At 46.4% G+C, this 270,708-nt stretch overlaps 19 protein-coding genes, 3 long non-coding RNA genes and 1 other non-coding gene across 48 annotated transcripts in view; 10 read left to right on the top strand and 13 right to left on the bottom strand.

The window, feature by feature from the left end:
- si:dkey-100n23.5 (cyclic AMP receptor-like protein A) overlaps window positions 1–7,573 on the bottom strand; it is a 66,261-nt gene extending 58,688 nt beyond the window's left edge. Inside the window, 3 exon segments of the mRNA XM_048999166.1 lie at window positions 3,972–4,026; window positions 4,849–4,901; window positions 6,684–7,573. Coding sequence (XP_048855123.1) covers window positions 3,972–4,026; window positions 4,849–4,901; window positions 6,684–6,770 — 195 coding nt within the window. The 5' untranslated portion in view covers window positions 6,771–7,573.
- Window positions 7,574–9,211: 1,638 nt separating this feature from the next.
- On the bottom strand, window positions 9,212–11,179 carry mid1ip1a (MID1 interacting protein 1a). The gene has a single exon (XM_048999183.1). It carries the CDS (start codon window positions 10,332–10,334, stop codon window positions 9,867–9,869), a length of 468 nt encoding a protein of 155 aa, XP_048855140.1. The 5' UTR covers window positions 10,335–11,179; the 3' UTR covers window positions 9,212–9,866.
- Window positions 11,180–17,736: 6,557 nt separating this feature from the next.
- Window positions 17,737–43,038, bottom strand: LOC125722911 (tetraspanin-7-like). The gene is made up of 8 exons (XM_048999173.1): window positions 42,882–43,038; window positions 26,306–26,494; window positions 24,371–24,445; window positions 24,098–24,193; window positions 23,797–23,952; window positions 23,392–23,475; window positions 22,137–22,219; window positions 17,737–19,781 (listed from the first exon to the last, which is right to left on the bottom strand). Exons 1-7 carry the CDS (start codon window positions 42,960–42,962, stop codon window positions 22,151–22,153), a joined length of 750 nt encoding a protein of 249 aa, XP_048855130.1. The 5' UTR covers window positions 42,963–43,038; the 3' UTR covers window positions 17,737–19,781; window positions 22,137–22,150.
- A 2,368-nt stretch (window positions 43,039–45,406) lies between these two features.
- LOC125722922 (uncharacterized) lies at window positions 45,407–47,198 on the bottom strand. Its single transcript, XR_007386688.1, has 3 exons — window positions 46,707–47,198; window positions 46,499–46,588; window positions 45,407–45,939 (listed from the first exon to the last, which is right to left on the bottom strand). It is a non-coding gene; the product is annotated as an uncharacterized LOC125722922 (long non-coding RNA).
- Window positions 47,199–50,844: 3,646 nt separating this feature from the next.
- rpgrb (retinitis pigmentosa GTPase regulator b) lies at window positions 50,845–70,288 on the top strand. The gene is made up of 17 exons (XM_048999144.1): window positions 50,845–50,952; window positions 51,424–51,549; window positions 51,846–51,938; window positions 53,732–53,794; window positions 54,348–54,506; window positions 54,655–54,804; window positions 54,916–55,074; window positions 55,645–55,800; window positions 58,499–58,623; window positions 58,809–58,997; window positions 59,473–59,653; window positions 59,867–59,979; window positions 61,011–61,076; window positions 66,624–66,830; window positions 67,396–67,444; window positions 68,195–68,307; window positions 68,532–70,288. Exons 1-17 carry the CDS (start codon window positions 50,922–50,924, stop codon window positions 68,607–68,609), a joined length of 2,058 nt encoding a protein of 685 aa, XP_048855101.1. The 5' UTR covers window positions 50,845–50,921; the 3' UTR covers window positions 68,610–70,288.
- On the top strand, window positions 69,619–86,755 carry srpx (sushi-repeat containing protein X-linked). Of its 2 annotated transcripts, none has more exons than XM_048999158.1 (10): window positions 69,619–69,752; window positions 76,557–76,613; window positions 77,756–77,947; window positions 78,190–78,366; window positions 81,137–81,263; window positions 81,370–81,491; window positions 83,016–83,195; window positions 84,209–84,342; window positions 85,443–85,564; window positions 86,033–86,755. In XM_048999158.1, exons 1-10 carry the CDS (start codon window positions 69,719–69,721, stop codon window positions 86,214–86,216), a joined length of 1,329 nt encoding a protein of 442 aa, XP_048855115.1. In that variant the 5' UTR covers window positions 69,619–69,718; the 3' UTR covers window positions 86,217–86,755. The 2 variants fall into 2 exon arrangements, with proteins under 2 accessions (XP_048855115.1, XP_048855114.1); XM_048999157.1 differs by lacking the exon at window positions 69,619–69,752 and adding an exon at window positions 70,488–70,998.
- Window positions 86,756–87,659: 904 nt separating this feature from the next.
- On the bottom strand, window positions 87,660–116,077 carry sytl5 (synaptotagmin-like 5). Of its 6 annotated transcripts, none has more exons than XM_048999138.1 (19): window positions 115,712–116,077; window positions 101,294–101,483; window positions 98,160–98,558; window positions 97,867–98,079; window positions 97,578–97,693; window positions 96,261–96,375; window positions 95,868–96,014; window positions 95,644–95,770; window positions 95,265–95,394; window positions 94,828–94,931; window positions 94,266–94,355; window positions 93,073–93,138; window positions 92,400–92,578; window positions 92,104–92,206; window positions 91,305–91,466; window positions 90,983–91,091; window positions 90,551–90,686; window positions 89,961–90,169; window positions 87,660–89,580 (listed from the first exon to the last, which is right to left on the bottom strand). In XM_048999138.1, the coding sequence occupies exons 3-19, from the start codon at window positions 98,276–98,278 to the stop codon at window positions 89,438–89,440; spliced, it is 2,268 nt and encodes a 755-aa protein (XP_048855095.1). In that variant the 5' UTR covers window positions 98,279–98,558; window positions 101,294–101,483; window positions 115,712–116,077; the 3' UTR covers window positions 87,660–89,437. The 6 variants fall into 6 exon arrangements, with proteins under 6 accessions (XP_048855095.1, XP_048855090.1, XP_048855092.1 ...); XM_048999133.1 differs by having other exon boundaries at window positions 96,261–96,378; window positions 115,712–116,073; XM_048999135.1 differs by lacking the exon at window positions 115,712–116,077 and adding an exon at window positions 109,320–109,695 and having other exon boundaries at window positions 96,261–96,378.
- Window positions 116,078–117,147: 1,070 nt separating this feature from the next.
- On the top strand, window positions 117,148–121,804 carry dynlt3 (dynein light chain Tctex-type 3). The gene is made up of 5 exons (XM_048999184.1): window positions 117,148–117,303; window positions 118,331–118,372; window positions 118,549–118,672; window positions 119,511–119,588; window positions 119,816–121,804. The coding sequence occupies exons 1-5, from the start codon at window positions 117,277–117,279 to the stop codon at window positions 119,890–119,892; spliced, it is 348 nt and encodes a 115-aa protein (XP_048855141.1). The 5' UTR covers window positions 117,148–117,276; the 3' UTR covers window positions 119,893–121,804.
- Window positions 121,805–122,057: 253 nt separating this feature from the next.
- LOC125722898 (cytochrome b-245 heavy chain) lies at window positions 122,058–130,216 on the bottom strand. The gene is made up of 13 exons (XM_048999152.1): window positions 130,087–130,216; window positions 129,923–130,015; window positions 129,436–129,546; window positions 129,039–129,123; window positions 126,569–126,714; window positions 126,024–126,205; window positions 125,728–125,860; window positions 125,485–125,577; window positions 124,999–125,252; window positions 124,548–124,710; window positions 123,836–123,982; window positions 123,575–123,699; window positions 122,058–123,146 (listed from the first exon to the last, which is right to left on the bottom strand). Exons 1-13 carry the CDS (start codon window positions 130,129–130,131, stop codon window positions 123,029–123,031), a joined length of 1,695 nt encoding a protein of 564 aa, XP_048855109.1. The 5' UTR covers window positions 130,132–130,216; the 3' UTR covers window positions 122,058–123,028.
- Window positions 130,217–133,077: 2,861 nt separating this feature from the next.
- xk (X-linked Kx blood group (McLeod syndrome)) lies at window positions 133,078–137,718 on the bottom strand. Its single transcript, XM_048999159.1, has 3 exons — window positions 137,372–137,718; window positions 135,783–136,045; window positions 133,078–134,270 (listed from the first exon to the last, which is right to left on the bottom strand). Exons 1-3 carry the CDS (start codon window positions 137,614–137,616, stop codon window positions 133,414–133,416), a joined length of 1,365 nt encoding a protein of 454 aa, XP_048855116.1. The 5' UTR covers window positions 137,617–137,718; the 3' UTR covers window positions 133,078–133,413.
- A 5,080-nt stretch (window positions 137,719–142,798) lies between these two features.
- Window positions 142,799–148,818, bottom strand: LOC125722904 (lanC-like protein 3). Its single transcript, XM_048999160.1, has 5 exons — window positions 147,918–148,818; window positions 147,126–147,249; window positions 145,503–145,700; window positions 145,131–145,338; window positions 142,799–144,706 (listed from the first exon to the last, which is right to left on the bottom strand). The coding sequence occupies exons 1-5, from the start codon at window positions 148,449–148,451 to the stop codon at window positions 144,547–144,549; spliced, it is 1,224 nt and encodes a 407-aa protein (XP_048855117.1). The 5' UTR covers window positions 148,452–148,818; the 3' UTR covers window positions 142,799–144,546.
- A 10,005-nt stretch (window positions 148,819–158,823) lies between these two features.
- LOC125722905 (gastrin-releasing peptide receptor-like) lies at window positions 158,824–164,227 on the top strand. The gene is made up of 3 exons (XM_048999161.1): window positions 158,824–159,442; window positions 160,066–160,417; window positions 161,991–164,227. Exons 1-3 carry the CDS (start codon window positions 159,045–159,047, stop codon window positions 162,387–162,389), a joined length of 1,149 nt encoding a protein of 382 aa, XP_048855118.1. The 5' UTR covers window positions 158,824–159,044; the 3' UTR covers window positions 162,390–164,227.
- Window positions 164,228–165,686: 1,459 nt separating this feature from the next.
- Window positions 165,687–173,348, bottom strand: asb11 (ankyrin repeat and SOCS box containing 11). 3 transcript variants are annotated; one of them, XM_048999168.1, is made up of 8 exons: window positions 173,171–173,348; window positions 172,548–172,627; window positions 172,265–172,372; window positions 172,030–172,192; window positions 171,638–171,772; window positions 171,189–171,380; window positions 170,664–170,784; window positions 165,687–165,987 (listed from the first exon to the last, which is right to left on the bottom strand). In XM_048999168.1, exons 1-8 carry the CDS (start codon window positions 173,268–173,270, stop codon window positions 165,975–165,977), a joined length of 912 nt encoding a protein of 303 aa, XP_048855125.1. In that variant the 5' UTR covers window positions 173,271–173,348; the 3' UTR covers window positions 165,687–165,974. The 3 variants fall into 3 exon arrangements, with proteins under 3 accessions (XP_048855125.1, XP_048855124.1, XP_048855127.1); XM_048999167.1 differs by having other exon boundaries at window positions 165,687–165,990; XM_048999170.1 differs by having other exon boundaries at window positions 165,687–165,990; window positions 173,093–173,199.
- On the top strand, window positions 172,370–174,636 carry LOC125722919 (uncharacterized). Its single transcript, XR_007386685.1, has 2 exons — window positions 172,370–172,823; window positions 173,125–174,636. It is a non-coding gene; the product is annotated as an uncharacterized LOC125722919 (long non-coding RNA).
- Window positions 174,637–174,993: 357 nt separating this feature from the next.
- On the bottom strand, window positions 174,994–178,234 carry piga (phosphatidylinositol glycan anchor biosynthesis, class A). 2 transcript variants are annotated; one of them, XM_048999154.1, is made up of 6 exons: window positions 178,056–178,234; window positions 176,905–177,677; window positions 176,685–176,817; window positions 176,294–176,426; window positions 175,974–176,180; window positions 174,994–175,467 (listed from the first exon to the last, which is right to left on the bottom strand). In XM_048999154.1, exons 2-6 carry the CDS (start codon window positions 177,614–177,616, stop codon window positions 175,198–175,200), a joined length of 1,455 nt encoding a protein of 484 aa, XP_048855111.1. In that variant the 5' UTR covers window positions 177,617–177,677; window positions 178,056–178,234; the 3' UTR covers window positions 174,994–175,197. The 2 variants fall into 2 exon arrangements, with proteins under 2 accessions (XP_048855111.1, XP_048855112.1); XM_048999155.1 differs by having other exon boundaries at window positions 177,939–178,234.
- A 227-nt stretch (window positions 178,235–178,461) lies between these two features.
- On the top strand, window positions 178,462–178,533 carry trnae-cuc (transfer RNA glutamic acid (anticodon CUC)). The gene has a single exon. It is a non-coding gene; the product is annotated as a tRNA-Glu (tRNA).
- A 73-nt stretch (window positions 178,534–178,606) lies between these two features.
- Window positions 178,607–183,340, bottom strand: vegfd (vascular endothelial growth factor D). Of its 4 annotated transcripts, none has more exons than XM_048999165.1 (7): window positions 183,240–183,340; window positions 180,678–180,882; window positions 180,328–180,518; window positions 179,994–180,121; window positions 179,608–179,723; window positions 179,202–179,355; window positions 178,607–178,920 (listed from the first exon to the last, which is right to left on the bottom strand). In XM_048999165.1, exons 1-7 carry the CDS (start codon window positions 183,327–183,329, stop codon window positions 178,911–178,913), a joined length of 894 nt encoding a protein of 297 aa, XP_048855122.1. In that variant the 5' UTR covers window positions 183,330–183,340; the 3' UTR covers window positions 178,607–178,910. The 4 variants fall into 4 exon arrangements, with proteins under 4 accessions (XP_048855122.1, XP_048855121.1, XP_048855120.1 ...); XM_048999164.1 differs by having other exon boundaries at window positions 179,584–179,723; XM_048999163.1 differs by having other exon boundaries at window positions 180,328–180,882.
- On the top strand, window positions 180,821–185,956 carry LOC125722921 (uncharacterized). Its single transcript, XR_007386687.1, has 3 exons — window positions 180,821–180,948; window positions 185,210–185,323; window positions 185,819–185,956. It is a non-coding gene; the product is annotated as an uncharacterized LOC125722921 (long non-coding RNA).
- Window positions 184,141–190,051, bottom strand: pir (pirin). 2 transcript variants are annotated; one of them, XM_048999172.1, is made up of 9 exons: window positions 189,936–190,051; window positions 189,676–189,768; window positions 189,306–189,386; window positions 188,344–188,550; window positions 186,491–186,575; window positions 185,410–185,454; window positions 185,068–185,150; window positions 184,854–184,920; window positions 184,141–184,658 (listed from the first exon to the last, which is right to left on the bottom strand). In XM_048999172.1, exons 1-9 carry the CDS (start codon window positions 190,026–190,028, stop codon window positions 184,564–184,566), a joined length of 849 nt encoding a protein of 282 aa, XP_048855129.1. In that variant the 5' UTR covers window positions 190,029–190,051; the 3' UTR covers window positions 184,141–184,563. The 2 variants fall into 2 exon arrangements, with proteins under 2 accessions (XP_048855129.1, XP_048855128.1); XM_048999171.1 differs by having other exon boundaries at window positions 184,141–184,679.
- A 601-nt stretch (window positions 190,052–190,652) lies between these two features.
- On the top strand, window positions 190,653–204,557 carry LOC125722894 (cytoplasmic tyrosine-protein kinase BMX-like). 4 transcript variants are annotated; one of them, XM_048999141.1, is made up of 21 exons: window positions 190,653–190,786; window positions 196,545–196,839; window positions 197,790–197,894; window positions 198,109–198,193; window positions 198,286–198,405; window positions 198,753–198,820; window positions 199,093–199,235; window positions 199,585–199,644; window positions 199,757–199,807; window positions 199,906–199,959; window positions 200,098–200,154; window positions 200,243–200,297; window positions 200,402–200,481; window positions 200,568–200,695; window positions 200,941–201,003; window positions 201,101–201,272; window positions 201,604–201,820; window positions 202,004–202,068; window positions 202,285–202,403; window positions 203,096–203,253; window positions 203,353–204,557. In XM_048999141.1, exons 2-21 carry the CDS (start codon window positions 196,702–196,704, stop codon window positions 203,500–203,502), a joined length of 2,088 nt encoding a protein of 695 aa, XP_048855098.1. In that variant the 5' UTR covers window positions 190,653–190,786; window positions 196,545–196,701; the 3' UTR covers window positions 203,503–204,557. The 4 variants fall into 4 exon arrangements, with proteins under 4 accessions (XP_048855098.1, XP_048855099.1, XP_048855097.1 ...); XM_048999142.1 differs by having other exon boundaries at window positions 190,694–190,786; window positions 196,678–196,839; XM_048999140.1 differs by lacking the exon at window positions 190,653–190,786 and adding an exon at window positions 194,263–196,109.
- On the top strand, window positions 204,446–208,513 carry LOC125722912 (uncharacterized). 4 transcript variants are annotated; one of them, XM_048999175.1, is made up of 6 exons: window positions 204,446–204,585; window positions 204,852–204,898; window positions 205,540–205,757; window positions 205,869–205,997; window positions 206,365–206,528; window positions 206,656–208,513. In XM_048999175.1, the coding sequence occupies exons 3-6, from the start codon at window positions 205,556–205,558 to the stop codon at window positions 206,866–206,868; spliced, it is 708 nt and encodes a 235-aa protein (XP_048855132.1). In that variant the 5' UTR covers window positions 204,446–204,585; window positions 204,852–204,898; window positions 205,540–205,555; the 3' UTR covers window positions 206,869–208,513. The 4 variants fall into 4 exon arrangements, with proteins under 4 accessions (XP_048855132.1, XP_048855131.1, XP_048855134.1 ...); XM_048999174.1 differs by lacking the exon at window positions 204,852–204,898; XM_048999177.1 differs by lacking the exon at window positions 204,446–204,585 and having other exon boundaries at window positions 204,711–205,757; window positions 206,365–206,504.
- A 280-nt stretch (window positions 208,514–208,793) lies between these two features.
- On the bottom strand, window positions 208,794–212,166 carry cltrn (collectrin, amino acid transport regulator). Its single transcript, XM_048999178.1, has 6 exons — window positions 211,599–212,166; window positions 211,311–211,369; window positions 210,945–211,030; window positions 210,184–210,291; window positions 209,789–209,983; window positions 208,794–209,299 (listed from the first exon to the last, which is right to left on the bottom strand). The coding sequence occupies exons 1-6, from the start codon at window positions 211,675–211,677 to the stop codon at window positions 209,164–209,166; spliced, it is 663 nt and encodes a 220-aa protein (XP_048855135.1). The 5' UTR covers window positions 211,678–212,166; the 3' UTR covers window positions 208,794–209,163.
- Window positions 212,167–213,113: 947 nt separating this feature from the next.
- reps2 (RALBP1 associated Eps domain containing 2) lies at window positions 213,114–236,616 on the top strand. Of its 7 annotated transcripts, XM_048999148.1 has the most exons (20): window positions 214,620–214,822; window positions 214,904–214,986; window positions 221,346–221,469; window positions 221,609–221,766; window positions 222,079–222,187; window positions 223,530–223,627; window positions 224,024–224,162; window positions 224,313–224,376; window positions 226,318–226,466; window positions 227,235–227,314; window positions 227,649–227,702; window positions 228,121–228,205; window positions 228,461–228,538; window positions 230,327–230,375; window positions 230,600–230,736; window positions 230,869–230,939; window positions 231,120–231,209; window positions 234,506–234,636; window positions 234,822–234,927; window positions 235,135–236,086. In XM_048999148.1, the coding sequence occupies exons 1-20, from the start codon at window positions 214,807–214,809 to the stop codon at window positions 235,246–235,248; spliced, it is 1,935 nt and encodes a 644-aa protein (XP_048855105.1). In that variant the 5' UTR covers window positions 214,620–214,806; the 3' UTR covers window positions 235,249–236,086. The 7 variants fall into 7 exon arrangements, with proteins under 7 accessions (XP_048855107.1, XP_048855106.1, XP_048855105.1 ...); XM_048999150.1 differs by lacking the exons at window positions 214,620–214,822; window positions 214,904–214,986 and adding an exon at window positions 213,114–213,249; XM_048999149.1 differs by lacking the exons at window positions 214,620–214,822; window positions 214,904–214,986 and adding an exon at window positions 213,317–213,433.
- The last annotated feature ends 34,092 nt before the right edge of the window (window positions 236,617–270,708 follow it).

Below are 270,708 nucleotides of genomic sequence, written 5' to 3' on the forward strand. Positions count from 1 at the left end.
GCAGGGTGGGGGCGCGGTGCCATCCCGGTGGCTGGCAAATCGTATTAACGCATCGTCTCTTGCCGCCACCGGCCTCTGGAAGGTCGGCGCTAATTGAATTAGCTGTCGGTGTCAAAGGGGACGCTTCGGCGGTCGGCTGATGTGGGGGAGGGGGGGTGATCGTTATGCGGCCAGCCCGCACACGACACAGCCAGAGCTGATTAGCGGTTTGATTCACAGTGGGTCATCCCTGGGGACTGACCCACCGGATGATAAACGGCAGTGACGAGCTGGGGGTGGGGGCTTCATTATCGGGGGGAGAAGCTTGCTGGATCCCTGTAGCAAACCGCTCATCAATATCTCCTGCTGCGAGGTGCTGGCGAATAGGGGACACGTACGCGCTTTTAGGCAGCGCTCCGAGCGAAAAACCTGGCTCTTCGACCGGCTCGCAGGGGAGCGCTGCAGCACAGCTAGCCCGCCAGCGCCCTGAGCCGCGGGTCCAGATTTAACGCGGTTTCCACGGCGCCGGGCTGCCACGCGGGGCGGAGCAACGTCGCGAGCCTTCTCATTGCCTCAAGGGCAGAGCATTTATCACAGCAATCCATCATCTCCGCGAGCGGGCGGGCGGGCGGGGCGGCTGGAGAGCGCGATGCAGGGGCCTCCCCTAGCGACGGGCGCGGCGAAGCGGCACCAGCATCCAGCGCTGACCCCCGCGAACACGCCAGGCTCCTTACGGATTCCGCGAGAGACGGGCCGCACGGCCCTTATTAAACAAATATGAGCAAATCACTCACTTTGCAGTGCGTGACTAAAACGACGAGCTGACGTCGCCCTGGAGGAACATCAGCCAAGCGAGTGATTCATTCATGCCGGGGAGACAAAGGGAGCCACACGCGCTCCACACAAACGCACACACTCGTGCACGCACTGCCAGCTCCCACACACATACACACACACACATATATATATATATATATATACACACACACACACACACACCGCTGGCTCCTACAAACACCCCACACATATATACACACATACACACACACACACGCAGGCGCACAGAGAGGACAGCGGGGGCGCTGCAGAGAGACGGCGGTAAACACAGCCTGATGTGCAAACAGGCTGGATAAACAGCACGTGGCGGAAGCCCTCAAACACAAACACAGCACCATATGCTCTGCTGTCATCGCCTGCCACCACCGCCCCGCACAGGGCCCCGCCGCCACAGCTCCACGCAAGCTGGTGGGAGGGGTCTGCAGGACGGGCGGGTGGGTGGCGTGAGACCCTGCCCGGCACATCATTTACGAGCTTCAACATCTGGTAGAAACACACAGCCACGTCAGTCGGCAGCGGAAGGGCAAGATGAGGAGGAGGAAAAAGAGGAGGAAGGCCCTGTGTGCTAAAACTATCAAAGGCAGAGCAACTGAGTGCACAGCCCCGCCCCCCAGGGAATACACGCCCCCCTCCCCGCTGGGAACCTTTCATTCCAGATTCCGCCGCGCCTCCGGATCCCCGATAAGTGATTATCAGAGCGGCGTAACGTGGAGCAGAGCTACTGCAAAACCACGGCAATGAGCAGGCCGAGAACGCCTGCACACACACACAGACAGACACACAGCCGCACGCAAACACACACACACACACACACGTTCCACAGCATTCTTTATGTAATGCAAAACGGCCTATAGCCGCTTGCTGTGTGCGTTGCGCCATGCTCAGTACCTCTGGGGGGTGTTAGGGAGCATGTGAGTTGGGCTACAGTGGAGGGGTGAGGGGGTATGGGGGGAGGCACTTGAGAGGATTCCCACACAGCTCCCAAAGAAAAGGGTTAATTAAAAGCTAATTAGGCAGAAAATGAACGGCAGGGTGTCGCTGCTCCAGCTGTGTGCCTGCCTGACGACCGGGTGGGGGGGACGGGGAACAGGGGCCGAGTCTCAACACGCATCTCCTCAAACCTCATAGCAGAGCCTCCCAGACTCACGCACGGGGCAGGGTGTCCTACGGAGCCCTTTGGCCCACATCCTCAGTGAAGGGAGGCCATTGTTCTGAAACTAACTGTCCCCTACTAATCTAGGCCTTTAATTTGGGTCTTTGCGCCTCTGAATTCCTCCTAGTCAGTATGTATGTGTTTGTATGTGTGCGTGTGTGCATATATATGTGTGTGTGTGTGTGTGTGTGTGCGCGCACATGCCTGCAATTGTGTGTGCATGACTGCGTGTGCGTGTGTGTGCATGACTGTGTGTGTGTGTGTACATGACTGCGTGTGCGTGTGTGCATGACTGTGTGTGTGTGTGTACATGACTGCGTGTGCGTGTGTACATGACTGCGTGTGCGTGTGTACATGACTGCGTGTGTGTGTGTGCATGATTGCGTGTGTGTGTGTGCATGACTGTGTGTGTGTGTGTGCATGACTGCGTGTGCGTGTGTGCATGACTGTGTGTGTGTGTGTACATGACTGCGTGTGTGTGTGTACATGACTGCGTGTGCGTGTGTACATGACTACGTGTGTGTGTGTGCATGATTGCGTGTGTGTGTGTGTGTGTGTCTGTGTAAGTATGCGGGGGTCCCTCCGCATCTCCAGCATGCCTGCACAGTCAGATCAGGGTGCCCTGTCAGCCGCCCTCCTGGCCACCTGGCCCAGGGCCGGGGTGGGGGGGGGACAACACTCCCCCGCCAGCAGCCACGCTCTCGGCTGGACAACGCCGGCCCGCTCCGCAGCCGGAAAGACGAGGTTCTGCTGGGTAATGGGGCGGCGTCTGGGGACGGGATTTCAAAGCGTTCTCTCACGCCTCCACTGAGACGCCAATTACAGCTCCCTCACCCAGCCTGCCTGTCCCTCCACTCCCTCTCTCTCTCTCCCCCTCCGCCTTTCATTCCAGCTATCGTTCTCTCCCCCCCCCCCTCGCCATTTTCTTCCCCTGCTCTCTCCCTCCTCCCTCCCTCGGCACCCCCCTCTCTCACTCTCCGCTGTTCTCTTGTAAATTAGCCAGGCTCCGGGGGAGAGCGCAGCACAGCTCAGCCTGCCAATTTTATTAATCATTTTTGCATGCTTAAGAGAGGGGGTGAGGAGGGAAGGGTGTGTGTGTGTGTGTGTGTGTGTGTGTGTGTGTGTGTGTGTGTGTGTGTGTGTGTGCGTGCGTGGAGGGGTGGCTGGCTTTTGCGTGCCGAAAATTATCAGAGCACTATGATTATCCGTGCAGTGCAGTGAGATGAAAAGATGAGCGTTGCTGAACCCTTTAACTTGCCCCCTCCCATCCAACCTCATGCACTGGGGCGGGGGGGGGGGGGGGGGGTGCATAAAGTGACCCACCCAGCACAGGTTTAAATTCACATTCTGGCCTCAAGGACATGCATTAAATCGAGAGCGAGGGGCCTCTTTCAATTTTGCACGAGGTGTCTGGACTGGACTGTTTTGAAGCGAAGACACGGCACAGAAAATACTGCCAGCTCGTAAATCTAAGCAGAAAACAAAAAAAAAAATCACAGCATGACCTCACCGCCCCTGCACCCCCGCATCACGCTGACTTCCGTTTTTCTCAGAAAACACTAACCTGAAAAACAAGGCCTCAACTGTAATTAACACGTTCTCAATCAATTAGCAGAATAATTACTTTCCATTTCCAACTTTTTAATGTTTTTCATTACTTCTGGCACGTTCTTCTACAGCAGGTTGAAAAGCACGAGCTGCCAGTTGGAGGCTGGTTGCAGGATGCGCAGAGAAACTCGATGCCAACAAGCATGCTAACGAGGACAGGAGCGGCTGCACGGCATTCCACTCTGTGACAGGGCGTCTTCAGAGAGAATCACCCCATCGCATTCCATGCATCACTCAGAGGAGACGCCCAGAATTAGGCCATCCCTCACGTTTCCAGAAGACGAGCTGCCAGTCCTTCTCCTTGCCAAGGCTGATGTCACTTCCTGTCAATGCACTGAGCACCGGAGCAGAAGATGACCTCTCATGCAGACACCTGAAGCCACTGGCACCTTACCTGAGCCAAGGAGTTGTATCGGCGGAAGAGCCAGATCACAAACAGCATGAAGACACTGGAAGTGAGAAAAGAAACAGCATTTTAAAAAGTTACACGTTTCTGAACACGGAATGATTTCTGCAAAAGGCAGAGTGTGTTGCGCTTATAGGGAAATATTGCACAGCATGCTGGGATCGCGGCCTCCTCCAGGGACACGATACAATCTGCACTGCACTGCTCTGTGGACATGCTCGTGTCACTCCAGTGCACCAGCGAGAGTTGGCAGTGATTACGGTGCCGGGGCAGTGACCAGGCCCTAGTACTCATAGTGGTCAGACAATCTTATGCCCCCCCCCCAGTCATCAGCCCTAAGCTACTGGGACTCCACAAAATAATTAAAACCCTTTTAAGACGGAAAAGTGGAGTTACCCCAGGAGAACAATGAGGGGGTGCTGTACTCTCTCAGGACAGCAGCGTAAGACGGCTATCTGCCCGTGCAGAAAATAGGGGGAAAACAACCAGAAGGCTTAATTCCTGCATAAATATCTAACTGAAATTAATCTGTTCCCTTTAAACCAGGCTTTTTAAAATTCTTGACCTAAAAACGCAGACACAATAATTTGACCTTAATAAGGGTAAGAAGGCGAGAAAACTCTTCAAAGTACACCAAAAGCTACATTTGTGCACAAGATTCGGTCAAACTTTAACTTCTCATTGCACTTTTAAGGTAAGAATTTTAAAATCGAGTTGGGAGAAGGCAGAAGCGGGAATGGTGTTAAGACCAAAGACAGGAGTTTTAGATATGCTATTCCCACAGAAGCAACTGCAATTAACACGAGGCAGCAAGCTGTGAAATAGTGCAGCGCGTGCGTTATCGCCTCGGCCGCAGTGTACTCACCATCCTATCAACGAGAACGTCGCCGTTGCCCTTTTCACTGTGAGGATCACCGTCTGCAGACAGAGAGAATGCGCCATTACCGGCCTGAGGAATAATGCGTTCGCTCAGTGCCAACTGACGAATCACAGACAGAGCCTCGTGCACAGCCAGAGTCGGGGGGCGAGCACAAGACTGAACTGGGGGCTGATCACAAGCTCAAACCTTAGATCGGGCCCGATCACAAGTCCAAGATTGTGGCTGAGCTTAAACCACTGCGCCAACCTATCATGACTCATCAGACCCTTGTTAACTTTAAATGTATGTACTATTAGTTTACATGACTTTGTGAACAGCGCATGTGAAATGCAGCACAAATTCGCAATATAAAGCAGCTAGGATACTGATTCGAGGTCTGACACTCATCACACTGTGTTACAAAACCAGCCATAGATCCTAAGACGATCAAAAGTGCATTCATGGTGACCTCGTCTGCCCTGTCAGCAGTGCGGGGGTAGGTAGTGCGATCTCAGCTTCCAAAACTAGGCAATTTGCCTTTATATTTAAGGAACACCACTGGCCTTCCAGAACATTCCCGGGTACTTTCTGGCCAGGACGAGTGAAACTGGCCTGGCAGCAGCCACCGGCTTCGCTTGAAGACGTGCAAACAATGAGAAGCCCACAGAAACGCGGCGCATGCCCCTCCCTCCCGGAACCGTCCTGCAAACAAAAACAAAAGCCACCCAGGCGGCAAGGCGGAGGCTTGGAATGTCCCCGAAAGCAATCTGTCGTGTCATCTGTCACCGGCCGCCTCTGCTAACAAAGGGGCCTGATCCGCCGAACGAGACGCCGGGCGGGCAGCGCGTGTAGGTCACTCCCGACAAAGTCGCCTGCCAAATATCGAGCTGCAAACAGAATGCGGAGAGCGGCCATGTGTGAGCCTGTGGTTTCAGCGAGACAGTCCGAGAAGCAGCCACCCAAACGAGGCCAGTAAGAGATGCGGAGCATTTCCAGTATCTTGCCCAATTATACAATAAGCTTTCCCAAGCATATTATACAAACACAGTTAAATTTCCTAAATATGCAGAATGTTTATGCAACCATGTTTTAAATACAGAGCACTGCCAACAAGATATAATTGCATCCAACTTGCAAAAACTTTCAACTAGTTTCCCAATTTATATTTTATACCTTTGGCATCAAAGCATCAGTTTGACTTGTTGAAGTTGCTGTTAACGGTTATCAGTATTAATTCTTTATATGTTTGTTAGAAATCCCCTGCGTTTGCAGAGAGACTTATTTGTATTGCATGTGATGAGAAGGGGCTTCTTTCTCTCCCCATCTCTGCGTGTGATCTCTTCCCTCCCCCGTCGGAAAGCAAGCATTTAGGGCGGTCTGTGGAACTGAAAGCGGCGTGCTGCAAAGGCGGATCAACCGGCCGCGGTCGGAAAGCACATTAGCGGCTAACTGCACATAGCGCCGCCGAACGAGACGCTCCTTTCATCTCTATGCATAAGCGGATTAACGATCCCGATAACTAGTCAAACTCACGCTTCACCAAACTGACTAGGGTATCGACATTGTATACGAACAGTTAATTACACGTTCAGGTACAATGCTTCCTTTTACTTTTAGTCGCCATTGTATAAGACATTAACGACTCTGTAGCTGACAGTATTTATAATATTATAGCCGCCTGGCTGGTTAATGGTCAAAGCAGAGGAAAAGGCCGCGGAGAGATGTTTATGTGGATGCTATTTAGCTACGTAGCAATTAATCTGGCCTTCGTGGTAACGTTATATTATATTGAAAACGTAGCTAACCATCCAAAGCTGCTTGCTTCGTTATTTTGTACTTACACATTGGTATTCATCAAATTCTGTATTAAGACGACCGCAGGAACTACTGTCGTTTTTGCTGGCTGTCATTATTTGTTTATTTTCCATTGTTTGTTACGGTTTCATGTCAATGTTTTGATGACTAGAAAAACTCATCTTGTGCTTTGGTAGCTAAGCTACAGCGAGTTCCTACAGAGCGCAGAAGGGGACAAACAGGACGAAGGAACTTACTAAAAACGATTTCGCGTAGCGTGCGGCAGGACGGCAATGGCACGAATGAGGCAGCAGAGACACAGTCACGCACAACTAACAGTTTTGTGTGTATAGTGGTTTCTGTTTTATTAAAGTACCCACAAACCAAATAAGAAAAACACACAGCAACGCGTTACAGAAGCTAAAAATAATGAGATACAAACACTGTGAAACTACATATCAGTTGGCTTCATTATTAACGTCGTTAAGGGCAGAATAAGCACTACACTTCAAGGCATGTTTATAATGAAATTATGAACGATGTAATTCCTTTTGCATATACAAATGTGCCAAATATAAGTACCGACGCCCCATTTTTAGTTGTTTTTTTCTGGTGACCTAATGTGAGATCATCTTACAAAGATGACTGCGTTCACCAGGATTTTCCTGAACAGTAGTGCTGACCACTGGTAGTTAAATAAGCACTGTCACTGGCAGTAATCGTACACTGATATGTGTATTCTCTCGGGCTACGCTGTTTCTTCAGTGCCATCTGCTAGGACTGATGTTCTCCCTGGGCTCTAAACATCCTTGTGTTGAGGGCACGAGGGCTGGAGTAGGGTATCTGTTATGGGGTCATTATATCACTGAATGCAGCTGCGGGTAATTGGCACAGGATTTCCAGCTGTATCCAGTGACATGCCAACCAGGACACACACATTCCCTGCCTTCATCAATAATCTGTATAATATGACAAACCTGTAACATATTCCCCCCCCTCACCCCCACCCCCCCCCCCCCACCCCCCCCCTCACCCCCACCCCCCCCCCCCACACACACACACACACACATAGTTACAGATTAGCCGCTCTAATAGTGTTGCGAGATCTCTGGTCTCCCAAAAACACGTTCTTCCATCACTGTCAATTGTTCAGTGGCTGGCAGACCCGCAGAACTGGTTTGTGTTCACATTTAGGACCCACATCTGTGTTGTACTGAATACTTGCAATACTTGCAGCATTCCAGGAGGAACTTGGTGAGAGGTAGCTGAGTCACCAGAGACTTCATATTATTACTACTCCTCTGAGACAGGGACTCGATCTCATTCTCAGCAATAAAAAACATTCAGCAGGTGGTGCTGGTTTCCTCGTAAGTCTGGAGAGCAGGGTTCGAGCCTTTGTCGCGACACTTCGTGTGTGTTGTTTGCTTGCTAATGTGAACTGGAGCTGCCAAATTGTCCATAGATGTGTGTGTATCTTGCAGTGGTTTGTTTGTGCCCCATCCTGGGCGATTCACGCGCCTATAGCTTCTGGGATCAGCTCCAGACCCTCAGGACCCTACATGGAACAAGCAGGGATAAGAGATTGATGGAGAATATTCAGCTGTTTCATAGAATGAAAATTCAAGTCACTCAGACCACAGAAATCAGTTGAGAAATGTAATAGATACGTCATCGTCGAAAAGTCATTATTTATCTCCATCGTCCCATGTCACTCTTATACTCATGAAAGATTGATTCTTCCTCAAAGCCAAAAGCCATGGAAGCCAGTTTTTTTTTTTTTGGGGGGGGGGGGGGGAGTGTCTGGCACATACCTAAAAAATTTTTAGATAGAGAGGAACCCGTCCAAAAGACTGTCGGCATTCTCGGAATCGATGAAACCATCTACAAACGGTGCAAAACCGAAGGCGTGGCTGCAGCAAACCGGATTTCAGATGAGGACAACCTGCAAAGCAGAAGCTGAGCAAAGAGGAAGGTGCAGCCCATGCAGACACGTCCAGCTCACACCTCAACCTCGTTCCTGGACTTTCGCAATAGATCGGCACTTGCTATCTGCATATACCAGTTTTTAGTTTTCACTTAAAAATTTTATCTGCACAAGAAAAATACCTTTGCGTCTCAAAGTGTTTGATTTCTGAGATGAGACGTTCATAATGTGCATGTTTGTGACAGGATTCTTTGGCTGTTTTGCTTCGGGCATTTTGGGTTCATTATTACGCACAAAAGGTGGTTTGTTTCAATTGTCAAAAAAAAGAAGAGAATCATAGAATGTGTTGCAGTTCACCTGCGTTGACTTCCACAAAACGCTTAAGAATGGACAGTTCATGTTCTTCAGGGGCAGATTACCTGTCCCGCATTAACGTCATCACTCCTGGTCTGCGTTTGTTTTTCCTACCCCTTGAATTTCAAGCTGTCTTCTTATGTATCTTTTTGATAAATTATTTAACGCAGGTGGCCGCAGCCACAGTATGAAAGGTTTCTGTTGCACCGAATGTTTCCCAAAGTCCACAAAGCAATCATCGTTTGTAATTACTGTGATGTATGATAATGGAAAACAGAAATCACTCATACTGATAGATTTGTAACAAAAAAAGAACATTATATTTCTGTGCAATCATTTTTCAATACAAAGTAAGCAATATTAATAAAATTCTCAAGTATTCTCGCAAACGTCATAATGCCCAAACAATCTCATGGAAACTATTAATTCCAGTAAGCGGAAATATCATTTGATTCACATTCATAGATTATTTGGTTCATACGAGATTTAGCGTAATACAATCACAGCAACTTGCTCACTGTAAAAAAAAAAAAAAAAGTTATATTTTAGTTATTGCTTAATACAGGACCTGAGTTCAGTATCATTTGAGATATTAATCATCTTTGGCCATACTGGCCTTTTAAAGAATATATGTGCAGTCTTATATAAATAAAGCTTTCAGGTAACCTACACATTTCACGGTTTGTTACATATTTTAAATACACAAGATTAATATGCATAATACTAACAAGCGTGAAAGCAGAAATGCCCATGTAGTACCACTGCAAACATCAGTGCAAAAATGTGGGTAAGTTACATCAATATGAAACACAGAGCGGGACGTCTCATCTAATCTGACATTCTTCTTAAAATGATATCACCATGGCTACGCAACCATCAGGCTTTTCACCGTCCATTCATTGGAACTTCATGGGGTTCACGACGTCCCATCGGGGTGGTGAGGGGCAACAGTTTAGTGTCCCCAGCTCCCGATCCCGATCTCTTCCTTGTACCGGTTGGTGAGGGTGTTGGCTTTGCGGGTTAACTTGGAGAGCACGGTGTGAAGCCCACTCAGGTGGAAATGAAAGAGCTTCTCCAGGTCGTCGTCTTCACCCTCCTGTTCCATCCTGGACACCTCCAGGGCCGACGTGCCTAGCTTGTCTCTCCTCCTCTCCTCAGCTGCCACGATTCCCCATTCAATGTCACTCCTGATGGACTTCAAGAGAACATAGTAACTGTACATGTCACTCTCGCAAAAGCATGGTGATGCAGTGCCACTCGTCCTGATGGCGTTCATATTCTTCTCCTCCTCCAGAGGCATGTCTCTCAAAAGACTTGGCACCATCACAGTCTGATCCATGTTGTTGACCGCACTGATGAAGCGATTCATGGCATTAAACAGAGAATTCTTCTGGTTGTAGGAATCTGAAATCTGCATCATTTTTGAAAAGGCGTGTAGATGACCCACCAGCAGGTTGGCAAACTTCCTGAAAGTGCAGAATACAAAGACCAGAGGCTGCAGAAACTGGCCTGTATGAAATGCGGCCGACTAAAGCAGCGTAGCTTCCCCTTGTTTCTGTGTGCACTCGGAAAGTTTTTCTTAAGCGCCTTTTCAAATCAGCTTGCAAAATAGCGAGACTGTCGTAGCAGAAGAAAGTGGGAACCGTCGTCACTGCACGTCTAGGTGCTCTTCTGTCAAACCTACTTTCTGTCCCTGGAGTGGGCCTCCAAAGCTCTTCTTCTTTTTAGTTTCTCATCAATAATGCCGAGGTTTCATGCTCGCGCTTATAAAGAGGTTGTTTTTCGACACTTGGGCGTTTCCAGAACCTGTCCCTCGGTGTTTTTCTTTCAGTCAGTAACCGGATTCCAATGACCTGATGCACAGCAGATCAGGCACAGCAGGTTTGTTCGCGTCTCGATTACGAGCAATTTTTTTTGAATAGCTTAAGAATTCCGAGGGTGTGAGATTACAGCAAAGCAATTAGCATTCAGCAGCGCTACCGCGACCCCGCACTATAAGCGCGCGGGGGTCCCGGGCGGAGGTACTGCGCGTTCGCGTACAGCGTGCTACCAGTGTTCGCGTTGCTCCAACTCGGAAAGATGATGACTCTACACTGCAGTCTCTGAAGTTACAAAACTTCATTTTAAATTCAAATGCAGTGACACACTCTACCCAAACGTCGGACAGAAAGAGGCGAACTCAAGTGCTCACAACACTGGGAAGCGATCTGATGTCTCCTCCCCCCCCGCGCGTTACTGAATCCATCTATTTTCAGGAGCCGTGCGCACGACCAAAGTGAGCGAGTCACGCCAACGAAAGAAACAAATTATATCACGCATGGCTCGGAGCCGAGGCAGCCGCCGAGAGCGCAGAAAAACACCGCCTGTTGAATATTCATGAGGCGGCGCATCAGCCCACTACGGGCTCCGTCCAATCAGGCTGCTGCCGGTTGCTTTCGGTCTGACCCGGGGCCAGACTGTCGCGGGCCAGTCGCTGAAACCGAGGTCGCTGCGCTTCTGCCAATTTGCGCAAACTATCCACTGAATGCGTTTAACCCCGCCGTACCCAAGCTCGGCCTGCACCTTACCCCATAATCCCTGATAACCACAGCCGCATCGTTACGGTCCCACAAGACGGGATACGCCTTGTATAAATAACGGGCTTAGACAGAACTTTAGAATATGATCCGGACCCCAAATAGGACAAGCGGTTACAGAAAATGGATGGACTGATGGATGGACAGAATGGATTGATGTTTAAACGTGCGGTTTTCAGTGGATGACCTGTTTGTATTTAGTTACCTCCCTGCTTTTCAGCTTCTGTACAAAAGTATTGGTTTCACGTCTTTTTGTTTGTTTACGAGTAATACCAATTTTGGAAAGAGTTTAGCTTGTTTTGTGGTCTCCCCAAAGGATGCATTCTTATTTCAGAGGGGGTGTGTTTTGACTTTCTTTCCACACACGTGATACACAGTGATTTAATATAACTATTTATACATTTGATATAAGTTGCAATCCCTACCAATGATACACGCCCTGCGCTTCCTACAGAAATTTGGACACGTGGTAACATTCTCTTTGCATGAGTTATAGCAAGAGTGCTTTTCGTGCTTTAAATTCTTGATGTCTGAGTGTCTGAGTCTAACCCCTTGGCAAGAAAGAGAGATGAGAAATTCATTCATTGTTTAATGTTTATTTTTCACCAAAGCCCCAGTTATCCATTAAAGTACGGAATTAATGTTGTCAGGATTGCATCTTCATTATAATAATGTAAAAGCCTGTGTCTTTATCTCTGATTTGCTTAGCAAATTTGTGGTGGCGTCTCCGCATGCCGCGTGCTGGTGTATTTGAACATGAAACGGTCCCAATTCCTGTATTCTGCCACCTCTGTCTTTTGAGAGCCAATTAATGGCTAATTTAAAATTTTTGGGATTGTCAGCGGATGTCTGACACATTAAATAAGTTGAGCTGCTCCAATTAAAGACAGCGGTTGCAGCGAACTTAAGAAACTCTTCAAAGGCACTGGTTGTCCCTGTGAATTCAATTACCAGGCACCTTGCGGTCAGTCGGGCGGCACAGCGGGGACATCGTGGTCTGTTTAGTGGCACCACAATCTGCCAACGGCTTTTGGCCCTAAAAGGATTTTTTTTCTTCTTTTTTTGCGAGTCAGTAGGTAAGAACAGCAAACAGCATATAACTGGGACCAGGGGGTAATTACCAACGATGATGTGAGGGAGAGATGACGGGCCAGTAGCCGCAGGGATTAAAGAGCAGGTAAAGAAACGTTTACACATGTAATAAGGTAACACTGATTAGCTTAGCAGTGCCTCCCCCCCGCGAACAAAACTCAAGTTCAAGAATTAATACAGACGACGACTCTGGAAACAAACGTCACTGTAGCTTCATTTACGAATGCATAAGGTTTTATGGCAGGACACGAGCACAGCATGGCTTACCGTCGACGGCCTGCAACGTTACAGTGCTCGTTCACGCCAGACTTTTCAGAAAGGACGATCGATGCTGTCAGGGGCTTCTTAGCACCAGCGTTGCCAGAGTTCAGGGGGTCAGGCTATTGGGAGCCAAACAGCTCCATCTTCATCTAGTGCCAACGCGAAGCCACTGGCCCGAAGCCTCGTTACCTGGAAGACACCTCGCTTGGCACTGACTGCATGGCTGGAAGACCGAGGACGACTCAGGACAAGCCAGTCACCGTGGCGCGTCGGGCTCCAGGCCGCAATGGAACCGCCGCCACCAAGCCACGACAGCAAAACGCGACTCATCATTACGAAGCTGCCAGACCCTTTACATGTCGGATCCCTGCAGTTGGGACTGGGGGCCAATTAGACCGTCCCAGCACACCGATATGTCCGCTCACTGACCCGCTGAAGGACAGCTTGTCAGGCTGCGTTAGATTTACCCGCTGCCCAGTCCTATTTCCCGTACACCCTCTATTCGCTTTCACCTCGCAGTGCCCGTGAGTCGCATTTAATGACCGCTTGCCGCAATCTACTACCAAGCATTGCCAGCTGATGAGAAAATCTATCTTTTTCCTTTCCCGGTGTGTGCAGGGTGTGTGGGGGTGTGATGCTTTAACGTGTTTGGAAATCTCTGCGGCATTTCTCTAAAACGGATACTAAAAGCGCTCGCCGTCACCGACGGTGGCCCGTCTCTGTGTGGTGCGGTCTCTGCCCGACCCAGCGTGCTGAACAAAAGAGATCCGTACAGGCAGTCGTTTAGTATGCGGCACAGACACGCTTCCGAAGGCTGCGTTATATAGCTCTGGCATTCGGATTAGCAGTGCCCCCTCGTTTCGGCTTTTTTTTTTGCCTAACTTGAGATCACATAAGCGCTTCCCTACCCGACTGTCATGACCCCATAATTACCGCTCATATCATGAGATTGGAAAGCTGACAAACACGACAGAATAAGCATTCGTTAACTGATTAAAAAAGCTCAAATATATGCATATTTCTCTAATCGATTACACAACTTGTGTCTAAAACGTGAACCGAGCAGGTATTTATTCAATATTTTTTACTTTCATGATTACGTGGAAGTACTGTGACAGAAATACGAAGACTGATATGTTTTAACTTGAGTATCTCAGCAATCAATCAGGAATCCCCAAAGCCTCCTCAGACAGAAGCAAATAAACTACAATAGAAGCAAAACATCTCGAGGTTTACGCTGTTCCTTTGCAGCCATCTGTGTATTAAAACTCATTTATCAATGTTGGGAATTAACGTTGCTGTGTGGCTGCCCATGGTTTTAAACAGTGCTAACAAATATCCCACACTCGCAGGGCAATTCCGGGTTGTGGAAGCACCAAAGGCTTTTGTTTGAGGAAGGTGATTGTTGCGGGAACTTCCATGGCAACCGCGAAAACCAAGCATAGCTGACACTGAAATGATCAACTAAGCCCTTTCCGACGGAACGTGTCTGAATCCCGTGTTTTATACCCATTCTTACCTTCCATATGCCCACCTGTAGCCATGCAATAAATCTATAAAATACATCCAATGTCTTGTTCGGTGTAATTATACGTTACATAGGTCTATGTGCTGTTTAGTATTAAAGCAAATAAATTATTAACATATATACCGAGCATTAGGCTTTATAACCAACATATCCAGAGGGACGGTTATTCAAGATTATTGCCAGCCAAGGCCTCTCGCGCCCACGGGCACCAGAATTAGCTGGAAATATGTGAGCGCAAGATAAATCGTGGCCTTTCACTGAATGTATCGCCACACCAGCTCCCATTGGTAATAGGGTAAGCGGTTTCCTCTCCACGAACGACAGGAAATATAATTTCCCCTCTCCATTAAGCAGCGTTGACGCTGGGCGCTGGGAGCCGCGCTTGATTATCAGACAGACTGCTGATACACGGTAATTTGCTTAACAAGATTAGTATCCCCGGTTAGCTGTCTCTCTGGTTTACCGATTCCAATCGCGCACATCCTTCTTTCCTGCAACGGAACATTTACGATCAGGCTTTTACAGACATGGACGTCTGGACTGCAGACAGAAATCGGCAGATTACCGAGGAGATTAATACAACGTTAAAATTGCGCCACTGTTTGCTCACATTCATCTACAGTATATGATTGCACGTTTTCATCCTTTGGTTCCCACGGGAGATATAGTTGGGGTTTAATATAACATGAGAGGGGCACGGAATGAATATGCAAGAATAAGAAAAGGCAGATATACGGAGACCGGGTTTTGACAACCCCCTACCCCCAGTCCCATTTAAAGGTCTGTTATTCTGCCCGTGCATAACACAGCCTGTCTAGCGAATATAATATTTATTGCACCAGTTTCTTAGTGGTGGAAAAAAAAAATGCTGACCCCCAACGAAATGATGAAATGCGCCAAATGGCTGCTCAGATACTGCTTGCAGCGCAACGTTCAGTCTCCGCAATCCTCCTCCAAGACTCGTGCTTTTTTAGCTGCTGAAAAAGAGCCAAAGCTGTCCGGTTTATCCAGCATGTCCCGTAGCCTGGAAGCACCCGGGTGATTCCGGATCGCCCCTGAAAAGGTAATAAGACGTCCCGGGCGAAGCGGAGTGGCTGCCGGCCGCGCCTCCGCGTCTGCTCCTATCTGACTCACGCTTTCCACTCGGGTCCCGGAGAATCGTGGCAGCCTGCCAACGTAGCGCTGAGCACGGTTTTAGCGCTCATCTCCCTCGCCGCTTTCATGCCAGATGGAGGAGGGTGGCGGAGGAGGGAGGGTTAGAGGGTGGGGGATCCATCTAACCTCGCAGAGCGCAGGGACAGGACCGGGCCAGATCGGCCCGCGAGGCGAGGCGGCTGCCCTCCGTCCCCTTAGAGAGCGCTCACCCTCAACCTCCCCGCGCCTCATCGCCTCCACATTTTAATTTGCGGCCGAAAGGAATAAGAACATCAATGTTGAGTGGTCATGAAAGAATGGGATATTTAATCATTACGCACGAATTTCTATTAATTATCAATTGATTTATGTCATTCGTGTTATTTTAGTTTCGCGGTGCAAGCTCCAAAAAAATTTGAGTGGACGATTATATTTTAGTGTACAAGCCTTAATGCCCGTTTAATTGATTGTTTTCAACCGTAGCGAGGTACTGCGGCCTCCGACTCACTGGCAGTCTATCGGTCGGTGCCTGGAACGATCGTCTCCCCATTACGTTTTTCACCGGTGTTTCAGCGCCACCTAAGGGTACGAAGGGGAAAATTCTTAGACCGTCCGCCCGTAGTCCCGTAACCCAGTGATTATATCTGAAACGGCTTTCCAGTCCGATTTAAAGAAGGTTAGTTCACTAATTCTATCCGAGAAAGCAAATGCACGCATTTTACAGTGAGAATATTTACAGCCATACGCTAATTGAAATTATATGAATTATTCAGTGAGGGCGCCGGTTCCGTGGGCTTTTGCGATTGCTGGGGGTCTTTCTTGGTGCCCGATCAATATGTCGATTCCCAGTCTGATGTTCCCACCCGGCCCTCATGAGCAAGTCAGCCGTTCATGGTGTGTGTGATTTTTCTCGTCCTACCAAGACGTCAATGCGCGCCGATTTTCTCCAGTACTGCGAGGATCTAATCAGCCACCAGATCATTTTTAACGCGGTAATTCAGGGAGACAGACCGGCGTTCCCGACGTGTCTCCAAACCGCACCGATGCTGCCGGGGTTTGTTTGCTTGAGAGGCACACTCCAGTCCCACATCTGACCCTTTAAGGGCTCATTTTTAAATCTTCCCGACTGTACCTCCTTCCGTAGCTGGGCCCATGCTGTTTCCGAGTCCCCATGGCTTGCGGTTCATTTTCATCGGGATTTCTGATGTGGGAGTATGCATTTAATACTCTTAATGGCCAGATTTAAACGGATTTAAACTGAGTTTTTTCATCCCCAATAAGAGACCACCAGCGTGGACGGGTCTTCCCTACAGCAGAGCACGTGACAGGATCTTAACACCAGTTTTTCGTTGCGCGTAAAATATCGCCTTGTTGAATTTCCGTAACTTTTGTACTTTTGCAATGTGCTGCCAATTAATTTCCTAACCATTATTTGCTAAATTTAGACAGACGTAAAACCGTTCTGGCCTGTCGTGTCCGCTGAACGAATTGGTCTTAACAACAAAAAAAGCACACTTAGAGTAAAACAACATCCGGACACCAAAGACATGAAAAAAATGGCACACAGATATTTGCGATACATATGCAAAATATCCGTCTTATATCCGTCATGCCTCACCACAATTGCTTTACTCGGATTGCCTTAAAGAAGCGAAAGCAAACTGGACCTTTTACTATGCATAGACTGGGGTCAGTGGGAACTCCCGATGTGAAACACAGACGCTGCCAAAATAATTAGCCAGAAAAGAGTTTGTTTTTAATGCCTGAGGTGAATATTGGCTACGTCAAATCGTATGTAACAGCGACTATATGCCGAAACGATGAGATGTACAAACCTTACTTATTCAAAAAGATATTTTGATGCCATAAAGGGCTCCTCAGCGTGCAACGAAAAACGAAAAGTGTACGTCTGAGCTATGTTTTTTTTAAATCCAAGATATGCTGGCAAACCTGTTATCAGAATCCCATTTTGGGTGTTTATGAATGGCTTTTTCCGACAACATTTATTTCAGTCCTATATGGTATTTAGATTTTGGGGGTTGATAAACCATGAGCTCCTGTTTGTATTAGAGTAAAATCTGCTGCATCGTTTTCTAGACCACCTAAAGAATAACCCTAAGTACACCAGGATTTAATCCAATAATATAACGCTTGCATATGAAAGATGCTGGAGTCCCTCCCAGTTAATTCTTCAGACATAGAATCCAAGAAGAGAATGGACCAACAGAAAATTGGTAATGACCATTTATTAATACAGAGATCACAGTCCTTTACAATATCGACACAGTTGGCATGCTATCTGGTGCTGTTTTTAAAAAGGTTTTCATATAAAGTTATTTTTAAATATAAAGTTATTATTCACTGTTGAACTGTGAGGTCTACTCCTCTACATATTTCTATACTGGCGGTAATAAGGACCAACTACGGACTTTACGACTTTAAAACAAGGCGATAACCACTTACACAGCGATACAAAGTATGGTTTTGTAAGTCCCCCCAGCCTTAGTTATACCCATCACAGTTGTAACTAGGTGTCATTGACTTCAGTGTTCTCCCTCCTCTGCTCTCAGGCCTCCAGTAGCTCCTACACGTTACATCCCGTCATTCCGGGGATCTCCCTTGGCCCCGCTGCGTGGACCTCGGCAGGAATGCTGCAAGGCCACGTGGCTCACTGGCACTTTTTAAATTCGAGAATACCGATGGCATCTAAGTCCCTGTGGAATCCTGCTCTTTTATCTTTCACTTTCAGGGTGTGAGGGGTCCCCTAGACACACACACACACACAAACACACTTTTGTCTTTCAGTAACACACGTCGCTCCATCACATCGTCCCCCACAGCTTTGCCGAGTCTGTATAGGGATCCGGAGCGGCCTCTGTGTGGGAGGACCTTGGCCTCCCCGGAGGGGCCTACACAGCCAGCCCGCTCAACCAATCAGAAGGCACGGTCATGGTTGCCCCCCCCCCCACGCAGCTGTGCGTACTGAAAGTGACATCCTCCCGTTCGCTTTTGGGAGCTGGAAACAGCTCTGTCTGTGTCACACCGGCTGGGAGGTTGTTGAGTAGTTCCCGTTTATGATGGAGCGCTCGGCGTGCAGAAATTACATCCCGGAGGCTTTCTGGTTCAGGATGACAGACATCAGCGTCCATCACTACAGCGGTAGGAGCTGCAGAGTGCTGCCCCTCCCCTCCCTGCAAAGCTAAGGGTTCTGTAGCGCAAAAAACCTACCCTGGCTCTCCTTAGCTCTCTGGTGCTGGGTGATGATGATGATAGCCTGGGCCCTCTCAGGATCACCTTTGATGCTCAGGGAGGAACTCAGGGTTCCTGCAGGGTCTCTACCGCTTAGCCTCTATGACTCAACTGATTCATTAGACTGCAACGATGCAGTCATACGAAAGCCCTGTATATTGGACAGAATGTGCTATTTTACTGGAAGCGTACATTGGGGGGGGGGGGGGTCCGGCAATATGGGCAGTGTACTCTAAGGAGGGTGTGCCATTCTACTGGCATGTTGTGATAGTACAGGGTCTGGTAGGTGGGGCCTAAAGTGCGTGAGGTTGTGCCGGACGTGGCGGAGTGCAGCGGAAATATGACAACGTGTGACACCTCCCAGTCCTCCCAACACAGGATTCCTGATCAACGGCAGCAAGGAAACAGGAAATAAGAAGGGTGTGACTGAAACCTGAACCTCAAACAAACTGAATCAGTAAATAAATACACGGGGTACGGGAGGCTCAAGGTCAGAGTGCCGAAGAGCACTGAACCCAACGAAAGTGTTCAGGGTGCCAGGGGTGTCCAGACGTGGCGCTGACACGGACCTCAAGTGGCACAGACAAGCACGTATGATTGGCTGCACAGTTAAATACAGGGTGGTCTGGTATGTAAAATCAGGGCTGCAGAAAAGACAGCGGCTGGCAAAGCACAAGGTATTAAAGCTTAAAAAAAAACCACCCCGTTTAATTGTAATAGATGTGGTGTTAATGCTCTACGAATGATAACGAGGACGCCTTTAAAGTATCGTACTGCATGCGCTTTCATGGAAAGTGGGGGGGGGGGGGGGGGGGCGTGCAGACTGGAGCGTTACCCCGGTGCTTTTGTCTCTGTAGTTCAGCCCAAAAAGCAAGCTGCAGGAGAAGGAACGGTGTGGGAGAATCAGTGACAGGTGGGAGACGGGGGGAGTGGCGAGGGGGGGGGGGGGGTCAGAGAACAGTGGTGTATGCTAGTCTTTCTAGGGGCATCCCCCCCATCCCCATCAGCCAGGGTGACGTACAGCTTCCTGCAAGGCAAAGATAGACAGGATCAGATAACGTCCCATGGGGTAGTCAGGAAGGGGGTTGACACTTTCATAACCGGGTGGGAGTTCTGAGGGTTGTCCACCAGGATGATTGGGGGGGTAGGGGCTCAAACTTTCTCTATAGGTTTTAATTAACAGTTCAGACAATAACTGAATCATGGTAACATTTTTGTTCCCCTAATTCATTTATGCAGTCTTATTTGCCGTCCCCCCCCCCACCATCAATATGACGCAAACACAACCCTAAAAACATTACCTGTTTTTGCTCCTTTACCCCACAGCTGCTGGTGGTGAGCAGATTTGCCGCACAGCGTGTTTGTGTTAGGAAGGGGTCAGCCATGAGGTGATACCCCCACCACGGGGCCAGATCGCTGTGGCCCGACCCCCCCCCCCCCCACGCGGGTATGTGGCCTCATACTGCGACTCTCGCTCTGCGTCTGTTATCGTTTTCCTCCCGAGCGAGCGAGCGCGTCTCATGAGACAGCTAACCGCGTGTGAAACGAGCGGAATCCGGCGCGAGCCTAAACCGCTGCTGTGGCCCCCACTCTGTGACAGAAATATAAAACAGGTCTTCCCCCCCTAAGCCCCCCGCCTGCCCCACGCCGCCCCGCCCCGGGAGGTCAGCGCTGTGCGCAGCCTGCGCCCAGATGCAGAGCCTGCCTCTTTAAAGCATTATCATACCGAGCAGCCGGAGCAGAAGGAACGTAATAAATCGGGGAGTTAATTGAGAAGCAAACAGCATTATTTATAATCCTGAGCAGCGCCGTCAGGTCCGGGCAATTAGAGGGGCTGGGGGAAGCTGTGAGCGAGTGATAAATGTGTGTGTGCGTGCCTGTGTGCGCCAAGCCGGGGCTCGCAAGTGAATGACGGGTCGGGGGGGAGGAACACAGAGCTTCTCCAGAGCTGGGAGGCCTTCCAAATACAGCACACAGAGGACACACACACACACACACACACACACACACACAGGTTTGTAATTATATATTTGTGGGGACTCTCATTTCTATGGGGAAAACTCTAATCCCAACATGACGACTTTAACCTCTACCCAGCCCAAACCTTAACCATAAGTAACCCAATAAAATACGAGACTTTAAGCATTTTTACTTTTTTGAATGCATTCAGAGATCTTTGTGGGGACCTAAAAAATGGTCCCTATAATGTGAAAAAACAGGTTTTATTACATTGTGGGGAACATTTGGTCCTTACAATGTAATATAAACCCAATCCACACGCACACACACACACACGCACACACACACACGCACACACACAGAAGCACAGACAATGAGTGTGCTGCGCACATTCTCCTCTGATATGGAAATGTAGCTTCTGATGAGTGGAGAGGAAAACACCATCAGACTGCTGATTAATTATTGAAGCTGCAGGCTGTCGGCAAGGCGTGCTGCGCGTGTGCATGAGCGCGTGCATGAATGTATGCGCGTGTACATGAGCGCGTGCGTGAGTGTATGCGTGTGTGCATGAGCGCATATGTGCGTGTGTATGTTCGCGTGCCTCTGCATGAGCACGTGTGCATATGTGGGTGTGCATGAGTGCGTGTGCAAGTGTGTGCATCTGTGTGTGCATGAGCGTACGTGTATATGTAAGTGTATGCGCATGTACATGAGAGTGTGCATGAGAGCGTGTATATGTGCGTGTGTGTGTATGTGTGTGTACATGAGCATGTGTGTGCGGAGCGAGCCTGGGCGGTAGGTCCATTGCCCCCCCCCCCAAAGCACTAGCTTTGCTTACAAGTCCCTTTGATCCTCAGCTCAACCCCCCCTCTTGCCCGTACACAGTGAGGAGTCTGACACTGGGGGAGGGCGCAATTCGGGGAGCAACCGCAGTGGTGAGGAGACCAGAACAGCCAGGGACTTGTGGGGGCAACACCAACGTGGGAGGTGGGGGCTGAGCTTTATTTAAAAAAACAGAAAAGCCCAAGTCTGGGGGGCAGGGGGGGATGATCCAGGAGACTGCGATCTCAAAAGCTGGTAGCTGGTCGCTGTGCTGGGTTCCGGTGTCCCCATCTTTAGAAAGCACCAGTGTGAGGAATGCAAACTGAAGCGCTGGTTTCGCCCCAAACGTGTCCCTGAGCTGCAGCAGAAGCCTGGGGTGTTTGGGGGCTTTGACTATAATCTGCGGACTGCGTGAGACTGCGTGAGGGAGTGCCACGGCAGGTGGGGGGGTCCCGCCTGATAAGGGCTCCTGATGCTTGACCCTTGAGGGATGCTGTGGGTTTCACTGTTGGGAATCTGGCTGTGGGATAGGGGTCAGGCTCAAATGGGGCATGTGGTGGGTAGGCGGCACCCCCGGTCTGCGGGGGGGGGGTAGACTCACCTGGGCTTTCCTGGCTACACCATTTCATACTGGTTGGCAGTGATGAACCGTGAAAGACAGCAAGCCAGGAGCATACCGATCAGCTGTGAGAGAGGAGGGGACAGAGACGCGGGGGTGGGAAGTGAGATGACACTGATGCCCTCTCCCCAGACCAAGCGATCCACTCAGCGTTGTTTGTGATGCTGAGGGTTTTACTGCCTTGTACTGACCACAGCGGCTGGGGGTGGGGAGGGGGGGGGCAAACGAAGGCGGTCGAAAGTAATCAAATGATACGGCGCGTCAGACCCTAATTAGAAGTGCTTCGATCTGCCCGCGGGGGCTGGTAATCGAATCCGCTGGCTCTAATTAAGACTACTGGCTTTTCCTTTTTTTCCCTCCTGCACCGCGGCAGCGGCGGACAGCGCGACTTAAACTCGTGGCGGCGTGCGGGCAGCTGGCGAGATGAATTCTTTTGACATCTTTTTTAATTAAATCAGAAGGGGGGGTGTACCCTGAGGCCCATCCTTCGAGCCCCCACCCCTCCCCTCCACTCCCCTCCCCCCTCCCAGCGGAGCAGGCCTGTCAGGCACTGTAAAGAGGGATTAGACACACGAGGGGGGTGGGCTGTCCTAATGGGCGCCATTGATCTCACCTGCCTTTTATTCCTGATAACATTTGCAGTTCAATTAATGGCTCAAAGATCCAGAAAAGCGACCGTAGCAGGTTGAGGCTGGGTGTCCCATCCAAGGTGGGGGTGTGAGATGGGGGCAGGGGGTAATGAAGCATGCTGCTAGAAGGGGGGGGGAGGCTCAACATCCACACACCTCTTGGCCTGATTCTGCAAGATCTTTTTTACATATATATTTATATATATATATTTTTTCAAAATATACGTAAAATATATATATATATATATATGCGCTATAGCAGCTAGGGGGTGTAGTGGTTAATGCAAGAACGCAATTCTACAGCTGAAGGGAGGCTGCTGTTGAACCCTAATACGGAATTACTTCAACAGCCAATTTTCAAAGGAATATCGAAAGTGTCAAGGGAATACCACCGGCAGGTAAGCAGGGAAACAGTAGTAACAGCATCTGTAGCAATTACTATTAATCATGAATGAGATTTATAAGACGGTCGGCATGACACCTGTCCAAAATCAGCCATCAAAGACCCTTCTCACCACTGTCACCGACGAATGAGCGCGCTTGTGAACCGGCAAGCAGAACAGATTCTAGTGGCGCGTCAATGAGCCCAGATCACAATGGCCGCCTACCTGCGAGCAGGCGATGCCGAACGCCACCCCAGCAATGATGCCCATGTTGGTCTCGATGAAGGAGGTCACCAGCTCATAGCAGCCCTGTGCAGAAAGGTCTTATTAGCATGAACAGATATAGCTGGAGACGGGTACAGAGGGAGCTAAGCTAACAGACAGGCCGCCACTAGCTCATCTGAACATGGCGCAGGGGTGAGGTACAGTCAGCCTGCAGTTCTTAGACTGGACAGTAGGAGGCTTGCGCTCGGAAACACGAGCGGAGACGTCAGACAAAGAGACATTTCGGCCAAAAAGAGAATGGATCTGGGCGGGGGGCACAAAAGCGAACTGGGGGGTGGATGAGTAGCTATCACTAAGTTCCCCCATCCCGTCCCCAGAGTGTGCCACATCTCCCCCCTGGCTGACCTGCTGGTACACCTTGCCCGGGGCGACAGTGGAGTTGCGCAGGTCCTCGGGGCTGCAGTCGGACAGATCGGCGCAGCAGCTGCGGGGCAGGCCTCTGGCAGGGTAGTAGACGCTGGTGAACCAGCTGGTGTAGTTTAACACCCCACAGCAATGCAGCTGCATGGGGGAGGAGGGAGGAAAACATGCAGAAAAACATAATCACCATTCACCCCGTCCACTAAGTGGGCGGCTTGGCTTTTCCCATAAGCAGTTATGCGTTTTAAATTAGAATAAAATGGCTCCTCCTCGCCGGCAGACTCACGCTGCGCTGTACATTGTCCACAGCCAGGCTTCTCTCATCCTCTGCATTGTACTCCTTCACAGCTTCATTGTATGTCCTCAGGAACGTGCCCTTTATCTGGGGGGTGGAGAGTGTCTTATTTCTCTTTTCTGTCCAGCTCTGTCTTTCTTACTTTTAACCCCTTTGTACCTTCACCCGTCAGGAAGGTCTATCGCTACGGGGGGAGAAGCTGGCAGCCCGCAGACACCCCCACTTACCCACCCCTGGGGCTGCGACTCACTCAGGGACACCTACCTCATGCCGGAATACAAAGCCCGAGATTCCAGCGACCAGCTCGGCCAGGAAGACGAGGGACAGGAACATGGCATACTGGGAAGACAGAGAGAGACAGGAAGAGTGAGGGATGGGCGAGAGAGAGAGAGAGACAGAGAGCAATGGGGACATGACAGAGAGAGAGAGAGAGGGACAGAGGGAGACAGACAGTGACGACAGGGACACAATGGTGAGAGAGGGGCAAAGAGACAGACAGAGGGAGACGAGGAGAGTGGGAGACAGGAACAAGGAGCGAGAGAGGCAAAGAGGGAGAGAGGGAAAGAGGGACACTATGGAGAGAGAGGCAAAAAGAGTGACAGAGGGAGATGGGGACACAATGGGGAGAGACAGGCAAAGGGAGGGACAGAGGAAGAGAGACAGGGACATGACACAGAGAGAGGCTAAGAGGAAAAGCTGAGGAAGATAGACAGACACGATGGACAGAGGTGAAGAGAGGGAAACAAGGAGACAAAGAAAGGGAGACAAGGAGGAAAAGAGGGAGAAAGACAGAGAAGACAGAGGAACAGACACAGAGAGGGGGAACAAAAAGAACAACAGAGCGAAATAGATGGGGACAGACACAAAGGACTGAGAGAATCTGCTCCGAAACAGGAAACATCCATCCCCTCCCTTTTTTAATGCAACTAGTTGCAGACATCACCTGTGACTGGGGGGTGGGTACAGATAAACCAACCAGGATGGAAGTGTTACTGGCCACCAGCCTGTGGGTGGGACTCCCCCAGTATCCCTCAATGCACAGTGCATTAACATAAGGTGGCTCTGTTATTACATGTGTCACGTCCCACAATTAGTGCCGCTGTTGTCATTGCTAAATGATGTTATTAGCACCATGTATGGCACTAGGTGCATTCAGCGTTATCGTGCTCATGCAGGTAAGGAACATGCAATCTGAACAGAGCTGATGGCACAGCGCCTCCTGCAGGCAACTGACTGTACATGCCGCTCCGCTGGCCTGAATGTTGCTACGACTTCATTCCAGAGTCATGACTTTTGCGATGGCTGCCTATATACAGCAACATATGCAACTGGATCCCGAATGTTAGGCAATGTTTTAAATACAAAATTTAATCTAAATTGTACATATAAAATCAAGGTCATATGAAACCAGCTGTCATATGAGAAGTGCATGCTTATGTGCACGTGTGACAAGTGCATGCGTGTGTGACTTAGAGACAGTCCATGTATGAGTGAGACTGTGACTGTGTTTCAGAATGTGATCATGTGTGTGTGTGTGTGTGTGTGGGATCCAGCTGGCATCTCCGACAATCTGAGAGGTGTCGGCCGACCCCCACGTGTCTCCTTTTAAAGGCCAACCCCTCCCACTCTGTCAGGGGGAGGCACTGCGGAGGCTCGGCATTAAAATGCCAGAGGAGACCAATTAAAGAGACGAAGAGAGGGAGCGGTGGATGGGGGGGGGGTGAGAGAGACAGGCGCAGAGCACGGCATAATGCATGAAGCCATGTTGATCAGCCCTGACGGCTCCAGATTACTCAAACAATATTTAATTTCCTCAGCATGCTGCCCCCCCCCCATCCCAGCAGCTTCAAACATGCCAGAGGACAGAGGCTCCCACCAGTTTGGATATACCCCCACCCCCCCCTCTTATGGCTGGGGAGGGGAACCACAAGCTGGGAGTCCAGAGCCAACATGGCAGAGCAGAGGAAGACCCTTCCGGGTTCAATGAGATAAACAGGAGCGTAACCTCGCGTCCCAGGGGGGCAGGATAGCAGACTTCCTCATGATGAGAATGGGACTGCAGAATGCAGTGCGGCAGGTCACAGGAAAGCCGAGCCATCCAAGCCAGTGTGTCGCTGAAGTTAGCAGCTCCAGAATGATCCCTGTGCCACCCTCCGCACCTGCTCCACCCCCACCCTGCCCCTGCCCCCACCTCCTCACCAGCTTCAGCATCCAGGGGGTGCCCCGGCATGTCGCCACGCAGCCAAAGAGCCCGAAGATGATGATGGTGATCCCGGTGCCAATGAGCACATAGGGAGCGTTGGTGGTGTTGTCGGCAATCAGGGAGATGTAGGGCCCCAACATCAGCTTTCCCCATACCCCAACAGCAAGGAGGATGGCCCCTGTGACCTGCAGGAAGAGGAGAAAATGAGGTAGCGCAGCGTGACGACACCGAGAGTTTCGTCACTATCCCGAGCCTCGTCCTTGAACCTCCAGTGTTTGCTCCAATCTGCCGGCCATGACACAGAAGCGACCACGCGTGATATTTTGCTGCCCCCTGGTGGTAGGACCAGGACATGTCCTGAGAATGTTGAAGACCTTCATACCCAGTATTAAAAAAGTACTGAAATAGTAACCGGTGATTGTTTTTATGTACTGCAAATTGCCTCCTATGAAACCAGGTTTGTGTCAAGTAGCGCAGCACCGACATACAGCACTGACTGGATACAGAACATCTTATTCTATGAATCCTTCACATTTTATGTACAGTGCAACAGCTTAAGTTAAGCATTGTGTTTTGGAAGGAGGTACATAACATAGACCAATCCTCACTAATTAGACGGGCCCCCGAATCAGGCCCCTCTCAACAATCTACAGTATTTGTTCATACCGGCAGTGTGCTATCTGAGCTCGGACCTAAGCTCCTCCTCTTCTATAAACGGTTTATAATCTTCATTGACTCGTGTCTTATTTCAGCAGGGCTCGGACATGTCACAGGTCTAACCGCTAGCCTTGGATTCATAAAGGAGCCTCTGTTTTTTTTGAGGAGGACTCCAGGCACTCGAAGTTCCCTATATTAAAAAGCTGCGTTGAGGTATGGTGAAGGAGCAGCTGCAGACTGCGGAAGACTCTAGTCTGTTGGTTGTATTGTTCACTAATTCCCTTGCCATACACTATGTCCCATTTTGGTGTCAGTCGCAAAGAAGGTTGGACGTACTGGCACCATGGTGCCCCTATCAGGCAAGGATGAACCTTAACCAGCCTGGACCAAAGATGTGGACTGACTGGCAGGTAGCTCAGAGGGAGCAAAAACATGGACCGGCTTTGGGTTTCTGAGGACCACATTTGGAAAAACTAGCCTCGAGCTTTTCTGACGACTTAAGGGTCGGCTGTTGTACCTTTGAACAGGCTCCTGGATTGTTCTTGTAATTGGGTAATGTCATACTAGTTCTATCCCTTTGGCAGCAGGCTGGGAGGGGCAGAGTTAGCAGACAGACAGTCATATGGTTGTCCCAGTACGTGTGCTGGCTGGGGGGGGGGCAGGCACGTCGGGGAGAGGCATTGTAATGTCTGGTGGCAACACGCAGAAAAGATCCCCAGGAGCGTTTAGCATAGGGGTCCCCGGCAGCCATGAGTCATGACAGGCTTCCCCTGGGCCTGTAACCGCGGCGTTTCTCTGCCTGTCTCAGATGAAGTGTCACCCCCACCCCCCAAAAATTAACAAGGAGAAGCAGGAGGCCCAGATATCACAGCCTTGAAGTGACAGAAACAGAAATGTCCTGACATCAGGGTGTGGCCTGATAACCCTTCTTTCTAAGTACGTTCCTACACCCACCGATCAGAGGCTGTTCCCACTCCATGGGGCTGTAGCACTTCCAGGATCCTAAAGTGAGCAGCACGTGCACCAGCACAGACGAGGGGGCCTTCGGTATAGGGCAGATTGGCCAGGGCAGTGGGGTGGAGCTGCTTAATTCTTAATGAGAAGACGAGGCGTCCCGTGGTGATTGCGCTGTGGGCCGCGGTGATCCGAGCGCCAGCAGAGTGAACAAACAGGACAGCAGGAGCACAGATGGGTTGTGTCACTGGGGCCCGCCCAGAGCTGTGACGCACAGGCCACCTCCCTCCTGCTGGGGCTCATGCATAATTCAAGGGGCTGCAGATTGCTTGCCCCCCCCCCCCACTACTGGGCCAGGGAGTTTTCCGTATTGCCTCTGGGGACACGACCATCCCAAATCACCGGCGACAACAGCCTCTCCGGGATTCGTGCAGGAGAGGTGTCTCCCAGCATGCCCCAGGGGGCTGGAGAAAGAAGCGGGGGGTAACTACATTGGGTTTGCGGAGGTATGGTGTATTTGGAGGGGGGAGGGGTGTTGTGAATCAGATGGAAGCCATTTTGAGGATTTAAAAACAATAGCCTCAGCACAGAAATCGAGATATCCATAATTAAATCGACGTGGCAGCGGCCAGATCGACAGGGCAATTAAAAGCTGAACAGGATTAAATACGAGTGGCGGAACGGAAGCGCGTGACGGGAATGCCAAAGGGGGAGGGGAGCGCCTCCTTCACCGCAGAGACGAGATCGCAGCGGGTCTGAGAAACCGGAGGTGCCAGCAGCATCCGGCCTTTAATCACGTCTAACAGGGCTGCCAGGAGTACACCAGCGCCACCATGTGGCAGACCGTAGAATCACTACATCACGACAACCCAGCAGGGTATTAAGTATCATGTGACTTTGTACCATACCAGGCTGGTCTGTTGGGTGCTCCTCTGTATTCACAGCCAGCCTGAGCCCGTCATCATACCGATGTCCACACAGGCCGTCACTCTTGTTTACGAACTTGGGACTACTCACTGGAATCCTGTCCTGGGTCCTAGTGTCAGCTAGTGTTTTGTTCCTTTTAGTTGATTGGTTCAGAGGCGGCTCTCCCTCCTCTGCAGTAATCGTGTTTGTGTATGAGGGCGGGCAAGGGGAGGGGGGCTTTGTGGGAGCCTTCTAGGTTCCCCACCCCCCAAAAAAATATGACGCAAAGCAGCCTGGAGGCAGATGAGCCAAAGTGCATTAATGAACGTGTAGGGAGCAGTCTGCATTTGTGACAACATGTGTGACGCAAAGCCACTAAACGGAGGGGGTAGCAAGTATCCAGGAAGGTGTGAAGGGCATCCCACATGACAAGAGGTCCTTTTTTTGGCGGTGGTAGGGAGTATAATCCTTGGCGACGCACACGCTTGGGGGGGGGGGGGTGCAATTTTAAAAATCGGCCTTTGATTCAAAGGAAGACACATCTCTTGTTCTCTTCCTCTTAGCATTTCAAATGATGAGGCCTGATCAAAGCCACCCCCCCTGGTCTGCCCGCTGCCGCTTCGCACAGGGGTGGGGGGCCCGATCTGCCCGCTTTGATGACAAGCAGGCTGCTTTCCATTTTTGGCTCGGGCAGGTTGTGACCCACCAGGCCAGTCTGTCTCGCCATCCTCTCGGACCGCCTTCCGACAGCCTCAAGCGGCCATGATTACCACCTTCCCCAGAGTCATCCTGCCCTGACTGGCACAAAACTGCCCATTTATCAGAAGAGCAGAACCTGAGCTCACTCAGTGGCCAAGAAGCAATATGCTTTGACTCGACTGTAACTCAGGGCTACATATATGGACATTCTAAGAAACTCAGAAAGGTATCAAGCATCCAATGCATGGTAATGACCTTGAAAAGGTTAAATGGCCTTAGAGCGCATGCAAATAAGATTTCGATGTAGCCGGGCAGGGCAGTGTGCTGAAGGCCTGATCACGTTTGGCACAGCCTCATCAGCGAGAGACTCTCTCCTCAGAAACACCTTCTGCCGTCTCTTTCAGCGCCAGCTCCCTCACGCCCTCTCTTTCTCTGCCGCACACGCTCGGTCACTCGGTGCTAATCGGGCACAAGCAAATCGGCGAAGTTGGTGCCGTTCCTCCCAGCAAAGTCGAGTGGGTTCCATCCCATGCCCTGATAATCACCAGCGCTGGGAGAGTACAAAGCTCAGGGTACGCAGGCAGGAGGCGCGGCGCCGCGGGGGAAAAACGTCTTGCCAAAGCTGTGATATGCTCTGACGTGCTTTTACACATCAGACTCTTAAACGCAGATAATCTTCAGGTTCTTCCTGGGGTAACGTGGTAAGACAAAAGCGCAGCCGCCCAAACGACAGTCCATCTCCATAGCAACCGCATCTACCCAGTAATACCCTACCTATCAGCCGCCGGTCCCAGTGCTGTTACATCTCACAGCTTGCTCTTCTGCCCCTCGTCACCCCACCTATGCTGTGACCTGACCTGTGCAGCTGTCACAGGGTGGAGGTCATGCGCCCCGGTGGCTTGTGGCCCTGCGTTCCTCGCCAAACTCACACCGGGGAGACATCCCACCTGGCCAGATGTCACGTTAACCGTGCCCCTCAATTTCCCTGCATGCAACACACTCTTTCACCCCTTCGGCCCTCTGAGTCACATTCAGAGGAGTAAACAAACAGAGCATAAACATACTGCCCTGATCCTGGCCAGTGCCAGCCGCACCACCGCAGATGGTTAAAAAAAAATGCTGGTTCTGCTTACACAACCGCAAGCATGCAGTGAGAGCTGAGACAGAGATGGACTTAAATACTCACCAAGCTCAGGCTGCTGTTGTCCTCCTACCTCCCACAGCTGGGCTGGTGCGCTTCACGCGAAGAGGCGGCCTGGACTGTGCTAATTAAGGCTAATTGATCTTTTGGAATCATGGTGCAATGGCGCTGCCAGTGATTACTGGAAAGTGTTGAACCATTTATCCCGTTAACATGCTAATTAACAGGAGCGGCGATTAGCGGCCGTGCTTTGCGTTGCTTCCCGCCACCGCACTTGCTCAGTGTCCGCTTCAGAGTCAACAGTGCATCTAAAGCCCCATCAGGGATGCCGATCGAGCGGGAAGTGATTCAGCCACTTGCTTTTAGACAAAAGGAGGCAAGACGAACATATTTGCCCTCCTTGTGGCGACAGTGCGCAGAAAGAGCCCCCCGTACTTCTGGGAGTGATGGCTTTGGGAGCCTGCTTGGCTGCAAATAGCGGGGGGAAACCGCAGGCCACACGCATGGAGAGATAGCAACGGCAAACGGCACATATCGCGCAGAGCGGGGATTACAGCCCAGGCTAATTATCCCCCGAGCCCGAGTGCTGACGGGGTGACCCCACTTGACTAATGAGATAGCAGCACGAGCCAGGAAACAGGCCGGGGCTGGAATTTAATCAAAGCGTCCGCCGTTCAGTTAATCTCCAACAAACCGCACCATGTCAGATTTTTCCCCAGCCTTTTCTTGGCCCATTTCGACGGTGAGGGAGGGCATGGTAGGGGACGCATTCACACCACGCTAAATATTTTCCAGTGACCGGTGTGTTTACGATGAGGCCTGACCCCCCCACCCCCAGGGCCCTGCCACCACCACCAACACTGTACCCCACCATTAGCATGACAGTCGCCGTTAGATGAGGCCATATAACGAGCTGCATAACGAGTTGGGGGAGGGGAGGCTCTCTGTTTACATGAGTCGCTCATTATTCAAACTGCCAAGGGGCCAGATGCTGCCAGCGTGCATGCTAATGAGTGCTAAACACAAAGCAGGGATTAATGCGAAGCTGAAACCTTGCACCTTCATAGAACGTAGCATTTAACCCGCGGCGTGGCTCCCGGCTGCCTTAAAGGAAGAGTCGATTAAAGGGGGCGACACCGTGTCAAAGTCGCGAGCGCGGCGTAAGCACAGGGTGGCGCTGTCGGGGGTTTTAATAGAGTGACCCTCTGAAGAGGAGCTGACAACACCAGCCTGACCTAAGAACAAGCAAAATGAAGCCGGCGAGCAGTAGCCATGGCGGACCCCTAGGAGGCCAGGAGGCTTGAAAATGGAAATCGCCGCATAAATGATATTTCCACAAACCATGATGAATGCGTGACTCCCCCCGCCCCCACCTCCACCAAAAGCCGTTTTCTATCATGGGTCTCAACGGGGTGTCGCGCTCGCCTATCAGCCGTGAGACGAATAAGCGCAATAACACTCTGCGCGGGGCGAGGGATTAAATCACACACCGTGACCATAAATGTGGCGCTAACTGCTTCCTCCCGCTCTGCCGCCCACTTCCCGGGGAGGAATTCATCATGGTGACGGGGCAGCCCGAAAGCACGGGCGGGGGGGCCAGCGCCGGACACCTACTTGCTGATGGGCAGCTAATTATAGAGCCGTTTTCATTAGCGCGCACCCTGGAAGTGCTTCCCGTGTAGATCACCGTGATCCTGCAGTCAGCAGCATGCATTCTGAGGGTTCCTCTGAATTTCTCACCGAAAAGCTAAATGTCAGGCTTCTCAAAATTAACTAGCGAGCTCTTTATTGCCTTTTGACCCCCACCCTTTCTGGTCCTGAAGGCGGCATTTAACACAGATGGCATTACTGGTTCAAAAGAACCAGTTAGTCTGACACACCTTGTGCATCATCTTTGCTGCTAAAGCTGCCTTTACCACAAGCCAAAATGCTATCAGTGTGTCTTCTAATTCGGCCTTTGGGGACCCACAGATGGTCCACATTTTTGCTCCCTCCCAGCAGCACCAGGTTGGGAAAGGTAGACAGTTAGGGCAGAAGCACAACTGGCTAGTTTCCCACTCAGTGTTAAAAATACTTGGTCATAAATAGAAACACAGAGAGAGCTTGACGGGCACCCATAGATTTCAGTACTCAATAGATCAATTGGATTCTTAGCTGAAACACTTGCAATGTCTCTTGTTAATTCCTCTGATGTCTGCACCGACTAGGGAGAAATTACAGCCCTCAGATCTGTCATTATGGCTCCTAGAGCCCCCCCCCCCCCCCCCCCCCGAAGATCCTGCTGTCACGCTGAGGACCGCCACTTGATAGAGAAACATACTGTACAGGGTCAGAGAATCCAGACCCAAAACCAAGGGCCAAAGGGCTTAAGTGAAGGCTGCCAAGCTGATTGACTCAAGAAAGTAGAGATGAGATCGCATAGGATCTAAATAAGGATTTAGTGTGAAGTGTGAGTGTGAAGATCACAGGTACAGCTAACCCGTCATCTAAGAGAAACTACACACGGTACCATGCTACGCATGCGCTAACGGCTTAACCCCAGATGGAGGATAGTCAGGGCTCCTTTAATATCCGATTTATCCGCTCATGAACATGCCCATTTCCCTGGAGCCCTCTGCGACTCCTGCCAGGTGTTTTCACTATTGTTAGTGGCAGCATATCAGCACCAAACGAGGTCAGAGGTTTAGCATCTCACTACGTTAATGCCTAGAATAAACAAATAAATCGGTAAAACAAAATAAAATAAATAAACAAGAGGCAGGACCATTAAAATACACGACAGATAACAGAAAAACAGCCCTGCTTACAAGTCAAGGCAATTACATGTCCGTTAGAAAGCGAAGACAGATGACGGTGTGGGGGTGCAGCAAATCAGGACTGTCGGAACTAATCCCGTTAAAGTAGCGGTAAATGATGGTGCGTGCCGCCTGCATGACTCCGGCGTGACCACTCCACCCCCCCTCACGTTGCCTGCGTGACTCTGGCATGAGCATCCGGACCCCCCCACGCGCATACTTTCCGTCAAACTGGCTTCGTATCCCCATTAAGGCTCATTTAGTTAGCCACAGAACGTCCACCCCAGGTGGCAGGAAGCTGCACCATTGATTAATTTCAGACAATCGCACAGCGCAGGAGCGCGAATTAACACACGCGACTCCACGAGCTCCCCGCAGATTAGCTACTCCGCTAGTCTGCACTTGACTCAGAGGAGAACGCAGTCACCTCCATCCACCTACCTCACATCGCCATCCCCCTCTTCCCCCGTCTCCGTTTCATCACTGTCATCCTCGACGACACAGAAATGTCTGCACTTTACTTCCTGTTCCTTCATCTTTTATTTCCTATCTGCCTGGTTCTGACCCGTCTATGTGGTGTACGGCACCTCTGGATGCCACGGGCCGTCAGGCAGAACCCTGATTACTTGCCCATTCTGATGGTGGTCATAGATGACCGGCAGAGCCTTCATTAATTCAGGCTTAGTGCCTGGACTAAGGGTCCAGCAGATTGCCTGTGCTCAGGATGTGACCCAGCAAGCTCTCCACTCAGCCAGGCCCTGTCAGGGACTGCAACCTGCAACCTGCCCCCTGCTCCAGATCTGGCTCCTGCCGGTGGTAAATACATGGTTGATGGATCTATGTCACCATCGCTATGTAACCTGGTCCTGCTGAAGACACCTGTGTTTGCCCTGGTGACTGGCTGCTTGCTTATCTACAAGCAGCCTTATCTACTGACCAGTGGGGGGAAGGGGGGGGGGGGGGCTGGTCCTGTTTATGAGTCCCCATGGCGCCAAGATCACATCTCACATGCTGCTGTGATCTAAATGCAGTATGATGAGGGATCTCTCTCTACTTCTTGTTTTTAAATTCAGTGGACTGTGGTTACACTGAACGGTTGCTTAGTGACAGTGATTCTTTGGTGAATGTTTTATTGTTGATCCTACACAGTGCTATCTGCTCTAATACAGCTTTTTAAGTACATTTTCTCAGTATGGAGGATGGGGTCTCACTGAGCCAGTAGAAGTACAGGTTGTTACAATAATCAATATAACCAGTGGGTGAGGTATTGGGACATCCTGATGACCTCAATGTCTATGCTACCACCGATAAACGCAAAGATCTCCATGATAACACTCAAAAGATCAGTGTACCATCCAACTACACTGTTGTTCCTGTAACCGCTCTGAACCGTACAATTCCATGTGACAAGCACTGACACCAAAGGGTCACCGTACGAGACAGTGTGGGATCTTGCGGGCTTTCATAACGTGCGACCTTTTCACCTTTCACACCCCTGGCTCAGAGCGGAGGACAACTCTTCCAGCAGAAGTCCCTAAACATGCCTGTACCACATCTCCTCCACAGAAAACAAAAAATACAGGAAGGTAATTGTGCTTTTACGGAGAATTTTCACAGCAGGCATAAGCAAACCAAAGCACATTAACTAGACTGAATTTAATTAATGGCGCTCAGTGGGATGCAGTGGTACACAAACCGAATCCCATTTCAGCTGCTGTCGACGGATATATTGCTACTATCTTGTCTTCTTCTGCATGCAACCGCAGAATCAATTACGTTGAGCAGAGGGCTGTTTAATTAATGACTAGCCAATGACCAGGGCTAACGGCCTGCAGGTGGTGCTCTATCACTAAACCAAATGTTAAATTTGAATTCACTGGCTCATCTGTTTCTACAGCACTTCTAACTTCCTTTTCATTTATGATTATTGCTTATTGCAGATGCAGTTATTTGATATATAGAACAGCAAAACTAGAGTCAGTAAAAAGCACGACAGTGCTTCTTTTACATAGGGGAAAATTTAATTTGCTCCTAAATGCAATTCATACTGCATGTGGTGAATGGAATTAAGCAATGTGGCTTCGAATTTTCTCTCCCCTCTGCCTTAAAAGTAGCCATTTGATTGCCAAGCTGTCTTCTCCCTGGCGTTGGGGAAATAATCAGATTGTCATTTCGCTGTGTTAGGAGATGATGTCACTGCTCTCGGATGGGTAGCAGGAAATCTTTTAAAGCATGTAAATGGTGCATTAGCCGGCCAGCACATCCGGGGAATATTCTTAACAGCGCCTGTAATTTATTATTTATGAGGAAGGCGAGTGTGGTATAAGGAAAACGGACCTGAAAGAATCTCCGGGAGGAAAGAGTGGCATGTGGACCGAGGAGTTCTGGCTGGACTTGAGTCATTAAGGACACAGCAGGAACACGGTAGAGAGCAGAGAACCCCCACTTACAGTCCCGGCCGTGAGACACTCGGCACCCCTCAAATCACAGACAATCTGAGACATCTCATCTCATCCAGGGGCCACATCTGGTTTCTACAGCTTCCGGAGAGCTCCATAACGGGAAGGCATCTGATTCGCCACTGCACACACCTATGTCTCTGCCAAGTCCAACAGACTGTGCCCTCCAAGTATTTGCCACATTCGACTGATAAACACTGTCTACTGGCTGGAGAAGCATCACTGCTAAAAATCTCACAGATAAAGTCCTTACTGTAAATGGAACAGCACACATGAGGAGCCGCTTATAAGGGTTAGGACCTCTTGAGCTAGCATTCGAGAGTGCATCGTGACACCATGGTTCCCAGCTCAAAGATCTGTGAGATCGCGTATCACGTATACACATTACTGCATCCGGTGAACATGCACGCACGCAGCGAACATCACAAAGTAGACGGAGCAAGCCGGAGCGCAGTTGGAAATGCGCTATACACAGAGAGTCAAAACGCGTGACTTCGGAGAAGAGGGGGGAGAAGCGGAGAGATGGGGGAGGCCACGTGTGACCCTGCAGTGACAAGACCCTTGGCACTGGAAGCAGAGCCGGCTGTTTGGTGGAGGGGGGTGAGTCATGCTCTGGCGTCACACCGAGCCCCATACGGTAACACGGAGGTGTTAGGCTCGCATTTTAGCCCAACACCACCCCAGCGAGAAAGGTAGCTTTTCACCGCCCCGCACATAACAAATAAAATTTGAAAATGGACAGGAAGAAGCCACAGGATGAGCCAATTATCACAAGGAGCAGAAACAGGTTCGGGCATGAGGAGGTGCTTACTGCCTCCACACAACGAACCCAGATCCCAGGGAATTGTGGGACAGTGCAATGTGCATCCATCATGCTGTTGAAGGTCATCATTTTAAGCTGTTTGTGGCACAAGAAAATAAACCAAAAGTAACCTTTTCTCTAAATCAGGGGCGGGGAACCTGTTCCATGGAGGGCCAGGGAGCAAAGACGTGAATCGAGTAGGGGGTTCCTGAGAGCAGGGTTGAGAAACAATGCCCTAAGTGAGCAGTCAAGAAGGTAAAACACGTATTTCCTTTTTCAGCTTTGAGTTAACTTTAATATCCAGGGATTGTGCCATCCACCACAGGTGTCTTCAAGCAAAACTAAAATTCTAGAGAGATACTGAATGGTATTTCCTGTCATAGCCCAAGGCAGGTGTATATGTGCACGGTACAGGAGGTCGTGTCCTGCTTAGTATTAGGAACGTCTATTACAGCTTGTCCCACGGTTTTAGATCAATAAATTCCCTCTGGAAAATTCAGACAGCCTTGTCAGCCAAACGGAAACACTGGCTGATCACATGCAGCACGGTAGGAAGAGAGCCAGAATATCTCCTGAGCCCTCCAATCACACCATTGCCTGGCAGGGATTATAGAATATAAAATTTAAACAGTCTCTTGCTGCTGGAACGGATGGCCGCTGTTCCAGGTGCACGCTGGCCGCAGGGGTTGGTTTCCACGACGCCACAGTGTCACGGACTCCCCGAGGGTGACAGGAGAGTGTCCTCGCCGTGCTGCCAACACAGGTGACCAACGAGCACCTACAATCATCCCTAACAACACTTAAAGGGGGTTACAGTGAGAACGAGTCATGAAAACAGAGCGGGGAGTTAAGAACAAGAGACGTTCCTCTTAAACGATTTTTACTACGGTCATCAAAATGAACAAATCAGCATTAATTTTACAGTCATAAAGCATTATTATTTTTTATCGTGTCACCGGATATGTTCATTTTAATACCCCAATGGGAGAAAAGTAAGGGCAAAGACTTTTAGCAGTGAACTATAGATCCCTACCGGGTTATAAACAACGCAAGAGGCTCATGATGGTGCACAGGGAAGCTTGATGGAGGTGGAAGACACACGGTGAAAGGCGGGGAAATATTGTTACTTGGATCATTTTGTTTTTTTTTAACTACCAGATGGCTCAGTGGATAAAAATACTGTAATTTGCAATATTTACATTTTTTCATTAACTGAAAGCTAGTACCTTAAAATGAGGATTTGTCCAGCTATTAAATGCACTTTCAGTGGTTGACAGGCTTCTATTTTAAGAGCCATTTCGTTGTTTTGTTCCAAAACATTCACCTACTGCGTTGTGAGTCATGTCAGATACTCAGATAATAAAATAAGAGCCTGTTGTGGATTCAGTCCAGTGAAATGCTTTTATGTCGTAGGTGCTTCATTTGTTCACTGCAACACTGACATGGTCATAATTAAGCTTTGTCTTTACTTTGAGACTTGTGTTTATAACATGGTATTTAAACGGTATTTAATGGCATTGAAACGTAATCGTCTTTGCAGTTATTTGTACAATGATTCAAATAGTCATAGTAACTTACAGTTTTGGGGAAGGGCTGGGGCACCTTGAAGCGGTTTCGCATTAGAGTGACTATAATCGATAAAACCACCACAGACAGCAAGACTCTCCATGTGGCTGACACAGATCAGGAGCAGTAACAGCAGGTGGGTGTGGCAAGGAGTGTCCGTAAACAGCACCCCAGACAATTAAAGTGCTGACAGAAGACACTCCTGTGTTTTTACCATTCATTATTCCGGAACAACAGACACTTAAGGCAAAGGTGTATCTTAAAACCGGAGAACTTAAAAAGACTGGAAAAAGCTTTAACGGCTGAGTCAGAGGTGCAATCTACCAGTAAATGGCGCGAAATATACTTAATTTTAAAAAAATCTGAAATAAAAAACTTAAAGTGTGAATTCTACCACCGTCTTCTGTGCTGTAAATTGGAGCCAAGGAACCTTAGGACAGCTAGTCCTTAAATTAACTACTAATGAGCCTTGAGACTCAATTTGCTAATGAATACGAACAAAAGTATAAAACACTGAAGTAATGGGGGGAATTCACACCTGGGTTCACTTATAAAAAACTCAGCACCTTTCCCCAAAAGGCAAGAACAAAGTAACACGTGCCCTAATACCCTGTAAGAGAATCCCAAATATAAGCCACCCATTTCCTTTCCCTACAGTGTGTACGTGCCGCTGTGTAGGTCTCCGAATGGTGAAATTAAGGTTTCGTAAAGTGATCCTGCTGACTTTAGCCCAAGGGCAAACGCTGAAACCGGGCCGTTCGCTTTTCTGCCCGGACACGAAGTGGCAAGCCTCAGCTAACCTCCACCCTCAGCGTAAACAACAACTCTCGGCTTTCTGTGTCCTTCTCTAAACCACCCATCCCCCCCTACCAGCTGCCCCCCTGCCCGCCACCTCAGGCTTTGGGGGAGGAGGGTGTGCTAGTACGTTCTGAGCGGACAGGGAACAGACTTGCCATGTAGTGTGGGTACAACCCAGCCCCTTACTCCCAACCCCAAACCCTTGACCCACATCTCCACACTTGGCCTGCTACTCAGGATGTGGGACCTATATGGTTACCCATCAAACACGCTGCTGCAGTAACGCAGAGCATCCTCTCAGTGGCCCCCACCTGCTCCGGGGCAGGAGTATTAACACAATGCTTAATAAACTAAGCTCTCTTTGGACTTTTCTCTTCATTTTTCATTTAACTGAAATGGATTCCAGTTAAAAAAACTTAACACATTACATCCCACCATGAATCTCAGGTAGGTCATGCATTATTCACTACAAAAATATTAGTTATCAATGTCGGCCATCTTTAGTGACAGGAGTCGTGTCGTGGTGGAGGCTCTACCTGCAGCTCCATCACAGCACATCTGTCATGGGAAAGGAACCGCTGCTATTTTGTTGCTTTTACAGGTCATCAGGGATCCAGAAAGAGTCTCGCTCTCTGGCCCATTTTGTTTTCTACTAAGGGCCAATTCGCCAATTTGAAGAAAGACTTCTGACCTTCACAGTGCTCATGCTGGGCCGTGCCACAGCACATACCGTGTTGGAAAAAAATGGCGGTTTGGTAAGCGGTGGATTGGTGTAGAGTCTGGCAAAGCAAGCCAGAAAATGATGGACTGCTCGCGGGATGGAGCGGCTGACGTTAACGCTGAGAATCCTGTCTGGCACTCCACCCGGATGTCAGTGGCCCACAAGTTCTCCTGAAATATTAACGTTCGGTGGTTAAGGATAATGCAACATTGATTTTAATAATTCTGGCATCTCATCTGGGGAGTATCACATCCACCGCGTTACTACGGACAGGTTCCAGACTCTTCACAGTACTGCACCGCCTAAGAATTTACAGAAAAGAGATAGATGGATGGATGGAATTGACTGCAGTAAAATCCCGTTATAGTGGACTTGCTAATAACGGAATATTGTCTATAACGGACAAGGTCCGCTGGTCCAGGACGTGCGCCAGTAAGAACATGCAGAAAAAGCATCGGATATAGCGGACTCACATATAACGGAATTTCGCTTATAACTGACATGTAGTTTTGTTCGCTATAACGGACATGCAGGCTCCGCCCACAAGGCGCGTGGCGTGCCAGTGATATCCAGCGCAGATACATAGTCGGGATTATTAATAGTCATGCATCTGCTCAGGTAAAGTTGGATTACTACATGTACAATATAATAATCTGTACTACAAGTGTCTCTGCTGGGGTGTGGCATGAGTAAATGGTGTCCTGTAGTTGTGTGCTGGGCACACAGCAACTCTGGATATAACGACTTTGGATATAACGGACTGTTTTGCCAGGTCCCTTTAAGTCCATTATAACTGGATTTTACTGTACTGCTTATGAAACGTTATACAGAAGTTAGAGAGCTAATATTAGACACTTCTATTAAAGGAAATTGGAAGTGCTCTCTCATAAAACACCCCTGTTTATAAGCAGTTTACCTCTGAAGCATATATAACGGAACATCTGCACTCTTAAACTTCCTTCTGGGTCACTTGAACAGGGCCTTCCTTGCAGCAGAAGTGTTGACAGGTGAAATGCTATATGCGGACAGGTGCCTTGTTACGAACTCCTTCACCACACAGGATTAACCTCCCTGCAGATACAGCGAGGGTGGCTATCTCAAGCCCAGTCCCCCTCCATTCCCAGGGCCCTGGGTCAGCCTGATTTCTTTCTTCATTTGCAAGCCATTACCGGGGGAACAGAGTTGTGTCACCTTGTGTGTCAGGCATAAATCCAGTACTGAATGACAGATAACACACTGTACCCTCTAGCAGTCAAATTGCCCGCCCTGGACCAATGAGGATCTGTTCACGTACTGTGCAGTTCAATAATCTCTGTATCTAAGAAACACATTCACATGGTAATACCGTATTACTGATCACATGCTAATATATCGGTCATTTCCAGGTCAGTAATCTAGCTAAAAAGCGAGGAGGCTTCCTTTCTAGCTCCAGTCCCAGGTCTTGATAGGACGCTAAAAGAGGTACCCATCCTGTCTGTGTCCCTGATGTACCCAAGAATGACAGAGCAGGATCTATTTTTAATGTTAGCATGAAAACACTGCCAGCAGGAATATGAGAACAGTGATAAGCAGCGTTTGCTGCAGCCTCGCCTGAGTTATGAAATACGCTTTCATAACTTAAAGATGTCAGACTCGCCGCTTGATTTTGTCCACCGTTTCTTTTTTGGGGGTAGCTGGACCCGTCAAACCAAGTTGTATGTCAAGCTGTGTGTCATTAACCCCGAGAGTCAAATTAAAAGCATGCAGTATTAACCCGCTGGGAATCAGTTTACGATCTGAATTATAGCCGCTGAGATAAAATACCAAGTTATTAATATAAATTGTGGTATATTTATTGGTGAATTCCACTTACAGCTCTCTGTGGTGGGATCCTTAACGCGTCGTTATCACCCACAATATCTTCTTTTGTTAAGTTTTAAATGCTGACTTAATTTACCAGGTGTTGTATGTGAATTTTATATACTATTAACTTCAGCAACTTTGGCAGATAAGTTACAATATCAGTCTCCGAAATATTTTCCTGCTCACCGGCATCAAAACACCCATCTGCACATCTGTACTGTCTCTTCCATGTGAAATTCCTCAAAAGCACGTGTGATATCTAACTTTTCCCACATCAAAAACAGAGACGCCCGCAAACATACCTAAATACAAAGTCATTCTTCACAATTTACAATGTGAGGCCTCAGATGTACCACACATACTTCATACTCAGTTAAATCATTTCGTTGCGCTGAGCACATGAATAAATCTAATCGACACTATACGTTTGATGTAAATACCGGAGCCAGCAAGTAGCACGTCCATAGGGCGTGTTTGTATACAAGGAGGCATGTTTCCACCCGAATGAATGGCAGATGGCTGATCAGCGTGCGCTTTTCCAGTGTAAATACACACCATGTCACCCAACTTCATTACTGAAGCAATAAGGCATCCCTTAATATTTTCTCGAAAGATATGCGAAAAAAGCGAACACGGCTGGCTGTTTTGGTCACATTTCCCCATTTTGCTGTATTTTCGCAAAAAAGCTCGTAACGGGAGTGTCCACGCCGACGGCAACGTCTGACAACATATTGAATCGCCAACAATGAGCAGTTTGTCAGTTAAATAAAACTAACAATAAGAATAAAAATGCACTGCCTATCATACCAAACATCCGTCTACATCAGTAAATTAAATGCCTTCATAGAAGGATGCTTAGGATCTCGGCCGCACCTAATCACGTGAAGGTCAAAAGCAGTTTATGAGCGATTCATTTATGCCAAAATAATCAGAAAAAACTGCTAAAACAATAACAGTTTATAATTTTAATATGAAAGACAAATGGGTCCTATGATGTGAAAAATTAAAAATGTAACAGCATTATAATAACAGCACCTAAAACAGAACCATGTCAAAAATATAATAGCTGACGTTTCAGATAGTAGCATCATGTATATATATTTGATTTTCAGCAGCAACGCAGTACCATGTAAGGTTGTTATAATAATCTATAAAATACGGATTCGAAAACATGCCATCGCCTTACGTAAGAATCGCCCAAGATAGAGCTCCAAAATACGGCATTTGCTTACCCAAAACACGAAGGAATAGACGACTAGGAGCGTTTTGAGGCAGGTAATCACCGGTTTGGTCTCCATTCTCCTAGATGCCATACTACAGTAGAGCCGAACACAGACGCACTTGAGATCGGCGAAATTCTCCGCCGGGCTTAACTGCGCCGGCCCGCTGCAGTCTCCAACGGCGCAGCCGCCTACGGAGCGCTAGCCAATGAAATTGCGCCGCACATCAGCCCGCCCCCTCAGCCACACCCCCTCCAGCAGAGTAACGGTAGGACGAGTGCGTTGTTATGGATTGTGAGCACTGCAGAAGTCTTGGGTAATATAATCATAGGCCAAACACTATTTACAATAAATAACACATATATTGTGTCCTTTTTATATTTTCATAATTGTTACATTTTTTGAGACATTAAGGTATTTACTACATCATCATTTTGTCGTCCAGCAAAGGCACCATCAAGCCGTAGAACACAGAAAATATAGAACAAGCTCAAAAAATAAACACAAATATATTTAGACGTGTGTATTTCGGGAGTAAAGGTAAATGTGACTCAAATTCGCTACAAAATGACCAACTACCAGACTACAGGAAATTTTACAAGAATACATGGGACTGGATGTCCGGCCCTCATCCACTGCCTTAACATTTATATTAGAAGGTGACCAGGAATCCCAAATTTCTCCTAGGATAAGCAAATGAGATAATATGATATTAGATTTATAGGGCTAAACTATGTGTTAGTCGAACTTAACAGCTTATTTTGGGAAAGATACTGATAATTATTCCTGAGAATATCAAAGAAACATCACCGTGATTATGAAAAAACTTTTTAATAATACGCCTATATTCCCTTACTGATGAAACAGGTTGCCAGGTTAAGATTTTCTCATGTGTGTATGACTGTAAAAGGTCACATGACAGGGGAGGTACAATCAGTTCACGCTCCTGCTTCAGAATTTGCAGGCTGGTGACCTAAATAAAGCCTATTCAATTTGCAAACTATTGTGAAGCCAGGAGAGTAAGAATAGCAGGGCTGGGGACTGTTACAGGTGGATTAGCGGGCTGGACAATCCCAGTTAGCCCTGAATGTCACGCCTGATCAGATGTACCCAGTCTGCATATACTCCACTTCACTGGCTATTAGCACATCTGTCGCTCAGAATCTCATTACTCACTAGATATATTAGCAGCTTGTCTGTGATCACTTTGCTCTTTGGAAGCCATCGCATGTCCACACCTTACTGAGAATTATTCTCCATTCTCAGGTACAATTTTTGCCTCATCCATCAGTTTTGCCTTTAGGTTTGCGTGTCTGTGCTGTTCACCACGCTGCCCTTGTTTTCTTTACAATCCACGGCTTGTGATTTTAATTAGGGATTTTGGAGTACGGTTTGGATTTCGTTTTTCCTCTGCATTGCCCTGCTCTGCACTTTTACATACTGCCTATGTTTTAAATTACAGTTTCGCATTGCGTTTTGAAAGTAACGCTTGTATTTCCGCAACTGGACCCTGCATCGTTATGTTACAGAATACCTCGCTGGCTATGGATCCAGTGGAACCTGAGGCACGAGTAATGCAGCGGGAGAAACGCAGAGCTAATTTAGGTTTTGCAAGCTAATTTGCAAACTTCAGTGCAGACAGCTTCCCTTTGTTTTGAAATGGTGCTGAATCCTGAGGCGATGGCCACCACAGTATCCACACCACTGCCTTTGGCTGTTTTTATTGCTACCCTGAAGAGGTATGATGGTAATCCCAATAAACCTGGGGGGGGTTTCTGTTGCTATTCCAAGTACATTGATTACCATTCACAGAATAAAAGAGACGAGATCCATTTTGTTATACAGGGTTCCTATGCAATCCGATTTAAAATTCCATACTTTTGCACATTGCATGGAGGGGGGCGGGGGGTGCAACAGTGACAGTTAGGGTGGTGGATGAGGGTCAGCCCCCCCTCAGAAGATGCCTTCCTGAGCAATCGTCTATCTTGCCTTCGCCAGAATCCACCACTTAGTGAGCCCAGATTCTTAGTGAGACCAGATTCTTAGTGAGACCAGATTCTTAATGAGACGCTTCTGTCTCGTCATGTGGGTAACAACTCATGTAAAATAAATTCACACATACTTTGCATTTCACTTCACATTCACATCTGGGATCCTAAGCCAAACAGTTACAATACATGGAACTGGCAATCCAAGCAGGTGAACGCTTCCATTTCTCCATTGTTAGCATTGTAAATTGGAAGGTAGCCTACATCTATATTTCTTGCTGGAGATTAATCAATCATTCACCCCACAGACACACCCACAGTCCTTGGGTTGAGATGTTGCTCTTCAGTGGTCACCCCTGCACATTTGGGTGCTGGCAACCAGCTCGCGTTAATGTTTTCAACATTGATAACATTTTTTAAGAATACTTAATATGCAAATATGTTGCAAGAATGTGAAAAAAACCAAAATATTTCCATACTTTCTTTCCAGATATGGAAACGACCAAAATCAAATTCTATACTGCTTAGGAACTCTGGGTATATCTGGGTGACCGAATTGTGACACCAGAATAAAACTGCACTGAATACTGAGACACAATTTCACATGCTATTTAAGGAAGCATTTCGCCGTCCTGCTGCCAGCCAGTATCTAGGACTTCAGTCTTGCAATATACGACAGTAAAATCATTTTACACATGGTGGAATTCCAGATGTTGCCAGCTGGTAGAGGGGCTGAGTAAACCTGTGCCGCTAACTGTGTATCCTCGTGCACTAAATGCAGATCCAAAAGCTGAGCTATCTTGCCAAAGGGACGCCTTGAACAGTCAAACGTGAATCTCCATCCATAATCTGCTACAAGACCTAAGCCAGAAACTTACCTCCAGCCCGGTAGCTCATCCATCAACCTTTGTTGCTTCCTTGCCTATGCGTCCAATTTCCCCCTCACCTGGTCCTGAACCCATGCAACTCTTCAGAGCTCCTTTATCACTGGAGATATGCCAGTTATTCCCGTATTGTGGGGAAGGTGGACATCAATGGCTGCAATGCCCTCTTTGCATCTAGAGAAAAGAACCGTCAGGAATCTGGGAAAAAAAGAGTTATGGACTAATATATTGAGGAGACCCTCAGTTTAGGAATTATTTGACTGTCTGTGTCACCGTTAGCCTCCAGTTTCTTCTTTCTAGACTTCAACCCTGTATCAACCTTCAAGCACTAAATGACGTAACTTCAATTCTGCTACCTTCCTGCAGCCTTGGAACAAGACCACAAGGCATCCGTGTTGAGAACTAGACCTCCAAAATGTACATAACCGCATCAGGATGCATGAAGAAAATTTATTGTTGCAGGTTTGTGTCCGGTGGGTGTTAAAGGTAATTATGGTTGAATACCAAAAAATGTATATATATGTATGTTCCAGAGAAGTAAAAGCACAATAATGCAAGTACTAATATTTATTTCCTATAACCAGCAATAAAAACTGCATAAACTTTTTTTTTATTAAACATCCTATTAGATTTATATTTTAAATATACATATAAATGTCCTGCAATACCAGGAATATTGCTTATGCGTCTGACAGCTGCCATCTATGGCACAATGGAATTGGGTTCATACACCTTTAAAACCAGACTAAGAACTCACTGCTGTCATGTGACATCATGGAGCCCCTGCACTCCTGAGGTGGACACCTAGTTCAGCTTCAGTCAGGCTCCTCAAAGTCCCACAGCACTCCTGGGAAATGTGGGAGAACTTTATTCAGGAGGAATATGATTAAACAATTCAGCTTAAATACCCCAACAGCCCCTTTTGGGACTCTAGGAACCTTCTGGTTACGTCAAGCTGCACTAACCATGCTGCCTTCAGTGTCTTCACAAATACTGGGCTATGCAACACTGCTGGTCTTCAGCAAGTCTCAAAGCACACTGTAGTGCCCTCGGTGACCGTTGGCCCCAGTGACATCGGCAGGGTCCCTTTAGGGTCAGGAAGGTCTGACAGGCCACTGACAACAGGAACGGATGCTTTCTTCACCACCTCCAGATTTATGGCTGTCTATTCAGACAGAATCCTTCAAAATCACATGCCAGGCAGTGTTGCAAGGTTTTCATGCACACTGCTCTGAATGCCCCATTCCCTGTTTAATACTGCAAGTATGAAGCAGTAATAAATAATAGATTAAAAGCTTATAAGCTTTCACTGCCCTCTGTTGTGAATGCTGGTAGTCCTAGTTTAGATTGACAAATGAAAACTTAATACATTTTCTGTATTAGACCACATTTTGCAGTCATGCTCAAAGTACTCTAGAAGTACTGTTACTTCCAAAAAACTTTGAGTAGAGTAAAAGTACGTGTCTTAGAAACTACTGAAGTAAAAGAGTAGCTTGTTGAAAAAGTACTCAGAGTAGTGGGTATTTTTGAATTGTGTTTTCCCTCATAAAATTATAATTTTCAAAAAATAAAGCACACACATTAATCTTTGCTTTGAGGATACAACACAAAGACCATTTAAATACAAAATTTTATACAAAAAATTACCAACTCATTATGTATTGCTGTAGTATTGCATATGCATAGGCCCTTCTGCATAAAAAAAATAACTTTAAGAACGCACAAACTGTACAGGATGGGAGAGAGGCACATAGTGTTACGGTACAGGCAACGGTTCAATGGTTATGTAGAAAACAATAGGAAATGTGCAGCAACATATAAGCAAACTGAAACCTTGAGGTACAATTAAAATCCGTTATGTTCTCAGGACCGCCAGCAACTTTATACGATGGGCCAAAAGCATTCAGCCTGCATTTTTTATTTAGTAAAGCAAGCTAAAGCTAACATTACACTGCAAGTTAGCACAGCGGATATCTGTGACACACAGTGAAACCGTCACAGCAGCTTAGTAACAGCAGGGACAGCCGAAAATAAATTACTCAGCTATCCAAGCTGGTAAAATTTGACTGTAAATAGAATTAAAAGTTTAACGTAGTTAAGTTTTGACAGCTAAAAAAATTAACGCTACACGTCATGACAGACTAAGGCCGTTTCTAGGCGTTCGTAACTGACTAGATAGGCTAAAACGAAAGCCGAAAGATAAAACTAAAACTGACCTCTATCTGTGTTTTCTAATTAAACCCTGAATTCCTGAATGCAGATATCTAAGCAGGCTTAGAAAGGCAAATTACTCGTCTTGGTTTTGCCTCCGATAAACCCTAACAGGCGCAGCCACCGATGCGCTCGTTCCGTCGCCAAGGAAACTCCTGCCACGAGCCCCGTGATTATTAGCGACTTACCTGTTTTTCAACGCGCTTTCATATGATTGGCTAAATACCCGTTACAGCGCTTCATACATACAAAGTACTTAATCAAGTATAATTTCTGGGGGGAAAAACTACTCAGTTACAGTAAGGAGAGTATTTATAGCTTGTACTTTACACCCCTGGGCATGCTTGTTGCTATGAATAGTTAGTAGGTCTACAACTAAATGTAAATATTTTTGCACTGGCCGGCAGGTGGAGCAGTATGTAACGACATATACTTTTTACTGGAAAAGTAAAAAAGATTCTCTGGAAGAGATTCTTTTGATTTACACGCACGCATGTGAGATAAACGATCTTTCGGGTGAAAATCACTCAGCTCTGCAACTGGATGAGCCATACGTAGGTTGTTTTATATCAGTTGTACAGCGAGATTAAATTAAATACTAAAACAATGGGATGAGTAGTGGCACAAGAGGGTAATACTTGGAAGCCAATGAGGAGATCTCTCAGAACTGAGCCAGTGGCTGCTTGGCAACAGGAATCTTCCTGCGGTGAACCACCTACTGTTCTGAAGCACGGGGACGGATCTCAGGGGCGCGAGCTGTCTGCACACAGCCCCCAGCGCAGTCTCACAGATGCGGCTCCGGCTGTTATCATGCACCTGGCTCCGCACCCATCGCTTAGACACAGAGGCATCTATGCCGCTCAGCAGCAAACATTGCAGTTTGTCTCCAAAGGCTTCATTTCTGACATCGCTGCACCGTATTAGTGAGCTATTATGATCTTATAGTGCTGCTGGAATAAACTAATTAAATACTGAAAGTGATTTACGCAGTCAATTTTATGCATTATTACATCTATACAGATGAATGTTTTCAAGTGAAAGTATGTTCTCGCTGCCTTAAATACGTGCAGTCTATTTGTGATGTCTATAATGTTGGCATGCCCTCCAAGGGCCTGGCAGTCTGTTTAGAATGCCCCTGTTTTGGGCTCTCTCCTGCCTGGGATAGACGACAAGTATCGTGATCTAGCTTTGAAGAAGAGGTTGGAAGGTGGATGGGTGGTTGTAATGTCAGGCGGTATATTTTAAAATAGTAATAGAGTTATTCATACCATTTCAAGGGTACAACAGCAGCATGGATCACTATTGGTATTTGAGCTGACAGCCTTGGTTGAGTTCTGCAGCCATGCACTAATTACCGACTGGCAATGAGCTCTGAAGGACACTATGTGGTGCATGGCAGACAGCATGTCCTTACAATGCAGGAGGTCCAAGCACAGGGTATCGACCTGTGAGCTGGCTGCATCCCACATGCTTTTGCTCACCCGTAGGTGGATAATTTGTCAGTAAGTAGGGGTCTCCCTCCCAGCAGAGCAAACCCTAAAATGACACGAGAACAAAAGTTTTTAAAGGCCCCGTGTCTACACAGAAGTCCTCCCCCGGAGACGTTACCACATCACTAGTCTCCTGACGTCTGTTACCGTGAGCCTTTCATCAAGCATGTACAAAGGCGACAGAGGGAAAGGAAAAGGCGATTCATCTGCTGTGTGAGAAAAGGATTTTTGATGTGTCGCCCGGAGGGTGCGGGCAGAGGGAACAGACGACGTCAGCGTCCGGAGGGGGATCACCCACACCGCCTTACTATTGTGTCCGGTCCCTTTCTGCGGCTTGGACGAACACGACAGCGGACTTCATCACCCGCATCGAACATTTTATTGCACATAAAACACACCAAAACCTGCCTCTAACACATTACCAAAAACATGAATGCTTCTAAAATAATTTCCACGTTTTATCAGATTTCTTTCAACAATTCGTTTGACAAGAACTAGGAATCACAGTTTAAAAGATCATATTCCCGACCGTAACAATATAGCAGGTTAAAGGCATCCTAAAAATTATGATGCTGTAACAAACAGCTGGTTTCTGTGGTTTATGATGTGACATAGTTAAAAAAAGTCGAATGATCTACAATTATAACTAACAGTGTAACTAACAGGACCACCCCTGATTAAACTGAATATTATGCAGCAGCCTCTGGGGGCTGTCAAAACTACAAAAAAAAACCCACCTGTCCTTCAAGTTTAATCCCGCGTTTCAGATCGTGTGACATCCAAAGAATATGTTTTATCTGTTCTGATGAAAATCTTTTAATGTCAGTCCTTTGAGGTTCGCAGCCTTTGAGGTCTTGCGTTCAATGCAGAGGACTAATTGTACATTAATATACACTAAACCATACGTTGTTTTATATATGATCATATTTAATTGTTATTTTTTAAACAGGAAAATTATTCAGCAAAAACTACTTTCTAAAGTAGTTAATAAAATAATTATTGCCATGCATCACAATGAGTTCTAAAATATTTCATATGGCTGCTCTTGAAGGTTTTCAGCATGTATAAAATGGAATCATAGACAAATAGAAGGATAGAGTTAAGCACAATTTACTCACACTGGGCATAGAAACCCAAAAAGCCAAAGCAATGGAAAAATACAACAGAATTTCGCAACTATTGTTATAACTATCTACGCAATATATAAATATAACATTATTAACAATTACTTAATCGTTGTATCATTTAAAATATATTATAATAATACACAGGTCATTTTCTGATCCGAAATAAAGGATTTAATGAAGTGGGCGGAGTTAGCGATGATCTCGAACTCTCTCGCGCTGGCATCGTAGTGAACTCTGGTTGCTACAGGCGAAGTTATTTGTTTACTTCCGGGTCGCGGGTTCGCGAAGGCAGCTCAGCGTCGGATGTCCACAACACCAGACAGCTGTTGTCAAAGGGTTGGTGTCCAGGACGATGGCGGGGGAGACGGATGACGAGATACCCGGTATGTTAATCAGAGAGCTCACCCGATGCTCGGTTCCACGACTGCACATATTCCTGAGCAGAAACGTAATGCTACCCAGCTTGCTGCACATCAACCTTTCAGATATGGCTAGTGGAGATAGTCAGATAAGTCATTAGTGAAAAGACAAGAAAAAGTAACACATGACGGTGCTTCGACAATACTGTCAAATACTCCTAAAATTGTTAGCTGAACAAGTTCTACAAAGATTAATGGTGTCTGTTGTCGTCTGTGTATGTTTAGTTGTTACTCATAACTATTTCAACAGGCATGCTAGTATCCCCCCTGTTTATAAGTAGGGACCTAGGTTAGCATATTATTCCTTATAGAAATAGCCATTTTATGCTATTTTAAGCCCTGATAAGTTCTGTGATTGCGTACTAGTTTACCCTGCTATTTTCTTTGGAGTTTTTTTTTGCCCTTCCTATAACCGTTTTGTTGTGTTCTTCACAGAATCAGGTGCCATATTCACGTTTGGAAAAAGCAAGTTTGCAGATAACATTCCCAGTAAATTCTGGATGAAAAATGACAAACCTGTGCAGATATCGTGTGGCGATGAACATACAGCACTGATAACAGGTATTTTTGAATCTGTGTATCTGTGTGTTTTTGTGGAAAACGGATTTTGTATATAACAATGCAAAAAAAAAAAAAAAAAAATGAAGAACGCGCTGCAAGAATGACTTTTTGAGACGGTCCCGATTTCCAGTGTAAAAATAGACACTGCATGTTCTGCATAGCGGAAATAGGAATGTGTTAAAGATATTCTCTAAATATTGCTGCTTCATTTTTCCAAGATCACAGTGTGTCTTCCTTCCAGTGCATTCTCTCCTTCCTTTGTCCTGTTTTCTTTAGTGCTGTTTGTTTTCCTGCAGACACCGGCAAGCTGTACATGTTTGGCAGCAATAACTGGGGTCAGCTGGGCTTGGGAACTAAGAGTACAACATTCAGACCAACTTGTGTCAAAGGTGAGTCATCCTCAGATGTGGCTCTCACTTTTAGCAAGGAGCCTGTGTCATTTTGCTGGCATCTGCACGCTGCTTATTACTCTAGCTATAAGAATAGAAAAAATCATTTTGGGAAGGGTTAGAGGCATGGTCCTAGAAACCCCCAGCCCACATTATTTTTTGTCACACTACATCATTCGTCACATGGGTCACCGAACCCCCTTACTAATTTGGACTCATGTCTCATACCCTCATTTGTACATTCCAACAGCCACCTACCAGTCTATGCTAAGAATACTGTATTTTTTTATATACCACAACATGCAGGCCTGCACAGTGTTTACAGTCTTTTAATGTTGCTGATGATTTTTTTTGTGCACCGAAGAAATTAATCGAAACCGGATTGTATTAAGGCAGCTGAACAGAATAATTAGGTAGAAGTTTATATCTACACGTCCGTACTTCTTATAATCACATGCAGGAAGCAGGATGAGATGTACTGTTGCTGTATTTGCTTTACAATTCCTGAAATCGTCCTGATAATATGTAGAAATACCTATATTCACACCTACAGTCATTTATAAGGTTCATCTCACGTAGAGGAAGATGCACGGTGCGTGCACCTGTGCAAATAGACAATTTCTGCGTAGGTAATTAGAGTTACTTAGCAGAAATTGGATGCTAGCCAGAGATTTTAGAAAAGATGTCATACAGGATTTCGTCAATAACCCACGCAGCGATAGTCAGACTCTCACCCAAAAATACCTGCGGAACAAAGAAGGAACTCTGCCTTCTTCGTGAAATATATTACGATTAAGCCCTAATATGAGCTGTTTAGTACTTTCAAATGTCAGATTTAATGGCAACTTGTTGTTCAGGGATGACACGGGCAAGAAAAAAATGCAAAGCTTTTTAGAGACATGAAGTACGCTGTCTGGGTGCTCTTCTGAAAGAGCAGGGCTGTTTCCTAGGAAACAGCTGTGCTAATCACACATACAGCCCTTCAAGTGTACTTGTGGCGAATTGAGAATGGGCAGGAAGGAGATGGAAAGGGTCTGCATGAGACCCCGTTACCCACGGATCAGTGAGGAAGGGGAGGGGGGGCAGACTTGTCTGACTTTTCTCTCCTGTTTAATTCAGCCCTCAGACCTGGAAATACAGCTTTGGGTGAAACATTTAAGAATCTTGTTTTCCCGTTGAAACGAACGCTGTTTTCTGGCTGTGTTGCTGTTGTTCTCGTTGGACAGGCGTGGATGAGCACAGCTTACTTTAAGTGAAATAAGGACGTGGGACGAGGTTCACACTCGGTCCACAGATGTTTGCCAGCAACGGCACAGAGGGATATCCGCCGGAGATCCAATTAACACGTCCGTCTAGGTGCTGCAGAAGGAGCAAATAAGCTGTAAATTCATATACCCGTCTCGACATGACCAAGGCGCTACTCCAATTCACACTTCTGATGGATGGGAACACCCAGTCCGGGCCTGTCGACGTGACATAAATGCTGCAAAAGATTTGAGTAGCTGGGACACCGTGGCTAGGAGGCATGGCATGACTGACAAGAGGCTGAATTAGGGACCCCCAAAGTAGTACCTGAAGTCGATGTGTAGGAATGAGTGTAGTTCTACATGTATGGATAAATGCACTTGCAGTATATATGATTTCTTTGCCCCTTTTCACTTGCGCATTTTCCATGCCTTAGAAAAGACCAATTCGATTTGTCAAAGCCGCCGTCTCTCCCCGAATGCCCCTTCCAGTTTTCACTTATCACCTGTCTACCTTAACTGGTTGGTTTTTCGCCCTTATTGTTTCAGCTCTGAAGTCTGAGAGGGTGAAGCTTGCGGCTTGTGGCCGGAATCACACAATTGTCTGCACATGTAAGTCATAGTATCAGACTGCTGTTTAGATACAGTCACAACCGTGCAGTTGCTGTGCAGGGTGAACTGAATTTAGCCACAATATTAAACTATATGGCTAATGTACTTGTGCTGAAATGTGTTCCAGTTTAACTGCACATGTGACAGCTCTCTGTGCTCACATTCATATTTTGCAGTAGTTTAAAACTGGATTTAGTCGAGTCATGCATTGGTTCCACTCTCCTACCCTCTCAGCTATTTACTGACAATTTACCGTTCAGTTCCCTGCATATTGCTCTTGGTTCAAAAGTTCATGGATTTTCGGTTTTGGATCATTTATCTAGAACCAGAGTACTTTCTTCAGAACCTCAATATCCGCAGGATTTGTTTTTAATGAAATCTTCGATATACCTAGAACTGCTTAGTTCCAGGTATACCCCAAGCACCTTAGTGTAAAGGCTAATTGAAGTCCACTTGGCCTGGGCTCTTGACGCCTGGGTATTGGTACTGCTCCATCAAGGTGGGTTTGGGTCCAAATTCTGTAATGAGCACAGTGATGTTGGCGTACCCTCAGCACGGGGAAACATGTATGCTGCTGGCGGGAACAGCGAGGGCCAGCTGGGCCTGGGTGACTGTGATGAGCGGACCTCCTTCCAGCTGCTGAACCCCTTTGCCGGCACCGCTCCGATCCAGATGCTCGCTGCTGGTTCCAACACCTCCGCAGCCCTCACTGGTGAGAGCCGCCCGCCTTGCATATGTATGGCTTGCCTGCGTGTGACCTGATGCAGCTACTTTTGTGATGACGTCATGTTTTTTTCTGAGTGTTTTGGTTTCACTGATCCCAGCATGTGGTTTTATCATGATCTTTCGTGGTTTTTCAGAGGATGGGAGGCTGTACATGTGGGGGGACAACTCTGAGGGCCAAATCGGCCTGGGGGACAAGACCAATACGCTGGAGCCCCAGAAGGTCTCAGTGGGGAGATCCGTGTCTTGGGTCTCTTGTGGATACTATCACTCGGCTCTTATCACTGGTATGTCTCAGCCTCAGTTTGGGGTTTTAAGGCAGAGATCTGATCTGCAGTCAGCCTCACCTGTTGGTTTGGTCTCCTGAGCTCTGCTTCGTCTACGGGTGTGTTTTACAGTTGACGGGGAACTGTTCACATTTGGCGAGTCTGACAGTGGGAAGCTGGGATTGCCTCCTGAGCTGCTAGACAACCATAGGATACCCCAGATGGTGCAGGGCATCCCAGAGAGGGTCATCCAGGTGGCCTGCGGAGGGGGACACACCGTAGTGCTCACGGGTAGGGGTGTCCGCTCTGCTTCTCCGTCAACAGTGAGGGACAAACCAGAACGTGACGAACCTTTAATTCTACATAGATATGTCGGAGTTCCTCAAGGATACATTCTTGAACCTTGTTTTAAATTTACGTTGGTAAAGATGCTTTCCTCCTGCTCCTTAAGCTCGTATGGAAAAGGGCCCCACAATGAATAATCCCTCAGTTTTCAGCATTTAAAATATATTCCTTGAAATAAGAAAAGATCATTTTAGTTGGTGTTATCGTTTATTGACTTGGGTGACATCTATCGCCATTGTGGCCTATTAATATAAATAGACCACAGGCAGTTTTCCATCTGATGAAGTATTAAATTGACAGTAAACATTAATTTCCAAGTCCTGGGGGGGGGGCATGAGATAAAAGTTGGCTGCTTGTTTTAAACAAAGTGAGGCAGAACATCAAGTGTGACGTGACTCAGGCTTGGATCATGTTAAGTGGATCAGTTATGGGAGCCTTTCTGGCCCTTGTACTGTCAGTTCAGACCAGTTCCCCCCGTTTGCTCTCTGTGACATTTGAGCCCCTTTGCTTTCTCAGCGGACGACCTGTACACGTTTGGGCTGGGCCAGTTCGGACAGCTGGGACACGGCACCCTTGTCTGTGAGTCCCAGCTCCCCAGAGCGGTGGAGCACTTCCAGAAGAGGAAGGTCAGTCAAGTTACGTGCGGCGAGAATCACACGGCCGTCATCACGGGCAAGTATCGCCTCTAATCTCAGCTTCCATCCTCTTATGCCCCCCCCCCCCCCCGAGTGCTATCAAGGGTCCCTTGGAACATGAAACGTTGCAGTGCAGCCTTATTTGGGGTTGATAATTGCCTCACACCTATGGGACCAGGGTTCGATTCTCCACCCTTAGGCTTCTTCACTGTTAAGAACTGAATTGAGAATGGCCAGTTTTAATTGAATCTGAATTATGGTTAAAAACAGGATGTAGAATTGCAGTTTGAATTAAAGAAAATAGAACTAAAATGAAATTGAATTCAAATAAATGAATATCCATACAGTCTTGCTAAAAAGTTTGTGAACCCTTTAGAACTAGTTAAAGTTCAATCCAATAAAAAAAATGACACAAAAATATTATACATGTTCCTTTATTTATTAAGGAGAATTATGCAATGCTGCGTGTGTGTGTGTGGGAGTAACCGGTGTGACCCCCTTGTGTAGCAATAACTTTACCTAGTAACTGTTGATCAGTCCTGCACATCAGCCTCCCGGACCTAACCCATCCCTTAGCCCAGAACAGCTTCAGCTTCAGGACATTGCTGGACGTCCACTTCATGTCCTTCCACAACACTTCCGTAGGGTTAGGGTCAGGATTTTGACTTTGGTTATTTTCTGCTTTTACCATATTTTGGTAGAACGACTTGTGTCTTCAGGGTTGTTCTTCTGCATGACCCACATGCTCTCGAGCTTCAGTTCAGTCACGGAAATCCTGACATGTTCCTGTGAAACTCTCTGCTGCAATCTGGAATTCATAGTTCCATCAGTCATGGTGAGCCGCCTGGGTCCAGACGCAGCAGAGCAGGCCCACGCCACGATCCCGCCGTCGCTAAGCTCCTTATGCTGGAATGCATGCTTTGCTTTCTGCCAAACATAAAGCTTTTCATTCCAGTCCAGGCCTGCTGTACATTGGACTCATCCATGCACAGAACATTCTTATCTTTTCAAGCATCCGTCTGGCTTGTGCTGTTTGGCAGCAGTGGTCTTCTTGGTGCCATTTGTTTTGTTGGGTCATATTTATGTCCAGACAAAATTCTAAAGGGTTCGCAAACTGTTCACCTCCACTGCATTGTAGGCGCAGCTTTTAATAATACAGCTCAATATAAATCACATATAAAGATGTTAACATGCATGGCAGATACATCCATCCATCCATCCATCCATCCATTTTCTACACCCAGTTTTCCTGTGCAAGGTTACGGGATCCAGAGTATTACATATTATATAAAAATGTCATGTTATTCAGAGTAAAATAATGCAACACTTGAAGTGTCACCTACATAATAAATAATTTTGTGTACCATGGTGAATCTTCTCAATGGGAAAGTTGAGTGTATGCCCTCAAAGCTCAGTGCTGGACATAATGGCTGCAGTGCCCCACCAAAGGAATGTCCCAAACTCTCTTCCTACGACCCCTCAACTGTCGCCAAAGCTTCACACGAGAGTCAGCCATGCTTAGCAGAGGATGCCAACCCATTGCCTACTGGAAAGGAAAGCAAACCAGCATGCCTGAGCTCTCACAAGCTGCCTGCATGTCCAGTGCTGCAGCAGCATTCTCTGCACCTTTTGCGGGAATCTTCAGTGTTGTAGGAAAAGTTTTTTTTATGGAAAAGGACTTGGAGAACAAACTTACACCAAATGTATATTTATAGAACAGGTTAAAAGTTGTACATCATTTACAGTCATGCAAATATAAAGTACACTTCAGCCTCTCGTGTAGGTCTGTATATACAAGCTCAGCATTTACATGTATCATCTAGAAAAGAAAGTGAATTTCTTTGAATTGAAATGAATGAAATTGTTTTTTTTTTCTGTTATTCCCATTCAACATCCTTGTGGGGTGTGGCCAGTTCAGTTAAAATTCCAATTCAGGAATGGAATAGGGCATCAATTCTGATTTTTGCGCAATCCTGTCTGCCCTCTGGCTCTCTTTGTGTGGAGTTTGCATGTTCTCCTTGTTTCATTGTGGGTTTTTCGCCGTGTCCTAAGGTGAAAGTCCACAGGTGTTAATGGTGTGTTTGTCCTGTGATGGATTGGCGCCCCACCCTGGGTTATTCCTTGCGTTGCACCTGTAGCCTCCAGGATAGGCTCCAGACTCCCATGTCTCTGCAAAGGATAAGAGGGTATAGAAAATGGATGGATGGATGGATGGATGGAATTACCTGGACATGTTTGGTGTCTCTGTCTGGTGGCACATAAGATGAAATAAGTGACCCTGAAATGTCTTTTAATGTAGACTGTACGTTTATATCATCCAGCTCACTGTTGGTCTGCTGCCTCCTACTGGCCACATGCTATATTTTGCATCACCCACAGTCCAGCCATTTTTATGCTTGCAGTTTACTGCTTTCAGCTGTATTCCACTTGTACTTTTTATGGACACTATTTTATGGTAGTTCTGCTTGATTACCCTTTTTAATGGAGTCAGAAAATATTAAGTACATTTCCTGATATTGCCGTTTCGAGTTTTTGATTCCTCCTGGGGGGAAAAAATTACCTTCAATTACTGTGGGGTGCTGTGAAGATTTGTAAAAATTAGCTTTAAGAAATAAAATTAGATTTAAAATGGTAATCTCACCCGGTGATTTGGCATTATGAGAAATTCTGCATGAATGGATAATTAACAGCCAGTGAGTAACGGCGCAGTAACAGCGCGGTATCCCTACATTCAGACAATGGGCTCCTGTACACCTTTGGGGACGGACGGCACGGCAAGTTGGGCCTGGGAGAGGAGAACTTCACCAACCAGTTCAAGCCGACATTGTGCCCACGATTTCTCAAGTACCATGTCCAGTCGGTAAGCAACAGGCTGGGAAATCTGTTGTACCTTTGAACTATAAAATTGACAACAAGTATGAATGAAGCAAACAAAGATATGTAAATACTTTACCGTTAAATGTCCGATAAATGCCATCGAGTGTTTTGTGCATAGCAGTGCTGGTAAACGTGTCAATGGTGTGCTATGGGATGTGCACATCTAAGGTAGCATGTGGAGGGTGCCACATGCTGGTACTGGCGAAGCGCAGGTCCGAGGGAGTCCGTGAGCTGTGCCTGGAAGAAGACGATGTCACAGAGGAGTTCCTGGGGATGTCCTACACAGAGCTCCTGGGGGAATCCTCTCGGCCCAGCTTATCAAGGAGCCTCTCCGCTCGGGTCAGACGCAGAGAGCGGGTGAGAATCCCTCATTTATCCATTTAGCAGTTATGCCATTTTTATTGCCTGCTTCTCCATCAGCATTGTAATGACCCGGAGCTTTTACCGAGCTTTTCCAGGGATTACAGCTGCCGTACGGGTGGGTGGCAGTTACCAGAGTAGTGTGTGCATTTTGCATGGAAACATATTATTCACATGCATGTAGATGGGCTGCAGATTATACGCTGTGACTTTCAGATGAGATCACAGGGTGACTCGCTTTTATAGAATAGCCTTTGAAAGCTTTACAGTCTTAGATTCAACAAAGATTAGATGGAAAGGAGTTTTGCCGTTTTTTTTTGCATGGGTACCACAAGGTGTCAGTGTGGTATCAGCAGTGGTTTACAGCCCTCCTCAGCCGCTGAGTGCCTCAGTGAAATCCATGAATAAATTTACTGTGCTGCCCACCTGTCCACAACCCCAGGGAATGACGTCTTGTTTTTTTTCTTTACAGGAACGCTCCCCGGAGCAGTTTGGTTTAAAATTCCACACCCTGCCCCCCCTGAAGTCAGGCTGCCTCACTGCATCCTTGCCCATGGCCAGCCACACGGTGCCCGGTCCGGGCTCCCACAGGGACGTGCCCGATGGGCGAGAGCGAAGCGGGCAGCATCACCAGGCCGTGCCACATGAGACAGGTACCAGTAACCAACACATGCCTCAGTTCCTGCCTGAGAGAGCAAATGCTTACGAGGTAATGAACAGGGTCCTGTTTACAGTGAATACTGTGCCCCTGGCCGGCCCCCTCCGTGGCCCTCACAGCCATGGCTGGCAACGGGCTTGACATAGAAATGGCCTCTTCAGGAGGATCGGCGTGTGCAAATGACAGCCGCCAACATGCTTTCCCAAAGCTGCAGGAAACACAGACCCTAAGGATGTGGAGGAGCAGACCTGGGTTGAGGAGATTATGGATGACAACGGGAGCGTGAAGGGGTTGGGGGACACCACTGACTTCCTGAACATGGTGAGAGAATCACGTATTTAAATGTTTCTGTGTGTATGTTTACTGAACACACACACACACACACACACACACACACACACACAGCTACACGTTTATGTCCATTTCAGGCCCCTAATGGCAGGCTGCTTGTTGCCCTGGAAGCAGGACCCGTGTGTTTCCTGACGCTCACTGGCTCACTGGCTCACTGGCTCACTGGCTCACTGGTTCACTGGCTCACTGACACTTGGCTTCGGCCATTTTTAGTATAAGCTGAGCAGCGATAAGAAGTGAAAACAGGCTCCGACAAACGCTTTTTCAGAAGCCGTGGGATCCAGTTTCTGTGCCGGAGCCTGGCTCACCCCCCCCCCGCACATTTTACATTTTAAACCCCTCCCGTTTCCCCTCTGTTGCAATCACTCTGCAGTTTTTTTTCCTTATTTCGTTTTTCCGACATTATTACATTACAGTGCCCCCCTTGCCCTCTCCATTTACAAAAAATCTATTTCCGATAGAACAGCCAAGCCTGCAGTTGTAGTTTTCCCTGTGATTTATACTGGGGGGGGGGGGGGGGTTAGTCCACTGAGTTTCCAGACATATGGTGAGCTCTGCTGCAGGCATGGTCTCAACAGGGGGGCCTCTAGGAGGCCTTACCGAGCAGCCATGGGCTTGAGACCCCCCCCCCCGGCCCCCCCAGATTGTGACTGTAATCAGTGCCACGTGGATAAAATGAGAGAACGCATCCCAGTCACGCAGCGTCAGTGTGTCCCCACGTCACTGTGGCGTGACTCTCCAGAGGCACCCGTCCAAAAAACGTTTTCATGTTTTAAAAATGATTTCCACACACTGCTTCGTATGTGTCTGTGTATATTTTTTCAGCAAACTTTAGTGTGTTGCACGTTCACTTTTCCGTCGGAAAGTTGATGTCAGTATGCGCTGTGTGAAATGCAAAGCCAGCCGTCCTGAAGCTCAGTGGCCGGTCGTACCGAGGCTCTGTAGCAGAACCGATCCGGTCACTGGGTGAGGTTCCTCATGTTGTCTGTCTTACATGACAGACCCACGTGATGAAGATGGCCCCCGGAGGTGGGACTTTGGCCTTTTCTCCAGTTCACAAAGACCAGGTAGGACTGCCCCTCTTGCTGACCTCTTGATCATATGTTTGGTTTGCTGAACCACATGAGATATCTCAGCAGTTTTCTGTTCTGTGTCGCTCATAATCAACAACGTTTTTTTATTTTATAGTATTCAAAAGACAACTGAGAGGAGCTTAACACTAATCCCATTTCTGCAGAATTTGATTTGAAGCAAATGCGTTGCCTCTGTCTGACCTTTACTTTGTTCGTCTTTCCCCCCCACACTATTGAAGCCTATTTGTTCAAAACTCATCCATCTCTGCATGTGCACTTTACATTTTCTCTGTGCTCTCTCTCTTTTCACCCCTGATTTCTTGCGTTGGGGTCGAAGAATTTTGCGTTGCGCATGGTATGGTAGCGGGGGCGGGGCCCAGTGATGTCATGGGAATGGAGGGCGGGGCATCACACCTGGCCCATCCCACCGAGTCACTGAGAGGTTCCAGGTTGGGGCTTACGGAAGATACCAAACATGGAATTATCCCGGGGGCCGACAGTAAGAAGGAATATGCGATTGAGGGGGAAATAAATCCTAAGAGCTCAAGCTGAGCTTCAACCAAACGATGAGATGAATCCACTAGAAGTTAAGAGGCAGTCGGTGATACATGGAGATCAAGCAGAAGACTGGAAGCGCTATCACCGTCCAAAGAAAAATCATTGCATGGAAAGGTGCTGGAGTAGAAGGTCAATCTGTAAAGGTCAAAGTTCAGAAAGTAGGAAGCCTTTTGTCGGATGTATGCTTTAAAAAATTAGAAGCAAAGGCAAATGAGGTAAAAGAAATGGCTCTGAAAGTTGAACCGAAGCGCAGAGAGACAGGAGGAGTTAAAAAGGCAGCTCCAGTTGGAGTGGAGGCCCTGTGAGAGGGGAAGGGGAGGCGAGCACATCTGTCAGGGCTGAAGGTACAGTAGCAGCGGGACCCAAGCCGACGGCGATGGGGAGCAGCGGAAGGAGCCCCTTCGAGAGGCCTCAGCTTCAGCTTGGACAAGCGGAAGGGAAAGCCGCCGATGGAACAGGCAAGGACAGACGTGTAGGAGAGGAGGGCAGGCCTGCTGATGTGGAGAGTGTGCTCGTAAGGGGGGGAGGCAGGAGGGTGGATATGTGCCACAAAGAAGGGGCAAGCTGGTGCACAGGTAAGAGGCAAACCTGCAGAAGTTACGGGAATGAGAGCGATGGAGGGGGAAGGAAAGCTATGAAAGCGACTCTGTGCTGGAAGAGGGTAAACAAACAGAGGGGAGGATGGCAAATGGCGAGACATAAGGCGGCTCGTGTCAGAGGCACTGAAGGCAGACTCATCGAAGAGGAAATCGGACTGCACACCTAGAAAAGCCAAAGTGAGTTTGTGGATAAGGAGGGTTAGGGGGTCGCATGTAAAATAAAAAGACAAAGAAAATGGAGTGAGGAAGAGGGGCAAGGCGGGGAAAAAGGGCAGGAGGAGGAGACGCAGCTGAAAAGGGTAGAAATGAGTCAAAGAGAGGCTGAAGCTGAGCGAAAAGAGGAAGGAGTGAAGCGGCCGGTTTCGCATGGCTGAAAACACACCTGCAGCAGGGGGAGTGGAGAACCAGCTGAATGAGAACCAAGCCTGTGGGTCGGACCCTCAGGAATGAAGGGTGGACGGGATGAATGCAAGCGGATCGAGGCAAAGCACGTATCTGACTGCTTTACGGAGAAACCTTTACAGGTGGAGGGTGAATCTGTTGAAATGAGAAGGAAAGCAATGGAGTCATCGAGCCTTGAAAAAGCTGAAGTGGTTAAGGCTGACGCCACAGGGCCCTTGGCATTAAATCAACCAGGAGTCCCAAGTCGACACCACAGCCGTCCAAACAGGCGGAAGATGGAGATAAATACTCTACATATGGCGGCAAAGATGCTGTTATTGTTCACGAAGTAAAAGAAAAACCATCCAAGCAGGGAAGGATCCTCAGGATCAAGGAGCCCAGTGGGACTCTTGGGAGGGGGGGGGGGGGGGGCAGAGACCGGCTCATCTACATTTTTTCAGTTCCTATCTGATTCTGATACGCAACTGCAGATACCGATACAGATTCTGAGCTCTTTTTACTTTAATATTTTAATATAATGATTTATATAATACTTTATATATTAATATTTTTAAGCTAGTAAACACAGGCGAAAAGGTATATGGCAAAAAATCTTCAGGCTAGTAGAACATGCTGTTCCACCTCGTTCGTACACGTTTCTGAGGCATTTTGCAGTGCAGTTTTAATATATTCCCAATATTTCTCCCCTAAACACTACTTCCACCTCTCAAAACGTTGTTTTTTACAAAGATTGCAAATCACTGTGCTACTAGCCGCTGTTAAAAACATAAAATACTTCCAAACCGCCACCATCTTATCTTGTGTTCTTACGCTCCCCCTACTGCGAAGGGTATGCGCATGACGTCACAGCAGGCGGGAGTATGCGGGAGTTACTGCCCTCACAGTAGCAAAAAACTGATGGGATTGATTGTACAAATAGATTTAACATGAAATAGGAGCTTTTTGGAGACTGCCAAAAACTAAATAGTATCGGACATGGATCAGTTATGTATGTTCAATACCCGATCCCCGAAATAGGTCAGAATATTGGATCAGTGCATCTGTAGTCAGGAAGTTCTGTCACCCTTCTGAACAGAGCAGAGAGGATCAGCAAACAGAGGGCTGTCGCAGGGCCCCTTTGGGGAGGGTCCACTAAGCCGTTCGTCACAGAGCAAAGGACAGCGCTCAGCATAAATGTGCCAGAGGCACCATGATGGAGGTCAAGACAATGCCAGAGATAAGCGTCAGTCTGCTTGGGCAAAGCATCCAAGCTGGAAAAAAACACAAGAGGATTGGAGTGTGAAATCTGAGGAGGGGAGAGATTGCAGTGACAAGACAGCAGACCCTAGAGGGGTTAGAAAGAAAGTGGTAGAAGAATGAAAAGATGGGAAGAGAGCAGAAGGAAGAATAGTGTAGAAATGTTGAGTGATAATTCCAGTCGAATGAAAAACATGATCAATAATGTGGAAGAGGACTTCAGTTATCAGATGGAGAGTGAGAGGACTGCATATGATGAGCAGGGAAATATCTCTGAAGAGGAAAATCAAGAGAGGAAAATCTGTGCTGAAGCGAGAGGATGATGTGGTGAGGAGTGGGAATGAAGAGGAAATAGGTGGAGAGGAAATAGAGAGTGAGATAAAAAGCAGGAGATATGTCCCAGAAGTGAAATCTGAAGATGGAGACGGATCAAATGAATAGGAAAGAGGAGTTCGTGAGGAGACCGAGTCTGTAGGTGAGGAAGGAGAAGATGAAAGTGTTGAGGAGAGAGGAGATGTGGAAGATAAAAGTAGTGAAGAGGAGGAGGAAGGTGAGTTAGAGGACGCAGGCATGGAGGGAGATGTTATGGAAGAGGAGGAGGAGGACATCATAGAAATGAGGGAGATGAGAATAGGATGAGAAAAAAGGTAGAATGGTGATAATGAATAGATGGAGCTAGGAGTCTGTGAGGAAGGAGAGGATAAAGATGAATGGGAGAGAAAGAAGGTTGCAGGGAGACGAGGAAAAAGGTCTGGAAGAACAAGGGAATGGAGACAAGGAAAGTAATGCTAAAATGGAAGGAAAAGGAGTAGATGAGGAAGAACCTGAGAATGAAACGGAGGAAGAAACTGAGGATGAGGTGGTGGGACAAGAGAGGAAGGAAGTGAGGATAAAGATGAGATCTGAGGATGAGGAAGAAATGGAACAGAGTGGGGGGCAGTGACGGAGCAGTGACGGGGCAGTGACGGGGCAGTGACGGGGCAGTGACGGGGCAGTGACGGAGTAGTGACGGGGCAGTGATGGGGCAGTGACGGGGCAGTGACGGGGCAGTGATGGGGCAGTGACGGGGCACTGCTCTCCCAGCGTCCTGTGTAACACATCACTTAAGCAGGCACTCTGTAGCAGTGGGTGTGATGCCTCCCAGCTGTTCTTCTTGCCATGCTGCATTGTTTCAGCACTTAAGTTTGATTTGGGTCGTTCCCACTAATCTTCATTCCATGTTGGAGAAACCCCATTTCAGCTCTGTACCCACAGAGCTGCATGTGTGACGTGTCCTTACAAGTTGCCCTGACAAAACTGAAGGGATCTCACATTCCATACTCAGGAAATTATGGCTGCAGGCATTTTTGAGGTTGTACATGTTTATTGCCTGTACTGATGTTAGGTGTGAGAGTCTGGCGAATGATTCTATTTCCTGCGATGTCTGAATGCTGGTATGCTTTTTGGGGTGTTTTGCTGCAAATTCAGACAAGCACAACTGTGCGCAATCTTCAAAGCATTCAGTCATGTAATTCATTTTGATCACTGCCCATTGTATTTCTGAGTACCAAAGAACGAAATGACATCCATCCATCCATCCATCCATATTCTGGATCATGGGGCGTCCAAAGCCTACCCTAGAAGCTACAGACACAAGGCAGGGACCCACCCAGGATGGGGCGCCAACCCATTCATGCAACAGATGCTCATAAAATCTGTCATTCATTTAGAAAACAACACTAAACAATGATAGTTGAGGGCTTGAAATACTGTGGACCTGAGTTGCTTCCCAAACCATTGAGAAGGTATACTTTTGCTTTTCAAATCTTATATTATTTTCTTTTGAATTTGAGTTGCTATATTTGTGTAGTTAACAGGATTCACTGGTTGACAATTTTCTCGCAAGCTGCCGTTGTCTTCCTGTTAATCATACATCTGTTAAAATATAAAAAGACGGCTTATTATCTATTGGCCCACAAACCCTGAAGTCATGAAAGGACGAACCAGAAGGGCCAATTGAGAACTTTAAAACCGGAAGTCTCTCCTTCTGTGGTTCCGTCGTATCTCAGCAGTGGGGTAACTTGAGAGCGTTGTAGCTTTAACTGAGAGCAGAGTGTTGGCGCCCCCTGTGGGGGGCCTTTTCTGTCTCGTGGATACAGCTATGGTGTTCTTCCAAGTGCCAGGGGTGGGATTCTGCTCCATAAATCAGGATAATGAGAGCCGGAGCTGTACAGCAGCCCGTCGGGGTGATTGGTGAAGTGTGCGTGTTCGCCCAGCCCACATCACACTCTGCACATCTCACTCTTACTTATTTGCTTGGCAGACATATTGGTGCAGAGTAACTTGCATAGCTGGCATCATAGCAGCGTTTAATTAGCATGTCACATGTTCTGTCTGAACTGGGTACCTTGTAGTCAGTCCAGTTTAACTGTTAGGGGGCCTATTGCCTGCTTTTTCCCATGGCTCAGTGATTCCTAATTCCTTCCCTGATCGCTTGATGTTTTTAACACGCGTGTGTCGGTTGCGGTCCTGCACATGGCTCAGTGACAGAAACAGTGAAAGCTGGTAAACACAGACCATTTACCCCCCCCCCCCCCCCGAATGATTGCATGCCACGCTGTGTTAGCCAGTTAGCGTTAGCTGTAATGCAGCTTTTCCCAAATTAGCCCATTATCTATCGCTGAATTTTTTTTTTCCTTTCTCATTAGCATTTTGACGCAAGATTTTTACATCCTCAGTCTAACTGGCGCCGTCTAACCGCTTATAGCCTGCTGGACACAGTGCAGCTCCGGAGAGTGAGGAAGAGGATGAGGAAGATGAGGGTGAGGAGGAAGAGGAAGAAGAGGAGGAGGGAGAAGAAGAGGAGGAAAATAGTAAGGAAGAGGAAGAGCCTGAGTGCAGCCAGAGGAAATCAGAGGAGATAAAGGCTCTGTCCTGCCAGGGCAATGGCTGTGCACCAGGAGACGCTCCTCAGGTATCTGGCAGAGGGTCTGTTGCCAGCAGTGTGAGCACTTCCCGAACGCTGCTGGAAACACCTGGCTGCACCGGCATGCTTAAGGGTGACGTCATTTACCCAATCTGCAGACAGTCCTCTCTTTGGCTGCGGTTCTGCTTGGATTTCTCTCTGCGCTCATTGGGTTAAATGCTCCGTCTGAGAGCCAAGATGCCTGCAGACCAGAATCCTTATACAGTCATTTGAAACTAAAGCCAGAAATGATGTTTTGGGCTGAGTTTGTAGCCGAAAACAATAGTAGTCACTTCACTTTGCTTATCTCCTGTATCTTCATTAACAGATCCACTTAATATACAGGCATTAATCCCCCCCCCCCCAGCTTTTAATATCCTGCAAAAAATTTTATTGGATATGTTTAAGTTAAAAGCTTTGCTGTTCTGCAAGACCCCGAACCAAGACCCCGTGTGTTCTCTGCTTCGCCATGTGCAAAAGCAATTTTGAAGTGTAATCTGAGAAAAAATTAAATGGTATTAACCATTATCTGTATGGCTGTTCGTCACAGTGAAGTCTGTCGTGTCGTCCTCAGGAACCTGAAGTTATTAAAGAGGAATCAGCCACAGACGGGCCACTGAAGGGTGAGTTCGCTTCAACGTAGAACCGGTGTTTATGAAATCTGAGTGTTTTCTGCGTCACTCCTCAAGGCAGCGTCTGTTTGAGTCTCAAGTTGTTCAACGGTTTCCTGGGAGAGTCCGTGTGAGACGCTGGGCCTCACGCTGGGGTGACTGTTCGCTCACGCTGCTGCAGATGGTTGTTATACAGGCCCGCGGTTTGGCCCTTTCATTATTTTTTAAGCGATTTCCAGTCTTTGATGGTCCATCGTTTGATTGCAGTTGCTCGCATACTCCGCCTCTGACTGAGGGAGCCTTTCTATGGAATAACAACAGAAAAAAACGGAATTGCGATATTCACTGTCTAAGCTAATAGACGCAGACTGGTATCCTGAATCTGCTTTGATACAAGCTCTGTTCGGACCTCATTAACTTCAGCTCGGCTTCTGCCCTTTTCCACAAGCCGCCAATGTGGCCCTCGGGTCGGAAGGGCAGCCAGAAAGCCAACAGCGGGCCAAGCGTTTCTGTCAACGTCGCATCCAAAGCATTTAATTTCCCACGTCGCATGCAGAGGAATGTCCGTCGCCACGGAGATAAATAGTACTGCCTTTCCGGTCTTAAATTTAGTCTTTTTGCCGGCAGGGAGGCCACCTGACATCTCATGCTACACAGCGAATGTGTAAAGCGTTCTTGCCCTTGTCGATGCTTTCTATTGAGTAGTTTACCAAAATTTGCTGTATGATTCATTCTCTGCATTTTCTCTGCTTGTGTTGGTAGCAATGCAACACAATCCAGGTCCTCAAGTGGAGGAGAAGCCAAAATCCTTAAACAAATCAGAAAATAAGACAGATGTAGTAAAATCCAAATTCTTTTTTGGGTCAAACCGAATGGTAAGACATGTTTTCAATTTTATTTGACTATTTTGTTTTTGGTGTCTTTGATGATTTTTAATAACAGGATTGATATTGAATAAACTGTAGACGTAGTGTTTCCTGTACCAGGATATACAATGTTAGTTCTGTTTGTGCGATACCCTGTCGGGATACTTTGAACGCGGATGTTTAGTAGCAATAGAGCAGATGAAAATTGCACATCTCCCTGCGTGCTTTTGCAGATATCGCTGTTCAAAACGTCCATCAACGACAGAGAGCGGACGGCCAAATGTGAAGGGCGAGGTTACACCAGTGGGTGAGGCAGAGGTGCCGCCGTCAGTGGGAAGGTCTGCGAGTGACACAAGCGAAGCGAAAGGGAGCGACCCAGGAGACAGTGTGGATGGCAGTTCACAGCCGGAGGCCAGGGGGCAGCAGAGAGCACGGGATCCCAACAGCAGGGCCTCGCGCTCTGCCACTTGCACTTTGGTGTAACTCCTGCAGGCGGCGCTAGTGTCTCATTCCAGGTGCCTTTTAAGTGTGTGGAAGAAAAACACACTCAAAACGAATACCACTAACACCTTCACTGGATTCTCTGCATTTGTTCGAATACAGCTACTGTTCGCTGTCAATCGAGATGCTTGCCAATCTCGCATCCATGACTGAATGCAGAAACTGAGCCATAAGTGGGAATTTACTGGTAATGTCACAACTATATGCTGTTATCAGGGGTTATTTTTGTCAGAAAATGATGAAGGTTATTATTGAGGGTATATATGCTGATATGTAGCAAATTTTGCATATTACACACAGTGACTTGGAGTGTAACACTCGGAAGTCTCACTTCCAACATTGTGAGTCTGGTTCCTGGAGTTCTTGCCAGTGTGCTGTTCGGGGCGTCCTCTGCCTTGTGCTCTGCACTTCTTGGTACCTGCTCCAATCCCAGTTAGACCCTGTACTGGATACGCACTAAAAGTATATTTTATATATTCATTATATTTACTACTCACTTTTCTCAAATTGTACAGCACTGCACAAGGAGATAATTCATATAAAAACATAAATGGAAAAAGTCTAAAATGGAAAAAAAAGAGAAAACTGAACTACCTGGCAGCCTAAAACATCATCCTCAAACAACCCGAAGTACTGTAAACATAACATTATGGTTCACGCTGGCACTTAAAGCCGTATTGTTGAATGTCCATCTCCAGTCTGTGTCAGCAGGTCTGTACGTGCACGTGCCCGACCAAAAATAAATACATCCTTTTGATTTGGTAAGGGGGCACAGCGACTTCTGTTAAGGAGTGAAACCTCTCCAAAGTAAGCAGGTAATGACGCTGTGCTGAAGAGACCTTTCAGGGGCACGATGGCACATTACTTTCTCAGAGCGCGAAGCGGCACCCTGATTATCTACGCCATGTGAGTCCCTGAAATGCACATGAGCTCCGATCGCTTTCAATGTGCACGTGAGTCCAGCCTCCGCTAAGCCATTGGCTCAATCCATGAGTCCTTCTTTCAACCACTGACCTTCTCCACGTTTTTATTTATAGATCAACATGATGAACATCCTGTCTATTGCCGTTGTGAACTCTGGTGATTTTTTTTCTCAATTTTTTTTACTAAAATAACTTTTGTGCCTTTATTACTTTTTTATTTCCTGTTATTGAATTCTCTATTATATATGTAGGGTTCAATTTGATATTTTCTATCTGTCGATTTGTTTGTCTTGTAAGAGTGCAGACATGTTTGTTATGACACAACAATCTCAATGCACTAGTGCACTTTACATGGGATCGTAGCACGTTCTGTCTGTGTTTGTGACCGACCTGGTCTCAGTTTTTTACATGTTACTGTGAGCGGTGTGAAGCTGTGCTGGATTCCTGCGTTTGTGAACCTGTTTTTGATATTTGAATCTGTTTGAATGTTTTGATATCTAATGACTGTCATTCATCTGGATACTCTTAGATTTGCATGGCGTAAAAGTAAACTACACAAACACGGAGTTTGACTGGTGACATTTTTTTCTTTTAAAGCTTATTATAACCTAGTTGCCACGGAGAATCCGTCCCATGCATGGTGGAGTTATTTGTATGTGTGTGTTTGTGTTGTCTGTAAATACAATGAAGGCTTCTAGGCCAACAAGAACAGACTTGCACACTCCAGAAATGGAGAATGACCCAGACAAGATAGGTGTGGAGCTGACATTCAGGAGTTAATGAACTCAGCATGAGGTAGAAGGAACATTGTTCTGTTTCCTTAAATATAAAAATACTTCAACTCCTTCCAAGGTGTCTCCAGCTATTGCAGAAAAAATTAAATGAACTTAAGTGGACGCAGCTCTCGCAGCCTAATATGGATATTAAAAAGTCACTGTTTTCCACCTGAAAACCTCCTTTTGTGGGGGTTGACGTTGAACGCTCGTGGGGAAATGTGCGTCTTTAAGTTTTTTCTTTTGGGGGGTGGAGGAATTAAAAGCAGAAGACGTGGTAGGCATATGCTGAAATCCGTGGATGATGTTCAAGTTTGACCAGCGTTGTAACTGGAGAATATCCTCCTGTTTCCTGCGTGGGAAGGCGGACCCAAGCAAAGGTTTTGCGCTGGAGGGTTTCTGCTCATAGATGAGAAAGGGGGCTGCATATGTGGATATGGATTGCAGAGCTGTAGCAGTTTTTTTAGTTGGTGTTCACCTTTCTTTCATTCTGGGATATGAAGGTAAATGCGGGCGATTTATTTGTGGAATTTTGCGCTCAGTGCGGCAGCATGCGCAACTTAACCCTGGTTTTGAAAATAAGTAATACGCTAATAAAAGTTTTTTTTCCTTTTTATTTACGAATTCTCTATTAATACTCTGAGCGCTGATCGCTGTACGTAATCGCTTTAGTTCGTTTAGTTTTAATCCTGTGATGTTTTCTCCCAGTAAAATGTAGTATCGCCTGCGGGAACTGAACTTTTCTGTTTACGTGGTGTATTCCGGATGATCAAAGTAGGGGGTATTCATGACGATACTGTTCTGCTGGAAATATCCGGCTAACAAATCAACACGTGTACAGCGATTACAGCCCGTGTCTTTGCGCCACACGTCTCATGCACTTTAAACCGCACAACTGCAGGGCGACGTTTTCGCATCCTGTAATTTCGTAAATCCAACAGTATTGCTGCTTATACTTACACGAGAGTCTTGTATAGTACAAGATGTGCATTGAGACTGCAGGCCAGTCCGTTTGCATAAGGTATTGAAAGCAAAAAGAGTGAAATGGAAGAAGCGCAGATTGACCTTATTTGCGAAGACTGGGAAGAGACTCCAAGTGTTACTGTCTTACGTTAACCATGGTCACCGAGACATAAAGGGAACATGCATTTTAAATGAGATTCTCCATTAAGAAATCAGTCCTGCTTTGCATCTTCTCAGTCTGTCAGGGAGGTCTGGCCAGGTGTCAGACAGGGTGGTGTCTGTCCGGTATCAGGCAGGTATGTCCTGCCTGGCTTGTGACTAACTTTGGGTCAGTTTAGAGGGATCTACTCACCGATCAGGCTTTACAGCGAGGTCTATGAACGACTGTCAAATAAATTCGTTTTGGGCGAAAGCGGTTTATCAAAAATCGGTCGACTCCTTTTCTGGGATATAAGATGCCAGTGAAACTTGATTGAGGCAAACCAGTCGTCATTGCCGGATTTACGTTCCTGGATGGAATCTGGCTTCTGCCTCACCCTTAGCACCCCGGAGCGAAATCCGGCGAATAATACGTTACAAACATGAATTGCGCGAAAGTATTTGCTTGGCTTTTTTAATTTTCCAGCTCTGGTTTTCTCTATACGCGACTTTTTTGTTATTAATTTCTGTCTAAATTACAAAAAGGCAACTTGTATTTCCTCTTGTTGTCGGATGAAAACAGTAGAGATCTACATGTACGCGTACAAGGATTTCATTTTCTGTACATAAAGGTAAATATTTGGTCACCCTTCTGTGCTGTGTTGTATCTCCAGTACACTAGCCTTACACTCTACCAGTGAAGAAGAACTGGGCTCTTAAAACTTAATGGAAATTCTCCTGGCCTTTCTCATACTGGCTGTTCTGGGTATGTCTCCTTCCTCTGGACCTGGCACAGGGTTCCCTTTGTTCCCAGTGGGGAGGGGGACGCTATAATGGTCCTGGCAAACTGACTGGCAGAATCCTCAAGTCACCTTAACCATGTCTTCAGGGTGTCCCGTTCATTGTGTAACAATGAAAAATGAGGCCAAATTCTGGGTTTAATTTGGTTTATTTAAATCTTTCCCAGCTTGGAGTCAGACAAGATGCTTATTCAGATAAATCACGTCGTAGCAGTTGGCCTTAGATGTCAATTCAAACCATCTCAGTTACATGTGGAAGTCAGAGGACAGACGGATAGAAGTATGATGGCTGATAAAGATGAATCTGAGCCATGTTGTTGCACAACGTGTCTGTGTGTGTGCGTGTCTGTGTGCGTGTCTGTGTGTGTGTATGCGTGTGTGTGTATGCGTATCTGTGTGTGTCTGTGTGTGTATGCGTATCTGTGTGTGTCTGTGTGTGTATGCGTGTCTGCGTGTGTGTGTATGCGTGTGTCTGTGTGTGTATGCGTATGTGTGTGTGTATGCGTATGTGTGTGTGTATGCGTATCTGTGTGTGTGTGTATGCGTGTGTGTGTCTGTGTGTGTATGCGTATCTGTGTGTGTATGCGTATCTGTGCGTGTCTGTGTGTCTTGCCCTTGTGTTTCTGGCCCGTGGCGTGTAATTATTACTGCCCTTCCTGTGGCTGTGATTGGCTCAGTGCATGATGTGGTATCCCAGCTTGCTTCGGATGCTATCGGAAGACCAGACTAGTGCTTTTCATTGGCATGTGAATGGTTTGAGGGCACATGGCAGTCAGATGGGAAGCTGGTGAGGTTGGATTGAGCAGGACAGTGGGCTTTAACTCCCCCCGGAACATGGCCGTGCAGAGTGGGCAAAGGATGGCTGTGCCTTGTGTGTGTTTTTTGCATTTCCCTCCATCAGGCCATCCTCAGAGGCCGTCTGCGGAGGATGAGTGGCAGGCCCAGCAGCCTGGGGCGTCTGGTGCACAAGCGTCCCTGTGGCCCAGAGGAGAACGAGGTTCACTGAAACGGCTTTGCTGAACTGGCTTCCAGTGATGTTAGAAAGTCATGCCGCTGAGACCAGAGCTGGACTGTTAGCGTTTGCCTGACAAATCGCTGGCGGTGACAGGCCTGCACGCAGAGGGTGGGGTGAGGGGGGGGGGGGGGGCAGGGGAAAGGAAAGGGAGAGCAAGAGGAAGCCAGGGAGAGAGTGAAAGCCTCACAGCATAGGGCTAAAAACTGTACAGTTTCCCTTCCTATACAGATTCGCTGTAAGGGGGGGATTGTTAGGACGATTCCAAAAATTTGTAACATAATAGGATTGGTCTGGGTTATGGGCCCAATAGGATACACTTTCATGGGCCCAAAATCTCCAGCTTCACTCCTGGTGTAGGGAGTCACATGTCGGGGGCAGAGCGGTCGCACCCCTGGCGTGGGCAGCCATGCTGCGCCCCCAGGCAAAGAGCTCCGTAAAACTTCAAGGCATATAAATGAAGTTTTATGTGCTTCAAAAATCAGAGATAAGTTGAGTCAGTAATGAAAGGTTCCGCCTGGATGTTTAGCCACCATGTCAGATAGGAGCATTCGGCGGCTGCTCAGGAGGCTGCGTCTGTGGCAGCTTTCCCTCCACTGTCCCTTCTGAAGGTGTTTTTTCCAAGAAAATTGTGCCTTTTGGAATAAGAGAAATTATGTTTTCAAAATGCTTGAAGTGAACAATAAAGCCTTGTCCTAAGTCACTGATATTCATGCAGCAAATTTCATGCTTTGAGATGTAACAGATTCTTGTCACTGCTTGCCAGTAACAACAGCCTGATAAGTTAAAGCACATTCTCATCAAGTCCCAAAGGGGATTTATTCTTCCTGGACATGCTCCCATAAACTTCTGCATCTTTAAATTCACTTTTTTACTTTTTTAAATTCACATCTGATGGACACCTGAGAGTGTCCAGAGTGGAGTGTCACATTGTCTCTCAGACTGACTAGAGTGGACCGTGGCTCTTTGTTTCTCAGAAAGTCCAGAGTGGACAGTGTGACGCTGTCTCTCAGACCGCCCAGAGTGGACAGTGTCTCTTTGTCTCTCAGATGGCCCGGAGTGGACAGTGTCTCTTTGTCTCTCAGACCGTCCGGAGTGGACAGTGTCACATTGTCTCTCAGACCGTCCGGAGTGGACAGTGTCTCTTTGTCTCTCAGACCGTCCGGAGTGGACAGTGTCTCTTTGTCTCTCAGACCGTCCGGAGTGGACAGTGTCTCTTTGTCTCTCAGACCGTCCGGAGTGGACAGTGTCTCTTTGTGTCTCAGACCGCCCGGAGTGGACAGTGTCACATTGTCTCTCAGACCGTCCGGAGTGGACAGTGTCTCTTTGTCTCTCAGACCGCCGAGAGTGGACAGTCTCTTTGTCTCTCAGACCGTCCGGAGTGGACAGTGTCACATTGTCTCTCAGACCGTCCGGAGTGGACAGTGTCTCTTTGTCTCTCAGACCGTCCGGAGTGGACAGTGTCTCTTTGTCTCTCAGACCGTCCGGAGTGGACAGTGTCTCTTTGTCTCTCAGACCGTCCGGAGTGGACAGTGTCACATTGTCTCTCAGACCGTCCGGAGTGGACAGTGTCACATTGTCTCTCAGACCGTCCGGAGTGGACAGTGTCTCTTTGTCTCTCAGACCGCCCAGAGTGGACAGTGTCTCTTTGTCTCTCAGACCGCCCGGAGTGGACAGTGTCACGCTGTCTCTCAGACCGCCCGGAGTGGACAGTGTCTCTTTGTCTCTCAGACCGTCCGGAGTGGACAGTGTCTCTTTGTCTCTCAGACCACCCGGAGTGGACAGTGTCACATTGTCTCTCAGACCGCCCAGAGTGGACAGTGTCACGCTGTCTCTCAGACCGCCCAGAGTGGACAGTGTCACGCTGTCTCTCAGATGGCCCCGAGCGGACAGTGCCTCTCTGTTTCATTCCTCAGTGGGTGTTTCAGGTTGCCTGCCTCGTTGCCGGTTGACCATTTACCCGACATTAAATGCTAAGATGGTGCTGAGAGCTCATCTTCTTAAGTGATAATGTGGTACTTTGATCTGCCCCCTCTATTCTTCCACAGCAGGTCACTTAGGTGGAACTTCTGTCCACACAGACCTAAACATCAAACACTGTCATGCTGGGTATTTTACCAGAATGACTATGGTTAAGCATCATACTCAAGGGTGCTACAGCAGGGCTCATTCTACCTCTTGTCCCTCTTGGCAGTTGGCTTTGTGGACTCTGTTGTCCTGTGAAAAAATATAAATATAGAACAGAGTGTAATTATAATTGCTGGTCATTAGATTACACCTTTCACAGCCTGCTTGGCTTTGGTTTCATCTCAGCAGTAGTTTTACAGATTTACACAAGACCCTGTACAGAAGTTAAGCCACTCAGAACATCTAGATTTAATGCCCCTGCTGTTAAAACCATTTTGAGGTAATTGAATTTGCACAGGGCAAGCCTACTGAACAATGTTTCAATGTGGTTTGTAGTATTAATGCATGCAAACATTTGTATATGCTTTACAATGATTTCCTGTCACTCCTGGTACATAAGCCTCAATAAATCTTTCAGCTTGGTTAATTTACAGTAACCATACAAACAGCTGAGTTTAATGTGCAAAGTAAGAACCATGCCATTAAGTGGGAAGGACCAACAGACTTGAAGATTTGCATACTGGACTATGATTGGTCTGGGTCAATCCCTTCTGGACTGTTCATTGGCTGAAAGATCTGCATAAGATAATAACGCAATACAAGATATGTGACGTGACAATGATGAGATTGTCATGTCAAAGTATTGGCTGTACAGGATCTTATGCAAATATAGACCTAGTGTTAGATCCTATAGATGTCCTTTCAGGTCATTTTGGTCTTTAGCTCCATTTTCCATGGATCACAGTAAGTAAGTAGTGAACTGCAGCTGTGAAGCCAATGTCTCCTGCTTTTGATCTGTGCCATGTCCAGAGTGCACAAAAAAATACACCTCTCCAGGGGAAGGTGGTATTTTTCTGAACAGGCACACCGAAACCGGAATGAAGGGGGGGGGTGTGACATGCTTCCCACTGCATGTTCCCCTGACTGGCATGAATGGAACTGCCCCCCACACTCCCCTTTTCATGTCAGCAGTTCCTCAGTCTCTCCCCCTTCCCCGATGTCTCTTCTTTTCTTCTTTTAGGATCGGGGTACTGGTCCAATGGAGACGACGAGGATTCTTACGCACGTAGATACAAAGGTGAACGCTTTCGCTAACCGCTCACGCATGCTGCTCGACGATGCCCGCTGTCTGTGCTGTCGGCCTGCTGCATGAGGAGACACACACACGCGTGCGCTTGGAGCACAAAGGAGCAGATGGAACTAATTAATCCCATTAAATTAGCTGTTTGTTTAACATAATTAATTATTACATCTTAAATTAGATAACCGCAGTGGCAGACCGGTGAGGTAGACTTTCATGTTTTCCATGTTCAGCACGCCCCACAGATAATATTTGTGTGACTACAATTTAATGAAAGTTTGATGCATTATGGGCCGTTTTTATGGAATGGTTACATTAATCCCCCAGCAGGTGGCAGTCTACGTTTATGGCTCCATTTCACTGCCTGATTTCAGTCTTTTAACACGCACACACGCACATATATATATATATGACCTTCTGGATTTATTCTGTCGTACATTGTTTGGAAACTTGGAACTGCAGAATGGAGAAAAGGCACAGAGGTTTTTGGAAAGTGGGAGCATAACGGGAGTTTGGACAGAGCTGTTCAACATAAATGAATCCCCGCTCTGTTCGCGGAGTGGAGGGGGTAGGAAACAGGATGTAATTACCCTATATGCTCTGCACATTTATGCTTTTTAAGAGTGCCTGTGCTTTTCCTAAACAGAGCTTGTTTTACTGAACAAATCAACCTGAAAGTAGTGCTAGAGGACGCCGCATTATTATTTACACAATTACTTAGTGGCATTGGTATGACTCCAGCTTTTGTTAAAGTGTCTCCACCGTCCTTCGTGATGTACTGAACTCCAAAACGGGGCTCTGGTGTAGGACCACGGTGAGTAAAGACCAAAGCATCCTTGCTCAGTGTATATCGGCAGGCGGTGATGTGCTCACCTTTGGACGTTAGTGTTTCCTGTCAGTTGCCTGTAAGGTTTAATCAACGATAAGATCTTAAAGTTCACAAAGCTCTGAGTTTTCTTGGTATTGGGTTTTTTTGGAATCGAACGAAGAGGTGGTCGTCTCCATGTCTGCCACACCGGGCACGGGTCGTGGATGAGGCCTGCTGCCTATCAGCTTGTAAATAATCAATAGCCAAGGAGACGCCAATTATCCAGGGAGGAGGTTACACATTTATAATCACAAGCACCTCTCCTTGGCAGGAACCCCATGGTGCGCCCCCATAAAGGTTAAGCACGGGTATGTGAGCTGTCGCACGCCACGGGGGGAGCACTACTTGAACGTGATGGGTGCCCGCTGTACCATCCGCTGCAAGAAGGGCTATGAGACGTACGGCTCCAGCGAGGTGCTCTGCTTGGCCAGCAAGCGCTGGTCTGCCAGCTATGCTTGCCGAGGTGAGGTGCCGCTCCTGCACTGCCCCTAGTGGTAGGCATTAGAATCACGTTTTAACTAAAGGAATCGTTGTGGTGGATTAATTACACAGGCTTAACCAAAACAATCCATCTCCATAAAAAGTCAAAGGGGTATAGTGGTGGAACATAGCTGATGTGTTCTTAGTACACAGAACAGAGACATGTGACTCTGTTGCTGTAGAGCCAGCAGGGGGCACTCATGACCCATCTTGTTGAGCCTGCAGAGATTCGGTGCCCAAAGCTGGACATGCCAGCCAATGGAGGATACAAGTGTTCCGACGGCTCCTACTTTAACTCCAGGTGTGAGTTCTTCTGCTCTCCGGGCTACACGCTGAAGGGGGAACGTTTCGTCACCTGCCTGAGCAGCAAGACCTGGAGTGGAGGACAGAGCACCTGCCTGGGTGAGAGTCTTCAGGTGGATCATGAGGGGACAGACACTCAGTGCTGGTGTGTTTCTTAATACCAAAAATGCAAAGATTGTACTTGTGGTCTTAGCGAGGTCGGTCTTGCTAACATGCCTCCGGAGAGCGAACTTGGGGCGCAATGAATCATGGGATTGTTCTCATTTGATGAGCTGATGCATCCTTGATATTTGGGGAGGAGCAAGAACAAGATCTGAGAATTTTTACCGTCCTCCGTACTTCTGTTCTTGAGTACTGGAACTGGTCTTCAGCATTGGAAGGTGATGTAAGACGGGTATGAGAGAACACAAGTATGGCCAAGTACGCATATTGAGACACACCCCTGCTTTTGGGCCACAGTGATGAGGTGTAAATGCAGACCAATCAGGATGTTGGGTGCAGATTTTAGGATGACAGTGGCTCAGTTCTGACGTTGGAGGAGAGGTGTGGACAGGTTTTATGGACCAAATCTGGATGTAAGGGCATATATTTGGGTATGGATGGCAGGGACATGTACTATGGGAGTACCCTGTGTGTTTTGGGGGGAGTGCGTTTGATGCTAGTTTGTTCCATACCAGTGTTGAAACCAAACCGACTCCTTTGCCTGGATGTCCTGCAGGTCACAATTCCAGACAGTTCTATCAACTCCAGAACCGTAGCAGTCTTTGTTCAAGAAGACCAATTTTCAGTTGGCGTTAGGTTTCTAGGAAAACCAAAAGCTACACAACCTTGCTATACATCAAACCCCCAACCGCCCCCACGGCTCTTCTGCATTACCCCATCATGGAGCAACGTGCTGAATGCCACATGGATGGGTCGACTGTCCTCCCGAACCGCAAGATAATGAACTGCCTGCAAGGCAGGAGCGATTGCAGCACGGAATGTTTTAATTAGCGTTTAGGGAAGGCAGTAATTGACTTTGGTTTGCCTGACCGAGCTCGTGCAAGACATGCAAATTGCACGTCTCCGAGGCCTAATGACTGGGCACGGTAGCACCTTTGGCTGAGACTGGCGTGTTTACATTTTTCGGGACTTAATGTAAGATTAAGTTTGCCCGAATATCAGCCCAGACGTGAAATGCCTCCGTAATCATAAGCTGTCTGTTATCAGAAGACAGAAGTGCCAACCAAAGTTAATTTGCATCCAAAGTTTTTCAGTGAGGGGAAAAACCATGACCGGTGAATCTGGCTGGAGTTATTTCCTGGCATTTTCTGGCTGTTGAGTCACACGCTGGGAGGTATGAGATTCACAGCTTAGCCAGGAGTCTTCTTGTACTGGAGCCCGGATGACCCAAACTTGTCCATGTTGGTTCATGTTCCTGGTATTGAGTCAGTTCCAAAGTGGAAAAAAACTGGCCACTAACTAAAAAAATCTCTCTGTGAAACATCGAGAGGGTCTGGCCATTTTGAATGAGGTGGACAAACTGCTGTGGCTGCCTGTTACCCATCGTGGAGCATAAAGTGTGTGTGGCGTGTTAGAGAGCCCTGGGTGTCTGGTGGAAACTGTCCTGCTCTCCGGGATGTTGGCTTGTTTAGTTAGAGGGCAAAAGTCTCACTGTGAAGGGCTCCAAATAAATCCTCTTCCAGGAATAGCTGTGTCCCGTAGATCCATTTGTATGTTTTCACAGAGGGTGAGATATTTTACTACATAATAAAAGTCAGTGCACAACAACCTCCTTCTTTCTTGGTGTCTAAAAGGAAAGTCTGTCCGTTTGCATCATCATGGAACTGCATCCACCGACCTGCCTTTCCAGGTCACAAGCATGCAAGTGTTTCTAGCAATGTCCTCAGCTGGCCACACCCCTTAACTGGCCACACCCCTCAGCTGGCCACACCCTTCAGTTTGTCATACCTTTGGCTGGCCACACCTCTCACTTGACCACACCCCTCAACTGGCCGCACCCTTCAGTTGACCACACCCCTAGGTTGGCCTTCAGTGGGTCACATCTTCAGTTGACCACGCTGCCTTATTGTTCATGATGTTTTCCAAACTCCTATGAGAGATGTCAGGTTTCGCTGGGGCAGCAGGGTGAGCCATAGCTATTGCTGAAAATGACATGTTTCACACCTATACTCAGAAGGAAGTGTGTTTTCTCTTTGTACTTCATTCTGCTACAGTTTCTGTGCCAACATGGCTGTTCCAGTGTGCTCAACGCGGGATCTATCCTACGAGTGAATTTACAATACTTTCAGGAATCGCATTTCTTTTTTGTTTATCATTCGCACTAATTTGCGCTTCATCATGCAATATTAACAGCTAACGTGAAAGAGCAGCGGATACCCAAAACCATCAGTTTCTCCCTAATGCGTTGTCATTGTGTGTCTAATGACACCTTCCAGTAAATGACAGCCTCTGGTATGTTCTCTGCCTGCACTGCCAGCATGGATTTTTTTTGATGGTGTTATTGTCTGAATTTAGGAAGAGAAGATAATGTTCCTGTTGTTATTATTATTATTAATATTTCTAAATTGCCTTCTTATTCTGAGTTGTACAGAAATGCTGGAATGGTGACCTGAATTTAAAGTAAGCTGGTAAACTTGCCCAGTGCACCTGGTACCCAGTGTAATTAGCAGATATTGGCAGAACACATGTATCCAAGTGGAACCACAGCGCAGGTTCAGGAACCACAGTACAATGTTCATGGAACCAAAGAGCAGGTTCTAGAACCACAGTAGTGTTTTTGGGACCACAGTGCAGGTTCTGGATTCTTTTCCCGCCTTCCCTGCTATTGGTCAGCTGGATCCAACCCTTTTCCCCCCAAATCCCCTAGACATCGAACCCCCCAAGATCAAGTGTCCCAGCATCAGGGACAAGACGGCAGATCCTGGGAAGCTGACGGTGCGGGTGACTTGGGACACACCAGAGGGGAAGGACACGGCTGATGGCATCCTGACGGAGTCAGTGTGCCCCTGCTACGCCGCCTCTCTCCACATCCACAGAGTCAGCGTATCTCTGTAGTGCCTCGGCCTGACAGGTCCTCTTCTGTCCCCCCCCCACCCCCAGCGTGATTCTGAAAGGAAATCCACCTGGCACCCACTTCCCCGAGGGGGACCACAAGATGTCGTATACGGTGTATGACCGCGCGGGAAACAAGGCCTCCTGCAAATTCTCAGTGCGGGTTCGAGGTCAGTGGCGCCTGTAAACATTCTTGCATGTTCTCTGGGGCTTCACTGCTTCTATAACTGCCTGCCGACCCTCACGACTGCAAGGAAGGTGAACGTGGAGCTGTTTTTCCAGACTTTATGTGAGCGGTGGATTGGCTCACGTCTGACGTTACGTAATTCTGGCAGCAGAGCCTCCGAAGCCACGTGCCGTCTAAAGGAGGAAAAAACTGGCTGGTAAAACTGATCCCAGGTCGCTCTGGATGACAGAGAGCTTGGGAGATGGAAGGGCATATGTCAGTGTAAAAAAATACATTCTGTAACCACAAAGAAAGGGAGACAGGTGCTGGGGAAGGTAATAAATGTAGAGTTTGTACAATATAGTCAAGGCTTCAGAGGGACACAAATCACAGCACCACCGGGCTTTTAGAAGTCGCTGGAAATTGATTGATGAAACGGACAGAATGGAACTGGGTTGTTTTATTCTCTGTGACACAAAAGGGGGATGGTTGGGGGCAGGGTGGAGGGGGGTGGGGGGTTTGGGAAGAGCTGTTTTTATGTTGTCAGCTCTGGGCCATGAAGCAAACGTGGACCCCACCCTGTGTCTGGCACATTTTTTATTGCCGTTAAAATAAATCACAGCTATTGTTTGAAACATGTCCGATCTTTTTCGCATCAGTCGATTGCATGTGGTATCGAAGCACCCAATGAAAAGCTGCGATACATGATGTGTCCTGCTCCTGTCTCTGAAAGGGGGGGAGGTGTTTCATTGCAGGGTTTTTTATTTTTGAGATACGCTGGGTCGCAGGAAGGGGCAGAATCATGGTGTCCGTAGCAACGGTACCCGCCTGAACCCGAGTGGCGGTAACAGCTTGTGCTGTGCTGTGCCTGTGGTGATGATGGCGTTCCCATGACCGCGGGGGCCTGCATTGTGCCCAAGACTGTGCCCATTAGGTGTGGGTGGCTTCCGGGAGCCATGGGTACCGGGTCTCAGGACATTCCGTTAACATCCTGACACAGTCACCCTTACTGCTGGATAGCTAGGCTGCGGATGGCTTGTCATGTTGAATTATGTAATCTGCTACAACAATAACAGCATATTCCGTGATGAGTTGGTTTGTGCTTTCTTACTATACTTACATTACTACATTTCCCAAATTTACTAGATGCGTTTGTCCAAAGTGATATACAGGTGAGGAAAATGGCTTATTATAAAGATACGTGCCGTCAAAGATGTGACAAGGTATATGTGCAGCTAAGCTGATCTCCCATGAAGGCCCAGGTAAAGTGTAAGCAGCATTGGAGTAGGAGCTACAGAACAGCTTCTAACAAAGATAATGAATTATTAACCCATTGCTGGCATTCCTGGCAAATACTCTCATCAAAGGTAACATGACGATTTGAGTCTCACATACTGTTTACTTGTTTTTCCATTTGAATAATTCAGGCAATATATATTTGCTAAATATATATTCCCTCAAGGGTACAACAGCCGAGTCCCCGCTGGGATTTGTACCCTCAGTGGTGCGTGTCCCCTGTGCCCCACAGTGCGCCGCTGTGGTCCGCTGACCCCGCCCGAGAACGGCTACATGAAGTGTGACAGTGACATGGACAACTTTGGTGCCACCTGCATGTTCTCCTGCATGGGCGGGTTCGAGCTGCAGGGCAGCAGCGCCCGCGTGTGCCAGTCCAGCCTGACGTGGGCCGGCGCTGAGACGACGTGCTTACGTGAGTGGCCACGCCCCTTTACATAACTTTACATATTTAACAGCTTTTGCTAGCATGGGAGGCGTGTCCTGTTCTTCACGCCTACGAGGCAATGAGGAGGGCAGAATGACGGGCCGAAAGAGAATCATGGGGAGGAATTGGGGGATGAGAGCGTGGATGGAGGCCAGGTCCAGACCTTTTCTTCGAGGTCAGCAAAGCGGCATGGTGGAATGCGCCGGTCTATCTGCTGAGAAGGCTTTGAGAGGGAGTGAGCTGTGTGTCTCATGTTGCCTGTAAGACCTCATTACAACTTGGAGTGGTTTGGCTGATATCCGGCAAACACAAGGAGCTCGGGGGGGCAGGGTGGGGGGGGAGGGGCGGGGGTTGTAATGGGGTCACCAGCAGAGTGCTGTTGCCTAGACAGCATCTTACTGTGAGAAGTTCCCTGGAAGTGAGAATGGCTTGTAGGGGATGGGAGCAGATTTTATTGACCGGAATGTTCCGGGAATCGATAGAGAGGGACCGCCGGCACGTCTGGGAAGATTAACTTGGCCTGGTTGGATATATTGCTCAGGTTGAGAGTGAAGTGGGGTAGCTTTTGGCACGAACGGCAGCTGTCTGGGATACAGCATGCTGCATTTAGATGGTAAAATAACCTTTAATTAGTCATTCTAAGGTGGGGATCATTAATACAATAGAATAACGATAATTTATTCACCCCTGTGGGGAAATTTTCTCATTGCCTGTATGTCCCATCTGGGTCTCTATGAGACACACAGACTTGCGAGAGTCTTGCTCAAGTGCCCACGGACATTTGACTATTCCGCAAAGGCCGGGTCTCAAACCAGCGACCTTCCGATCACAGGCACGGAGCCTGAGCCCGCTGAGCCATGTATGATTAGCCTAATTAGTCTTAAAGAAAGCTTATCCACAGCACCCTTAGGTGTGGATGTCGGATCATTTGGGAAGTGGCTTGGTCTTAGGAGCCAGGCGTCTGTGTGAATTTGTGTGACCGTGACCCCCCCCCACACCAGCCATGAACATCAACGTGGGTGTCCGCTCCGCAGCAGCCCTGCTCGACCAGTTCTACGAGAAGAGGAGGGTGCTCATCGTGTCTGCCCCCACTGCCGCCAACCACTACTACCGCTTCCAGATGGACAATCTGCAGGTGGGTGGGTGGACAGCTGACTCTGGATCAGTTTGGGGGGGGGGGGGGGTTAGCAATGTGTTTTTATAGACTTTTTATTTAAACATTACAGATTTATGGTTTCCCACTATAATGAACACTTTGAATGTTCTTTTTTATATGTAAAGTGTGACATTTTAAGCCCCCATACTTTGCACATTGTTTTTCTTCCTGGGGGCGACTGCTGATTTGCCAGAATGCGGCATGTTTTGAAACGTGACCCTCCTTGACTTTCCCTGAAAGCCTGCTGTCCCTCAGCATGCACACAGCACCAGCCACCCATCTGGACGGTCGCCTGTTTGCAGCTTTAATGGTTTCCTGTGAAACAGGATGAGCTGCGAAACTAGTATTTCTGTTCGGTGGGTCTGTTTTTTAAAATAAACAAACAGGTTTAAAAATGGCGTCGTCAAAAAGTACCAACAGTAACATCTGTCATAATAACGAGGACAGTAATGACAGCGTGAATCATCCGAACACCAGATGGACTGAATTTTTCCCCTAGACTCCTAAACTCTTCCCCCTAGCAATCGTTATCTTTATGAAATTTCGAAAGGCACCTTGATTCTGAACATTCTTATGTTGGGAAAGAACATTGGGTTTATGGGGCCATTAACTGTTGAGTTAAGGGTTGGGGGGTGAAATCCAAAGCAAAGTGCCTGTGTGTGCACGCCTCTCTGCTTGTGTCTCTCTGTGTGTGTCTCTGCGTGTGTCTCTCTGCGTGTGTCTCTCTGCGTGTGTCTCTCTGCGTGTGTCTCTCTGCGTGTGTCTCTCTGCTTGTGCCTCTCTGCGTGTGTCTCTCTGCGTGTGTCTCTCTGCGTGTGTCTCTCTGCTTGTGCCTCTCTGCTTGTGTCTCTCTGCTTGTGTCTCTCTGCGTGTGTCTCTCTGCGCGTCTCTCTCTGCGCGTCTCTCTCTGTACATTTCTCTGCGCGTCTCTCTCTGCGCGTCTCTCTGCGCGTCTCTCTCTGCGCGTCTCTCTCTGTGCGTCTCTCTGTACATTTCTCTGCGCGTCTCTGCGTGCCTCTCTATGCACACGTCTCTGTGCATATCTCTGTTCATGTGCTTAAGCTCTTGCTGTCTCCCAGCACGCCCAGTGCGGCCTGGACCTCCGGCACATCACGGTGATAGAGCTGCTCGGCACATACTCGGCGCAGATCGGCCGCATCCGACACAGAATCATCCCGCCCGCTCTGGCCCTACAGCTCAGGTACCCAATGCATGCTGGGACACAAAAACAGAATTAAATTATACAGCAACGTGGCCTTTAATCATTTTGTCATTTCTGTTCTTATGTTTACTGATATGTAAAGAACAGGTGTTTTGTTGACGCATTTCAGTTGCTGTGGGGGGGGGGGGGGGTTTCTGTTTCTAAGTTACGGGTGTGAAAGGTATTCTGAGATGTAAAGCTAATATAATTTAACAATAATTTAACATTTATTGATATTTTTTCTATCAAAAGCCGTAGTTTCTATTAATTACTATAGCTGGATGTTTTACCGAGTAAGTTCATACAATCTGCTGCTCTCAAAGGTAAAACAGCAGCTCACTCGGGGGCCTGACCCTGAACCTTAAGATACCTGTTACTTTGTTCCAGTCCAACTTTAATCTAGCTGTGTGCCATCTGCCTTTGCTGAGCCAGGCTCGCTGTAACAGTGTGCGCATCTGTCCTGGCCAGGCTGCTGCTGCAAATCTCCCAGAGCAGCTACAACATGGTGCTGCTGGACAAACAGGGTGTAGACAAGATGCGCTACACCTTTCCCATCACGGCCGCCGAGCTGTTCACCACCATCGACACCTTCCCGCTGCGCAAGGACGAGATGCTGCTGCAGCAGCAAGCTGGCCAGAGCTGCCAATCCTAACCCTCCTGGCCATGTTTCTCCCGCCTCTGCCCCTCTCCGATTGGCTGGACCACTGTGGGGGTGTGGCTAGGAAGCCTATGTCCTACCATCCTCCTCCAATAACAGAGACCAGTAATGAAGTGACCACAGATTTAGAGGACCGGCTTGGAGGTGCGGTGTAAACTTGCAGCTTGCAGTGTCCTTTACACGGGACCTAGCAGAGTCACTGCCATTTGCCTACCTTCGTCCTTGTCCCCACCACGTCGCATGGCAATTAACATTCGCACCAAAGGCATTCTGGGTACTCAGTATGCATGACTTTTGGAATTGTTTTGTGTGCCTCGTATTCATTTGGGGGTTTTTTATTACGATGGAATACGGTTTTTACCTATTACAGTTCTCTGAAATTCCATGCTAAAGTCATCCACGTGATTAATATTTATGTTTTTACAATCACAAATCTTAGATATTATGAATTTGCCGCTGGATTTGCGGCTCTGGCTTCTACTGGTGCAGAGGCGTTTCTGTGACATCAAGAAATAAAGTATCAGTGCTCAGTGTTTGTGGCGTCATGCTGTAATAACAGCAGCAGGACTGAAGGGGCAGGCATTAAAATGTACACTGACCTGGTCTGGCGAGTACAGTTAACAGACACATAAGTGAAAAACTACCCAACCCGTCTTTCACTGTGCTGTGCTTTGCCAGGGTTTTCCTCACAATGACTGCAGTGTGTAAGTGTGTGTACGCCTGTGTCTGGGTGCCCTTCTGCGCACGCAAACTCGCACCCCGAGAACGAATCCACCACAGGTACAGGGTGAAGTCGCAGACAGCAGAATATTTTTATTTTGGCAAAATAGTGTAACGACACATTAAGGACGAAAGGGGAAATGACTGCGGATGAATTTCAATTTATGCGAGACTCATTTAGTTTCACAGACACAGCGGGCAGGCGTTCTGATGAGAGTGGCTGTTCTCGGCAGACTGACCAAAGTATTGCACTTGTCACTCAGGAAAAACAGCAGACCGCAAAGGACCTGACAGCCATGTGAGGTTAAATAATACAGACAATATATATATATAATTAATTTCAGGTAATGAAAATACACGGAACACAGTAAAACACAAAATCCTGACGCCCTTCAAGGGGGTACGTTTGGAACAAAAGTTTAGCACTTTTTGTGATGTCTGAAGAAATCCAGAATGTCACCTAGGCTTGTTCTGATCCGATTCTGGGAAACTGATAACTGGGTCGGTTTATATGGTGGAAAGGACACATTTTTAACGAACTGGAGGATCGCCCCTCAAGGAACCACAGAGAGCAGGCCTGATTTTAAATGAAAAGTTTACAATTGCAACTGAAATCAGAAGGTAGTCTGGGCTGTCCTTATTGTTTGTGTCTCCTGCCTGGGATAACTCCCATCTAGATAAAACGACCCCCCCCCCAACCCTAACCCCACTCCCCCACAAAGCTCCACCATCTCTTCAACAGCTGTTCTCACCTTTAAGAATTTCACAGATTTGCATCTGATAGCCAAGAGTTTAACATATGAAAAGTTTTGATTCCATTATAAAAATATAAATTAACTTCATGTGTAAGAAACGTGTATTTTGTATATTAGTAAGGATTGCTCATTTCTGCTGAACACTGGGCTCCCTTGTGATTAATTAGGCTCACACAGTTACCCCGGCGCTACTCTACATAAAGCTGATTCAAGATAATACTGTTGCCATGGAGAAAAGAATTAGTAACTAAGTCAGGAGTAAAACAGATAAATCCATTAGAAAAGGCAGAAGCTGCAGCTCCAGCCTTCGCTCGGTGACGTTTGGTACATTATACGTCCATCGAACGTACCAACTTCACCCTTTCTGCCTCCCCAAATGGAGATGTCTCACTATCCGCCCCCATCTCGTCTTGTATTGCCATTGTGATGTTTATTCTAAATGTGTAAAAATACGTTTATTCAAAGCCTGCTAGATAACTACGATCTAGATCTATACTAAAAACTATCTATACTAAAATCTCTACTATAGATCTATACTAAAAACTGTGCCCTAGCTCTGTGCTTGAACTGAAATAGCTATGATCTAGACTGACATCTAAACATAGATAGATATGCACTGTCTATCTTGCTGAACTATTTTTGCCACATACTTAGCTAAATAGCTAGCTCTAATGACTTTGTTTTAGTTGCGTGAAATGCACACTGCTCACTAGTGAGTTATTGTCAGTGCCTACTCTTGGCTGCATGGATCTTGTATTGCATTTTCGCTACAATGGTGACATACGTCCCGTTTGGATGGCGGCAGCGGCAGCTAAGCAAATGCAGGCTAATATCCATCTGTAATTCAGGGTTACAGTATATTTTTGCAAACTATCTTGTTGTTCTGATGTAATGACATGTTTTTTTTTAACTCAAACATTTTAACTCAATCAATTTCGACTCAAACTCTGTAAGAAGCATAGGTGATGCCTGTGCATCAGTTAAACAATCGAAATACCCAAACTCGCCCAAAAATACACACCCAGTCATCCAGCCGTCTGTCTACCCCGTTATCCAGTTAGCGTCCGCGTCAAAGCAATAATTTCAAATGTGCCTTCGATAGCTCAGGCTGCCGGTTTGAATCTGTCAACCCCTGGGATCGATAAAGTATGTCTTTTTAATTATGTTTTTCCTTTGTATTGTATGTCCAAAAATTATACACTTTTAAGAATAGCGTAAACACAGACATGGGGCTATAAATCTTCACTGTGTATGTGGTGTGCATATTGCTTTTTTGTTAGAACCACGGTGGGCTCTGCCTATTCAGGGGCCCTAGGTGAAGTTTTACTTGGGAGCCCCCCTCCCCCCCCCACCAAGAACATCATGATCATTTCACTTCCTCGGCAACGCAGGTCATTCGGGGCCCCTTGGTAACTGTATGTATATTGTAGCTAGAGCTCCATCAATGGAGCATTGTGGACTGGATTTTGTCCATTGTTCTGATTCCGAAGGTAAGTTATTCATTCTGCTCTATGTGTTCGGTTTGGTACGTTTCCCAGTCGCACGTACACACACGTGTGCGTGGGCGGGTTCCAGTATGCATAGTCTTTTTGCAGTAGAATCAGTGCTGACATCCTCGGTCAAGTTTTCCCAAAGCTAACCATGCAAATACACAGTCTTCCATTGCCTGGAGCTGCGGAGCTTGGGGCTGTCCTGGGTAACCGTTGGCTTTCATTGAGACAGGAGGTCTTATGTAGTCTCTCAGTCCTTGTGCTTGCCCATGTTGGACCTCAGCATCAGAGTGCACTCCTGTGGGACCTCCGGGTTGTCAATCATGCGTTGCCATAGCCGCTGTTCCTCCCCGTAGGAGTCCATCCAGTCAACCTCCTTGCCATAGCTCAGACCTGAGAAAGAAGCCCCAAGTTAGTGTTCATTCTGCTTGGTTCCTCTTGGATTTTACTCTTGTAATTAATGTAACTCAGGGATGTAAACTGTCTACAACAATTGCAGAGTGTGGCACTTTTTGGTAATGAATTATTATGTAATGTAATCATTCTCCAACCATGCCACCCACCCCTCGGTGTGACTGATGTACCTCGAGAGCATTGCTTATTTCACATGGCTGCCTTTTTTAGGGTACAGTAGAGGTCACCATGCAGAGATGCATGTATCACTGAAGTGTATCTGTAGGCACTCAGCAAGCCTGAAGGAGGCGCTAATGAGGCAGCCAGCTGAGTCACATGACCCCCCCCCCCCAGTGTAGATACTCCAACTTCCAACTCACCGGTACCGGCACAAAGCCTCACACCCCCCAGGAACACGTTGCTGGAGAGGGACTCCTTGTCCCAGACTGTGAGCTCCAGGCAGACGTTGTTGAGGTCGCTGGGCTGCAGGCCACAGTACGTGAAGGTATGGTTCCACTTCGGGTTTAGGCTCTTCTTCACCACGGCTGTCTTGTGCTTCGTTGACTTGTTATTGTCTGGGAGGAGGTAACTGCAATACGCAAGATGGTTAGCATTCCATACTCTCGCTAAACACAGGCCTGGTAGAATATCTCCTTTATCCCTGAAGATGCCCGTAAAAGTATCAGCTGAAGAAGATCATAACCTCTGATTGCACTTGTGGTTTTGTCAAGACCAATCTTGCTAACTTTACTCCAAACAACAAACTTGGGGCACAATGAGTCATGTGACAGGTCATGTTTGAAGAAGATGCAACCCATGTGTCCTTGATATCTGGGATGGGGCAAGACCAACATCCAGGGATTTTCACCGTCCTCTATACTTCTGTTCTTGAGTATTGGAACTGGACAACCTAAAACAGGCACGGTCAAGTATGCATATTGAGAAACAGCCTTTGACTTCTTGCACGTACCCTTTGACGAAAGCATCTGATGTCCCTCCGGATTTAACAGCTGTTAGATTCTTAGCCTCCTTGACAAGAAGTTCCACCATTCCACCTTGGGGCAGCTTGATGTTGGACTTCTTTCCTTTCAAAAACCCTTTCTTAACTGTCAGGGAGAAAAAGCCAGGACTCAACGGGGCAAACGGCACACAATGCTGCTCAAAGGAACAGTTCATTTTCCAGTCTGATCTGCTACAAACTGTTCCTGCGAGCTGATTATATGCAAAGGACTTCCTAATAGTTTTAACTATTCGGTATCTCCCGGGCTGATCAGGTATGAAACAGAAGCGGGTGAAGGACTATAGATTTGTCAAAAGAGAATTAGTGACAGGAAGGTTACTAATAGGCACGGAATGTCAGTAGAAAACCTTAATATCACATGAGCAGGAGATGTACACTTACCCTGCACCTGGTCTAGAGGTAGCATGAGGTTCTTCTCAGCTGGAATGTACTTAAGAACTACAGTGAGCTCTCCTTTATATTGAAATGAGGTGTCTGGTCCACTGTCCGCCTGGAAAACACCACACACATGAAGCAGCCACTGATATGCACACAGACATCAGAGCAGAAAAGGTCTGGTTGTAGGATTTGGATAAGGGGGCGGCACTGGATTGCTGAGTCACTTTAAATGCTGGTACCCAATGGGTTTTTCTCCCTCTGTGACTAATCTATCTGTGTGTTCCTCGCGGCTGCTTGGAGAGTGGAGAGATACGAGCAGGCTCACCTTAGGCTGTAGAGGGAACCACTCCTCCATCTGCTTCTCAAAGTCCCAGGAGTCGAAAGGTACCTCTACCTCGCCCAGGAAGCGGTTGTGCCCGAAGCGGTCATTGTGCCACACAGAGAGCTGAAGCGTCCGCATCTCCAGCTGTGAATGGCTGATTACATACTGGGGGAGGGGAGGGTGATACAAGCGATTGGTCACTCAAACAACACCTGAGAGCAAGCTCCAGCTGGGAGTGGCTGATTGCACACTGGGGGCGGGGCTTGAAAGTCACCCTCCTACACAACCTACTCTACCATACTTTTCATGACTATTGCGAGTCCCCATCTTTCACACATCCACAAAATGCCTCATCTATGCCTCAGCTGGCTTTTGTCATCGCTTCTCTTTCTGCACATAGTCACCCCCCCCCCAGTGCGGGCAAATGGGGACCAGAAACCACAAAGTCCCACTTGAAGGATCCCTGCCAGATGCCATTCCTTGTGAAAATGTGTCAGAAGTGTGCAGCTGTGAATTCATATTCAGGGGTTCTGCTCGTCACTCCTGCGCTAACACTTAGGGATGAGATAGTGTTCCGGTCACCTGCGCCAACGCTGTTGTTAATAAGTGACAGGTTCCTGCGGGGAGACTCTCTGCCTGGCTGCTCTAGGGGACGTTGGCGCCAGGTGACATATTCATAGGTCCCTGCTGCTTTTATATCTTAGATTCCCTCCGTAAAAGGAGACTCTAACTGCCTCTCATGTAATGCGACGGGGGATCTTGACAAGGGCTGAGGAGCCTCGTCATGTATTTGCCCGCTAACCTTCAGGGTCTCGTTGAACACCGGATCGGTGGTATTGGTCCGGATGCTGGATTTCCTCTTATTCTGGCGGGATTTATCCGGCAGCAGGTACGTCTTGACATAGCTTGTGGGGGCAAAAAGAGAGACACCATCATCATTCTTCCAAGTCCGTCATTCTTAGTAGCTCTCAGAGAGCTGATCGTATGCGTATTTAAACACGTTATAGCATATGGGTGAAGGGTGGTGCATTGGTTACAGAAATTGACGTTTCTGTGCAGCGGTTAATGTGAGATGCTAAGCCACGCCCCCTCTCTCACGGGTCAGTGCGCTGCTTCCTCTCGTCGCCGACGGCCAGGTTGCGACATTCCTTCACCAGCACGTTCAGTGCTCCCGTCTTGTAGCTGTAGGAGATGTTCAGCAGTATCTCCCCGCTGATGATGGCGTGGTCATAGTCCCCGGTGTCGCTGTAAACACTCATCATGCTGTTGAGGCTGCTCTGTGGGCCCAGGCAGAAGGAGAGCGAAGCTCAGAGCGGTTAAGGCTGGAAGCGGACTGCTCCGGAAGCGAGGGAGGCGTGCATCTTGTGAGCAGTATTGTCTGGGCAGGTAAGGAGGACTCGCGTTCATTGAGACAGATTTGAAACCTGTCACAGACTATGAGCTAATAATCTGCATTTAGGAGGCAAACTAGACGGTTATGTAAATTAGATACAGCCAGTTATGTAAATTAATAAACAAGAAATATTCAAGAGGACACTTATTAGTGCTGACACATGATTCAATGGGATGGGAAGAGGAGAGGGAGAAGCTTCTGTTACTAAAGCCTGCATTACTAATTGGTAATGTGTGTCACCAAAGCCTCTAATTATTTTACATAAAGAGATGATGACTGAACAAGTAAAAGCTGACAGGAAGAAGAAAAGAAAGGGGGATACAGGGATGAGAGAGAGAACGGTGAGATGGAGAAGCAGAGAGAGCACAGAGCACTCACGGTTTCAGCGTCTGAGTCCGGAACATTCAGATGGGACCATTTCCTCTCTGAGCCCGGTGGAGTGGACTGAGACCCAGATTGGGGGGAGAGGAGGAAGAGGAAGAGCGAAGTAATGGTCGGAAACAGAGGTTGTAGAAGAAATGCAAAAGAAACAGTCAAGAGTAGTAACCACGGCGATAAAAGTCCCAGAGGAAAAGGCAGGAGAGAGTAGCTTTGAAAAGTGGTGGAAAATATCCACTTTGAGATGTATTATTGTAGGTATCAGTCACTGCCTGGTTTGACCCAATTATGACAAAATAACTGATATGAATATGAGAGCATGGAAAGGTCCGACGTCGGAGCAGTGGGGCTGACATTCACGTCAACCTCTACTAGCCTAGATGAGCAGGGATCTGTCAAGCGGGAAATATTACAGTAACTCTAAAGATTCTACTGAGTCAGGTGATTAAAATATGGGCCTAATGTAGTACATTTCTTGAGTTTCTAGATTGGGGGTGGGCAGTCTTATCCAAAAAGGGTGTATCTGCAGATTTTGGGCTCAGCTCCCTAATGAGATTACTAATTAGAGAACTGATTGACTGAAGAGTCCTCACACCTGACCTAAAGGTTATCCTAAAAACCTGCATATACGCCGGCCCTTTGCAGATATGGTTGCCCACCCCTGATCTACATGATATTTTGGTGCATTTAAGCTCAGCAGTTTCCCAAAAGACAACAAGGAATCCAGGGAATAAGTCACTTAATGATGTGGGTGTACATTGAGTTTAGTCGTGTTTCATCCCTCACCATAAATCTCAGAGACACATGATTGGATTAGTCTACCAGCAACCCACAGGGGAACCACAGGGGAAAATAGCAAATGACAGAGAGAGTGCAAGTTAATCTCCATCCTCTCAATTCTCAGGGAAATGGGGGCGGCCCAACCGGCCAATTAATCACGTCAGCTGCGATATTGTTAATATCCCCCTGACAGATGCTCACTGCGACATCAAAGACTTGTTCTTTGTCAAAAGGCTGGAGAAGTTTCAGCTGCCGGAATACAGCTCAGCGGGGCACAAAACTTACGCTACGGTCGTCTGCTCTCATGTGACAGATGACAGTGTGTCAGGAACAAAACACTGGCATTTCGTATTAAGTTGTCAACACTGCAGTGAGACATAGATGGGAACTTTTATTTTGATATGGGTGCTTACTGTAGACAGGGCGCTGCTCATGTGCCTGTGGGTCGCCAGGTTGTACTCGGACATCAGGGCGTCGACGTTTTCTTCCCTCTCATCATAGTCCTGAGGGATATACAATTCAGTTACATGGGTGGGGGGGGGGTATACAATAGCCCTGTTAAGCATAGAGTCCAGCATGGTCTAATCTGGAGTGATGCTGAAATTGTCACACACATACAACCAAACTGAGTATTCCATGAAACACTGTAATGGAACATTTTATTTCTTAGATAAGCCAGTGTCATCAAAGAGATTAAAACATTTCAAAGCGATGAAAACATCTGAAATACGTCTCCAAAAATGGCAGAAAAATGCTCTTTAGACTGGATCCTTATCAAACAAATGTCCAGTTTCTAATGCGAAATATTTTGTGCATATAGACCATGAAGCAGAAGGTGATATTTGTCAAGGTAACACATTAAAGATCCTGCTGCTGCTAAACATTGATTAGTGTGAGGTTTCCTAGGCGTGTTCAATATCCCGTCCACACAGAGAGATCCCATGATAAGCATGGGATTGTGGGTAGGTCACTCACAGGATCGTTCAGTTCCCCGGGAACAGAGCGGCTCCGCAGGCTCAGAGAATCTCCACCAAGCTCTGCAGAAGGACCAGTGAGGTCCACCTCAGATCGGCTGCGATCTGGACCACGCCAGGGTCGGGGGTGGACATGAGAGAGAGAGAGAGAGGCAGAGAAGCACAGAGAGAGGGGGGGAGAGACAGAAGGGGACAGAGAGAGAGAGAGAGGAGACGGGGGGGGGGGTTTACTCTCAAGTCGACACATGCAAATGATATGAAGAAAATTTAAATTATTAATTAAAGTTATGCATTTTGCAGACATTTCTCTCTTAATCCAATGGGAAGCAATAATATATCTTTAACCATGGTGTTCAACCAATCAGAGACTGACATTGTACCACAATGCCATCCACTGTGCTGTGCTCTACCCTGCGTGCCGTGGATGTCGCAGAGTACCTGAGGAGAGTGAGGCTCTGGACACGGAGATGCTGGGGGCCGTCGACTCGGCCCTGGGGTGCCTGGCAGCCATCTTGTCTGGGACGCTCTCACTGGCGTGGAAGCTGGCCACGCTCTCGGCACCGTCCGGCTGAGGGAGAAGCACCCAGCAATGAAGCAGAGAACTCCGTAGCCCACAAGCCCTTGGCTCACGGCCTGGGCTGATCTAAATATGGTGGTTTGATGAATGACTGTAGATGACTAGACTACACAGAGGTTCTTATTCATGTGCAGTGGGTCATGTGACCTGGTAATGCTCTCCGTTGCACTTACACATTACACACAGTGTTCAGGGTTTCTTGAGAAGGGGTTACGATTCTGAGAGAGGCAGGGGCTTTACCCGTCTGCTGGCCCCAGAGGCAGTGCTGCGGTTGCTGGGGCTGGGAGACCTGCCGATGGCCCGGAGCCGCAGGTTGTTGGGTATTGCTGGCAATCCGGTGGACTCCACAGCCATGATGCCCCCCCTGCTGGTGGGTGGTGATAAAATCATGTTAGCATGGGTTAAAAAATGCCCAAGTCTCTCACAGGATAAGGGTGTGTCAGGCTCTTTCTTTCGGGCCTCACTGTTGCGAGCGGGGTGTGGAGCGGGCGCTGTGCACGCTGGGGGCGTTCAGATCTGGGTTCGAGCCCATGCTCCTGGAGTCCTCAGCCAGATCGGACCCCACCTCTGCCTTCAGTACTCCCCGGCCATTCCTCTTATCTAGGTTCATCCTGCACAGTTGTCATTGGATATTACTTCATCCACTGGACCCTTATTGAAAAGCAAATACTACTGACACATCGAAGGGCCTTAATGACACTGCCACCTAGTGGCTGTGTTTCTACTGCCTTCTCTAGTCATAGAGATACTCATAACTAAAGATGAATTAATAAAACTGCACGTATGTGCCAGTCAACAATGCCTCCTTGAGAAGCAACGTCTGGTCCCACGACCCAGTGCCTCCCTCGTGGCCTCACCCCTGCCTTGCGCTTTTCAGGGCATTCCGCAGGGCCTGTCTGCCTGACGTCGGCGTGTTCGGTCTGTCTTCCAGCCTCAAGTCAGGCTGCGATTTCACGTGGTCCACCTTTTGGTCTGCTATGAAACGGGAAAACGGTCTCAGACAAGAGTGCAAAAAAAAAAAAAACAGTCGATATCCAATTTGTTCATAGTGGCTCCCGGAGGCAGTACCCAGCTCGGCAGGAATAACGGCACGAAGCAGCAGCTATTAACTTCCTGTGTGGGCTGCTTCAATCCCTGCAAACTCTTAATTAGGCTTCCAAAACTCTCCGGCTGGCTATCTAAGTCATCTGCAGTCATTCTACACATCCTGTCCCTTTGCCGGTGCCTGTCAGTAAAAACACAAACCTAGCAAACAACCGCACAAGAAAAGACTAAAGAGCGTCATTCCTGCCCCCTCACTGTAACCCCCCCCCCCCAAAACAGGTAATAAAGTCATATATCCTGTACACAAGCCACAGGCACCGAAGACACACGGAGGGGAAGGTGGAGTTTCCGAAAAAAAAACCTGCAGCGAACACCTGGCATGTTCTTAGCTTTTTTGCTTAAATTAGCATCTTGCTAATTTTACGCTTTTTGCTACCTCCCCCTTTTCTGTTTATATCTGAAAGCGCTGTCTGGCCGCTGACTGCTAGCCGGTTGGATTTCTGGGATGTCTGCCGCATGTTTCTGTCTCATGCACCACAGGGAAGGGGAATCCCAGCACGTACAAACCCCCCCCCCCCCCGAACCTCCACCCCCTCATCAGGACCCCTTTGGAAGAGCAGGCTGGTTATATTTAACAGCCTAGGCTGAATGTACTAACAGCCATGCCGCCAAGCCGGCTAATGCGTGTCTTGTGTCCAATATGCCTCTTTTTAATGAGAACAGAATGTTTCTGGTGTGAAAACGAGGTGCGGAACTCATCGAAGGCCAAGGGAACTCGGCTTGTAAAAGAAACAGACAACAATGAATGAGAATGTGCCCAGAGAACTAAGGAGAGTGAGCAGATTTCATTTGCTATCCTTGTTTTTCCAACACAGAGACTGAGAACGTCCCTTTATTAAGTTTGCTACTGGTTTATTGCCTCTGTAATTTGTCCAAAGACTCAAGCATCTCTTGACCATGTAGATAGATGGATGTTACTTATGGAGTAAACAGAGATTAGCCAACCTCCTTTATGTGGGTGGAGCTTACGTATTTCAAGACCTGTTTGTTCTGTTCATCAGTTTTTGTGCAGGCGGAGAGTAGCGACTATTTCCTTGACAGGGAGGAGTGTGGGAAGGTTTACGGCTCACCTGGAGGACTGCTGAGGATGGTCTGCTTCACCACGTCACTGCTCAGGACGTTGCCATGCGAGAAGCGCTTGGCCCGCTCCTCCAGGAACCACTCGCCCGTCACCACCTTCAGCTCCCTGCCGACGAGAGGGAAGACGGTGCCAAGGGTCAGGCTGAGGCTGCGGCTCACAAGCGTAAACAATGGTCTGCATGGTTTTTCAGGAACCACCTCGAAACTTTATTGTTGGTACCCATCAACCTTAAAGGTCCCCAAGGGGGGGCTCTTGGGGGTGGGTGGGGTGGTACTCACAGGATCTTGGCACATACGGCACAGCGCCACCTGCCTTTAGCCAGTGGCATGCGGCAGGAGCTGCACACACGTTGCTGGCAGTCCTCACACACCTCGCCCCGCTCGAACACCAGGCCCAGCGACCGCTGACAGCGCATGCACTGCCGCTCGCCCTCCTCCTGGTGGCGCCGGCGGCCCTTGCGCTTCATCTCTAACAGCTCGTTCTTCAGTTTCCTGGGATGGGCAGAGCTAGGTTAGCACTTCTGGGCGGAGGGTCACGAAGCCCTGAGCGGAGAGGCAGACCAAGGCCTCACCTTATCCTCTTCTCCTCGAGTTTCCGTAGTTTCTCATCCTTCTGGAGGACCTTCAGAATGACCTCCCGCTCATTCTCCATAAGAAAGGACAGGTTGAGTTGCTCTGTAGTTTTAGCCATATCTGTGATCGATAAGTCGAGTCTGTGACTGATGTGCCTCCCAGTTGCCGTGGGAGACAGCGAGTTCTGGCCGGGTGCGGACAGGGAGATGTTGTCGCCTTCAAACTCAAGCCGCTCGTCCTCCTGCCGGATCGCTTCAGGTGTTTCCGCGGACGTGACGCCCAGTCGGGTACTCCATGGTGACGTACGCTATTACCGTGTCCGCTGGGCTGGCGGGGAACTGGCAGCCTCGTCCACTCGCCCGATCTCCCGCACGTATCCCAGCATGACACCAGTTCTCCTGTCCGAACGTGAGGAATAGCCCAGACATCAAAGTCACCGTCCATTCTGCTCCTGGCCAAAAGAAATTAACATCTACTAACAGGTTAGCAGGAGATAAAAAATAGATTGCGTCTAATTAATCCATATGTCATGATTAGCTCTTGATTAATTCTTAATTAATCTTGAAAAATAATGTTTTGAGCCATGATTTTTTTCCCCTCTCTTGGGCTTAATAATCCGTAAGTCATTGAGAGCCCTGCAGCGGCAGTCCATCCATCCATCGCAGTAATGACTCTTCCTGAGGACGGCATTTTGAATTCAGCACTTTAAATGTCACTCTGCCTCCCCCATTTTCACGGGGAAGGTTGGTGGGTGAATGTTAACAAGCTCGTTAATGAGTAGCATTAGAATATTCCCGAGTGTTCTCTGCGATGCGCGTGCCCTCCCTGCACCCCTCGGACATCCGCAGCGTGACGGAAAAATAGCCAGGGCTCATTCTCACGTGGCAAAGCTGTCACATGGAGTGGCATCGAACGGTGGCTGGGCCGCTGTCCCCGCAAGCAGGGCACTGTCCCAGAATCCACCTGGCATTGACGAATTCGCAGTCAGACACTGGACCACGACTACTGGAATTGATTAACCTGAACGGGTGACCGTCTGTAAACGTCATGTAATCGCTTTGGGCATTTTAGATTTCTCCAGTCGTCTATCAAGAACAGAGTGACACATTTCTTTTCATACATTAAAAAAAAATCGAAAATTGAATACAACACATCACATACAAATTATCCACCTTGATGAAGACTTTTGCACAGCTATATACTAACATGAAAAAAAAAAAACATAAAAATTGAATTTGCGGCTTTTTCATGACCTCTGTGTCTTCAGGCGAGAGGTTTTACAGACTATGATTAGTCTTTCCTCATATGATAAAAAAATGTACCAAACAAACAGCAGGTTCACGCCACCAGTCACAAAACAAACATCCCCCTCATTGGCTGGAAGCCTGCCCCAGTTATCCCAGCAGACTGCCATGTGCTTTAATTAGCTCCTGCTCGACACCTGAAACACCAGGTGCATTCGCTTACTGTCCAAATGATGGCTTAGATGAAGTAATTAAGGGCTGAGTTTGAGTAAAAACACTACAGGCTGTGGACCTCGACAGGCGCCGCAAGAAGCTCCTGATCAGAGCTAAAACGGGTAGGTGGCAGAAAGCGAGGAGATGAGGGGGGGGTACACCTAAACCCCAGGCATCACCCAAGCTCAGTGCGCCCCCTAGGGACTGCTGTCAGGAGAAACAACCAGCAAGCGCAATTAAAAAAAAAAAAAAATCAGGCCTGTCACGTTCACATGTGATAATTTGAAAGTCAGCAGTCGTTACCCTGTCTACGCAACATGACTTCCGAGTTGAGGCCCTGGCTTAGCGCAGAAACAGCGTCAATATGCTTCCAAAGCAGGGCGTAAAGAAGGAAATGCATTCTTAATCAGTGTTAATTGTTTTGCTTTTCAAGTTGTATCGTCCTGCTGTTTTACTTCGCTGCCTTTCTAGAGAACCTCTTTATGCAAATGACAGCTCATTAAAAACTGTTTAGCTGAGGAACGGAAGTCGGTATATTAATTTTTAGTTCTTGCTGTACATCTTGAGATTAGTAGCACAGCGATGACACATCTGTACTGGTGTGCGTGTGGGTGCAGTGCCTGCGATGGCCTGGCCCTGCGAAACTATCGGAGTCCTTAGCCATTTTGTACTGGATAAACAGCTTGGGAACTCGATACATTAAATGTGCGCTTTCCTGCACTGTAACCTTCCGCAGTGCGTTCCTTATAGCTAAAATGCTGTCACCTCCACCATCATTGCTGAAGTCTTTTCCCCTAACAAGGGGACACTTTGGACGGGCTGCTGTCCCCTAAGGTAGCGTTTTCTGATTACCCCACTGAACGCCGAACAGATATTTATCCAGGTACATTTATTTAGTTCCTCAGGCCCAGTGGAATTGCAGAATTTTCCATTTCAGTCTGGATGTTCTGGCTTGTTTTGGCCACTCGCTGCAACGTCATTTGGTATAAGAGCAGGCAAAGCCTTCAGCAGCCCGTCCTGCGGACCCTGATGTATTATGAGGTCGATCTGAACTCCATCCGTGAAACCGGAATGTACGGTCAGCGAGCGCCCGCCCACGAACCCGGCGTGGGGTCTGTCACCGTAATGTGGCACCGGGTGGAGGGCCAGGTGGAGGGCAAACAGCGCTCGCGCCACGGCAGGGCGGTAACGGCGGGGAAGCCGCGTGTGTGAAGGGCAACCCGTCATGCTGCGTCAGGCAGTGCGTTACGGCCCGTGAGTCACTGCTGTGTAAACATACTGCACAGGAACTTCAGCTAACCAGAAGAACTACAATCACCAGGATGTAAATCTTATTTTTGTACTTTGCAATCGTATATTGTTCAGAATTTGTCTTTTTCATTGCGATTATCACTCTTAATAACAGTAATAAAATATATTTAAGTGTGAAGAATACAAATGTAATCTATAATACTATAATTATTATATTTTTGTGTAAAAAGGCTCTCCTCTATTTTTCTGAGAAAAAGATATTATATGTAACATTTCAGAATGAAATAAATAGGCTATAAACCTTCAAAAAGACTGAAAAACACACTGGACAGGTTTTAATTAAAGATACGAATCGATCGACCGATTCTGGAGCAAAATAACAGCCTGTACATGAGAAGGAGGAAGATGGGCAGAATATCTCATACCTGATAGCTAAAGGTGTGGAGAGCTCTGAGCTTCAGCAACAGAGGTGCTGGTCCGTCCCAGACTCCTCTGCCCCGGAAAAACCGTGAACAGTCCCCTCCGTCCGCGTGAGACAGTAGAATGTGCCCGTGTGCTGGTGACGGACGGGCACCGCAATGTCCCTCCAGGAGCCCAGCCCCAGTCCGTACAGGCCTGGACAGGGGAGTGAACACTCTGAGAGTGTGCTCAGGAGTGCTCAGGCATGCTGCCCGTGGTGACAGGTCACATGACACACACAGGAATTACTTCCCAGCCTGAGCAAGCCAGAGGGACACGGAATTAAACATAACATGAAAAAAAACACATGATTGGATTACTCTGACAGCACAAAAGCTCAAACGGAGAGGCTGGGAAACGGGTGATTATAAGTTATAAAATGTTTTTTAAGTTACAGACAACAGAGGGATGTGATGGATAGGGGAGGAGCTACAATCGATCGTCTGACTCCAGGTAAAAGCTGCTGAACAGTTTGCGGCCCCATTTTCAAAATTGCAAACTCAACTGAGGAATCTAGTCTGAAGAAACACAGGCCCCCCAACCATAACCTTATGTATCCAGGGTCCCCTATAAAATGCTCCCCCCCCCCCAAAGAATCTGCCCCTACCTCGCCCCTGACCACAGCATTTGGTGAAATGCAGATTACAGACTTTGCCTGTGTTACCGTGGAAACACTTGGCCCATCACACTTAGCGATCATCAGAAAATGTGGTATAGTGTCAGAAAAGGATCTGAATTGATAGCAGATCTACAGAGACAGTGAGAAGTAATTTAGGCTTATTTAGACATCTGTATCTTATGTTTGAAATTTAGTCAGACCCTTGACCCATTTAAGCTTGGAAATATCCTTCTATTCGGAGTTAATGCTTTTTTTTTGGCTTTTAAACTCATACACCCACGAGTGCCTCTAAGGAAGAAGCAGGTTTCAGCCAGCAGAGTCCTCAAATCCTGTGGTCTCTCCAATTAATGAATTATTCAACAGTCAAAACCTTACCGACTGTGAAGACAGGAGAATAGAATTCTGCTAGAGGTGGGTGATCCACATTGTTTGCATTTCTGTGCTTGCTTGTACCACTTTAACATCATGTGGCATACATGTTAATTCTCCCCTGTTAAGTGACATGGACGTGATTATTTAATTAGCAATTTGGTCAAATTAAGAAAAGTAGAACGATATGTACCAGGTGACACAAACAGGATTCTAGAATCCTTCAGTGCTGCGTGTGAAATTTCACTTTGGCCATGTCTGCGAGGGTGAATGTGAACAAATAAGCAAACAGCTCCAGCCTTTGTCATTTGGCTCCAGCCTTTGTCATGTGGCTTTAGTTTGCTTTGAGGGCTGCTCAGTATAGGCATCCTCCCTGAGCACATAGACGAACGTTTTCCCCCGGGGGCCGGGTCTGTCCAGAGCAAACACTCTCTGTTTGAGCTGAATACGTAAGAGGAAGAAGAGAAAAAAAAAATACATGTTTATTTTGCAAATCTTGCACTGTGCTTTGACCCGAAGGGGATATAAGATCTCATCTGTTTCACTCATGAAGATTTTATATGGTGAAATGGAAGGCCTCACCTACTGTTAATTGTCCGACAGAGAAGTCAACTAGCGAAATATCCGCAGTGCAGAACTGTGGTGACTGATAGATGGCGACTGTGGGGACTGGAGTCATTAACTCTATTTTGAATGTCTATAAATATATATACATAGTAGTCTGTGTTTACATTTTGGATGCACTGGCACTAATAAAACAGAATGTTATTAAAGGGAAAGCACAAGACAGAATGATTAATCATCAGTGCTGTGCTGAGGTCGTCCGGTAGGAAGTAGAACCGCCTGTAAACACAATGGCACCACAGCATAAAACAGTATGAAATTTTAATGGATGGTTCAGGACCCTGACCGTAATGTACCATCACCTGTGTATTGGATGGCCTAGTCTGTCCCTACCAACACTGCTCTGACAGACTTTCATGTAAATACACACAAACAGTATGTATCAATGTTTGGTGCACAATTAAGACCAACAAGAATTCTTGTTTATGTCATTGTATGTTCCGCTTCAATTTGGAAAGAGCTAATGCTGTGGTTTAGATCCACTTGACTCTTGGGGGAGGGGGTGGGCTTATGAATGTACAGTGTTGGGAGGGGGGGGTCACATTTGTGATACGCAAAGTAAAGTAACATGAATCTTCAGCCCCAATAGATGTCAGACTGCTCACCAGCCAGTTAGGCTTGCTGGGAAATGGCCAGCAAATTGGCATACCTTGGGGAAAGGGGGCTCATTTTCCAGGAGGAAATCTGAATCACCAGTATGCAACAGTTTAGCGGGTGAGTAGGGGCTATGGGTGTAAAAAGGAAGAGGAAGTGTGATAATGTGACAGTGTGTTTATCAGCTTATTAGTTGCTGAAAAAGCATTAGCATTAGATAAAGGGCTTTGCTAAAATTTCTCTGGACTTTGTTCTTATATTCAGAAAAATTGATTCATGTAAATTATTGACCGTACAGATATGAGGACGAGGGGGAACCACCAGCCTATAAAGGAAGCTTAAACACCAGTGAATCTTCAGGTTTAATCTCTTTTGATACATGTCTCTTTAGAAATTCCCAAAACTGCAGGAGAATTTCACAGTGTGCTTCATATTCTTGAATGAGTTATGGATCTCAAGTTTAAGATTCTGCACTCAAAATTCAGCCTGATGCAACAACCGAGAAAAAGAAATGAACCGAGATGGTGAGCAGCAGAAGATCCTCTATGATCTGCACACATACAAAAAAATAGATGTATTATTACCAGGGCTCAACACTATCATTGTGAAGAAGCCCAGTGATCCTGGCCACAAGTGGGCAAGTTTACACTGCAAAGCCTTTCACAAAACCTGATCTGTATAGTGTACGCTATTTGGCCCGGACTGGAAAGGGTGATGAATTGAAGACGGTCTTCTAAATAACTGTTGGGCACTATGAGTACTTGATCATGCCATTTGGGCTCAAAAATGCACCTTGTTACCAGTTTCTTTAGGGACATGCTCCACTGGTTTGTCATACTCTATCTAGATGACACCACAGTATGCTTCCCAACAGGACAACTCATATCCAGAACATTTGTCAGGTACTTCTGTGTTTACTTCGGAGTATGCTCACTATGAATGTCTGTCATTTCAGCCTGGTTTCCCAGGTTTTTCCTGCCTAGGTGAAGGGTCCACATGGATTCAAAGAAGGTCCAAGCCACTGTGGAGAGACCACAACCCACCCATCAAGGAGCTGCAACATTCCTTTAGAACTGCTTTTTAAAATACGGTGTTAAAAACAGGTTGCCAGCCATAGAACAGTCAGCAATACTCCACAGACAAAAGTCTGCTCGCGATGTCATCCTGTGACCTTTCGTCAAAAGCAAAGGGAAAGTTCTCTGTTCGACATGCACAAAGCACTTTGAGTGGAATTCCCCTAAGCAGACATATTTAGCACTTTTAGCCTTCATTCTTCAGATGAAAAATACAGTTTAAAAAATGAAGAAAAAAAAACTAAACAATAAAGAATTCCTTCAGAAGAAAAATACAGCTAAAAACAATAATAAATAATTCATGTCGGCCTTTTATTGTCAGCTCTGTTAAGATCATATCTGTGTTCATTCTTTCTCTGCGGCTAATTTTTTGCCTTTTATAAGGGTCTGACATCGGTGAGAGAGGAAGCTGGAAATGAATCGACTGCACTGTATTGTGCTAAGGGTGTGTTTGGGTGTCTTCCACCACCATCAATAATCCTTTAATTACATTCTCTACATGGGAAGGCCAGCTTCATCCACAGCATGCTTGCTAAAGGGGGGGCATGAATATTTAACAGCTGCTCCACATTCAACCTGGGAAGCACTACAGCGATGCGGGGGCCTTGCACCACAGCCGCGACCTTTGTTGACACCGCTAATACAGTTAGCGCCTGTAAATTAGCCTGAAGGGAGAATGGTGGTTAAATAAGACATGAACAAAAACCGCACGTTGGATTGACATTAGCACACTGTATCAAAGCTATTTGGGACACCATCTTATTAGTGTAAGAAGTCTCAACCACGACCTTCCCCAAGGTATTAGCCCTCTGTTCAACAGGGGGAGGCAGTGGGGGGGGGTGTTATGGGATGACCATCTTTGTGTTGCTAATATAGCCTTTGCAAGGCTGGAACATTCTAGTGGGATGCAAAGCTGTCCCCACCCTCATCAAAACGTGCATTTCTGCAGTTAGACTCTCACTTTCTTTTTTATCGTTCACGTTTCCCTTTTTCTAGCTCAGTTACACACAGAAAAAAAGTATTAATATTGTTTCATTTTAGGGAAAAAGAAGCCATCATAAATCAAACAAGAGGTAATAAAAAACAACACGAAGGGTGTCCAACAATGGATGGTGCAAACAGATGAACTCACGTGTCTGTTACAAGCAGTAAGAGCCCTGACAAACCACAGGCACGCACACCATTGGCCAGCTTCCCATCAGGCACGCACACCATTGGCCAGCTTCCCATCAGGCACGCACTCCACTGGCCAGCTTCCCATCAGGCACGCACTCCACTGGCCAGCTTCCCATCAGGCTCGCACACCATTGGCCAGCTTCCCATCAGGCACGCACACCATTGGCCAGCTTCCCATCAGGCACGCACACCATTGGCCAGCTTCCCATCAGGCACGCACTCCACTGGCCAGCTTCCCATCAGGCACGCACACCACTGGCCAGCTTCCCATCAGACATGCAGTACAATGGCCAGCTTCTTCTCAGGCACGCACTCCACTGGCCAGCTTCCCATCAGGCACGCACTCCAATGGCCAGCTTCTTCTCAGGCACGCACTCCACTGGCCAGCTTCCCATCAGGCACGCACTCCACTGGCCAGCTTCCCATCAGGCTCGCACACCATTGGCCAGCTTCCCATCAGGCACGCACACCACTGGCCAGCTTCCCATCAGACACGCACTACAATGGCCAGCTTCCCATCAGACACGCACACCACTGGCCAGCTTCCCATCAGACACGCACACCACTGGCCAGCTTCCCATCAGACACGCACTACAATGGCCAGCTTCCCATCAGGCTCGCACTCCACTGGCCAGCTTCCCATCAGGCTCGCACTCCACTGGCCAGCTTCCCATCAGGCTCGCACTCCACTGGCCAGCTTCCCATCAGGCACGCACTCCACTGGCCAGCTTCCCATCAGGCTCGCACTCCACTGGCCAGCTTCCCATCAGGCTCGCACTCCACTGGCCAGCTTCCCATCAGGCACGCACTCCACTGGCCAGCTTCCCATCAGGTTCGCACTCCACTGGCCAGCTTCCCATCAGGCTCGCACTCCACTGGCCAGCTTCCCATCAGGCTCGCACTCCACTGGCCAGCTTCCCATCAGGCTCGCACTCCACTGGCCAGCTTCCCATCAGACACGCACTCCACTGGCCAGCTTCCCATCAGGCACACACTCCACTGGCCAGCTTCCCATCAGACACTATACTGTTCAGTGAGATGTTTTTATATTCTGTCCCTACAGTTCCTTCACAGTGAAAGACCACAGAAAGTCTCCTTCTAGAATAATGCCCAGCTCTTCGGAGTAGGTCATGCCCCAGGTCCCCCAGGTTTAAGACAGAATACCGCAGGTGGACGGTTCAGTTCTCTGTGACTGTGACTTTTCATGCTCAACTGGTTGGTTGAAACTAAATCTTGGTCTGGAACAGTAAACTTAATTAAACTTCCATCCAAAATCACTCTTCACACAGCTACTTGCATAAAAGACGTTTGGATCAGTGGCATTTTATTTTAACAGCGTCGCATGAAACGCCGTGTCCGCACTCTGCCTGACACGCCCCCCCCACCGCGCTGCAGCGTTTTTCTCGTTGTGATCCGATTCGGCCGCATCACTGGTGATTAACTCGGCCCTTCCTCCTGCTGAGCTGGAGCACCTCGGTACAATCTGGTGCTCGCCGGTAACAGAAAGCCGCAGTCATCACCAAAAACACTACAGGCCCTATTACGCGGCAGCCATCACAGACGTGCGCCCTGAGTGTGGCGCTGCAGGTTGACGGGATTGACACGCTGACGCAGTGGGTGGGTTTTATTCACTGTTACCATTACAAATAAGAATAATGAGAAGCACATGCAAGTAACACCTATTAATAAAGGCCCGATTAGGCCACAGCCCTGTTCCTCTCTCATGGTGAAATGAGTGTCTTCTTCCCTGTTACTGTCTCGGCTGGTTATATCAATCTGGAGACCATAACTGAGGACAGCCTTGCTCAGAATGACTAGCCGATGCTCCAAGGCCGTTTGCACGTCACCTTTCTGTTCCCACGTTACGTTCCGGCCCAACAGAGAATCTCTGATTATTCCCTTGATATCCCAACTGCCTGCGGGCTACGACTCTATACCTTTGTGCATTTGATATGGGCTTTAACGAGGCTGGACAGGAAAGATCATTAAATTGAAGAGAGGGTAAGAAAGGCAGAAGGACATCGAGTGAAGAGCAGGCTGATGGGGGCCGATGGATCGTTTCAGATCTCACGGACCTTGATGTGTCTGCAGATGTATTATTGATGCTGCGGTGGGACAGGGAAAGGGTCTTCCCTCTCAAACACACGGACAGAGACACACACACACACTTGTACTCATATCTTTGCGGGGACTGTTCATTCATTTCTATGGGAAAAACACTAACCCCAACTATGCTATAACCCTAACCCCCACCCAGCCCTAACCTTAACCATAAGTAACCAAACAAAATACAAGACTTTTGGCAAAAAAAAAAAAATTAAACAACCTTCTGGGGACCAAAAATCTGGTCCCCACAATGTAATAATTCCAAACGTGCGCACACACACACAGCTCTGTAAAGGACCTGCAGTTCAATCCCCCATCTCTGGCTGGACGTTCTGCCAATTACCCGTTATTTTCACACCATGGATTTAATGGTTTGTGGACATTGCCTAATGTGCTGGATAATACTGTAGCATTAATGAACATATTCAGAAGGAAATCGCTCCACTGGGTTTCATTCCTTAATGTCTGACGGGGCAATGGATGAACAAAACAGCAAACGGCTATAGGCTCCACTCAGGAGTATCGCCTGCATGTGCATTGTGGAATTTAATAGGGACTGAAGACAGGATCTGGAAAATACTTCATCCCTTAAAATTTATTGGAAGTTTCTGTTAGTGATGTGTGATTGATTTAAACTGATTCATGTATTATGTGGAAATTTGGTACAAAAACATGAAAATTCAAATGGTAAATGGTTCTCCCTTCAGGCACTGGACAATCCGAACTCTGATTACACAAAATAAAGAGAGAGCAGAGCTTTAAAAGAATTTCTAAAAATAAGGCTCTGGAGAACATCTGAAGAGGCCCATTTCCTGCTCTCAACGCCTCATCCCGAATACAATTTCCCAGAGCTGCATACGACGCTCAGTGAAGACGGACCAGGCGTTGTCCCCGGCAACCCAAAAAGCTGTACTGCTGCGAGAATAATGGAGGCGCGAGGCTGGCAGAGGAGGACTGTGACGCCAGTGTCGTTAGCGAGGGGATAATGACTTTCAGCAGCCGGGCCACTTGTGTGACAGCTAAACACGGGATTTGTGAGCGGTTATGAAACAGGGAGTCGCAGTCGGTGTAGCTCATCTCACGCCACTCATTAGGACACGAGGAACCACTGAAAGGAGTCTGCTATTATCTGCACAAACTGGGGGGTGATAACTGCTTTACGTAGAAAATTAGCTTTCTATATAATATTCTCTATTTTTTTCTCCTACTGTTGCATGGCAACCAGTTTAATATATATGTATATATTAATCCTGTTGCCACGCAACATAAAGCGGTAGGGAAATTATGTTTTTTTTTTCTGTAGGTTAAATGTTTAGTAGTAAATATTCCTTAAGATAACAGGCAGTCAGACCAAACGCTATATTTCAGTTTCATCACAAGAAAAAAAATATCTGGAAGTTTTTTTAGGAAAATGAAAATTATTTCACCAACCTGTCACTAAACTCTTTGTCTGTGTCACGCTCCTGAGATGACATGCCTGAAACCTGCGGTGAAAACAAATGATATTTCCATCCATCATCCCAGTTTGCGCTTGCGGGCGAGTCTCTTATTTGAGCGTCTAGCCTCCCTGCAGGAAGAGACAGCAGAGCGAAGCCCTCTGTCCTGCAAGCAAAGGGGGAATAAGAAGGCGTCTGTCTGCCAGGGAAGTGCAGCTCTGAGGGCAGAGGGGAGGATGACGGGAATCCTTCCAAGCCGGGCTAACGTCCCCGTAAAGTGTGAAGCAAGCCTGTTGGTGTTATGTGAGATTTGCTGTGCATTCAGAGCTGTGACTGAGTCAGGATAACGGAAAGCAAATCCGGTGCCTGACTGCAGCGTCACAGGGTGGTAACTCCTCTATAAAGGAGGATAGACTGTTTGTTTTCAGTCATTTAAAAATTCTTGGCAGCTCCAGTAGTTTGTATTGAAAGGCACAGCATTCTCTAACAGTCTGGCTAGGCCTACAAGCATGATGAGTTAAAGCCGTACATGTTTGTCTTTGTTTACCGACGTGACGTTTAGCTGTTATCCGTTTTCAGACAGACTGGAGCAGGATTATTCTGATCCTGTTGTCCTTTGGATACAGACAGCACAAATCAGTTGGGCTCTGACTTCCACGCAGCGCTGATTAATGGCCCCTGCCCCCCCCCCTAGGCCCACATCCTGTGCCCACTCGTGCTGGGCTTGCTGACTGCCACACTTCGTTAAAGCACCCTCTCGGTGGTCCCATGTGACACATGGTGACTTGATGTCTCCACTGTCAGGGGGGCGGATGTGCTAAGGGGCCGCTTTCCGAGCCCCAGGGCCCCGATGCATCCAGCCTCTTCTTCCCACTGGGGAGAAACCGGCGGGTTTTACTGGAGACGTTTACGCCTTCGCGGCACCCCACGCGTCAGCTGCTACTGGTGTCATTTCTGCCGTATTTTCTGAGCCGTTTCCTTAGTAAAAGTGAAAATAAAACTCAACAGGATGGGAGGGAACAGCAGTACTTCCGTAATGACGACGAAAATGTAAAAATGCCAGAATCCTGCCTTGCTGGCACGTCAGAGTCCCATCAGGGGAAGGGGGCGCTCAGGCCGGGGGTGAGAGCAGAGCCTCAGCCCTGCCAAACATCACCCAGGATCTGGCGCCTCTTATCCAGCACCATCACCCCTGCCTCGCCACTTCAGGCTGCACTGCATGGGTCACATGACAAAGAAAAACCCTGCGATTCTCTTCAAAATTGTCCTTCATTTCAATGTTTAACTGCATCAGCTTCTCCCCCTGAATCGCTTCTAATAACCTTTTCTGCCAAGATACAGGTAATTACAGCAATTAGGCCTCTTCATTAGTCACAAGGCTTCAGCTGGTTCTCCGATTCAATATCACTGGGCCTTTAGTCAAGAGAAATTAATAATTTAAGTAGTTTGATATCAGCCCTGCAGCGCTGGCTCTGTTAGAAATTCTCTGTGGTTTCTTACAAGGCAAGAACCACCTGACTGCCAGGTCTGAGGTGCAGAACAAAGAAAGGTGGTTTTTTAAACTGAGAAATACATCCTGGTTTGTGGTTAAAGGACAAATCATTTCTAGCGCCAGTGAAAGGTGCCGGGAACGGAGTGGAGCAGGTCAGGGCCGTGTGGCATCACTTTGGAGCTCATTAGTTTCCCCTGAAGGCTCTCAGGTTAAATTCCGGTGATTAGTGGAGAGGTCACGGAATATTCTAGTTATTTCTTTCATATGCGATTTGCTAAGGTGCTCGGCTAAGCGGCACAAACAGGCTGTAATCCACAACGTGTCCTACAAACAGCCTGAACAGAAGTGGAAAAAGTGTGCGAGGAATATAAAGGGACTGCAAAGACTGTAATGACATTAAAAATGAAAAACAGACTATGGTAAGATGAAGGATTTAGGGAATAAACCCTGAACTCATCTGTAGCAAAACATCTATTTCTTCCTTGAATCCCCAGACACTGAAAGGCATGGAAGATAAGAGTAGGTACAAGTGAGCAGACGCAGGGACAGACAGACAAGCCCGTGTTAAATAGCTTTAAAAAATCAAAGTCAGTGATGGTGGAAGACACTGCTGCATCTGATTTGTTCTGAGAATGTCGAATATGTTTCCTAAATTTAAGAACCAATAGGAGGCTTGATTTTCTGCTGCAGTCGTCTCACCCACGTGGACCCTGGCCTCTACATTAAAACTTCATGAGCCAGGCTTCTCCGGGGGCTGGGCTTCCCTATGAGGCCCTCATGGATAAACTGATATCAAACAAGCACTTCTGTATATCACACTGGTGTTTTTGTCAATTATACAGATGTGGAAACATCTCAGGGGCTTTGCTAGCGTTGCTCAGAAGGGCTTCCTGTCCCTGATGACCACACACGTCCTTCAGCATGAAAACAGCTGGCTCATCAAAATGAAGATGGCCACTAGAACACAGTGTTTCTAAGCCTAAAAGCTATCGCCGCTGCCATCTCCTCCTCTGTCTCCTTAGAGAACCCGAGGAAAACGCGGAGAGAATAAATCGAGCCGATTTCGTTTGCATGCCGCCACGTTCACACCTGTGTGGTTTGTGGTTTTAAGCGGGAGTCACGCAGACGCTTTGCCTGTCTTCTCTGACAGCTTTCATCGTGCCGGAAAACATGCCAAAAGGCAAGAGAACGACTCTGATCTTCACGTTAGCCGTTGTCGATAACGCTGGGCCACGATTTCACAACATCAGGTGCCCAGTCGATACCGGTTTGTTCTGCAGTCTCACACCTTCCCTGTGATTTAACCCTATACCTCCTGCACGACACTGATACTTCTAACAAGCTCAAAAACAGGAAGACCACACCACTTGACTCCCTCCTGTTCATAGGCCTAAAGATAAGACTAATTACACATATGAAACTGAATTCTGGGAAGAGCAGATCCTCCGGCTGGACAGTGCCCATCTTCGAGCCGATGCTCCCAATTCCCATAGCACTAAGTCAATTCCCGAGAGGCAAATGAACGCAACTGACTGTCCGATCATTACGATGCAGCAGATACAAAGGCTCCCGCAGAAATGCGACCGCCGTACAACACGATGAGAGTGATGAGAGAGCAGCGAACCAATTGGTCAGTAATCCAACGTCATGCTACAAATTATTAACACCCTTAGATGGAGAAATAATCCCTTGCTTTTTGCACCTTTTGTTTTGTGCTAAGAAAACACAACAGAACTGAAGAGGAGATGCACGTCAGACAATACGAGGCACATGACATCCTATCAAAGATCGATTCGAGCACCTCTTACCCTCCCCTGTATACATGCACCCTGTACAAACCTTTCAATTTAAAATCCAGAAGGTCAGACAAACTAAACGGGACTAAAGTCTCAGTAGATCATGACTTAATCTCACAGTCGAGGCTCAAATATTTCCTGGCACCTTTTCTGCCAAAGTGTTTGACTGGTTCACCACCATCCTTGACTGTGGATTTTTCAATCGAACACTCTGTTGGTTTTCAGTAGATAGGTTCATTACGTGGGACCACCGAGGGTGGAGAGGAGGATAACTCCAGTTCCTTCAGCCTTAATGACCGCTTCATTATGCCAAAGAACATAATGATGGTTTTGTGCATAGTCGCTTTTTAAAACCACAGTAAGCTCACCCCCAGAAAGGGTGTGGCCTAGTTCTGCTTTCCTGATTTGTCTCCCAGTCTAATTTTAATAGGATGACTTGCATATTTTGCAGCCACTCCCACTTCAATGGAATCAGCAACAGACCAGACCCCAGTTGACTCAGAATGCTGTGTAATGAGTATGGTGGGCAAGGCCACGCCTCCCCACTGCTGTCCTAGGCACACTAAACTGCTGACCAATAACAAGGGGGACCCAGGACCTGGAGAATGCCACCTTTTAAAGGCCAGACCTTTCTGTCTTTAAAACAGCATGCCGTCAGAACCAGCCTCTGGGTTTCCCTTTTCGACTGCTGCCAGCGTGCCCTCCTATGTCACTCTACTCTTTAGCTTGCAGCAAACTCATTAATACTTACTCTGCTAATCCAATAAGTGGCAGCCAGCCAGGACACAGAACCAGGATCAAACAGCACCGGTGGCTTTATGATGGCAAAAGATGCAGTGTGGAATATTTGCAGCCATAAATGTGATTTCCGCGCCAGACAAAGCCCCGGGGACGAGGAAGGCACCAGGACCACTAAACGAAATCCTCGTTACACCTGGCAGTAAGAGGCTCCAGATCTCTGCCAGATCGCTCCATAATCTGTAAATCACAGATCTAAAGAGTCCCAGTGCTGTTGACATTTTCCACACAAGACTTCCAGCCTAGCCCTACTAGAGGCTGCATCAATCAAGGCAGACCCCTCCCCCCCCCCCCAAATGAGGGATTACTGCTGTTTTTTTGGAGGTGGGGGGTGTTTATCTGAAAGCTGTGTGTGATCTGCTATTACCAAAGGAGACATCGAGCTCACAGAAGGTTGGAAAATCTGCATGAAGCAAGTCGTTAGCTTGCCGAGTGCCTCTCCCCCAGCCACTTAAACACCCCCCCCCACATTGGTTCAGCTTCTCCCCATTATATGTTTCCCTGCTCACCCCTGTGCCATAAATTGCAAATGGAGCATCTGCTGAGAAAGAGAGAGAGAGAGAGTGTGTAAAACTATAGGCGAAGGAGGCGAAGCTGAGGATAGAGGGGACGGCAGGCAGAGGGCTTCTCAGTGAATGCAGACATGCAGAACAGGCCACAGTGGCACCCAGAACTATGCCAGCCTGTCGCTGTAGCAGGAACTTGCTGGCACTGAACTGAAACCCTCAGAGTACCAGGAAAGGAAGGAGCCCAACTGCCCTTAATCTGAGCGCGTGCAGCAAACAGAAAGCCGGTTTCATCCACAGCGACGATCACAGCGAACACCGCAAATGCTACATTACAAATACCTCAGAAATGAGTGGCAAAATAACCAGAGGTAACACAGAAATTCATATTTTAAGCTAAAAGCTGAAGAAATATTCTTTTAGTATCTAAGAGGAAGAATTCCTCAGCCCCAGTATATAGTGTCTCACCAAATGACCTCCCCTTGCCTTAATTACACACACACAGTGCCCTAAAGACCCCAAGGCAGTTGTGCATCCCGTCAGCCAGTGTCCACTGTGGCAACTAAAGCCGACCGATTTCGTTACTGCCTCCAGCTCCTGATAAGAGGAAGCGGGTAGATTCGTCCCGATGTGGCGGAGCGCAGGAGCATCTCCTACGAGCCTCACTGCAATTTCAGAGAGATGAACTGGAGAATAACCTGCCCCACTGGCATGGGGATTAGGGCACATTACCTGCGAAACACGCACGGTCCACTTTCACATCCAGCATGAACTTCAGATTACCCGGCGAGGCTGCCTAAGACTCGATCGCTTTCTCCTCTTATGCAAATATTCAGGAAACTCATACTTTATCACACACTTTAATCTTTGAGAATGTGCATGTTTGTCATCCAACGCATTTATCTCATATTTTGTAGCACCTGTACCAAGCCGGTCGGTTGCACACAGAAATGATTCACATTAGACCATAAAATTGATTCTCCTGCCTTGACCGTAATCGACAGCTTATGATCTTCGCTGAGCTCGTGATTTATTCTCATTTTCAGTACTGCAGCATGTGTTTGCTCATGTATGAGCAGCGATTTTGAAACCAAACTGAAAAACAATCCGACGCTGAAATATTATGATACACATCACTCTCGTTAATCTTCATAAAACGTTTAATGATAGTCTTATATTCTGCTGGTAGGGCTGTCTACAGTAAAGGGGGGCGCGGTGTGGAATTAACAGCGTGTGTAATACAGAAGGAAAAACGTTCACGTTTAAAAATAATTAATAGGTAGGAGGGATCATTTTAAAATGCATTTCACAAAAGTTGCCCAATCTCGAAGCAAAGGGGACTGGCAACTTCTAAACTTTTTATTCTTTAAATTATTTTATTGGTTATGTAAAATCTTCGTTTGGAAGACCAAAAAAATGCGTTTACTGCATTGCACCTGTCCACACGGTACCCGCACAGGTGATCTTTACACTGCATAAAGACGTCCCACTATATCAAACCACTAAATATTCTTTTCGTAATTTTTGTTGAAGATACAAAAAACAGAAGCGTAGTCAAGGTTGGATTAACATTATGCCATTACAACATTAGACACAGTAATACAAATGATTAATTCAAAAGTAATGATAGGGGCAATTTACAAAAGAGTACCAAATACCGATTGCAATTAAATACGGCGTGTCCATCCCCACGGCTTGTGCTGTCTGTACCTCAACACTCTAAGCGGAATATTTCGATATCGCACGCAAAACGTAGATATTATTTAATTTAAAATGATGACATGAAAAATCTTACCTGCCCCTGCGAAACTCCGCAAACTGCCAACGTGTGTGAAATGCGGGTTTTCCTCCCGGCCGTCAAGCTACGCGAACGGCACGTCCCCTCCTTCCTGCCATTCCTGCGGTAGCTCCCCGCTGCTGTTTGCATCCAGCCGGCTAAAAAGCGGACCGGCGGCGGGGTTCTGCATGGCGGGGGCGTGGTCACGGCTTTGAACCGGGAACGGGGGGGAACAGCTGGATTCCGGACCGGCCACTTCAGAACTGTTGCGCTGCTGCATTCGCGTTCATTTTAAATGTATGAATTTCCTCAGTCATAAGGGATTAAATAAAAGCATATTAAATCTAGCATGGTTTGACTAACTGGTTGTGCTACAGAAAGAACCTCCCTGTAGCCGTCGACTGCGTTGTGAGACCCAGTTAATCTGCAGTAAAGAAGAGTAGACAAAGGCACAGAGGAGAGACCTTGAACAGTTTGTTGTCATGGCTTTGTTGGCCATCGGCAGCTGAAAGGGTAATGCAAGCATGGCGATTTGCTCCTCTAGACCGCTACAACAGCTTTTCTTTGCCTGAAATTGGCTGCCCATTGGGCCTAATCAAAGTCCTTGCAACAATTTGATAAGTTAACGCACATCCCCTGGCCTATACATCAAATAGGTAAGGAGTGTAAATAATACAGCTATAATAATAATAATAATAATAATAATAATAATAATAATGATTCAGCACATTCTTGTAAACATATCATATTACAAACTTTTTAAACAAAAAAAATTTGAGTCCATCTGGTGTATAAATCACGTTACTGCATCCCTTTTATCGCGAGTCCGTTTACATGCTTTCAGCCGCAGGTCCAATGCTGTATTAAGTCGCGCAAATGTATGTGGATCATTACTCTGATGGATCATTAATCAGCATGGGGCCCTTCTTTGTATAGAGATAAATGCTCATGGACAGAGAAGACAATGTTTATACCTATAAAATATGTGAAATCATTTGAATCAGTTTCTTGCAGAATCACGTCACATACATGGAACGTCAAATATCATAAAGATTAAGAACACCAAATTAATCCTAAAATTACTGTTTTATCTATTGTTAAACTATGTTCTTAAATTCCATCCATCCATCCATCCATCCATCCATCGGTCCGTACATCCCTCCATCTACTAAATGCTTAGAATTGGACCAATAAATATAATAAAATAGTGCACATGTATTTTAATGGACACAATCAGAGCTAAGCAATTAAATTGGCATTTTACGCACAATACAACAAAACGTTTAGCCTACTTGACGCGTGTGTGGCGTCACTGCGAACTGTACATTTTGATTGTGTAACCCGGGTCTTGGATGCATTTTCCTTATGCGGGTCTTAGTAAATGATTAGCACCCCCAGTCACCAGGGGGCAGCATCAGAACTGCCAATGCGTCCACGTGGCGCGAGGAGCCCTTCTGTGGTGCTCTTTGGTCTCCGGAGCGAGCAGGAACCGCGGCGCTGCGAGTGTCTCTGCAAGCGGATACCAAACGCCCATTTCTTGTTATTTTTTTCCCCTGTCAGTGTGTGTTTGCTCGTGGAGAGAAATGGAGGAATATCATTCTGGCGACGAGGTGACGTTTTAGTTCTTAGAATTGGCTATTGTTTACGTTCTTTTTTCGTTTTTATGGTGGTTTTACGAATATTTACCGGAGCACAGATTCGGAGGACTGTACCGTAGCGGTCCGATGTGACCGTCGACCGTGGTGTTTGTTGTTTTGTTTTAGGTGTTTAAATCATTTAATTAATAAATAAAAAAAGAAAAGAGCATAATAAGGGTGGTATGGAGCCCTTTCCTGTCCCGTCAAGCTTTGATTCGGGTTTTGCCTTGGCCATTTTCACGGGGTGTGGTCCTGCCGAACTGGTGTCATTCTAACCAACTGCTTATAAAAAATCACCAGGAGGTTTAACTTCGTGTCAATTTGTCTAAACCAGTGGTTCTCAAATTCGGTCCTCGGGACCCACTGCCCTGTTTGTTTTCCAGATATCCCTGCCCCACACACTGCTGATTACCTGGATCATGTGTGTTCAGTCAATCAGAAGCTGAAAGACAGCTGGGACTTGTGCTTGTATTTCTAACGATGCATTTATATGCTTCAATTTTAAGTGTTTTTTCGTACCCATGTCGCTATATTGGAGGTTATCCAATATTATATTGGGATGGGGTGGGGAGAGACGACTTTAAATGTTTGACTTAGAGGTGTATTTTTCAAAGGCGGAGACTAAATAGCATGCGAGTATTGTCATTTCGCTTGTGTAATTTTTTAAAAATCTTTTAAGTCATGATGTGGTTCCCTTATCACCTACTAATTACCCCAAACTTGTCAGCTTTGAGTCGATACGTGTCTTTCCTCCAAGATAAATAGGCATGTTCTTTAATGTTTTGTAAACATGAATCAAATCTCATTCAAAGAGTTGAGATAGGAAGCGGAGGGAGCTGAAAGAGGTGTTAAAATTTAGGTCAGCAAGTATTTCGGATGCCGGTCTTCCTTGTTGATGCACGTCAGATTAAAAGGATCAGTCCAGTGGAAGATGTTTTAAGGGAGTTTACTTTCATAACTTAATATGCAATTTCTTTCTTTTCTGTCTTTGACATCACAGGTAACCTTCAATTCTGATGAAGCAAGTAACAGCGTTAAAGAGGTAATGGTAGTATTACAAGTGTTTATCCTACTCTTTATGTGGAATAGTTGTTGTTTTCTGTGGTTTGTTCTGCCTTGAGCCAGTAATTAGAGGGTCTGTTTGTCACTTGAGACATGAGGGCATCGTGAAGATGGCTATAGAGTTGGCACCCTCTGATTCTCCATCTACCCCTTCAGTGCATCGAGGGGATCATCGGTGGGATGGACTACAACCAAAACAAAGTGAACCAGTGGACCGCCAGCATTGTGGAGCACTCCCTGACAATGCTAGTGAAGCAGGGGAAGCATTTCAAGTATATCGGTAGGAGACTGCAGCCGGCAAACAAGGGAGGGGTTAATGCAAGAAAAGAGCAAGAGGTGCCTTTAAATCTAGTAATGCAGATGAAATGTAATTTAAATATAATGTAAAGGTCATCCTAGTATGGATGTATTGTGGACTGCAGGTTCTTTGAATGAATGAATGTTGTTTTTATATAACTCTTTTTAAGACACCGAAAACACTTTACAGAACCAAAGGGGAGACACTTAAACCACTAGCACTGTGTAGCCCCCACCTGGATGATGCGACGGCAGCCATTCTGCACCAGTACGCTCGTTTTACAGTAGCTAAGGTGAAGGGGCAGGAGAGAATTCATCAGTTAGAGGGCAGAGTTCCACAATTCTGGTTCTGGGGGGACACACCTATTAAACCTGGTAATTGGCTGGTAACCCGAATTAGGTGTGTTTGAGCAGGAATCTCTACAAACTGTGTTGCAAGCTGACTCTCCAGGACTGAAATTGGGGAAGTCTGATGTAGGGGGTGATTGGGGGGGGGGTGGCAGATCTGAAATGACCACAGTGGGCAGTTTTAGCCAGGACATCAGGGGATCACCCATATTAATTCGAAAGATGCCCGGGGATCATTTATGACCTCAGAGAGTCTTTGACGAAAGGGACACACCTTCTGAGCTCAGAGACAGAGCTACTACCAGAATCTGTGAGGTTTCTTCTCATTCTGAAACACCCACATGGATTCGGAGTGTCACCCGGAGTTAACGGATCGTCACGGGTGGCAATTCCGTCCTGGGCCACTTGGGTTTCCTGCTTTCCGCTGTGGTCGACTTGGAAGCTGTGTTCACCGTGACCTCTGTGTCTTGCAGTGAATTGTGCGATCATGCAGAAGAGTGGTGCTGGTCTCCACACTGCCAGCTCCTGCTACTGGGACATCACCACCGACGGTAAACACTGAGGATCTCATTTTCTCACTTGGTTAACGTCACGGGAGGATATTGAATTTTGATGTCCTCAGGCTCTATTGACTGTGAAATGGAATATTATTCTGCATGAAGGCCTGTAATAGTGGCAAAAGTCACATGTTCCCCAATGGGAAAACCATTCAGACATTCCTCTGATCACAATAATGCTGTTCTCTCACACTGAAGCTCTGTGTGTTTGTTGCCTGCAGGCAGCTGCACGGTGCGATGGGAGAACCGCACCATGTACTGCGTGGTCAGTGTCTTCGCTGTGGCCGTGTCCCTTTAGCCCCAAAGTTCTTGGTGGACGTCAGGCAAAGGGGGGGGGGGGATGTGGGGGGGGGGGGTGTACATAGGATCTACGACGACACGCACCCAGTTGGGTGGAAGCTTTGAAGATCAAAAGCTAAGAGCGTTATCACCGACGAGACGCGTTCTAGGAAAGCACGCCGGGGACTGACAGGCGCCTGGAATACCGTCCACGTTGGAGGACTTCCTGCTGTCAGTTGGCATGGCTGTTTCAGGGGCTGCACCTGCTCGCCAGTCACCCTGCACCTCCATATTTAGTGTCCATCATTCTCCTTATATCTGTATGGCACACAAATCCTTCGCTTTTATTAGAGCATGACTGAGTGTAGATTGTTTCTCAGTAACGCATTAAACATATTGGTAGGAGTGTAGATAAGCATACCAGACCCATTAACCCATTGCTTCATGGCTATACAGTGCTGTGTGTCTTTTCATGGGACATTTTGCTTAAAGTGGGATCTTAATTTTTTTTATCATTTTTTGTGGAAAGTGTTTCAGTTTATCCTGATTGGGGTTGAAGCCCTGGAGTCAGTCCAAGGCAGCGTAGGGCAGCAGAATTGAGAACACCCTGGATGTACGATTCTGCATGCGGGTGCATCCTAGCGAAGGTGCCAGTTAGCTTGACCGCGTGTCTTTGGGCTGCCAGGGAGAATCTGTTTGAAATTGGGAGAAAAATTAAACCAACACACTTACAGAGCGTAGGTGGGGATTTGAGTCCAGTGTCACAGGGAAATGAGAGCAGTTTGCCTCGCTGAGCCGCCTCACAACCCTGTTGTGGATGTGTTTAGCTAATTTAATGCAGCCTTTAGGGTTAGGGGCTCCCAGGTAATATCAGGAGAAGCCCATTTCAGTGAGGTTTCTAACTTCTAGCAGCATGAAAAACAGTGGCCCCTCGCTTTTAGAATACCTTTTGCTCGTATTTTAATAGCAGTTTACACCGTCATTCCAGTTTTTCTTTCCCTCTCGTTCGTGGTGATCCTGGGGGCTGAACACCACGCGATCGTGCCGTTATCTGCCCTCTTCCGGCTCGCAGCAGAACGTCATACACGCGCGTCCCCCCGGCCGCCAGTAGGTGTCACTGTAAAGCAGTGAGGTGAGAAATCGAGTCACTGACGCACCCAATGGACAGTTGTGTGATTTCCTAGTGTCACAACTGCAGGATTTTAACATTTTAATGATTAATGTATTTTTTTGTAATTTCGTTTGGCTTCTTAATTGCCTCAATTGTTTCCTTTAAAGGTCCCCACAGCAGTTGTTCTGCTTACTATCAGGGTCAGCAGCATTCTTGACTGGATGTTGGCAGAAGCCAGGGATAAATCTTACAATTTATATTAAATGATATTTTGTGTTTAATTTCATGGTGCAATTTTAACTGTAATAAGCAACTTGTATTTGCATGTATTGAATACTGATAATCATTTGATAATATATATATATTATTACTTTGATATGATTTTAATGATTATTATACAGGAAGGAGTTTTTCTGTCTCAGTAGAACTAAAATAGTAACACCATTTTACTAGTTGTTATTTTTAAAAGTTAATCTGGGCCGTGTGCAAGAGGTGTTCACCCTCCCCGTAACCCACGATTTGGTTAACGGTCCTGGAGTAATGTAGTTTTTTAATTATATTAGCCACCCAGAAGCAATGACCACAGCTGAGGCTTACCGATGAATGTTTAAATCGTTACTTCCTTCCTTTGTTGGGATCAGAATAACTTTTATCAGATAGTGTAAGTTACCTGGGGGGGCGGTGGGTAGCGACGCCAGGTAGGTGGGTTGATGCTGATTTTGGGTCATATGAATTGTGCCGTTTCCCAGTCTAGTTATAGTTAAGTGCATGATTTAACCAAATCTACTAAGATGTAAATAAACCCAGTTCATCCCTTGCATTTCTCTAAAGGTTTATTGTGTACTTTAAACAGGCAGTGTTTCAGATTTTAAGGTACCACCTGCACACTTGGTTATATTAAACTTTAAAGCTGTGATCACCTGCCTCCAGTGTGCAGGGGGAGGACTGGTACAAAAACTACGACATGCAAAGATTGTGTGTGTTTGACAATCTGATGTGTCATAAAACAAGGGAAGGTTAAATGGTGAACTGCGAACATCTTGAGTCGGCCACGTCACTACAGAAAAAGAGCCTTTTGGGTTTTGCATACTTTTATAATTTTTCATTGCAAATGATAAAAAAACATCTACTGACAAACTAAATGAGCAAAGCAGAGGAGTCAATTCAGGACCCAGTCATTCAGTCCGACCAATCAGGTGGAGTCGCAAAACTGCCTTAGGTAGGCTGGTGAAACAATGCAGAACAATGGGAACGTCTGATCAACGAGAAAACACCTGTCACTTTTGCATTATGAATTATGCAGACATTTTACGATATAGTCTGGGTCAAATAGCGATCACAGAACTTCCATCCAAATTGGTTACCAGTCTGAATCAGCTTATTGTATTCAAAGCAGACTATTTCACAATATTGGAAATTCCACATTGAGAAAAGCGTTTAACTACTGGAAAAGGGAACAGTGATTTTCACACACTGAATATCATGCAGAGGCATTAGAGAACTAGACAATTTCTAAATGTGTTTTGCAAGACATTTTGAAATCCTAGAATGCAAATAAACGGCATGTCAAAATGAAAATTGAGCTAATGCGTACTTCCCAGTGCGCAGTGGTTTGAAAGAAGTGAAAATTTCCTATCGCACTGATATACTGTCTAAAACTTGCTTTGAAATTTTCTGATGTACAGAAATTAGATGAATTGTTCTTTCCAAAATTGCTCCAATGCATTTAAAGGGTAGAGTAATACAGTAACTGCTCAGATTGTGATAACAGCTCCAAAATTGATTTTACAGTGTATAAAAGTTCTTTGTGATTTCAAAACAAATACTGACAACCTAAAGCAGGCACTCGCCATTTGGATCTTTGCTGCCCTTCTTTTGCGACGCAGTAAATGCTAGTTTTCTGCCTGAATTGTTCTTGCTTCAGTGTCTAACGTACTTCTGTGCTACTTCTGCCAGTTAAACAATGAACCACAGGTGTGCTGGCCATTGAGAAACTATAGGAAATGGTGGTCAGTTGGAGCAGCGTGTTTACAGTCACGAGGCATCAGAAGTTCTCCTTATTGAAGATGAATTTGACCTCCGACTGTGAATGGGTGTTGCACTGCGTCTTTAGGGAGTCTGCCAGCGGTGGCGGCCCGCAGAGGAACACCCCAACTTTTGACCTGCAAATCACATGTATGTCTCATTTACCAACAGAACATTGGGGATGTTAATTATGGCAACAGGAGTGTCACAGTCTAATCTCCAGTTATTTATTTACTTTTTTGGCCTGACTCAGGACCAGGCTTCCTAGTCTGTGGAGAAACAAGAGCCCAAAAATGTCTCGGGTGTGTTTCTCAAAACCATAGTTGCTAATTATATTAACGACTTACATATTTGGAACCACAGCTGAATGGATCTGACTATGCAGGTTGCTAATGGACGTTATTGGGAAACACACCCCTGGATCAGACAACTCATTTTATCAGGCTGCCACAGTCCAGTACATGATTAACTATGGCTGGAGATCCTCCTCCCCTGATTGTTAGAGCAGAGTAACAAGGTTAAAATATCTATGCTGACAACCGGAGAGAGCGTTGCTTCCTCTTACCCTTTGTGGTTTGCGCCAATGGAGTTAAACTCACTGTTCCAGTTGGGTCTCCCATACAAAGTCTTCTGTTTTAGTCCAGTGATGGGATCATTTTCTGCTTCGTGGTGAACATTGAAGTGGGCCGCCTACAAAGATACAGAGTAAAACCCAACAAGTAACTACTGTAACAGCAAGAACACTTGTTAGATGTTGCCTTGTTTAGCTCGAGGTTTTATGTAGCTTGTAACATGCTGTTTCCGCGCTTGGACAGTCTCTGTTTACCTCTTTTTCCTTCCACCTGGTCAGATAAATGTTGTAGCTGAGGAAGTCAGGAGAACCTTTTTCTGCCATCTGTCTCTCCAAACACTGCAGCAGGTCAGCGAACCACTCAAAGGCCTGAGTGTCGGGACACACCCAGTAAAAGTAGATCTGAAATGGATCAGCGAAGCACATTATTTACATCCAGGAGGGTCTGGGTCCATTGTTCGTTGACGTCAGCCAGCAGTTGCCCCCCTGAAAACGCGGAGGCTTGCTTCCCTCAGAGATCACTGGGTTTGGGTCCCTGTGTGGCAGGGGTTCGTGTCCCCTTGCACGAGGACCTGAGAGGGTGGTCCCCCGCAGAGACCAGAGGGGGGGGGATCTAAATCCCATACCAAGAATGTGGATAAAGTCCCGCATTCTGGTGATATTTATAATAATGATAATTATTATTATTTCTTTAACTGATTTTATTTATTTATTTGTCTATATATTTATTGATTTGTTTGTTTATCCTATGCATGCTTATTTTATTCCTTTCTTTTAAATGTCTGTAATGCACATTGCAAAACCAGCAGATAAAAAAGTGCAATATAATACAACGCTGATGGAGAGTCAAATCGGTATCCATCCAATCCCAATCCAAGCTAAAGCAGGTGTTTCCCCCCCCATATCATTCCTAACAACATCTGAGGGACGAACAAAAATGACATCCCCTTTCGCCCCACCCCCTCACCTTTTTGGTGAACACTTTGGCATTCTCATGAACGTACTTGTACCACACCGACTTGAGGATGGAGGCGAACGGGGTCACGCCAATGCCAGCGCCCACCAGCATGACCACTTCGTAGCGGAAGACGTCCTCACTGGCAGTGCCGAACGGCCCGTCTACTGCCACCCTGCGCGTTAAACAGCTCCATTTACCTCCGGGTCTCGCTCCTCCAAATTAGTGCAGCAGTTCAAGCTCCAGGATTGTGGCAAAGGTTTTAAAAGTGACACTATTTTGCATATGGGAATAATATATCTCTTCCTTTTCTACTTGTTTCTCAATACTAACGGATTCAGCAAATGTTGTAAATGCCACATCCTCTTTACCTAAACTTTTTCTGCTGAGCTATATATGGGAAAACATATTGTGGTTGATCTCCCAAGGGCTGCTGCTCCAATGCTCATGTTCTGACTCTTACTTTGGTAGCTTCCAGGCTTCCTGCACCTCTTTCTTGTCGCCACCGCACGCCTTATACAACGCTTCTGTCCAGTCACCCTCGATGCGGATGTGCACGCTGAAGTGGTCTTCTTCCGGGGCAGAGGTCAGCGTAAATGGGTGCCACTCCAGCTGGGAGATGGAGGGGCACTGCAGGAAAATGTACTGGCCCACCTCCATCTTGAAGCCCTTCATCCTCATCTGAAGCTCCAGGGTTCTTGAAGGATGCATCACCACCTGTGATAAGGAGATGATGTTTGAGTTGCGAGGATTTCACAACCTTCTTTAATTCAGGAACAAAGACCCACATAGCACAGGAAATTGGCTCATGCACACACTTAACTAAGACAAGAGCTTCAAACTCTTCAAAATGCTATGACTGACCCTAATAACCAACTAGCACCAGCTAACACTTTATCAGACGTTCGAAACAGGGGGAGGCCATGTCTAATATGAAGAAGAACCTGACCTTTGTGATGACGACCTTCTGCTGTGAGCGGATGAACCTCACCAGTCGCTCGCAGACGTACAAGAACATTGGGCCCACCACCCACTTCCATGTCTGAAACCAACCATATTGACGATAAAAACCAAGAGCAAATCTGTTGACAGCGGTTCTGTTACAGATGCGTCTTCTACAAAGATCTGATGGGACATCGATGTGCACAACACAAGACCCGAGAGTCTCAGAGGTTTTAGGTGGATAACTAACCATTGGTGGATTTCCAGCAAAGTTTGGCACGGGACAAACGGTGCTGTTTTCACCCCAGGTCTGGTAGTGCTGAAAGCACTCTTTTGGTTTGTGTTCACTGAGACTCTCAGCGGTTTGACCTCGCACAATGCGCCTGTGGAGTCAAGTACAACAGTGGCACTGCATTAGAAGAGCGGCACTGCATTACAACAGCAGCACTGCATTTCAATGAGCCACAGCTGTATCTTCTCTCACACCACACTCCGGTAGATTCAACTGAAAATGAACAGGACTGAATGCTTGCTGGGAACACCTACCCGACTCCGTGGAGTACCAGGCCGATAAAGAAGATGACGAAGAGATGATGGGTGAACCAGAAGACTTCATAATATGACCTCCGAATGACATCCATGGATGACGTAATCATTAGGATCAGAGCCAAAGTAATGACCACTCCAGTCAGGCCAGCAATAGTGGTGAACATCACATAAGTTGGATTCTGTTCAAAGATTGCGAACATTTTCATTTCAATTTGAACTGTTTTTTGGGGAATCCAAATGTTTCTATGGAAATGGATTCACTTGCTGATGAAGAGTTATTAGCTCAGTGGATGAAGATTTAAGTCCGAAATTAGCATGGAGAAGTAAAATAGAACACAAGGAAAAGTATTTCTGTAAAGTACTTAAGTGGTGTTGTTACGCAACACAGCACTTCATCCCCATCGCAGTGTGTGGAAAACATCCTCTGTGACAAAAAGTCATCTGAACATTTTCAGACACACTGGCAGCTGCTTAGGCTGTCACATGCAAGGCAGTATATCCGAATCATCTGATTGGTCAGCAGGTCGAGAGGCGGCTCTTACGGTATCAGCTGTTCTGATAGGGTTCAGGAAGGATCTATTGTCTCCATTCCCAATCTGGGACAGCACATAAGGCAAGGTGTTGTTGCTGTCGAGCTGGGCATCCATGAACCTCTCAAAGTTGAACAAATGGGCCAGGATATGAATTGCTGAGGAACAGAGGACCAAAATGTCTAATTCCGTCACAACAAACATAAACGCAACCAGTCACACAATACAGGCAATGTACGGACACCAGTTAGAACTGCAGGACTTTGTAAACCAGACTAAGTGAAGGAAACATCGGGGGAACATGGAAACCACCTATAGCGGAGGCAGGGATGAAGAACGACATGCATCACTATTTATTACAATTAGTGACAGTAGTTAAGATGAATACATGCTGAGATTCCGGCTAAATTAATAGGGGCAACGTAGTAATCAGTGTTCAATAAATGCTAACAAGTTTAAGCAAGAGACGACGTTCGCTGTTTCAAAAGAAATCAGTATCGATCGTAAAGGAAGCACAGAGACAGTCATAAGAACATATAAGAACATAAGAACTATACAAACGAGTGGAGGCCATTCGGCCCATCAAGCTCGCTTGGGGAGAACTAAACTAATAGCTCAGAGTCGTTAAAATCTTATCTAGCTCTGATTTAAAGGAACCCAAGGATTCAGCTTGCACTACATTATCAGGAAGGCTATTCCATACTCTGACTACACGCTGTGTAAAGAAGTGCTTCCTTAAATCCAGCTTGAAATGTTCTCCCGCTAATTTCCACCTATGGCCACGAGTTCGTGTATTTAAACTAATGCTGAAGTAACTATTTGGTTGAACAGCATCCAAACCTGTTAGAATCTTATATACCTGGATCATGTCCCCCCTCAGTCTCCTTTGCTTGAGACTGAACAGATTTAGCTCAAGTAACCGTTCCTCGTATGACATTCCTCTAAGACCAGGAATCATTTTTGTGGCCCTACGCTGCACCTTTTCTAAGGCCACAATGTCCTTTTTAAGATATGGTGACCAAACCTGCACACAATATTCTAGGTGAGGTCTCACCAAGGAATTGTATAATCTTAGCATTAACTCCCTTGACTTAAACTCCACACACCTGGAGATATACCCCAACATCCTATTGGCCTTTTTTATTGCTTCCCCACACTGGCGAGAATGGGACATGGAAGCATCAACATACACACCAAGGTCTTTCTCATGATCAGCTACCTTTATTTCAGTGACACCCATGAAATACCTGTACTTTATATTTCTGCTCCCTAGATGGAGTACCTTACATTTATCGACGTTAAATTTCATCTGCCAGGTATCGGCCCAGTCACTAATTAAATCAAGATCCCGCTGTAACTGCTGAGCCACTAATTCAGTATTTGCTACACCACCCACCTTGGTGTCATCTGCAAATTTCACCATCCATCCATCCATCCATTTTCCAAACCGCTTATCCTATTGGGTCGCGGGGGGTCCGGAGCCTATCCCGGAAGCAATGGGCACGAGGCAGGGAACAACCCAGGATGGGGGGCCAGCCCATCGCAGGGCACACTCACACACCATTCACGCACGCATGCACATCTATGGGCAATTTAGCAACTCCAATTAGCCTCGGCATGTTTTTGGACTGTGGGGGGAAACCGGAGTACCCGGAGGAAACCCCACGACGACATGGGGAGAACATGCAAACTCCACACACATGTGACCCAGGCGGAGACTCGAACCTGGGTCCCAGAGGTGTGAGGCAACAGTGCTAACCACTGCACCACCATGCCGCCCCCAAATTTCACCAGTTTACTGTATATATTGGTATCTATATCATTTATGTAAATTAGGAACAATAGTGGTCCTAAAATCGAACCCTGCGGTACCCCACTATGGACGCAGGCCCTCTGTGACATTGTGCCTCTTATAACTACTCGCTGTTTCCTATCTGTTAACCAGTTATCAATCCAGGTCGCTACGGTACCTAAAATACCTGTCGCTTTGAGTTTAAGTAGGAGCCTCTTGTGGGGGACAACATCAAAAGCCTTTTGGAAATCTAAGTAGATGACATCATAGGCCTTCTTATCATCAACTCCCTGAGTAGCTTCCTCAAAAAACTCCAACAGATTTGTTAAACAGGATCTACCTCTCCTAAATCCATGCTGGCTATCCCGCAAAATGTTATTGGAGTCCAGGTAATCTACCATTTTCTCTTTGATTATAGCCTCCATAACTTTACCAGTTATACAAGTTAGACTGATTGGCCTATAGTTAGACAAATTACTTCTATCCCCTTTTTTGAAAATAGGCGTTATGAAGGCGTGCTTCCAATCAGAAGGTACCACACCTTCAGATAAGGATTTTTGAAACCGTAAAGTTAAGGGTCGGCAAATAATATCCCTCATCTCTTTTAACACTATAGGTAAGATGCCATCAGGGCCCTGTGATTTATTTATTAGTCGCAGGTTTATCTGTGGTGATGGGTTCCTTCGTTACCTGTATGTAGCGCTATCATGTAAGCTACAAGCTTGTGGAAAGTCAGGTTTCTGTCCAGCTGGCGGACTGCGTGGCGACTGCATCTCTGTAAACGAACATGCAAACAAAACCAAGCATGTGTTTTAATAGTATACGGGAATCCAGTAGGCTTGCATATGTTACAGTAGTACAACGTATAAATAAAAAAGCAAAGGTCTGCCATGTGTTCATTGTACTAGTGTTTGCAATTTGAGCGTAACACTATCCTAATAAATGGAATATCTCGACCACAACGTTACACAATTACCCGCCAGGAATTATTACATGTTTTTCCTGATTGACACATCTCATGTCAGCTGAAGGAGGAACACAATGCCGCACAACTTATACAATGTCACCGACACGCGTTCACACTCACTTGGACAGAGCCGCGGAGGAAGGAAAGCAGATTTCGGCAGACAGGCAGCAGGATCAGCAAGCAGTTGAAGTTCAAGCAGGCGGCGGAGGCTCTGGCCCATGGCAGTGCATCCTGCACCGAGACGAGATCAGAAGCTGTGCTCACTTTCACTTCTGCTTGCGGCTTAATTAAGGCTCCACACCTGCGCCTGGGTCCCTTCCAGTCACTCACTCTCGGTTAAAAATACTTATGAAAAAGTATAATGTGTTTTTCACAAAACCGAATTATGAGATTGCAGTACGTTTCTAGAAGAACTACAAATGGCAACACAAATGGAGATGCTTTAGAAAAATCTCACTTTTATTTTTTATTATAATGAATATTAGCCCACTTCTTGCTAGGTCAGCATTTACAAAAAAAAATAAAAAAATCAGTGAATGCATGTCTAAAGTTACATTTTCTTTATTGCTTACAAATTAATGCCTTGAGCGGTGGAAGGCAGACTTACTCCGAGGATGGCCCTGGTGTAGAAGAAGCGATCGGTGAGGAAGGCAATGTAGAAGTAGACGAAGAGGAAGGCATTGATCCCCAGCCAGACGAACTGAGAGAAGAGAGCCCGTTAGCCAAGTCACGGTCAGAAGAGAGAGGAGAGAGACACAGGTATGAACTTACAATTGCAAAGATGGAGAGTCCTTCATTTTCCAACCAGTTACACATGGCGAGAGCAAGAGCGAGTGTGTTTACTGAGCTGGGATGCGCAAAATATATAGCTAAGGAGGAAGTGGGAGGAAGACAATTTGGGGCAAGTCCTTCTTGGGGAAGTACATCACGCCAAGCGATTTCACTGCATGCTAATCTAGGAGGCTTATCGCCCATATGCATTGATAAAATACAATTATTAGCTGGAAGTACAGTACATAATTTAAGGCCTTATTTCACAGTAGCAGAATCATCCCCCAGGTTAAGTGATGGCTACTGAGTAATCTAAAAAGCTTTATACATACGATTGATTAATGTATCTTACATTGTAGTGGATTAATACAATTAAAATTAAACATATAAAAGGCACAATATTTCGTAAATCAGATGTTTTTCCAGCTAAATGTTAGGTTACATTAACAGAAGTGTTTGGAGCAGAGGGCGCCATCTACTGATGGGGTGCAGACAAAGCAAGCCAAGTTCCAGAGGTGAATAGTTCAGGTTCACAAAGTACAAATCTAGACCAGAAAATTATTTTCAACCAATAACCAACAAGGACCATTTTATCTTAAGTATAAAGTCAGACGCAGAGTACTCAGATGGCTGGTTGAAACAAAATCTTGGGATGGATTTTTACTTTCTGGATACAAACTATCAACCTTACTTTGTCTCGGATGGGAGCTTGGGGGCCCAGAGGAGACAGTGATCCTCATGCGGGGCCTAGAAATTCTTGCAATACATGATCTCTCACGAATTAAACAGACCACCACCCACCAACTTAGTCTGTAAGACTAGTCACATGAACGGTTTAGACATGAATGCGTTTTTTTTTAATTTATCATTAAGGCACAAACTATAAAGCTATAAGCAATAAAATAATAAGTTTAACCGTCATATATGGCGTTAGTTATCGCTTTTATATCTTAAATTCACTTGTTTAACCTTTAAAGTCTGAGATTCAAACAATTGCACATCCACTAGGTGTCAGAAAAATACAATTACATCATAAAATTATACATTCATTTAAACTTAGTACAGTACTAATAAACTGGATTCAAATAAATTCATGTAAATAAAATCCCATAAATAAAGTATTTACTTTATATAAAGTATTTCAAAATAAATGTGGCTTTATATATTTTACAAATGATAAATACCATTTTTAAGTTCTTGGTCTCATAAATAGTGATGACTGCTTATCAATAATCTGTAAGGGAAAACAGAGCAAACTGAACCAATGAATAAAATCGGCTGCGTCTTATCCCATGATACTCCTGAGTGTGGATACATAATATCAACCATGTGATCAGGGGGGTGTTCCTCAAAGCAGGATTTCTCAGTTAGCTGGATCAGTTTAAGCTAGAAGTCATGATCGTCCAATAAGAGTTTTAAGTAAGGAGCATTCCTATTGGGCAATCATGATCATCCAATAAGAGTTTAGGTAAGGAGCATTCCTATTGGATGATAACTTTAAGTTATTCCAGTTAACTGAGAAATGCTGCGTTGTAGAACACCCCCACGGCGGCTGATGCAGAATAATTAATCTCTCTTAAACTCTAATGGAGGTGACGTTGCAATCGGTGGGCAAACCAGAACCAAAAAAAATATTTTTTGACAAGCCAAGTGAAATAATCAGTATTACATCTAAATGAAAACAGAGGTTAGGGACACTTACTGTAGATATTAGTTTAAAGCCATATAAAATACACTCGAGAAACCCAAATTCTACAGACCATTGAATAAGAGTAAGAAGTGCCTCATTCACCAGCCCCCCCCTCACCCCCCCACCTCTGAAGACATATTGTTTCAATGCAAAAATAAAATTAGTGAAAAATATTATGCAGTTATATTAAACCATAAATATAGTTCAGGATTCGATTTTCTCTAGGTTGTAACATATTTACAGTACTGTGCAAAAGTCTTATGCAGGCAAAGAAAATGATGTTTAGATTATCCTCGTGTTGGTGTAAAACTATGATAGTATGCCTGTCAAAGTGTGTCAGCTTAGCCATTTCAGAACCTCTGCTAAAATCATCCTAGTATTTGCAACGACCGTCCAGTGCAGCCATGTATTTTTTGACTTGGCCACTAGCACACCTCAGTCAATCTCTCACTGACTTTTTAAACCAATATATGTAATTATTTAATTGAGCTGTTGGTGAAATTTAACAAAATTATGGAATGGCTGAGGTGCCCCTGAGGAGAAGTTTGGGAACTGAAGCGGTCTTCATCTAGCCATCCAACTAGATATCAGTAACTTTTTAGAAAACAGAAGAAATTATTACTAGTTTTTATTGTGTTACTCTTAATTTGCACATGTTCTAATGTTAAACAGAGAACCCGGACTTATAGAACTGGGGCAGAGACTCGAACCCTGGTCTCAGACACATAGGATCAGTGCTACCCACTTCCCCATTCTCAAACTCATGACTTCCACAATAGAAAGAGAATGATTAGGTCATTAATCTTAAATTTAAGCACCTAACTAGTTACCATCCATCCATCATCTGTAACTGCCTGTCCTGGTCGGGGCTGCAGGGGGTCCAGAGCCTATGGGCACAAGGCAGAGAACAACCCAGGATGGGGTGGAATTTGGCAAGTCCAATTAACCTCAGCATGTTTTTTGGACCATGGGAGGAAACCAGAGTACCTGAAGAAAAGCCCTGGACGACACGAGGAGAGCATGCAAACTCCACACACATGAGGTCATGGCAGAGACTCGAACCCTGGTCCCAGAGGTGTGAGGCAACACTTTCTGACTCCATCCATCCATCCATTTTCCAAACCGCTTATCCTATTGGGTCGCGGGGGGTCCGGAGCCTATCCCGGAATCAATGGGCACGAGGCAGGGAACAACCCAGGATGGGGGGCCAGCCCATCGCAGGGCACACTCACACACCACTCACTCACACATGCACACCTACGGGCAATTCAGTAACTCCAATTAGCCTCAGCATGTTTTTGGACTGTGGGGGGAAACCAGAGTACCTGAAGAAAAGCCCTGGACGACACGAGGAGAGCATGCAAACTCCACACACATGAGGTCATGGCAGAGACTCGAACCCTGGTCCCAGAGGTGTGAGGCAACACTTTCTGACTCTTCCCACCTAATGTTAGGTACATTAGTGCCACCTCTGACTGCCCTGCCTACCAGAATATAGAGGCCAACTGCCTGTCTCTCATAGAGTGCATGCAAGCACCAAGCGCCTTCCAGGCCGACGAGGCCACAAGCCCACAAAGACCAGAAAGTGTCACATAAAAGCAGCCGGTCCTAGGGAACCATAAAGCCCTTTCTCCACATTAGGCCATCAAGCGGATTAGAGTTCCTCTAGGGGGCGCTGGAGACCTCATCAATTTCTCAAAGATTACAGGACTCAAGGAGGTGGCTGACGTCGCAGAGTCATGCATAACGTCCTTTTCCGAAGAGCCAAGATGGCTCTCTGCGGATTCGTCACGTAGGCGGGGTTCCCAAGGTGGGCAGAGGAAGGGGGCGAATCCCAGAATGCCCCGGAAATCGCTGGAGGCTAAGAGCTTCTTGCAAGGGTGGCAGAACCGGTAGAAGATCAGCATGAAGAAGATGGCCACGGCATAGCCAGCCAGCAGATGCAGTAGAAGCAGTGGTGCACACACCAGGCGGTACACATCTGTGCGGAAGCCATACCACAGCAGGAGCAAGGCGGCGTTCTCTAAAAAGCGGATCACATAATACGCTGCCATGCGGAACCGGTTCTGTGACTTGCTGATCAGGTCTGGGTCGCTCAACTGTAGCTGAAACGCCGACCAGCAGAACATGTTGATGCCAGCGTAGAGGAAGGTGAGGAGGCCCAGCACCATGGTAGTCCCAACCCGCGTCAAGGTCTTCTCGATGTTTTCTGGGAAGGGACTTTGGCTTCTCCAGAACAGCAGCCAGGGGTAGGAGGAGAAGGCCAGGAAGTTGGCGAGCACCACCGGCACCACCCAGGACCGCAGCACCGAGCTGAAAAGCACCAGCACGGCGACCCGCGTTGCGATCTCGAAACCACGCCACAGGAAGATGCAGAGGTAGGCCGCGGGCCCCACATCAACCTCATAGTCATCGTACTTTATCTTTATGGCCAGGATGTTGCAGCAAAGGGCACCGTACACAATGGAGAGGAGCGAGATCACCATCAGCACGCCTGAAAGATAAGAGGATGAGAGAGGTGGGTGTAAGAGGACCTAGAAACTCATTTTGGAGCCTCAGGCAGGGATCTGTGAGTAACTAAGTAAACGAAGCTATTAGACATTCAGATATATTTGTCCAACACCAAACACAATAGCGACAGCAGGATAGCAGATCAACGACTCCCAGGATGCTATGCACAGGTGGCTGACATGAACAACAGCAATGGATTCACTGGCAGTATTTCCGGATGAAGCGGTACTCCACTGAGCATGCTAACCCGTGCTGGGAAGCAGAACTGGGAAAGAGGCCACCCTGTGACCAGGAGGACCAGAGCCTGCATCGAGGAGCCGTACTGCAGGAGCGCCTAGGAGGAGGTGTGGGGGGGGTGGCAAACCACCGTGTTTCTGAGCATCCCGGCGCTGATACGTAGTATAGCATGGTATTTAACCTGCTCAACCTTGGTACAAATACCCAGTGTAGTATAGCATGGTATTTAACCTTCTCAACCTTGGTACAAATACCCAGTGTAGTATAGCATGGTATTTAACCTGCTCAACCTTGGTACAAATACCCAGTGTAGTATAGCATGGTATTTAACCTGCTCAACCTTGGTACAAATACCCAGCGTAGTATAGCATGGTATTTAACCTGCTCAACCTTGGTACAAATACCCAGTGTAGTGTAGCATGGTATTTAACCTGCTCAACCTTGGTACAAATACCCACTAATCCATTGCTGAATTAAGCAATAAAACAAAGCAGCAAAAGATGAGGGAACTTGCTTGACGAAAAAACTACACCTTTCTATTCAGCCTTCAGAGGAACTAACAGACACCAAACAACCAGAACACCACACTCAGCACGGAAACACTGGGAGGCTGGATGCCAGACGATAAGGCACAGACACGGTGGGTAATTCACACACCAGCTCAAGACATGCGGGGATTAGCCAGGGTTCACATATAACACGCAACAATGGGAAATAAAATAGAAGTATTTACAATAACAAACACAGGGGATATTTACAGTTTTCCCGACATGCTAAGTGTCCCTCACCCAAAAAAAGAAAATTAAGAGCGCGTTCCTTATCTTTTATTGTGAATCTGTACAACAGACCCATTCGCTATGCATGCGGAGCGCAAGGACAAAACTTATATCTAACAAAGATTGTTTCAGACAGAATCATTTTATCATACGGATCGGCGTTTTTGTGATACAACGCTCTCGGGTACCACAACTGCAGAAAGTCGCATAGCTTGTCTGTTCCCATGTGTCACAAAACTTAAAACAACTTTAAAATAAACGATAAATGAATCAGAGTGTGTGAGTGAATGGTGTGTGAGTGTGCCCTGCGATGGGCTGGCCCCCCATCCTGGGTTGTTCCCTGCCTCGTGCCCATTGATTCCGGGATAGGCTCCGGACCCCCCGCGACCCAATAGGATAAGCGGTTTGGAAAATGGATGGATGGATGAATCAGAGTGAGTTACATATTTGTAAAAAAAAATGTAACCGGGCCTGGTGCTTACCTCTGCCGGCAGACACGTTTCGCTGTAACACGCAGATGTACAGCTGCAGAGTCAGTTGGGGGGCAGAGCCTAGGAAGGCCTGGACAACGGAGGCTCTGGAGAAGGCAGCCCGGTGGACCACCAGCTTACCCTCTGCCTGCCCCACCTGCCGCTCCACCTCCTCAGCCGGGCCGCCTTGGGGCATTCGCTTCAGCCTGGTGATGCTGACGTACGGCTCCTCCACCTTTCCCACGCTCCCATAGATGCAGAAAGCCTCCAGGCACCTGCAACGACAAACACCAGCCATGAGACCTGCCGTGACAATCCATCTGACTGTCCAGACATTGAAGAGCTCCACATTATGAAGCACACCTGCATCGTTTTGTTTGAACATGACAACCAGTCTCTGCTCAGTAAACAAATTCCAGGCATTTGATGAATGGAATTTGCATATATTAAAACAAATTAGTGGTTAATGACGCTTTCAATTGTCAAACTCATATACAAATGCAGTTATTAATGTCGTCCAGAAGCGAATTGCCCGGGGCTCCTGTTTTAACAGCTTTGCAGCAGCGAATCTGCGGCGCGCTTTCAAAAAAAAAAAAACATCGCAAAGGGCGTGATGCTGACACAACCTGCACGCCTTTGCTATACAATACTAAAGTAAACACAAAGCAGATGTGAACATCTAATCTAGATCTAATCTGTGCTGTATTGCCCTGCAGCACGGCTGTTTGAAATCACCATTGTGTCCTAAGCAGACGCTGCAACACAAAAATTATTGTCACCCACCCTGGAGGGTATAAATTATTATTATTATTATTTTTAATCATTTTCAATATAGCCTAAATGACACGCTGTCCATACTGACCTGTTGATAAACAGTTTTCGAACTGCGAAACGGATATAAACAACTGTTGTAATAGTTCCCGGAACGAAAATTGTCTGTACACAATAATAATAATTAAAGAACGTTGCTCCTCCAGTGTTTGGCCCTATGTTAGACATATGGATTTAGCAATAAATGTCAAGCAGATTCCACGGAGACTGAAACAGATGGCCGGACCATGAGTGGAGGGAACAAGAATAACACTCAGCATGACATCGACCCTTAGCCGTTCAGGGAAATTTACAGCCAACAGATAGCAGAGCTCAGGCAGCCTTAATGAATGGTCACGCCTGCACCCGGCTTGAGAAACGCAAACATGTCGGTCCAGTGTCCGACTTTCGCATTTTTTTTAACTAATAACGGTGTCAATATCTCAATTAAACTCACATGGAAATATAACACCGGAAACAAGTCTTCGCTGACTTAAATAAACTACTCTTACCGGTTTGAATTTAATAAAATAGATAATTAATCATACACTGCCTTCGGTATGCGCTGGGATGTTAATACTGAGTCGTTGTTTTTATGATTATTATGACTGTAACGAAGGTATTGAAAGAAACAACATTTCATTATTTATCCCGCCCCAAGATGCACTAATAGACAAGTTTGAGTTGCATGCCGAATTACCTGGGATCCGAGCGCTGCCATCTCAAGGACCTGCAGCGCACTATGGAGAAACTTACACGATGTTGTCCGTTTGTTCACGAGAGTCGCCTACCTTACTACAGGTCCCAGCTGCAGGATGTGCAGCAGCAGCACGAACGGCCTGTCCCTGATCAGGTCCCTGTGGATAAAGATCAGTGTGAGCTGCACTAGAGCCGACGACACAAGCGTGAAGAGGAGCGTGAGTGTCTGCCAGATCTGGTCCCCTGCAGATTGGTACGTGGTACTGAGGTAAAGGGCAGCCATCGTCTCGGCGATGAACAGAGAGACAGATGCAAAGATTGAGCTCGGCAGTCTCATTTCCACAAGGCCATGGGGAAAGCGGGGAAATGCCTCTCATTTTGCTTTATCCATCCCATCACGAAAAGGTGCGCTACGCGGACGCAGGATTGTCGCGTCCGCTGTATGATCCCCTCTTCTGACAGTTTTACCACTTAGAGTAAATAGGTGGCGCTATCTCGATATGCGAAGTGCGCCGTTCTAATACATACTGTACCAAGTCGGCATGGGCGTCGTTAGGTCCCATGTAGCCCCGAGTATTTTAGCCCAATATACCTTTAAAAAATAGGCCCCAGGTAAACTTGACTTTTTTCAATAAATAGAAACGCGTCGTTAAATGTTTTAACCTCCACGTAAAGCATCACCCCTCCACGGGCGTCGCCGCCATTAAATCTGAGGGGAACGTGCCCCCTCACATTTCAAAATTATTCGTTTGTACCTCCCCCCCCCACATTTAGCATAAAATATTAGTTTTATGCCAGTGTGTCGTCGTCCCCCCCACATTTAAAATGCTTCTGACGGCCCTGAGTCCCCCATGTGGATTCATCTCTCTAACTACGCCCCTGTTCAAGACCAATTTTCATATCGGAAATCTTAATTATGATAATGAAATTTCATCTGTTTGTATTATTAAGGGCCTAACCCACCTAGCATTGGTTCGTTGGGCCAACGTCGGCTGTTGGTCGTTATGTCGATGGTCAGAAGCGGACGTCGACACAACGTCTACATAATGAAAATAAGATTTTTGGATATTATTGTTTGTTAGATACACTAACTGCCTTTTAATAGGCTAATTTCCTTTCTTTCTGAATCGATGAAATACACTTGATGTCGTCCAAATTTTTCGTCGGTGTAACGTCTGGCAGACGTCTCATAGACCTTTAGTCTATGTCCAAGATCGAATTTATACAGATTTCTTTTCAGATCAAGATGAACTGTACAACCTATACCTCCACAGAAAAAATTTAAAGGATTCCATAACAATCCCTTTTCTTCGTTGGCTTCATGTCCTGACAACGTCGGGTATTGACTAACTCATGGTCAGTCCCAGACGTTGTCCAGACGTGCAGCTAACGTCCATAATGTACAGTATACCACAGCCATGACAGCTTCCCAGCTAACATTTAACGTTGGCCCCACGTTGGTAGAACGTCGGACATAACGTCGGCCCAACGTCATTAGCAGACGTTGGCCGGACGCCCATCTGCACATCGGGTTTACGTCAACTCAACGTCTTCAGCGAACGTCTAATGCACGTTGTCCCAACGTGCAGTAAACCAAGTAGTGATAAGCAAATGTGTGCAATTCCCTGTGGCCAACGTAAAACCAACGTCCCACGGACATTATGGGGACCATGTGCCAACCTACTTTCACTGTCTGGGTTACGTCAACTCAACATCTGCAGCTAACGTAAAATGCACGTTGTGCCAACTCTCAATTGCCAATTAAAGAGTTCATCATAGGTCAACATGCAAACTCTCAAAGGATTATTTACACACTTAATTATATTGCTATTATCAAGGCGTGTCTAATAAATAAACTTGATCTTGTTGAAAGTTTTCGTCAGCTTACCGACAGACGTTCATCGCGTCTGTAACCCAGGTTACAAATATTGTAAATAATAAAATAAATAGTAAATAATTAACTATAAGATAAGACATAAAACAAAGATTTGTAAAAGAGTCTAATTTACACGTGAAAACATTTATATATATATATAAAAAAAAAAATTGTGCCCCTCCCTTCTCCTCTTGCATGCGCAGTAATGTAGTGCAGTGATTCCCAACCGGGGGTACGCGTACCCCTAGTGGTACGCGAGCACATTACAGGGGGTACGTGGAAAAAATTTTTATATTTAATTTCCCTGATGATGGGTAAATATTATCAGCCATTCCATTAGCTGTGCCCTGGTATAGAAAGAAAATATAGTTATTTATTTTAGTGTTTTGCTCCTGATGTTCTAAGTTTAAATGTCTGTTTAAAGGGGACTCATTCAGCTTTTGTTATAACAAAGGGAGGTTTATTTACTTTTTTTTAAATTTAGTATTTATTTTCAGATTTATCATTCACTTTCGTGGCAACATATATATTTATGTTAAATTTAAACTGAAAATAATAAAATGCCCAATAATTAAATGTTCAAGTTATGGAGATTTAATAAAATGTTTTAAATTTGATAATCAGTTGTACGTTCTACTTTTATTGAATCATCAACACATTTGACAAAGGGGGTACTTGTGGTATGAGAAAATCTCTCAGGGGGTACACAATTCAAAAAAGGTTGGGAAACACTGATGTAGTGCATAGGAGAGAGAGAGACTAACGGCAACAGGCTAAAGAAGCAGCAGAGACGCGAAGTTTGAATTATTTTGTAGTTTTCAGGGTGAATTTCGGATCTTTTCTCGAGGGATAACGACGAAAGTTCATTAGCTCGTGTGCATGTGTGAGGAGACTCGCGTGCACGAGGACATCGGACGGCGAGGTTTGCCCACGGATTTCGAGCTTTAAGAGGCTGAGACAACGTCACAACCGGCTCGAAGGGACAGGGTTTGAACTTTATTTTTCCTACTAGAAGACTATCTCACTGATATTGTGGTAGGATTGTACAATTGCCTCTCATTGATTGAATGGATGAGAACTGAACGGAACATGGAACTGAATCATATTATAAAAACATCCTATGTAATGTACTGTTCATTATTGAATTCTTTTGCCATGTTGTTCATATGGTTTGAGTTGAATAGTATATTTTCAGCTGTATCCTAAAAGAACACTGATTTAAAAGGTCAGTACATTCAAGAAAGGCGCTATAGTAAGAGTTGCAGACTCTTTCAGATTGAGAGTTACTGAAGGGAAGAAGGTAAATAGTTTAGTGAATCTAATTATCAACCCAAGACTAAGTCTTAGAAAAAATAGAAACATCTAGTTGACAAAACTAATGAGAACTGCGATAGTAATTACCTAAACCTATCCTAAACCTATCTATTTGTCTTGAGTGACAAAAGTGATGATGAGATGTAAAGAGCACATTTATGGGTACTTCCATTAACTAATATTTTACACAATGATTTAGTTTTGTACACAAACAATTTTTCTGCCAAATGAAGTTCTATAATTTGTTGTTCTATAAGTTGATGAGAGATAACTCTGTCTTTACCCTAGAAGATATGTTATTTTACCTTTTGAAACTACATGTCTGGTTATTCGCTCGCCTCGTGATGAGCCTTTGCTGAGGTGAATAGTTTTGGAGATACAATTAATTTATTAGGACAAGTTCGATATTTCACAAATCTGGAGTTGTTCATTTTTTCTATCTATTTTTGGTGCTACTAATAAAGTAAAATTTCAGTAAATTTACATTATGGTAAGCAGGCAATTTGGTTTTGAATCCTTTTCAAGGTTGGAACGTTTTATGTAATGAAGAATTAGTTTTTGCTGATGTATCATATTGATCATTGGTGCAAATCACAAGTACTGTTCGAATTTTGTGAGATGAATCTTGTGTTGCACACTTTCAGTTTCACTATAAATTATAATCTAGTCTATACTTTATAAATAACTTTTGTATAACTCCTGTAGAGATTGGTGCAATATTCTGTCCATCCTTTATTTACAAATTTCATAGTTGCAAATGTTTGAAAAAAAGTTGTCATTTTGGCTGTTGAAACTGTGCCTATTTGCAGATTGTATCTCAAAATGTAGAGCTAGTCACTTACACTTACCTTATTTGTAACCTATCACAACAAAACCGGTTATAAGTCACGCTGAACTTGATAGCAATTTGTGAAATCTGAGTTAATCTGTTGCACTCTTATTTCACAATAAGCTTACAAAAGGGAAATTAACGACGAGTCCATATTAACCTGGTCAAGTTCAGAGCAACTTATGACCGGTTTTGTTGTGATGGGTCACATTTATAACTAAAAAAGGCGTTGATACATTATTTGGTCCTGTTGGCATCCACTATTCTAACTAGTCTTAAATGTTCCAATATTTGTTTAAATATCTGCTTCTGTCAAGTAGTTTATAATGGCTTTCATTTTGAAGTGTTCCTGAATATTAGGTTAAAATTGTTTGAATCAATGCCTAACAAGTAACTGATTAAAATAGGTATTTTATAAATGGGCTGTGTGTTAGGTCGGAGTACAGATACTTGTTTAACACATTCCACAGTTGTGACAGGGACCAAAAAACTGATATATAACTGCATATCTTTTAAATCATTTTCTGTATAAACATGTATTGTGTAAGCAGGGTAATGTCATATTAATATTTCTTTATTAAACTGTAGTGTTCACAATGGACCATGTGCTATGTACATAGAATACAAGTATTACCTGTAGTGAAAGTACAAGAAAATTAACATAATTGGGTACAAATGTTTTAAAATTCAAGGTGATTTTATTATTTGTGATGCAATTTAATGATGTTCATTTTTCATTGTTACTGCTGAGTTGAATTATTTATCAATGTCCTGTTAACATAGCTGTTATCATAACAACTGCAATGTTAAGGATTACCTGAAATAAATTATAGGCAACAAGTTGTGACCTCAAACATTCTTTATTACATGTATTTGGGTTGTTGATGTCATCCTGGGTAATGCCTGATGTTCAAGATGCTGTGTATTTCTTGATGTCAGTTTTACTTGGTACCTCGGAACTTTGTACATGTAAAAAGTTAGATTTTATGGGGATTTTAATATTTCATATCCCTTGTAAAATTTATTTCAAGACAATATAATAAATTTAATTAGGAAAATTTGAGAATGTGTGTCTTTTTGTTCCCTTTTTAGATAATCTTGATCATTTTCTTCTTCATTATATTTAGTTTACTGAGCATTGGCACAATGTGCATTTTACATTAGCTGCAGACGTTGAGTTGACGTAACCCAGACATTGAAAGTAGGTTGGCACATGGTCCCCATAATGTCCGTGGGACGTTGGTTTTACGTTGGCCCCAGGGAATTCCACACATTTGCTTATCAGTACTTGGTCTACTGCACGTTGGGACAACGTGCATTTGACGTTCGCTGCAGACGTTGAGTTGACGTAAACCCCATGTGCTATTGACGTTGGGCCGACGTTATGTCCGACGTTCTACCAACGTTGGGCCAACATTAAATGTTAGCTGGGAAAGCATGTACTGCTATGGATTGCTGTTTTTTATATTTATTATTATTAACAACAATAATAACTGCAAATCGCGCTTTGGACTTTATATGCAGACATCATCATTTTTACAGACACATTGATGAGAATCCAACACTTTATTAATCCAAGATCCACATATTAAATAGCCACTAAATCTAAAGTATCATTATAACACGCCAAAATCTAATTGCAATCTAGGTATAAACCAGATGTAACAGTTTTCTACTAAATAAATAATCCATCTAAATATTTACAACTTAATATAAAATAATGTAACAACGGCATAATGAAGTTTCAGCACAAATTTCAAATGACAACTAAATGGACTTAGAAGGTTAGAGACGTCACATAATTTATGCGTATTACGTATATCTCGTAAATGCTATTATTCTAAATTTAATCGGTCTTTCGGCAATTCCAAAGGCAACTAGCAGGAATTACAGTAAATACAACATAACTATATGATACGAACACCTCAGTAAATAAACTAATAACAAATAATTTAAATATATATTTGTGAATTGTAGAACACAATATTTAAAAATCATTGTGGCCTGTTATAAAGCATTCTGCCTAATAGATAGAAATTGCTTTATGTAACCCTGTAGCTCTACTTAAACTGAAAACCTAACTGCATACAAATATTTTATAATGTGAATTTTATCTGAAAAATGACCCTGCGGCTATTTAAGTAATACCAAAACCCTTTTTAAAAAGACACTGAGCTCGTATCACAAAGCTGAATTTTAGGGTTGGCAGGATATGCTGGATTTATGGGCCTGGGTTCTGTGTTAGTACACAAAGATAAAGTCCATTTAAACTGGGCTACCATAAATGCAGTAAGTTATCTAGTTAACCAGCAAATCTGGCTTCTTGATCCAGGCCCACTTACTGCACTATCCAGGATAGCTGCATAAACATTATCTGCAGTGACACACTTGGAGAAGACTCACGGACGTGTACCAACACTACCTCTTCCATTCTTTTGGTCGCATCAACGGTGCATTAATGTCTTATTTCACAGCTTGGGGGTCTTGGAGGGTCAGCACAGGATTCACTGTGAGTCAGTCCAAAACGTGAGTCTGTCACAGTTCATTTGGGGTCTTCAAGACACTGTGGGCAAGGTGTACCTTGTGATAATTAGGTGTTATATTAAACAGGGTTCCTACACATTTGCCATTTTTATATGGCATACTTTTCCAGACTGTATGGGGGGGGGGGGGGGAGTTGACACCTGGCACCGGCAGGTTAGTAGTTCAGTGTCCTCACAAAGGATTCTCTCTCTTTACCCTCCGATGGCATTAGTACTCTTTTTTTCTGACAGTCTGGAACAATTCATTGCAACAGTCACCAAAATATTTGCATACTTCCTTACCTTTTCCCATACTTATCCAGACTTAAATATCAAAATCAAATTCTGTAATTTTCCAAAACTGCCCCATGCTGCATAGGAAGCCAATTTAAATGCATTCGGAGGGTCGTAGCCAAATAGCACTGAGCTACATAATGGAGAGCAGCTGCTCTTATTTCCCAAAGCGCCCTCTGCTGTTGGGCACTTGAAGGTAACTGGAGATGCTGCTAAGCAGGTCCATGTACACAGCCTAAGCGCTAAGACTGGAAAAACATTTTTATAAAATCACAGTTGCTTCAAAACACCCTCATTATGTTTCTTACTGTGGCAACGTCAAGCAACTACAGCCACTAAGACAGTGAAACAGCTCTAAAAAGTCGGCAGTTCTCTAACATTGACTTAAGCTCAACACGACGGTTCACATCTCCTGATCACTCCCGCCGCGATCTAGACGAAGACGCTGAAGAGAGGGAACTCTGATTTGTCAGGGTGGAGGACATCCACGAGGAAACAGACCGTACCAGAGAGACCCTCGAAAAGACTGTAAATGCGATTCATGGAACTGGAGCCGATCTTGAACTCATCACTGAACAGGAACTCTGCAAACCTGCGGCAAGAAGGATGGGGAAGCATTCGGTCAGGGAGATCTGAGAGTCAGAGTATTGTTCACAATTCAAGCAGATTAAAACAGTAAAGAACAGTCAAGAACTACTCAGAGGGTGTTCCTCAATACCAAGAACGCAAAGGTTATACTTGTGGTCCTGGCAAGACCGGTCTTGCTAACTTTCCCCCCAAGAATGAATCATGGATTGGTCTCATTTGGCGAGGATGCTACTGATGTATCCTTGAATTTTGATGCGAGGCAAAAATGACATCTGGGGATTTTTACTGTCATCTGTTCCTCTGTTCTTGAGTATTAGAACAGTGGAATATGGTGTAAAACGAGTACATGAGAACACAATTACGGTCAAGTACGTGTATTAAGGAACACCCAGCCTTCCTAGCACTGCAGGAAGTCAGCTGTGCCTTGCCTCTGCGCGCGGTAAATGTATTTGGAGTTTCCCGTGAGCCGGTAGAGGAGCAGAAAGACGTAGGCACTCCCAGCGACGCCGTGACAGATCCCAGGGCCCTTTTTCAGCAGACCCTTCTGCCACACTAGCTCGCCACTTCGGATGCAAGTGTCCAAGTACTGTGGCCTCTTGTTGATCAGATAGGCCTTGGCGAATAGGTAGGCGACGCCTGGAAAGAAGGGAGGGGAGAATACAGAACGGCCACACATACGGCACTGAAGAAATGTGGGTTAAACGCGGCAAACAAAGGGCCCTTGTTGGGATTTGAAGCAGCAGCCCAAGCCTTTACCCGCGTCTGAGCCTGAATACTGCAAAGGACAGTGGGACTCTCACCCGGGGCTCCGTGGCACCAGTGTACCAGCTCATTCTCCCGCTGGATTATGGCGCCCAGCTCGGCTGGCCAGTTGCAGCTCTGCTCCTGATTCATCAGGAAGTCCACGCTCTGCCACACCAGCTCCTTCTCCCCCGACGACAACACTTCCTGGTAAGACAGCAGCATCTGCAGGATGGAGGAGAGGCCGTGGGCAGCACCTACAGAGGGGCACAAGTATGCACAAGGGCACAGACGGGCACACACAGACACACACACACGCACGCAGTGACTAGAGAGGGCACAAAATGCAACCGTGCCCCTTAAAATTCAGCATTCACAAAATGTTTCTTGTGCTTTCAAAACACTGGTAATATACACACCTGCTTTGAACTGATTTTTTTTTCTATGTTGATTAAATCATTCGCATATAGCTTTAGATATATAATAAACATTTTGTGGACAAGGGGCCTGGTATAAGATGCAGCAATTTCACAAAAATAATTCCACATTTACTTTTTTACTCCACAACATTCCATTAGAAAGTATACCGGATCAGATAAGCTAAGGGTATTTTATGGATTATCTCATTATTACACAGTTGTTTGATTATAAGAAAAATGGCACAAGTTGATAATTAAAATTCTGAAAGTATCTGGTCAATTTTCTTTGGTAAACCGTTGTTAAACTAATACTTAGCACATCTGATTCCCAGACATTCAAGTAAAACATGCCAATTTCCACGGAGAGCAGAGACTTGTACCAACCATCCCCATCATATGTCATATGGCCGGTGCCATTTTCGAGGTGAGAGAAAAAGCATGCAGACACCTGTGCAATAAACACGAATATCCTTGAGTCTGATCTGGTAAAAGTCTTCTCAGTTAGCGGCCGAACTGTTCGCAAAGAGGGCCGAGCCGCCTCCGATCGCGTAAAGTTTGATTGTTGGCTCAGCCGGGTACCATCTCGGCTGTATCAGATTATGCTGATGCGTTGCTTTTCACTCCTGTGCAGCAAACGGCTCGCTTTAGACCGATCTTTTCAGGGATTAGTTAAATGCGGTGCATGGGCTGCGTGCGAAAATGGTTTGGGCGAGTAGATTTAGGTGAATGACATGCAGTTAATGTTCATGTGATGCAGTGTTTAAGCTTTTTTATTCATTTATTTTGGTTTTGCCAAAACTTAATCGAGCAACCTCTTTCAGTCTCAGTCGGGTACATAATGTTGCTGCCTTCATGCAAACATTGCCGCAATCGCTTTGCTTACTATGACCTTTATGTTGGTGTGAAAGTTAAATCTTCAAGTCTGAAGGACTTCGTCATCTGGTGCTATCAAGGAAGAGTAAGATTAGCTTCAGTATGAGGACATACAAGGAGCTCCGCAGGGGACAGGCGCGTGAGCAAGAACACGCGCCTTTGGTCACTTTTCCGAAATTTTGCAGCTCAAATCGTTTTGCATAAATGTTCATGTAATTGGCAGTGCCAAAGGAGACAGCAGTTATTACTAAAAAAAGGTGACAGTCAAAAAACATTCAGTATATATATATATATATATATATATATATATATATATATATATATATATATATATATATATACAATATATATCTATTTCAGTTTCGATCATGTCAACGCGACAGTTCTTACCCAAATATTCAGTTCCATAATATGAATACATGAGAGGAAATGGTTTCCTCTTCTTTCTTGCGTACTGCTTACCAGAGTCGATAATAGCATGGCAGATAGCTTTTATTTGTTCTGGACTTAGTATCTGTAAGAAAGTAATACACAAAAGAAAATTAAGGCATGTATAATCTGGCGAGACAATTGTCTGTCACAAACATTTCAAAACAGATTTATCACATCTCCGCCCTTCCTCTTGGAATAGCTTTAATATTATTCGACAATCGTGTGTATTTAGTGTGCGACTGCAGCAATACATTAAATTAGCATAGGAGAGCAACACGCACGCAAGCATAACGCGCTTGGATGGATGCGCGTTTGCCATGACCAGCTGCAAATAATGAAATATATATCGTTTGGAGCAGTTGTCATGGGAACTGCGCGTTTTCGGATAGCTTTTGTGTCTCTACATTCAGAGCTGCTAAAGTCAGTCAAAAGGGGAATCTCGTGTTCATTTCCAATGGAATACATATATGTATTTGGGTATTGGTTGGTCGCAAACTCTTTTTGGGAATACACGCAATTTTAATAACAACACACGCACCAACGCACACACCGGCCACCCGTCACGCGCATTGCTTAAAGTGGCGCGTGCGCCCCCTGTTAGCGGTACTGCAACAACGTGACGTACGAGGGTTTGAAGGTAGATTGTGAAAGCAACGTGCAATCTTTTAACCACACCCAAAAATGAAGTGTTTTAGGCACGGCTTGCAATCACCCGTCCTCTGTCGCCGGCGTTGCCAGTCAGCATCTTACCTCTATGCCAAGCCTCTGTTTCAGCACTAGAGCGGCGCACAGGTATCCTGCTCTCCCCACGAACAGCTCGTCCGAGCCGCACTCGAGGAAACTGATGGGCGCACACACCTCCCATAGGTTTCGAAATTTTGTCAGGGGCTTGACGAAGTCCGACAAGCCCATGGCTTTGTAGACCATGGCAGCCACGGCGTAGATCCCGGCTCCGCCGAGCAGGAACGCAGCGCGCATGTTTGTGTCCTGCTCCCTATCCACATACTTCACCGACACGTCAATGATCTGTTTCGCGTTTTTCAGGTACGTGTCTCTTTGCTTAGAAAATAAAGGGCATTCTGAGACATAGTACAGCATGTATGCCACACCGGCTGGACCATCATATAAACCGCCGTCGCATTCACTTGAGTCAAGTGGTACCTTCTTCATGATCTTCTCTATACTTGCGATGACAACAGGCACTATCGCTTCGTTACCCTGTCCCGAGAGCAAAGCTCCAGTATAATCGGCATAGCGGTTCTCAAAGCAACGCTTGTTTTCCATCACTAATTAAAGTGAATTAACAGAGACTGCAAAGTCAGAGTAGAAACCCAGTTTTGTTGGTCTTAGTGGCGTATTCAATGTAGTCCAATAAACGCCGAAATAAAGTTAGTAAAATCAAAACTTTAATTTCCCGACCACGACTGACGAGGTAAAGCGAAGGACCGATTCATTTTTTTTGTCAACCAGTATATTACGACTGGTGCTTCAGAAGAGACCGGAAATGGTATCACATCGATAACAGTGATTTGTGGGATTTGTATTCCCCACAACATTCAGTAAGAAAACCATAATAACCTACTGCTGTATAAAATACAGTCATTTACAGATATACCCCGTATGTTTATGCATATTTTGGCCTATATTTAGCAAATATATCAAATTAAATAATTTAAACTTCTCACTATTGAATTACATTTAATTATCGAGCCTATTTAATACGCGACTTGTTTAGTGGTGAATATAACAGTCAAGATGTTCATTAGTTGATCATTAATTCACTCAGAAATTAGAGTTCACAATAAGGCAGATTAATTTGAAGAATTAAAAAATGATGACCACGCCACGAGATCCAGCAGATGGAGACATGTGCATAGAAGTGAACAACTGTTACTTGAAATAATTTCTGAATCAGAATCATTTTACTCGCGAAGGACAAGATTTTCATGCAGGTGGTGGCATCAAGTATGCAATTAAGCATAAAATCAAGACAAATGTACAAAAACAAGAAACGGAGGCAGAAACAGAAAATCGAGATCTGCAATGATAAATTAACGAGTATACGTGAAAATAAAGGCGAGAAAAGCAGATGCAGGGAAAAGTCAATGCGATTAAATATGAAAAGATACCGCAAGTGACACTGCATGTCATGCGTTCTTTTTCCGGGGGGCGGCGCTACTTTGTGGCACAAGCGGGTGCCTTCAGTGACATGCAGGCTACGTGCTCTGAAGGTCAAGCAATCAAGCAACGCATGCAGGTGCCTCATTCCGGCGATCTTCAGGGCATACCAGCCACACTCCCTTCTTTTATCCATCTGTCTATCTGTTTGTTTGGTTTAATTATCCGTTTATTTATTGCTTGATCATTACACAGTCACTTTGTGCTGCATGTTCGGCACTTTAGTGTACATCCATTTTGCATTTGTCGTTACTAATTACTGTACTATACTGTTTTCACATTGCCTTTTTAACATATATGAATTTATTTCTTGTACATAGTAAGGCTTAATTTTTTAAAATTAAAATTGATCTAATATGTTTAAGTAATAGGACCTTGTTTTTTTCCCTTTGTCTTTCTATTTGCTGCTTAACGTCGGAATTTTCCTTCGGGGAATAATAAAGTGTCTGTCTGTCTGTCTGTCTGTCTGTCTGTCTGTCTGTCTGTCTGTTTGATCTTGACTGGTTAGTACGGACCTTCCGCTGACGGTCATTGGTCTCCGCATATCACACAATAAGTGCGATGACAGAGGCAAACTGCACAGAAACGGAGGATGGAATAAATCATTCTATTACGGTCGTGTGTAACTGTGGAACAAATCCGTTGGTCATGCACTATATAGTGTCATATTTCAGACTGCTATTCCATACCAAAAATCCTAACATAGAAACTCGAGATTGAATCGCCACATTGAAGCTTAACAACAATAGAGCGAAGCTATTTTCATAACGCAAGTCACGAATAATTGAATATCCTATAATAGTGCCGGACAGAATTGTCAGTAAAAAATGACAAATGACATGTAATTTTGCTGTGAACTCAAAATTAAATGCTGTTCGATTCATCCTTATTGATTCTCAAACGTTTTAATTTATGATTCCGGTTGGTTACAGTCCGCTTGATTTCAGAAAGAAATGTTACATGTCACGGTTCAAGAACAGAAAGTATTAAAAATTGTGAACAAGAGCAGCACTGCAGCATGAAGATGTTATACACACAACTGCAGCCCAGTAACTTTTGCCTTTTGCTCGTCTAGCGAGTCGGATGCTATCCATGGTCCTGAAAGAACTGCTACTTAGTAGAAATTAAATTAAAGACGTTCAAAATAAATTATAAACTCAGATTTATTTTAAAGCCACACCTCAAACTAACAGTTGTTGCTGTTAGTTGTTTTCCCTTACACTATTTGGTAGGACATCACGTTGCACTTCTACTGCCGATACGTCATTGTACTGAGTTGCATACATTTTGCTCAAGTTAACATGGCCGTGCCTGAGTAATATGATATTACAGGGTTGTGATGTGATGTGCTTGTGAACAAATGAGGGACCGTAATGATATCTGAGGCGGTACACAGTGTATACATAGTACAACTGTCGGTGTAATCTAGAATTGTCTCTCGGAATAAAGATTAATAATATAGTTTCTAAAATTCTGTTAGCTATATAGTTATTGCGATATTGATCATGACCGTCACCGCCTGAACTGTCATTAGACCTATAAGCTCCTTGGGTCTTCGTTATCAAAATCAGTTTCAATTTGAAGCCGGATGCCCTTGACCACATTGATGTATTATATAGCAGAGTCACCATTACCGTCCACTTTAGGAAGAATGTGATCGCAGAACGACTTAGTCTGGCAGCGTTAGACTGGTGAGGGGGCTCTTCTGCGTCAGTGGGTCGAATTAGAGATTCAGTCCGCCAGCAGCCTGTTGGGGGGTAGTGAGACATATGGAGGTAAGAGAGAGATAGGCGTGAGATTGATACCCCGATTACTGTCCGCAAAAGCATTTACGGCAGATAAATCAAATGTCAATTCTTTCAGCTCCAGGCTAATCTCAGACTGTGCTGTGCTTTACCGTGTGGAGCTAATTTAAAAAGTCATTTTAGGTATGAAGTGCATTGATCTAGTTTGCATTTTAATTAATTTAGACGTTGTAACCTGGAGCAGTTTTAAATGATTATGAAAGTAGTATATTTTGTGCAAAGCATTCAGGCGCGATTTGAAATTGGCAGGTATCCATAAAAACGCTCTTAAACAAGTCAAGTAAATTGGATTAACAGACAGTTTACGCAAAGGTTTTTCGCTCTTTCTTTAATTTATTTTTCTGGAAGTTAAATTATTTCCATTGACCTGCTTTCCTAACTGTTTAACGTGAGAGCTTAAATACCGTTGTGATATTGTAAATCTTTATATCGTATTTTAACTGTTTTAAAGAAACAGAAATCGGGGAAATCGGGTTTATCGCGGTAATCAGGCAACCAGAAATGAAGTCTGCAGGCAGAGACGACAGTCGGGGTCATGGTTCCAGGAGGGTCGAAAGCCGGGAAGATCAGTCATACACAGGTACGATGACCGGGGGGGGGGAGATACACAGAGTAAGTACAAGGGCTGCATGCAGGGACGAAGGAGGGCAGGATAAGCGAAGGTACTCAGCGAACTGCGGGGCGTGACGGCTTTGCACAGTTCGTACTCTAATTTTAAATGTATTTGCATAAATTAGATCAGGGTTTCCCAATCCGGTCTTCGGGGACTCACAGCAGTCCACGTTTTTGCTCCCTCCCAGCACCCGGTAGGATCGGACTGGGAAACATTGATCTAGATTATTATATAATCCCATCACTGCGCTCTCAGATGCCTGGTTCCAAAAAGCAGAATCAGAATGAGATGTCACAGAAACCGACAAATGATTATAGGTTGCCCTTGTATTTTAATACATGTACACTACATTTCTTGCAAAGTATCAAGTTGGAAAGCAGCGTTCTGCGGTATACAGAATACAGCTCCACTGGAAATGTGTGCCTGCTGAGTTAAGATCTTGACAAATAACAGGGTAGGCTGAAGATTGAATGGTTTCTATTAATGTATCCTGGAGTTTGCTCCGGTGGGATAATTGGTCGGATCACCAGAAAGTGCAATAATGGTGTTATACGGAAAAGAAGCAATGTGGTTCAAATAAAGATTAACTGTCGGGACTAGTGTCCGTATGTCCCTGTCTCATGAGTCTTGTCCCTATTTGACCAACAGGTGTCACTGATCATCCTATTCCCCCCTCTGTCCTGTAGCCCCTCACTCCCTGGGGTGTTTCCCTCCTCCCTGGCGCCACCGTGTGGATTAATCTGCCATGACCCAGACTTTCCTTTTGGTTGTGGGTTTGATTTATTTAATATTTGTTGTTTTGTGTTCTCTTGGTTCCCTTTGTGTGTTTGCTCTCTGGTTGTATTATGTTCAGTTGTCCTTGTTTTACTTTCCCATTATTTTCTGGTTTCCCCTTCACGTTCTTTTTGAGTCTAATAAAGTCTTTTTTTGTGGATCGTCCCTCTTTCCTTTGTCATGTCCAGTTGTAACATCACCATCAGTCATATTTTTCCCCATCACCCATCCATCCGTCGTATTACCACTTTTGTTTAGCAAAAAGTCGCACCACCTACTGTACACAAATATAGTATCAAACACGGTGGTTCTGGTCTCATAAACGTGCATTACATCATGTCCACGCGCAAAAAGAAACACTATATTTAATTTATTTAATGAAGCAAACTAAAAGCAGCAGGGAAAATGTTAATGAACTTAAGGAAAGAAGTTGAACTTTAAATTAGGTGTACGGTTCATGTGCATTGCCAAATATATCATACAGTCACTGGCCACTTTATTAGGTACACCTGTTCAACCGCTTATTGAAGCAAATATCTAATCAGCCAATCATATGTCAGTAGTGCAACATTGCATCATCTCCGTACTGATGAGTTACAGGTGATGTGTGAGCCAGTGCCTCGCATCCAAGTGTTTAAACCAATTTGGGGTTCTTAGGGGCAATCAGGTAGGAGGCGGTGGTGTTCCTCCTGGAAATTGTGCATGCGATTTCCTCGTAGCCAGTAATGACAGGTTTGTGCTTGTGAGCTTTTGTTCTGTCTATTGAATTGTGTTTCATATCCCCACACATTTCCAGCCAGTCATCGTGCGCGCATTCTGTTAGGAAATACAATACGGCATGACATTTTGTCTTCCCATGGACGTATTAGGAATAATTCTGGTAAAATTACTGGTAAAAAAACAACCTTTTCAAAACCATTATCAAAGTACGACTGCAGAAAAGATCTACAGCTATTCTTTTCAAACAATGGCTACATTAACTTGGATGACATTAAGGAAAAATGATCAAGCTGTCATAGTAACGTCTGTACTTCTGGCATTGTGGTCATTATTTAATGAGACTTTTAGTAAAATAGAAGTTTTGTATAAATTACTGTTTTCATTTATATACAAGCGTATCTGTCACGCCCGGGTCGTCCGATCCTCCCATATGCCACGCCCCCTCAAACTCGTGTGGAATCCCTACCTTTACCAGCTGTTCCTTGTTTCCTGCCATTAGTTCTGTGTATTTCAGTCCCCGTTCGAGTATATTTCCCCAATCTAGTCATTGATGATACGTATTTCCTGTTCCCTTGGAAGGATTGATTCCTAATAAACTCCTCGTTCCCTGATCCTGCGACTCCAGTTCATGTTTCCTTGTTCCGTGCTCACGCCTAGTCCTGACAGTACCTTTAAACCTCCAACAATTAGGGCCCGAAATTAAGAATTCATGAATCTTGTTAGTTCTCAACGTCGTCATGCATTGCAAGGAGAAATCTGTCGTAAATACAGAATGTTGCGATATCCGAAGTATATTGTAAAGAACTTATCCTGCTCAGTGAAGACCGTCACACACAACCCGGCAGGGTCGTCACGGAGGTATCCGTATTATATAGATAAAAGGACGGACACAGTTTCAGGGAACCATCAGCGGGATCGGTTTTATCACCCAGAGTACCGTACACACGCGGCTTCTTTTCCATCTTCCATTTTTTTTCTCTCTCTCACGCAACGTCTACGTCATCACGTTCATCACAATATGAATTAATACATAAATTAAAACTATTAAAATATTAAAGATCTTCCCAGTAACTCATCCTGAACTTCAAATTCGTGATTTTTAAACTCAAAACTGCAAACAGCCCGAAATCATGCATTTCTGGAAATATGTACAAATGACCATGCATACTTTTTAGTTAACAGTTAAAGTCTATTTTCTCCATTTAGTCGGTAAAAAGCACGCCCTGTTCCGGGTACACCGACGCTTTTGCTGGCTTTTTGTATTATGAATGTACCTCTTTGAACTCGCTTATGTGATCGAACTCTACCGACTCACATTTAACATTTATTATCAGTGTCACTAAAGTTCACCCATTTCCGCCATAAATGCCAGCAGATAATTTTCCATGACATTAACTTTGCAGTTTTATTGTCACTTTGAGTGCCAGAGTGCTTCTCCAAGACATTGCTTAATTGCACTGTATTCCCTGCTGTAACTGAAAAAAAATACCCCTCCTCAAATTGTATCTGTACGGTGGCTAAGTGCAGAAAACACTTATAAACTCCGAAAACACAGGCAAAACAAAAACTCGATGCAAATACACTCACAGCACAACGGAAGTTCCTGAGGGGGCAATGACACTAGATTGACGACTGAGCCTGGGTGGTATGTCGAATATTTACAGTCTATTAATATTTTTTGCAACCGAGATGTAAGATGGTACGGTACCCTTTATATAAAAATACTTTTATCTTGTGTTAAAATTAGGACCATATTAAAAATAATAAATGGAGACCAATAGTATTCCTTCATGGTCGTGAGAAACCTAACAATTAAATCCATTAGCCCCGTTGTCATGACCTGCTCGTCCAGTTCTCGTGTGTGCCACGCCCCCTGATCAACCACGTGTGCTCCCCGATTGTGCCCAGCTGTTTTCCATTAGTCTGAAATGCTTGTCCGTGGCTGTCTCCCAGTTCAGCGCAACCTGATAGATCCTTCGCAGCCCAACCTATCCCAAGATTCACTGTGTGGGTTTTGCGAAGGATGTGGCCAACAAACGGCACACAGTCTGCGTCCTACCGAGGATGTAGCTACTGAACTGGGACACAGCCCATATTAATGTGGCTCCGTGGAACATGAGTCTCTTCAGTTTAGCACCGTCATTTTGCACTTTGAAACTAATATTATTTTGTTAATTTATTTTAATATTATTATTTTAGTAAGTTTTATTCACTTACTACGACTTAGGAAAACTGGACAAAATTCCGCTAATTTCACTGCACGTGGTCTCAGTAGTTCTGAACTGGGTCCTGATAATACAGTTGCAGTTATGTGCGAAATGGCCCGTTACGTTATCAGCAAATACACTACCTGGCCAAAATAAATAAGAAAGTGGCATACTTTAGTATTTCATTGGACCGCATTTAGTCTTGATTATGATCCACATTTATAAACGCATTGTTTCTATGTCGTTATGCAACAACTCAACAGTTTTTTTCATCCAGATTTACATTGATTTTTTATCAAGGTCTTATATAGATGACAGGTGAGTTGAACCACTCTGTAAAATCATTTTCAGCACATCTCAAAGACTTTCGATGGGGTTAAGGTCAGGACTCTTTGGTGACCAATTCACGGGTGAAAATGATTCCTCATGCTCCTCGAACCACTATTTGACAAGTTGAGCCCAGTGAATCTTGGCACCATCATCCGGGTGTTTGCTCATGCCATTAGGAAAGAAAATTCTATCGATGGGATAACCTGGCCATTCAGGAGAGTCAGGTGCTCAGCTGATTTCACTTCATTGCTGCATAACATTGCTGAGCTGTAATAATCATCCAGTCATTGGCTTTCAATTACTTGCTGATTCAAATGGTAAATTCAACTCATAGTTCTAAAGGAGCTGATCTGAGTTAAAATGTTTATTGACAAGCAGCATTGGGTGCTTTGCAATTAGTAACACCTTTGCAATAACACAAAATACCAAATATTTGTGTTTAGTGTCCCCGTGGGAGCCAGTGACAATAAATGCGATTAATAGCAAAACGGTGAGAACAAAACTGAATGAGTCAGTCAAAAAAGTTATGACACTTAATAAAAAGAAAATGTCTCTGTGGAAGATGTCTGTGGAAACAATGAAATTTGCAACATTTTTGCAGAACGTCCCAAGATTTTCTGTGAGCACCGTGTGTTGTGTTTTGAACTTTTTCGTGAGAGTGATTATCCTTTATCTTGCACATAATAGCTCCTCATCGCACAGACTGCGTCACGGTTCCCATTCTGGTCCGAGTGTTCTCCCTGTTATGGTCTAGCAGACAGCACTTAAGGACCAGGGACTCTGTAGGCTGTCATTTCCAGCCCTGCTGTGTTCCTTTGCGTGATCTGCTTAACCTCAGTCATTCTGACAAGAATGTTCAGCCGTATAGAGAAGCCAAAATTACAGGGCGATTTGAATAAAAGCGACAGCCAAACAAAAAACAAAAAAAAATGCGCTGAGTTGAAAACGACCGAGTGCTTGAACAGGACGAGCTCCTACTCTAAAAACTGTCGGATGCATTTTGATTCTTCTTGCAGCAAAACGCTTATTCTTGCATCTTGTATAAGAGAACAGAAAGGGATGCTGGGACGTCCTTCCCACCTAACTCCCCCTTTATGGTCACTTTAGCCACTCATTACTTGTCGCCTTATAAACATGTAACCGAGGATACTTGTTATCACTTGAGAATATTACATTAGCTTACTGTACCCATGTATCAAAGGTGAAAAGGACCTCGAATGTAACTACCCCCCCCCCCCCCTATTTTACCATTAAGCACTGATTGCCTCCTTCTAGCCAATAAGAATATTAGAAGGAATGCCATCCATCCATCCATCCATATGCTGTACCCGCTTGTCCTATTCAGGGTTTGGGGGATCCAGAGCCTATGCCAGAAGGTACGGGTGTAAGGCAGGGAACAATTCAGGATGGGTTGCCAGCCCATCGCAGGGCACACTTCTGAGGATTTTGTTGCTTAAGCTGCCACACTGGTTTTCTCTCCCAGATTGCTAATCTTTAGCTGGGCCTTGGGAAGTGCAGATCTCAGCCCGCTATTGAAATGCCAGTACTGCTTGGCGGCTCCCCGCCTCCTGCTGTCTGAGAATCTGGCTCTGGCGTCTAAATGTCAGAGTTTTCTTTGGCGTTGAACACTCCGGCTACATGCATCTGCAATTCGCTCGCACACACACACACACACACACACACACACACACACACACACACACACACACACACACACACACACCCGCTCACACACACACACGCACACACACACACACACACACACACACACCCGCTCACACACGCACACACACACACACACACATCACCCCCACCAGTGCTCATTCCAGGAAAAGTTATCATTGTGATTGTTTGCCCATGCATCTTCAGAGTAACGACAACATAAATAAGCTGTATCGCTGTTTCCCCGTTCAGGCGCAACATGTTTTGCGCTGTAATTGTATTCCTGTTAGCCGCGTGTTTGTCCAATTCCACCTGCGGGACCAGGTCAGGCTGAGGTCTCCTTTTGTGATGTGCAGGATTTGTTCGAACGTTTTCCACATTATAATGATTATTTATACCGCTACTCGTCTTCATGTAGGCTGCACGCTTTGGGGTTGTGGTCCCCTCTCTTCAGTTTTAATGCCTCAGTGATAAACAAACCTTAAATGGCATCTTAACTTTCAAATCACTAAAAGCACTAAGAAAGGTTTTTCCTCCAACCAACCAAAGCACCTTCAGCATCACACCCTTCCTTTACATGTCTCTATGACGACAGCTCAATGGACATTATCTTGAGTATAATTATCTATTGAATAGTGTGTTTTTATAATATCCCGACTGTTCGTTCACCTTGCATTAAAAACCAATGAGACATGAAATACGCGATAATGAAAAAGAAGAATAAAATGTTTCTGTAAAAAAATTATGCTTTGCTAAAATTCTACCTAAGCAAGCAACAGAAAGCCATCGTAGTTTGAATATAACGCCTTTTCTGCATTAGTTTGTCTTAAAATTTCTTTTTCACATTTTGAAATACATATATCTTTGAATACCAGTACTTTGTTCTCATAGAATTAAAATGCATAAAATTAACAGCCGACTATAGTAAGGACGTGAATGAAAGGTCATTCCAATTTCTCCCAGTTAAAGGGATTTAAATATCGAAAACAGTTCGTATTTCTTTTGATATAAATGGTAAAAAGTGATCAAGAGTAACGTTTTCCAAATGTTTTTAAAGGTTAGGTTGTTTTCTTGTTAATAAAATGTAGTGCATTGGCATATGTGCAATTTAAATGAGCTAATAACGATGTTATGTTCAAGTTAATAAAGTAAATAAATCATAAAGGAAAAAAAAAACCTCGTATTCGCCGTTAGTGGTGTTTGGATATCGATGGCCTTACATCTCATTTACTAAGAGGAAAGAGAACTTCACTGCTCTGTCTGCTCCGGGTTTGAGGTGGGGGGGGAGTGACATGCGAGTGACGCAGCCTCACTGCGGTCATTCGGAGCTCAGATTAATATACCCGATCACTGTATGATCTCTGGCTTATTACTGCTGTCCGCAGCAAACGGGTCAATCCCGGCGTGGAAAATTAACGGAAACGGGAGAGACGTCTAATGTGAACCGCCGGCAGAAGACTAAGCGCAACATGTGTTTGAAATGGATGGAGAAAACCTTTATTAGCAATTAAATCACACCACAATCAAGTTATAGGTAATATGAACAACTTCTTTTCATTTGTTTAGCTTTAACACCCCGCGCATAAAAATGTCTTTGGAGGAAACTTTCGTTTTTGCCCCACAAGGAGAAACCGGGTCTGTCCTGAACACATCATCTCCGAAGTCCGGCGAACATCTTACGTGGCATCCAGGTACGGCGATTGCTGCAGTGTACGGACTCGTCATACTCGTCGGACTCATCGGCAACATAACCCTGATCAAGACTTTCTGGACGGTAAAGTCCATGAGAAACGTCCCCAACCTCTTCCTGTCCAGCCTGGCGCTGGGCGACCTGCTGCTGCTGGTTACCTGCGCGCCTGTTGATGCCAGCCGCTACCTGGCGGACGAGTGGCTCTTTGGGAGAGCGGGCTGCAAACTCCTACCCTTCATACAGTACACCTCCGTCGGGGTCTCTGTCTTTACGCTCACGGCTCTGGCTGCAGACAGGTAAGTAATGAATGGAGAATACATTGTTTGGATGTTAGTTAGAGGCTAGGCTGTTATTTCTCAAGATATGAGAAGTAAAGACGAGAACCGGTGGCCGATGGATTGAAGCCAGCGCATTTGTTTACTATGAATAACTGGGATCGTAGAAGTGCTACAGCTAATGGGGAAAGCTGCAGTATGTGGTGGGAGAGGGTATAAAAGAAGCTAAAGAACTCTTACATTTTGAGGTGTTTTGCGGATAGCACTTTGCAAAACGGGGCACACATACTCAGTAATAATTCAGTTACTACTGAAGTACCAGTCATGAACAAATATAGTCGCTGCTCCAGATAAAAGATGCGTCATGATTCATAAATGACGAAACATGTGATCAGTACTTCACTTGTGTTTTCCAATATTTGCTCATTCAGCACTTCACAAAGGTTTACAGAATTAACAGATATAGTAACTGATATTTATTAACTTAATTAATACCCAAGGGAAAATTAAGAAAATCGTTTTATGTAATAACAGACACAGATTAGCCCCACCCTGTCTCACATCTGGAAGGATGCACAGTAGATCACAGATGCACAAAGATTAAACTTTGATTTACAGGTGTGTCATACTTCCTGTGTTTCCAGATACAAAGCCATTGTCAAACCATTGGACATGAAGACCTCCAATGCCACAGCAAAGATATGCATCCGAGCGGCGTCCATCTGGATATTTTCTATGACCCTTGCCATTCCCGAAGCCATCTTCTCTGATCTTCACACCTTTAACATCTCCAAAACCAACGACACCTTTGTGACATGCGCCCCCTATCCCCACACGGGGGACCTACACCCCAAGATCCACTCCATGGCCTCCTTCCTCATGTTCTACATCATTCCACTCATGATCATTTCTATCTATTACATTTTCATTGCCAGGAGCCTGTTAAGCAGTGCGAGCAACATGCCAGTCGAAGGCAACGTCCAGATCGCAAAGCAGGTGAGCTGCATCAGTAGGAATGGGCTGGGATGGTGTTTTATAAAGCCAAAGTATAGATTAGCAGTAAGTTCTGTACATTCCTCTTTGTGGGGGTCTTTCTTGGCTTCTGTCCTGATATTTCAGAAAATCATTTTAGTGCTCCTTCTCAACCCCAGTTGGGATTAAGCAGTTTCAGAAAATGAACGGATGGATTTTAGTGCTTTTTTTATTTCTGGCATTTTAATCATAAGGCTTATTCTTTTGTTGTTGTTGCGTAACTTTTGTTGTTGTTGCTGCACTTGTAAGCATCTGTTAAACAAGAGATCTTATGTCAACTATGCAGACCACAGTAGAGCTCCTCAGTTGTATTGCATGCAGTAGGGTTCTCATTGGCTGGTGAGAGATGGTGAGAGAACGTTTTAAAATACGCATATTCTATCTGCATATCCTCTACTATACAGCAGGATAAACTGTGCTGGGGGGGGGGTTGGGGAGCTTCTTAATCATCTGCATAAGTTTGCTGTCATTGTTATATTTTTGGGGGCTAGCCGCAAAGCAACCCCACTAAGAAGATGTTACTTAGCATGGTGCTGAGTGTGGGAAGCGGTTCTGTTGTTCGCCACCTTTTGCACATCCCCTCCACCTGACCCGAATGCTCTGGCCTCACCCTTCCTTGGGGCCAAGCAGGTGAGCGATGTGGATATCGCTGTGGATATGGGCAGGTGAGCGATGTGGATACAGGCAGGAGAGTGATGTGGATATTGCTGTGGATACGGGCAGGTGAGCGATGTGGATACAGGCAGGTGAGCAATGTGGATATTGCTGTGGATACAGGCAGGTGAGCGATGTGGATATTGCCGTGGATACAGGCAGGTGAGCGATGTGGATACAGGCAGGAGAGTGATGTGGATATTGCTGTGGATACGGGCAGGTGAGCGATGTGGATACAGGCAGGTGAGCAATGTGGATATTGCTGTGGATACAGGCAGGTGAGCGATGTGGATATTGCTGTGGATACAGGCAGGTGAGCGATGTGGATACAAGCAGGTGAGCGATGTGGATGCAGGCAGGTGAGCGATGTGGATACATTCCTGATGAAAATAACCACAAGCAGCTTTTTTTAGCTTCACACGTTACGCCTGTCCTTCTGGTGAGTTTTGGTGTAATATTTTCTTTACCTTCCACTCCCAGAATAGGGACGTACATAAAGGCAACGACAGACCACTTTGCAGAAACTCCAAAGCTGTGGGTCTGCAGTACTAAGTGCTGAACTCTTTGATTCCATCCAGCCTCTGAATCGCTTAATTCAACTAATTATCTTGACTGAATCCAATTAAATGCCTTTCTGAGCTCTGAATTGTACAACATGAGCTGTGAAACTCTGTGGGTTTTTCTTGCCAGGACATGGTTGAACATCGAAGAGCACTGGAATACAAAGTATGTGTCTCTAAAATGGCGTGTTTTTAACCGGAAAATACGAATGTTTTAGCGACAAGTATGAGATCCACTCTAGTGAATATGATTTAGGATTAAAATGTGGGAAATTTTCTTCGCCGGCAGTGTTTATAATGCTCTCCCATGTCTTTGCTCACAGATCGAGTCACGCAAGAGACTCGCCAAGGTGGTCTTGGTGTTCGTGGGCCTCTTCGCAGTGTGCTGGCTTCCGAATCACGCCATCTACCTGTACCGCTCCTACCGCTACCCTGAGGTGGACACCTCCCTGGCGCATTACATCTCCAGTGTGTGTGCGCGCCTCCTGGCCTTCGCCAACTCCTGCGTCAACCCGTTCACCCTCTACCTGCTGAGCCGTGGCTTCCAGAAGCAGTTCAACAAGCAACTGTGCTGCGGGCGGACGGGTCTCTCGCTGCGCCCCCGCATGGTCGGCCGCAGCAACACGCGCATCACCTCGCTCAAGAGCACCAATCCGTCTCTGGCCAGCTTCAGCTTCGTCAAGGCCAGCCCCCAAGCCCAGGCTGACCCTGGCAGAAGGTGATTCCCCGTAGGCTTAGGAGTTAGGAGCCATTATGGCCGTGCCCAGAGGGAAAAGCGTCTGACTGGCTACAGGCATTGTCGGACTGTGACTGGCTGATAGCAGATTCGATTTCAGTGAGGTTTTAGCATAGCCTGTTAAGCTGGGCTATTCTATGCTTCACAACCCAACACCAGAGCCTCAGTAAGAAGAGACAAACAGGATCTGGACATGAGATTTAGGAGCTAATATGGGTCAGACAGCTAGTGAAGTGGTTGGGGGGGGGTTCATTTATAGCATGTTCTGATTTCATTGACAGAGCCGTGTTATTAAATGTAAGTCATAGTGAGGTTTGACCTGTGCTCCTGTGTATATCCTACCGTGAAGCTTTGATCTGCCTCCTGCATCCTCCACAAAGGGACACGAAACCTCTATTGATTAAAGTGTAGCTAAACTTTACGAGTTTGTTATGTTTCAGTGACTCATGTTTGTGAACAATGTTGTGAAAAGTTTCCTAGTGCTAGATGTATTTGCAGCATTGTATGCATATGCAGAGTTCATCATGGATGAAAGAACATCACTGATTCGCCATTGATCTCAGGGGCGAGAGGCAGTGTGCTGTACAGCGATGCGAGGGGAATCTTTTTAGACGCCGAGCTATTTGGCTTCTGAAGTGTCCCAGTTACATTCAGGAACATGTAATCCGAGCGTAGCTCATTAACAGGCCTCATAAACCGCCTTGGCACTCAGCGTGGTGACTCTGCTCTGCTTTCTTTGCTGATTGTAAGCCAGAGAGCAGCTGTGGGTCCCGGCTACACATTAATCTTCAGACAGAGGATTATTTTTGGACAGCAGATACTGGGCTTTTAATATGGCATTTATTAGCCGGTGCCATACTGCAGTGCTGGGTTGTACAAATATGATTTAGCTGCCCTCTCACTGAGGCGATGCATATGAAAACATTAAGCTGCACACACACATACACACTTGGTGTTGAGATGCACAGTAACGCACACTTTTATAAGCAATAAAAGGAGAGTAGGAAAACAGATTAGCGACCTCTGCGCACTTGCTGTGTTGCGACTGCGTGGTCCGGTCTGGCTGCAGTGCTGCATTTCCAATCCAGGCTGTGTTTAGCTGTCCAAACCCTCCGGCAGCGTACCAGGAGGCTGTCAGGAAGACATGGTGGGCCTGAGAATGGTCATGGAGAAGGGGGAGGCTGCCTGAGTCTTTGGAGGGGGGGCGGTTTGTGGCTTTGTGAATGATGTAATGGATACTGGGAACCAGCGCATGAGGGTCCAGTCACCCGGAGACTAACGCGATCCTCGAGTGACAACAAATGGCTGGGGACGGCAGACAAGCATTTCTTTTGCACAATGAGACGACGTATTTTTTATAGGGATCGTTCAGAAATGTCAGCTTTTCGAGATTTTTTTGATTCGTGTTTACGTTTGTTTGCATGTACCGTGCAAAAAAATGCATCCCAGTTAATTCATTTGTTTGTATTTTATGGGACGTTATCATACTAAGAGAAATGTTAGCAGTACTTTGAAAAACAGGTGCCAAAATGATGATCGTTTCATAAAGATGGCAAGTACTTAGCAGAACTTAGTAAGACACGAAGGTTGAAATTCGAATACCATTATACATTGTCTTGCGCCCATAGCTTCTGGGATAGGCTCTGGTCCCCGCCGCAACCCTGAATACGGTATGCAGTTCCCAAAAATGGATGGATAGATACCTTTATGCATTCATAGACACCCCTCCTTTCTCTGACGTTTTTCCTAGAAATTGTCAGCAGCTACCTGACACACACAAATGATCAGTGCAATCAGTCATTCAGGGAACACCACCCCCCCCCCCCCCCCACCACCCTTAAATCAATACGCCTGCAGTGGGATGTGTGCGTTATTGCTGTGAAGGGACACAATATTCATAGTTTGTTAGTATTTATGTTTGTAAATTTAAAATGTAAAAGCAAAAGGCCATATATATTGCGTTTGTTCCTGCACCATACTTTCATGTGTTTTACTCAGATAATTTAAAAGTGTATGACTTCATATTGCCTGCTGTTTTCTTTATAAATAACCGTTCCAAGGTGTCGATAAATCACTGCCGTCGCTGTGCCACAGACACAGGGAATGTGTCCTCCTACACCAGCTGTTTGCAGTTATTGCCATAGCAATGGCTGCCACTTCGAGAGCAAGAAGATCAATCTCATTCAGGGGCCTGATTTTACTGCCGCTGCTGTGCTCTCCACTCAGATGGGCGCGTCTTTGGTACAAAATGATTTTGGCCACTTCTAACATCTCTTGCCATCCGAGTGCTGATCTGATCTCTTTCCTAAAAGTCCTGCTGATATTTTAGTGTGACAATGTAAATCTGTAGTTCCATGAAACATACTGTAGATGTTAATTTCACAAAAGAATAATGCAGTTAAGTTAGCAAGTAGTAGCTGTTTGATATGTTTCTAAACACTCTGAAATCTGCGAAATGTGTTTAAGTACATTCTGTGTCTCGTTGGTGACCTCAGCTTTGGCTTTTGTAATGATGTAAATAAAGTGTCTTGTCTCTGTTTAATGTTCTCAGTAATCCCTCATTTTTATTCATACTACAAAGCATTTAAGGATTTCAGGATCCTCCTCTGTGCTAAGAATTTTTGTAATAACTCCAAAGCAATGTCGGGCATTTCAGGTCCAGAAGCCACAAATCCAGACCAAGATTTTGTTTCCACCGACCAGCTGAGTTCTCTGTGACTGTGACTCTTTATGCTGAACTGGTTGGTAGAAACAAAATCTTGGTCTGGATCGGTAGTTTCTGGACCTGAAATGCCCAGCACTGCTCCTAAGTTCTTTACTTCTTTATTGAACGAATCCCTTCCTCCATATTCTCTATTGTCATGTCAAATTCACATATAACTTCCACATATAATTATAAAGAGGGACTGAGTGTGCTGATTTATCGGAATCATTTTAGAAGTTTTAACTTTATTTGGAACATATGTTTGAAAGATTTAGCAGGTGTCCTTGGCGGTTAATGTGAGGCTTTTCTCTATGGTTACTGTATACTGTTGTAAAGTATACAAAAAGATAAAATATGGAACAACATTTGGTTATGTAATGCTATCATAACTGGGTGGGAATGATCTCTAATTGCACACGATGATAAAAACTGCAGGTAACATAGTTGTTACACTGGATTCATGATTCATTTTTGGATATCGTCTCTGGGAACAGAAAACAGCCTCACTGGCTAATTGACCACAGTATGTACTGCCCCAAATTGAACTGGCTGTTTATTGATATAAATAAGACAACCACCCCACACCCCACCCCAAGCTGGGTTTCTGGGAGGAAAAGTTTCCCACAGAACTTGTTTATGAGTATTTTCCGTGATGAAGAGGATGTTAGATCTCCACATGCCAAGAGAAGATGGACGACGCTGCGCCCTCTTACTGAGACAGACAGCTGGTGACGGACATCCTCAGTTTGGTTCTCACGACTATATATCTCTGGAGGACCCTCAAGACGGTGCCCCCTGGCCTTCGATGAGTGCAAGAGCTCAGGAGTGAGGGGCATCATGGGAAACAGGCCTGGGATCAGCCATGGGTCAGTTCCACAGTCTGCTGAACAATGAATTGCAAACACATTTACTGTTACTTTAATCATTTGTGTTGACTGGAGTTAGATTAAATCTCCTCTGCAATCAAATTTTCTTTGACTACAAACTGAGTAATCATGTTCACTTCACAAGAGAGCAAAAACGATTGTCAGATTTTATTAATTATATACAAATATGTTTTGTTAATGCATGAAGGCTTTGCATGAAGATAAAGTGGACTAAAGAATTATCAGGAGAGGGGGCCTAGACCACTGACACCGTGTGAATGGTCCAATGCATTGGCCTTTCAGTGACTTTTCAGTCTGCAACCAGTTAACTTTCGTGCAGTCAAGTCTGTGAAAGATCATTCATTACGAGAATGTTCCCATGTGGGTCTGTCCACTGTCCAGGCTGACCTGAGCTGCTTCCAGCACACGACAGTCACAGTCACAGTCACAGTCACAGTCACAGAGGACTCAGCTGGTTGGTTGAAAAGAAACCTTGGTCTGGATTTATACTTCCTGGACCTGAACTTTCCACCTTTGGTGGTTATGTTAGGGACTGTGAACTACAGTAACCATGACAATATGCTAGAACTATGCTGGTAGTAACAAGGAATACATTTATTAATTAGGCTTCGGATAATTGTTTTTTTGACCAATTTGTTTACCACCAGCTGTTCTCTGACTTGGTTTCCTGTTTCTTCTCTTGTTGGCCACCTTCCCTGCCCATCCCGGGTCTCACCACCTCATTTCGCCATTTAGCCCTAATCGCTGTTTCTCGGTTCCCGATCTATCGCTTCCCCACCGTTGCTTTGTGCTGGGTTCAGTCTCTTGGTTCTCGACCTTCTGCTATGTCACATTGGGTTAGCGTTCCAGCTTTCGCAGAGCCCCTGCATCACAGCTCCGGGGGTCTCATGCTAGTCCAGTATAATGCCGCCCATTAGAAATGACATTTATGGAACGAATCGAATTCTGCATGGCACAACACAGATATGCGATACTGGCATCCTACGAAGGTCACCACATTATCTAGGCGAGGCACTTCTATTCAGCATTGATTTAAAAATCTATTTTCCAGACAGTCATTTCCCCAAACTGCTGAGGTACATCATGCATCCTTGGTACTTACGCGTGAAGGCATGGCCGTTGTCTGTGGTGCCTGTGACGATTACGTGTCGTAAATGGAAACCTTGCCAACTACCTGGCCTTCTATTGTGGTTCCATATTACAAACATCAGTATATGAATATATGTCCCTGAAGCAGACATTTCAATGACTTTGCATTCAGTTACCTGCTTGACAGTTTTATTTAAAACAACACCCTAATTTAGCCATTAATACAGCTAGATATTTGCCTAGAACAACTCATTTTAAGAGATAAGGGGTTATGTTAAGGAGTGCAACAGCAGAGCCCCTTATTCAAACCAACAACCTTCCAGTTGAAAGTACATCCTAGTGCTGTTGGCCTCCGGGATGCTTGTATACTGCTAGCAGGAGACTTCCAGTAAGGATTATATTAGAACTTGTCAAGAACTTGTCCATGGGAGTAGATGCGAACACATAACCTTCCCCCCCCCATGCTTTATTCACACATATTTTTAACGACTGGGAGCGGCTTGGCAGCCGATCGATGGCCTGACCTTGCGGAAGATGAGCCCTGGGGCAGGACAGCCACTGGATCACAGTGGCTTATTGACTAGATGTCCCACAATGCGCAATGCACCTTCTATTGAATATATTTTATTCATTGAGCAAAAGCTGCAGTGGTCTTAAGACCCCCCCCCTTCGTTTGTGCTTGTCCCTGTTACTTCTAAAAGGTGTGTGGTATAAAATAAATACCCTTTTTGGATATTTACACATCGTTGTGCAAATCTACTTCTCATAGAGTCTTTACTACCAAGGAATTGTTATGCTATACACCAAGACCTTTACACTAATATTGACAGCCTTCTTCTTGCTGCTACAGAAGGTTTAAAACTGCAGCATCATCCAAGAAACCATCATGTTTTACAGAGCTAAGTCTGAAGGAAGCCTAAGTCTCACCTGCAGTCTGACACAAAGAATGGTGCTTTAAGTGCTTCTTTCTGTGCTTTTAGCTCATGTGGAGGCTGGGAAGATGGAGATGGAATCATTCAGAAACGACCTTATCTGTGAAGCAAACGTGATCAGTCATTTGTGCCTGCTGTGACTGCGGTTCAGTCCCTGGGGATTTTTCTCCATCTGAGAGGCCATCACTTTTGCCTGTTTCGGGGCCTTCCGGAAGCGAAGTGCAGGCGTCCTGAGAGTGCCAGTGGAAAGCCGCAGACGGGAGACCTGTGGATCCCCTCTCATTTTTCACATATAATTTGCTTTTGTCTTCATTTTTACAGTTCATCTTTTCTGCATCTTCTAAAACCATGAAAATGTTTGAAACTGTTGCCCCGTGTGTTTTACTCATTGTTGTGCTGGGCTGTGATGCATGACTATCAAAGTACAAAAGTAATTTTGTTTGTAATTCTCGTTAAAAAATAAAAATAATAAAAAAAAGATTCATATATGTTCAGCCAAAACAAAAAAAAAGATTGATCTGAAATGTGGGCCACGCCGTTTAGGACCAATTACCCACTTCGTATCAGATAAGTTTGCTGCTTCGAAACAAGGCTGTGTTGCCTCATCGTAACACATGTTATAACCCAGCGTCTGCCAAATTCCTGGCCTGCTTTGAAAGTGGCAGCGGACTGCAATCTTGAGGACACAGTAAAGTGCAAAGCGACACTCTTCTCTGCACTTGCAGGAATCCTCTCCAGCGGCAGAAGTGAAAGCAGAACCTCTCCTTCATTCGTCACCCGCCCAGTCTATACAAATCTGAGCCGTGGCCTACAGCCTGGCGCCAAATCCGCACTAATGCGCTTTAGATGATTGTTTGAGTCCCACAATTTCATATATCAAAACACAGCCAATGAGACTAAGGGTCACCAGTACAGGCTGAAAGGACTATAGCGCAAGGAGGATGGTTGGAGACCCCCCCCCCCCCCCCCCCCGCCCCCCACATCCGCCGTTTCATAAGGACCTGAGCACTTCTGAGAGTTACATTAATGGACTCCTGACAGGCATCAGATATGATGTCCACCAAAATACCCGGACAGCCCTCTATGGATGGATCTAAGCCATCAAGCTGTCAGAAGAGTGTGTGACTGGAGGCAGAGTGATAGAGAGAGGGATCTGTGAAGAGGCAAGGGCGATACCTCAGAGGGTAAGACTGACTGGGGTTAATGCTGCGCCACGAGAGCATCGCACACCCCCCGAATGTATGCTGACCTTCAGCTGTGCCATCAGCGGGTTCATCTATCGCAAAACACACCAGGGGGCTGCTGATGGGAAAGGTCAGACGTGGTGTAAGCGCTCAGGGAGACATGATGCGGAAGTGTCTGTTAAAATAAGAGCAGGCTAGGATAGCTGCGGCTCCAAAAGGTCACACACGCAGGCACAAAATGATCACTGAGTCCAAAAGACTTTACAGCCCACACTGGCCAAGTCAGGCCGAAATCACATACATTTAAAGGATCGTCAGGTTTGCTCAGTCTCTGCTGCTAGCGATGGTATTGGGTCGCACCCGTGAAGAAGGCATTGTATGTTTATACCGGTGTGGCCACCGTTAAACCGCTCACTGTTTATCAGTACTGCGGTCCCAACCATCACGAGTTTCCTCTTTGTCACAGTCTGTGAACGTTCAGCCTCAACAGATCACAGACAGAGACAATCCTGCTTGTTCAAGGGTGCCCCCTTGTGACTAAATTGGAAAAATCTGAGCTCTGATTCAGCCTGGCAAACAAACAGTAACTGTAATGGTCTGAATGCTCTTTATACAACCTTAATGCACAGTAGACTAAAATAGGCTAAAAGCCATTTATGCTTCATCCACAGAGGCTGTCGCTGGACTTAATGACTCTGTAGAGCCTCTTCGGATAAAAATCAGCAGATAAATTACAAAAACAAAATGTTACTAGACAATTTTAGATGTTTAGATATGAAAGACCAGAAAAGGAACCATAACATGGACACAAACACAAAGATTCAAGACTGAAAAACATAACTAAAGTACTTTTAGTAATTATCCGCATTTATGAAATGGCAGCACTGAGTTAACAGAGCGAGTGCTTCAGAGTTCTGCAGAATGTCCTCTTGACTGAAAACACTTGGACAATTTTGGTTCAGTGGTCACCTCTGCAAAGGTCACTGTGCAGTTGTGGTTCTTAGACATGAATCCTAATTTAATGTTACTGTACACTGCCAATGGAATACATTTTAAAGTTTATAAACATTCATTTAGGGTCAATTTTACATTTAATTCATAAAGGAGCAGAAACAGAACAAGGTCATTGCATAAGGGAAAAAGAAGAAGACAGCAGAGGTTCCTAACCCACGTCCCCGAGTGTCATGACTCGGACTCTCTGGGTCAGGGCTAAAAGGACTACAGCTCACCATGGGCCAAGATGAAAAGCAGATAGAGATTAAATCCCCCCCAAAACAGCTGCCGAAACACGGAAATGCAGTTACGACAGTCCGTCCAAACATTTATAAAATATATGACTTGTATAGAGGATGCATTCTGACGGAGCTCATTAATCAAACAGCAACTGCAGATGAGATGAGATCCAGGAAGATACAGGGGAAGCAGAAGTACGGATGACAGGTGGGGTGGGGTTGCCATAGTTACCTGTAAAACAGGAAGTTGTACAGGTGACTGGGAAGGCCGAGGTGGGGGGCCAAGTGCAGCCGCACTGAACCCAGGGCGTGGCGGATGCGAAGGCGACACAGCTGGGAGAGGGCGGGGGGGCCTACAAGGAAGGGAAACCGGGGGGAGACAGGAAGTCAGAGGGACCAGCCTAGAATGTATTTGCGTCCACAGTGTGTGTGTATATATGTGCGTATATGTATGTGTACGTGTGTGTACGTGTGTGTGTACGTGTGTGTGTGTGTGTACATGTGTGTGTGTACATGTGTGTACGTGTGTGTGTGTGTGTGTGTGTGTGTACGTGTGTGTATGTACATGCGTGTACGTGTGTGTGTGTACGTGTGTGTATGTGTGTGTGTGTACATGTGTGTACGTGTGTGTGTGTGTGTGTACATGTGTGTGTGTACATGTGTGTACGTGTGTGTGTGTACGTGTGTGTACGTGTGTGTGTGTGTGTGTACATGTGTGTACGTGTGTGTATATGTGTGTGTGTATGCAGGATCTCACGCTCTCTCAGTAGTAGTTCTGCCTCCACTTGACTAAGGGGCACGGCCAGCTCCACAGGCCTCCTCCCCTCTCCATCCCTGCTCCACACGTCGGCCCCATAGTCTATCAGTAGCTCCACCACCTGGACATCTGTCTGCCTTGCTGCGGCATGCAGCGGGGTGTCCTGCCCCCTCCCCCGACAGGCATCGGCTCCTGCAGACATAAACACGCATGTGCTCTGTGATCATGCCGAGTCTGTCACTGCAGGGAAGACAAACATGTAGAACGAGGTCAACAACTGGGGCGCCAAGGAACCAATCAAAATCAGCCTTTCAGCCATTAGAAACAGCAGGTCAGCAGGCAGGAGAGCTCAAGTTAAGGCTGGCCTGTGTCATGACAGGACTTTCACGATGGACTGGGTAATGCCGCCATCTAGTGGTCTCTAAAATGTTTGCGTTTGAAATACAAACCTAACTGCAGGAGTCTGTCAACACAGTGAACTTTCTGAGATACGCAGGAGATGTACAGGGGTGTTCCAAGCTTCGGGATCTCAAGATCAAGGTCGACCCCATGGGCTATTAAAATCTCCATGCACTCCCAGTGTCCTGAAACGGGGGATGGGGGACCCCAAACGTCAATTTAACGGCATAGAATCAGACGAAATGCTAAAAATAAGTAACAGGTGACCGAGAAGACCTAATGTTTTGGTATTTTGATTCACAGTGCCATGCAGAATCCATATATATGTTTTAGGAAGAATATCTGACATTTAAGTTGCTCAGGCTTGCATACTAAAAACTCTTAATTGAAAGATTTCTGGTGATCCCACTGTAGGGGGTGGAGTTGCAGCCGATGGTCACACCTCTCTGTGCAGCCTCATGGACAGGAGATGCCACCAGAAGGCCGGAGCCGTGGGTGGGGCGGAGGGCGGAGCCATGGTCCAGCAACAGTTGAACGCAGGCGGGACTGCCACCACGGCAAGCGCTAAAGAGGGGGGTCACCCCGTCGATTGTCGTCGCATTCACCTAGCGGAGGTGGGAACGAAAAAGATTTCAGATTTGACCCTTTGATAGTGGCGAGGAGGTTCAGGCACTCACAGCAGCTCCCTTCTCCAGTAAAAACCGGGCACATGAAACTCGGCCTCCGAGGCAGGCATCGTGAAGGGGAGAGACCTTCTCCATGGTGACGATGTTCACGCTGAAGCCCTGTCAGCACACGAAGGACAGAGGGAAAACCGCTTCAGTAGCTGGAAGTCAGAATCACGGAAAGGCTGCACGAAGCTAACAAAAATCAGTGTTATAAGAGGCTGAATGGAGGATTACAAACAGGCACCCCCTGGCCACCCTTCAAGTCTGCCCACGTGGAAGGACCCCACCACACCTGTGCAACCAGAGTCATGAGAGCCAGCAGCTGACCATGGAAAGCAGCTTCGTGGAGGGGGGACCTGTCTGCCCAAGAACCTGGGAGGTTCAGAAAAATGCCATAAAAACGTATAATATTCATATGCATATTAACAATGGACAGAGGTATTGAAATCCGCATTCTGTTACTTTGTATGGCCATCTTACAAACTGGGCGATTTTCCCAAGGCTGAAAAGATTTCTGAACAATGCAGTCAACCTCAAAGAAACACCGGAAACCCGGTTTCCTGACAGTGTAAGCTTTTTAACTGTGTTTTTTTATTTCAGACATGCCACATTGCCTCTCAAACTCTACAGAAACTAGAACTGTCATTGCTCAATTTAATCCACCGCACAGACAAGTCCGTCTGGAACAAACGTGCTGTTATATTTAAAGCGACTCGCAGAGTGTGGAACCACTACTTCACATGATAAAATATACAAATGTTTTTTCGCTTCAGTGAAGCAATACTAGAATATTAGGTAACGGATGTTTCAGAGTATTAAAAACAAATAACAGTTTACCATGTACATTGGTGCCATGCTTCTATTTCCAGACCTTGTTTTGCTTCGACTTGGGGAAGCGCTACGGACCCCACTCACCGCCCTGGAAGGCATGGCAGATATAATTCCCGTAGAGGTCGTATCTGGAGTGCCAGGACAGGGCCGTCGTGCCGGCGACGTCGTGCCTCCTCAGCGACATGCCGCATGCATGCTGGCCGAACGCAGTTTACCGGCTGCGGGTAGACGCCGAGCAGGCTTCCTGAGCCGTTCTTGGAGATGTGCCATCCTTTGGTAAGATGAGCCGGCAGCGACCCCTGACAGGCGTGCTTGGCGATCCCGATCCTCAGCGTCCCCGGCTCGAATCTCTTTGTTGATTACACTTTATTATATTATATTAACTCAGAGTAGCGTTACCATAATAAAGTTACCATTGTAAAGTTCAAACAGTCTTCCACAAATTCATTTGAAATGACCAACAAAACCACTGTACTTAAGAGAAGCTTTAGTGCAATATTTATACACATACTTATAAAAAATTACCACGATTTGTACCATTAGAGAACATACTTTATTAATTTTTCTTTAATGTTTTGGTACAGTATCAAAATCAATGTTGCTTTCGTATCACAACCACCTGCTCGACAACTTCACCTGAAGACTTTTTAATAAACACTATCAGATCATATAACTATGGTCCACATACGTTCACAGAATTTAACTTTTTTCTACTGTAAACAGTTCAGGTTGAAATGGGATGGTGGCATCAAACACATAAGGAAAATAAATTTATAAGTGGAGTAAAATGCAAACGGTACAAATGAATCAGGAATTTACATGAAAATAAGTACAAAAGAAAATGGCTGAAACGCGATACATCGAACCAAAGAAATGGAAAATTATGATTACGCAATGGCAGCAACGACAGTGTAGTTTTTGACCATTATCTTTTCATAAAATTGCTTTTGTGAAATCAACACAATTTTTTTCCATGTTTTTTTTTTTTTTTTTTTAGAAACACGCGCCATGCTTAACGTTCCAGAAATAATCCCTCTATTAAACGAACCCTTTCCTTGTGCTTTAGGCACCACATAAGTAATGCAATTATGTCAGATGGCTGTACTGCAAATTGTACAAAACTGGTGAGGGAACCGTGACCGCTAGGGGGCGATGAGGTTTCATTCACAGTGCACACGAATTGTAGTCTTGTTCTCTACACAGCTTACAGTCGGAGTGGGATCATTTAACATATGTCGTAGACATTCTACAGGGCTGTAATGTAAACCGTTTTGTCATGAAATACAATGTAAAACAGAGCAGATTCCTTAAGAGAAAAAATAAATATAGAAAATAAACAGTGCATACAATCCTTCATGGACTTTGCGACTAAATTAAATTAAAATCACACTAAATCTCTTCCATTTTTATACCGGCTGCTGCTTCAACCAATGAATCAGTATATCGAACCTCTTTACTGTCATTAAAGCAAAACTGCACCATCATTGCAACTGCAATTGGCAAGAGGGATTGTTAAATGAAAAAAAAAACATGTTACACACAACTGCCTCGAGTTAAAAGTTTGGTATATTATTTAACAAATTTTGCAGTGCAAGATTATTTTAATAGTAGGCAGCCATGTCCAGTACAATGTTCACAGTCATTCTGGCTGATATTAAAGGAAATGGAAGTTATTAAGATACGAGTCTGATGTAATTGTCCACACAACCCGTCTTATAAACTTGGGCCACACGGGTTTGTCCAGCTTCTCCTACCAACCACAGGTTTTCTTACATTACAAAGGAAAAATACAAAAGTGGAAAATTCAAACCGTTATTTTGGGACCCAAAAGTGTATTAATAATCACAACACCGGGGTTTCATACAGGAGTCCGCAATGGAGATAAAGGGCTAACCTTATGCCAGTGTAACTCCTGCAAACTAGAAATAACAGCTCATTTTTAATGGACAAAGAAACTGTGCAAATCCGTACAATGCATTTGCAAAAGGTTTCGATCAAGCCCCATAAAAACAAAAGCCATTTCCCTTTAAAACCGTCTTTAAAAACATGATACGTATTAACAAGCAGCATAGCAGTATTAGAGGTTTAGTGCTCCAGACCAGAGGACTCTGCTAACTGGACCCCACACTCTTCTGGTACTTTGGCTTAATGTTCTTGTCCCTGCTTGAGTTCTGTGTCCACAGCCCCTTCGGGCCAGACGCGTCCATGGCGACGTCGATGAGCGAGTCTGGAACCAGCCACTGAAGCAGCAGCAAGAACAGGAAGTCCAGAACGGCGACGAAGGCAAAGATGGAGCCTGCGACTGGACCGCACCGTGCCCTTAGCCGGCGGAGACGCTGCTCCAGGGGCAGGACTGTCTCCGTGGCGATTCGGTCATAGACCTGCCAAATCGCAGCAGAAGTGACTGTCTGTTATCAGGCACGGGGTCAGATACAGCCTACAGCTCCGACAGCATGCGAAGGGGACTCTACATTTCTGTGCCCGTGATCGGAAGGTCGCTGGTTGAAGCCCGACCTTCCCAAAGCAATCACATGTCAGTGGTCCATTAAGCAAGGCTCCTAACCCCCCAGCTACAGGGGTATATTGGCTGACCCTGCACAGTGCCTCTCCCCCCCCCCAAACTATGGAAAGCAAAAAGGAGCAGGCAAATAGAAGCATTCCAATGTACCTGTACTCATGCTTGTGCAAATGGCAAGGGATTTATCATTTAATCGTTGTATCACTGACTAAAAATAAAATAACAGTAGGACTAACAATTAAGTCAGAAGCCCAAATACTTCAGTACCTACATTTTGAGGCCAACTGTGAGGTTTGCGAGCAGCGATTTAATAGCGAACCAGGACGCACATTACTACATTAACATGGATACATGGGCAGGGTAACATACCTTCTCGGTACGCTCGGCTACATTCATCCAGGTGTAGAGGGTGCGCACGCGGGCGTGGACCGCTGCGGGGTGTGGCGCCGTGCCTGCCCGCTGTCGGGCGATCACCATCTCCAGGCCCTTGCAGAGGGAGCTCACAGTGGGATCACACAGTGTGATGAGATCATCAGGGAGGACCTCCGGGATTCCCCCTACACGGGTGCTCACCACCTGCGGTCACACACACACACACACACAAAAATGATCAAATATTATCATGTGGCCATAGGGAGCTCATTCTGATAGCCATGAGCTGATACATGGGCGAAACACAGGTCATATACCTGCAGTCCACAGCTAGCGCCCTCTACGATGGCCATGCAGAAGGCCTCCGTCAGCGATGTGTTAAGGAAGATGTGGCCTTGGACTAAGACGTTCCTCACATCCTTATGCTCCAGAGCTCCAAGGAGACGGACCCTGGACCATGAATATGGATCATGTTAAAACATGAGAAGCTAAAACCTCGGCAAGGGAATGTAATGCAGGGCAGTGCTTCTCAACCCGGTCCTCTGGGACCCCCGGACAGTCCATAGTTTTGCTCCCTGCCAGACAGTCCACGTTTTTGCTCCCTGCCAGACAGCCTATGATTTTGCTCCCTCCTAGCTCCATGGACCGGGTTGGAAAACACCGATGTACTGTATGGTTTGCGCTACCCCCCCCCCATTCCCACCCTACCTGTCATGAAGCTGGTACTTCTCTCTCACCTCCTCCAGTACTAGCCGTTTGGGTCCCTCTCCACCAATTAAAAAATGCAGATCAGGGTATTTGAGGCACAGGTTGGGTATAATTCCACCCAGCAGGTCTATTCCTGTAATAAGATCAGGAGACCATGTTATGATTTTTGGATGTAGAGATGCATTTTGAAAAAGGGGAAGTGTTTGGAATATAGTCTCACCCTTCCTGTAGACAAGCCGGCTAACCACGACAACTGTTATTTTGGTGTCGTCCCTTCTGGACGGGTCTGGGGTGAAGTCAGAGGGGTCCACAGCGTTGGGAATGACGGAGACAATCATGGGGTCCAGGGCAGCACGCAGCACGGTGTTCTCCTTGCTGGTGAAGGACACGCAGATGATGTGGTTGGTGTCACAGAGGGACACGGTCAGCAGCTTGTTGGTCAGCACCGAGCTCACGTCGGCAAAGCCGAACAGCGAGTGGTCTGTGAACACTGTGGTCAGACCCATGGTCTTGGCGTGGAACAGCGAGTCGTGCGCCATCGCTGAGAAGGAGCTGTGCGCGTGGACCACCGTGATCCTTTCTCGGACAAAGACACAGCGGAGGAGAGGTAGGCTGTGGAAGCATGTGGTAGCTGTAGACTGGTTGTACATCACCTGCAGTGGCAGGTAATAGACTTTGAGGCCGTTGGTGAGGTACCGGATTCCCTTTCTGTTCCCATACGCGTGGGTGACGATGACCACCTTGTGCCCCTTCTTGATCAGACATTGCGAAAGCTGGTATATGTGGCTTTCGACGCCCCCCATGTTCGGGTAGAAGAAGTCGGACACCATGCACACGTTGTGCTTGACGGAGCTGTGCAGGCCGGCAGCGGCCCCGTCGGAGGTCCCGCTGGCCAGGGTGCCTTTCAGGCTCGCCCTCTTTCTCTGTCCCATGATCCCGATTTCTGCCGGTGCCGGTCCAAAAGGCTTCGGTTACAGTATCGTTTTGACAGCCCTGCAACACCCATTAAATGTCATCAGGCTTTACGATATACTAGGAGTTTACGTAGACTGCTAAAAGTCTCCGTACTCTGGCTAACAAAATCGAAGATGGCTATCTAGTATAAATTTCATGAAACGATGACAATGTTTTAACAATTAAACCACACACCAAAATTAGAAAGTACGCGGTATTTTATTTCACTATACAGCAAACGATGAGAAATCTGACATGGGAATGAGGAAACAGCACATCTTTCAGCGAGACAGCCCTTACCAAGTTAACGTCGTTGTATGTTAATTCCCATAGCAAAGCCGGATTTTCTCCTCCTACGCAAATTCTCGGGCAGATTATGCCCTAAATGAAAGGTCCAGGTGTGTGCAAATAACTCACCCGCACTTGTCACATTCCTCATCCTGCATAAATTCGACCCTACAGACTCATTTCACTCCTTGGGGGGAAAAGCGCTTGATATTGCTGCTCGTTTTCCGCACTGACACAAAGCACGACCGCTGTGACTCAGGATCTCAGCGCATTGGACACGCGGAAACAGACACGCTCAGGTTCATCTGCAGGATCCTTCCGCCTATTCGCTGCGTGCGTAGTGCTTCCGTAGGTCACTCGCTGCATGCTGTCATACGGCGCAAATGCGATTTCATTGTCCTAGGCGTCGTCATATTTTTTTCCCGCATCACCGCATTATTTCGGCGTAATTTATTTAAAATTCCTTAGTATTGTTATTGATATATATCTGAAATAGTATCTATATAGAAAGGTGTTAGGTTCCTTTTTGCATCTATCCCTGGTGGTCTAGTGGTTAGGATTCGGCGCTCTCACCGCCGCGGCCCGGGTTCGATTCCCGGTCAGGGAACGTAGATTTTCGTGAAAAGGTTTTCAGCTTGGCAATTCAGTGTGCGATAGACGTAAAATGACTGAAGCCAAACAACCAACGAAAGTATTTTATTTACACAAAATTAAATAGTGAAACTTGAGGCATTATAAAAATAGCTTTAATAAGAAATATACAGACTTTTTTTCAGTGCATAAATGACATTCATATGAACAATTTATATAACAGCACAATCAACAAATGTGTGTTAAATAATTTAACACAGTCATATTCTTGTAAGTCATCAATCTGTGTAATAAAATATGCATAATACCATTTAAATAGCCCTATGAATAAATAAACAGTCTGTCTTTGTGTTTGACCCTTCTTTCAAGCCTTGTAGAGTCGGAGGGGAAAAGTCACTTGCAGCTGAAATAAAAAAGCTTAATTGTAAAAACTCTACAGAAATAAAACAGGTGTACCGAAAATACAAACCAAAAGCTAAAAAGTGCTACATGACGGAAACGCCACATTTAACTGAATGACAGGCGGGTATAGAAAATGGATGTGTGAAAAGCTGTAGAATTGCAACGGAAGCACAAGGACTGTTGTTTTTACAGATGATTTTAGATTGCAAACAAACTGAAAAATGTTGTGATGTATGAATAAAGGTAACACAGGGATCCGTCTGCTACTCAAAGGGATGTTACCTGCACAAGACTGAATTGAACCGTCTGCCTTTCTCCAAACATGAAGCAGGATTTAAGCGGCAGGCGTGTCTGAGTCTGGTGCTGTTTTTCACCATGCAGTCACACCGATCAATATCAATTTCACAATCAGACATCCGATGACTGGCAGAAAATTCTAGAAGGGAAACAAAAACAGAAGGAATCAACATCCTCTCATTAAAAACTGCAAAAGCTTCCATCGGACTCATAAAATCTCCTAAGATTGCATGAGTGATGTCGAGTATGATGTAACTTCTGTAAGGACCTGATGTACAACACCATATAGTCATTAAGAATAATATTGAACAACATTAAGGGTAATACTAAACAACTGTGGTCATTTAACACCAGTGCAGTTAGCTACCCAGCGCTCTTGAACGAAGCACACCGAGTTTGCTGGATGGGTACGGAACACATCTGTCTGATGAGCAGTCCCATATCTGCCCACTTGGGCAAAGCCTGCTGGGGCCCTCGGAAGTGGAGCTGTGCAGAACAGGGTTGCAACTGCAAAGAGCCACAGCTGTACGTCAGATACCCTGAGTGTGATATCAAATGCTCCCACGCTGGTACCCTACTTCCGTCGAATTGAAAGACAAAGAACATCATTAACCGCTAGGAACAATCATTTACCCTTTAAAAAGTTACTTCCTTCTTCTTAAATGTCAACTGTGCTGCCTCTTTACCTAATAAACTATCAGGTGAAATGTCAAATATGTAGCATTGAATGACTATGACAATCCGCATTTTGTTTGACCTCGGGACCGCTGCACTTACCCGCTTCGCCCTTGGGTGGGAACGTGCCTTCGGATCAGTGCCGGCTCCATGCACTTGCACTCTGTGTGATTGGCAACCTTTATCAGCACTGGCTCAGGTCCATATTTAAACGGTATCACCGTCAAAAGCTGTGGAGGACTGAATGTTACACAGCATCTGACAAAAAAAGATCTCCTTTACAGGAATGTCACTAAATCAAAGCCCTTCAGAGGAGAAAAGACACACTTCCAGGTCATACAAATACACATCTGAAGTTCTCAAACCTGTCATGTCCATAACTGTCAACAGAAGGCAAAATGTGCCCATTAAAGCTGTCAAACAGAAAAGAACTCACAGTTTTGTTCACATAAGTCATGCTTGTGTTTTTGCATGATACACCTTCCTTGTTGCAACAGCCACTGCACCTAAAGACGGACACGCATGGCGGTTTGAAGAACATGCTGGTATGGGTGCCCAGCTCCTTGGCTACATCCACACACGTCTCCCTGGGCATGCACTGGGTCTTCTGCCACTCCTCATCAATTGCTGAGACACATAGATAACACGGTTGTGGGTGCAGCACACAGATGGGAAAAAAAGCTGCAGCCATGACTAGTTGAAATGATTTTGCATCGTCTTGCTTTTTGCGCTTGTATATTAATTGGCTCCTTGACGCTGAATCTACATGAACTGGCAGCTCGTCACCTTGCAGGATCTCCAGGCTGTAGGTCGCAGTAGCGGCCGCGTAGCGAGTGGATCGGCGCGAGTCGGTGCTCGCGGGCGTCTCGAGGTTCCTCAGCTTGAGGCGGCACTTCCAGAGCTTCCAGTCGGGAAAGTCTGTGAGCATCAGCAGCTCCTCCAGGCTTGAGGCCGACCTCACGTCCCTTTCCCACTTTTCCAGGTTCCCTGTCTGTCAGGGGGGTTACAGAGCTAACATTCTGAGGCTTGGAGTACGGCCGTGGATTCAGAAAAACGAGTAAGCACGACGTACTTACCATAGCAATTTGAGAAAGCCCGACACCTATCTCACAGAACATCTTTAATTTATTATTATTTATTTGTTATTACTTAATAATAATTTAATTAATTAGTTTTACGTGTTAAGTCACCAGTCAAGCTTTCCGTTTTATCAGTGACGACCGATAAAATATCTATTCTAACGCGTTAGCGTAGCATGTTTTTTTAGAACAGTTCGGAAACGAGTAAATTGAAAGTTGAGTGGTTTTGACCACATATATTGATTAAACAAAGGTGGAAAAACTTGTATCTCACTTGAAATTTTAAAATTATCTGCGTATATTACAGCGTAATTTCATAGGGCTCCACAAGAGGGCGTCATATTCCCACGCCGTTTATCATGGTCGTACCTTAAAATGACAATGAAATGTTTACTTAAGCAAAGGCTTTTCTTCAACAAAACTACCCTCTTTTGGTGGTATCGTTTCAGTTAAAATACATAAAGAGCATGACATTTCATTAGAACTGGAAGATGTACGCGAAATGTAAAATTTTTTTACGCATCTACCAGTCTAAAGGTAATCATTCGCCTAATGCAGATTCAGTTGGCTTCTTGCATCTGTATACAATATAAAACTGTAACAGAAAGTTGGCTTTAAAACTTGGAATCAGTGCAAACCCTTTTCCCTATTTATGAAGGTTTGGCTCAGTGCTGGGTACTTTTCAGCCACATATCCTTGTAAACAGTAGGTAGAAAGTTTCGCATATGCTGTGCACATCTGCACATCACAACAGACAAAACTTACTCATTTTCGAACCTCCACATTTCACGATTGCTCCTGTTCAGATTTAGGAGCTGGATCCGTGTTGTCAGTGCTGTTACAAAGTATATTGACAGGCGTTCCACCCTGACATTTGTTCTACACAACAAAATAGCATCCGGCTCAATTCGCCGGTTGAAAACAGGGCTTGCCATGACCTGATTCCAAGCTATTCCATTTCCTTACATAAGACATGTTAGGATAAAGTCCTGGGCCAGTCCCACACAATGAGGACCGGATGGAAGTGTGGAAGCTGAATGGGTTTAATGATAAGATTGGCAGAGGTGGCAGTGTTAATGGGGGAATAATCACCAGGCAGCTAATGAGCTGCAGATGTGCCCAGGTGCTCTGACGTCAGACCTTCACAAAAGGCACTGTGCCCAACACCAGTGCTTTGTCATGTGTTGGATACCCCGCTATTTTCTGCCATGATTTTATCGTGCCCCGCCACTGCATTTGAGATATTAGATGTATAAAAATGAGCATGAAACACATACAATGCTCCGTCCCCTTGGTAGTTCTGTGAGATGAGCAAAGCGCAGAAGATATGGTAGACCAGGGTGGCCTGTGCTTGGGGGGCAAGACAGGATGTCGTGAGATGTTCAGCTGGTCTGCTGTATTCTTCCCGGCCTACGCAATGCATGAGTCTGCTGATCTTTTCAATATGCAAGGGTGGTGCAGCCTGCTTCCACTTTAACCGGACAAAGTACGAGGGGGGAAGGATTTGAGGATTAAAAACAAGGGAGTTTTTCATTTGTAGTTTAGTCTAGAAGCAGGCAAGAAGCACATTACTGGGATGTAGTGTGGCGACTGCGGAACAGGGGACATGCAACCCAATGTCTATGAACCCAAAAAACATCATCTTAGTCGATCCACAGAGCTGCACTTCCTGTCCATCTGCTAAGGCAGTTCCTGTTTCAGACAAATTGGCGACCCCCTCCCTGACACTAGCTCCCCTTTAAGTCAATGGACATCACTTATGCATGCACCACAAAGACCTGTATACCTGTAATACTCTTTTTGTGTGGTGTATTGATTTCTTAAAGATCATTATTTTTTTGTCCCCAGTAATGCAACCTGCTTTTACTACATTCATTCGTATATCCATTTTCCGACCACTTATATTAGTTGAAGTAATTAACTAATATAAGAGTTAAAGTGTCTGTGCATCACAATCTGTGAGCAATAAGATCTCCTTATTCACAGTTAAATTCATGTTTGGTGGGTGTGATTTTTGCATTGAAAATTAGTAATCTGCATAGACAATTTTCCTTAGAAGGTAACGTAAACTTTTAACCTTTATGTCGGCTGATCAGTTAACACTGGGGTTGGGTTACAGTTTATTGTTACTTTTCCATATTAGCGCAGTGACATTTAATCTTTATCATTCCTCTGCTATCTTTGAAACCTGTGAATAAAAAAAGCCTGTTATGAAGACAGAAGCATATTCTTGCTCGCCAGCCATCAAAAAACAGGACAGATGACTTACCCTCTGAGTGCTGCGGAGCTCGACTGTCTGCGCCAACCTCAAATACAACACCAGCAGATTCATCACCAAAACCATGACGTGTGTCTTCATCGTTCCTGAAGCGGTCTGGGCTGGGACCAGCTGGAGGGGCAGTTACATAGCCACTGAGAAGGGGAGGAGTGGGTGGGGGGTTGTGTGGGCAGGGGGGGAGGCAGAGGGGGGAGAGTAGAGGCCCCAAATGAGCGTATACAGTTCCTTGGGCAGCACGTGCATGTAACTTGGGGTACATGCCAGCCTGTGGTTGTGAACCCATTTGAAGGGAATGGGTGCCACTGGGAGATGGCATAAAGGCGCTCTGGAACATGGCCAAAGACCAGAGATGTCTGTAGAGCAACCGGTGAGATTTTCAGGTCCAAGGGCAGTTTGTCAGGGAAAATCAGAGAGCATCCTAGTACATACATCACAGCTGCATCCAGGCAACCTCAGAAGAGTAAAGATAGTGCTTCTAGCATCCAAAACACCAGGAGCAGGCAGATAGGATGATGGGTCAAAGCAAGGTCAGAAAGCAGAGTTTAGTGCCCCTCCTGCGTGGCTAAAGGCTTCTCCCATCTTCCCCAAGTCACTGGATCCACCATCTAAGTTTTCCCAGCTCATAGGGAAGCATAGAGGAACATGTGGTGTAAATGAGATCCAGACTTTGCAAAGTAGGCCTGGCCTCCCCCAGCTCTGACCCCCCCCCCCAAAAGGGGAGAAGTGTGTTCATCCACTGGGGGAAGAGAGTCGCAAACAGGCTTATTTGCTAATGGTGGAAACCACTATTATTCTCTCAGTAGCAGTTAAGAGCTGATCTTCTGTGTAATACTCAGAGCTACTGTAATTAGGCAACTTTAGTGGTTCACATACCATGAAGACACACAGATAATTACACACGAGGCATGATTTATTAAATATCAACACATTCATCTATCACCAAGTTCCACTCCAAGTTCCAAAGGAAGTGTTTAACTACAGAGCCCATCAAACACCATATATTACACAGTGCTCTCATACACAAAAAATCAACAGTGAAACAGTTGTATGATGTTGCAATTCTTTTAAAAATAGTGCTTTCATATATTCTCTTTCGAAAATAATTATAGACAAATGATACTATAAAAATATACTACACCATAGCTCATTTATTTTTATGTAAGGATATAAGAAGCCAAATTTATCAACCCATTAAGATCAAGCTCTATAATTAAAGGTACATTAATACAGAGCTGAGATTAATGTTCAAGAACACACAGTGAGTCTTCTATTCTTAAACATGGTTATGATAGAAGTAAACCTAGTAGTTCCTAATTCAGGTATCCCCTATTTTTGATTGCCATTCTTTTGCCCCCTCGAACCCATTGGTCCCAGAACGAAAGTCCTTGATTGCTTGATTGATTTCTTCTTCTGTATTCATAACAAAAGGACCTTAAAGAAACCAAAAAAAAATCCACATTGGTTAGCTCCTGTAACCAGACCAGCTTTAAAGCTTATCAAGAACAATTATGGGTATACAGTTTTAATTCAAATTGCAGACAGCAGTTTAATACAATACAAACGGCACCCATCCCTTCTCCCAAGTAAAAATGAAAGCTACTCTACCGCGTTGGACAATGGGTTCATTGATTGGTTCTCCAGCAATTAGCACAAAGTGGCAAAGTTCAGATCCCTAAAATATTAAAAGTGGAAAAAACAAAATGAAAATTCACTCAAAACAGCCCAACAAGGCTATGCAGTGGAGAAAATGAAATGTAATAAAGCTTAATGCAATAAAATTAAACTTTGGTCGCCGTTATGCTGTGTGCTACACTTGTACCTTATTTTCAACGACAACACAGTCACCATCATCCAACACCACTGTGTGATGTGGGTCTATTTTCCTCTGGTACATATCAGGACCTTCAAAGGAAACGGGGGAAAACTCAAGTTAAACAAACTCCTGTTTTTCTCTGCCTCAGGGATGTGCAGTTGGACCAGGAAGGCCACAGAGCGGCATCTGCTGCTAATGAGGACGTATAACATCGAGCGGCCCACTTTGCTTTCTAACTTCAAAGCCACACAATCGGGACGTGGTGAGATATTTCCTATTTACTTGATTATTGTTCTCTTTTATGACTCGTACACCTTATGAGGGGTGGTTCACATTATGCTTACTCACCAACATGGAGGCATCCAGAAAGAGTGTAGATGAATGATGTCCATCCTAGGAAAAAAAAAATCTTAATAAATGAACCAATTAACCTGCAGGCAAATTCTCCAAAAAAAAGTTTTTGACCAAAAAAAGCAACACAGAATGTCTGAATTTGATTTGTATTACTTTCTTTGACTTTAAAGCTCTCTGATTGTGAGAAGACCAACTGATTGATTTTGAACTTCTATTGGTACAAATGTCAAATTCAGATTTTGGATTTTTCTTCTTTATCATGTCATATCAAGCCCACTTATCAAATCTATTGACACAATGTAAACATATGATGTGAAATCCTAACCATCTAGGACACAATTCAGCATTTTACAAGTAACTGACACTTTCCAAAACGCAACATTAATTCCGTTAATCGTTACAGGTCCCATGGCAGCACTGGTAACAGGATCCCATTGACCGACAGCGTGCTCTTGCACTCGAGAACAAAGGGCTTTTGACAGAACCGTGACTGCGGGGCACCCCGTGAGAGGTCAGAGGTGACGTTGTCCGGTTTTCAGAAAAGCTGGGGTTATGTTAAGGGACAGATTCTGAGCTTCTGCTGGGAGTCCAGGAAGGCTTGCACACCTTGTTGGTAGATTTGGAAACTGAAGGCAGATTTGGAGCACTTTATAAATCAGCATAAAATGTGGATCTCATTTCAACAGAATTCAAATGAGTGCTGCAGATTTCAGTCTGCCTGTTTACAGAAATCAGGTACCATGATACATGATACTGAAGCACTTTAAAACATGTGACCTTTTATTATTCATAATCGTTCCTCTGATGACATGTTTACTTCAGCTGCTTGTGGGAGGTTTAATACTTTATTCAGGGAGAAAGCTTAAGGACCCAGAAGATGTCTTTTACGGCAGCAATGTTCAGGTTACAGATTGCATGTCCTTGACCACAGCAATACTCAGTAAAGTGATATCATTCGGACCAAAGAGGATGCAAAACAGATACTAATGTTGAGGAGTAATTTCCGTTATAGTTAATATGTAAGGTATCATTTAACACATTTTTAATTCTTTCAAAAAGTTGATTCCGCTCTCACCTAAAGCCACTGCTTGAGTGTGCTTTGCGCCAGAATCCAGCTTAAAGTCAAGATAAGTTGTCGGGGTTCTTGTGTAGACTTTGGACTACAAGAAAGGAAAAGGAGTTGGACAGGGTTCTGAAGAAATAAAGAGAGACATTAGGTAATGCATGATATTATTTATCTGACTGGAAGACATCCATATCTAAATGAACTTCATTGCTTCCGTGTCCAATTCTTGCTTTGCCCTCTAAGTAATATGGCAAGGAATTTCCAAGAGGTTACCATAGTTTAACTTTCGTGAGTAAAAATGTAAACAGAAAACAAAACAAGACTGAATACTGTAAATTTAGACGCCGAAAAGCCCACTTTATTATTTTCACTGAAGTGAAAGGTTCTGTGCCAGAGATTTTAATTTGGACCATTTTCTCAGTGACGCACAAAGTCATTAGTCTGCATACTATGGAGTTTTACAGCTGCTTTGGGACAGGCAAAGGTGCCATTCAAACACTGCAAATAATAAAGAGTGTTACTCTTAAGAACTAATCCAATAATCTAAACAGTCCCCTCATTGAAGCATTTATGAGAGCGTGGATGGCTCTGCTCTTTGAATCTCACTAACAGGCAGTCACAAAAACCCTCCAACAGTACTACTGGCTGTGCGAAATCTGACCCCAGGCTAAATTACAGCCAGTACATGTGAGCACACAGCCATGCTGACGGCCTTTTGGGGCTATGGCGACGTCGGGGATTACAGCAGTCACGCCGCGAGGGCCCCGACATGGAAATCCCACCACCACAGTCCCTGGGAAAGGGGAAGCAGGGTGTCTGGCCTGCATTAACCCTGGCAATTGTATTAAACTTCTTCTGCCCCACACAAGCTCAACAGGAAGACGCATTAGCATTTAAACCATTAAAAGCACATTTCCACATAAATCTGTTTCCCATTTCCTGGCCGGGCTCTGGGCAGACTGGAGCGAGGACACTACTGTGATTTCAATTAACGTGGACGATTTCAGATAATAGATCATAGGCCCCAACTCTGCCGTTACACCACAGAGGAGTGTTAAGAGGGCAGCCGAGTTTTTAACTTCAAAAGCATAAATCACGCTAGGTGCTTCTTGCTCACACTGGATGCCAACTGCAAAGAAATCTCAAATTATTTATACTCCTCTGGCTCTCTTCCCTCCTCTTGATGGCAGAAAGGTAGTTTTATTATGCTGAATGGGCCCCCGCATCCAAATGGCAACTCATAAGCCCAGCGCATGATCAGACATTTGCAGTCATGCTCTTAAGTAAGTAATCTCTAATAACCTTACTAAAAGTCCAGATATAACTATATAGAGTACAGAAGAAATGTGTCAAATTAAATGCTTAATTTCACTTTGAACAAGTACTGAATAATAAATGACAAGTTTAACAATCCAAAAAGTTCCAAGCCTGTGCTTGTTGTAAAATGCAAAATTATAACTTTTATAAAAAAAGAAGAAATTATGTGAAGTTTCTCCAATTAACACAAGATCCCAGCCTTGCCGGTGTTTCAACTCCTCATATTTTGAAGCAACTTTCAATTGCCTACTTATTTCTGTAAGTGGCATTTGGTGGTGAAAAGACCACCAATCGGCCAAATCACAGTCTCAGCTAAAACAAATCACAAACCTTTTTTTACAATATAGGCCTGGAGAAGCAGATCATTTCTTAGTGTATGTAGTTGATACAGCTTCTACATTTACATGACGTTCTTGTGCAATCAAGCATCTTAAACATACACAGCCCCATCTTCTCTTCCCATCTCGCACTCATTTATGATGAGGCGTTTTGTACTTCCCCATCACCATACGGGAAGACGGACTTATATAATTATGAGGCCTCACCTTGACTCCCAGTCCCTCCCCAGAGATGACGGCCACGGTAACTCCTCCCTGGCTGGGCTTGGGCACATCGCTGCTCTTAATCTCCTGGTACTGTGGCTCCACCATCTTGTCAGCTGCTCTGAGGTTCACCCACAGCTGGAGGCCATGGATGGGCTCGTCGGACACGGGCATCTCCGCATGGACCACCCCGCGGCCCGCCGTCATCCACTGCCCACACGGACAGACCCTCGCATTACCGCCGGGCATCCATCCACCATCAACTGACCGCCAAATACCATGTGACCACCGCACATCTCATGGTTGTTGACAGTCAAACTCAACTCAACATCACATTACAGTTGACGGTCTTCATTTATTACTTTGCGGAAAAAGAAAATATGATCTGTTGGCAGGCCTGCACTTCAAGACATCTTCTCAGTAGAGGTGCTACCTATCATACTTTACAGGAGCATCCCATATTGTAAAATAAAACGCTATTTCTCCTGTATTTTTGGGCCCCGCCCTTCCTTTACCCGTTTGACAGATTTTACCATCTTACTTCTTCCTTTTCAAAGTGACCCCCTGACTTCTAAGTGGTAAATGATTAGACAGAATTCCTAGTCTTCCACTACGGAAGATACAATCGCCACCGTTATTTTCACAGTTAGACGTTTAGCTCTGGTGCTGCTAATTTTTAATACTGATAAAGTTTAAATGATGGCCAAGATACTGGTATCTTGGTTTTTAACAAATATCAGGTGATACCGATATGTGAACTGATATATCATGCATGTTTACAGAGTGCATCTTGTTAGATGGCACTCCTTAATGAAACCATTTTGTCTGTGAACTACCAAAGACGATCTTTATATTTAGTGTGAGCAATTCTGTTGTGTACCCAGGAAATAAGACTACTGACGTGTTAATTATACATATTTGAGTGAAAATCTCCTTTTTTTATCCTATGTACACTCAGGCATCACCTGCAGGTCCCCAGGGCCGAGTCTCCCACTATGTCCACAGTTATCCTCATGAGCAGACACACCTTGTAAGAGGTAGGTCACCTGAACGAGGTCATCGTGGAGACCATTAGAAGCACAGCCACAAAGGGAGAAACTGCTGTAACAGAAGATCTTCACATTTCCATAATGACAGTGTAAAACATTTACATGTTCGTGTTGATAACAGCCAGCTTTTAAACATTTAAGCATTATGTTTCATAGAGCGATCCCCACACAAAAATTCCAGAAAACAGCATTTTAGTTGTTTGTTTAAAATATGCTGCACCAAAAACGACATGAACAGGCTGAAGGGTTTGTGCCAGGCTGGAGACCTGGCTGGAGAGACACTTACGGTTTCAAATCCCCGGTGAGGGTGGTCAGGAAACCCAGCCGGCTTGCTGACTTTAAACTCATCTAACATCAAAAACGGATCTAAGTTCCTCAGCTGTAACCAGAGAGAACGGTGACTAAGCAAAGAGGAATCATTCAGGAAAAAGGTGACATCTGTATATAACACGGCAGTTGCAGTGAATCTGCCACGCGAACTATAATCCTGCAGAGCGGGGTACGTTTCGATAGAGGGCGCCTGTGATCCAGGGCAGGAGCGCTCACCTCCTTTCGGCCGATGCTCCGGCGGACGCGGGCCCCGACGCCCTCCTCCTGCTCCACACTTAGCACAGTCTTCACGACTCTTCTTACTCTCATGGCGCGCAAACTTTTGAAATCTGCCTTATCTAGTGAACATGCAGTTTAAAACATAGCACTGTATATCGTACGGAATTATAACAAACGTGTTATATGGTTAAATCGTGTACTGACTAACAAACTTGACAACGAAATTTGCAATGCGATTTAAAGTTTTTGTAAGGTAGCCATAGTTTTAACAAAAAGCAGTGGGGTTGCCATTTATTATTACGGATATTACCACGAACAAAACTGTTCTGTTACTCTTACCTTAGTGGTACCACTAAATATTAAAAACAATCATTACAGCAGAAGGAATTTGGTTAAATAACTCACTGCCAAATTTGGTCCGGTCGGCTCTCTTAGTTATTAGGATTAATCGCTTGTTGCACGTACAAGTGCCAGGATGTGGGCAAACCGGATTGTCAGGTGAACCACACCTGTTCTATATCTCTCTGAGTTATGTAGGTTCCTCTGGACTTAGTTACGCTGCTGTAAACAAACAAAACGAAACGCAGTACGTCTACAAGCTTCGCAAGTTAACATATATGAAATATTTAACATCGCATGTATGATTTATAGCTACATCGGGAAAATGCACAAACTGCAGACTCACAGAGCTACATCAGCATCTTTGACATGTTTGCCTGCATGTACCGTGATGTACGGTAGGTTGTTTCCTGATACGAAGATCGCAGCCCGTGCGACGTTGCAGTCGTCGTGCGCCGATTTCTGCGCATGGGCGGAAATGGTCAGGCACCAAATCCCCGAAAGTCACAGTGAGTTGCGTGTTTTCAAAATAAGTTATTTTTAATGCACTACTTCATATGTGGTGGAGGTTGCAGGTCGGTCTTCTGTCTGGTGAGAGCAGAAGTAACGCATTACTGGCACCGATTTTACGGGCCTTTTGACAGTGCTAACAAAATCTTTCAGTTATGATGGAATAAACATGTATAACAAGAACCGCAATTATTAACTTGTGTTTAATAAATCGCACTAGATGGGAGTGACCTAATATTAATTTTGGCAGGGTTTCTGAGAACGCTCTTCTGACAATCGTTTGCCAAGTCGTTTAGCTGAACATCTGGTTGTTTTTGGTTTCTTTTTTAATTAGAAAATAACATTTTCCCTCTTGCCAAAGTCCCTGTAAAAACTGTTTAAAATCTTTGTTCTGCCTCATGACCTACTTTCTTCAACCATGATGCCCTTGAACAACTCAGGGTTGCTATGAAAATATACTTTATTAATGAGAAATGGTGCTGGGGAAGCTGAAAAAAATCTTTTTTATTATTTAACTTTTTTGTGATAAGTTTTAATCAAAAACATAAACAAAGGATGTGCACTAATGATGCATTTTTTCACTTCTGAAAAAGCTCCAGTAAAAAAGAAATCACACCAATACAAGCAATTTAAATCGACTACAGTAATGTGCTTTCTCACACTGCTGTGTGCTGTCAGACGTTCGCGCAGCACTTGGAGTGCAGAATATTATATTGTCAGGTAAAATGGGCACCCACAGTCCACCTGGAGATGGGAAAATGCACAGACATTCCTCCAGGATCTGAAACACAAAGTAATTTGAAGACTGGACCCAGGCAAGACCGTTATTTAGAAATAAGTATTAATCTGTAAGCAGGCAGTCCTGGTTTCTAAGTAGTTTGCAGCCAGTTGTCACACAAATCCTGTTGTCTGTCCAATGCTGTTGTTTAGGGATATGGTTTCAGTAGCACCACATTGCGACTGAGACCAAGCATCGGAAAGTGAATTACTGAAGAACACAAAAACAAGACCCTTGATTCCATCCACCCATGTCTTCTCTTCCTCCTTGTCCTATCACAATCTTCAGTGGATTTAAATGCTCTCTACTCTTTTTGTCACATGGTGACGTGATGGTGTTGCGCGTTGGCTGAAGGTCTGTTTACAGGGGTCATTTTGGCTCAGAGGTCTGCGACAAAAGATGTGTTAATAAAAAGAGTCGAGGGATGTGTAAAGTGTAAAGCTCCCAGGTATCAAAAATGTGGACTGTCTGCCTGGGAGCTGAGGGGGTGGATTGAATGTGGGTTCCTGAAGACCGGATTGGAAATCACTGATCTAAGGGAATCATTTTACTGAAGATAAACAGGATAATGAATGATTTCAAAATAATAACTGAAAACCCAAACAAAATCTATGCCCAATTTGGCAGCATGCTCTGTTCATTAAGACCTGTAAACTCTACAAGCAGAGAATGCAAAGATAAAGTCTGTCAGAGACTCTACAAAATCAAAATTTCCATAATTTTTGCCCACATGCTTAGAAAATCATTACCCTTTTAATGAAGCCCAGACAGGTTTACTCACAGCAAACCCGCCTTCAGATCTAGACTGAGCTATTCCCCTACACTCCAACCATAGTATCCATTCATACAACCAGCAAACCACGCTTGATATTTCCTTAACAGGTTTGCCCAATTTCCGTTGTTAGAAGCTGACAAAACAGACAATCTATTACCACATTGTTGTGCATACCGATACATTTTAGTTGCACGTAAATGTTCAATAAATCAGTCAGTTGTGAGAAACATAAATAGGCCACATACTCTCAACATTTTATTTACTCTGTTTTATACATAGTTTGGCTGGGAATGACATAATCTCAGGGACGATATGCCGTGGCTTTAGTTACAATTTTTTCCGCCAAAAAAATAACAAGACATTGTCAACCTTTGGATTTAAGGCTTTAACCTCATTTTAAATGGCTAGAACAGATGTTTTAAAGTGAAATTATTGGTAGAGGAAAGTTTAAATGTTCAGTCTCTGTGACTGGTAAGCTGATCACGGTAACAGTCGGTTTATCTTATGGGATATTAATCATTTAAATTTAGATGAATCTGAATTGTTCCCAAAAGCACAGGCCATGGCGTAGCAGGTAAGTCATTCAGGAAGAGATACTGCATGGGAAGTAACTGTACGGTCTGAAAGAAGATTCCCACTGCCCAAGCTCAGTTGATATATGCACGACAGTTATGTAAGATGATAAACAATCCAGTCATTAATCATTTAAGCAAGAATCTGTTTTGTGGGTGGGGAGGGGGGCATTAGGTATTGATGAGTTCTGTGTATCTCTTGAGACACCCAAGAAGCCCCTGAAATAACAAATGGACTTTATTGACACCCTGCTCCTGTGATTGTCACCACCCACAAAACGTAAATCGTCAGTGCCATGGAAGGAGCGTGCGTGTGTGTGTGTGTGTGTGTGTGTGTGTGTGTGTGTGTGTGTGTGTGTGTGTGTGTGTGTGTGTGTGTGTGTGTGTGTGTGTGTGTGTGTGTGTGTGTGTGTGTGTGTGAGAGAGAGGTCATGACACTGCCTTTCCGAACCCAGCGGATCTGGGTCAGCAGCTTACAAAGGCTTTGCTCATTGTGCAACTGAAACAAGTACACCAGAATTCTGAATTCTGTTTGAATTATCTGTTGAATTCTCTCTGTTGTCATAATTCAGTTAATTTTGAAAGAGGTACAAATTCTCTTTAATTCAAAGCCTTAAAAACCTCGCAATTTGTATGTTCACAATAATCACACACCCAACTATCTTTGTCATTTAGAAAACTCCCTTCCCATGTCATTAGACCCCACAATATAAATGTTTTTGTTCCTTACACTGTATTTAGTACCGTAACACTGAAGCCAAGTTGGGAAATTAGAACAATATGCTTTTCACCGTTCCTATGAATACAGTATGGCTCTTTTATTCATTAGTTTATTTTGGAAAAAAATATTTCTTCTAAGAACTACTCACTCAGGAAGAGTATTATACTGTCATTCACTGACGGGCAGTTGTTTCCAACAAGAACCAGAAGATTCTTTGTTTGTCTCAGAAAATTTTCATCACCTGAATTTCAAAGATTTACATAATTCATTTTCCTATTAGCCGATAGCAATATGTATATGAAACATATGTAATGTTGTTTACTATCCTGATGCCTTTAATTAATTAAACAAGTGCTACAACACAATGAAAACACATAGTTTACTTAGGAAAGACTTCAAAGTGTGTGTTGGGTGAGATTATAGTTTGTTCTTAGTTACTGATTGGTTTAACCTGCTTCTTATTGATCCAATCAGGCAATACTGGTAATCTTGCCTGTCATAACTTTCAAAATGCAGTTCGTCATTTATTTGGACAGAACAGCTTATGTATGTAAATCATTCTTGTGGGTGAACAACCGGGGGGGGGGGGGGGGGGGAGGTGTGTGGTTATGCTGTGGTCCTGTGGGTTCGTAAAATGCACTATAAGCTGCATTCAGTCCTCTAGGAAGCCCCACACCATGAATGAATGAATGTTACATTTATTTAGCATTTTTCAAGTCACCCAAAGCTCTTTACAGAACCAGTGGGGAGCCACTTCAATTCCTGTGTAGCCCCCACCTGGATGATGCGACGGCAGCCATTCTGCACCAGTACGCTCACCACACAGTAGCTAAGGTGGTGAAGGGGCAGGAGAGAATTCACCAGTTAGATAGAGGGGATGATTAGGAGGCTAGATCTGATATGGCCACGGTGGGCAATTTTTCCCTTGGACATCAAGGCACCACCCCTACTCTTTTGAAAGATGCCCAGGGATCTTTTACAACCTCACAGAGTCGGGACCTTGCTTTTAAATCTCATCCAAAGGACAGAAGATGGCAGCCACTCAGGGTGTGACCGTTGGCAATGTGGGCCCATGTGAGAGCCATTGCCATGACAACCCTACTCGCCTCAATGCTTTCCCCAACATGCAGGAACATTTGATAGAACAACACCCTTGTGGGGGTCTCCCCGTGCCCCATGCCCCACGGGTATCACTACTGTACACAGTTCCTCTTATTAGCTGCCCTTTCAGCCTGTGCCTTCACACCTGCATGTAACAGCTCTGTCATTTACCACCCACATGCAGTGTTTACAGTATCAGTTTGAAAGTATACCGGACATAAGGATTAACCGTGATATCTATGTTTACAGTTTCACTTCTTTATGTTAAAGTCTTTATTTAAATGCCATTGCCAGCATTTCTAATGTAATGAATCATTATGCACACCTTCTAGCTGCAGACACGTTTACACAGTTACATCCTATCAATTACAAACAAGTAGAGGACAGGTGAAAGTAGGGACCCTTGCCTGGCTCTGGTCCTTACTGTACTGTACTGACGAAGGTCACTATGAAATATCAATACTTGGTGATGTTAATAAGCTTGACTCTTACACCATAAAGTCAGCGAACTTTCCAAGTGTCTCTCTACCCAGAGTCTCAGATTTTCATTATTGGTGAAACTGATGTGGGGTAGGGACTTCCCATTCCGTTGACTGCCAAGTCATCATGCTCAGCATTACAGTCTGGTCTGTGCAGGGCTGGACTCTGCAAATGCCACCTTGCTGGTCACGTGGCTGACTGTCAGCATTGCCTTTCATTATGTTTAAGACGATCCCAATGCACAATTTTTTTCAGTATGGACATTGTGATCCTTGTGTAGTTCTCACAGTTGTTAAGCTTACATTTCTTTGCAATTTTGATAAGGTTGTCTTTCCACTCTGTCTGTACATTGTTTTTCCACTCTGATCTTCTCGAAGAGTAAGTACAGTATTTCCATTACAGTCTATCTCGTCTGCCTCGAGCATCCCTGCAGGGGTGTTAACAGCACTGTGCTCTGTCGATGATCATTACCTCCAACATTGCTACCTGGAGATGAGTGCATGCACAAACATTTTCCTCAGCGAGCTTCACTGTAAAAAAGGGGGTTTATTACAGATTCTTCTCCCGTCGTTTTTCGCATCAGAAGCTGAATATTTTATTGTTGACCATCTGTCGTGCCGAAACACCGCGGTGCAACTTTTAGCTTTAAAGCACAATAAAATGTTTTGAATATCCGTTTATCTTGAGGTCACTGCATGCAAAACACAACTATTTTGGCACAAAAACAACCACATTTCCTTGAGTGTGAAAAAGGAAAAACAGAGGAAGGTGGAAGAAAACAATAGAACTGGGGAAAAAAAACAGAAAAAGACTGAATAATCTGTCAGGCTGATGCTTCACAGAACTGCGAAACCAAGGCTGCTTTTGGATACTACGTGCTCCTGTTGGGTAGCCGGTAAGCGAGCTGTCTAAAAACAGTGTTATCATGGAATATTTTCAGCGGAGCTATCATAAACCCATTGCTAACTTCATGTGCAGTTGTAAAAAGTTTATTGAAATATTTGTGTTAAGGTTTTCAGTCCGAGCAGCAGGTAATAAAACACCCTGTAGCTGGAATCAGATGCAGAAAGGACTATGCAAATAATCAGACCGGGTGACATAAATGTGCCCATTGTGAACATGCAAGTTTATCATTAATCAGAAAAACAAACAGGTGTCTGTTCCAAGAAAAGCTTTTAGCATTGGGCAAGGGCGGCTGGGGGTGTGCTGCTGAAAGGCACCTGCTTCCTGATCTCTGCTTCACGGAGGGTGGCGGGCCATGGTTATGCCTCAGTGATGTTCAAAGTGCTTGGAGTCATCAGGGTTTTGTTTTTTTTTTGTCTTTTACCAGACATGATATATTCAAGATGAATTCAAGAAGATTCAGTGATGAAAGAGGAGCTCAGATGAATGAATGAATTAAAGAAAAAGGTTGACAAGCCATAGTGATTCAGTAGTTTCTGCATGATCACCTCTGTTCGCAGTCACATCTTGTTTGGGCGGCTAAGATGGAAGCCAGTGTTGTCAAGGCGGAGGTCCTGATGAAAATGTCGCAACAGAAGAAAATAATCTCCCCAAGGAATTACAAATACAGGCTTTTCGAACTCACCAGCAATTACATAACCTACTACGAATATGAGAAGGGGGTGAGTATTTACCGTTGGAGTCAGATACCGATGCATAAAAAATGTACAAAAAGTACGAAGGTGAATTTTAAATAGCACATGCATTAATTATTCAGTTTTATTGTTGGATGTCCAATAATCCTGCAAATATGTAGATGGCCAAAATGCACATATAAAGTTTAATATTCCTAATTTTGCAATGTAGGCCTGAATAAAAATGTGGATGTCTTTTGTAACGGTCACTGAATAATTTCCTTTATCTATATAAGTTTTTAACTGACATTGTGAACCACCGGGATTGTACTGGAATGACTCAAAATTCCACCATGACGCCTTAAAATCCTTTTTTCTTTGACTTAGCTTAGTTTTTTGGCACATTGTTAAGTGTAGCTGTCACATAGGAGGGCAAGATATGCCGAGGCAGGTGGAGATCCAAAAATATTCAGAGAAATTTGCTAAGAAATCATAGTATGAATGCCTGTTCTACATCATTTTTTGGAAGGGAATAAGAAAGACTTTTCAAGTAAAAGAAAGTCAAACTCTTTTGGATGAACTAGAACGGAGACTGTGAGCCAGGTCTTCACATCCAACATCCACCCTGACCTCACAAATGCTCTTCTTGATAAACGGGCAAAAATTCCCACAAACACACCCAAAATCTTGTGGAAAGCCTCCCCAGAAGAGTGGCAGCTGTTATAGCTGCAAAAGGGGGGACCAGCTCCATACCGATGCCTATGGATTTAGAATGGGACGTCATAAAAGTTCCTGTAGGTGTAATGGCCAGGTGTCCTGGTTCTTTTGTCCATATAGTGTATATCCAATGGGATGCATCTCTCACAATGAGCAACCAAACCCTACGTCCACCTTCAGCATCTTCCCTGCTGTAGCCGACGATGGTGTCGGCTGGTCTACTCACCAGTGAACATCTGGGCCTAGTGCTTCCTCTCTAACCCATTCATGTTATTGCCTAGAAAAAAGGAGCCAGGAAAGGCAGCATGGCGATTGACAGCATCTACTGTGTGCAGACAGTGCAGCCTGAAGGCGATGCTCCCGTTCAGAGACAGTTCCCTTTTCAGGTACATAAAGCAGCTTCAGGTACCCAAATGAGACTTCTGATTGGCCTGTGAATCTGCACAAGTACTGCAACAATCTGCAAGGTTCCTCATCTACGACTGGCTCTTAGAGCAAAGTAGCAGGTCATGTGCACTTATCATTCATTCTGAAGCCTTCTGTTCTTCAAATGTTTGCCCTCTCTGAATCATATTAATGAACTCAGGTTGTTGTCCACAGCAGATAGTTTACGATAAAGGAATCCTGTATATTTTTGCAAAAGATGAAGACAGCCGGAGAAGCTGGGTGGGGGTATTGAGCGAAGGTGAGGCCGTATGGATTGACAGCAGCCATGCTTACAGTATCCTTGGTCTCCTGCGTGTCGAGGCCCGGCTGTGCAATGTTGGCATTTTGCAGGAACGAGGAACAACGCCAAGCTCATGGAGACGTACCACAGTGGTTTCTATGTGGAAGGGAGGTTTCTCTGCTGTAAACAGACATCTAAAGCTTCCCCTGGCTGCACTCTTTCCAAGGCCGGTTAGTATGCAGATGTCGCCATCTGCTGGTGAATGGCGGTATTGCATTTTGGGCTGTGTGAGTGAGGCACCAGTAAGCAGTAATGATAGATCCTTTATTTGCCATTTGTACAAGTGCAGGTACATTGGAATGCTTCTCTTCGCCTACACCATTTTCCATGGCTTGGGTGTCACAGCGTGGGGTCAGCCAACATGTGGTGTCCTCTCTCTCTCTCTCTGTCTCTCTCTCTCTCTCTCTCTCTCTGTCTCTCTCTCTCTCTCTCTGTCTCTCTTTCTCTCTGTCTCTCTCACTGTATTTAATTATGTGTAACATGTATATGCCTGTTGAGTTCTTTTGTGTTTAAATAGTTGCAGGTGAATCTGAAAATACAACACCAGTCTTCAACAAAAGCCTGCCACCTCTTCCTGGTTTGGAGGTAGATCCCAAAATTACTGCTGGTACATGGAGTTAGATTGCTGTGCGAGCTTGGACTGCAGTGGTTGGGCTGGACTGACTGGGGCATGAATGTAGCTTGGTGGTGTATGGGCTGGGCAGAGCTGGGCTGGGTTGGGCAGGGCTGGACTGGGCAGGTCTGGGCAGAGCTGAGCTGGGCAGGACTGGGCTGGGCTTGGCTGGGCAGAGCTGGAGTATGTAGGGTTGCCAGCTCACTATTGTGGAGCTCAGTGCAGGCCTTGATGCCACTTTCAGGGAAGGGACAGACTGGCACTACCCCCCATCCCGAAGGAAACGAAGAGCTCACCAAGCCTTGTAGACACCTGGTGCAACAATGCCAGCGAGCCCGTCCTCGAACAAGAGACAGACCACAGGTGGAAGGTGAAAAACGTTGAAGGGTAAAAACAACTTTTGTGTGCACACATATGTCCCCTTCTGACTGGGCCTCATCTCACCAGAGGAAGCGATGGTTGGAGTGAGACTTCCCAATGGGTTTTAAGCCATTGTGTTTTTTTAACGATGTATTTCATGTTCAATTCTTTACTCAAGGGCAGAACATGAGGGACTTCAGTGGAAGTTCCATCTGTAATTCTATCTGTAATTGCATGCTAATTGCAATATAAGGGTGCACACTGATGTTGTTGTTTGTGGTTTGTTGGCGAGCGAGAGTGTTAATTCATGATGATGCTGAAAGTTTGGAGGTTAATAGTTTTAAGTCTATTTCTGAGCCACTATTGCTTTCCTCAGAACCCATGGCGGAGTTGCCCCTGCGTGCTTACAAGAGGCAGCTCTGGGTGGAAACTCCCTGTGGGTGAATCTTACCTTATGAGCTCGAATGGCCAAAAGGCTTGCGGTCAGTGACATGTGGCACTACAGAGAAATTCTCTGATTCCAATGTGCTTTTTTGATTTAATTACAGCACTGAGTCAAGGAAGAGACTGACTAAGCGATCTTGTACCATAGACTGTCAGTGAGTAGGAAAATCATGGCCATGTTTTGTATGTGAGAATTTAGTTATATTACAGTTATATTACTCAGAATGGGTTTTGCGATGCTTTAACTTTACAGACAAAACAACAAACACAAAATGGACTGGTCAGATCGTTCCATCAGCTTTGACACGTAAGTCTGTGAAACTGTACTGAACATTCAGTGAGGCCTAACATCAGAATTAAGATTTTAACAACTACATTGTCAATGACACATTGACCCCTGTGAGGAGACCCTGTGTCATACTGATCATTTCACCCATGTGGACAGTCATTCAGCCACCCAGCCCCTCGTCTTTCCTCAGTCTGACAACGTGGAGGACTACTCGTGAGTATCTAAACTGTACCCTTCCGTTGGCCCTTTTAAGGTCAGGTTGATGTATTATTGGGTCTCATCCAAAATTTTGACCCGGCAGGTGGTATGGAGGGAACATGTCCAGAGTGAAGAGCGAGACACTCTTGCAGCAAATGGTTTGTGAGCACTCGGGCCTGTGTGCCTATTGGTCAGCCCTGCTGGTGATGTCACAAGGGGCCCAGGAGTGTTATGATTGGGTCTCCCCTCTGTTTGTGTGCAGGGGAAAGAAGGGGGCTTTCTGGTGAGGGATTCCAGTCACAAAGGGTCGTACACTGTGTCATTGTTCAGCTTGGCACTCAAGTGAGTACAGAAGGTTATCGAACTCTATTCATATGTCATAACCGGAAATCCCATTGATGTCACATTTTGGGTATTTTGGGTGGTAGCAAAACAACAGGGACGGTTCGCCACTACCTCATAAATACTACCGATGACAAGCAGTTTTACTTGGCGGAGGACCTCGTGTTTGACTCAATCCCTAAATTGATCGCATACCACCAACTAAATGGAGCAGGTTAGTCCCCTTAAACGCTTCCTAAACTTGGTCCCAGGCTTGACCTCTGCTTTTAAAAACAAAGTTTTGAAACACAGTGTAAAAATAATTCCTTAATCTCTGTAACAAATGTAACAGGTGTAGCAAATGAGTAAACTCTTCCTCACTGCCCTTCACTGAAAGTATACATTACAGTACCAGTCCATCCTTGCAGATAGATGGCATTTCTTGACTGTTCCACTGAACAGGCAATGTTTTCACATCAGGGCTGCTGACGAGATTACGACACCCAGCCCTGGGCAGTGATACAATTCCCAGTTCAGGCTATGGTAAGGCAGAACTATACAGAGGAGACCCGATGAAATGATGGCTGACACAACAGTGACAGGAAGTGCTACTGGCTTCCTCTTTGTTGCATCTGGACAGGCGACTGGGAACTGCGTCGGGAGGAAATAACTCTTGTAAGGCAGCTGGGCAGTGGGCAATTTGGTGTGGTCCAGCTGGCTTTGTGGAAGGGGAGGTGTGAGATCGCCGTCAAAACCATCAAGGAGTGCTCCATGTCCACCGACGAGTTTATCGAAGAGGCCAAGATAATGATGCAAGTCTTTTATTCTCCCTGCTGAGATAATCAACATATCTGTCTACTGTCTCCTAAGAGGAATGACAATATTGAAAATAGCACAAAGTGAAACAAATAGCTGTACTTCTGTTAACATGTTGGTTTGCAAAATGCTAAATTTGTAAATTGATCTTTAAGTTTTTTGCATTAATTTTGGTTTCAGTTTAGGTGTTGCTTTAGCATTGCGATTTAGTTTTTCTCATATTCAAACGAGGAGAAGATGGTGACAAATGGGTTGAAACCTTTCATTGAGGGTTATTCCCGCCAGAAATGAGCATTTACACCTCCTGCGTGTCGTTTCCTTTGGAAGGAGGCTGAAGCACCCCAAGTTGGTGTCCTTGCACGGGGTCTGCACAGATGCGTACCCCTTCTACATCGTGACCGAGTACATGGAAAATGGCAACCTGCTGGAGTACCTGAAGACCCACGGAGACGAGTGTCCCCCCTCCCGGCTCCTGGACACCTGCCTGGATGTGTGCGATGGCATGTGCTACCTGGAGAGACAGCAGTTTATACACAGGGACCTGGTGAGATGTGCCAGCCTTTGGGCTGGCATCCTGTCTAGGGTGTACCCCTGCCCTGGACTCCCCAGGACAGAGCCTTAGTCCCCTGCCACCCCATAATGGACAAGCTGTTGGAAGACCGATTGATGTGTGTTTATGTTAATCCAGTATTTCAAAATAACAAGATAAAACTCTTTTCTCTCACAGGCTGCAAGAAATTGCCTGGTACACAAGAATCTTACTGTTAAAGTGTCAGACTTTGGGATGGCCAGGTAATCGAAGTGAACATCAGAAATGTTTCCTTTAATCAGAACCTCAGACAGAGGCCTGTTAGATTAAACTGCGCTAACAGGAAATGCCATGAGTTTGTAGCATCAGGTCAACAGCACCGGTGCTTTATTTCTGTCCCTGCCTGAAAAAATCTTTCTGAGAAATCCCCCCTTCTGAGAAATCTCTGATGTCTGAGAAGGTCTTGGTTTTTCACGTAGGTATGTGATGGATGACCAGTATACAAGCTCAGCAGGGACCACGTTCCCAGTTAGGTGGTCTGCACCAGAAGTTTTGAGCTACACCAGGTTCAGCAGCAAGTCTGACGTCTGGGCTTTCGGTGGGTGACACTGGTGAATGCCTCCGCAGTTTTAGCTTCGCTGTAGTACGCAGGATGCAGAGACTCTTTGTGAAAGCAGGACAGCTGCATCGCATCACATATCTCTTGCCTGAAACAGGTAAAACGAAAAAAGGTTTGTGATCTAGGCTGGCGAAAAGCCACATCAATGCTTATTTCATCATCTAGGGACTGTTCAGCAATCCAGGGACGGTGTACCTACTACTACCTGAAGGACAGCTCAAGTTCCAAACGTTATCGAGAGGTTAACCTTTATATAGAAGGACCCCTCACAGCTCTGATTAATGGCTACTGGTTCATGTATTACCTGAAGGTCTTACTATATGGGACACATCTTTCTGGCAAAAAAAATGAATCACAGGAAGTCATCGCAAATGCAATGTAGGCCGAGTGTCACAAAAACAGACAACCACAGTATGTTGGACAGTGATAACTATTACCTTTGTGGTTGCTTCATCTATTTGGTGTTAGATTGTATAATGCGTTGGTTTTGCCTATTAAAAATTCACATAACATAGAGCTATAATACGGTTGAATCAATTATAATTGGTTATCATAAATTAAGGCCTTAGTTGAACACAATAGAATACATTTGCTTTGGATGTAGCAGCTGCTTGTGTTTGGGCCTAGCTCTACAAAGCACTCAGACAATGATGGTGCTCTGGTGGTCACAGGTGTGTTGATGTGGGAGGTGTATACCCTGGGCAGACAGCCATACGAGTCCTACGACAACAAGCAGGTGGCTGAGAAGGTCATGCAGGGTTGCAGACTACACCGGCCCCAGCTGGCCAGCGAGGAGCTCCACAGTCTGATCACCAGCTGCTGGTATCAGGTAAGGCTGCTTAGTGTAGACCAGCATCCAGAGGGTATCAGTGTGGATGGACTTGTTCTACTGGTAAGTGCAGTCACTGCAGTCATGCTTTTCCTTCAGAACCCACAGGACAGGCCGCCCTTTCATCAGATCTTCGAGGATCTCCAAGCATTTCATGAGGACAGGCAACACATAGACAGCGTTTGGGATGACAGCGATAAAATAACTGAAGTCCAAATCTTCCATGCAAAACAGGAATTAAACTTGTGACAGTGTGGCATGAAATGCCAGTCTCACAAGACAGTCAAGATACCCAAAGACAAACTCCCTCTTCACACTTTTATGATAATTTTGCATCACTCATTTGCAGCACTTCTCAAGGTCCTCTTCAGACTCTTAATGTTTATGGGTTTCAGGTATAGATTTTCCTTGGGAATAACGGTGGCGGTATTATGGGGGGATGTCTGGGAGCCTTCAGCAGGGAAAGCTGTTTGGATGGATGAAATTGTATATTGTAGTGGGGGCTTTTCAGTATATATGCAAGACCGAAACCACTTACTCAACACACAGTTCCAGAATCCAGCCCTGCTCCCCCGTATTTCCCTGACACGTCATGCGGTGAGACGATTGAATCATCTTCAATGTTCAACAAACCACAGGAGACCAACTGCCACATGGGCATGTGCTTCTGCTTCAGAGAAGGAATTCTGATGCTACTTCTGTTTAACGTCATGTCCAGAGAACCAGCTTTTGAACATGGCCACTGACAGGCAAATATGAGAATGAAATACTGACATTACCATCTGCCAAACGGGGGTGGGGGGATGTGCATGAAAATATGGCACAAATTGCATTATTTTATTTTTGGATACGTGACGACTATGAGACTGCTGACTCTAGCCACATCCCCTCCTGGCAAATGCTTGTTTAACCCCGTCAGCTCTGCCCATCACGGATCTGCCTCCTACACTGTGTGAGCCATTAGTGGGCTCTTCCTAATCGTCCCTAACCTTAATCCTAAATAATTTCTGGTTAAAATTCAGGAACCGTTTTCCTGACTGCTACGCTAATGCTACATATTCGAAAGTGAAATCGTTAAAAAAAATAAATTAATTAAAAAAGCAGAACAAATTAATGCTGCGGTTTGTGGTAATGCAGTGATGCAGTGTACTATGGCAGTGATAAAACTGGAAAGTATCACGGAAAAGCTTGTCACTGACTGCAGACCTACAAAGACCTCGTCACTAAGGTTCTGACGGCTGTTTGCTGATTTTGACTGTGTTCTATTATAGTGTCAGTGAATAAAAGAGCTACCCTGCAGTTTACAGGCACCGTTTCTACCTTCATTTAAAGGTATGTGTTTCTCCCTTCATTGTATTTCAATATATGAAACCTGTTTTACGTGTTAATCCATAGCATAATGGCCATAGGGGGATTTTGCACCTGCCAACCACAGGGTCAAAATGGCGATTTTCTGCTATGGGCATAAATAGTGTAATAGAGCTGCCATTTATTGATCATTTTGTTTCCTGAGCAGCACATAATATCTACACCTCACTGTTGTCATGCGTTGTAAGGGCTGAGTAATTGAAATACATATCTCTACCCTGAATAATTAGGATGCCCGGGGAACCTTCATAATTAAATATTTTTATAATCATCACTGGTAAGTTGTTGCGGTCACACATTTTTAGAAACATTTTGTTTAGCAGTACATCAAACAGTGGCACTTTTAATAAGCATTTGCTCTTTGATTCCGCGGGTGGGTTGCAATTTTACGCACCACTTTTTGCACTTACAGTGACCATGGGTCAGATAAAATAGACATTTTAGCTGTACACCTGTGCTTTCTGCTGGAGCCATATAAACTTTCTTTATATGGTAAATCTGCACACCATCTTAGCTGTTTGGTCGTTGTTCAAGGTCTTAATATGAAGCGTTTGCTGTTTTACAAATACTTACAAAGGCATGATCAGCTTGGGGCCACGGGAGTCTTTGTCAAATGACTGGCTGGCAGTATCTAATTGCTCTGAGCTCCTCATTTTATTCCTGTATGTTCTGCCGTCCTCGTAATTGGTGATAGAAGACAGTCTTCATTTGACCAAACCTGAAGCTGGCTCTCACACCATTCCATATTTTGGTTCTTTCCAAGCACTTGCACACCAGACCAGTAACCCAAAAGCTCTATATTTGGCAAACAGAATTAGACATGCCAAAAACACACATTGGGCTTATGAACTAGACGGTCAGCTGTTGAAAACCCAATGCCAGCCACACTGCTGTTCATCCCTTGCCTTTCCAAAACAGATCCAAACAGGCCAGCATGGATTCCCAGGCAGAGATCTATCTTGAGAAGCAACACTTGAGAACACACTTGTCCTTCTGCATGGAGATGATAAGGGAGGATGAGGCGAAGACTGTTTGTGAGGAGGATGTCGTCAGTGACGGCTGCTGCTGCGTAACGGGGGCCGAATGCGCTCCCTTGAAGGACGTGGTTGTGGCAAGTCCTAGCAACACCACTTTTAGTAAGTCCCCATGACTTAATTTGTCATTTTTAATTGTTGATATTATAAGTATCATCATTCAGCACGATCAATTTGTATCATTTTACTCAAGATGTTTTTTTGGAACGTCAGCAGGAATATGTAATTTTAGCCATGAGAAGATGAAGGACAACCTAGCAATACGGAATCTGAAACATGACAAGTATATCAGGCGTTCCGGCAACGAGGCCTCCATGGATCCTTCTTCTGTCATTAAATCAGGTATCCGGTTTATCAGGGTTAGGGTTTGTTTGGGAAAATTTAAGTACCAGCCCAAAAGACTAAGAGGCACACACGTAACCCTATACTGCAACAAAGCCACCATAAACTTAAGAATTTTGTAGGCTGAAAAATCACACTTAAAAGTCAGATATTAGAGAATTAATACCTTAAGAATAATCTGTTTCTTTATGAGGGTGAGATCGATAAGGTGAAAGAGAACTTTAAGTCTTCGTGTTTTTCATAGTCACCATAACTTAGGCTTACTCTGTTTGCAGAATAGTTTAGATAGTTGTATAAATTTGCACTAATCTGAATAATTTGGTCAGACTACAGGCTTATTTGTGACATTGTTCCTTCTTTGTCTTAGCAAGCATAACAATTTTCTACTACAAGACAACCCTTATTGAGGAGCCCTTCCGCGGGATCCCGGTGGTGCTTAATTTCACCAACACTGACTCCTTCCTGCGCTGCCAGAAGAGCGGTGACCGGGTGTCTGTCAGCGTCGAGGTACAGCGCCATCATTTACGCGGGGTCAGCGGCGCTCTCGCAACTCTGTGCTGTGTGTTATAATTCATAGCAATACCGTCGTATTTTATAAGTACGCATTTTACCGTGCGGTGGTGCTATTGTCAGCGTAGCTTTATAAATCCTTTTACAGAAGTTTGAAAAGCAAAGGCTGCAGCGTTTCTCCAGCCGGGACGAAGACGCCTTCTCCTTTGTCTTCTACATGATGGCCGCCCGGGACAGTGCGCGTCGTTTCGAGTCTGCGGTTCACGGCGGCTGGTTTATGAAGGCGGTCGATGAGATCGTAGGCATGGGCCCCCTGTCCCCGGAGAGCGAGTCCTCCTATTTTATATTTCATGAGCAGTGAAGCCAGTCCTCCTCTCCATAAAGTTGCTTAATACCTTTAAAATGTGCGCTTGGCAAATCGTATTTGCGTCTTTATAATGGTGTTTCAGTGATCTGCTCCGTCTATTTATTATTAAACTATATATTAATTCTATCTTTTGGACAACTGCCATTGACGTATTTTATACAGACATTTTAAACGCATTTCAATTCTTATGTCATATATTATTTCACGCTGAAATGATTCTTGTTTTAAAAAATAAATACATTTCAAAAGTGCAAACATGCCCAGCTAAATGCCTACCCTATCGATGCTGTACCATTATAACAGAAGTTATAAGGAGGCGGGTAACGGGGTGGCGTGGTGCTCAGAGAGTAGCATTGTTACGTCACACCTCCAAGTTTGGGGGTTCAGGATCCTACCTGTGTTCCGAGTTGTGTGAGTTTCTTCCTGTAGTCCAAAGATATGCACTCTGATGAAGTGTGTGTATGTGTGTTGTAATGAGGGCAGGCTTTATCTATCGGAAGTTGCCTAGGGCCCCTGGTAAGGCAGTCGGATCCGGCTGTTATAAAGTGCAATCTCATCCAGCCTGGCACAGACTTCCTGTGACCCCAATCAGTGTCAGGGGTTAGAAGACAAATGGAAAGGCCACATTAGGGAAAAGGGGGATATCCTTGCCCCTCTTTCCACTGAGAGTTTTCAAGGAACTTGTCCAATATGTCAAGCAGAGAAAAACTGTGAGCAGTATCTTTATGTGGTTGATATTGGTCCTGTACCTGGAAGATTATCAAAGGTCATTTCGTAGAATGTCGGAATTAAAGTTGCCTGCATGCCAGTGACAGTGGTTGTCTGGTCTATCACCAGCCATAATGATGTTACACTGTGAATGTGTGTAAGCATGACTCTCGGACATTACCAGCACTGGCCTACTGAGTCATGAAAGAGAAACCCATGCCAACAAAAAGGTTTTATACATTATCCCTAAATACTGACCTCGGCACGTTTATATTCCAATTACATACCACGTGTAAACTTTTACAGAGCGACACTCAGCCATGTCGTCTGCATTGATCCATTTCCCCTTACAGCAGCAGAAAATGGCAGTGAATGTCTAACAGCCAGTTAATACTTAACCAGAGGACAAAGCTACAGACATGACTGAATCCAACACTGCACTTCTAGTTTCACACAAGGTTGCTGGGTCAAATCCCATAAGAACTCTTGCTGCCATACCCATGAGTGAGACCCTAAATTTAAGTGACTGGGGCAAAACTGTATGTGTAGCTGGTAATTTCTGCTGTGGATAAACATGCTGGTCACGCCAAGTATAATCACCATGCTTTTTTTTAAAAAAATTGCTTGTTCACTTTTGTTTATTATTACTATTTATTTTCACGCTGATTCAGTGACGACCTTCTCAGACTCATTCTGGATGCTGCATGATTCCCGTCATGTGCTTCTACTGAAATATTTCTTTTTGCAGCTTCAAAAGAACTCGACATGCCAGTAGATCACTGTGTATTCAGTCGATTTATGTGTGAGTCCTGTGAATTAGTTACATGTCTGATGGTAACTCCTTCTTATCCATGTTCTGTGTGCAGAGCCCCGGAGATCGACATACCATGGAAATTTTCCACATGTAAATAAACGACTTCTGTCAGCAAAATGTTGTTGCACAATATAAAGATATCGACCTCCACACCTGAATCTACAGGGCACCAAACATTTTATGGCCTAAAGGCATCTTGGATTATACTGTAACCACAATCCCTAACCATGCCACCGTCCCTAACCGAATGCGGCCCTTCGCGCTCAAGAGTCCACCTTTTAGATAACTCATTGTTTACGTATTTCAGTCATCGTGTGCATTGGTGAAATTACACACACAACACCAATCCACCTGGGTTGTTAGTGTGGTCAGTGTCAGGTGAATAGCCAATCTATACTTTGTTCTCTTTCACTGAAAAATTAATTCACTGTTTATTATCCACACAGAAAAATGTCACAACTAATAGTACATTTGTTTACTGCTACAAAGCTTTACCTAAAAACAAAACTGTCGTGAAAGGCAGAAACATAATCCCCAAAAGAATTTGCTTATTTTTGGAGCATATAAATTAAATAATCTGCAAAAATCTGCAGTAAGATCCCCCTAAAGTGTAATCATAGACGAGACCACGTCAGCAACCCAGACATCTGCCTTGTTCCAGTTCGGTGCTGTCCTGGTTATGGTCTGCGGCCTGTCCTGCCTTGGTGATTGGTGATTTGGTGCATGTTTTGGTGGTCCTATAGGTGAGGCTATGAGTTTCCAGGTCCCTAAAGCTTTGTAGAGCTACTGGCCTCCACAAATCTCTGGTTAAAATCATCACTTCCTTCCTGGACCTCCTGGGCAGTGCCATTCTGTTTTTCACACCTTTCTTCCTCGTTCTCCCCATCGAGAATTCCTTTCTTCCTGTTAGACCACAAACATGGTGACATGCAACATCAGCTTCTCTCACCACATGTCTCACCTCACTTAACCAACAGACTAAATTATTTGCTCGCTGTTGTAAAATAATATACACCAACCGTAATCTATTTACAGGGAAACTAATCAGTCATTACTATGCCACTCAACCCCATTACCATGTGACTGTTACCACTTCCTGTGGTGGGGATGGGGGTATTAGTAGAAGGCCCAACTGAAGATTAGTTTTGTATGCAAACAGCTGGCACTGGTCTACAGTGTTTCTCAACCCAGTGCTTTGGGACACCCAGAAAGTCCACATCTCTGCTCCTGCCCATATCCCAGCCAATTAAGAACACTGAATACATGCTACAGGTGTGCTGGCAGCTGGGAGGGAGTAAAAATGTGCACTGCTGAGGGTCCCCACGGACCGGGCTGAGAAACACGAGTTGAGACAACTGTGTCGCCGGAGCCAGAGACTAAGGCGCATCTCACCGCCTCTTCTGCACGAAGGTGGACAGAAGCAGTGTGACGACGCCAGCGCACACGGCACAGATGACCACGCCGAACACGATGAGCCAGGGCGGCGTGCCAGGCTGCGCCGGCGCTGCCAGAGTCGGGGGAATGTTCACAAACTCCAGGGTCTGATCCGTCAGCAGGAAAGCACTGTTGATGCGGTTCCTCGACATCCTTGGGGAAAGTATATCGCCAGAGACGCACTTTTAGGGTTGAAGATCAAACCTTTATAAAGTTCTTAAACATTTATTTTGCGATTGTGCACTAAATTGCCTTATGTCGTCCATGTGTAAAATGTAACGCTTTCCCACGCTCACCCCGTGGGTTTGCCTGCTAGGGGACCCCTGCATGTGCGTATGTGACTTGTACTTCACCTGACGGCTTTTGCCACAACCTCAGCGGATACAGGCCCCGTGTCGTTTAACACCACAAACCAGAAGGACACGCGTTGCGTCTCGTTACACACCTGGACGCTTGAGACGCTGGCAGAGAAAACAAAAAATAAAACTACGTTAAATGCAAATAAGAGCCGCCTATCTGCCACTGATTTAACCACTAACAAAAAAATTAAAACTATGACAAAATATGTTTCTTTTTTAATTTCCTATCTCTTCTAAAAATTCGACCTAAAGCCAAATCGTGAAGAGTGGCACACATGGAACTGCTGAACATCAGAAACATATCAGCAACCTGCATCCACGATCTAATATGCTGCACGGCATCGCTGTTTGAATAAGCGCAGGTATCAGACTAAACAAATAAGTCGGGCAATGGTTTTAACCTTTCCAAGGTGAGCAAAACGAACAAAGGACGCACTGTTTGTGGAGAATAATGGGTTTCATGCTGAGCCCGAGTCGAGAATTTGGTCAAAATAACATGATATCCCTACTGGCTTTGTGGTATTGCGATGTTACAGTGGCGTGCAGTTTTCGTCCAACAGGCCTATGGTAATACGGCATCCTATCCGTGCCAAATAATATACAGTGTAATGTCAAAGATGCATAAATTAACGCGGTATCTATTTCTTTTTGCGTTTTTAAATTAAATACAATTTAACTAATGCGGCGAATGCCGAGAAATGCGACTTGAGGCGCTCTCATTAAACACATGCATGCGGTCATTCGGGGCCCCTTACTTGTACTGATCCGACTTGGTATAAACTCTCATTGCAAAGGCCAGAGTAGCCCTGAACAGGAACATCTCGCTGTCGTTCCAAGGGTACTGTGAAGTCAATTTACAAGCGTGTCCTCGCGTTATTTATACGCAAACACATGAATATGTTAAAGTATCTAAACAGATTGAAAAAAACATCTTATCCTACAAAGTTAGCTTCTGAGAATAGGGCAGTATATAAACACCTGACGTTCAACAAAACATATTACATCTTATGGGATCGTTCCTTTCCAAACACAGCAGTGCTTTTCAAAAACAGTTTCACTTAACAGTTCTGTAAATATAATTATGAAAGTTTTATATGGGCATTTAACCGATAAAGGCTTACCGCCTTATTTCCCAGGGCTGTTTTAATGCTAAGTCGTACTTTGTAGCCATCGTTTGCATCTGCAACAGGAAAACATTTTCAAACATAAGTGGGATATGTGGCTGTTTAACAACTAAGAAAGTTAAAATAATAACGATAAACAGACACGCCAGTCAGTGTCTAACAGAATTTAAACGCCATGTGGGATGTTGCATTAATGATAAGCAAGCATAAGGAAAATATTTTAATATTTGCATGGTGTAATGTGTCCCTGTCCGCCCTCTTGGTGGAGATGCTGTGCTGACTTACCCTCGAAGCACTCATTCTCAGCCTGGACAGCTGTCAAGGCAGTGGAAATGCAAAGCGATAGTAAGAGACCGGGCAGCATCCCGCACCGAGAGAGTTTATGGGGAAAACGCAGTTAAAATCGCACTAAACGGGGATTACGGTGAGCACAGCCCAGGGATCAGAAAATGGGAGGAGAACAGGGTTTAATCATTAAACGCCTCTCCACCTAACAGCCCTACCGACTACCGCAAAGAAGCAAATGTCATTTTTAAGCGAACACGTATCTAACTTTTAAGCCTGAGCTTGTTTGTTATATGAATGTTATGTAACTGGCTTGCGGTGCTGAAACAGCGAAGAGTTTTGCGATAGCGTTCTGCTTGGCCTGCAGAAAGCCAGCGGGGGCGGTGAGAGGCTTATTCCTGCTACCGTCCTATTCACCTTCTCCGCCCAGTAAGATCCAGCTCAGGCTGTCAGGACGACGCCTTTTGGAGAAGGATTGATGTAGCAGCCCAGAATAGAGGTTCAGGAAATTACCAGTAAGGCTAAAGCTAAATTACCACTAAGGCTTTAAATCTCAATCTCTGAACTGCAGGAATCGACCACGTTATAAATCACGTCGTTTCTAGTCGCTATATTCCCATTCATTCTACCAAATCTGTTTTTTTCTCAATTTTATCTTTCTTCTTGCCATACTTATGGATTAGTGAGTGCGTTAAAAATTGTTAATTTGTTACTGATCGATGGTTTATATTAACTCGGCTACAGAAAAAAGAATCTTTAATTTCTTATTCCTGTATTAACTGTAAACAGAGAACTCTTTCCTTATTAATTCCGAAGAATATAATGCAATGAAAGTTAAATGAAAACATCAATGCTTGGTCATATAGATTAAAAAAAGTCATAGCAGGTTACGATTCTGCTTCATGGTCTGCTTTACAGATCATGGTCAGGTTTGCATTTTGCTCATCTCGGTTCATACAGGCTAAATATATTGCAAGATGGAATATTTCTAAAGCAACATGACTTTCAGAAGAAGAAAATCACAGGCTGACATAAAGCATTCAAAATATTTTACAAGGCGTAAACTACGCCCACGCTCTCAGAAAAACGGGTAAACATTTGTGCTTTTGCTTGTCACTGGGGCTGTACCCTCACGGGTCTGCCGATTGTACCCTTAGCTACAGGTAACTGTATCTTTTAAGGTACAGTACTGGACTCTGGGGGACATTTCTGTACCATTGATGGTACATTAATGATGTTTGTACCTTTCGGATGTTCCTCAGAGTCCATTTCTGTACCTTAAAAGTTATAATTACAAGGGTACAGCCCCAGTGATAAAGGAATACATTTTTACACTTTTTTCTGAGCCAACAAACATTACTGGTATTCTGGTGGCTTCTGGGGGAACGGATGTCAGGATCAGTGAATGACAAACCGAACAGAAAGACGGCACTGATTTGCCTTTGAGACACTGAACAACATTCGTTCATATTTTGTTGCTGCTGGTGGCAAAGGAAGAGACTGACTGACATCGCCACCTGGTGGCAGAAAATCCACACACGTTTTGAACAGTTACTCGTTAGGATTTTTAATTTATAAACGAAATACATGTGTAAATTATTTTGAAACACCACTTTAGCTAACTGCTCTGTAATGTGCTCATGTTTGCCGTGTGAGTAACGTTATGCATTTTACTCATTCACAGGGGTATTAATGTCTGTATAACTCATAGACTTGTACTTCGTAAATTCACTCGTCACGCTAATATTTAAAAAAGTGAGTAATTTCAATTTCAGCGTATTTCTAGCAGCATTTTCCGCCCAGGGTTGCTACGAGGAGGTAGCACGGAGCACAAGGTAGGCGTACTGCCACGAAGGGACTGCCTGGAATTCCCGGTAAAACATCCATTTACAGTCGAACCTCGTTACTACGTACAAGACGGGATATCAAAAACATGTACGTTATAAGCATAGAACGTTGTAACCACTTAGTGCAAGATGGATGAAATAACTCACGAAATATCCATGTAAATGATAAAACTTTAATAGAACAGACCCTTAAATTGACTACAAAACAAACGAAAACATTATTACTTGTTAAATAATTCGACAAAGCTCATTTGGATCCTTGAAATTTTCCTTAAATTACTCACGATTACTTGGTGCCGGCGGGCGATAAACGGCAACGAAAATACACAACGGCTGGTCAAAATGGATTTTTAAAATAAACATTCGCATCCAAATTGGCATTTGGCCTGAAAATATTAATGAAATATTGGTCAAATTAAATCATAAAATCCTTTACTTCCATTATTATTCTGAATTCACAATTACCATCATGACCGGTATTTCACAAGGTTTAATAAACAAAGAATACGCACACAACACTTAACAAGCCATTACTACGCAGTCCAGTAACGGTCGGTCAAGGCAACTCATTTAACGCGGGAAGTTACAACGCAATAGACAAATGTGCATTGTCGGGCGAAGATCAGGTAGATACAGGTAGATGTAGCGACACAAGTTGTGGTGGGCGGGGAGAGCGCTGTACGTTGTAACGATGGTTAGTTTTCGTATTTTCTCTAGAAATTTGGATGTTGTATCGAAGTTTACGCTGTAAAGGTGTACGCTGTAAACAATGGCTACTATTGGAATAATACATAGGCTAAAAACGGGAATTAGAAATCTGTACGTTGAAAAGGTGAAAACGTTGTATCCGGGGTACGTAGTAACGAGGTTCGACTGTACCTAAAATTATTACCCGAAATATCTATGATCTGAAATATATATATATGATTAATTGTGCGTTTTTGTTTTCATCACAATCATAGAACATAACGATAGAACCAGATCGGGCTACATTAAAATCCTACAGGTTATAATGTTAAACATCGTCTCAGTCAGCAGGTGAGCAGATTCACACGTGATTTTCTCGTCGAAAGACGCCGCGGCGAGTTGAAAACGCGAGAACACGCCCGCAGTGTCGGCGCTGACGTAAGAAAGCAGAAGCCTCTGCAGCGCCCCCGTGCGTCACCTCGCGGTACTAATTGGCACTGCGTCCCAGGTCCTAGAATAAGCCGCCGGACTGCGGAGATCAAGACCCGGTGGTTTTCCCTTAATCTTCCTTTTGTCATTTTCGTTACTCGGCCCGCGTCGCCGCGGTATCTGTTTCATGTTAGCCATTCCAGAGGCATAACACTGTTTTTAACTCGGATGCGTCCAGGCCAGGGATGGATCGGGGACCTGGTACGGCGTCGGGAGGGAGTTTCATATCCATAAGTGAAAACGAGCAGAGATGTTACTCGGGTCTGTCCACTTTGTGTCAAGCTGACAGCTCTGGAAAACTAGCGGCGAGCAAAGTCGGGGAGCTTTTCAGGGCGTCGCAGCTACCTGCCGAGACCTTACATCAAGTAAGTGCCGCTTTTTGTAGGACATCAAGGTCTATTCGCTCTAATACTAATCTGCAGACGTGTGTGGTCCTGCTGGGAAACACCTTCAGATCGCGCACGGTGCATGAAGATCACCGCTAGTTTACTAAGGCACATGTAAAATAAAAGCATGTCTAATGTCTTAATATCCTTATAGATACACGAGATCTCGCCGGCTTTGCAATTTATTAAACAAAGCAAATCGGATGACAATCATGGCATTACTTAACGACAAAATTTGTTTTTGCTCATGCATTAATTGTTTCCCCGATTAAAAATGTATTATCGTTTTTTGTATCTGTTTGTCTAGGACGTGTAGCCCTGTTTTTGTCGTATTAATGTTTTAACAAAGTAAAAAAGCATAAATTATAAATTACGTAGGCTACATAACAGGTCGAGCCTCGCTGGGTTTTGCGGCTTATAGGCATGTACATATCTGTATTAAACAAAAAGCACTGAGATATTATTGCGTTCATCTATGCGAGAAATGATTCTGCTGATCGTCCATAGCCTGCAGAACGACTGAATGTAAAATGAAATCATGCTTGTTTTTGAGTTTTGGTTGCGGACGAAAGTGTCAAAGAACCGCGCGGTACTACCGGTGTGTTAGTAACTTAATTGACGCTAATGTGGGACGCAGCAAAGGGTTTGTTTGCTTGGGTTGTCGGCAATGCAGGAATTGAGTGTAACATCAGAAAACAGTTTTTAATTGTTTGCAAAGACATGATCACTTTAGCCTATATGTGCCTGTATGTATTTCAGTTACCGTTATTTAATTTTTGGTCGTTACCGAGAGGCATGAGGGCTAGTATTTGGTCCCGGTAGTTTAGTGGTTTGAGTCCCTGCTATAGGCCTGTTACTCTCGGAAAAGATATTAGAACTTTTTAATTTATAAAAAAAACTTATTTTAAAAGCCATGAAAAGGAAAGCGCTGTTTCAACAAAGCCTTTGGCGAAACAGAGAGCGAAAGATGTCATATTTCGTCATCCTGATGCTGGCGTTGGAGGCTCGTTCCCCACATGCGGGGACCTCCCGCCGGGGGGAAGCATTGTATCCCCGCACCATTTCAGGATGTTTGGCCCCGCTCCGTGTTTCCTTCCCATCCGGTCTGGCAGTTCTGCGGATCTGCTCCGATAACTCTCCCCCCTCCCCCCCCCCCCAAAAAAACCATGAGAGTTGTGTGAGTGACAGGCGAGCCTTTTCCAAATCGGCCCCTGCTCTGAGCAGGATGTCGGATTTTGCACCCAGTGACGACGTGCGCGTGTTGAAGAAAGAGGACGTCAGATTCTTGCAAAGATCTGAAAGCAGAGGACTCAGAAAAGATTAAACTGGTGTATTTTCAGCCTTGTCTGTTACTTAGCCGCCTATACACTGTATGTCTGAGTTGAACATGATTTGTTATTCATTCAGAAAATTCCCGCGCATGCAGTGACAGACTTTGTATCTAATTCATCAGCAGGCAGGATGTTATTCTCCTCCTCAATAATCTTATTGATCAGTCATTTTTCTTACAAGCCACTGCAATATGTGAGGCTCTGTTCAGTTACATTTTTCTGTTGTAACTGCATAGTTTCATATGCACTGGTTGTACACATATGCTATGCCCGAATCAGATTTGTTGGGTTAATGCTGTCACTAGCGTATTGTGCTTTACTAAACCAAACCCTCTACATCCTCATCACTGTGTTTTCACGCTCTCGTGGTTCAGTGTCGTTCATCAGTGATCACACTCATGGGCGCCATGTGAGGGGGGCTCTGCTCTCTGTCTGACCCCCCAAACATGTGGTCTATAAAAAGCTCAGCCTCTCCTGAAGCCAAACGTGTCCGGTCTTGTCCGCAGTGGCTTCTGTTTTGGGACACGAGGCGCGAGCCCCTGTTTACACTCATAGCTCTGCCCAGGTGCCCGTCCTCGGTGCCGACGCGCCAGCGACATACCTATTCGGAAATGGTGAGCTGACAGAGTCCACAGCAAATGAACCTGCCTTCCAATCCCCTACACTGTCAGTAAAAGAGCACCAGTCTGTGCCTTTGCTTGTCACTGCGGCTGCACCCTCAAGGGTCTGCCAACTGTACCCTATAGCTGTATGTACCTTTCAGTCTAATTTAAGGTACAGAAATGGATTCTGAGGAACATCCCCAAGGTACAAACAGCATTAATGTACCACCAATGGTACAAAAATGTTCCACAGAGTCGATTTCTCAACCTTAAAAGGTACAATTACCTACAGCTGTAGAGTACAGTTGGCACAGCCTTGAGGGTGCAGCACCAGTGACAAGCAAAGGAACGAACTGGTGCTCTCTTTCTCTTTAAGTGCAGTTCCCACTGTGGGTTATAAATCATAATTTCTCTCGTCACCTGATATTTCCTGAAAGTCAGACTGCCAGCGTGGGTCTCTGCTCTGGAAATGAATGGTGTATGTAAATGTAATGTAAGGACTGGGAAAGGCTGGTTATACTGGGCGCTCCCAGCATCACACAGAGTACGTTTGAGTGGTGACATTTGCTGGATTTGGGACATTTGGGACTCAGGTGGGGGGGTTACTCTGAAGCGTGGGTTGGGTTGCAGTTTTCACAGGATGCACCGAGTTTCCAGTAGTAACTTCAGGAAAAAATAAATGAGCTTTCTGTCACATGCCCCAGCCTGAAAGTTTGCCTGCTAGGCCGTCATAAAGCAGGTCACATGACCGCAGGGGGCGTGGCTACAGCCCAGATCCGAATCTGGCCTTGTCTGGCTGGGAGCTTGTTCCCCGGCTGCCCACGCTGCAGACGCTGTGCCCCCCGCCTCCTCCAACCCCCAACCCCCCCCCACCCCCGATGCCCATGAGCTGCCACTTTGTTGGTAACTTTAACCTCCAAAATTGCACATCTCTGACAAAATACCTGGAAATATTTTTTATATTTTTGAGTGACTAATGGGGTTAACATTTTTGTAACATCCTTGCCATACCACAACAAATTTCAGAATAGGTGCAAATACTATGTAATTTGGGGGTGTGGGGGGGGGAGACACCGTCTGTTCCTGGAGCTAGTGGATTGGAGGATTTGTGTCCTCGTTAGTCTCATTAGTCTTCTCAGTGTAACGATCCATGGGGTTTGGGGATCATATCGCAAGCTGCCAGCACTTGCCTCTCAAAAACATCTCCTTGTTTCAGGAAAATACCTCATGTTCTGTAATGTTCTGTAATAATGTCGATGAAGGTGTTTCCAGAGCTAACAGCGAAGCCCATTTGTGGGTTTTGAATTGTATTCTTGTGCTGGATAATGGTGAGTGACCGTCTGGAGTTGGGATTGTTGTCAAGAGGTGACACGAGGTGCCCAGCAGGCAGCGGCTTTTATGTCTGGCTGGGTAGAGGCCACCGTAGTGCCTGGCTGTCCAATAATAGTTAGGGCAGCGGAGGAGACATTAATGATTTAAGGGAAGTTAAATGTTAAACGGTGAATTCTGAGTGGCTCTGTCACACGGTGGTGGCTGTCGTCTTCCTCGAGGATCCTGTTGCCTGTTGGGGACACAGAGGACGCAGAAAAGACTAAAGAACGTTCACCATGGACAACGATGGGCCAGGAAACTGCCTCGTCTAAGCAGCTGGGGTTTCCTTCACACGCGGGCGAGATGATCACCATTGTGGTAAAACCACTGCGGGGGCGAGCCAGTGCAGAACCCGGGGAATAATCTCAGTCCTTTAATACAGACTGTTAATGGTTCTTGTACAGCAAGAGGGTCTGTTGTCTCCACGCTCAGGATCCCTTTGACCATAAAAGTGAAGAGTCGTCTGTAGATGCATGTTTTAATCTGATGGGAAGGGGACCAGTCCAGCCCATTCTGTTGCTTTTTATAGCCCATAAATATCTGGTGAATCAGCCTCGAACCTCCATCTGTCGGCTTCCACTGAAGATTATGAGGAACCCTGAGGTGGACTAGTTAATCCATCGGTTAGTCTGTGGCTTCGTCTGCCTAACCTCAAACCAGCTAGCAGATAAATCTAAATGTCTTAAAATGTTTTAGCCAAGTGCTGCAGACTTATAGGTCGATCCTGAGACGTCCCTCTTTTTTGTATTGTTCCATTGGTAGTATCACACTCATCACTGCGCATGCATCACTGTGTAGCCATGCATGCTAATCACGGGGCAACCTTTTCCAGGCCCAATGCTCTGTCCCACATTTGAGTGGGGGGGTGTTTTGTCTGTGAAAGGGAGAGATATCGCTACTTCGGCCTCCCTCCCTCCGCAGTCGTGGCAATCTTGTTTATTTGTGCGTTTTTTTTTGGTATTTCTTGTACAGCTAAATCCTTGCTAATTCCACAGTGCCATACGCTTTGTGGTCCTTGTGGGGGGGAGGAGTATTAACACCCTTAATGCCCCCTGGTGGGTGGGGGGAGCATTAACACCCTTAACCCATCCCTTCTCAGCAGGGGGGAACCCAACCTCTGTCTCATTCATTGTCAGCTGTAAGGAAACCACATCTTCACTCGAGAGAAAATGAAAAACACTGGCGCACATCTGCTTGGGGACCCCGGCGATCTGTAGCTTTTACTGTTGGGGCAGTTTCCTGCGAGTTGCACTGAGGTCATGTTTTACCCTTGAGCTCTTATTGGCTGCCTCTCCACTGTCCCGCCCTTGTTCACTGGCTCCTCCTTTTATTGTGGAAGGGGAATGGTAAGCTTGCTCCGTGACATGTCCTTTAGATCGCACGTGATTGGCACCATAAATGTGTTCTGGTATTGGTCCCTGCGATGGGGGGAAGGCGAATCCTCGCTTGATGTCCTTAAAAAAATGCTGAGGTTTCCACCTGTTTGGAGCCAGGGACTGGAGCGGCGGGGTGGGTGGGGGCCCTGCGACAGTGGATATTAATGGGCCTTCAGTGAGGCGCCCAGAGCCGGCGTGATGTCCAGCTGCGATCGATAGGACACGAAAGACAGCAGCAGGGATGGGAAAGTGTTTTTTAACGATGAGAAAATGGCAAAGGCGTCACTAGCTGGGTTAGGTGTCTCTGCCTGCCTCGCTGTTCCCTTACAATCAGTCGCTGTTCCCTTACAATCAGTCGCTGTTCCCTTACGATCAGTCGCTGTTCCCTTACGATCAGTCGTTGGTCAAGAGACTGATGTCGTAAACAGCCGATATCATCTCTAACGCCGCGGAAGATAAGTGTTTTCAGGTGACCTTGTGGGGAGATTGGGGGTACGAATTCTCGTGGCGGCCCCTGTGATAAAGGCGAACAGACCCTGTAGATTTAACCGCATTTATGGAACTTATGGAACTTTCTTTTCAGTTTTTTCTTGCTTTAGGAGATAACCTGCTAAATTCTGCTTATCAGACAGTATTGATCTTGTCTATAACTAGGGCAAGCCAGGGCAGCGAGTCGATTCCAGCATGCTGATGACCCACAGTGATGCCTCTCCGGAAGGTCGGTGCGCGAGGGGCTCTGTAAGCTGGGCAGCTGAGCGGGTTTCTCAGGCTCCGTACAGCAGGAGATGCACTGAGATCCCGGCCCTACGCTGTCCGGCTTAGGAAGGACTGCACACCTCTCTCTGGCCCAGGTGCTTGCTGGGAGTTTTCTGAAGGCCCCAACCTCCCAGGGTTTCTGACTGGGGTGTCGAAACTGGTTTGGTTCTAGCGGAATGTACCTGCTGTCAGTGTGACTGTTCAGACTGTGGCCCAGAAGGTCGGGCTGCTGTGATGGGAAGGTTGCTGTGTCACATTGGGGCAATTTCAGTCTGGTAGATCCTGTTGAAAAACACAGGGATTGTACACATTTTAGCGGAAATGTTAGGGTCTCAGAACCTGGCCCAAAAACAATCCTGGTTGTTTCTTCACTTTTCCTTTCAGGGGCTTAGGATGACAAGTGATGATGTTTACTTAGCTGCCCAATGAGCCTGGACCACTTCCCCTTGAGCTCTGGGTCGATTTTCCAGCTCTCTTTCTATTGGCTCTTCAGCTTATGAATCTAATTGGACAGATGGCGCACCAATCACCCCAGGCTGCAGCAGCAGTCCCAGTTAAGGGGGCGGGGCATCGCTGCCTCATCCATTCAGTCACCTAATGAGATGAGATTGCTGAATGCTGGAGGTATAGCAAGTTCAAAGCTCCGTGCTAAACTATGACTAACATACCATTCCCACAATGCACTGGTTTCTGGTTAAGGAAGTGTCAGTGTTTAAACTTATCTCTCCCCAAACACCAAGCTGCAGCAGCAAATTCTGCCTGTATAACTAGTAAACTCACATTTCTCTGTTTGTGGCTCCTGGTTTGGACTGTTTCAGCACCATATGGGGGATTACCAGGTTACAACGTTCCAACCACGCCGTGAGAGTCATGCCTTAAGCTGCCCTTGTTCCTTACTGCAGATCACAGATGTGTGTGGGGCCAAGCGACTGGGCTACTTCGGGTCGGGCCAGTTCTACGTGGCCCTGAAGCTACTAGCGGCAGCACAAGCTGGCCTTCCTGTGAGCCTAGAGAGCATCAAGGAAGGTAAGTCACCGGCCCGACCAACGGGAACGTCTCAGTAACATTGGGGTCGGTGTGAGAGACGCCAGGGGGGGTCAGTAACACTGAGCTGACAGTATTAGTGCTGACAGCGGTTTTTAAACATGGGGTGTTTCCCTGGCAGAGCTGCCCCTCCCCCGATTCGCTGACATGAAAGATGACCGAGACCCTCGGTACCCCAACCGCTCTCAGAGCAGTGACACCCCCAGCCAGCAGTCTGCCGCGGCGTCAGAGATGGACCGGGGTCCTGTCAGACACCAGGGGTCCGTTTCCGAGCGAAAGGTGAGACTGCCGCAGAGTCTCACGCGGACTTCGGAGCAACTACGGTTACCATGGCAACATCAACTGCTGTAGCCATGGCAGCGACTATGTGCGGGCTTGATTCCGGGGTGCGGATATGCAGATGTGAAAAACATGGGTCACTAACCTCATTCTGTATTTCAGCTGGTTTCCACGGAGATGTTAATAACATTAAAATCCGAATGCAGGATTCAGACATGGTGTCAGAATGGGAAATAGTGTTTAACAGCATTATTGTTAGCAAAACATTGTCTAGGGGACACATTCTGACAGATGGCGTGTTTGTGTTTCAAGGAGCCTTGGTCGCCTCCACCCTCACCTTGCAAGTCTCCGCCAGACTCTCCACTGACCTATCACAGCTACGCCTACAGCACCCAGCGGAATGGAGCAGATGCTTATTTAGGTACGGCAGACGTCAGTCAGCGAATTGTCCCTCCCACCTAATGAACCAGCTTCATCTCTCCGCTTTTATGTGGTTTGAAACCAGTGGACCCACTAACACTGAAAGCAAGACCTGTTACACTTTAATGCCATTTTTTGCTGTGTGGTATTGGGTCCATGGGGCGGCATGGTGGTGCAGTGGTTAGCACTGTTGCCTCACACCTCTGGGACCCGGGTTCGAATCTCCGCCTGGGTCACATGCGTGCATGTTCTCCCCATGTCGTCGTGGGGTTTCCTCCAGGTACTCCGGTTTCTCCCCACAGTCCAAAAACATGCTGAGGCTAATTGGACTTGCTAAATTGCCAGTAGGAGTGCATGTGAGAGTGAATGGTGTGTGAGTGTGCCCTGCGATGGGCTGGCCCCCCATCCTGGGTTGTTCCCTTGCTCGTGCCCATTGTTTCCAGGATAGGCTCCGGACCCCCCGTGACCCAGTAGGATAAGCGGTTTGGAAAATGGATGGATGTATGAATGATATTGGGCCCTGCTGAAGGCAGATATGCAGAAACACAAAACAAAATGTGTATTTATTTAGTGATTAAGGTCCCAGTAAGAAAGAGGATGTATGGGCAGCCTATCAGAACCACACCCAAGCCGCCGACTGGGATCTCTGGGCCAGGAGTGGTTAATGGGAAAGACTGTGGTGGCCACGCCTTGAACAGCCTGACTGACTCTCCTCCAGTTTCCCTGAATTAATGCAATGAATCTAATTACAGCTGATTTGGTTCTATTCCCAAAAGCCACAGCTAAGTTAATTATTCCTCGGCACAGCTAATGAGATATGCTGTTTCGATTAATTATTTTTATATATCTCGCAGTTCCTTGTACAGCTTTGCCATGATCTTGGGATAATTATGTTATTGCATGTTGTTCCTTGTTAAGAAGACCGACATGTACTGGGATCTGGGCTGATTTGCGCTTTGGGGAATCAATGCTGTCGCTTTTCTAGACCCCATATATGAGAGGGTTCAAGTTTGCAGCTGGTTGGTGACCTTCTGAGAATTCTGCTCTGCTCTGCCCAAATTTCTTTCTTACCTGGTTACTAAGCAACCTATCTGCCACCGAGAGAATGCCGTGTGAACTGAGATTTGGCTTCCCCCGCCGCCCTCTGGGTGTCCAGTTTGGAATTTTGCAGTGAGGTGTCTCCCTGGCATATCAACTTTTTTTTTTTTTTTAAGCAAATCAAAAGTCAGCCTGGATGAGAGTCTCTCACAATCGTCCTCGACACACTCAAGTCATGCCATGGATTATCTTTCCTTTTTTTAGTAGGTCAGTATTTAAAACCCAAACTTCTCTCTGAGGTGCAGGTCAGACCCCGGGAGTCTCGGCGTGGGCCCAAGTTCATCAGGACACCTCCTCCCCCATCCACTATGGGGCCAAACCCCCAGTGGAGCACACCTCCTCAGTAAGCACCTGATTCCCTACCCTGAGCTCCCCCCTACAGCTCTGGAGTGATCATCTGCGTGTCACACTCCAGTAGGCTACAGTGACCGCTGTTCCACCTTATCAGCGTATAAGAATAGCATGTATTAAGTCCTAAAACATAACTGACCAGAGTTGGATATTTCCGGCCCAGAAAGTAAAAATCCAGACCAAGATTTTGTTTCAACCAACCAGCTGAGTATAAAGAGACACAGTCACAGAGTGCTCAACTGGTTGGTTGAAATGAAATCTTGGTCTGGATTTTTACTGTCTGGACCTGGACTGTCCACCTCTGTAACTGACAGACAGTCATACAGCCCGAGCTAAAGTGTGTTATAAGTTCCACTAAGCAGCGGGGGCCGGGGTTCCTTTTCACCAGCGTCATTCTGCAGAAAGGCCAGTGGATCACGGGATAGTGGACTACCCCGAGGACCCCTGGAGGATAACGCCGGAACAGCGAGAGTATTACACTAACCAGTTCAGAAGCGTGCAGCCTGACCTGGGAGCGCTGATCCTGGGTAAGCGTCAGGCCACGTCACCTCAGAAACGCAGTCGGGGGCAGCAAGTGGGTGTCAGAGCCCCACAGGGCGGGGGGCGCAAAGCGAGTCACTCAGGAGGAACCGTGTGGCGCCCAAAAGCTTTTTACACTTTTTTTTTTCCTTTTTTAGGGTCTGTAGCGAGGAATTTCTTCACAAAATCTAAACTCCCCATTCCAGAACTTTCTCACATATGGTAAGTGTGAAGACTGCCAACCAGCAGGGGGCGCCGCTTTAACACAGGAAAGACAGTGCAGTGGACACTGTACTTTCCTGGGCATATGGCTGGGGCAAGGATGCCTACCCAGGATGCCACTGGCCTTTCGTCAGTCATATGGCAGTGGTGCCAGAGACCTTTGTCCCGACCAGGCATTCATGTGGACTGAGCATGCCCGGTCAGCTCCTTCGCCCCTTCTGCCACCGCATGGGGGGCTTAGCCCAGATTAAAGCACATTCACGGCTGAGTAGCTCTGCTGAATGGCGGCATTGTGTGTCCTAACAAGGTGCCAGGCGAGATCCCGCTAAGCATGTCCACGATTTCCCTGCTCCTGCTCCCTGCTTACCGCCACGTTTCACTTCATTACTGCTGAGCTTTCGGGGTCACTCTGACTGAACGGCTGCCTCAATGACAGACCCGCCCCATAACCTTAAGGGGCAGCCGCCTGGGACCCCCCCCAAAAACTAGGGGCCCATGAAGGCAGAATTTCCTGAAGTTACATTTATGCATATAACATAATATGATCATTTAAATTATAGAAACATGTCTGTTATTCAGATTCTTATCGACAGTTTTCAGGATAGACAAAGTTGCCCCCCGTCCTGGCGATAATGGACTATTCCTACTTTGAGACTTAATGCTACCAGCTTTCTCTTAACACAAGAGTCTAGTGGCTGTTTCTCTGCCAAGTGAACCGGCACTAAGCAGCCTAACAGAAGAAGAAAACAGCACAAAGACAGCAGACTTATTACATCCTCCTGTGTCTTTGATTCTGTCCTGCTAGCGTGGTGGACAAACTGTGATCGTGTGGCAAGAACATAATTAAAGAAACATATGCAAAAATTCAAGACTAACAGCCTCAGGGTGGAGTGAGGGATGGGCTACAGCCAGGGACGGATTACGGACCGGGCCAGCGGGGCCGCTGCCCAGGGGCCCTTGGGGTGCAGGGGGCCCGTGGGGCCCCTAGCCCAAAACAATTTGCAACGCTTATCAACAATGTATTTTCGTTTGTCTATTTTAGAGAGCCTACATTCTTTGATCCTCTGCCTACAAGGGCCCCTGACCCTATAGGGAGGGCGTTTGGCTGCCAAGGGCCCTTGAATTGTGGTGGTTGTGGTGGTGGTGGTGGTGGTGTTGGGGGGGGGGAGGGCCCTCGCGAACGTTTTGCCCAGGGGCCCAAACAACCCATAATCCGTCCCTGGCTACACCCTATGAAACTTCTGAAATTTTAATCGACAGCACTCCTGCCCCCACCCTGCTTGGTACATTTTTCCGCTGGCACCTGCGCTTTGATTGACATATCATTGATTTTTCATTGTTTTTAATGTTGTTTTGGGTTTTTTTTTGGCTACAAAAAAAGGCTCATGTGGGCCCTTAAGGGCCCCCTAGCATGTTACCCTAGGGCCCTCAGAGACGTGAGTCCGCCCCCCCTATCACAAACTCTCATTCACCGTGAAATGCTGACCCTAGGTGTCTGTCTGAGTTCTGTAGAGTTTCCCTGGTTCTGACCGCCGAGCCCAGATTGAGCTCGTGTGTTATTCTGTGATTTGTTGGGTGTTGTTTACGGGGCCAGACCATGAGGCCGAAGACCGCTGGGTTTGTGCTGCGCTCTTGTGCGGCTCTTAGGATGCTCAGCCCTGTTCCTGAAGGAACGCGGACATGCTTAGCAGGCTCTCGCCTGTTGTCTCCCTAATCCTCAGCACGAATGTCCAGGTAAATTGGTCTGGTTGGTGTAATGATGATTTTACTGGGATTAATTGTACTCTTCAGTGCTCAGATACACTGTATACCATAAACGAGCGGAAGGGATCCGACTTCCTGATGTGCCGGTAAAATGTGTTAGCGGTCAGTGCGGTAAATCACTGTAATTTGATGTCTTGGAGATCACAAGCTATGCTCCTTCCCGCCCCTCCCCACCAGGGAGCTGAGCGACATGGACCGTGATGGGGCCCTGACCTTGGCTGAGTTCTGCACCGCCTTCCACCTCATCGTGGCACGCAAGAATGGCTACCCACTCCCCGAGAGCCTGCCCCCCACCCTGCTGCCCAGTTTTGTGGAGAAGGACGCAGGTGTCGGCTCTCAGACCTGCCCTGTTGCTGGATCATGTTCTTGCCCTGTTGCTGGGTCATGTTCCAGTCATCACACCGCTTCACAGTCCTGCCCTGTCGCTGGGTCGTGTTCCTGCCCTGTCACCGGGTCATGTTCCAGTCATCACACCGCTTCACAGTCCTGCCCTGTTGCTGGGTCGTGTTCCTGCCCTGTCACCGGGTCATGTTCCAGTCATCACACCGCTTCACAGTCCTGCCCTGTCGCTGGGTCGTGTTCCTGCCCTGTCGCTGGGTCGTGTTCCTGCCCTGTCGCTGGGTCGTGTTCCAGTCATCACACCGCTTCACAGTCCTGCCCTGTCGCTGGGTCGTGTTCCTGCCCTGTCGCTGGGTCGTCTTCCAGTCATCACACCGCTTCACAGTCCTGCCCTGTTGCTGGGTCGTGTTCCTGCCCTGTCGCTGGGTCGTCTTCCAGTCATCACACCGCTTCACAGTCCTGCCCTGTCGCTGGGTCGTGTTCCTGCCCTGTCGCTGGGTCGTGTTCCAGTCATCACACTGCTTCACAGTCCTGCCCTGTCGCTGGGTCGTGTTCTAGTCCTCCCACCGCTTCACAGTCCTGCCCTGTTGCTGGTTTGGGGTTCATCCGGGCGCCGGCTCATGGTCCTGCAATGTCATTGGGTCGCGATCCTGCCCTGCAGCTTTGTCTCAGTCCTGCCATGTAACTAGGTTGGATATATCTTGCAAGTTAAAGTGCCGATTCTGATTGGCTCATTCTATGGTCCCGTTTCCTAGCTCCCCCAAAATTGGTGAGTGAGGACATGTTCTTCGGGACGTCTGGAGCTCCACAGCAGTCAGACCTTGTCCTCGCTGAGGTGAAAATAACAGACTGCTCTCCCTGCACTGTGCGCTCTGCTGCTCACCTCAGCCTGTTTTTAAACTTAATACTGTATATTTCTTTGTCTCTACTACTGTCTGTATTTATCAGTGCTGCTATGTAGAAGCATGTATTCCTCCAAGTACCTCTTTTATAAATGCAATGACAGTGCAGGCTGCACACTGATTTCATTGTTGGAAAGGTGTTTAATTTGAGACGCTGTAGCGTGTCGTGACAGAATCTCACTTGGAAACTGGTCGCGCCGCCCGCATATGCCAGGCAGTGGCGGTGCCCATGCAGAGGCGTGCAGGTGATGGTTCTCTGTCTTGCAGAGGACAGAGCCTCTCATCTCCTTCGAGGAGGCTGACCCAGGGCCCTCGCTCCAGGTGAGGTTTTTGCTCAGATGTTCTCCATGCTGATATTAACTCTGATATGGTACCATTGCCTTGTGTGACCAGTTTTGGTTTGAATGCCACCTCTGCTGAGTGTCTGAAGTTTGCATGTTTTTCCCCTGTATTTGCATGGGTTTCCTTTCACAGAGAGTGTGATTTCTCTCGCGGAGAGTGTGATTTCTCCCACAGAGAGTGTGATTTCTCCCGCAGAGAGTATGATTATGTGCCATGTGATGGACTATCAGGCCATTAAGGATCATGGGTCTATTATCTTAGCATGCTGGTGAAGGTCTTTGCTGGAGTAACAGTGCCACTGAGCTTCATTTTCCACTTAGTTCAACCTGCACCCTCCGATGCACCAGCCAGAAATAATGACTGGCGATTCTCATTATGCTCCTTCTGTCCAATACAGGAAAAGAATGAATCAGAACATAAGGCCCTTCTGTCTGAGATGATCACACCCAAGCAGGACTTGGCTGAAGAACTTCCTCAGTCAGGTATCTGTCTTTTGGACCTGTGCGAGATCTGTGAGAGTTTTGCAAGCATTATGGAACAAAGGGTAGCAGGTGGACACACAGTATGGCTGAATCCATCTAAGGGCGTCCTTGTCCAGACGTCTTTTCTCTCTCTTGCTGATGATGTCTTGCCATGCTTCTGGTAATGCTAATGTGATCCCCGTTGTCAGTAGGGTAACCCTCTCAAGTACTTAGAGTTTATATGCAAATACTGTTGTCTTCAAATTTAACTTTCAGCGTTCAGTCCGAAGAGGGCGCCAGTCACAACAGATCAAGAGAAACCTCCGGAACATTTCCATGGAGCACCAGAGCAAGGTATTACTATTATAACTATTGCTACTAACACTACGGCTTCCTTGCTGATATAAAATCATACCCAGAGCTGTAATATATTGCAGTCTGTCCCCGTTGCACTTTCATAGACTTCATAGTTATAGACATCGAATCTGCATCAGTCAGTATTTACTCTGTTTTTAATAGTCCCTTGATACTATTCCTGGGTAAAGAGTAACCTATGGTGTAGGAAACATAACTCAGCCAAACATCACGCCGCTTGAGGAAATATGGCTAGATTTCCAGTGCAGGTAAAAAACGGCTTGAAAATCTAATTTCTGTGTTATGAATAATAGCACAGACTTGGAGGTACGTGGGATTGCTGCTGGCTGTCAGTCACTGACCATTTCAGCTGAAGGAGAATCAATAAAATGACCAATAGAAAGTCGCTTTATTTCTGGCATTACCGCCTACTGTGGCCAACACCGCCCCCCACAGGCCAAGTCAGGTGCTGCTCTTCTCTAAATGCCTCTAAGGTGTTCTGAAAGCTGGCCAACCTGTCAGTCAGCAGTTGTATATGCAGACCCTGGGGTGTCTAGCGTCACGACTGACAAATGGAGTCACTCCTTATGTACTTTTCTGGCACCTGTCTGGGGGGAGGGGTGTCCGGTGCCTGTAGTAACCCTCACTGGTTTGTGTTCCGCGTCACTCCTGAAGCTCTCCGGTCTGGAGCAGCAGCTGTCGCCATGGTTTCCTGGTGGATCTCAGCACCAGGGCATGAAACAGCCGACTAAAAGCCAGCTGGGGTCCTGCTGTTGGAAACCAGCATAATGAGCATAACTGCACTTTCACAAGCTGGCTAAAGCTGCCTGTAATCTCTGCGATCTAAGGTCAGCCGTATCAGCTGCTGACGGGCATTATAATGAGCATAATCTCCACATGCAGCGATGTCCCGATTCCTTGGTTGTTTATTTGAAAACTTCGTAAAAGAGTGATTTGTTTGCTAATCCACTCCCCCCGCGCACCCCTGCCACTAACACGAGACAAGAGCGTGCAGTGGTTTGGGCACTGTTTTGCTGCTCGCGTGGATTCTTGCATTCGAAGAACCGGTGTAGTTTCGCAGATGCCATGCAGTGCAGCACTCTGAGCTCAGCGATGGCAGGACGCTTTGAAGCTCGTCTGCAGAGCTTTGGAAGAACAAAATACATTTCAGGAAGCGGAGCGGTCAGAATTGACATGGCGAAGACACACGTTTCCTTCGCGTCAAATGCGATCATCGCATGCTATGTTTTTTTTCTTCTCGAGGTACAAATATCTCTCTCCCCCTGAGTGTGAGAAGCTGTAATTGCCCGCAGGTATCAGCAGTGGTTTTACCATCTGTCGGCATTCCCTAAAGCGCAGGAGTGATTCTTTGTGATTATCCTCAGGGGCTGGTGACTGGTGGATCCTGCTTTAAGATTTATCCTTTACTGTAAATCATTTTCCTCTTAAAATAGTGATACTTCATCGATCCCTGTAAGAGAAATTACATGCGGCCGCTTTGGAGTTAGGGCTCAAGGGTCTTACTTAGGGGCCCAACAGCAGCGTCAGTCTTCCAACCCTGGGATTTGAACCAGCAACCTTCTGCTCACAGGCACACACTTCCCCCTGTGTTTCTGGCTGTTATCTTCACGTTCCCTCTTCTCACTCCTCGTGCGTGATACTCATGCCTTGCGGTACCTTTTCGACAGAGCTGTCGACCCGCTGTCGTCGTGTTTCCTCTAACAGACCTCTTTTGCAGAAGTGAAATGGGACCTGGTTCGCATTGCTATTTTAAGTTATGTGTTTCAGGTCCTCCGCACGAACCAGAGCCTCACGTAAGATCGCGAGCGCGGCCGAGGTAAGATCCGCTTCGTTACACGCCAACACTGCGGGTGAGGGGCTCCCTGGGCTCGCACTGGGTACCCGGAGGGCTGCTTTCCTGAGGAGTACGTTATTCTTTTTGGGACAACAGAGCTGATGACACTTTCAGAGGAAAAGCTGCAGATTATTCAAAAAGTGTGATAAGAAGCTGCTTGCACATCTGGCGGGAGTGTGATTCCAGCTCATACTCCGGCCTTCCAGGTCCTATTCCAGCACCTCCATTGAGGACGCCATGAAGAAGGCAGAGCAGCCACCCACGCCTCCGCCCCGGCCCCAGAAGAGCCACTCACGGGCCTCATCGCTGGACCTCAACAGGCTCTTCCAGCAGAACACTCACGGTACGTCTGGCCCGTACATGGCTGGCTTTTTGACCCTGGGCATTCTGCCGCTGGGATGTAGAGGCATCGGTGCTGAAGCACCTTTAGGCCACTCAGCTCCTATGCACCTTGTCTCAGCACTGATCTTCACAGGGCTGACAGGGCTGAAGAGCGGATACCTGCCACCCCCCCCAGCACTTCCTCCCAGACCGACAGCCACACAGGTACATATAACCACACTCTGTCTGCTCTAATCTAGTCCAGCTGGGTGTTGGGTCTATTCCCGCTTGTATTCTAGCACTGTGCCTGGTTTGCGGTTCTGGGTGCTGACATCCTAAAAAAGGTCTTTAACAAACAAATAAATCCGTTTTTAAAACTTTAATGATGATGGCAATGTGTTCCAGATATCACACGTCCCTCCCAGCACGGAGCAGAGTTCCCAGAAGGCCGTGTGTCAGCCAAACTTTGCTGACTTTGACAGGTTCAGAGAAGAGGTAAAGCTGCAGTGTTTCCTTGCTTCCTTTCTGTTGCTCTCTTGGAAAAAATGTTTCCGGTTTGTTTACTTCGTCTTGCTATTATTATTTATTAGTAATAATATTGTTTTTTAGCCAATGTAGGAGAATTACCAGGAGATCCATTTTAATCTCCTGGGATCATCCTGGTGTTTGCAAAGAGCAGCTGTTGAAGTGAAAGGGCTTCCTTCCATTTTTCATGATTTAAATGATATTTTCATATTCTTTTGTATTTGTGTCAACACTTCCTGTTGATAATTTAATTGTCGGGGATCTGGCTGTGACAGTGTCCTGCTGCTGCACTGTTGCTCTGTTAATAAACCTTTGCTTATTATGAAACTTAATGGAGAAGTGAATGACTCGCACCTGCTTGGACATCAACACAGCAGAACCTTGCTGTAACCAAACCGGATCTGGGGGGGGGGGGGGGGGGGGGGTTAGGTCACACTGTATGGGTGGTTCATCAATTCCCACCCCTATAATTGGAGCCCATCTGTTCAGTTTGGAGAGGCACGTGTGACTGGAACAGTCCAGGGAAGGTTCTCCCTCCTATCAGTTGACTGTATAGTAGATGAAGTTGCATGTGGTCCAAGCAAATCTTTCCCCAAAAGAACGAAAGGGTGACCATGTAGGTGCCCCCCCGCAGATATCATAGGGGTCCCCTATACAATGCTGGGCCCCCGGAATTGGCTCCTGGGTCTTGCTCAAGGGCCCAATAATAGTATAATCCATCCACCCATCCATTTTCCAAACCATTTATCCTTCTGGGTCGCTGGTAATAATATACTATAATGAATAATTATAAAGACATTAAAACTGTAAAATAACATGTATGGAATGATGCACTAATTACAAAAGTACGAAACAAGTAAAAAGTATTTGTTGATGTGGGGGGCAGCTTTGTGGGTTTGGGACTTGGGTTGCCAGGTGAAATCCCACCATTGGGCCCTTGAGTGTGGCCCTTAACCCCAATTCCTCCAGGGACTGGCCGACCCTACCGTCTCCTCTATGCCAGTTTCATGGCGCGGCCTCCTGGGATGCTTTTCCAGCCGCCCTGAAGGAGGTGCCACGTCTGTGCTGAGCTCTCATTGGCTGCTTTTCCAGCCACCCTGAAGGAGGTGCCACGTCTGTGCTGAGCTCTCATTGGCTGCTTTTCCTTCACTCACTGATCAAAGTCCTCCAAAACCTTTTCTGCTGTGCTTAGGCCAGGTAGGCAGGTCATGTGACATGGGCACGTCCAGACCCTTGACTGGCACTGTGCCATGTAACCTTTGATCAGGAAATGTGCTCCCTGAAACTGCGATGCCAGGTGGTTATTCATGCTAATGTCCTCCTGCTGCCGCCTCAGAGGTGCAGTGCTGTTTGGAACAGTGTGTAGATAGATTTAATGAAGGAAATGTGACTGGTATTTACGGAATCTCTCTAATGCAGTTTGCATCTTCTTTGTCGAGGGTCAGTTAGAAGAGGACTGGCTGTTCTTATGTGTCATTATTTAATCCTTCATTAAGATGCATTAAAGTTTGTGTGTGTGTGTGTGCGTGTGTGTGTGTGTGCGTGTGTGTGTGTGTGTGTGTGTGCGTGTGTGTGTGCGTGTGTGTGTGTGCGTGCTGCTGATGCAGATGTTCTCGATTCTGAGGCTCCAGTCCCCGGGCTGTAGCTCAGTCAGGCTCCGCCCCCTCGCGCATCGCAGTGAGCTGATCACCATTACACTGCTTCTGCGCTGGGCCTGTCACTGGCTTAGGCAAGCACGTCGACTGCTGCAGTTACGGGTGCACGTCCATGGAGCTCCATCGCACTGCAGTCACGTCTACAGTGACGTGTCCTGGGACGGCAGTGAGCAGATTCCCTTTGATGTAACAAAACGAGGAGCAACTGCAGGTTCCAAGCTGTGGAAAACTATAGAGTGTTTAGAAATTGTTCTTTTATATGGGCCTGGCTCAGGGGCCCGACGGTGACATCACTCCGCCGACCCTGGTGACCTTCCAATCGCAAGCACGGTGTCCCAACCTGCTGCGCCAGACACCACCCCTTTGAAGTTCCTTTGGATAAAGGGTTCAGTCAGTAAATAACAATGCTCTCATTTAGGGCCTTGTTATGATACAGGAAGTAGGCTAGCAGATAAGGAGGGGCACGCATCCAAGAAGTGGAGTCGCGGCCTGGAGCCCAGCACATACCCACTATGTGGGCCTGTCCGCCATCATCCAGTGAGACCACACAGCTGTGCCACGATGACGTGAGGGGTGAGGGGGACACACTCAGGGGAGCAGAATCTCATTAAGCAGGCCAGAGGCTACAGCTTGAATCTGCCTGTCTAATTTGGCATGTTCCTTTATTTGACTGTCTGACCATGTCCACTAGGTGGCACTGTTGGAAGCAGCATGACTCAGGACTGAATCAGGCCCATTCAAACAGCGGACTCTGAAACCGTCCTGCACTCGCTGTCTTTTCATTCCGAATAAATGCAATAAAAAGTCATGCGGCACGTTGGATGTTTGCCGTTCGCTATGCTGACTGGCTGCGACGTTGGAATTTGAACGTATTTTTCTTTTTCCCGTGACTCTTAACTAACTGCTGACACTCTTCCAAGCGGAGGAGTTGCCCGGCAATTTCAGTCCCACGCCTTTCCGAGAAGCTGCGGATGCTGTCAAATTACGGCGGGGCCTTGCACAGCTCCACTAGAAAGCAGACTGACTCATCCGAAGGGCTTCATGAATCCTGACTGCGCTGGGCTGGGATTTTCTGGATCGAGGCTGTGATTTGGAGGGGGGCGGGGGTGTGCATTTTATAAGTGAAGTTTGCTGGTGTCTGTGGAGGTGATGTCGGAGCCCCCCGCCCCCCTCGACGTACATAAGGAGAACATGTTCCCGATGTCCTGAGCTTGGGTTCACATGAGCATTACGGCCCCTCTCACAGGGGGAGACTCCCCCCAGACTGGAGGAGCTTAGCCCACACTCCAGGACACAGCTCCGCCTCCCCCCGCGGGGGTCTGGAGTTCAGGTACCACCTTGCCCACTAATTAGCCCCCCTGCTAATGCCTGTGTGGCTGCCGAGATACTTTTCAGCAGCAGGGGGTGGGGGGGGGGGGCTTTGCTGGTGCCAGTTCGGGGATAGATAAGGTGTACAGGTGTTAACAAAGCAGCTCGGTAATGTTGTTTTTAACCCTTGTACCCTATTTATTGTTTTAGTGCCTTCCTTTTGGCGGAATGTTCTGGGAATCTGGTCCTCGATCCCGGCCGCCTTGCCTTCTCCTAACCCCAACGCCTCAATCCGTGTCGCAGGAAATGGGCCTGGTCCAGCCCCCCCAGAAACCACTGCGCAGGAAATACCACCCCGAGAGCCAGGTCCGGGACCCGGCACAGGCCTTCGGCTCGCCCGCACACCCCCCCGGCGGGAACAGACCCCCCCAAAAGTAATGCTTTAATGCGATACTGAATATTCATTTATAAATCATTCAAATGCTATATCTATTCCTGAAGAAATGTGCACACTTTCAGAAGCCTTTCAGAAGGGCTTTTACAATGAATTCCAGATGCTGCACTTAATGTGAGGACGGCCCTGACACGGGTTTGGCTGACTGGTCCGTCGTGCTTACAGGTTGTCCTCAGGGCAGAAGAAGGACATCCAGCTGGCCATCCGCAAGAACAAGGAGACCAACGCTGTCCTCATGAGACTCAACAGTGAGCTCCAGCAGCAGCTGCAGGTCAGGGCTGCGCTGCCCGCCGGGACCTTGGGGAGGTTTTGGGTCATAACCTTGGTCAGACTGCAGGTTCCCCCACTCCTGAGCGTTAGGACTTTGGCTGAGATTTCAGGGTGGATGGGCTTGCCCCCGCCCACCATGCATCATCAGCTCTCCGTAGCTGCTCGTGTCATTCCTGTACACGACGTGCTACCCTCTTCACCAAAACAGCAGCAAGACGATGGAAAGAGGACCCCCCCTTTGCCTGCGTTCCAGAGTCAACCACCGAACATGACCCAGGGACCCGGAACAGAGGCAGAGCCCCCAGCAGCAGTTGTGCTTTGAAGCGAGCTTCTGCAGGCTCCTCCCACATGAGGGGAACCAATCCTGTGTCTTTGTCGGAGCTAGATGCAGTGTGGTTTGACACAGCCTGGACACCAACATTCCGCAGGGATCAGGATTGAAACCCGCTTCAAATTACCCGGCAATGATGGCATTCCGATCCTTCCTCTCGGAATTAGAGACACGAGGGCTGTGATCCCATCCAGGATGGACGCATCTTGGAGGGCGGGGAGAAGTAACCTTCAATCTTACAGTAAAATTACCCAGAATTCCATGCTCTGGGGTACGCCGGGATGGTTAGGGTGACAACATCACGAATTCATACTTGTATAGCGTTCACAAAATGCACAGCTGTGAGATGGAGATCCTTTGTGGTCGTCCTGCGTGGTCTACGTGCCAGAGAGTTTAATAAGAGTGGTCATTTTCAGATAGGTTCTTCCTCCAAAGTGGGGGGGAGCTCCTCATCTCGGGGGGGTTGAGGGTTAAAGGTCACGCTGCGCTTGTTTTCTCTGAGCCCTGGCAGGCTGCACCGTCATTTGTCTGCACTTAAGTCATTTCCCTGAGCTGCTATTGAAGGAAAGACATGGGGGTTGATGCTTTGACTTTCCCTCTCAGGCACACGGAGAGCGAGGAGGTGGGGATTTAAGGAGGGGCAGGCTGGCGTCTCTGAGGTCACGCGGCCAGAGATCTCAGTAGCAGAGGTGGAAAGCTCAGGTCCAGAAAGTACAAATTCGGGCCAAAGTTTTGTTTCAGTCACTTGAGTACAAAGAGTCACAGTCACAGGGAACTCAGCTGAACTTTTTAGATCTACTGTGCAGGAAGACAGGAGATCCTCCTGCTGTAACATTGGTGATTTTTCCTTCTCTCCCAGGCGGTCCATCAAGAGAGGATCCACTTGGAGAACCAGCTGGAGGACCTGCGTCCTGCAGCCATGTGACCAACCTCGAGGGTCAGACAGACATGAGGACAGACTTCTCCTCTGGGAGTTTGTCTGCTCAGGGCTGTGGGTCTCACCCGGGGCAGCTGGTGTCCTTCTGGCCGCTCCGCACTCTCAGTGCCGGTTTGTGGTGTATGAGTCGATACGTCGACACGTTCGTAACGAGGCCCCCGTGAACCAGGAGACATCAAAGGCTTGACGCTGAGAACGAGCCCAGCAGGCTTCAAAGGGCAAAGGTCAAATACACTGTAGTCTGCAGAAGAATGGGATTCAGATCCTCATGCGGAGCAGCGTTCCCGTATCTGTGAGCTCTACAGGTCTACCTGTGGTTGCATAAAGGTTTTATATATAATATCTCATATTCTTTTAATTCCAACACTGCATTTTTAACTTCAAATCAGAGAATAATTTTTAAAGACGTATTTGTCCTCGTTTTGGAGGTGTCCTTAGATTTAATGGCACTCACCCCCCAGAACAATTAAAAAGCTAAATTGATAGTAAATTGTTCTTAACTTGGACTCCAAAGAAAGGTTGTTGATTTGTAACACAAACCCAACTGTAACATTTTTCATGAAGTACTTGGGGATTGTAAATGTTAAATACGCGTCATTTAATTCTGGATTTTCTAAATGTCCAGTCAGGGGTAACATTCTGCTGAAAGTGCAGAGGAAGGTAGGACCATAAAACTGCTGCGGCTTATGCAGGGAGGGCAGATACAAGTGCTCCAGAAGGAGGTGATGGATTGACGTCAGTCCCATTGAGATGCTGAGTCTCTCTGGCTGTGCCTGATGTCCTGCCCTGAACAGCAATGAGATCATGGACAGCAGAGATAAAAAAATAAATAAAAAAAACAGGTACTCCAGATGCAGCTGCTCTACGAAGCTCGAGATGTTTGTCCCATGATGGTTTCGTTTTTTTTGCCGCAGTCACTTCTAGTGGTGACACTGAGCCTCAAATTCCTGGACTTTCTTTTTACTGGATTTCTCAAGAAATCGGACCATTTTAGGGCTAAACCAGGAGTCGACCAGGAGTCGAAGAGCACAACAGATAATGGTGGAGAAGCATATTCTGTTTGAGTTCAGAGCTGCTGCTATCGGTGCTGTGGTCTGGGGTCGTGTCCGTACCCACCTCGTCCTGCCTGGACGGGACTGCAGCCCTCATCCGTGCCAAGAAAGGAAAACCAGCAACAGAGAGGTTTATAATCCCCCTGCTCCCGCCCGTCGTCTGCGGATCTCCGCACTGTGTCCGCGGCGTTCAGTGCGTCAGAACTGCTCTCCAGTCCCGCGTGTGCAAGCAGAGTCTTGTCTGCGTTCTCAGTAACTCAGTAACGGTTTCTGCATCTCGATGGAGCCGAGGTCGTTTCCAGTTTCAAGCTCCACTGCGGGCGATAGAGAATGCTTTTTCCTGTTATTCTTAAATACGTTACCTAGCATGTTTCAAGCCAAATGTTGACGCATAAAGTTTAAACTGAAAGGACAAAAGTGATTGTGTGCATCTCCTAACAGTGATGGGAGTTTTCAGGTTTAACAATGTGGATTAGTGTTACTACTGTCATCTTAATTTAGCAAAACATCGTCTTGCGTGTGAAGCACAGCTGCATTACATGGGTGCTCATCCGGATTAGCTCGTGATATGTGAACTGCTGTAAGTGAACACTTCTCACGTGATCCGATTGAATTTACGGCAAACCAATCCAATACAGTTACTGGCGTGTCAGACTCTTGGAACACCCCCCACCCCGGCACCGTAAACCACCGTAAAAGGACAATCCCTTAAATGACCAACAGGAAAAATGTAAGTTTTAGAAAGATAGCAAGTGGAAATGGTTTTAAAAAAAAAAATCAAGTACAAGTACGATTATTGCTGTGTCTAAATCTCTATGCAAATGTGCTGGTGCTGAGAGAGCCGGCTTCAGTCTGACATGTCTCTGTACCGTCGTACATGTGCATACGTACGAAAAGAAGGTGTTTAATGTCTGCGAGTGGCTTCATTTTAACAGTCACCAACAGAAAGGCACACTGATCTGTATGCTGGAATGCATTCTGGGAAATATAACAATAAAGATGAAATTACTGGAAACATTTGGACCCAATGTTCAGTTTTAATCGTTCTTTTCTAAACCAAAATCGATTTTTCTCCCTTTATGCTGGACCTTTTCCTGGACCAGTAGGGATCAGATTTTAAAAGCCACCGCAGATGGTCCAAGTAAGTCAGTTCCCAGGATCCCACAGGACATGAGGTGAGCCGGGTTGGAGATAAATATTTGTAATGGTGATATTTGACATTTTTTATTAGGCTGAGAGCCATTTTGAAGCCTTGCTCAGTTGATTGGCTGTTCCGCCACTCGGTTGTTGTCTTACCTTTCACGTGTCACTTCCTTTGAAACGGTGCCCCCTCCCCCAGCTGTGGCTCCGCTGCCTCGACGGCCGGGATGGCCCCGTCACGCAGACGCTATTTTATCACAGACACTGTCACTGGTGCCCCCCCAGGTGTCGTTACAAAGTTAGAAAACATGAAGCAGGTTCATCGTCCGCCAGAAAATTACCAGGAAGTCCTGTGTTAAATGGAGCAGGGAGGTGTGCTTGTCAGAGATGGCATGCTGTAATGCACCAGCCCGGGACGCGGCTGGCATCGGAAGATACGCCACCCTGGGCACGGAGAAAGCTGCTCCTCTAGGGTAAGAAGCAGTGTTGTTAGTTTTATTTTCCGCTGAAGGTTGGGCTTCGGGTTGAGTGTTACAAACTTTCTTTTCAGTAGCAGTTGCTCATTACGGCTCTTGTTCAGACAGGAATTTGGACCCAGAATCGTTGCTTCACCGTTCAGTCTTTGCCTGCTCCTTTGCTACCACAGTCTCCTCACCATCCTCAGCCCCTGCTTCTGTGACTTCAGACATGATGTGGCGGGTTTCTGTCATTCCTGCCCCCTGCACACCCAATCACATAACACATCCATCCATCCACACCCAATCACGTAACACATCCATCCATCCACACCCAATCACGTAACACATCCATCCATCCACACCCAATCACATAACACATCCATCCATCCACACCCAATCACGTAACACATCCATCCATCCACACCCAATCACATAACACATCCATCCATCCACACCCAATCACATAACACATCCATCCACACCCAATCACATAACACATCCATCCATCCACACCCAATCACATAACACATCCATCCACACCCAATCACGTAACACATCCATCCATCCACACTCAATCACGTAACACATCTATCCACACCCAATCACATAACACATCCATCCATCCACACCCAATCACATAACACATCCATCCATCCACACCCAATCACATAACACATCCATCCACACCCAATCACATAACACATCCATCCATCCACACCCAGTCACATAACACATCCATCCATCCACACCCAATCACGTAACACATCCATCCATCCACACCCAATCACGTAACACATCCATCCATCCACACCCAGTCACGTAACACATCCATCCATCCACACCCAATCACGTAACACATCCATCCATCCATCCACACCCAATCACGTAACACATCCATCCATCCACACCCAATCACGTAACACATCCATCCATCCACACGCAAACACTTCCTATTGAATCTGTGTTATACTACACTGGCTTGATTCACTTATGACAAAAATGATAAACAAATAAACACAAACAAACAAATTAAATGGCCAAATAATATTGATGCTAGCATATTTGTTTAGAACGCTAAGAAGCAGACACCTGGCACTGCATTGGAGAGGAAGGCAGCCCCATTCATGGTAATTAGGACCTCAAGAATTTGTTCATGACACCAATACAAGGTGACGTAAGAGCTGGCCTTCTCATAGCAGTGATAGTGGTCGGACCACAAGAACCTCGGTGCTAGTAGAGTGCTACTCCATAGGTGTGCCTGTCTCACCCGTGCCCATGTATACACTCCTGGGGGGGGGCTGTCCCGAGGCATGGCATCTACACACACTTCTCTATCAATGAATGTTTATTTTTCTTCACCAGCTAAGCACACAGGGTTCATCCGGAGTTCAGCCTCTGTGTGAGACGCTCATCTCTTTGAAGTTTCAAGACATTTTTGATGAAAGAAGCATCTCTCTCTGTCACAACAGACTCTGAGTTCAGAGGATCTTTTGAGGAGACAGAGATATGGGGCCACAGACTCCCCTAGGGATCCCTGCTGTTCCCCGGAGACCAAAAAACCAGGTATCAGGGGTGTTAAGCAGCCCTTAAAATGGCATCCTGCTCCATTGTGGGGTCCTATGGTTATTGTACAGGCCATACTAAGAAGCCACGAGACACACTTGGACACAACCCAGCCTTCACGAAGGCTCCGCCCACACCACTGAGGCCCCGCCCATGACACTGAGGCCCCGCCCATGTGGCTGAGGCCCCGCCCCAACACTTAAGTTTCCACCCACCACACTCACTTTCAGGAAAGCGCCCAGATTGTCTTCATCTCTCCCTTCTTGCACCAACTGCCACACGCCTTTTTGACCTCTGGGTAATATAGGAATGTTCTTAGGGATGCCATCGATGTCTGACATGAGGGACACTCTTACTGTACCAGCTGAAAAGAGGATCAGGTGTCTGCCGCCGCCCTGTCGCTCAATAGTGGTTCCTGACAGACGCTGAAATCAAAGACCGAGTCTGAAATCCAAGAAGCACCTTCCACTGGAGGCAGGGAGGGTGCGTGTGGGTGCGGCCCGGTTCATTTCACTCTGGAAAAGCGTCGCCAACTTAGGCTCACGGCGCCATCACCCAGAACATCATGTTCTCCATGTTTTCATACTCGCTCTGATGGGAACGTGCTGTAGACAGTGAAAAATGTTCTGTTACTATAGAAACCACTTTGCACGTTGATTGATCTGTCCTTCCGGATAGCATGCAATTTATTTAATGTACCCTTATACTGCTGCTGTGCTGGGGGGAGGGGGGGGGGGCTGGTGTGGCCATGAATTCTGACACCTTCCGCTGACCCCGTCACTCATCCACCGCGGTCCCTGAAAGATTTTGCTGTGTAATATTTCGGAAGGGTAATTATCCACAGATTTGGAAAGGTGTCTCTCCTTCGTCAGCTAGGCTTACAGCAGAGTCGGATTAAACTGCAGGCATTTTTTATTATAGTTCAGCTACAGGAAGCCAAGGCTGACAGATTTGGGGGGGGGGGGTGGACTGGGGGCCGGGGACCAGACTGTTAAAGCTCAAACCCTGAACATCACTATGCACTCGACAGATAAGACTTCAAACACAGGTGCATTATTAAATGAGAGCTATAGTAAAGAAATATGGTTTGAGACGAGATTAGAGATAATTGAAATATGTAAATTAGCAGCTCCAATCTTTCTGTCACGCCTCGCCGATGCTGGCCTCTCACAGCCCTGGGTCCTGCTCCATCCCCTTCCGTTGCCAGGACACAGTGTCTCTCCCGCCGTCTGGGTCACAGTCACCCAGTGTCCACACCCAAGGCAAGGATACACACGCAGAAAGCAGCAGACTTCAGCTGCATGTGTCAAACTATAAATATCCCTCCGTGCAGTGTGGCCTGGGTTATCCAGAGCAGCTGAAGTCCTTTTCTTTGCCATCACAGCTACAGTTACATGCATTGATTTATTGTTAGCATAGAATCTCATCACCAGGCCTTTATTATTACTGTGTTCCCACGGTGAACCGTTGTTCTGCATGTGTGCCGATCGTACGCCGTTCAACTCTATGAAAATGTCGACTGAAGTTTGCCGCGTCGCCACTAGAGGGTACCACAGAACCTGCATTTTCAATCGGAACTTTAGCGTACAATAAATTAAAAATATCTATTGATGCATACGCGTGTCATAAGCAAATATAAATACTCTTGTGTTTGAATGGGTTTTGTGTAAGTCTTCATATTTTCTCCATATAAAAAAATTACATTAGCTTGTTTGCAAAATGAAGATAAAAAATAAAACTGTAGAAACTTTCAAACTTTTGGCGGAATTTCAACGTGAGGCACCTTCAATATCAGCGACTCTTCTTGGCAGACCGGAAGTTTCCTCTGTGAAAACGGCAGGTGTTAACAGGTGTGTTTTCAGGAACACTGGTTACTTCTGTCATTTGGCCACTTCAATGAAGCCCAGACGGTTTCCAGAACACTATCTCTGGTTAAATCCCTTCATCTCCTCCCAGACACTAAAGGCACAGGACCTGTCTCTAAATTGCTGGTTTACCCCTCAGTCTGATTACAGTCTCTCACTGAAACATTTGTACTTCTTAACAAAAAGCACCCATCGTTTAATTAATCTGACATTAACTGATTTATTGACATCCTCCTCCACACATTCAGAAACCACAGAAAACCAGAATGATATAAAAATTATGCAAATTACACTAAGGAGTTTTAAATAAGAGTTTTGTTGTCCATTTGTGTCGCCAGAGAGTCCAACCTGGTCTTTTTATGAAATCCAGATCTTGAATATTATCTCTCAGGTGTAGAATTCCTTCAAAAAGGCTCAAGGTTTCTCTACTCCAGTATCGACATTTAAAAAAAACTGTATTGGTTTAACATTTTTTAATTAAATCCTTATATGCTAGTGCTGGTAAGTGAATTTCACCCAGACTGGAGATCGGTGAGAGAGTGAAGTCACCCATCAGCAAATGGTTGCGGCACATCGACCGGTTGCAGCCCGTACTAATCTCTGCAGGCCTCTTGCTGACAGGTTAGGCCCCATCTTTCCGCTCTCTGCCATTCCTGGGTGCGGTTTTGCTGGCACTGCCTTACCGACCCTTCAGGGGGGGCTTAAACCAGCCCCCCTTCCCCCGGATTGAGGGTTTAGCAGAGCGTTCATTCAGCGATTGCAAACGGACCCGGGACCGGCAGGCGGGTCTCTGCTCCTAGGCGAAAGCCAGGTCATGTGACAGATTGCTACGGAAACACTGAGGACGGGCAGGTGTCACACCCTGTCTGTCTATCTGACTCTCTGTCTGTCAGTCCATCTGTCTGTCAGTCCATCTGCCTGACCGTCTGTCCATCTTACAGCAGGAGGTATTGACTTGGGTGAGGATTTTAAATCACAAACGTTTTTTTAAACAGCTGATTCATGGTATTGCCATGTGTATTTCTACATATATTTTAATGTTACATTTTAATTTTAGATAGTGGATGATAGACAAGCAGTCTACGCACAACTTTAATATTTAATCTCCATCCCCAAAACACATGACTTGTATATTAATGTCGATCCATCTAAAAACTTTTTTCGATTGATTTTTCATTTATATTTCACTTTTGAATTAAATTTGTCTCTTTTTGAGGCCACATATTGACTGATTAACGAAGGCACTTACACGTTATGTAATATATTCTTTCTGTTAGTGTCGAACTGGAAGTTTGGCATATTAAGGAATACCTGTCTACAGTGGTATGCCGAACCTTCTTCCGAAAAAACGGTTAGTATTAATGTATCTTCTTGCAGGGGGGTGTAAAATATGGTGCAAATATTGCTGGGTGTGATTTTTTTTAAATGTATAGCATAAACCTTTTATTGGCTAGTTGGCAGTTACTTCTGCTCTATGCAACATTATTAAATACGTAAGAAAAACATAAAGGCGTGTTCAGTTCCTGTTGATCAGGGACGCCGTTTGTCGTGCCCTACCATTCATCGTCTGTGGCACAATAATATCAAGCTTTACTGACTCCAAGCGGCTTGTTGAATGAATGAACCGATTCCCGATCCGGAAAATGCGCCACTCCGGGTTTTCGCGCGGTCGCTTCTTTTTTAAATCCACCTCTACTTTACAGCGCTGGGGAAAATGCATGGCAAGGCAGCTGATGATCAGAAGAGCAGCGGAGATCCCAGGCTAAAGGCAGGCTGCCTTACTCCCTGACCGCGCGATCTTTAGCACAGGAGAGTAAAAACATGGAGGAACCAAACATGAATTCGGCATTTTGGGATTAACTGGGACTGGAGTCTCAATCGCGACTGCTTTACTTGGATTTCATTTATTCTGAGGGGGATTTTGCTTTCGCGTGCAAAATGCCATTCGCCAAACGGATCGTGGAGCCCCAGTTGCTGTGCAGGCATGCGATTCCCAACGACGAAGGTTTGCTTTTTGAGGATCTTTGCTCAATCAACAATGTGGCTCTTTCCCGGACCCTGAGGCAGCTCTCCGACCTGGCCAAGCATGCCTGCTCCTTATTCCAGGAGCTGGAAACCGAGATCTTATCTACGAACCAACGGGTCTGGGTTCTGCAAAGCAAAATAGGGAGAATTCAGCAGATAGCCAACGGACTGGATCCTAAGCTGGAAGCCGTGCGTAAGTACTCGGCCCGGACGGTGTGTCCGTACGCTCCTTGCGTCCAGGTCAGAAATGTAAAAGAAGAACTGCTTCATGTGCCTCAGTTTTGGGTTCAGTCCTTGATGGAGGCTTTGGGCGAGAAAATGCAATGAGGTGCGCGCCTGATTTCCTCGCCGTGTTTCATGGTCGTAGTCCCGATATATTCCGGTTCCCACTAAATTCCCGTGCCACAACGCACATCCAGGGCTATTTCGTCCCGGAAAGGGCAAAAGGAGGTGTTACAGATGAGAAATTGCACCTTAAAATAGTTTCTTTACAGCATCTGCAAGCGAGTGTTGCGGGCAGAGGGGCGTGTGCGCTGCATGGCTGGGAAGAGGCTGCATCGCCGTCTTCACCGGTACCGTCCCTGTTTATTAATGCGAGCAAACGCTGCAGGTGCGGGGCGACTTCGGTACCTGACCGGAATTGATGATCACGCCCCGTCTTCGGCGCTGAATCCCTCTGCAGTGCCGCATCCCACGCCGTTCCCGATTAATATCACAGCCTTAATGAAATCGCCGCGGTGCCAATGACGGATGTGGGAAATGAACGAGTGTGATAAAAATCACCAGTCAAATTAGGGCTTTATGTGGAATGCGAACCGGTTTGCGCAACCCTGGTACCGGGAACGCGCGCCGTGCACCGTCCGATACGCGAATTCGACGTTACTGGAGGATTGCTAGATTGCAGACGACTAGAAATGCACGATGACCATTTATACCAAAGAGGGTTTCTCTCAAGCGTTTAATCCAGATGTTTTTTGTGAAGTCCGCCCTATCAAGTGATGCACCCTTAGCGTCGATCGCAGTTAACCCATTCTCTCCCAGTGGGAGCTCTGAAAGTACCTTGATTAATACAAGCCACGTATGACATGGTTGCGGTGGAGATTTTTGGGATAATGGCAGTGATAGAAACATTCTATCTTCTTTTCCTAAGTGAGGACATGCAGTGGGGAATGTTTCTGTTTTATTCTCCACTGGAATAATAACATTTTGGAAATTGACGCAGCTGTAAGGACTTTGGGAAAAAATAAATCCTTAAGGATAAATACTGTCTTGTTGCAGGAAAGCGTTCCTGATATGTGAAAATACCAGTTAGGAGGAAAGGCACTATCTTTAAAAAATACTGAGTTTGACACATTCTGCACTGGTACTCCCCCTCGGCCTTCACTCGTCTGGTACATGTGGCCAAGCCTGGTTTTCTGCTTGGAGAGGGATTGCTCTCGGATAGCTGCGGTTTGCCTTCTGACGCGCTGCGTTGAACTCAGTCCGGGCTGGTCGACGGATGCACGTGATGGTTTTATTTATTTTTAAGGGACATGAAGACTTCGGTACTTTATGCCAAGATTCTCCTTGTCTTGCAAAGAGCGCAGTGTTTTCCCACGCTATGCAACACGATTTGGCCTACAGGGATGCATGTCGGAATACGTTTTTTTTTTTTCATGACGAAAATGCCTGTTTCTGTAAAATGGTCTTTAAAAAGTACTTCAGAATTATGAGTGACTGCAAGCCCCACGTAACGGTTCGCAAACAGGTGTCCTATATGCATTTTAATAGCGACCTCATGTGCTTTTGGTTGTTCCTGTTTATTGGTTACTTAGCAGAAATATGAACCTCTTGAGTAAGGTTAGGGTCAGGGCTTCGGGCTGTGACCCTGTAACCTTCTGGACACATGTCGAGGTGCTTAAGAATATCCTGAGATCCTAGTGATATAACTTCCAACATATTCCATTTCTCTTCTTCGAGAAACACAGGTGACAAACACACTCACACGCAGAGTGAAACCATTTAACTGGCACCCTGGAGCATTTAGTTTTTTTTTTTGGGGGGGGGGGGGTTTAAGAACCTTGTTCAAGGACCAAACAGAGATGAGACTGTTCTACTGAGGCCAGGCTTAAAAAGCTAAAAGCTTCAGCCACTCGTGCACTTGGGACACCATAAGAGCTTTAAGTCCCGGCACCCTTAGCTCCCCCAAAGAGTTGAACTCCGCTCTGCATTACTCAGTAAAGGAAAGAATTCAATCTTTTTGGGGTGGCTTGAGATCTTCATGGATCACTCCATACCCTGAAGTGGATGCCTCCCCATTTACTCGGCTCCGGTTACTGGACCACATTGCCGTGGTTCAGTGGTCTGGCATTAAAAATAGAAATAGCCCTCGTACATTCAGCTGTACGTTAGGAGGCGGAGCAGCACCGCGGGCAGCCAATGAGAAGGCCCCAAAGTGACCGCGTGTCCCTTACTGTCTGCCTGGAGATCAGCACTGAATCATGGGCATTGTGCTCCGCGTGCCTCCGTCTCCGCCTGAATGGGCAGGCTGTGAGCGGACAGGCTCTGTGGCATACCCCCCCCCCCCCCCCCGGGGATGTTAATTGCCCCCCCCCCCCCGCCATCCAGTATGTCGCCTAAAAACAGTCCCGAAGATCACGGCTTTGAGCTGGTGGTAATGCTTCGGGTAAAACAAAGCTGATTGGAATTCTTGAAGTGCTTAGAGGGGTGTGTTGGTTTACAGGGAGAAAAGCACAGAACCTGCACTTCTGTACACTTGCTGACATCCTTCCAGTGGCTCGTAAGGGAGTCGTGCATTCTGACCTCTATTCTGGTAGGGGCCTCTCTGTAGGGGCCCCTTCCGGCCGTAACTGCTCATAATGGTCCTTCTTACAGTAATGGGGCTGCACTTAAACAACAGGGCAGTTATGCGAATGAAAATTGGTGCAAATGTGCTCCTGAGCCTTTGTTTGGGGGGGGGGGGGGTGTATTGGGACGGAGCCGTCTTTGTGAGGGCTTCCCGCTGTGGCAGGGTGGGGTGCAGCCTGGGGGGGGCCTTCAGGGGGTCCTTGTTCCCAAAGCTGTCTCAGGTCAAAGTAGACACTAGGAATCGGCTGTTGTACTTTTGAATCAGGCGCTGCCCCCGAATTACTTTATGAAAACGCTTCAGCTTCATAAGTGATGAGAGACATGGTATCTCTGCTCCTCACTGTGTATCGTCATGTGAGAATGCCCCCCCCCCACACCTCTTCCAATTTTTTTGCAAGTGTGACTGGGCAATGCTGGTTTTTGCCAATTCCGATTTTTTTTTCTGAGAACTATAATTTACAGCATCTAAACAAAAATCAGCTTTTCTTCCATGTAAAATTTAATTTTCATAATAAGAAATCGTTAAACTTTACAATTTCCCCCAAACTGCACTGCATTACAGGATCTTTTCTCACTTAGCACTTTATTTTGAGACTTGACTGTGACTGTAGAACAATTTACTGAAAATGAGTTGGTACGCCCAACTTTATCGGACACATTTTACTTTACCAAACGAGCAGGTGCTACAGATTAAATTAAATAACAAAACAAATGTCAATTACTTGTACGGTTTTCCAGTATATTCATATTCACCAGATAACACTACATGGACCCTTTTCGATTTTTTATTTGTCTTAAAATAAAGTCTGTAGGTTACAAACCTCCAAGTAAAATTAAAGTGTACTATACTCTTCCAAATAATAATAGCTGCAGGGTAAAATTATTACTACCAACACCACATGTTATGCACAAACAATTTTTACATCGCTAGTAAGCTAGATTAAGATCAGGCTTTTTCATACCTTCATACTGTACGGACTTTATAGCGCAGGGGGTTAAAGTTTCGCTAAAACATTTTTACCGTCATAGGAAAAAACTTTGGCTAGCTTTGCAATTTTAATTGTTAGTATATGTTTAACAATAAGATTGAAGTGATTCCCTCACGGTTTACTTTGGCTTTACATGTATTACAAGTTGCAAGCTATGTGTCGACTTCGCTCACAGTGCCGAGCTTCCATGCTAACGACATGTTTGCGCGTGGCTGTGAGCTCGCTCGCGGCTGTGAGGCTATTGCCTGCGCCGCTGTGCGCGTGACGTGTGGTGCATGCATAAAACGGACCGGTTTGGTATCAGAAATACAGGAAATTGACCGGTCGGGTCTCCAGTCCCGGCCAAGCACGCTGAAAATCGGTCGATTCCGGTCTCAGACCGGTCGATCGATGCATCTCTAATATCTAGCACAGACCTGCAGGTGGGGACAGCAGTAGACTCCTGTTGATTATCTCCATCCAAAGCACCACAGCCGTTTTAGAATGAAGCGATTGCACTATCAAATTAAAAGCTTAATTCGCTTTATAATGTTTAAATCCTGTGCTGTACTCATGTCTCCGCCAAGTCGTAACGGAAGTCTGAGGGTTTCCTTCATTTAATGGTAATCAAGGTTCCTGACTGTGTTTTGCTGTCGGGTTAGATGCTTCACAGACCCTAGTGCTGGTTTTCTCAAAGCTGAGAGGAAAATAAATCACATGACCCCCATCAGGCTGGCAGGAGGTCATGCCAGTTGGATGTGACATGTTGGGGGGGGGGGGGCGTGCAGAGCGAATCAGGGGAAGGTTTTTGGTTCATTTCCCATTGGGCATGCCAAGGAGATGTCACCTGGACATATATCCCACCTCCCACGGGGGGGAGGGATCCTCCGCTAACCTCCCCAAATGATTTGCCATTCTCCACATTCCAAATAACAGAACAGCTGGGGGAGGGGCCGCCGTGACAGACAGCGCAAGAACTGGGACATCAAACACTTTCCCAGGGAGTCGACTTTAGCATGTCGGTTGTGCTCCTGGGATGCCTGCGTCGTGTCTCTCCGATTCGTTTCGGCGTCTTTACCTCTCCACTCCGTCCCAGATGGAGAATCTTCACTGCACTGTGTTACACCACGTATCATTTATAGGATGCTTTTGCCCAAAGTGACATACCTGTGTGGAAGTCTTGGGGTTAAGGCATAGGGACAGCCTGCGTCCAGGGCCTGACATGATAGGATGACTCTGCCAGCCTTGAGATTCAAACACACAACCTTCCAGACACGAGCACAGACCCCTATCCTGCTGAGCTTCAGACTACCCTACACGTTACAAGGACAGCTCTGATTCCAGACACACCAGCATACTGTCGTCCTCCATTCAGATGGAGCCCAGTGAGAAATGCGTGCGCTGCTGTGTCACTGCAGAAACGCTTGTCCCAGATCAGCACACTGCCCCCTGCTGCATAGGATGAAATGTGAGTGTCACTGATGCATTGTGAAAAGGGGAGTTCTGGCCCTCGTTTTCAACGCTGCATGTTTTCTGCCTTTGCAGAACATTCTGGTGGCAGGCTGCCCCCTGCAGGCTGGCCTGAGGAGATGCATCCTCTGGGTGCTGCTGTTTAACAGGCCCCTGGAGAAAAATGTGGATGTTTTATGGCCCTCGTGGGTCTATGTGAGGCATTTGTGGCCAGCATTTACTTTTTTTTGTGAAATTCCTCAGAGTAATAAGAGAAAACAAAGTACAGTTCAGTAATACAAATCTCAGTGCCTGCCCTCTCGTCTCTGTGTCTTAGCTGATATTTTCACATATTGCATACAGCTCTGTTTTGTATTATGGACCCTTCCCTTAAGTATTATAGCTTCCTGTTTTTTGTAACAACTCTCTGGATCCTGCACTATAAGAAATAAGACTACAGATGTTAAACGTTATATATGCATTTTTTTTGAAGGAGGGGAGGAGGCTGAAGTTGTCACTATTTCAATGTAGACAAATAGTGCTATTTGGCCGGACAAATAATGTCTGTTTTGTACTTTTCAGTTTTCCCCCATAATTCAGCTGGGGATTGTTTTGGTGTGACACATTTGCAGTAACAGGCAAATCAGTCTGGTATCTTGTGGGTAATTCATGATCCCAGAAATCTTTAGTCTCTGGTGGAATCATGCCGGAATCTCAAGCTAACGACCGGGGAGTCTGCCGATGGCCTTTTTCTGCGTTTCTATGGTGCTGCCGGACTGCGCGTGCCGATTTTCTGGGTGACTGCGCCGCATCTTAACCTCATTCTACTCTGTAAATCGCCCTGTTGTTCTTTTCTACTCTGGCATCTAAAACGGGCGTGAATTTAAGAGACAGACGATTACGGGCAAATCGTTCGGACACAGCGGGCCTGATAAAAGCTGCTGGCGATACCTCTGTGTTCTGGGGCTGCAGGGCGACGTCTCCATGCGGCCTGACCTTCAACAAGAGGAATTCCAAACTAACAGACCAGCAGAGACTCTCCAGCCGTGTCCCTCGGTGTGTCCCTGGTTTTGCTGGGCTCGTCTTCATGCTCCACTGCGGCCTTATTTAAACATTGAGGGGTGTTTGGGCGGCCCAATTGAGGCCGGCCCGCAGCCAGAGACCCATTGGGCAGCGGGTCCTCAACGTGAGGTCAGATCTCACTGCAAATGGCTTGTTACCATCCACACTGACCCTGGATGAATCACAGGCCCTAATTATAGAGTAATTCCGGAAGCCCGATTGCTGCGTCCGCCCCCCCCCCACCCCACCCCTTCTATGAATGACACTCGCAAAGGAAACGGGATCTGACACCGCGGCTGTTTACAGTTTGTTTAATTAAAACAATTTGCCCTTTTACTTCACATCCTCTTACTGCATTTTAGCCCAAGCTGGACAGTCTGCTGTAGGGGGTGATTATTTATGGCGACGGGGGGCAGATAGCTGTGCTCTCGGTTCTGTCAGTGCACTTTACCAGGCTGGGCTGCCTCTTGTTTAATTCACTGGTGGCAAATATTTATAGTCCGGCCCCCCTGCCCTGAGACAGGCTCCTGCTCCGGCCCCCCTGCCCTGAGACGGGCTCCTGCTCCGGCCCCCCTGCCCTGAGACGGGCTCCTGCTCCGGCCCCCCTGCCCGCAGCCTGTAGCCTGATCTCTGTGTGAACGCCGCACTAATATTTTCCCCATTTGCAGTAATGAGGCGTTTTCAGGCTTGTGGTTTGGGGCCCCCGGGTTTCCTTGCTGGTTGTCTTGGTGCGTGGCTGCATTTGGTTTATTTAGCAGGCTGGGTGGGGTGGGGTGAGGTGGGGGGGAGGGGGGGGCTGAGACTCTCTCCTGGGCTCAATGAGTTTTGCCCCCAGCTGTGTAATTTACACATGGGGGGGGGAGGGTCAGGCAGAGTGCGGATGGGGTCCTGCGGTGAGTGAACTTCCAGCCCCAAACTGCAGTTCTCTCGGGGGCTATGGGACAGTCAGTGGGGGTGGGATGATGGGTGGTGGAAAAGAACCCTGAGCAAGCCCACTGTGCATAATTCGGGGGTCCGGGACAAAATGAGCATGACCCCTTCCACCTGGCTCACAAGACGGCAGGCCGGCCCCCGACCTCACAGAACCCAGCAGAAACCACATCCCATACTGTCGTGACCCAGAACCCTGAAGGAACGAGTGGGTTAATGAAGGGGAATTTAACCTTTGACCCCTGATTTAGTGGCAAATCCCCCATCACTAACCCCAGCGTAATTACGCACCCCGGTGGTCGCCCCCTGCAAAGACATAGCGATGGCAGCCCGGATTAACCAAAGCTGCTTTTCGGGTCTGACCGGGTCTCTGGAAGAGCGTTATGCTCTCACGGCATGGGAGGTGGGACACATCTTGGAGGCGGGGGCTGGGGGGCTGCTGTGCGAGTATTGAAGATCCAGGTCTCTGCGCACCTGGGCTAGCGGACACGCTCGCTGGGTTTCCGTGAGGGATTAACTGAAAGTTGTAATTGTTTCAGGTTCATAAGGTTGATACGGGGTTGGGGGGGGCACCTGGTATTTCATTCAATGGCTCCACCCAGTCTCTGGAATTTGCAACACAAACCTTGATTTGAAGGTAAGACTATCCGTGAGGGCGGGGGGTGCGGGGGAGGGGAAGCCGAGAGAGAAGGGTTAAGTAAGACAACCATGTAATTTCCTGCTTAAAAATGATTGTTATGGCTTCATGCTGCCGTCTCGGATCTCAGCATCAAAGACATTCCTCCTGCCTGGTGCCATCCAACAGGAGCTGGGCCCGGGACTCTCCGTCGCCTCCCCCTGGATCTTTTGATGCGGCGAAGCAGGGTGGGGGAATGCAGGGTCACAGAGGAGTTTGTGGTCACCGGTCCTCACGAGACCCCTGTTGAAACCCTTCTGGGGCAGCTTCAGCAGGTAGTCTGCCAAGTGCTCTTAGACAGTTTGGCTGCAGACATAAGGCGAGTTTTATTTTATTTAAGGTTCTTAACCACCCCCCCCCCTTTCCCCCCACCTTCTGGGTTGGCTTTGTGGTTGAGTTTATGATCCTGTCGTCAACTTGGGTGGTTTGAGCCCCAAAGATCGACTGAAACTCTATGGCCACGTGAGCTGGCAGAGGGGCCCAGTTTAACTTGCCCAGTTTGCTTTCCTTCTTAGCGGGAACTGAAGTGTAGATCCATTTCAGTTACATATTAAACGGCAGACGTCACACGGCGGATGAGGCAGTGATACGGGACGAAGGAGAACAAGTCCAGGCAGGGCACTGCAGGAGCGAGTGCGCGACTGAGGAGGAGGCGCAGTCGGCATGGGAACGGACGTGTTGTGGTTCTGGAAAGGGGAAAGAGAATCAGGAAGTCGGGAAGGGGCTGTACTTATGAACGTCGGCGTAGATTGACAGGATAAACAGGTTTGGAAGATGGATGGATGGATGGATGGAAAAGGAAGCAGGTATGGAAGCGTGTAGGTGCCCCAGGTTCTGTTACGGCCGGCCGCCATCCGTGTTTCCAGAATCCCCGCCTCTTGCGTTTGCGGTTCATCGGCCGCCTGTCCGCCACGTGACAAAGGCACTGCTGATAGGTGCTGTCTGGCATCCGCCTTTGCCCGCGCGCTGCCCCCCCAGCATGGCCTTCGTGGGCTGACGCAGAAGGAAAGCTGAACAAACAGCCACATCCCCTCCCTGCTAGCAGCAAAAAATATAACAACAAAAGAGCCCTCACTGCGGTAACTCCCTGACAGAAAGGTGTTTTACCTGCCTCCTCCCCCCCGTAACCCATACAGTGTAACCAGCACCATTATGGGAAGATAATGGGTTGGGGGGGGCGCGGCGGCTCAGTCCATTTCTGGTTAAAGGGGGAGGTGTCTCTTTTAGCATTTATCAGAGCTGTGCTGAGCGTCGCTGCATGACCCTCATTACAGGGCTCGGGGGCGAGCGCGCGGTACGGTTGGAATCTGACCGTGATGCCTATGCGGCCGGCTCTGCATACCGCCATGACCCCATGTACCACCGCGTACCGCCATGACCCCATGTACCACCACGAACCCGCATTCCGCCATGACCCCATGTACCACCGCGTACCGCCATGACCCCATGTACCACCGCGTACCACCATGACCCCATGTACCACCGCGAACCCGCGTACCGCCATGACACCATGTACCACCGCGTACCGCCATGACCCCATGTACCACCACGAACCCGCGTACCACCATGACCCCATGTACCACCGCGAACCCGCGTACCGCCATGACCCCATGTACCACCGCGAACCCACGTACCACCATGACCCCATGTACCACCGCGAACCCGCGTACCGCCATGACCCCATGTACCACCGCGAACCCGCGTACCGCCATGACCCCATGTACCACCGCGAACCCGCGTACCGCCATGACACCATGTACCACCGCGTACCGCCATGACCCCATGTACCACCACGAACCCGCGTACCACCATGACCCCATGTACCACCGCGAACCCGCGTACCGCCATGACCCCATGTACCACCGCGAACCCACGTACCACCATGACCCCATGTACCACCGCGAACCCGCGTACCGCCATGACCCCATGTACCACCGCGAACCCACGTACCACCATGACCCCATATACCACCGCGAACCCGCGTACCGCCATGACCCAGCATACTGGCATGAACCCGCGTACCGCTGTAACCCCATGTACCGCCATGACCCAGCATACTGGCATGAACCCATGTACCTCCATGAACCCGCATACCACCCATACCCCATGTACCAGACGTGAGCCCACATACCGGCGTGATCCCGCCTCCGGGCTACTGAATGGTGTGCAGAGCGCAGTAGGTAGGGTGGCACTGCTGGGTGTACATCCATCCATCCATCCATCCATTCATTCATTTATTTTCCAAACCGCATATCCTACTGGGTCGCGGGGGGTCCGGAGCCTATCCCAGAAGCAATGGGCACGAGGCAGGGAACAACCTAGGATGGGGGGCCAGCCCATCACAGGGCACACTCACACACCATTCACTCACACATGCACTCCTACGGGCAATTTAGCGACGACATGGGGAGGACATGCAAACTTCACACACATGTGACCCAGGCGGAGACTCGAACCCGGGTCCCAGAGATGTGAGGCAACAGTGCTAACCACTGCACCACCATGCTGCCCCCCCTCTCATACATGTATGGATCATTTATTTATGAGAACCAGAACTTTAAAAGGTCTGTTTCGTGACCCGTTGATGTGGGTTTTTTTTGTTGATTAATCTCATAGCAGCTGTTTCTGTTTTCTGCTTCCAGCCTTTTGTGTAACAATCACAAGGTGCATAAGTTGTGTAATACAAAGCAGATACCATTCTATCAGCATTCTATCAGCAAACAATGTCAGATTAACCCCAGGCACTTCAGCCTTGTGCCTCTCCCCCGCCCCCACCGTTATGACTGAGGTCGTCCCTCTGTTGGACCTGTCAGCTCCTGCCCAAGCATAGGGGACAGTGTGAAATCTGTCTTTATTTTGAAAGCCCAGAAAGACAGCGAGCGCTGGCTTGCGTCACCTGTGGCCTCCATGTGCCTGTCCCAGCTGTGTTTCAAGCTGGCTTTAGCTGCCCCCCCCCATGCCCCACCCCCCATATATGGGAGAGGTCCTGCCAGTAAGAGCATAAAATGGCCCCAGTGAAAACTGTACTTCAACACTCTTTGTATTTCTTATTCTTGGAAATCATGACAGAGGATTTGGCAAGATATTGTGATGGAAGCGTAACTGTTCTTAAAGGCAGATGACAGCCGCGTGTGTCGGGGAATCTCTGACAGTGTGTCTGCCCGCACTGTGCCGCAGCTGCCTGTAAACGGCAGCGTTGATTTTGGTAAAGACGATGCGCTCCTTAATGACAACGCCCCCTCCCCAGGACAGTGACAGGAACCATCCGGCCCTGCTTCAGTATGCTACAATTCCGATCTAATGTGACTTTTAATGTTCAGGCATCTAAACCAGCTTGTCTGAATAGGGGTGTCGAGGTCGGCAGGCGAGGCCGGGCCCATGCTGTATGCTCTCTGTTCCCCCCCCCATTCAGACAGCCTGGATGCGGTGCCCAGTTTGGGGGTTTACATCACCGGTGATCTGCTACTCCTCCAGCGTCAAGCAGGCTGCCCACATCAAAGGGAAGCTGCTCTGTCAGTAGAGGCTGAGAGGCCCCAGCGAACCTGCCCCCCCCTGCCCCCCTCCTAATTCCTTGCGGTTATTGCCTGCTGACACTCTGGCCCAGTTCATCCAGAGGGCGTGTTTGGGACAGACCCAGTTGCTGATACGAGGCTACAGGCCCCTCACTCTCAGGCTGGGGAAGACACAAATTTAAATATCATATCCCATAATGCAGCAGGAACCCCCCCCCCTCCATTTTGGTTAAGCAATGTATGAATCAAGTATTTGCCATAAAACTGCATGTAGAGATGTTTTAATTGCATCTCCAATACTCCTTTTGGCTCAGGGGTGGGGGGGGGGGGGTAAGCTGATCTGAGTGCCAAGTGGGGGGGCTGCATTCTGGTCAGGGAAGAAAAGTACCCATGTGGTCGATGGTGGTTTTGGACACAGGCGAGTTCTGGCATTTTATTATGAAAAATAGGTTCCAATTTCTGGGCATGGGGGCTAGAAAAAGCCCTACATTAAGCCTTGATTTGGCTGTTGGCTGTACAGTACGACTCATCAGGCCTCCTTACAGTGCCCAGTGTAGCCAGCCGCTGGTCAGATACGCCCCATCGTCAGTGCTGCTGTTCCAGACGAGAGGTCCTTCTCTGGCACTGCACCTCGTCTGTCCTGGTCGTCTTCATTGTGAAACCCCCCCCCCCCAGAAATGCCCCCTTTTTGCTGAGCAGATGCTACAGGTCATTAACTTTGTTACCCAATCCAGGCCATTCTGTAAGGATAAGGCTGGACTTCTGTGGACTAAATGAACTGGTGTATTCCTGTCGTTAAATTGTCACTGTCATCGTTTTCCTAAAAGGAATAAAGGCGAAGGATGATGTTTCTGGAGGAACCTCATGATTCTGGAGATGCTGCAGGCTCGTCATTCAATGTTCCCATTAAAACATCACTGGCTGCTACACCAGGCTGTCGCACCATCTGCTAATATAAGTCGATCCATGTCCCCAGAACTTTGATGTTCTGAAGCAGGCTGGACCTGCAGTTGGAGGTGGGACATGCCAGCAATACCGAGGTGCCGTTGGGAGTGGGGAGGCCTTTCAATTAGCCATGTAACCCTGTCACCTTCGGGCTGGATTCCAGTAACCTGGCCTGGGTCTCCTGGGAGAGTCAGTGCTGTTCCTGACTCTCTCGATTTTTCGCATTTTCCCACTGGCTGTTTTCCTGTCAAACGGAGCCTCTTTACCACAGACAAGCCTTTATTGCCAAAGTGCATCGAGTTTATAAGGAATATTAAAAAAATCCACTCGTTCTTGCCCTCTTCCTGGAATTCTAGGGTCACAGTGGTATATAAAGTAATGGTTATTTTATATGCTTGAGAAATTCCTTTAAAGCGAGGCTTGATAAAAATGTCCTATATAAACCAGTCATTCCCAGTGTTTTTCTTTGGTGTATCTAGAACGTGCTCTCAGAACTCTCTCTCAACCCATAACAGTAAAACAGGAACAGGATAGCTTTAAGCAGAGAGACGTTCTCTGCAGTTATTTGGGGATGGATGCGCTTATCTTGGCAGCACCTGCAGCAAAGCATGAAGTATTAAAATTATGCACCCCCCCACCCATGGAGTCGCGGTGGCAAAGCGTGCCGATCTGTCGACTTGTGCCATCAGTGAGGATAAAACCCCGTGGGATTCTTAGCTGAATTCTCCTCTCAGATGCCATTTCAAACTATTTCAAAAACGAGAGACTGACCTGTTTTTTATGTGGTCACTTGTCCAGAATGTGTTCAGTCTTGGTGGGGTGGGGTTAGGGTTAGAATTCAGATTTCCTTCATACTGATTGGCTAAGGAGGGACCTGCAATTTAAACTGAATGAAAGTGTGTAGCATAGTTTATGCATTTGATTAGCATTTCCCAATCCGCTACTTGGGGACCCAGAATCGGTCCATGTTTTTGTTCCCTCCATGCTCCCTGCCAGACAGTCCACATTTTTGCTCCCTCCCAGCTCCTGGTGGGCAGCAAAAACATGGAGTGTCTGTGGTTCCCCAAGGACCTGACTGGGAAATGCTGCCTTAGATGATTGACTAGGGCCCTTTCAGGTGAATATCCAGCAAGCCCTCTGTCCTTAATCCATACAGCACCTGCTCACCCCTTAGAATGGAATCTCCCAAAGGGCACGAGGGCTGTGGGAACTCAGAGTTACTGAGAGAGCTTGTATGCATTCCTTAGTGGAGTCACGGCTGTAGTGAGGTTTGTGCAAGAAATGCATTTCACCGAACAAAACGTCCTGCTACTCGTGACATCAGACAGATAGTGCTTGATGTGCGGGAAAATTAGGGCCAGATCTTCCCTTGTTATTCAGTGCTAAAGGTGCTGGTATGCAGGAAACGTTCTCGGTACTCTGAAGGGAAAAACAAAGAGTACTGTGTATCGTGAGTACCAGTACTGTGTATCGTGAGTACCGGTACTGTGTATCGTGAGTACCCGTACTGTGTATCGTGAGTACCCGTACTGTGTATCGTGAGTACCGGTCCACTTCAAGCACTGCAGTCAGAACAAAACACTTCTGGTGTCAGTTCTGGTGATAGTAAATATTAAGTTAAATGCCTGTACTAATAATAATTGAGTGATTCTAAAATGAGTAGACAATGTTATGGTCTGATTATCCATCAGTTTGATACCAAGTATTTACCACAAAATGGATTATGGCAAGTAATTCCCAATTTGTTACCTATTAGTCTGTTGTAAAATCGTTATTTTTTTTGCTTTTCTTGGACTTGCGGCTAAAGTCACATGAAGTGTTTTCTTCCCTCTTGTTGATTCCCGCTTGTAAAAATAGCCAGAAGCTTGTTTCTAAGTTAAGAAAATCAAGTTAAGTTGTTTCCTGCCAGAGGGCCTGGGTGCAAATTGGCTGTCCTCTGTCGAAGTCGTTCGCTCTTGCCGGGATCAGAGACTGCAGCCGTTGTTCTGTATTCATTCCAGGCAAAGGAGCCGCACAGGAAAGATTAATTAAGGACATGCGACACTCCGCCTGAGCGGGTATATGTTTGACTTTTTTTACTGTGGTGTTTAGTGCTTTCCGCCTGTGATGTGGCTTTACAGTTGGTTTGCCTTTAAACGCCAGCGATGTAATTCCTGTAAGTGCCATTTTCTCCCTTTTAAGCTGTTTACTGGCAGTCGGGGAGCGCGCGGTCCTTGGTGGCGGGGGCCGTGGGGGCCGTGGGGGATGCGCTCACCTCACATTCTCAGCCAGGTCATGCCTGAAACAGCAGCCACTGGTTTATACAGCATGTGATGTTTTAACAACGTTTATATCACCCTTATATCTGTTTCTCTGTCTGAGTGACTCACGGTAACGCAAATAAATGAATCATTATGGCTAATGGCAATGACAGTCCCAGTCAGTCGCATGGCCAACTAGTGAAGTGATGGGTTTGACCCACCCCCCCCAAAAATCAATCAGGAATATAAGCCAGGTAGTAAAATTTACAAGGTTGAACCCCTTAAAATTTTCTTCATGCCCCTGGTCAGTGAAATTCACAGTGGGTAGCCCAGACCCCCAACAAAAGTTATTTCTGGGTATGATCAGGTATCTGTCTGTCTGCCTGCCTGTCTGTCTCTCTGCCTGTGTGTCTGTTTGCCTGCCTGTCTGTCTCTCTAATGCAACCTGTTTTTCTTGATATCCTGGATGTTATTTTGCAGCTGACTGGTTGGTGGGGATCCCCTCTTTTTAATCTGGGAAAAGAAACTTTTAAATCTTTGCTGTGAATCTTTGTCAAAGATGAAGAGAGCGCGTCTGGCTTGCGTGAGGCTCTTCGGTTTGCTTTAGCCTTTCATTCTTGGACTTGTAAGATCTTATAAATATGTTAAGGGACTTTTGTAGAATTCTGGCATGGCTGGTTTTTCCGCTGCCTTGGAGTTGCGTAACCCGTCTGTTGACGTTCATCTTGGCTCCAACGTGAGGCCTTTTCACCTTTTGAGGGGGTGTGTAGTCTGGAAAAGCTAAGCATGTTTCCCGTACGTCAGAAAATGTGTGTGTGTGTGTGTGTGTGTGCGTGTGTGTGCGCGTTCAAGAGTGTCAGTATGAACCTTACTGAAGTGCTGCGTTTGGGCTTGAATCACAGCCCAGTTCCGGGAAATTTTCCGGAATACGGCTAATTAATACGGACATAAAAGGAGCCTGGTATCCATCGGCGGGGATTTCCTCTCATGGCGTCTGCTGCCGGAGCCCAACTTGGACTCGTCACTTCGCGAGGAATCCGGAGTGTTTTGGCGGGACTCGGGGGAAGCCACGCGCCGTCAGGCAGACAGACTGGGATCTCTGCGTGAGCTTGGCTGCCGAGCTGTTCGCAACAAGTAGGCGTGGATGGGGGGGGGGGGGGTGCAGTGTAGCGGCAGAGGGAGGAAGGGGGAGAGCTTGGCTGTGGGAGATAGCACACAGTGAATATCAGTTATGCAAGTATAATTGAGACCAGACTAGAGTGACATCAGCTAACAATCAGCATCAATTCTTCATTTAAGGGGACTGTTCCCCCCCCCCCCCCCCCCCCCCCAAACAGCATCCTTTTCCTTCCTAGTGCAGGTGCCAAAGTCCAATTCCCCCTTACTCGGATTTGCCAGAAGGCCAAGCTCTCTGGGCATATTCCAGTTGCCAGGCAACGGCCGGCGTGGCGGACCTGATCCGAGGGCATCTCTGTCACCAGGGTTAGCGGAGCCACTGTGTGTTTCTGGCAGACGTTGGGCTCCTGTGAGGAGGATGCCTGTGCTCACTGGCCAGTGGCACAGCGTGCGTCTCGCTGCAGCGTTTAGCTCGGAACACAGGTCTCCTGAATCGCTGTGAGTTTGACCTTTACCTGCGGAGCTATGCAAAACTTGGGCAATTAATCTTGCGATAAAACAGAGTAGTATTTTGTTCGAATAAGAACGGCATGTGGCGCAGTGGCCAGTTACCGTGTGGCTCGCCTCGACTTCCCCTCCCATCCTTCCGTATTTTCCAAGGACCGATCTCTCACCATGGCTGTCCGTCAGTCAACGAGCCATGGACAAAAACCTTCTGCAGAAGAAACCAGAATCTCATCGAGCCCCGTCAGCGTGTCGGAATTGTGATGCAATTAATCGTATCGCATGTCTGTCCCAGCCCCGCCCTTTGCGGTTCCCATGGTCACACGTGTGTCACACGAAGGCCTGTAGTCAGGCCCCCCCCCAGCCTGGGAGCCCTGGAAACGTCTTCATTTCTGTACCAAACCTGGGTACCCAACCTCACATCATAATGCTCTTAAACACAGCAAAGGATGATTAAAAGGAACAAATCGCCATGTGGGACGATTCCACCTGCCAGTCGCACATCAGGCGGCAGGTCAGTCAGACTCACTAACCTCTCACAGTGTGTCGGGGTGAAAACCATGGAAACAGCCGCAGAAATGATATTTTATGTTTCCCTCTCTTCTAACAGAAGGACTTTTTCCCCCTAAGTTAAGTTTTTGTCAGGCACTTCCTGTTCTGGATGGTTCTGTGCCTGTTTGTTGATCTTGGTTTCAGCCCAGGGAGGCCCAACCACAGCCGGGTCGGTCAGGGAACCGACGCAGCGGTCCGATGGCGCTGCGGTTAAGGGATCGTATTGCGGCAGGCCCCGCCCACGTCTGCGTTTCTGTCTTTGTGGGGACTTACCACTGGCCCTCATTCCTAACCCCACCCAGATGAAAATCGGGAAAAGATGAAAACTGCTAACAGATGAAAAGGCTTGAAATTGGAGTGTTTTGTGGGGAAATCCACAAGTAATTTGCCCATATGAAGACAGCGAAACCCATACACACCCACACCCCGTAAAGCCTTGATATCCAAATTCTTACTCAACCTTGTCGGAAAGACAAACGGAGGTAGGAAATTCACTCCATTCCCTGTAAGAGGTTTCTTCCTATCTGTGGGATGTACAACTTCAGTTTCATTTAAAATACTTTCACACTGGGCGTGGGGGTGGATCATTTTTCCATTTTTTTTTTTACATAAACAGACTCTGTTACGGGATTGGGTTTCACGTCTGATAGTCAGGAAATGAGCATTTAATTAGCTGTGACTCAATGTAAGATACACAGCAGCAAATGCATTTTGCATTTTTAGTGGGGGGAGGGGTGGAGCGCATTAGAATCCCCAGTAAGTGAATGAACTTGCATTTTCTTGTGGGACAGAGTGTTCCAGCACTTTGGGGGAATCTAGTGTTTGGCACGTCATTTATATGCTATGTCTTGCCTGGGGGTGTGGCTGACAGTGCAGAAACAGGAAGCCGCCCCCCCCAGTCCGTGCAGGGTCTAAGGGTTACATACACTGCTTTCGGGACAATAGGCTCAGCCCCGGTACTCGGATGTCTGTGGTGTCCATCATCATCACCATCATCATCATCATCACCATCATCATCACCATCATCATCGTCAACGGGGCTCCCCTGCGGGAAGGCAGCGGGTTACAGGTTGTGATGCGAGCAACTGTGAGCAGTAGGACGGCACACCCCCCCCCCCCCCCCCCCCCCCCCCCCCCCGAATGAGAGGGGATGAGGATGTCCTGCACCAGGGGGCACGAGAGGCACAGGGCACCTGATCACAGCACCAAAGAGGGGTTTTAATGCTTTTATTTAATCTCAGACATGTGAACGTGCTGTGAATTCGGGGGGAAGCGGAACGCCAATCTGTAATTACCCCCCATCCGCCAGGATCGATCCATATCCCCTCCACTTGTCATTTACCCTCCCCTTAGGGGGGGGGGCATGGGGGGGCAGAAGTGTGTGGTGTTGGGCTGCTGGGTTCCCCTGTGCTGACACCCCCCAGCGAGTCTGTTCGGGTTTAGCCTCCGCTGTTGTTTTGATAGTACCGGAACATCTGCGTGGCCCGTAGGTCGAAAAGGCTAAAAATGGACCTGCAATCGGTTAGATAGCTACTGCTGTGGGTTATGTGGATTAGCTTAGCCGGTACTAGTCCGGCCCAACAGTTTGAATGGTCTGTTCAAACAGCTCCACCCTCAGTATTAGCAGTGCAGTCAGCCAGACAGCAGCAGCTGTAGCAAATAACTACAAAAGTCGTAAATCGTAATGATTTAAATATAAAAAAGACTGATATATTTCACCTACTTATGAATGCTTTGTTTCTTGTGGATTCTTTTGAAAGTATCTTGAAGCCAGTTGGTCATAAGTATGGTACCTTAACCACAGCGCCACCTGCTGGAGGAGCTGTGGTGGCTGCGAGACTGTGCCAGATATGATTTGTATGCTGGCTGTTGTTTCAAGGCCCTCATCCATCCCCCCCAAAGACGTCAGATGTTTTGTACATAATGTTGCAGATCAGGATGTTTTCTGCATTGTTTGCATATTCAGAGGAGACCATGAGTAGGACAAGTGGGTACAGGACATGGATGGATGGATGGATGGATTTATCATCAGTTTTAGGGCTGAAAGCTTTCCTATCAACTTCTGGAAAAAAAGCCCTTAAGGGTCTAGGAAATGTTTGATGGACATGAAATCGATATACTAACCATGTTTATATTACGGGGTGGGGGCAGGGATTTATGACGCAGTGCGTGTAACCAGAAGGTCACCGGTTCAAATCTCAGGGTTGGCAGAGTGATTTCGCCTTTGGAGCTTGGGGCCGTGCCCGTAATCGCCAGTTGCACTTGGGACCAGCTGGTCCTGCTTTTGATTATATGTTACTTTGGATGAAGGTATCTGCTAAATAACTGGAAGGACGCTTTCTCTTGTACCTTTGAAGCAGGTAATGGACTCTGCTTGAAAATGTGCAGCTATGAACTTGGTGAATTAAACCTACCCAGTGTCCCATTTGAAAGATTCCTGAAGTGTCACAGGGTTGAACTGACCTTCAGGACTGATGCCTGCAGAGACACTCCGCTCTCATGCGTTACTGTATATGTGATCGGCTCTATTTTAGCCCGGCATTCAAACCACAAGGTTCCGCGGCTCTCCGATTCCTCTCTGAGCTGGTGCCGAGTTGGCATCTGCGTCCCGTCGAGCCGTGCGAGCGGCGAGCAGGTTCTGTTTGGGCTGGACCAGACATAGAGGAAATGTTGTACACGTGGGAAGTGCGTCCGGGTTCACGGCGGCCAAAACGCGATGTGATGTTGGCGTCCCGCCCCTAAGGAACCATCCCCCCCACTCGCTGGGCCCAGTTTTAATGAGATCAGTCTTGCAAAAAGTGCATGCAAGGCCCTATTTGTTAAGGGATCTCCTGTAGTCGTAGGGGATTTCATGTTTATTTACGGTGGGTTTTCTGTGACTCATGGATTAGGCCTGTTTTTGTGGCATCCTTACCATCATAAAGCACATTTCAGGCCATCTGTGGTTAACAAATCACTAGTTCATAAGTAATCTACTATTTAAGCTTAAGTGGTTAACAAAGACTTCTGTGGAGCCCCACTGAGTGATTCATCAAAGACTTGGGAAGCTACCTACAGGAGGTAGGGAGGACGGCAGCCACCAGGTCTGATCTGGGATCAGTCTGACCCATGCTTTGCTATTTGCTTCTGCTCCACTGGAGTCTCCTGTCTGTAATGAGCCCAGCCAACTTGTTTACACTCAAGCCACTGGGGGTTTCAGCTGCGTCCTCACTGCGCGAGGATGATAAACTTCAACAAAGAACAGTTGCATCTCAGTTTTGCTCTGCGACTTAGTCGAATCTGGGAAGGGGGGGGAAGCGGCTTGCTTGCTGGCGTGAGAGATCCGCGCTGCAGTATGAAGCCGTGGGCTTGTGAACTTCTGACACTTTTGGAGGCATCCAGATTCGTAAATAAATAGAAGGGTGTGAAGACAAAGTGCTCCTGTGTGAGTGAGTGTCAGAGGCTCGGGGTCGTGGTGATTGTGGTGTGATCCTGTGACCCCGTTTGGGTGCCTGCTTTTGCTCTGTAGGCTGATGTTCCCCAGTATTTGCTCATGTTTACTGGTGATTGAATGCAGTATCAGGCTGGGGTTGAGCCCTGTGCTCGTGGCCTCAGGTTGACCCGCAAGGGTCAACTCAGGTCAGAGGGGAAAGAATCACAGGTGGGGGACTCAGCAGTGCAAAGCAGCGAATGTGGTCTGGGCTCATTCTTGCACAAAAAGGTGGAATGACCTGTCAGGCTTAACGAAGGCAACACTCCGTTGGACTTTTCTGCTCCCAGTCAGAACATAATTCAATCTCTTCTAGATGCCGGATTCTCAAAGCCAAGACAATTTACTGCAGACCAATTTACTGCTTTTCTGGCTTTTATTCAGAAAAGTCCCTGGTATCGTGCTCAACATGACTTAGTCAGAAAAGCAGAGCTTAAAAGCAGATAAATCTCAGAATGGGTGGAGACTTGCGGCTCTGCGGATGCATCCAGCGCAGAGAACTTGGGTTTCTGGACCGATTGGTGATGAAATGTGGGCTGCAGGCAGTACTGGTGGATATGTGGGTGCCTCAGGGCACTAATCTTAAAGGAGAGGCGTGAGCTCCATTAAAGCTCAGCTTGTAAAACTTTTTTGGCACACGTCATCAGACTCAGTGCTGGTAAAATCCAGGCTGGTGAAGTATTCATCTTTGCAGACGTCTGCCATGAGCTGAAATATGAAGACGCACACATACTCCCCGTTTTAGGGTGTGCGTGTACCTCTAGGTCTGTCTGTGAGAATGTCCAGGCCCCTGTCAGACCACCCAGGATGTGGGGGGGTCTGAAAGGGGGGGTGTCAGGTTACACGCATTTACCACAGCAACACGAAAAATCTCTATGTTGTAAAGGCCCCTGCGATTGTCGGCCCATTGCCCTGATTGGCCGGTTTCTCAGGTTGTAACCCTCTCGTGGTCCCTCCCCAGTGAGCTGTCCGTCATAATGCCTGTCCTTAAATATGTAGAAACTCGCAGGCCCCCAAGGGTCACTGTGACCTCTGATTACCTGCGACAGCGAACCGTCAGGCAAGGCTGGCTAATTCCCCTAAACAAACCAGCAGGATTGAGTGTTTCCGGTCCATTAGCGGAACGCTGCCGGATTTAGCGGAGCGCTGCAGACGAGGAATGCGGTGCGTCAGGATGCCATCGCCGGCGGGGGCAAGAGAGGGAGGCGCATGTTCACCGCAGCAGGCTTGCGGTTGGAGTTTGGCGGTGAAGCAGATCACCGCAAGCTCAGAAAATGAAAACGGAAAAATCAGGATTTCAATTTCAATTAAAAATGACTCAGACAGGACTGAGTAAAACAACCAAACAGGTGTGAAGAACATCACCTGCTCTGACATCCAGGACTATTTATGAAGCAGTTATATTAGGAAAATACTTTATATAACTTCATTCTGCCCAGGGATTCTAAAATATTTCTTTTAAAAACGGTCTATATGAGCAGAATGTGAAAAGCAAAAGGTTTCAGAGCAAACTTCCGCGTTTCTGATGGGAGCAGGAATGATGTGTGTGGCGGGAGGCGGGAGGCAGGAGAGGAGGGTGGCAGCTACCTGCCACTGCGCCGAGCTGTGCCGTGCAGTGCAGCGCCATCTGCAGTGCAGTGCCGTCTGCAGCCCACGCGCAGGCATCCCGGCATCCCAGGCATCCCGCTTCCACATTGCATTCCTGGCCCGTGCAATTAGCGAGCGAGTGAGCGGCACGGTGACAGTCAGCAGCACATCGTGGACGACATCGTTTGATTCCCCTCAGGGAGAGATAAAGGAGCCGCCCGGGATGACGTCACCCGCTGTGCGATTAGCAGCGAGAAAATCGCTGTTGGAATGAGACCCCCAAGCAGGCTGCCTGTCTCTCCCGCCCCATCGCTCCCTGTCTCTCTCTCTCCATCCCGTCTCCTTGTCTCTCTCCTGCTCTCTCTTTTTCTATCTCTCTCTCTTTCTGTCTCTCTCTCCATCAGAAAATTGTTGGTTTGAGGCCTGGCCTTGGCAGAATTGTCACATGTGCGTTGGCCCCTTGATTAAGGCCCCTAACCCCACCCCCACCGCACAAAGTACACTGGGGGGTCCTGGACAAGTGGTCTGACCCTGGGCTTGGACCCCCGACTTCACTCTCAACTATATATATGTATGTATGTATGTATGTATGTATATATATGTGTGTGCATGTGTGCGTGTGTCTTAAAGGAGAGCATGATGGAATATGCAAAAAGAAGCCGCCCACTATACTAGGTCTTATACTTGTACAAATGGTAAATAAAGGATCGTGACATTCTGTCTCTCTGCTTTTCTCTGCCTCTATCTCTCCTGATCTCCCTCACTATGCCAGGCAAACCCTGTGATGGCACTACCAGTGGAGCCAGGCAAACCACACTGCATTCCTTCTGCCTTGTTCCCATGATGTTTTTACCGTGGGTGGGGGGGCTTAGATGGTGGTGGTGGGGGGGGGGTGGTGGTGGAGGTTTTCCTTTACAACAAGGCAGCAAGTACAACCTGGAGCTGCCAATCCCGGCCAGTTCCAGTGATGGTCATGGTGCCAGCCTGAGCGATGTGGTTGCCCTGCCGGCATACGAGATGTGGTACCTGCATGGTTGCCCTACTGGCATAAGCGTTTTGGTACCTGTGTGATCGTCGTGCCGGCAAAAGAGATTTGGTGCCTGCATGGTCGCCTTGGTGATGTCCTATGCAGGGGCTAAACCTGGGGGCCACTGCCTTCAGGCTGGAAATGGGTGGGGGGTTCTTAATTTCTCCTGATTCTCCGTCAAATGGTAGTCATTAGATACTATGTATCTTGATTGATGGCAAGGTGTGAGGCTGGCGAGATTTCACTCCTAAAAATATTGCCGACATCAGTCAGTATATGTTGGCCTCTAGCTTCGGATCTGCTTTTCGGTCATGTGGTCAAGACTTGTAACCAAGCCAGGCTGCCGAATCACTGCCTAATTTCATGAGTCCATAACCTTCAGCAAAACTATGGTGCTGTATAAACTGAGCTGTCAGTTCAGCTTCCCGTTAACTAAATTTAGCTGAAGCAGCCAGAAAACTCAGGCAAACAAAAAGCAGCGTCACACAATTGCAGCATATTCCCACAGACGGGAAACTTCACTGTGGCTCCATTTCCTGACAGACGGCTGAACAACTATATTTAATGCGCAGTGGCTTCACTTCTAGTTCATCGTGAGGACAATCTTGGATGTTTCATGAGGAAAATAAACTTTAAAAATATCCTACTGCCGCTCCCTGAGACTGTGACTCCGTTTGACTCATGCCAATGCCGTGGCCTTCAGTGTGAAAGCTAAAGTTGCTCAATCTGAACGACACTGCGAGGGGACGCAGCTCCTGGGTGGGCGGGGGGGGGGGGACCAACCTGGAAACCGGCATCCTGTAAATCTGCAGCGGCGATGAACACTTGCGGGCCTGAGCTCCTGCTGAGGCAGACTGGGTGCCAGTTTGCCCTTAGACTGTGGTAAATCTCACGTCTCTGGCTGTTACGTCCCCGGCCACCGCTTGCCAGGATGCTGCCCCCCCCCCCGGGATGTGGAGACACCACCGACTGTGTGGCCTCGTCACTCCTGAAAGGCCCATAGCTGCCCGGCGGCTCGCAGAAAGCTGCCGTATTCCATTAAACCGGCAGTTATTACAGGACACGGGGCGCCGACATGCTGGGATTCCCGGAGAAACCCTGCAGCACCTCCAAGGTTCCTGCTGAATTTGACTCTAAATCTGTTCAGGCTGTTTAGTTGCTTCCTTGGTAGCTGCTGCAGAAATTCTGTAAAGACAGTGTACATCCAGGGGGGGGGGGGGACATGTACCCTAAAAAGTTTGGAACATAATTGTATTGGTCTGGGTTGGTGGCCCAGTATGACACGCTGTCATGGACTCGGGGTTCAGTGGTCCCTTCTCAGCATCTCCATCAGCCTTCAGCTCTGTTGGGTGTCACAGACAGACATGCGTGTGACCGTGTTACACGCGTGACGCCAGCTCTGGGGCCCCCGCTGCTCTCTGCACCCTGTTTGCTCTCGAAATGCATGTCACACGTTTTACCCTCAGAATTAAATTAGCCAAACCTCAGAAAGACATAAATATTTCTGATTCTGACTCCGATGTCAAGACCTGTCCAGACTTAAACCGGTTTTGAGAAGGTTATCCAAACACCCTGTCTGTGGTCTGGGGGGCTGGGCTGCCGTATTCGTGGTTTCGGTTTTTTATTTCTGCTTAATTGTGCCCAGCCTTCCCCGTGATTCCAGACAACCTGCTGGCAGTTCTCTGTGTGGGTTTTCCCTTGGGATAATTTGAGGGTGTGCAGCAGGGTGCTGGGTGGTGGGGGGCTGAGACCGGGGTTTATGTGTGTGGGGGGGGGGACTGTGGAGAGTGCATGCTGGCGAAGGCGTGTTGCCAGGCAGATCTAACTCAGGCTGCCAGCTGCCATTTGAATGGCTCCATAGAGCTGATGGGGGCGGAGCTGTGAGGGATATAGCATACACACACACACACACACACACACACACACACACACACACACACACACACACACACATGCACCCACACAGTCCCACGCATGGCGCTTTGGCGGGTTGTTCTGGAGGCTCCCGACACGACAGCACAGTCGGAGCTCCTCAGGGGTCGGGCTGAACCTGAGAAGATGACAGGAGCTCTGGAAAAACATCTTAGTTTGCAGGCCCCCCCCCCGGGTTTAGGTAGGGCAGAAAAATGGGGTCGGGGGGGGACAACAGTGCCTGTGTGTCTGTGGGACTGTAGTGTGTGACTTTGTGCATGCGCTGGGGGGCCTGTAAGATCACTCCCCCCGCTGTGTTTCGGGAGCCGCTCCATTGGCTATTTTGACTAATGAGGGGGCGGAGTCACTCACTCAAGCAGGCAGCCTGTAGAAAAGGGACAATAGACCAATCCCTGCCTGGCTTCACCGCCACTCCAGGGACTCCCTGCTGGGGGGGCGGGGGCCTTGGGGGGGCGGCGGTTATAGCAGCCTCCCATTCTGGGCGGCACCAGAGCAGGCTGACGCCTCTCTGACCCCCACAAATGACATTAAAAGGCTCCAGCAGGGTATCCCTGTGTGTCGAGGGCAGTTGGTGGCACTGCTGTGTCCTGTTCTGTGCTGTGACTGCATAATGACCCAGTCTGGGGTCAAATCCGGTTCCCAGCAGGCCAGTCCAAGCCCCGCTTGGGGGCACAGCGGCAAAGCACCCAGATGGATGCTGTGCTTGTCTCCGTGACAACTAGGGGCTAGACTTCCCAGAATGCACAGCAGACAATGAGGGCAGCAGCTGTGGCAAGAAGTGGGGGTGGGCACAGCATGGCGATAACGTAACGGTCAGGGAGTCCTGGAGCCCCTTCATACGTTTACACGTGGGTGGGGAGGTATGTGTGTGACAGAATGTCAGCAGACCGTGGAGCTTCACACAGGCATCCATCCTGGTCCCTGATTCACGTTTCTGATGAGGGCCTGGAGCTAGAAGCACCTTCTCCCCCCGCAGAAGGAGGAGATGGGCAGCAGGTGACGAGCCAATGTCTAGCAGCCAGAGGCCTTTCTACAGTTTTCCACACCGCCCCGACCGAGCCACCCCCCTCCAGGGTTAGGCTTTGGGAAGGTTTTTTTGCCGGTCTTTCCTGGGGATAGATTTTTTCCCGAGCTTCCCAGGGAAGATCTCCGTAGCGTTCCCACAGGAGCTGAAGAACTGTTGTTGTTTCACTCCCAGCCACAAGCCCCGCACCCTGCCCATAAAGCGGCCCCTCGTTCTGGTTGAGTGTTGTCGAGGGGAGGGGATCCATGGCTGACTCATCACGTCCCAAGATCTTTCCAAATGTGGTGGACCTGAGGGCGGTGGAGATGAATGCTGCTGAACTCCATCAGCCGCGGTCACAAATGCATGAGAGACGGCGCATGCTGTGTGGGTTCTGCACCTTCCTCAGTCCCACTCCTCCTTCCTTTGAGTAACTATGTCTGAGATTCTCCAAAGAGCGAGACGACCTTTTTTAAATCACATGAAACGCTCTTGGATTTGAAAGCTGTCAGTCGTGAAACCCAGTTTCTCACCCCTACAACTTTAAACCCTTAAGCTTATTTTTTTTCTCCAATAATCTGTTGCCTAGATA

This window comes from Brienomyrus brachyistius, unplaced genomic scaffold (genome assembly GCF_023856365.1).
Source record: "Brienomyrus brachyistius isolate T26 unplaced genomic scaffold, BBRACH_0.4 scaffold44, whole genome shotgun sequence".
Taxonomy (NCBI): Eukaryota; Metazoa; Chordata; class Actinopteri; order Osteoglossiformes; family Mormyridae; genus Brienomyrus; species Brienomyrus brachyistius.

Coding starts and splice junctions, on each gene's coding strand:
- LOC125722912 (XM_048999175.1), top strand. CDS start 205,556: ATGGATTCCCAGGCAGAGATCTATCTTGAGAAGCAACACTTGAGAACA. Junction 205,758..205,868: donor TCCTAGCAACACCACTTTTA/GTAAGTCCCCAT, acceptor TTGGAACGTCAG/CAGGAATATGTAATTTTAGC. Junction 205,998..206,364: donor TTCTTCTGTCATTAAATCAG/GTATCCGGTTTA, acceptor TCTTTGTCTTAG/CAAGCATAACAATTTTCTAC.
- asb11 (XM_048999167.1), bottom strand. CDS start 173,270: ATGTCGCTGAGGAGGCACGACGTCGCCGGCACGACGGCCCTGTCCTGG. Junction 172,628..173,170: donor CTGCCATGCCTTCCAGGGCG/GTGAGTGGGGTC, acceptor TGAACCTCCCAG/GTTCTTGGGCAGACAGGTCC. Junction 170,785..171,188: donor AGAACTACTACTGAGAGAGC/GTGAGATCCTGC, acceptor CCTTCCTTGTAG/GCCCCCCCGCCCTCTCCCAG.
- xk (XM_048999159.1), bottom strand. CDS start 137,616: ATGAGACTGCCGAGCTCAATCTTTGCATCTGTCTCTCTGTTCATCGCC. Junction 136,046..137,371: donor CAGCTGGGACCTGTAGTAAG/GTAGGCGACTCT, acceptor TTGTCGTTGCAG/GTGCCTGGAGGCTTTCTGCA. Junction 134,271..135,782: donor AAACGTGTCTGCCGGCAGAG/GTAAGCACCAGG, acceptor CTTATCTTTCAG/GCGTGCTGATGGTGATCTCG.
- sytl5 (XM_048999137.1), bottom strand. CDS start 98,278: ATGGCTAAAACTACAGAGCAACTCAACCTGTCCTTTCTTATGGAGAAT. Junction 97,694..97,866: donor GCCGTATGTGCCAAGATCCT/GTGAGTACCACC, acceptor TCTCGTCGGCAG/GGAGCTGAAGGTGGTGACGG. Junction 91,092..91,304: donor GGTTCCCTCTACAGCCTAAG/GTGAGCCTGCTC, acceptor GGTGTTTTCCAG/GCGGACAGTGGACCAGACAC.
- LOC125722911 (XM_048999173.1), bottom strand. CDS start 42,962: ATGGCATCTAGGAGAATGGAGACCAAACCGGTGATTACCTGCCTCAAA. Junction 26,495..42,881: donor TCTATTCCTTCGTGTTTTGG/GTAAGCAAATGC, acceptor CTCTTCCTGCAG/GTCACAGGGGCCATCCTCCT. Junction 24,446..26,305: donor CCCCCTGGATGCTGAAGCTG/GTGAGGAGGTGG, acceptor CTGTCTTCCCAG/TATGCCATGTTCCTGTCCCT.
- cltrn (XM_048999178.1), bottom strand. CDS start 211,677: ATGCTGCCCGGTCTCTTACTATCGCTTTGCATTTCCACTGCCTTGACA. Junction 211,370..211,598: donor TGAGAATGAGTGCTTCGAGG/GTAAGTCAGCAC, acceptor TTCCTGTTGCAG/ATGCAAACGATGGCTACAAA. Junction 209,984..210,183: donor GTTGTGGCAAAAGCCGTCAG/GTGAAGTACAAG, acceptor ACTTTCCCCAAG/GATGTCGAGGAACCGCATCA.
- reps2 (XM_048999145.1), top strand. CDS start 214,807: ATGGATCGGGGACCTGGTACGGCGTCGGGAGGGAGTTTCATATCCATA. Junction 221,470..221,608: donor CCTAGAGAGCATCAAGGAAG/GTAAGTCACCGG, acceptor TTTCCCTGGCAG/AGCTGCCCCTCCCCCGATTC. Junction 228,539..230,326: donor CCATGGAGCACCAGAGCAAG/GTATTACTATTA, acceptor TATGTGTTTCAG/GTCCTCCGCACGAACCAGAG.
- srpx (XM_048999157.1), top strand. CDS start 70,905: ATGAGAAAGGGGGCTGCATATGTGGATATGGATTGCAGAGCTGTAGCA. Junction 77,948..78,189: donor TGCCAGCTATGCTTGCCGAG/GTGAGGTGCCGC, acceptor TTGAGCCTGCAG/AGATTCGGTGCCCAAAGCTG. Junction 85,565..86,032: donor GCTCTGGCCCTACAGCTCAG/GTACCCAATGCA, acceptor TGTCCTGGCCAG/GCTGCTGCTGCAAATCTCCC.
- vegfd (XM_048999162.1), bottom strand. CDS start 183,329: ATGAAGACACACGTCATGGTTTTGGTGATGAATCTGCTGGTGTTGTAT. Junction 180,883..183,239: donor AGCTCCGCAGCACTCAGAGG/GTAAGTCATCTG, acceptor CCCCCCTGACAG/ACAGGGAACCTGGAAAAGTG. Junction 179,356..179,583: donor GCTTCGTTCAAGAGCGCTGG/GTAGCTAACTGC, acceptor TTTCCCTTCTAG/AATTTTCTGCCAGTCATCGG.
- rpgrb (XM_048999144.1), top strand. CDS start 50,922: ATGGCGGGGGAGACGGATGACGAGATACCCG. Junction 54,507..54,654: donor CACCTCCGCAGCCCTCACTG/GTGAGAGCCGCC, acceptor GTGGTTTTTCAG/AGGATGGGAGGCTGTACATG. Junction 58,624..58,808: donor TCAAGTACCATGTCCAGTCG/GTAAGCAACAGG, acceptor TGCACATCTAAG/GTAGCATGTGGAGGGTGCCA.
- mid1ip1a (XM_048999183.1), bottom strand. CDS start 10,334: ATGATGCAGATTTCAGATTCCTACAACCAGAAGAATTCTCTGTTTAAT.
- piga (XM_048999154.1), bottom strand. CDS start 177,616: ATGGGACAGAGAAAGAGGGCGAGCCTGAAAGGCACCCTGGCCAGCGGG. Junction 176,818..176,904: donor CCGGCTTGTCTACAGGAAGG/GTGAGACTATAT, acceptor ATCTTATTACAG/GAATAGACCTGCTGGGTGGA. Junction 176,181..176,293: donor GCGCTAGCTGTGGACTGCAG/GTATATGACCTG, acceptor GTGTGACCGCAG/GTGGTGAGCACCCGTGTAGG.
- LOC125722898 (XM_048999152.1), bottom strand. CDS start 130,131: ATGTGTAACTGGTTGGAAAATGAAGGACTCTCCATCTTTGCAATT. Junction 124,711..124,998: donor GAAGCCTGGAAGCTACCAAA/GTAAGAGTCAGA, acceptor TTTAACGCGCAG/GGTGGCAGTAGACGGGCCGT. Junction 123,147..123,574: donor ATTGGCGCAAACCACAAAGG/GTAAGAGGAAGC, acceptor TGTGATTTGCAG/GTCAAAAGTTGGGGTGTTCC.
- LOC125722905 (XM_048999161.1), top strand. CDS start 159,045: ATGTCTTTGGAGGAAACTTTCGTTTTTGCCCCACAAGGAGAAACCGGG. Junction 159,443..160,065: donor ACGGCTCTGGCTGCAGACAG/GTAAGTAATGAA, acceptor CTGTGTTTCCAG/ATACAAAGCCATTGTCAAAC. Junction 160,418..161,990: donor ACGTCCAGATCGCAAAGCAG/GTGAGCTGCATC, acceptor CTTTGCTCACAG/ATCGAGTCACGCAAGAGACT.
- pir (XM_048999171.1), bottom strand. CDS start 190,028: ATGAGAGTAAGAAGAGTCGTGAAGACTGTGCTAAGTGTGGAGCAGGAG. Junction 189,387..189,675: donor CTCACCGGGGATTTGAAACC/GTAAGTGTCTCT, acceptor GACCTCGTTCAG/GTGACCTACCTCTTACAAGG. Junction 184,680..184,853: donor TGAACCCATTGTCCAACGCG/GTAGAGTAGCTT, acceptor GGTTTCTTTAAG/GTCCTTTTGTTATGAATACA.
- LOC125722904 (XM_048999160.1), bottom strand. CDS start 148,451: ATGGAAAACAAGCGTTGCTTTGAGAACCGCTATGCCGATTATACTGGA. Junction 147,250..147,917: donor AACAGAGGCTTGGCATAGAG/GTAAGATGCTGA, acceptor ACTTTCTTACAG/ATACTAAGTCCAGAACAAAT. Junction 144,707..145,130: donor TACATTTACCGCGCGCAGAG/GCAAGGCACAGC, acceptor TTCTTGCCGCAG/GTTTGCAGAGTTCCTGTTCA.
- dynlt3 (XM_048999184.1), top strand. CDS start 117,277: ATGGAGGAATATCATTCTGGCGACGAG. Junction 118,373..118,548: donor CAAGTAACAGCGTTAAAGAG/GTAATGGTAGTA, acceptor CTACCCCTTCAG/TGCATCGAGGGGATCATCGG. Junction 119,589..119,815: donor CTGGGACATCACCACCGACG/GTAAACACTGAG, acceptor TGTTGCCTGCAG/GCAGCTGCACGGTGCGATGG.
- LOC125722894 (XM_048999141.1), top strand. CDS start 196,702: ATGGAAGCCAGTGTTGTCAAGGCGGAGGTCCTGATGAAAATGTCGCAA. Junction 199,236..199,584: donor AAGGTGAAAAACGTTGAAGG/GTAAAAACAACT, acceptor TGCTTTCCTCAG/AACCCATGGCGGAGTTGCCC. Junction 199,808..199,905: donor TCTTGTACCATAGACTGTCA/GTGAGTAGGAAA, acceptor TTAACTTTACAG/ACAAAACAACAAACACAAAA.